Source organism: Furipterus horrens, unplaced genomic scaffold (assembly GCF_987537825.1).
Source record: "Furipterus horrens unplaced genomic scaffold, mFurHor1.1.pri manual_scaffold_1, whole genome shotgun sequence".
Taxonomy (NCBI): Eukaryota; Metazoa; Chordata; class Mammalia; order Chiroptera; family Furipteridae; genus Furipterus; species Furipterus horrens.
The window spans coordinates 160,503,382-160,761,725 of NW_028327171.1; the positions used below are offsets into that span (position 1 = coordinate 160,503,382).

Sequence of the window (258,344 nt, forward strand, 5' to 3'; positions counted from 1 at the left end):
AGTGTGAAACTGAGGCACACAGATTAAAATTACTTTGCCAGAGCTGCACAGCTAAGCAGTCATGGAGCTCGGCTCCTAAAGGCAATGGGAAAGGGCATGAAGTAATTTTTGTTTTGTAAAGATCATTTTGGTGCAAGTGTGAAGAAAGTATTTGGGAAGACACTTCAGTAATCCAAGTGAAATAAGCTGAAGACTTGAACTAAATGAGCTGTCAGGGGACAAAAATAAGTAAATGGGAAGAGAGATGTTCAGGTACTAACATAGGATTTAGTGATGGGTTGATAGGGTGTGACCAGATGGGCTTCTTCAAACAGGACATAAATACCATATTTAAGACATATACAATCAACATGTCTTCACCATGCCCATATTTTAATTGAAATGACTAAAATTAATATCAACTAATCTCTAATTAGTGACATAAATAAGTAAATTGAAGGAACTAGGTTTCACATCTTAAAAAAAGTAATATATCATCTGATTATGGTGTCACTTCATTCTTAGCTTATGTTCCTTATAGTACAGCCGTTTCTCTATTTCTTTTATTTCCTGCTAGTTCAAATTCCATAGCAGAAGAACCTCACCTGTGACTGTTATTCAAATGCTGTCAGGAACTCAAAATTCACGCAGTTTCCCAGCAAGTTTCAGTCTATCCTTGATAACTCAGATTCCAGGCTGTCTCTCTTTTTTGATCTCATCCCTCTCTCTGCCCTGTCTCTGATTATCCTACTTTATGTGTCAGTTTCTACACGTGGGCTTTTCCCCCTGCAACACCTGCCATTCACACATCTTTGAACCTTGGCCTCTCTAGCTCCCTATTACCAGCTGCCAAATCAATCTATCAGCTCATTAACTTGTTCATATTTAGTGGTCTCTTCTCTTCTGTTCTGATTTTTTTGGTAACATTGATGATGTTATGAGAAAACTCACATCTTTCAAATATATTAGTTATGAATCTTACTCTTAAATCTCAATTAAAATATCAACTAATTAGCATTCTCTATCTCTAGAAAGACACCTTTGAACTTTTAGAATTTTTGTCACTTATTCTTGTGATGTGCCTGTCCTTTTCCCTTGGACATATGGCCAAGTGTTGAACTCTCTTTCAATATCATACCTTCACCTCTTCATTTTTAAAACAATTATCCATGTGTGTTTATATTTCAGACCTTCAGCCAACTTACAATATTGCCTATATTTTTGTTTTTTTTTTGTTTTTTTTTTTTTCTTATTTTTTTTTTTTGCACCTGTCTGTGGGTCATTCATATATATATATATTTTTTAACTTGACCCATCCCCTTACACCTTTCTTTTCCTCCCCCCCCACCCCTCTTGTTACTGTTAGTCTACTTCTTGTTCAATTTTGCTCATTTGTTTGTGTTGTTCATTAGTTTCCTGTAATAGGTGACAGCATACGGTATTTTTCTTTTGTTGCCTGGCTTATTTCACTAAGCATAATTTTCTCTAGTTCCATCCATGTTGTTGCAAATGGTAGAAGTTCCTTCTTTCTTTCTGCTACATAGAATTCCATTGTGTAAATGTACCACAGTTTTTTGATCCACTCATCTACAGATGGGCACTTAGGTTGTTTCCAGCACTTGGCTATTGTAAATAGTGCTGCTATGAACATTGGAGTGCATAGGTTCTTTTGAATTGGTGTTTCGGGATTTTTTGGATATAATCCTAGCAATGGAATTGCTGGTTCAAAAGGCAGTTCCATTTTTAGTTTTTTAAGGAAACTCCAAACTGTTTTCCACAGTGGCTGCACCAATCTGCATTCCCACCAGCAATGCACCAGGGTTCCCGTTTCTCCGCATCCTCTCCAGCACAAGTTGTTTGTTGATTTGTTGATGATTGCCATTTTGACTGGTGTGAGGTGGTATCTCATTGTGGTTTTAATTTGCATCTCTCTGATGGCTAGTGATGTTGAGCATACTTTCATATGTCTATGGGCCCTCTGTATGTCTTCTTTGGAGAAGTGTTTGTTCAGGTCCTTTGCCCATTTTTTAATTGGGTTGTCTGTCTTCTTGGTGTTGAGTCGTATGAGTTCTTTATATATTTTGGAGATCAATCCTTTGTATGAGATGTCATTGGCGAATATATTTTCCCATATGGTTGGTTTCCTTTGCATCTTGCTGATGTTTTCTTTAGCTGAGCAGAAACTTTTTAGTTTGATGTAGTCCCATTTGTTTATTCTTTCCTTTATTTCCCTTGCCTTAGGAGATATATCAGTGAAAATGTTGCTACATGGGATATCTGAAATTTTCCTGCCTATTTTTTCCTCTAGGACTTTTATGGTGTCATGGCTTACATTTAAGTCTTTGATCCATTTTGAGTTTATTCTGGTGTATGGTGTGAGCTGGTGGTCTAGTTTCATTTTTTTGCATGTCCCTGTCCAGTTCTCCCAACACCATTTGTTGAAGAGGCTCTTTTCATTCCATTTGATGTTCTTTCCCCCTTTGTCAAATATTAGTTGACCATATGAACCTGGGCTTATTTCTGGGCTCTCTATTCTGTTCCATTGATCTATATGTCTGTTTTTATGCCAGTACCAGACTGTTTTGATTACCGTGGCCTTGTAGTATAGTTTGATATCGGGTATTGTGATTCCTCCTACTGTGTTCTGCCTCAAAATTGTTGTGGCTATTCGGGCTCTTTTTTGGTTCCATATAAATTTTTGAAGTATTTGTTCTAGGTCTGCGAGATATGTTGCTGGTATTTTAATAGGGATTGCATTGAATCTATAAATTGCTTTGGGTAGTATGGACATTTTAATGATGTTGATTCTTCCCATCCATGAGCATGGTATACGCTTCCATTTATTTGTATCTTCTTTAATTTCTTTCTTCAGTGTTATGTAGTTTTCTGTGTACAGGTCTTTTACCTCTTTGGTTAAGTTTATTCCTAGGTATTTTAATTTTCTTGTTGCTATGGTAAATGGGATTTTTCTTTCAGTTTCTATCTCTGAGTTTTTATTGTTGGTGTATAAAAATGCCTTCGATTTCTTAATATTGACTTTGTATCCTGCTATTTTGCCGAATTCACTTATTAGATTGAGTAGTTTTTTTGTGGAGTCTAAAGGATTTTCTATGTACACTATCATGTCATCTGCAAATAATGACAGTTTTACTTCCTTTTTTCCAATTTGGATGCCTTTTATTTCTCTTTCTTGTCTGATTGCGGTGGCTAGAACTTCCAAGACTATGTTGAATAGGAGTGGAGAGAGCGGACATCCTTGTCTTGTTCCTGATTTCAGGGGGAATGCTCTCAGTTTTTGCCCATTGAGTATGATGTTGGCTTCAGGTTTCTCATATATGGCCTTTATTATGTTGAGGTATGCTCCCTCTATTCCCATTTTGCTGAGAGTTTTTATCATAAATGGGTGTTGTACTTTATCAAATGCTTTTTCCGCATCTATTGATATGATCATGTGGTTTTTGTCTTTCATTTTGTTTATGTGGTGTATCACGTTTATTGATTTGCGAATATTAAACCATCCTTGCATCCCTGGGATGAATCCTACTTGATCGTGGTGTATGATCTTTCTAATGTGTTGCTGGATCCGGTTTGCCAATATTTTGTTGAGGATTTTAGCATCTATGTTCATCAGCGATATTGGTCTGTAGTTTTCTTTCTTTGTTGTGTCTTGACCTGGTTTTGGAATTAGGGTTATACTGGCTTCATAGAACGAGTTTGGGAGTCTTCCCTCTTCTTGTATCTTTTGGAATAGTCTGAGGAGGATAGGAGTTAGTTCTTTCCTAAATGTTTTGTAGAATTCACTTGTGAAGCCATCTGGTCCTGGGCTTTTGTGTGCTGGGAGTTTTTTGATTACTGCTTCAATTTCACTAGCTGTTATTGGTCTATTCAGACTTTCTGCTTCTTCTTGATTCAGTTTGGGCAGACTATAGTTTTCCAGGAATCTGTCCATTTCCTCTAGGTTGTCAAATTTCTTGCCATACAGTTGTTCGTAATAATTTCTTATAATTCTTTGTATTTCTGTGGTATCAGTTGTGATTTCTCCTCTTTCATTTCTGATTTTATTTATTTGGGTCCTCTCTCTTTTTTTCTTGATGAGCCTGGCTAAAGGCTTGTCAATTTTGTTTATCTTTTCAAAGAACCAGCTCCTACTCTTGTTGATCTTTTGAATTGTTACTTTAGACTCTATGTCATTTAATTCTGCTCTGATCTTGATGATTTCCTTCCTTCTACTTGATCTGGGGTTTGCTTGTTGTTCTTCCTCTAGTTCTTGTAGCTGTAGGGTTAAATTTTTTATTAGAGATTCTTCTAGCTTTTTTAGGTAGGCTTGTATTGCTATGAACTTTCCTCTTAAGACTGCTTTCGCTGTATCCCATAGGTTTTGGGTTGTTGTGTGTTCATTATCATTGGTTTCCAGGAACTTTTTGATTTCTTCCTTGATGTCATTGTTAACCCATTCATTATTTAATAGCATGTTATTCATTCTCCATGAGTTTGAATGTTTTTGAGTTTTTTCCTTGAGGTTGATTTCCAATTTTAAGCCATTGTGATCTGAGAAGATGCTTGATATAATTTCAATTTTCTTGAATTTATTGAGGCTTGTTTTGTGTCCTACCATGTGGTCTATCTTTGAAAATGTTCCATGTGCACTTGAGAAATATGTATATTTTGCTTCTTTGGGGTGTAAACTTCTATATATATCAACTAAGTCCATTTGATCTAAAGTGTTGTTCAGTGCCTCAATATCTTTGGTGTTTCTTTGCTTTGAAGATCTGTCCATTGTTGACAATGGGGTGTTAAAGTCCCCTACGATGAGTGTGTTGCTGCCTATATCTTTCTTGGAGTCTTTCAAAATTTTCCTTACATATTTGGGTGCTCCTAAGTTTGGTGCATATATATTTATAAGGGTTATATCTTCTTGATGGATTTTTCCCTTAAGTATTATGAAATGCCCTTCTTTGTCTCTTTTTATGGACTTTGCTGTGAAATCTGTTTTGTCTGATATAAGTATTGCTACCCCGGCTTTTTTTTCATGTCCATTTGCTTGGAATACATTTTTCCATCCCTTTACTTTCAGTCTGTGTAGATCTTTTGTTCTAAGGTGGGTCTCTTGTAGACAGCATATATGTGGGTCATTCTTTCTAATCCATTCAGCTACCCTATGTCTTTTAATTGGAGCGTTTAATCCATTTACGTTTAAGGTTATTACTGATAAGTACTTATTCATTGTCATTTTCCCCCTTTGTACTTGTGTTCTTCTCTGTTTCTCTCTGTTTCTTTATCTTTTTAGAGCAGACCCTTTAGCATCTCTTGCATTGCTGGTTTGGTGGAGATGTATTCTTTTAGTCTTCCTTTGTCTGAGAAACTCCTTATTTCGCCTTCCATTTTGAATGAGAGCCTTGCTGGGTAGAGTATTCTTGGTTGTAGGCCTTTGTTTTTCATTGCTTGGAATATTTTTTGCCATTCCCTTCTGGCTTGTAGTTTTTCTGCTGAGAAATCTGAGGATAGCCTTATTGGAGCTCCCTTGTATGTTATTAGTTGTTTCTCTCTTGCTGCTTTTAGGATTCTCTCTTTGTCTTTGGATGTTGCCATTTTAATTATGATGTGTCTTGAGGTGGGCCTGTTGGGGTTCATCTTCATTGGGACCCTCTGTGCCTCCTGGATTTGCGTGACTCTTTCTCTCCTCATGTGAGGGAAGTTTTCTGTCATTAGTTTTTCAAAGAGGTTTTCTATCCCTTGCTCTTCTTCTTCTCCTTCTGGAATTCCAATGATACGGATATTGTTACGTTTCATGTTGTCCTGCAGCTGTCTTAGGACCTCTTCAGTCTTGTTCAGTCTTTTTTCATTTTGTTGCATTGTCTGGGAGTTTTTGTGTACGTTGTCCTCCAGCTCGCTGATCCGATCTTCTGCTTCCTCTAGCCTGCTTTTAATTCCTTCTACTGTGTCCTTCAATTCAGAGATCGTATTCTTCATTTCCTCCTGGCTCTTATTGATAGCTTCCATGTCCTTTTTGATGCTGGTATAATTCTCAGTAAGTTCCTTATAGTTCTTCTGGAGTTCACTGTAGTTTTTCTGGAGTTCTTTGTAGTTTCCGCTGAGCTCATTTAGCTTCTCCATAATCCATGTTTTAAATTCTGTATCTGATATGTTGCTACCCTCTATTTCATTTAGCACTCTTTCTGGGGATTCTACCTTTCCTTTTGATGGGGGGTTGTTTCTCTGTCTCCCCATTTTTGTGATTCCTTTTATTTGTTGGTGCTTCTTAGAATGATCAGTTCTTCCTGGATCTGCCTCTGGTAGCGTCAGATCATGTACCAGACTCTTGCCTATATTTTTGGTTCTGATCTTTCATATTCTGTCCAGTTCCATCAAAGCCAACATTATAAACAGCCATTAATTTACATTTTAGATTAAATTATTATCAGAATAGCCAAAATTATGGTAGTATATTGCCACATTTCAGAGATAATCTATCAGTTAAGGAAAAGGTGTGCAAAGAAAATTTGATATTAACAGAAGGACAGAGGAGCACATATTGAATTGATAAAACTTTGAAACATAAAATTTATTTCATCGGGGCAAGGATAAAGAAGAACCTAACATATTCTTTGTTACCATTTATCTCCCTGATCTAAATAATAAGAATGTAACAAACTAAAGCAAATTTTTAAAAGTACAGAATCAATGGTAAAAATGGTTGATGATAAAAAAAGACAGTGGGTTTGAAAAACATTCTAAGTTCAGAAAGGGTGACAAGAAAAGAAAAGTAAATCATTAGTTTTTATTCATTTATTTTAAATTATGAGTTTAAGATGAAAATTCCCAGCAGAGATAAAAAATAAAGATAAATTGTATTGGTTAAAATGCCATTATCTTTATGTCTTTATCATAAGCATTTTATTTTATTTTTTAATTTTTAAAAAATTTTATTATTGATTGTGCTGCTACAGTTGTCCCAATTTCCTTCCCCCCTGCTCCCCCCTCCCTCCAGTTGTCCTCCCCCTTAGTCCATGCCCATTGGTCCTGCATATAGTATTTTCAACATCATCCTACCACTCCACTCCCTCCCACTATGCTTCCCAATTTCTGCACCATCTCCCTCCCTCTCCCCCGCCCCCTCCCCGCTGACCTCCCCCCAATATGCTCCCCATACCTATAATTCTTTTTCCCACTCTCGTTGCCTACTTAGTTTGCGCTTGCCTCAGTTCCCTAGCTTCTGCTGTTGGTTGTTGTGATACAGCTTTCATTTTAATGTTCATTGTCCTGATCCCCCTTCTTCTAAACCAGTCCCTTTAACATCTCATATAACAGTAGTTTGGACCTAACAAACTCCTTCAGTCTTACTTTGTCCTGGAAACACTTTCTCTGCCCTTCTATCCTGAATGAGAGCTTCGCTGGGTAGAGTAATTGTGATTGTAGGTTTTTTATTTTCATTACTTTGAATATTCCTTGCCAGTCCCTTCTTGCCTGTAAAGTCTCCTTTGAGAAATCCGCTGATAGTCTAATTGGGACCCCTTTGTATATGATTCTTCTCTTCTCTCTTGCTGCTTTTAAGATTCTCTCTTTATCTTTAATTTTTGACATTTTGATGATAATGTGTCTTGGTGTGGTCCTCCCTGGGTCCAGTCTATCCAGAACTCTCTGTGCTTCTTGGACCTGTAAGTTCTGCTTCATTATTTTTTCACATAATTTTTCTATTTCTAATTCTTCTTCTTCTTCACCCTCTGGCAATCTGATAACCTGAATGTTCGTTCTCTTATAGCTGTCCCAGAGGTTTCTGAGCCTCTCGTCATATTCCTCACTCTTTGTTTCCTCTTTCTGCACTGGTTGACTGTTCCCTCCCTATGTTCCGATTTGTTGATTTGATCCATGGCTTTCCCTTCCTCATCAGTTGTCTTGTATGTATTTTTGTTCATTTCAGCAGGGCTAGCCTCTATTCCTTCCCTGTCTTGATTCAGCCCCACTGTTAGAGACCTAACAGTTATAACTATGGCTCTAAACTGAGCTTCCAAAAGATTTGCTATCTGTTCCTCGGTCAAGGCTTTTATTTGTTTTTTTGTTAGCTGTATGATTGGTATTTCAATCATTAATTCTGCCATTCTGATCATTTTGTTTATCTTTCCCTCTTGGGCGGAGCGCTGTCGCACCTCCTACGCTATATTGTATGGAGCCCCGTGTGCCCGTCACAACCTGGTGACCTTTCTCACCACACTGTGGCGCTTTGCATGGGGGCGGGGGTCCAAGATGGATTCCCACTATTACTCTCTGCTGTTAGAATTTCGAGCTGAAGGATTTGGTCTGCAGATGGGGCAGCCCCCAGGCACCTCTCTCCTCCCACCAAACACAGGCATCTGCTCACCAGGTCCCGCCGTTCGCCGCTGCGGCTGCCGCCTCCAGCACAGTTCAATCTTTCTCAGCCATGGACTCGCACTTCCTACCCGTCCGGACGAGCACCACTTGTTTATGACTGCATACGTTGGACTTCTCTGTAGCTTTATTTTCAGGAACTTCTTATTATTTTTAGTTTTGCATTAGCTATAATCCTTCTTAGCTTTTGTTTACATATTTATAAAACTTGGAAGTTAAGATAATTGCACATTATATACATCATAGGTAAAAACATGTATAAAAAGTTAACAGGAGACAGGCCATGCCTATATTAACCAGCAGATTTTATTGAAGTTTAGGAAGAACATCTTTTGCTAAATTAAATTGGGGACACTAATAAAATAAATTAATAAAATTATATAAAAATTAAGAAGAGGTTTAAAAACTAATGTCCCAAGAAGGAGCTATGTGTTCTATTATTTATGTGTTTAATGTATTTATATTCTTAAGAATACATTATTTAGTCAGCCTGCATCTATCCCAGGCAGCAGTGTAGCTAAGCACATGGGCTGAGCTTGGAAGAGACCTGAGTTGAAACCTCAGTTCCATTGCTAATGAGCAGTGTGTCCTTAGGCAATATTACTAATTGTTTTTGTTTTTTTAATTTTCTTTTACACCTCAGTTTCTCGTTCCAGAAAACAGATGCAATAATATGCCCATCTCATAAAGTTAACTAACATAAATATTAATTGTTATGATCATTTTATGCCAGAATTTTAACACAGTGTGAACAATTACTATCTTCTTAACTTTTCCCTCCATCAGCTCTTAAGCAGATTGTTAGTACTGGTCTCTTCAATTGTGATTTTCTTTCTTTTTTTGGTAATCTTGATCACTATGAGACAACTAAAATGTTTCAAACAATACTCTGTCACTTATGAAAACTACCCACCATCTGTCTGCATTAAATCTTCAACTACCAGTAATCTTTAGTTCAGTCTGTGTGATAAAATACAACCATCGGCTGCCAGAACATAGTGATTTAGTGCAGCTAGTCAAAAAGCAACTTGTGAATGCATATCCCTACTGTGGGAAAATCCCTTTAACCACGGAGTCAGTCCCACAGCCAGATTGTGGGAGCCAGTCTGATTGTAAGCTTCTCTGAATGAGGTCCTGTTCCGATCTGGTGTTGGCTTGAGGAGACAAGGACACCGAGGGGTCACATCCAGGAACTCACTGGGAATTTCCCTTTAACAGAAGCATGACTCAGGTGGGGTAAATAAAACCCATAATCCTCACGTATGGGAATTTCTGATGAGCAGCCACTTCTGAATGCCTTTTCCAATGGTCTTGTTTCTCTGTCATAATCCTGTTTGAAATTTGAATTCATTCTGTACTGAACTGCATAGCAAACTGTAAAAAAATTCTGGCAAATTATTTTTTTCATCCAAAAGACAAACAGGGTTCTCTGAATTCATACAACATTGCTCCATTTTGAAAGTTCCATGCCATTCACATAGGAGGACTGTGGGAACCACTACAAATGAAATTTCTGAAGGTTTAGTCTTTACTCGGTATTGGCTGCCGAAAACTGGAATTCCCTGTAAGTTTAAGAAACTCCCCAATAGAGACACCATGAAAGAGGAAGCCAGACAACTCTGGAGTGCCATCATTTTTTTCTTCCAAAGGATATGTGTGATCTTTCCCAAAAGGGAGAGAAGAGATTCTGTGTTATCTTGAAATGGTTGGATCATCCTCAGAGGTGATATTTAGGCCACTTAAAGAATGGCTCAGGTGAGGTGAAGTAAATGAGAAGCCTCCAAATTTTCTCATGGAAAACTTGGGAACAAAGTCCCCCCGGAAGGTTTCTGTACCAAGAACCCACACTCTTTTGGTTCTTAAGTTTCCTGTTCTCCAGACATAGGCTATCTCCAGACAATCAAACTGTGTCATTGTTCAGAAAATAAAAGATTATGTCCCCCCCCAAATTCCCAAATTTCTGCACACACAATGGAAAATAAGATGCATAATCATTAAATTTAATCAACTTTGCTCAATACTCTTTTGTTATATGTTTATATACAAACATAGAAGCAATCTACTGAAACTTTTAAAAAATTACTTGGTTTATTAAGAGTTTCTTTAATGTTTTAAAACTAGTACAGTGGGTACTGCCAAGTCCTAGGCATATAGCTCCACCATGTGGAAGAGCCTCTGCTAATAACATTGACAATTTTTTTAAAGAAAAGTTATAATAAAACTTAGAGGTCAGAGTTCAAATCCTCAGCTTATATATGAGAAGAGAGAACTAGAGAATTGAGTGATTCACCCAGTCCCTTTACAACTCCAAGGCTAAATTTTTGGGTGTTCTCTTTATTAAAGTGGTTGCTTGAATTAATATACTATTAGTTCACCCACTCATTCATTTTAATTATTAAATAATCAGATTAAGCATGTTCAATGGGTATTTGCTTTATTTTTATCTGTGCATAATCTAAGCCTACTTTCTATTTGGTAGGAATTCTGTTGTGTACATGTGGTGAGGCAAAGCCCCACTTCCTTCTGGGAACTGGAAGGACAATTTATCCTCTCTTCTCACCCAGAGCACTAAGACACTGGCCTGTCACTTAAGTTTAGCCAGCAGGAAGCTCTATGCAGAAACATTGGATATGTAGGAAGCGACACGGTAAGAGGTAGGTTAGGGTTGTTCTGGAGGCCACAGAGTAGTTAGGTCAAGCCACAGTGGTGGTAGGTCTTCATGCTAGCTTCAGCGACATGCTAGCTGTAGTGGCAATGCCGGTGACAATGTCCTACCCAGACTGATAGTGTGATGGGAGCTTTGCTAATTTCTCTGCTTCCCAGTGTCTAATTCAAGCTGTTACCTGAGTTTGGTTCTTTAGTCCTTCTGTGGACTATCTGAGCCAACCTGTGTTCTTCCAATGTAGTCCTTTTCTATTTAGTAGAACCAGAGGTAGTTTCTGTTGTACAACAAAGACCCTGATATAAACAGAAATTAATGCCAGTTGAGAGTTACAGCACAGAATCTTATTTAAATTGGCAGAATTTAGGGCTTTCATCTGTCCTAGTTGAGGATAAAGAATTTAAAATCCTACTCAGTCATTTCAGGGATGGAATTTAGATCTAACTGAATCTAATATGCAACAGTGAAATGGCTAATTAAATGATCTCCTGTGGTCATCTGAAATAGTCTTATTACCTGTGGTCATCATGTTTTGTGGTCATGCTTCAGTCAACAGTCCTACTCAGTGAGGCAGTCCAGTCTAGGTGCAAGATATGTGAGTGAATGAACCTTCGAATGGTGCCAGCCCATAGCCACCAAGTCATCCCCAAGCTTTAAGACTTCTTGGCTGAGGCAGCAGACATCATGGAACAGACAAAAGCCATCCTCACTGTGTTCTACTTGAATATTTTACCTGCAGAGTCCATGATCATAATAAAATAATTGTTTTAAGCTGCTAAGTTGCGGATTGATTTTTTTTTTTTAGCAGCAAAGATAACCAGAACAGGAACCGACACCAACTCTGTCAATGGCCAGGCAGTTGGAAAGAACAGGATTGGAGGATTGTAGAGGGTGTTTGGGGAAAACTTATGTTGGGATATGATCTCTCAAAATTAGCTCAAATTGTGAATATGTTTCTCAGGACGTTATATGTTCACCACAGAGCCTCTACTATGGATAAGTCACCCCATTCAGTAGATATAGTCAACCTCCTTTCTCAGCAATTCCAGGGATTCATGAAACCAATATTCATCATGGAGGGAATGAAGATTTTCTATGGTTTAAAAAATATGGAGTTCTCATCGAATGGCCATCTGGCTACAGCTTTGATGGATGTTATAGTTTCTGTTATCAGTGATGGATTATGAACTCTAGGAAATCATTATACCAAGAGGAATCAAAGAACTATCATCTTTTGGGGGATGGGAAGTGGGCAGCAGCATTTTAAAAAAATTGTAGTAGATATTTATTCTGGATTTGTTTTTGTTGTCTCTGGTCATTTTTTCTTTGTTATTACACTATCTATAGAGTAATCAGTTGCCTTATGCAAGGCTATGACATCCCATGAGAAATAGATTCAGTTAAAGGAACTAATTTTTTTTTAAAAAAACAAGGCAATGGGTAAACGTTCAAGGGATTCAGTGGTATTATTGCATAACCCATTACTAAGAATGGACAGGTCACTGAAGATTCAGATGAGCTTAACCAAGGTCAGCAACCTGGGATTTGAGGTCTGTCCTTCAAAGATGATTTATACTTAGAACACATGACTACCAAATGGAGTTATGTTTCCATTTGGCCGGAATGTACAGGTCTAGAATCCTAGGGTTCACAACGGGGATGGGGTTCTCAGGATTATACTTACCTGTTTTTTTTTTTGTTTGTTTGTTTGTTTTGTTTTGACTTTGGATTCTGACAGAACAAGTACCATGAGATTAGGAATTCCAGTTAAGGCTGCAACTAATCAACTTGGGTTCTTCCTATGCTATGTAAAGAGGCAAAAACAAAAACAAAAAGAGAAAAGATTGTTATTGTTGCTTTGTGTTACTATGTTTGCTTGTTCTGCTTAAGGGAAAGTAGGGTTACTGCCATGCTTTGGTAAGAAAATGTCAGAGTACTGCAACCTGGTTAAAGCAAGGCCACCAGGGGCTCAGAACCCTCACCATAATGGATAAAAAATCATGACCCACTGAGGTTTCAACTGAAGGCAAAGGGAAGTGTAACGGGGAGGGGGCCACAAGCTCCAGGTAGGACCGCAGCTGAGGAGCAGCCCAGTAGCACCCACATCCCCTTTTGGTGTCTCACATTGCTTTGTTGTTGCTGCTATTTGTTTCTTTGCAGACAAGAACTCTGACAGAAACAGTTTCCTAATTTGTTGTTGACTCGTTTTTCTGGAAAATGTAATAGTCCAATTTAAGTTTATAACTATTGGACTAATATAAATTTACATCTTTTTTAATTAAATTACATTGCTTAAAGAAATTATAGCTCTAGAAAGAAGTATTATATTTCAAATAAATGGGTATATAAAAATTTCAATAGAGACTGGTACAGGATCTGATGTCACCAGGGGCAGATTCAGGAAGTACAGATCATTCTAAGAAGCACCAACAAACAATAGGTGTCACAAAAATGGGGAAACAGAGAAACAAACCCCCATCAAAAGGAAAGGTAGAATCCCCAGAAAGGAGTGCTAAATGAAATAGAGGGGAGCAAACTATTAGATATGGAATTCAAAACATGGATTATGGAGAAGCTCAATGAGCTCCGCGGACTACAAAGAACTCCAGGGAAACTACAAGGAACTCCAGAAAAACTACAAGGAACTTACTGAGAATTACACCAGCATGAAAAAGGACATAGAAACTATCAATAAGAGCCAGGAGGAAATGAAGAATACGATCTCTGAATTGAAGAACACAATAGAAGGAATTAAAAGCAGGCTAGAGGAAGCAGAAGATCGGATAAGTGAGCTGGAAGACAATGTAGACAAAAACTCCCAGACACTGCGACAAAATGAAAAAAGACTGAACAAGACCAAAGAGGCTCTAAGACAGCTGCAGGACAACATGAAATGTAATAATATCTGTGTCATAGGAATTCCAGAAGGCGAAGAAGAGCAAGGGATAGAAAGCCTCTTTGAAAAATTAATGACAGAAAACTTTCCTTATATGAGGAGAGAAAGAGTCACGCAAGTCCAGGAAGCACAAAGGGTCCCAATGAAGATGAATCCCAACAGGCCCACTTCAAGACACATCATAATTAAAATGCCAACATTCAAAGACAAAGAGAGAATCCTAAAAGCAGCAAGAGAGAAACAACTAATAACATACAAGGGAGCTCCAATAAGGCTATCATCAGATGTCTCAGCAGAAACACTACAAGCCAGAAGGGAATGGCAAAAAATATTCCAAGCAATGAAAAACAAAGGCCTATAACCAGCAAGACTCTCATTCAAAATCGAAGGTGAAATAAGGAGTTTCCCAGACAAAAGAAGGCTAAAAGAATACATCTCCACCAAACCAGCACTGCAAGAGATGCTAAAGGATCTGCTTCAAGAAGATGAAGAAACAGAGAGAGACAGTGAGGAACACGAGTACAAAGGGGGAAAATGACAATGAATAAGTACTGAAAGAAAGAAGGAACGTCTACCATTTGCAACAACATGGATGGATCTAGAGAGAATTATGCTTAGCGAAATAAGCCAGGAAATGAAAGAAAAATACCTTATGCTATCACCCATTACAGGAAACTAATGAACAACACAAACAAATGAGCAAAATTGAACCAGAGGTATGTAAACAAGGAATAAACTAACAGTAACAAAGGGGGAGATGGGAGGGAGAAGGGGATAAGAAGGAAAAGGGTCTAGTCAAAGAACATGTATAAATGACCCGCGGACATGGACAACTGAGTGGGGACTGAATGTGAGAGGGGGGACAGGGTGCAGGGAAGCAAGAGGGGGAAAAAAGTGGGACAACTGTAATGGAAAAACAAACAAAAATTTTTAGTGGGGAAAAAATGAAAATATAAAGAATTGAAATGCAAGTTCAGTGAATATTAGAAGGACAAGGATTTTCCTTCACACTGTATATTTTTCTCCGTATCTGGTCCCTCCAGAGTTTGGCATTCTAAAGAAGTAAGTAATGACATAAGTTTCTTTGCATAAAACTAATAAGACCAGTTGTTAATAGAGGTTTGTTTTTTTTTTTACTAAGACTTTGACTGGAATGTCATGCCTAAAGGAGACATGCTTGGGCTTTGGTTGTTACCAAAAAGCCCTGAGGAACTGGGATTGACTTTCAAAGGTAATAAAAGCCCACGAGATAAAAGGCCTGGTATCTTGGTTGGATGTGCGGTCCATGGCAATCTTTCCAGGGAAGGAATGGAGGTTGGTTTCCTGAAAGATGTCTAGAAAGGACCTTAAGGCACATTGGAAAACCAGAAGGACTTGGAAAAGACAGGTTGTTAACAGGCAAGGCTGAATGCCAGGTATGTGGTTCTGCTTCTGTGCCCTGAAGGGCAGACTGAAGGTCACCCTAAATGTTCCTTGTGTAAGTTCCAGCAAAGCAGAACTAAAGATCATAAGTGATCATTTTCTGCTCTTGTTGTGTTTATGCAAATGAACAGGATAAATTAAAAATGGACTTAATGCAGTCCCTTTAATGACAAGGAGGGTAATCTTAGGGAGAAAAATCACTATTCAAGGAAGATCACAATGCCCAGTAGTAGACTATAAAATAGTGCAGCTAACCATCTTTAAAGTTTCTTTTCATTTAAAATTTGTTTTCATTTGAAAGTTAAACTATGTCTGTGGTATTATCAAAGATATTTAATTTACAGGCAAGAAGAATGTCAAGTGCCTTGCAACTGGGTGTCTTTCCAATAAGACAGTCCTACAGATTTAGAGACTTGTATGTGGGTTATGTTACATAAATTAACATGTGTTTTCTGTTTTCAAAGGGAAAAAAATTTTCAATAGAGTTTATTTGATTTAAACATTTCATCAGGTATTGATTTAAGCCTTAGAGAGGTTCTCATTTCTGTATTTTATAATTATGAAGATTATGTAGAAAGTTACTGATTTTTAGAATACTTTTATGATTCAAAATATTTATTTCTCAGTTTCACATAAACTCTTTCCTCTGTACTAACGATAAGCATGAAAATTTAACTAGTCTCCACCATGAGATTAAACTATTTTCCTAAATATTCTTGATAATGACTTAACTGGGTCTGGAAATAGAACACTACTACTTTAAATATATTAAGTTAAGTAGCCTATCATTGTGGAAAAGACTGTCAATTTTTTCCCCCTCACCTGAGGACATTTCTTCATTGCTGAGAGATAGAGAGAGAATGGGAGAAACATTGATTAGTTGTCTTCACATAGGTGCCCTGACTGGGGTCAAACCCACAAGCTGGGTATGTGCCCAGACTGGGAATCAAACCCATGACCCTCTGGCTACTGGATGACGCTGCATCAACTGAGCCACACCAGCCTGGCAAGACTGTCAAATTTTAATTCGAAGCATTTTTCATTATCAAAGAAACTATAGTTCACCATGATCTGTAATACATTAAAACAACATATAAAGATTTTGAGTTTTTAAAAATGCTAACCTATGGGATGGAAATAAGCATATTATAAAAGTTAGAATTATTTGCTACAGGATAGGAAAATAAATTCCAGAAGGATACAAACTTTACATCATACAAAGAAAGTAGTATAATAATTTGGGGTCATTGGAGTCTTTCAGAATAAATTTGTAATTACGTAAGAATATTATTTCAGTGTTTACAAGGAATTTTATCACAGAAAAATGTTAAATTAATGTTCCCAAATGATTTACTACAAACATTTAAAGCATATCCAAATATTTCCACATAAATTAAACATGATGTAATTGAGGGTTACACTAAGCAACGTACCACTGTTGATTCATGTGGAAATCACAGAAGTTTCACTGATTACTATCTTTTCACTGTGTAATAATGTACGTATCGTAGATATTTACATGAGGTCATGCTGTAAATCAACTTTAATGTACTATTTTAAGGATTAAGGTAGAATTTTCAAATGTCTTAGTCAATGTAGACTCATATATTCTTTAGAACTTTATTTATAAATAAATACTATAGGATTACTTCAAGGAAAACCATATATTTAAAAAAGGTCAGTTTCCCATGCTAGCTCTTTGTGATTATTAACATATGAGTTATTGTTTGTTAAAAAATGATGCTTTTTATGGTTATTCATTTCCTATTTTAGCATAAACCTAATAAAGGCAATGGCTATTTCAGAATTCTGATATTTTTGGTTTCCTAACAATCACACAAATTATTTAGCCCTTTTTATTTATTTATATCCAGATATGCACCAAGAACAATTTAGGGGAGATTACTGAGAGTTTTGTTTTCATATAGAAAGTTATATTTTTAAATTTTAAGTTAATAGGTGTTTTAAAACAAGGTAAAGGAAAAATAATAGTGGAATAGTTAAATGGAGCCAAATGTGAGGTTAACATCTAAGAAACATATACTTCCTAGTGAAGAGCCATGAATTTGGCTCCAAGCTTTCTAGCTGCCAAGAGTCCTTAAATAGCTTGGGACTGTCTTCACACAGAGGCCAAAAACCAGTCTGAATGACCTTGAGGCTACTCAGTCTTGCTTAGTACAGTCTAAGAACATCACAAGTAGGCTGTGCTTTACACAGTAAATTTGTTACTGAGACATTGCTCAGAAATGAAAATTTTGCACAAGGAATCATGTTATAAGTATACTAGTGGAGATATTGTAAATGGTTCCTTTTAAAGAAAACATAAAATGACTGGTGGTGTAACATGAAACTAATACACCTACTTCTGTTATGCATTTAGAACTTTTATATTGGATTTTATGAAGAATCAGTGTATAATATTGTGGGACCATCCTTTCATTTCAGTATTATGGTAGTACAGATACTCAGTGTCTGCAATGAATTTTTCAGGAAGTGGTTTTATGCTACGTACAAATCTCTAATTCCTGCTGTGTTGTGTTTATAATGTTTCATTGCCTTTGTTCAATTATCTGAGGGCATAGGGCAACCAACATATTTAAATTTCTTTATGCAATACACATAGCTTTGGAAATATAAATACACATATTTATAGCCATATTTAAAGATAATTCAAACATTTACCAGTTAATGTTTACCATGGTAAAGTCTAAATATTGAACCATTCACAGCTTAATCCTAAAAAATGTTTTTCTTTTACTAAAATGTGTAATCCCTTATCATGCTTGAAATAAAAACAATCAGAATTATTAGAGACTTTTCATTTTAAAGGGACCTTAAAGATAAACTATCAGTTTCCCATTTGGCAGGTGAAAGGTACAGAAAGGGTAACGTTTGCTTCCTGTCGTATCCCAGAGCCCCACATTTAGCCTAACACATAGTAGCTTCTCAGTGAGTATTGTTAAATGAAGGCCGATTATCTGCATATTATTCCATGTTGACATTGCTCAAGTGTTCACCTATAATGGTTAAAATTGGTCTCAGAAGTGCACTTACATGTGACTTATGAAAACAGAGAAACTGGCCCATGGTGAACATTCCCATTTAGAGAAGCATAATTTTTTGCATTCATGTCTGGTACTTTCAAATGCTGAAAGACCTAATTCATAGACTAGAGTCACATCAATGTCCTTGCCTATCAGCAAGACTTCATGATAAAATGAAAAGCCCAATTTATACTTATAGTTATTAAGTTTAAAGGTGCTTTAGGACAATGATCCTCTTGGGAAAGAATGTTTCAATCTGAATAACTCAGAAAATATATCACTAGCAATGCAAAATGAGGGTATACTCACTGCGACAGACTAAGCCAGTAGATACCAACCTTGTTTACTCTGATGTGTGATAAAATAGAAATATTTATCAACTTTAAGACAAACAAAAACTTAGTAACAAAAATTCTTTCAATAACACATGAAAAAGATCAGTTAATTTCCCCACAACGCATCTATTTATACTGAATAAATGTAAAGAAATTTAGAGCATTTCCTGTTTGCAATGCAGAATTTTAATCAAATACATGAATAATTAGAAGTTCTTAGTGACACAAAGCCATTATCACTTAGTTCCGATAAATTATTTAATTAAATAAAGAGCTAGAGTTGAATTCACCTTTCTTTATGTCCATTAATAAAAATGAAAATATAGCTAGCCAGCCAGGGTATCTTTAAAAGAAACACAAAACAGGGTGAGAATAAGGTACATCAGAGAATCAACTATGAATAACAAATAGAAATGAAAGGGAAAACATTAAGATGGAAGGTAAAGCGGGAAAAGTGAATAGAAGGGACTCTTAAAGCTATTTTGATGATCAGGGAAAGCAATTTGTTAAGAGGAAAGGAGCAAGATCTTTGCTGTAGTTTTGAAGAGAGAGAGGGACAGAGGGAAAGAGGGGGAGAGAGAGAGAGAGAGTATGGCTATAATCTTAATTTTTTAAGTGAAATCTTACTGCAAATTGAAGACCCTACTTTAAAAGTTCATTCAATCTCTTTCTCACTGGAGTGGCTATTTCATATGTAAGTCCTATACACAGCAGTTCTACCTGAAAGCAAATGTCAAGTTTGGAGTTGGATGTGTTTCGTTGGTTGGTGTCAGTCCCTTTGGAGAGGGAAGAGGAAGATTTACTTGCTCTTCTAATGACAAAGAAATTTCTTCACCCATGTATTCATTTCATTTGTTAAATCTTTCGCATATCTCAAGCAACATTTAAAGAAATTTCAAAAGAAAAATTACATAGATATACCTTATTCCTATTTTAACACCAAGGCTTCTGTTATTCAATGCTACCTTCTAGTTTATTCACATCATATAGTATAATTAAGTATACAAATCATTTAGTGCTCTGATTTTAAAGTTTTTGTTTTTCTATGTTATTATATAGTTCACGTTTGTAATTATTTGGGGGAACAAAACATTCCATGGATGTTTACTTATTTATTTCTCTATTGTTGAATAATCAGTTTGCTCCTTAGGTTTTATTTATAATTACCACTATATTTGAATTCTCTTTATATTTATGGTTACTTTTTCTTTTTAATTATTGCCTTAGGATAAATTCTCAAGGATAGGGGGAACTGTATCAAATAATTTGAACATTTATTGTACACTTTGTAATTGTTGCCAAATTGTTTCCTAAAAGGACCGATTTATATTTTCATCAACCATATCTCAACATACAGTTTTGCCCAAAGGTTAAGAGCAATTTTGCTTTTTCATTATACACACCTGTGCTTTGGGATGCTTTTTCTTTCCTTTTTTCCCTCACTACCCAAAAGAGATGAGTAGATGTACTGGGAGAGCATAGAACTTTGAACTTATTTTGGAATGACTAAGAAATATTTTTTTCATTCAATAGCCATTGTTACATCCACTCAATAAAATATTCAGGAATAAATAAGGATGAACACAAATGCTACATAGTGACATAAAAAACACATTCTGGAATTCAATTCAAAGAAAAAGGAAGACTTAAAGGGTTTGGCTTGTCCACTTATGTTTCCAAACCCACACCATCTGAGAGACAACTGTGTGTACTCAGCCTTATTTTATGCCAAAAAATTTCTTGCAACACAATCTGTTTCCAAGGGTAATACAAATCTATTTTTCCAAGAACACTGTTTGCTGTCTAACCATTTCTAGCCACCTACAAAGTTTAGAAGAAATGGATCGAATGTGAGGCTCTATAACTTTGCCAGGTGGGCACAATGGGCCAGTTGGCAACATTGCAAAACATTCTCTCTAAAAGAAGGGGACACTCATTTAATTCTCTTCTTGGTATTTATCTGTCTGGTTCTTTTCTAACTAATTGCAAAGCATGAGCTTTGTAGAATGTTTGACTTAAACTGTAGTATTTACAGAACTACCTGCTCAACATTAAACTCTTCTATATATGTTTATAAAAAAGGACGGTGAAACTAGATTGATTGCATTTAAATGCCAGTTTTGCCACTTAGCTGTGAGACTTTGTTACTTAACCTGACTTTGACTCAGTTTACTCAGGTGTAAAGTGGTAATAATAATAATATCACCTGTCTCGAGTATTGAATGAATAATGGTATCCTAATGCCTGGAACCACATAGTAATGCATTCAGTCAATTGTCCATTATGTTGTTGTTATGTGAGAAATCTTTCTGTACTGCACAGACTCCAAAAGCCCAAGTCACAACAGCTTGCTAGTGACCTTCTCCTTGCATTATCACTTTTTTCATTTAAAAATATAACAAAGATAATAACAATAGCTGACATAATTGAATGTTTATTATGTACCATGTGCAATATTGAGTACTTTATAGGCATTACTGCACTAATAATCAAAATAACTCTCTGAAGTTGATACCAGTTTTCAGCTGCAGTGACAGATGCTTAGAGAAACTAAATAACTTGCCGAAGACCAACTAGCAAGTGACAGAACTTGAGTTTGGAAGCATTCTTTCTTGTCAGAGTATGTGCAGAAAAAGATAGAAAATGTACCCAAATATTACCAGTAGCTGTTTCTGGATCATAAAATTAGGAGTGATATTTTTTAAAGTTTCTATGTTCATCTCTGGTTTTTTTTAATAATATGAACATAATTATTTGATAATAAGAAGTTATCTAAATCTATTTCTAACCATGTAGGTATTAGCATCTCTACTTCACAATAAATAATAGTTACTTTATTGTTCATTTCTGTGAACTTAAAGGTAATCTATCTTTGAATCAATCTTTTTATCCTTTGCACAAAGTAGTTCTGTTACAGTTTTCTAAAAATGAACATAGTGTTTTAGAATCTAAATTCCATCTACTTATTCTTAGTACAAATGTAACATTACAGATTTTTTAAAACTCAAGTTAAAATCCAGCGTCAGGTTTAACTTGGCATTAGAAGGCCTCCTTGCCCTTACCCTTTATATTTCGAAGGGATCTCCCCATGAATTTGCATGGTGATCAAGAACAGAGAAAAGATGCCTGGTGAAGGCAGAAACACAGCCTAGTGATACACTCAGAGGGAACTGCTTTGTCCCTCACTCAGTTCTCAGAAATTACAAGGAATGGAGGAAAAAAACAAAGAAAGGCAGTGGGTGACAGATCAGATTCATGGTCAACTAACCTTTATTCTAGTGTCTGCTGGGCCTTAGATACTTGTACCAATATTATCCCATTTTATCCTCCAAGACCATTGTGAAACAGGTGTTACAAGTCCCACCTTACAGGTGCAGATGAAGCTCAGAGGATAGGCAGCTTACTAGAGGCCATGCAAATGATAAGTAGTAGACGAGAAATTGGAACCTGGTCTCCCAAATTTGCTTCTCTTTTCTCTATATAATACTGCCAACATATTCATTATTTCTAAAAGTTGATTCCAGTTTTCAGTGAAGGTGAAAAAGAGGCAGCAATTTATTAGAAGTATTATATGTAAGGAAGTATCCATAAATTCAAACACTCTAACAGAAAAGAATTAGGAAATAAAACAATATGGACCTTTTTGTACGCCAGTTCTGTACTTCCTTTGCTTTTTTATGTAAGGAACTACTTCCTTTGATTATATATTTCAGGTCAAGACAGTGTTTGCTAAACCCATGGTTTTTGCTATGCAGTGCAAAGCAAAATTTCATTTAATGATTCATGATACACAGTAGATCTTATTTATAAAAACAAATAGTTGTACCCATAATATTACCATAACTAGAACCACATCCACAGACTTGCTAATTATTCTCTCCTCTGCGGTCTCTGGAAAGGTGGTGATAATCAGTTCTGTGGCCTATCTCTAAGGCACGCATCACCTTTGACATGTCTGTCAATTTATTATTTCATATATCTGTCAACATGGAGATTAAACAGAGAGGAGTGTGGACTTGTATTGCTTTCAAAACTTTATGAGGATGAGGACGTTTAGACAATGGAATACGTTACTGAAGCACGTTATAAAGGTTTTTTTCCCCCAAGAGGCTGAGCTGTCATTTGCCTGGGATGGTTTGGGACAGCTCTGCCTGGAGGCAGGGCTATGGACTCATTAACCTCCTAGCCCTGCAACTCTGTCAATCTCATTCCTCTCCACAGTTTCAATCAGATTCAGCTGCCTCTAGTTTCATTCTCATTGGTTTAGAGAGGCTGTGTGCTCGTGAAAGTTTCTGTATTGGGGTGGGGGGGCATCTTCAGTATGTGTCTGTAGCTGTGCGCAAGGCAGTGTGCATGGCGGATCTTTCCTCACCCAACGGCTCAGCATAAAATATATCGATAGATGCGCACACTCGTATATAGAAAAGTGCCATGTGCCAAATATAGATGATTCTTGTTATTTCTGTTTGCATATAGATGAACACACAGCTGTGGCACTCTCAGGAGGCCTGGAAGTCGACTTGGTCCAAAGGAATGACTGTGCTATTTTTGCACTTTCCCTCACATTATTTCTCAAGGTTTGAGGGAATTTAAATGTGACTTACTTGGCAATGACAAGTCTCTGTCCCCTTGGTGCCTCCCAAATGAGATCATTTACACAAGTCACTTCACTGTGGCTCATTCTATTTCTTCATAAAAAAATAGCATCCCTTTGATGTAATCTAGATTTCCAGAAAGGACAAGGTTTTTGTTTTGTTTTTTCCCTTAAAATGGCTACTTTAAAACATGTTACTATTAAACTCACAGTATTGGTGTGATGATTCGTTAAAATATATGTTTTCTGGAGAGATGTGGGTCATTTCACAGAAGCTTAGTATCACTAATGAAGAAACTGAGGCTCTGAGAAGTTAAGCGACTCAGCTAAGATCTGTAAATTGGTGGCATTACCAGCACTAGAGCCCTGCCTTACTTGAGAATTGCATATTCCTGAATGGAACTGATTGTAGCAAAAGCAATAAAATCTCTCCTGTTAGATCCTACTGATAAATGAATTCATTTATAAGAATTTCTAAACTTGTAAGCCACTTTTACAAGTGCTATGAAAGAGTTCTGTGCTTCCTAATGTATTTATGTATATTTACGGGAGAATATGTTTAAAAGTCAAGACAACTTTGACCAAATTTAAGGTAAATGACCAAAATTCCTTTGATGTCTCTTTAGAAACTGAGGAAATTCTGCAATAGTTGTAGCAAAACTGAAACTCGAACATTGTCATACTATTATGCTATCAATACTGTTGACTATCACTATTTTCTTACACTCATGGGGGGGTGGGTCAATATTTCTAAGGAGAGAGTAGAAGAAAAATTCCAATGATCTATTTCTCACTTAGCCAAGCTAAAAAGAAATGTAATTTACTTGGTTGCTCATTTGTTCTTTCAACCAGTATTTATATTGCATGCCTAATTTGACAGGCAATATGGAGGAATGAGGACTGAAGTCAGAGTACCTGGGCTTCTGTTCTGGTTTTCTGTTTACTAGATATTTCTATTTACGAGACGTGAGATCTTTGGTAATTTGTTCCTTAGTTCCCTCGTTTGTAAGATGGGGATAATAGCGATACCTATTGTTGTTATAGGTTAAGTAATTAGGTCAATAAAGCATTTAGAAAAACATACGGTAAGGGCAAAAATAGATGTTAGATGCTGTTATTATTATGTATTAAAACTATGGGTAGAGAATAAACAAGATATGATTCTGTCCTCATGAAGAGTAGAGGTTAGTAGGGACAAAAGAGTCATTAAATAAGTAACCAGATAAATAACTTTTAAACTGCAATTATGTTAAGTGCTAAGGGAGGCATAGTGTGAATAACATAACATGGATGTAACATTTTTCTAAATGTTCATATGTCATTTTCTTCTGCCATTGCAACCAAGTAAAACCATACTTCACTTGGCTATTTCACACCTCAGTGACTGAGTCTCAAAGTCTTTGGTGTTTCTAGGGTAAATCATATCCTTTCAAGTGAGTTGTAAGTGGAATTTCACCTCAGGAACATTGTATTGAGCAGAGGCCCTTTCTTTTTTCTCATTTCTATATGATCACTTAAAGTTTCAAGAAAGCAATCCTAATTTCATTGTGCTACATACCTTAAGGCAAAAATCTCTGAGATCCTCCAGGGAACTTTGTCCTGTTAAAACAAGTACTTTGGGAAGAAGTGAAAAGACCAATAGCCAGTGTTTGTTGAAGAGGAACTCAGTTGTTCCTTAGGTGAAGCAACAGATGGCATTGACAGGCTGACAGCTGAGGAGGAGGAAACTCACATTCCCATGGACGCTGTAGCCTTACTCCACACCACGTTATAGTTACATCGTCAGTCCTTCTGCTCCTACTTCTCAGCCATCTGAAAATGGGTGGGTTTGGATAATCTGCAAAAATACTAAGTAGATTTCTGTAAACACACTTCATATTTTGGCCCCACTCAAATATCAGAGAGCTTTGAATCAGATTTTAAATTCATATCTCATCTAGACAAGAATTTTAAAATGAAAAGAAAGTTGTCAAAGAATCTTTAAGAAGCCAAATTTAGTTGTCTGATTTTTTTTCTTAACAAAATTTTTTTTTCACATTAGGATTCTCAAAATCAAGACTGGGCATCAAGTCAGCCAAAAGTCTCAGGGTTACTAACATGATTTACTTTGGTGTTTGTATTAAATACCTTATCCCATTTTTAGATAAGGTTTTTGAGATCTCCTTTAAAATACAGGAGGAATGAAAATATTTTATTGTTTTTTTTTCTTCTTGAAATAATATGAATATTTTTTATGATAGGTAAATAGGAAACTTTTAAACTCGCCATTGAATTTGAAAGACACAGATAACAGGAGCACAAGCCACCTGCCACAAAGGAAGGTGCAGGTCAGGACTGCCGTGGCTGTATAGCGAAGTGTGAAGGCATTTCTGATGTGTGGTGCTTGAGTGCCCTAAAAATAGGCAACCCTGAACTATACTGCAGTTGAAGGACAAGATAAAAATAGGAAATAAACTTGAAAAATAATTGTATAAATAGAGTACTAGGACTCACACTCAACCCACAGGATTGCATTCACTCACAAGATTTGTTTTTTTTATTAAATGTAGGAAATAGGGTACCATTTAAATATTTCAGAAAATGTTGGTTATTTAAGTGTACTCTAAATTTAAGAATGATTGCATTGAAGAAGCAACAATTTATACTCTAATTTGGAATAGGACTTCTTTGACCTTTTTAGCTGGATGTCACTTTATATATATGTATTTTTGTTTTTTTTTTGTTTGCTTGTTTGTTTTAAATTTTTTAAAGATTTTATTTATTTATTTATTTATTTATAGAGAGAGAGGAAGAAAGGAGAAAGAGAGGGAGAGAAATATCGATGTGTGATTGGTTGCCTCTCATATGTCCCCAACTGTGGATCTGGCCTGCAACCCAGGCATGTGCCCTGACTGGGAATAGAACTGGCAACCTTTAGGTTCACAGGTCAGCGCTCAATCCACTGAGCCTCACCAGCCATGGCCTAATTTCTTTTTTTTTATTGTTGTGTTATCACAGTTGTCCCAATTTTTCCCAGTTGCTCTCCACTGTCCTGCCCTGTCACTTTATATTTTGTGATGGTACTTCTGCCACTATAAGAATAAATAAAATACAAAAAAAAAAAAAAAAAAACCTCAAAGAAACCTCCAGATTTGGACAATTTCTATGAGCTAGATAACTATAACTAATCTAGCAGATGTAACTAAAACCCAACCTTGATTTGGCATCGCAGCTTTGCTTTTGTATTCAATTCCCAGCGTGTAGTAAGGACTGGGAAGTGCCCAAGAAATGAAGACATTCAGTATCATTTAGTATAAATTTAGTCACTATGGAGATAGCGTCAAATGGTTCAAAATTCTTCATATATCCTTAAAAGATTGTATTTAAAATGATAGTTTCAAAAGTTCTGTTATGGAAAATCTGTCCTGGAATATAAACTTTTGGCCCCAGAGTTCTGTCTTGTTTTTGCCTTTTGTATTTATTTTCATCAAGAATACTATCAATTCTTAGCCCTGCTAGTCTTTCCTTCCAATTCTCTTCTGGTGTCATGATTCTAAAGCTAGAATGCCATCAGTTCAAACTTGGATTTGGCAAAGGATTTTCAGCTTTTGTTCACTTCAGGCAGATTAATTTAAAAAATTCAGATGAGTTAGTTCAAATTCTTAGCCTGGAATTCCAGACCTTCCAAAACTGCATTTTATTTTTAACAATAAGCAATTACACATTTGTTTTTATTTAACCAATTATTAATTTTAACCCCAGGATTCATCATAATGTTTATAACATGGAATAATAAAATATTTTCAATAAGTTATCCATGTGATCCATGTGCTCTTTGGCTACACTAATCCTAAGCTTCTTCTTTGGTTCAGAGGTAAACACTGTCCTAAATTTGGTGTTTTCCATGCTTCATTTTTCTAAAGTTGGGCACATATATGTATATATAAACACTAGATCTTTAATTTTATTTAAAGGTTATTATGCTATTTGGCGTGCATCAAAATATTCTCCTTAACACTTGGTTACTAAGATTCATCTGTATTGTTGAATGTGATTTTAATTACCTTTCATTTTTGTATAATATTATGTTGGACAAATATATCACAAATGGCTTTTGAGTCCTTCCCTCCCTCCTTCTCTCCTTCCCTCCCTCCCTTCCCTCCTACCTTCCTTCCTTGCTATTACCAAAGTGTGCGAAGCATATTACAAACATTCTTGAACATACATCCTGGAAAGCATTCCTGCTTTGGTTTCTTTTGGATATGTGTCTAGGAGTGAAATTGTTGAGTTTTAGGTTGTACCAAGAAGGGTCCTGGCAGGCACAAGGTATGGTTTATATTGCAACCTACTTGAGGGCAGGGGCCAACCTCTTCTCAAGTACGTATCAGTTTTTTGAGGTGCCCAGTTAATATTTACTGGGCATGTCATGACGCCTAGTATAAATCAACAACCCTCCTTTATGTTTCAAAACGGCAGAGTAACTGGTGTCAGAGAAATATCAATCATTTTGATTTTTTCTAAGTTTGGGCAATTGAGATTAGGTTTACACGAACTAGGGATGTGCTCTATGAGAGATACTCACTGCAAAAATTAAAAACAAGACAAAAAAACCCCCACCTTTTTGAGGATGGATTGTTAAAATACAAATTTAAGACTGAAAAGGGAAAGCAGAGTACAAAGGAAAAAAAATCAGTGCCACGGAGTTAAACATCTGTCTTCAACCTCAGCACCATTCAAGATGAGTTCCTTAGCTGCTCTGATCTTCATTTGTAAAATGGGATGATAGAACTTACCTCAGATGTCCACCTAGCAGAGTAAATGGTGCATAGGTCATACTTAAATTTTTATTTCCTTACTTCTCTCCACCCTCTTTCTTACAAATAATGCTGCATTCAATCAGATTTTGGAGTGTATTATTTTTTAGTCAAAACTGAATCATAAAACCTTTCAATAAACTTTGCTAACAGCAAGTTGTTTTTGCAAATTAATACTTGTATCACATCATTTCCTCTGACTTGTATAAAATTCTTAATCAGTGGAAAGGAAACAAATGACCACAAATTAAGTCTCTCACCACATGTGTGTGTAGTGCAGCTGGTTGCTATAATAGGAGTATCTCAATAATTTATTCCCAACTTTATTATGAATAATTTCAAACATGAAAAAAATTAAAAATGATGTATACATATAACCCATATATGTCTCACCTAAATTTAACAATTATTATGATTATAATAATAATGTGGAGGTTAATAAGGCCTTTAGTAGAATTTCTTAAGTATATTATTTCCCAATGACTTGTATCTAAAATCCACCAGCAGAAGTAAGTCATTTAAAGGACTTCTTCTCGAAATCTCCAATGAACCTTTTCTCATTCAATACATGAAGGTTTTTCTGATGATGAACCATGAAAAGAAACCAAAGGTTGAGTTACTCTTTCCCGTAATGCCTGGACCCACTTTTTTCTCGCACATGGTAGGTGCTTCTTTTTTCCCTCAATTTACTCCTTGATTTTCAATGAAATAGTAGAATAGCGAGATTTGGCAAAAAAAAAAACAACAAAACTAAACAGGATGTCCAGTTAAATTTGAATTTCAGATAAATGATTAATATTTTAGTACAAATACGTCCAAATGTTGCATGAGGCATGCTTATACTAAAATGTAATCAATTGTTTACCTGAAATTCAAGTTTAATTAGGCATCCTATGTTTTATCTTGGAACTCTATGAAATAGTCAAGCCCAAAATGCTTCTGAGGGGGCTGTGGAGCTCTTTTACATCTGAGCTTGCATGCTGCCAAGTGAATTTCTCAGTCTCTACTTCATTCTCAACATACAGCATTTCAATTCATATGTTTTAGATATTTTGTAGATGTAATGACATCTTATTCTAGTTTTAATTTATATTTCTCTGCTTATCAAGAAATTTGAACATCTTTTTATGTCTAGGATGTTTGTATTTACCTTTTAATAAAGTGCCTTTGTGTTCATACTTTTTATTGGGTTTTCTGCCAAATTTCTTATTGACTGACAATAACTTCTCTATATAGATTTGTTTAAATGTGTTGCAAGTAATCACTTCCATTGACTAGACTGCATTTTCAATCATTTTGTTATGTCATTTAATGACAAGTTTTTATTTATTTTAATATAGTTTGGTTGATTTTACAACATTATTTGCTTTATGATCACTATGTCTGTATCCTAGTTAATTCCTCTTTCTCCATGCCACCAGTATAACATCTTTAAAGACTGCTAGTAAATGTCAATGTTTCATCGTATTGGATCTATTATTTGTCTGGGCTGGTGTTTTGGATGGAGAAGGGTAGGGAGGAGTCTCCAGGGCTCTTCTCCCACCCCTGCCTCACCACTCATCCTATGACTTCCCCTGATGGCCTGTGTCCATTTTTTCCCATCAAACCCAGGTCTTCTTTCTAGGTTTAAACTGGTATGTCATCTCAAGCATCATCCCAATTAAAAAACTGATGAGAGAGAAGAATAAAGAAAGGGAAAGTATTTCTACATCACAAATAATAAAGGAATTATTAAGTTAGAATGGTTTTGAGCTGGTTGGGAGCTAGACAGTGTCTGGGGTGCATCTGTGTTGGATTTAACAAGTAGTCCGTATGTGAATCCAAGCACATGGAGTGAATTTGCGATTAGGGTAGAGTCACCTGTATACAAGTTTGAGAGTATATTGCATCTATTGCCACACTAAGACTATATAACTACCAGCCGTGAAACCTCAGTGGCACATTTAGTGGGGGAAGCATTTATGGCTCTCACGTCGAGTGACCAGGGCTGGCTTTGTGGGGCTGATGATCTTGGCAGAACTTGCTCATGCCTGTGGGTCTGACTTTTGAGTGCTGGCCTCGGTTGGGAGCTCTGCTCCATGAATCTCTCATCCTCTTCTAATAACCATTCATTGAGCTAGCCCAGAGATGTCTTTCTCACAATATTTTAGGCACAGAGAGAGCAAGGAAACACATACAGACTTCGAGGCCTAGTCTAAGAACTGGCCTGGCGTCATTTTTCACCTCATTCTATTAGGTACAAAATCTGCTTCTATGGGTGAGGAAATGGGTTCTGTCTCTTCATTGAAAGAATTGCAAAGTCTCATGGCAAAAGACGTGAATGCAGATGAGATAAAGAACTTGGGCCATTATTATAATCTAGGACAAAGAATGGGTAGGAATAAAAGAATAAATTGTGAAATAAAAAGTTTCTTGTTTTGAAAACTATAAATTTATTTGAAATTGTAGCACTTTTTCTTCTCCAAGATGACTTATTTGCAAGACTTCCAAATGAATTTCTTCAGCTTGTGAAGCAGAAATGCCAACAGTTCTACACAAATTACTGGAATGTTTCACAATTCTTCTTGAAATACCTGTCAGAAAATTTCTTTTGAGGGAGCACATGGTGGCATTTTTTCTTGCCGTAAACAACAAGTATCTGTCCATATGAAGAGTCTGTGGTGTTAAGGATGAAAATTTGCAGGAAAGCAGTAACATTTAGAAGAAAAAGAAAACTAACTGAAGATCCAGAATAAGTAGGTTACTATTTTGGTGTCCCTTGAAATCTAGCACCATCTTCATCATTTGTAAAATTCAGCCATTGGAAAGAGCAGACTGGAAATCAGGTTTGGCCTTCTGCTATTTATCTGGTTGTGTGACCTTTGTAAATTAACGCTCTCTTTGTGCATTTTTTGGTTCTATCTGTGGGTCAAGTAAAAATTCTGCATTAACTCTAAAGCACCAAATAAATACAAGCTATGGGTACATCAAAAACACCCAGGAAAAAAAAACAACAACACTTTGTCCATGAAAATCTTAATTGTGATTTCTAATTGCAAGTCACCTTTTATTTCAAGTCATTTATCAAAGGCAATAGAGTATAAAAATGATGAGTTTGATTCTTAGCTCTTTTTGTATTTGTTTTTATTGGTAGTAGGTAGAAAATGAACTGACACTAGACAAATAATTGTATCAACTGGGAATCTTTCAGTTTAAAGTACAGTTGACCGTAGACACATGGGTTTGAATTGCATGAGTCCACTATACCCAGCATCTTTTCAATAAATACATACAGTACCATAAATGTATTTTCTCTTCTTATGGTTTTTATAATTTTAACTTATTTTGGTAAAAATATAGTATATAATACATATAATATGCAAACCATGTGTTAATCAATTGTTTATGTTATAGTAAGGCTTTTGGTCAACACTAGGCTACTAGTAGTTAAGTTTTGGGGGAGTCAAAAGATATAGGTCAAAACTATGTCATGGCAGCATAGGTAAACACAACTTGACTACTCTCACAACCACATCAAAATTACAAACAAATTATACAACCATCACTCAGAACTGGCAGAAATAAAATTGAATGGAAGTCTTACAACTATGAAATTAAAGAAACCACACCTATCCAGACTGGTAGGAAGGGTAGAGATGCGGAATGAGCTGGTCCCACACTCATGTGGGGTGGATAAAAATTCAGGAGGTATATCTTGGGAATTAGGAGTCCCAGCCCCACACTGACTCCACCTGCCCCGGGTACCAGTGCTGGGAAGATAAGACTTTATAACTTCTGGCTGCAAAAACCAGCAGGGATTGAGTAAATAGAAGAAACTTCTGGAGTCCCAAGCAGTTCCTCTTAAAGAACCCGTACACAAACTTACTAAGACTCACTCCCTTAGATCTCCAGTACTGGGGTCGTAGCTTGAAAGGTACCAGTGGCATATAGGGAGGAACTGAAGTGGTTGGCCTCAAGGCAAGAGGTGAGGGACAGCTTTCTCTCAGAGAGAAAAGTGGCAGAGCTACAGAGCTGGCAGGTGGGTGCCATATCTGAGAGTCCATCAATCTGGCTAAGACCGTTTGCCCTGCCCTGGCGATCCTCTGAGTCTCCATCCCAACCAACTTATAGCTGTTAACAGTAACTTTTCCATATGAATAACTGGACTTGGCTCAAGCTTCACAACATCCTTAATCCCTTCAACCAACCAACAGCTGGCTTAGTGAGCCCCCAGCTCCCTTACCTTTTGCTAAGTGGTCCTAATCATAGCACTAGCAGCAGTCAGTCTATATTCACAGCCTGCTTTGGTCTGGGAATCTCCAAGCCCAGCACAAGTAGCAGCCAGCTCAGATTGCTTTATAGCTCAAGCAGGGAGGCCCCGGGCAAAACACAGGTAAGGGCGATCTCAGCTTGCAACATCCAGGAAACCCCAGAGCCTGAATACCCAGTGGACAGCTAGAGACCAAATCAGAGCACCACCACCCTGCCATGCACAGCTGATCCTCCACAGATGTGATTAGTGGTCAGTGATCACAGCCGATCCTTGCAGCTGATTGGCCTGGGTAAACCCCTCCCATTTACTTGTCAACAGCAACCAAGGCTCAACTACAAGAGGAGAGTGTGCCATGCCCATACAAAGGGCATTCCTCAAGTACCCAGCTTGGGTGATAGGAGAGGCTGTGCTACTGGACCCTACAGGACAACCTACATTATGCCTCACTACCAAGACAGGTTGTCATAGAAGCTCCACCTAATGCATAGAAATAAAGGGAGGCTGCCAAAATGAAGAGACAAAGCAACATGGCCCAAATGAAAGAACAGATCAAAACTCCAGAAAAAGAACTAAACAAAATGGAGATAAGCAACCTATCAGATGTAGAGTTCAAAACACTGGTTATTAGAATGCTCAAGGAAGTTAGTGAGGACCTCAACAGCACAAAAAAAGATCCAGCCAGAAATAAAGGATACACTAATTGAAATAAAGAACAATTTACAGGAAAACAACAGTAGAGTGAATAAAGCTGAGAATAAATTCAATGGTTTGGAACATAAAGAAATAAAAAACAACCAATCAAAACAACAAGAAAAAAGGAATTCCAAAAAGCAAGGTTAATGTAAGCAGCCCATGGAATGTCAAGCACTCCAATATTCTCATCATAGGGGTGTCAGAAGAAGAGAAAGAGCAAAAAATTGGAAATCTATTGAAAAAACAATGAAAGTTTCTCTAATTTAGTGAAGGAAATAGACATGCAAATCCAGGAAGTGCAGAGTCCCAGATAAGATGGATGCAAAGAGGCCCACTCCAAGACACATAATTGAAATGCCAAAGTTTAAAGATAAAGAATCTGAAAAGCAGCTATAGAAAAAGATTGTTATCTACAAAGGAATTTCTATTAGACTGTCAGCTGATTTCTCAAAAGAAACTTTGCAGCTAAAAGGGATTGGCAAGAAATATTCGAAATCATGAATAACAGGGACCTACAGCCAAAATTGTTCTGCCCAGAAAAATTATTTAGAATCAAAAGGTAGATCAAGAGCTTCTCAGACAAGAAAAAAACTAAGGGTTCATTATCACCAACCATTACTATTTGAAATGTAAAAGGGACTTATTTAAGAAAAAAAAAGATCAAAACTATGAATAATAAAATGGCAATAAATACATACCTGTCAACAATTGAATCTAAAAAACACACTAAGCAAACAAGAACAGAGACAGAATCATGGATATGGAGAATGTTGTGATGGTTGCCAGATGAGAGTGGGGTATGAGGGAATGGGTGAAGAAGTGAGGGGATTAAGAAGTACAAACAGGTAGTTACAGAACGGCCATGGGGATGTAAAGTACAGTATAGCAAAGGAAGTAGCCAAAGAACTTATATGCATGACCCATAGACATGAACAATGTTGTGTGGATTGGGGGGTGCTGGATGGAGGGGCACAAAGGGGGAAAATTGAGACAACTGTTAATAGCATAATCAATAAAATACAATAAAAAAAGAAAAAAGATATTGGTGAATTTTGACTGTGCATGTGCAGGGGGAAGGAGCAGCACCTCTGACCTTGCATTGTTCAAGGGTTGACTATACAAGCAACTTTAGATCTCAGGGAAAAGACTGGTCTCATTCAAAAGCTTGAATCTGTTGGCAGCATGTGGATTTTGTTGTTATCTCTGGTGGCCAAGGCCAAATATGGTCTTAAAATGGGAGGGAAAATCACTCTTCAGAAGAATGAGGAGTTATACTTGCAGTATTAAAAATAGATTGCTATTAAGAAGGAGTTGTTTGCCACTCTTTTAAAATTTATTTAATCCTTACAGTCACTACCTATGAGGTAGGTATGTTATTAATTCCATTTTTTCAGAGGTGAAAATGAGGCACAGACAAAATAAGTAATTTGCCTAAGATCCCATGACCTGTAAGTAGCAGACCTATCATTTGAACCCAACTATCTTGACTCTAGTCAGTACTATGTATCACAACCAGAAACAAATCATAGAAGAACAGCAAACTGAAACATTGTATGGTTGATTTGTATGTGCAAAAAGGCTTTTCTAGAACATTGCTGGTGTGAGAGGCAACTTGTTAAATAATATTAGTGTGACTTTTTAAAGTTAAAAACAACAGTAATGGTAACAACAAAACAGAAAACAGATGCCCATAATACACCTATAAATACACATTGTATATATATCAAAATATAGAGATCTATATCAAAATATTAACAGTGGTTACCTCTGGAGAGGGGAGTGGGATGCTGGAGACAGAAAAGAGGGTATTTCATTTCCTACCGTATAATTTATATAGAATCTGGATAATTTTAAAATATTATTAAAACTAACCTGATGTGGAAGAGGAAAAAGCAAAATGCCTAGATACGAAAAATTTAACATGAAAATTGAACATTGGTTCTTGATCATTCCTGTATCTTAATTTTGCTCTTGCTTGAGGATATGACTGGTGAAAACTATTTGTCTCAAATTTCTTTCCCTATTAAGTAGAAAGGGTAGCACATTTTTCTCCTGAAATAGTGTAGATAAGGCAACTTCTTCAGAATGTGCGTGTTAATGGTCATGTATATATTCACCTAAGTCCTATGTAATCTTTTAAAAATACTTTAGTTATGAACTATTTTAAATATGCTAAAATATAGCATAGAACAAGTATCTGTTTTCAAAGTTTATAAAATACTACAAACACAATCCAATATTCATTTCTTGGTTTGCACTAGCAAATCTATGTTATTTTATTTTTTATATGTGTATAGTCATGATATATAGTATCACTTTACATATTTTATAGTTTATATAAACTGCTATCATAAAACATGCACTGCCTTTTTTATTTTTGAGATGTATCTATGTTGATAGGCACAGCTCTAGTTTGTTCATTGTAACTGTTGTACAGATTCCCGTCATGTGAGTATACCACCAATGCTGAGTGCTGGCGAGGACTCCTTTCTGCTGTAACAAAGCTGCCGGGAACATGTTTGTATATGCCTCCTTTTGCACATACATGCGTACTTCTTAAAGGTAACATGGTGGGAGATCTTTAATTTTACTAGATACTGAAAACTTGATGGTTGTGCCAGTGTATTTTAACCAATAGGAAGTGTTCCCACTACTTCGTTGTCCTTGACAACACTTGATATTTTGAAACTTACATTTTTGCTATTTTGATGGGTGTGTCGTGGTACCCTTGTGTTTTAAACTTGTATTGATCATTAGTGAAGAGAATTTTTTCCATGTTTTTGGCCTTTCAGCTTTTCTCTTGTAAAAAAGAAACAAAACTTTTGTTTTTTCCAGTGTGTTCATATTTCTACCAGGTAGATTTTTTTATGAGTTTTAGGAATTTCTACATTTTTATAAATTTTCCCTTATGTATTAAAAACATATTATGGCTTATTTTTCACTTTTATAGCACTTAATGTAAATATAAGTTTAAAATTTTCATATGCTTAAATTAATGTTTTATGACTGTATCTATTTCTTATTTAAATAATTTTTCCCATGCTGAGGCCTGAAAATGTTGAATATGTCTTCTAGGTTTAATATTACTTTTAAAAGTTGCTTTCAATCCAACTCACATAATATTTGCATATGGTTTGAGGTAGGAATCCAAATTTATTTATTTTTCCAAGTGGAAAGTCAAATATATAAACATAATTTTTTTAAAAGTAACTCCTTCCCATACTGGTTTATGACATAACTTAAATTTTCATATATGAAAATCTCTCCAAGTCCCATTCAAAGAAATAGCAGCATTTAACACTTAACTTGCACTTGCCAGATGTCGGGAATGATGCTAGGCATTTTACATGCTTTGATCATGCATTTCAGTTTAGAGTTATAATGCCTGGACTTACATGAGACTAGGTGACCCTAATAAATGGTAGGTGTTACTTTACTTGTTTGTTTATGGGTTAACAGAGATGTGTTCATCAGATGAAGGACACAGAGGCTGGTTGACACAAACTGCATTAAGGAAGGCATCCCAGATATATAACTTGCTTTTATTAAACAGGAAAAAAAATCAACACATTTTCCAAAGAGAAGATATCTCAGTAGCTTTAGTGAAAACAAACTTAACCTCAGCTTGTTTGACAAAGCTTTTACAACAAGTGAGCAATCAAATGCTTAAAGTAGCAACAGAACATTAACAAACTCTAGACTCCAGAACACTTATAAACCAACAGATTAGGCACTGTTTTGCTTAACAGTCTGATCTTTAATGAAAATATATATTATTATTTGGAATATTGGCATCTGAACTACATAATGACTTTATCATTTTGCTTTAATTAAAACCAAGATTTCTGGAACCTCCAAGTAGTCTTTAAAGTTTTCCAATATGGACATAAGCTAACCCCTATTCCTCTCTACATATTAAATGTGAAAAGACTGTCACAATATATCAACATTTTCACAGGAAGATTTTTAAGGCTTCTGGCACATAACATGTATAATATCTCTGTGACAATAATATCATAATTATATACAGAAAATACTTAAAATTTACCTTGTGCAATTTAAGCTCTAAAGATTAAAAAACAAGTGTTCCATATTAATAACATATTAAAATAAATGTGCTTCCCATAAATTTGACACTGATTTTGTAATTACACAAAGAACATACAAGATAAGACCTGCACACTAAATGATTCATCACTGAAATTAACTGTTGAACTAAATATACTTATTTGATATTACTGGTTTTCTAGATCATACGTTCAGCACAAAACAGGCTTTAATAGAACTTATAAACATTTGCAAATAAACTGTGACATTGAGGCAGCCAACGTCACATCTAAGTTTGCCTAGTTATTCATGTATTGTACACATAAGTCTATGACTCTTAATTTATCCTTTTGTCTAAGTCACATTGCAGACAATGTGTCAATCAGTAAGTGAAATTAAAAAAATGAGTATTTCTCATTTGAAAAAAAATGAGACTCTTAACACCTTGTTTTAAAGTTCTAAAGTAGCATAGTCAGCTCTTAAGGCAGAAAAGGTCAAAAATATTATTATAAATTATAAATTCTAGTAATTCTTCTTTTGGCATTAAAAGCCACAGCACAAATTCTTACACTTGAATAGATAATATATTAGTGTACATCTGAATATACATTTGCCAACATTCTCCCTTGTATGAAGTTGTTCTATGAAGTGCGAAGGTGAAGTGCAGTATGGCAGGGCAACATTTAATGGCCGTCCTGGGCATCAAGGGACACGGAATGACTGAGTCTTGACCTTCCATTCATAGATATTGTATTTGATGGGACAGTAACCTAAGAGAAAGAAACACACATTATACCTGTCAGTTTAAAATGGGACAGCTGTCTAATTTTCAATTTTCAACAATTACTATATTTTACTTTTGCTTAATTGTAAATGCTAACATTCAGTATTTACTGTGCAGTAAATTACAAATAACTGAGAATGTTCACTCTACCATGAAATTAAAAATAAGAGTTGTTATTTTCACAACAAACACGTTAAATTATCCATTAACACATCTCAGTCTTTACGAAATTGCCAAATCAACTCAAAGGACAAGAGTACAAACAGACTGCAGGCCAAGCTGTTAAAGAGCATTTTCAGCTAGATTAATTCTGGCTCCTTAAAAGTGCCTTGGAGAATGTAAATTCCACAAAGCAATGGATTTTACAATTTTTTTGTATTGATGATATATGTTAACTTTAAGTTCCCCTCACAGGTACTCCTTATTTATAAGGGGAAAAAAAAGAGCTTTGGTTTTTAAAATGCTTTCATATAAAGGGCTACAAAAGTCAAATTTATGACTGTTAGGCCAAAACATGTTTGTTTGTTTTTCCCAGTAAATAAACTCGTAAAGTTCCAAAATTTATGGCAGTCTTCTATATATAAAGTGTAAGTAAATGAAAAACACAATAACCAGAATTTCCTAAATAGCTTGAAATTCCAACATTATTTAGAAAGTAAAAAAAAAAAATCATATGGATTATAAATAGTAAATAGGTATAATTTTTAAATACGTGAAATATGACAGTATTTCAAGAAACCTAGTTTATCTCCAGATTATAATTTGACTAGTTTAAATTCATAACCAAACATTATCATCTCACAAGAAGAGAAATGAAGTACAAAAGGCCACAAATTCTGCCCAGCAACAGAGTAAGTTAGTGAACAGGAAAATAAAATTGGCAGATTTAGTTTGGATTTGGTTTCAATGTGCTTCATTTGTTGACCTTTTACTAAACAAAGATTGGTCATCTAAACTAGTCAATTTTCTTGACTCTGTTATGAATCCAGGATGGCAAAGAATAGTTAACACTATCCACCTAAAATAAAATAGCTAAGAATAAAAGTTGTCACGAGGGGAAGAAAAACTCATCTGTGCCCTGTTTAATATTCATGCAATTTCTTTCCAATTATAGCCAACAAACACCACACAGGTAATGACTTTTCATTATGTAGCTTTGGTCTGTGTGTAAAAGTTACTCCTGTAATTTTCCCCAGAATTGCAGTTCTCATAATTCTTCGTAAAGTAAAAGAGAGAAATTTTGTTTTAAGCATTTAAAAAACATACGAGTGGCTCCAAATGTCTGCAAGTAAAAGATGTCCATTGTTGAACCACTTCTAATGAAAAACTAGAATCCAGTGAAACGTCTGCCAATAAGGAGCAAGTAAACTTACGTACATTCAAAAATACTATGTAGTCTTAAAAGAATAGCATGGAGATATATATGTAATAAGATGGAGAGTTTCAAAGAGATATGCTTATGAATGTTTTACTGAAGATTCTATTTTTATAAAAAAATTAATTATGTTTACATACTACAAAAGTGGTCTGGGATATTATACTGTAATCTAGCTACCTGGAGCAGCTACTTGGAGGGGGGGACTATATTTTGTTATTTAAAAAAGTGTTTACTGGACTGTCAAACATGAGAAGACACCATTAGATTACCGTTTTATAAATTCTGTGATGTCAGAGACCTCTTTTATTTTAATGCCACTTTATACTCATGTTTGGTTTAGTGCCTGGCATAGAGTAGAATAATGACTATTTCTTGAATGAAATACAGTAATGTTTTACAACATTTATAAAGTAAAAAAGATACTGCTTAATTTTTGAGCAATGAATATATGACACTTATAATAAAGATATTTTTAAAAAGTAACATTTTCCCTGGCTGGTGTGACTCAGTGGATTGAGTGCTGGCCTGTGAAGTGAAAGGTTGCTGGTTCGATTCCCAGTCAGGGCACATGCCTGAGTTGGAGGCCAGATCCCCAGTTAGGGGAGTGTGACTGATGTATCTCTCACGATATTTCTCTCCCTCTCTTTTCCCCTCCCTTTCCCTCTCTCTAAAAATAAATAAATAAAATCTTTTAAAAAAGTAACATTTAAGAATTTACTGATATGAGCAACTATACTAGTTGACTGTCTAACCTTGAAGTATAAAGAATTTTGGGGACTATTCACATAGCTTTCTTATTCCCATAAAGAGAGTTAACTATGAAACTATCATTTATTTTTACTTTAAAAATGTATGAAAAGAGCTGCCAACCTGAAACTTCTTAAGAGTTCAAATTCCAACTAAGGAAATATAAATAAAAATAAAACCATTTAATAAACAAAACAGGCCAGCATGATTTTGGGTGACTTACCCAGTTCTTTTCTTCCCTCCATATTTCTATCTATGCAAAGGTAAATTTTACATTCTGAGGAAATACTTAATATCAAGTACTAAATATCATTTGTCAGTTTATTTTCAGACTTTATTTTTACAAATCTATGTTCTACTTGTAATACATAAATCTTAATATCAAACATATTTTATAAAATACAAAGCTAGAAAAATTAATGCTTCATCTGAAGACACATTTCTGTGTCTGCCTGGGGGCTGAGTGGGAGTAAAGTATGAAAAAGACTTAAGAAACATAAAAAAACATAGCATGTTCACAACTACACTTACACCAGAACCATCAACTAGGTAACTTTTCTAATGTGAACCAACTATTATAACGAAGGTTAATTGCTCGATATGAACCAGAGCCATAAGGCAGGTTGGTACCTGGAGTTAAACTGAACATTTGGGTGCCAAAGTAAAGGCAAACCCTGAGCCAATTTTCTGATAAACAATCTAAACCTACTGTCAAATCACTAGAGATTTTATTTGGCACTATAACTGTTGTTCTATTAAAAAATGTTAGAATTCAAAATGAACCAGGAGAAATATTTGGCACAGGGCAGACATATGGGACTTAAGCAAATATTATAAGAAATTAGAGCCCTCATGTGTCCATTTTTACCAACTTTGGCAATTTTGAAATACAATGCATTTAAAGAAAACTGCACTAACTTGAAGACCCCAATGAAAGCAAGTGCAGACGTGTATACAACCCACCACTCAGGTCAAGAGAGAATACCTCCTCCTCCCTGCTGACCTTTTAACCATTTGACATTTCACTCATCATGGATTTTTCATTAATTTGGACACTTAAAAATATTATCTAGTTTTTGGTTGCCTCTTAAATTGTGTGCCTCTCTTGCTCCAATAAGCCCCTAGCAAGCCCTTGCCTTCCTCTCTGGAAATACCACTATCAGGATTTTTATCATTACTTCCTTGCTTTTAAAGATAATTGCCACCTACAATGTATCACTAATGAACATAATTTAGTTTTGCATGATGTCAAACTTTACACATATATATTTTATATGTATCTGCACTGTTGCATTTAGCTGTATTTTGTCCAATTTATTGCTATATAATAGTCCATTCTTTGGACTATATTTATTCTACTATTTTTGGATATTAAGGTTATATTTCTTTCAAGTTTTTACAATGTTCCATGAAGATTCTTATATGTGAGTCCTGGTACACACATTTTTAGCATATATAAGTAGAAGTGATCGTGAAAGGAAAGCCGATCATGAAGTGTAGATACTGTGAACTTTACTATATTAGACTCTGTGTCCAATTTTATTAGAATAAAATGGATTATGTAAGGAATTTTCATTAAACAAAATTTAGGAGCTGGCACTATAGAGACTCAGAGCTATCAATAACCTCCTACTGAGAGAGATAAAATTTAGTCTCAATAGAACCTAAAGTAATGAGTCATAAACAGCACCCAATTATATGATCGTCATTTTGGGCCTGTTCTCTGTGTTGATTCACATCCAGCTCATTCTGGAAGCAATGAGCGTTTTATACGGAAGAGACTGCCAAATGAGAGCCCATCACACACCAAGCGTACAGCTGCTTGCTTGTACAATGCTGTTGGCCTGAAAGGCATTTCCAACTTAATGCGTTGTTTTCTATAGTTAGTTCATTGAAACTGATTAATATATCCACTGGCTTAGTAGAGACACTGCAATTATTTCCTGTGTAGTTACTTGGTTCTTCCATGGGCCTGATGTATCAGTGTTCCTCAGTGCAGGCAGTGAACACTCAGAAGGCAGAAGCTTCATTTTACTCAATTTTGTCTCCCTAGTACCTAGTACAATGTATGATACTTATGTACTTAAAAAAATGCTTGTCAATTTTACTGAATTGAGAAAGCTTTAGGTTGAAGTGATATACTTGAAATACATCCTTAATTTACAAGATTAAAAAAATTTTTTTCATAAATTAGAATGTGCAATTTAATAGGGGCATATTTCCCCACAAAAACATAAATGTCATGGCCTGTTAAGTACCAATTTTAATATGCAAAGCTCTACCTAATTTTTTGATTCCTGGCACCTAAATTCAGGCTACAAATACTCTTAAATAATTCAACCCTAATTGCCTGAATTATTCCTTCACTTCTCCTCAACCCCCCCACCCCCCACCGCCCACAGCACACAACGTGTTGCCTCATCTCCATGGGCACCCAGTGGGAGCACCCGCAAGCCCTGTGTCAGCGTGGCTGTCACTCACAGCTCTTCTGAAACATACTGAGGACACTGGCCGGAGCAGGCACGGTCAGCGAGGACAGGGGCCCAACAGGCCTTCCCACTCTTTCCATCTTTGCAGCCTTCCTGTTGCTTCAGACTTCATTTCTGTCGAGCTCAGTGTTTTACTCAACAAGTCTCTTCTTCTCTAAAGAGCTTTTAAAATGATTACAGAAGGAATTCACAAAATGAAATATCTGGGGAGTCAGTGGAATAATGAGTACTTTTCTTGTTTTGGTTGTTGAGGAACTTGCCACCAAGATGGCTAAGGGCAGAACAAGAAAGACATTTAGAGGCCACAGCCTCTGGGAAGCCCAAGTGATGATGCAGGCTTCGGGCTTCACCTTCCTCTTGCAGTGGGTGAGGGCCACAGACGGAGTAGGCTTTCCTACAGACGATTTCCTGTGATGACTGCCTGGGGTCTGCACGAGAAGCACACCCCTTCTCCTGAAGCTCTTACCCCTCAGTAGAGAGGAGCCAAACAATTCTGGCAAGGCATTAGTAGGATTTGAATTTCTACATTAGGTCTCATCTAAATTCTCTAGGTTTTCCCTACATTTTTTTGGTTTAAGTTGTAAAACTGTCCCCCGCTCCCCTGACCCCCATCTAATTCCATACTTGGTGGTAATTTGATTACCATAGTAACCATGACTGAAAACTTGCAGGTTACTATCACTAGTGCAGCTTCTCTGGAACAGGGAGGGATTTTCTTTCTAAAAGAATCTTTCTTTTGGAGTAACAATTTCTTAAGGGATTAGCCAGAGAAATGTATGCATAACTCACAGACACGGAGAACAGTTGGGGATGCCAATGGAAAAGGGGGTGGGAGATGGGTGGAAGCAAGGTAGGGGGGCATCTATAATAGTATCAACAACAACAGCAACAAAAGAGTCCAGATACTTCCTATATATAGTTTCATAATAATAAGCAAAGGACATTTCCTGCCCCTGGCTCATGTTATGGAAAACAGACCTGACATATTTTCAAGTACTATGTGTAAAGCTCCAGACTCAGATTATACTTCAAAAATGACCCCTGACATAAAAGAGTAACTCTTGACATCTTCACTATTCAAGTTTAAATGCTGGAAAACAATTCACCCTATTAGTTTGTCAATGTTGAAAATAAGCCCACTGTCCTCAACCCGATGAAGAAAATTTACCCTTTTCAATTTGGCAGCAGCCTCTCCAGAACGGATTGCAGTCAGCAAACTCTGTCGGATCTCTTCGGGGTCAGAGTTCTGGAATGTTAAGGAAGTTTGCCTCTTAAGGGTGAGTGACGGGCAGTCAGCTGGAGATGGTATTTCGGAATTCTGTTCGTTATGAGCAGAGTTATTTTCCTAAGATAATAAATGCAAAATACTTATATGAATACCAAGTGAACAATGGACCATTTTCCAGTATTTTTTCTTTATCAATAGTTCTTTAAGAATCACCATTTGCCACATTGATTTTTTAGACATAGCTTTATTTCCTCACCCACTGAATTATTTTGGCTGCGAGAGCTCAGTTGGAAAGAGGGTATTAATTTCCCTTCCCTTGAATAGGGAGAGGCTAAGGAAGAAAAGCTGTTTCGTGAACACAGGAGTAATTTTACTGTCCTTGAGTCAACTAAGGCTGATTTTTTCCAATGAAGTCAACTAAAAGAGCCAAATAATTAAAACACATATATATTTCACAGATGAAAAAATAACGCATTTTCACAGTTCCAACATATTAGATTGTGAAATTATTATTATTATTGTTGATGGTAAAAAGACAAATATTGGCAAATTCATATTGGATAAACCTAACATATCATCTAGTAGTGAAATGTTAATGATTATGCCACATGCAATGGCTTGTTTTGTGTTTCTAGAAGGCAAAGGGACTAAGTGATGGCAATGTTTTCTTTATTTTTCCCATGAGACTAAAAATAAATATTAGGAATTTCCAAATTTAAGAATTAAAAAATTAATTAAACTTTTTAGGAATGAATATTTAGTAACTAATTTAACTGGCAACTGTTATAAAAAAAACTTAAATATGTCTTTTTCAAACTGCCAAATAAATATCTTAACAAATGATGAGCCAAACAATGCTCAAGCAGTGGTCCAAAAATAGTGTTATCTAAATCAATCTTCTATTGTTTAGGAATGGTATTTCATTCTAAGAAAAAAACACAGTTTTTTCCCCAAGCAAACAATAAATCCCATATAAATCCCATACTATATGTCTCTTCCTGACATTACATCAAAGTAAAAAACATAAATGTGAAATACATGAATAAATCTTCAAGATAAATATTGCATTTAAATTATGGAAAATTTTTTACTTGGCAATATGGTTAATGTTCTGTTACTCTAGGAATGTTTGAAAAAGTCTTATAAAATACTTCTGGAACTGTCACACAAATATGGAAGTATTTTTTAAACATTATCAAAGTACACAAAGTATTTTTTTTAATTGCATGGACATTATCATAATTTATGCTATGAATTTAATCCTGTCCTTTGACTATTTGAACCTGGCAAATTATAACAGCTGAGCAAACATGAAGTTGACAATTACCCTTTTTCTTGTAAATTTTTAAGGATATATAATGGTTAAATGATATTTTGGTCAACATACACATAAATGGAGAAGCTAACACTGAATTAATGAAATGGAAAATTAAGAAAAGTACATAATTAAATTCTGGTTTTAATTTAAATTATTTATATATAAAAATGTTTTATCAGCTGAGGTTAAGTGTATATGACAAAAAATGCATAGCTGGGAAACACTTGGTTATTTTATCAAGGCTTTGATACTGTTTATGTTTCTATATACTGGTAATTAAAATTATTTTGAAAACTGCTCTGTTTCTGCTCAGGGCTGCAGTCACTCCAGACTCGGCTCACCTGCTTGGACCTCCCCAGTAAAGGGTCTAAACTAGTTGAAAAACAAACAAACAAACAATTTTGCAATTATGTAGAATTAGAGGAAAAAATAAAGTAAACCAGAACATCCAGAAAAGTTATAAACAAATTGAGATAAGCAAAACACAGGAAAATACAGAGTCAGAACTAAAAGCTAGTACAACATACAAATGTATGAGCAAAGAAAACTTAAATAAAAATATTTGCAGATGATATAATTATATGGTGATCTTATAGTAATACCCAATCAGGCTGTATGAATTATAATAATTCTGAGAATAAATAATCAGATTCTATGTACTATACTTTTTTCTACAGTAGGTAGTTTGACATTAGATTAATATGAATTCAGACTTAAATAATACACAAACATATCAACATTCTTGTTAAACCCCATTTAAACCGTGTTGCATAAGAACCCCTTATTTTTAAAAAGGTAACATTTACCTTATTACTGACATCTAGCTGTGGGATGTCAACAAATTTATTTACAGAAGGGCTCTTCCCTTCCTCTGTGTCACTTGGAGATCGGGCAGACGCACCCTCGCTGCACGACTCTGTACGCACTTTGCTGAAAGACTGTGACCGCTTCACTACAGCAAGGGCAAACGGCGAAGGGGCGGAGCTCGAGTAAGGTCGTGGGGCACCAAACGTTTTCAGAGTCTTCAGATTTAGTGCTGCTAACTGACTTGCGGGAAGAGAAACAGGTTTTGGAGCTACAGGAGGAGGAGATGGTTGAGGGGGCTTCTGACGGCTGACGCCATCATCTGCGCTTTTAATGTGGGGCTGCGGAGGAGAGGGCGTTGTTTTACTGGAAGGAGAAAGAGTTTGCTCTGGAGGAGGTGTATCCTTTTCCACCTCTTTCTTTGTTAGTTCCTTGGGAGCAGGATTAGGGGCAGTGTGGACACTCTTGGAAGCTGCAGATGTCACGTATTGACCTGAAACTCTTTTTTGCATTTGCAAGAAGAAAGAACTTGGTTTGGTCTGGGGATTTGAAACCCGAGATTTAAGTTTTGACTCCAAAATATTGTTTATATCTTCCAAATTCGGCACAAAAGGAGCTGTACCTGTGTCTCTCGTCGTTCTGGGAGTAGGCTTCAGAGGACTTGCAGTGGGGCTCTGGGACACGCTCTCCACACGGTGCACCTGATGCTCTGACTTCAGAGTAGGTTTGGGTTTAAGGTCTATTTGCGGCTCCTTTGGACTTTCAGAAATAACAAGATCTTCTGTTTGGATTGCAGTTTCTTTCACATTCTCTGGAATGTGTTTTTTCCCTAAAGTACATATATCCTGATCATCTTCATACCCTAAGGTTTCTGATTCCCAGTCTTTCAATGTTTCCAGAGATTTGGGAGGCACTATTTTATAAGTAGTCATCCCAATTTTGGGTATATATTCTCTTGTAATTTCATTAGAAGGTTTTGGCTTGGGATTGTAGTCTTGTCTGTAAAGTGGATAGTTCTTCATATAAGAAGCAGTTGAATTTTTATCAATCCCATCTACAGGAGGCAAAAGAGCATCATTACCATGTGCATAAATTGAATCTTTTATGGTGAGTTGATCTTCAGAATGCATAGGTAGGGGGCCCTGATTCTTGAATTCTCTTGAGGTATCTACAAAATCTTGTGGACTTAAAGGTGAATGTTGAGTTGGTTTGTTGTTACCTGCAGTTTGCACACTTTCATCAACTTTGAAGTCAGACAAATGATGATGTTGGTGATTCCCATCAAAACTGTTATGAGAAGTTGTCTGAATTGCGGCATCTTGCATTTTTGTCTTTTCTGCACTGGGTTGATTCAGTTTTTGGCCTGGGACTGATGAAGCAGCTAGATGATTTTCCTTATAACTTCCAGCAGTTTCAGTTTTGTGTGCCTGATAGGTTGTTAGTCTGTCAACTTCCATGTCCACATTATTATTTTTGGCAGCACTACCTACATTGATTTCTGTTCTCCTCACTCCATTTTTCATATTATCTTCTGTGTTCATTGAAATGACAATGACTTCATTTTGATCTACTGAGAGAAAAAAAATAATCATCAAGCATGTAGGAAAAAAAAGAGGAAAAACTTTAGTTTTCAATGCTTGCCTTCCCCAAAGTGAAACAGATTGATTTGAATTCTATAGAAAAATTTTCAGTTCACTATATACAAAAGCAGGTAATGCAATTTAGGAAAAAACAGCATGAGCTTTAGTGTCGTGGAGACCAAAGTTTGGAATCCACCTGCAACCTGGCTTGACTAATTATAATCTCTGTGACCACAACTTACTACTTTATCCTTTTAGCCTCAGTTTGCTCAGATGTAAAATGGTGAAAATAGGTATTACAGTTGACTCTTGATGGACACAGAGAGTAAGGACGCTGACCTCTCTCCACAATTGAAAATCAGATATAACTTTTGACTCCCCCCAAACTTTACTAATTAATATTCTACTGTAACATGAACAGCCAATTAACATATATTTTGTATGTAATGTATATAATATATTGTAGTCTTACAATAAAGTAAGCTAGAAGAAAGAAAATGTTACTAAGAAAATCATAAGGAAGGGAAAATACTTCTAGTATTTATTGAAAAAAATCTGTACATAAGGGAACCCATGGAGTTCAATCCCATGTTGTTCAAGGGTCAACTAAATACTTTACGTATTATTTCTGTAAGATGCTTATTAGGGTAGGATATTGCCCAGAGCAAGCACTCTATAGAAGACAGCTATGTTTCTTCTTATAAGTAAAGATTTCAAATTTCAGTCATTGTTAAGAATGACAAGACATTGACAATTTCAAAATATATTTTTATTCTTCCATTTTTTTCAATTTTGATTATCCTATCTTTTTTATAGCCTCCAGTGTATTTATACTTTATACATAACATTAAAAAGGAATCAGTCCCAGCAAATGTTATCAGTTTTAAATAAGGCAGACAACAGAAGCATTATCTTTAAGAGTTGAAGTAAAAACAGAATCTAAATTGAATATCTTGTTAATTGTGTTCTCACTAAAGTGGATTATGTTTTTAGTCATAATCCTGGTGATTTCAAGTACATAAACACAATCATGTGGCTTCTGACTTTGCTCTTCGGGAAAAGATATCTTATTATTTTCATGTCAGAGTTAAAGTAGAGAACACAACCTCCCTCTCCCCTGTACTGCTTTTCCTCTTAATTATAATTCAGACTTCCTGAAAACAAAAATCATTTGCCAGTGTCTCGGTTAACAGAGCAACAGTCACCAGCCAAAAACATGATGGCAAAGAACTGGAATGAAGCACTTAAAAGGAAATATAGGCTTAGGAGTGTGTATCGTGTGTCTAGTACTGAGCGAAGTGACTGATTTATATGCTGTGCTCCTCTAGTCAAATGCCCATAAAAATCATTTCTCCTGAATGACCAACTAGCCTTCATCTTCAAAATCCTCAGAGGCCTGCTCTTTCAATACAGTGGTTTGCACAGCACAAGTAAAATGTGGGCCTTGGGAGTCAAATTGTGAAAGGATGTCAAGTGTTTCTCTATAGTTTTATCATCACTCACTTTCATATATAAGATAAACATCCACTTCACTGCCTAAAATGTCAGGAGATATTTAAAGGTGTTTCTCTGTTAAGAAAGAAAAAGAAAGGAAAGAAGAAAGATACATATGTAAAAAAAAAAAAGAAAAAAAAATCATGTTGCCACGTAAATTTGTATAAAAGCAGTTTTTAAAAATACCTTCATACTTTTAAAACCTGTCTAATTGTATAATTATTTGGTCATGGTAGCTATATCTTATATTATGTTGCAAGGTTCCTATAATAAATATATAAATTTTTATTTTTATTCTTCCCAAATAAAATGCAACCAATTATAAAAATATGCCTTGTCTATATGATGACTTCTCAATGACAACTAATTATTAACTTCTATGATTTATAAAATTAAGGACACGTGATTAGGAACTATGGAAGAGGCGCACATCTGTCTATGCTCTTATTTACTTGTTTCATAATTATTTAAATATCTGTATGAAAAGCACTGCTCTCAATTACTCTCAGTGCTGCTGTAACCACAGAAGTACATAAGAAATGCTCCCTAGCACTAGCAAATGAGCCTAAATATATTTCCTTCTCTTTTATTTCTCATTTTCCACTGACTATAGGTATATCCCAGTTACACAATAGAAACATTTCCTGAAAGAAAGTACATTAACGTAAAAATATATTTTAAATTAAATCCCCTATAACAAACTCTAATTTATTGGCTTATTTAGATATTCAAATTTCTTTCACATTTTTTGGTGGCTTACATCTACTTTACCATTGTCTAACTCCGCATTTCTCTTCAAAATGTCACAATTATCGTTAATGACTGTCAGACCTAAACACCCAGAATCACTACTGAATTTATTACCTAGTCCATCACCAAACATACTTGACAGTGATACTATGTGCCAATGAATGGTTAGGTCATTTTTTCAAGAATAGCCAGTAGAGGGAAAAGGTATATTTTATATTATCCTGTCCTTCTCCCACTCAAAACTGACACCAATGTCTACAACCATTGCATAGATAAATATTCAAGATAGTTAATAGAAGAGGGAAACAATAAGACTACTCTAAGGATAAGAGAAATTATTTAATTTTAAAAAGCACTTAGGTCATTGCAAATCAAGCGCAAATGCACATAAGTATTATTACAGAAGTGTACTTTGACCCTAGCACTAACTGGATGCCAAAATTTTAGCAAAAATTATTTTATTATTTTAAAAAGAAGGAAGCAGTTTTAAAATCATGATTTCTCAACAGAAATGGTATTGCCATCATCATATATGTTGTGAAGAACTGACTCAAGAGGAAAATAATGGGGAAATTATATACTTTTAGATCCTCTCAGTAGTATATCTCAGGATGGTATAGACCATGAGGAAAATAAATTGGAGACATATATATTTAAATTAACCAACATGTATGGCATATATAAAATGACATACATCTCTATCTACCTATGATATTGGGATAATCAATGTTTTATCCATATATCATACATATATATATATGTTTGTTAAGAACTGTTTGTTAAGATCTTAACCTAGTTCTATATGTTAACATAATAGACTAGACTATGAATTTTCATAGATGCATTCCTTGCATCTTCTATGTGGTATCAGTTTTCTGAAATTCAATTTGAAGTATATATTTTAATAGTATCTAAGTATTATGCCAGGTGCTATGAGGAATTCAAACAAAGTATTGGATATAATTTCTCTGATCCAAGACTATCCAATCTTACTGAGGAGTCACGAGCAGAGAACTACATGGCTTCTAGTAATCAAATAACAAAATAGGTGAAGTGGCTGGATTTGAATGGCAGTTGAATGTGTGAAGATAGGTTGAAAATAATTTCCCATACAAGGACAAAAATGCACATGGGCCTAACTGATAGAACTGAGAGAAATATATGATGAGAAAGAGAAGACACTGTCTTGATTTGGGCGTGGGCAGAGGGAGATACTAATAAACAACATTACATAATTGGATGTAAACCAGACAGACAAGTTTCACCCAATGTATAGCAACTTGAGTATGAAGTAAAACAGAGTTGGACTAAGGAGTCAGTAAAAGGAAAAAAGAGAAATAGATCAAAAGGCCATGCATAGGCAATACATCTTTAAGATTTAGATCTGATAACTTCTAACATTTAACAACCACAAAGAGGTACACATGGTAGTTAAAAGCACACTTTGCAGTATTTTGCCTGGGTTCTAATCTGAAGTCCACCACTTATTGTGACATATTAGGTAAGTTACATAATATCTCTGTGGCTCAATCATCTATAAATGGGACTAAAGACAATAACGTCCATGAATGAGTTAATATACAAGATTAAATGAGTTAACATATCAGTGTTAAGAATGGCCGTTTGCATGTACTAAGTGCTATGAAAGTATTGGCTATTAGTGTTAATAGAACTCACCATTGTCTTGCTTTGGGCCTAATGACTTCAAGGTTCTTACACTGGCAATGACTCTCTCTTCATTGCTTGCATTATATACCATCAAGTGTGGCCCTCTGCAAAATACAATATTGTATGTTACATATCGATACTAGTTATATATACACACACACATGTGCACGCGCACACACACACACATACACACACATACACACACACGATGAGAAGACAGGAAATAATTTCCAAAGACAGATGGACTGAAATAATCATCTTTTTCTGCCAAATACTGAAAATTTAACAGCAAAGAAAAAAATGCAACTGAGGGGAAATGCTGCCAAGAAACATTACCTTTCATAGAGGGGGTCCTATTACAAAGAAAGATGGAAAAGACTTGGTAAAATAAACACTTTTCCAGCAACAGTGCTTTTGTTATTATTGTCTTTTAAAGAAAAAGGATATAAATGAAACATTTTAGTCTTGCATCTGCCATGCTCGACTGTTTTTTTTCAAGTTACATTTTACATTTAATATTGTTTTATTAGTTTCAGGTGTACAGCATACTGGTTAGAAAAATCATATACTTCACAAAGTGTTCCCCTCAATATTTCCAGTACCCACGTGGCACCTTACATAGTGATTGCAATATTATTGACTATATTCCCTGTGCTGTGATTTACATCCCCATGAACTGTTCTGTGACTTCCAGTCCGCACTTCTCAATCCCTTCACCTTTTTCATCCAGCCTCCCAATCCCCTCCCCTCTGGCAACCATCAGTCCGTTCTCAGTATCTATGAGTTTGTTTCTATTTTGTTTGTTCATTTATTTTTGTTCTTTAGATTCCACACATAATTGAAATCATATGGCATTTGTATTTCTCTGACTTATTTAACTTAGCATAATATGGCATGGTCAACTTCTGGCGAGTCAGGATGTGGACTGACCTCACTGAATTTTACTGGAGACAATCTCATGGGAATGAAAGCAAAACTTTGATGAAGATGTTTTATTTTGCTTGGTCAATTTCATCTTTCTTTATTCATGGTATGACATTTCTAACATAATACAAGTGCACTATACTATAGTTTTCAATTCCTAGGATCAACTGGAAAGTGCATTCTCTGTATCATCAAGTTGATTATAAAAATATCAGTAATTAAGTATCATACTCTAATATGCAGAATCATTTTATACGTCAGTCAATGAAAATCCTTGAGGAGCACATGGTGAAACTGAAAATTAAATGTTTCACTTAGGTCAAATAGGTAATAGGCATAATACATAGAATACAAATTAAAAAAACTTTTATATTTAAGTCATACAAATTACATCTTATGGTTTGTTTGACACAGAGATACCAGAACTGTTTAATTTGAATTTATTTGTTAAAAATTACATATAAATATATATTTTATTAAACATTTTTAAAAATCTTCACCTGAGGACATTTTTTTTTCATTACTCTTTTAGAGAGAGAGAGGAAGCGGGGAGAGAGAGGGAAAGAACAATCACCTGTGAGAAACATCGATAGGTTGTTCCCATACATGCCCCCCTGCCAAACTGGAGATCAAACCCACAACCTAGGTATGTGAGGCATGTCCCCTGATTGAGAATCGAACCCGCAACCGTTTGGTGTACAGAATGACACTCCAACCAACTGAGCCACACTGGCCAGGGCCTTTATTAAATATTTTTATAATGACAGTAAAAGGGATAGAGTCTAAACTAATGCAACAACTGTATTTGCCTTTGAAATATCAGACCTATATTTCAGAAGACTAATATTAATTAAACAACCCACCACCAACATATCTGGCACACAGACTACTTACTGTCCATCTGTGTGTCTAGTTTCTTGTTTTTCTTCCTTGGAGTTTTGTGAGGACCTTCCAGTATCATTGCCAAGGGTTGAGGCACGATCATTTTTCAGTGTATTTATTATATCAGTAGATCCAAAGGGAATACTTTGTGACTTCCCAGAAATAATTTCAGCCTCATCTTTAGGCACTTCCCTCAGTTCTTCTTTTTCATCTATCTCTTCAAGACTATAATCAGAGCTTATTCCAGCTACAAAGAAGTGAAGATATAATCCTACATATTAATTTGCCTCATTCATGCTATACAATCCAGGCAAAGAAGAAATTTTTAAAATAATAATTAGCTGGACTCTTAAATTCTGGTTTAAAACTAATAGTGAAATACTTTTGTAATGATGAATGATTATGTTAACATATAATCAGATTATATCAGACACATACAACTCTAAAAATAATATGCTCTCACTCTAGGTTTTACTCATGGTAGAAAAAAAGGCATTGTTTAAACCCAAACTTATATATTTCAAAGTTATATATTTCATTTAAGAATATATCTTTCATGAATGATTTTTACATTCATGTAATAGCTCTAAATGTAAATGAAAAGAATGATATTTTTATATTGTCTGTAAATGAACTTGTAAAATGACTCAGTAGTTATCAGCACTAACTACAATTGAGAATTATCTGAGCCCCTTTAAAAATACTTATGCTCATACCCTACCCCATATTTGTTAAATGAGAATCTTGAAGGGTGGGACCAAGCAATTTTAGGGTTTCCCAAGTGATTTCATATGCAACTAGGATTAGAAACCACTGATTTCGGTACTTAATATAATTTTTAAAAATACAAATAGAATAAGTATTATACAATGAAAATTAATTTTTAATCCCACTCAGTTTATTCTGAGGCAATATTCTTTAATAGTTTTTTCCTATATATTGTCAAGAAGTGTAATGAGCATATATGAGCAGATATGCATACTCACATTTCTCTTTTTTGTTAAATATAAATGGAAGCATATTATACATGATGTTTTTCTCCCCTTAGTATATCCTGAAGATTATCCTATATCAATGTGCATGCGTGCATATGTGCTGCTTTTCAACAGCTATGGTGAATATTTCATTCTATAAAATTGTGTTATCATTATTCCTTAGTACCAACAAAAAGTAGCCAACGGGGTAAAAAGGAGATACTCAAGGCAGTTAGGTCCACAGTCATTGTGGATGTTAGTTTAAACTGAAACATGAGGTTCTGGATCTTTGTTTATTTCAATATAATTCAACACTTGCACTTACAAAACAGCAGCTTAACAAAGTTTAATTTTTACCACAATAGAGGAGGAAAATGGTGGCACAGCACTGAATTAGAGTGATCAGCACATACACAAAATTTAATAAAAACTGTAACATATCTGAAGAATATTTGAAGTACTTAAAATGCATTTCTTTAGCTTTATCTTTAGGCAAATAGAAAATTGTGCTATGTACTCTTTAACAAATATGGAGAATTTTAATGGTATTTGTATTATAAATTAAAAAATAGATTATTCAACAGAAAATTATTTTAAAACCTCAAGTAAAATGTTAAATATATATATTTTGGCAAATCTTGCTTTATTATAACATGTGAATTAATGATTATGATGCCAATCTGTCTATAATATTATGTCTACAATAGCATGTTACATCTATAATTTGAAAACTGTATATTGAGAAAATGAATGGCCATTTCAGTTTAGATCTAAATATGTTTTATAAATGGGTCCTCAGTATATATTAAGCTCTTTTTGGAAATTATTAGATTAACTGAGGTAACATTTAACAAATTACTGGTTGTTATCCCTATTTCTTTTTTGCCCATCACAAATGTGTCAAAAATATACAACTTTTTATTAATTATGATGTCCAAACTGAGAAACTGATCTCACTTAAAGTACGAATAATGAGTTACATGTTTCAAAAATATTCTCAAGTTATTTTTATGAGATTTTATAACTTGGTAGTTCCAAGATTCATTTATAGCTTTGCTTAAATATATATTTTTAATAGCCTGGAAAGCATTCGCTGTTATTAAATGTCAAGAAAAGGCTGTAATTCCTTTTAAAAATTTTAACCCAAGAGCTTTCACAGCTGGTTGTTTGATTAGTACAAATATCCCAAGCTTTGAAAAATATTAAATCAATATTTGTTTTATATGAGTGAACAGACTTATATGATGGCTAAATTCTAGGACTACAATAAAATATTGGAGTCCGGCCTATGAACAATGAAAATTATCACAAACATTATATCACAACTATTGCATTTCAGCTTCAAAAGTTATAAAGGAAGAATATTCACTTTGAAAATAGAGTGTTCAAATTTAAGATTTAACAACTTTCAAAATATAAATGTTTACAAAAAGTACAATAACATAATTTAAAAGTATAATTACTGAAATTTCTTTTACACTTACTTAGCTTTGTATAATTTGAATATTTTTTGTTTTTCAGTCTCTCTAAAGATAACAAAATCAAAACAAAAAATAAAAAAAAATCTTTAAAATTTACAAAATATAATACATGTAAATGAAATTGAAATGTGGAACTTTCAGAATATGTTTTTGTAGATAGGAAGCATTAAGCTTAAAATTTCACTGGGACTTCTGGAATACCTTGTATATTTTTCCTGAGGATGATAAAAATGGCAAAATTGAGAAATGCCTCTTTTTGATAAAATAGAATTATATTACATTAAATCTAGCCTGGTGAATTACTTTTTAAAAATGCATTCATTCAAAAATATTGACTATGTCAGACATCATTATTGTAGCTGCTGCCAGGCAGAGCTGTTTTCTGCTTCATTTTAAAAACCAAGGAACACTTTACATTCAGTAAAATTTACCATTTTGGGGATACATTTTGGAATATCCCTTATGCTCCTTAGTGGTTAACCCCTCCCCCTAACCCTAGCCCCTGGTAACTATTATCCCTGCAGTTTTGCCTTTGCAAGAATGTATATTAATGACATAGTACAACATCTAGATATTTAAGTCCGGCTTCCTTCGTTTAACAGAATACATTTGAGATTCAGCCATGTTGTTGCATGAATCAGTTATTATTATTTTTTATGTGTAGGTGGTAGTATTCCAATGTATAGACCAATCAGTTTTTTAATCCATTCCTCAGCTTAGAGGCACTGAGTTGTTTCCCAGTTTTGGCAATTATGAGTAAAAATTCTGTAATAATTCACATGGAAGTTTGTGTGTGCACATAGGTTTTCATTGTTCTTGAGGAAATACCTAAGAGTGGGATTGCTGGGTCATATAGAAAACAAATGCTTACATTTTATTTCAAAAAAGAACTTGCCAAGTATTTTCCAAACTGGCCATACAACTTTGCATTCCTATAAGCAGTGTTTGATAACATACTAATTTTAAATAACTAGTTTGAGGTGATAAGGACTCTGAGTCACTGAAAAATTTGAGCAAAATATTTATGATAACATTCAAGTATTCCCTAATATAAAGTTTTGCCATCTGGTAACAAAATAACTCCAACAATTTTAAAATAAAAATCCCAATCAAAATAAATACTATAGAAAATAAGCCATGACTAGGTAACAAGAAAGAACTTCAAGAAAGACAAACATATATATTTTTTAGTTATATAGTTTTACATTGGAAATAATAAAGTTCAAATAGTTTGCCAAAAAAAACCCCAAAAAACAGAAAGCCAAATAGAAGAGAAACTGAAATTCTCCAGAACCATTGATTTGATTCATCTTCCATCTCAAGCCAGGCCTGGTTACCTACATGTCAGAGATGCGACGGCTGCCTCGGGTGTTCCAGGGCGCTCTGAGAGAAAAACTTCATCTGCCAGTTTGGGAACAGTGCACTGTTCGTGACTGGGAAGCCCAAGGCCAAGTGAGACATCTGCCAAAGAAGTAAAATCTGTGGAAATGGCACTTAGACAAGAGAGTTAAGGCAGGCAGAGACCAAGACTGTTTTGGAAGGAATCAGATTTGTTAGCTCACAATTTTCCGTGCATTAAACAAGAGGTAAAAGAAAGAGAAAGAGAAAGAGGTATCTAGCAAAGCTAGGATAGTAGTTACATCTTTTCCCCCCTAATACTTCAGTATCTTCTCATTTCACTTAGTTTGATATAATTTAATAAATTTTCCTTTTGAAACATATGGTATCATATCATTTTGGGTAGGAGTTAAGAAAAATCATTACTAGTTATCTAATGGTAACATTTTTAATTACAGAGGAAAGGAGAATATTTGTGCAAGATGTGTCAAAATTCCAAATTCCTAAATATCACTTAAATATAAAAGATTCCGGAGCATTTGGGTGCTTCTGAGTTCTTCCTGAATTTGTGAATATGAATTGTAAAAATTAGGTAAGGATATATTAAGTGATTTTCATACCTATCAAATTATCAGCATGCTAAAGTACTGGTATAAAAATATTCTATTTTTGATTAGACATTATTAGTGTGTTGCATTCATTTATATCTAACTTTAAATTAAGTCTAGGATTAAGAAATTTTATCATACTCATTTTTATAGTAGCTACTAATAAGTAGCTATTATTAAAAATACTAGGAAACAGTATTAGATTGAAGTATTTTATTTTTACTGGAATTTCATTTATTGAGAACCACAAATGAGAACATATAATAGAAAATATTTCATAGTAACACATTTTCCCCATTACATTAGAACACTTCATATGTTAAATTTATAGTGAGGACAGTTGCATGAAGAATGGTGCTTTAGACCTTCATGGAAGTTTTCTTCCAAACACACCAAAATGTGCCACTACTCTTGAGAAGGAGATTAATAACTGATAACCTGACATTACAGAGGAAAAAACTGGAGACCTAGTAGGGAAAATACTCAAGATACTAGAACTAAAATTTTGAGTTGTGCCCATTTCATACCCTAAGCCCAGGGGGAAGTTTTTTATTTAATAATATAAAATTAGGGAAATGCAGTCAAAGCATTTGCATCCCTTTCCTATGCAGAGCATAACTAAAGTCATTCCTCAACTGTCATGGAAGATCTTTTTCTGTCATTACATGATATGGAGTAAAGGTGTCAACATACCTGGGCCGGACAGCCCCTCAGGAGAGCTTGCTTCTGGAACACTGTCTGCACGTATTGACTGCAGAGCTAGAACACAGAAGCCAACAATTTAGAAACAAATGACATTCACAAAAGAAACATTCCCTTAGTAGCTTAACTTATTTTTATATAATTCAGAAAGAGATAGCCACTTTACTAATCCACTTAGATTTGCATTCCTACATGCAGTCAATCCTGGAATGGCTGGATCTTTCTGAATAGATTTACAAATTATCACATACTCATTAGGATAATGGAGATGTACAATTTTTTCATTTTATTTTGTCATGTTGCAGATTTTTAAAAGGTGCTTAAAATAATTAGAGACTAAGCGTTATTAAAACTAATTAACTAAAAGCCTAAGTATTATCGTTAATAAAAAGACATAATTTATAACCTATATCATGTCTACTGTCTTTATTGAACAAAATATAAATGTAATGTTAATGGGAAAAGTAATATTACCAGTCACATGACTATTTTCATCACTTTGATGCAGAGGTATTTTGGAAGGTGGGGAAGGTGCCTTTCGCTTTGTCCTTTTCAAAGATGAATTCCCAATGGATGTGCTACTGAGCTTCAGAGAGCTTGTCCTCAATATGTCTGCTCCGTAGGAACTCTATGGAAAACAAAATGACCGAACAAAATCTCTGTTTAGAAATAAATGGGTAGCAAACTTCAGGAAGATGCTGACTTTACCTCAAATGCACCATATGGCAATATGAAACATAAAAGTTATTCACTCAAAAAAAATTTGTGGAGAATCTGCCATGTGCTAGGAGCTGGGCTATGAGATGGGTATGTAAAGAGAAATAAAATATGGTCCTTCTCAATAACCTTAGGCCAGGATGGGAGACTGACATGCAAACAAATAATTATAATGTAGAGGAGTCTTAAGCAATACAATTAAAAATTAACTTTCAAAGAAAATCTGGAGAAAATACTGGACATAAGAGATAAAAAAAAGGGAAGAATGTTTGTACATTAAGAAAACTGGTTTGATTCATCTTTCTCTTTTTAGCACTAATGTATCACTGACAAACATTTTAAAAATCAAACCAGGCAAGGTCAACTGACATCACCGACTCCATGCAGAGCTAATGCTCACAGTGATAGCATGTGAGTGTCAGCAGACCCTACGACAATTCTTCCTCATCAGGCTGGTCAGTGCCATGTCACCTGGCCCATGGCCATATCACTTCGCTCTTTCTCGACAACAAACCTACTTAAAATAGTTATTCACAGTTTTTGTCTTCAAATTCTCATCTCCCGCTTGAACCCTTCCAATCAGATTACCCCAACCTTTGATCCATGAAAACTATTTCCACTACAACTAAATTGGTGGTCACTTCTTAGAACCAATTTATTTGATCTATAAGTAGCATTAAACAGAGTGGACTACTCTCTTAGAATCCTTTTTTGTACTTCCCAGTTATCACGTTCCTCACTCTCACAGATCTCAACTCTGGTTTCTTTGTTGGTTGCTTTTCATTTCAGTTCTTGGACATGAACATTACCTTAGTATCTATGCTCACTCTCTTGGAAAACTTTGTTCGCTCAGTTTTATGGATTATATACATGTTGATCAATTTCAAACTTAGGCCTCCATCCTGGGCCCCTATATGATCTCCACTTAACATCTAAGACCATTTCAAACTTGGCAGGTCTGAAACTGAGATCCTGGTAACCCCTCTTCCCCCCTCTTCTGCCCAAACTAATCCTGATCTCATAGTTTTCTGTTTCAATAAAGAGCATTCTTCCACTTGTCATGAATGCAATATGCCTTTATTTGTAAACAAAAGGACTGATAAACTTGGACGAGGAGAGTACCTAAAGCTTGGGTCATTCCAATATTTATGAGGCAATGCAAGTATACCTGAAGGAAGCAATTTAGTTCACAGGATGTTTTCAGTCTCTATGCCTTGCTACACACCAAGAAAAATGTAGCAAGTTTTTCTATTTTGTAATTTTGTAATATTTCTGCTAGAGAAAAAAGGAAGCTTGAATTGACCCCGAAGAGAAAAATGTGAGTTAGTTGTCATCATTGCCAACTGTGCTAGGTCACCTCCGAGGAAAAGAAGCAGGGTTAGTTCCAGTGGTAGGCAATGATGGAGCACAACATTTAGCCAGGTTAAGGAGGTAGAACAAGCTGGCTTCGGGCCCTTTAACTTCTTCCATACCAGCTGGTAAATAGCTGCAGTCACCAACCTCTTCTCCCCTCATTACCCTGGTCCCTCCTCCAGAATTCTTCCGACCTCTCCATACTATAGGAAGAAGTCTTAAAGCCTGCCACCCAAACCCAAGTTTTGATTCAGAGTCACTAAAGCTAATTCTGATTAAATCTGAGGATCACCTCCACCCCCAGTGGGCATCAGGTAGACCCTCAATTGATGCTTAGAGTTTTAAAATAATTAGGAGAAGGGCCCTTGGCAATCCATTAGCTGAGAAAGAAATATAGTGGTAGATGGAAAGTATTTAAATATCATTTTGAGTAGAACAAAAAGTTTAAATAAAAGCCTTCTTACTGATATGTCTCTGTGTTTTGAAACTTTCTCTTGCTATTTATAAAAGTAACAAATTTAGCAATCATTAAAGACCAAAAATACTCCTAAAATGATGTGGCACTTCACTTTTTTAAACATTTACTAAACATCAAAAGCAGTAGACATCATTGTCCTTCATGATGCATTTACTTATATAAAACCCTATTAAATCATGCCTCATTCCTATCACAGAAGTTTGTTGGTAAGGACACAATAGGTGACCAATAAGTACATGCTGAATCATGAAAATTGCAGAATTTGATTTTCCTCTTAGTTCTATCTTGGAAACTTCTTTTCCATGGTTTGACTGATTGCTTTTATGAGGTCTATGACAAAAACCTGTTGCACCATTTAGGTCATACAGTATTCTCAGTCACTGCCATTTATTAGTCTTTTTTTATTACTTGATAAAAACAGTCACAACATGAATTTCTTAGACAATAGTAACTGTTTGGGAATTAGAATTCCTAAATTTTGGTTATAACAAAATAAAGCAGACAGCATAGAAATAAAAAAGAAACATTTATATACAAAGATTCACAAATGTATATGAACCCATCCATAACTCAGAGACAGAATAAAAATAGATTCATATATTTCATTTATCACCCTAGAGCTTTTAGGACAAGCTAACTTTTTGTACAGGATATTTATATAGCTATGTATAAAGAATTTAAAATAAAAAAAAAAAAAACAACTTCAATAGCATCTATGAAGACAGTTGACAAGATAATACATTTATAGAAGGGTAAAGCCCTGAACATTTTGGTGGAGCACATGTTTTATAACTTTATTCTGTAAGATTTATCCCCCTTATCACACACATAGTGTGTATCATGAAAGTAAATGGATGTGTATTTCTAGAGCTGCAAACGAATCATGGAGACTAAGAACAAAGACATCAGGGGAAGAGAACACATCGTCTGAGTGATGCCAGGGAAACTATGTGACCTGTCATAACTAGATCCCATGCTAATTAATGGTTAAAAGTTATAAAGCTAGCCGTGAAAGACAATACCATATGATCTAACGTATAAGAAGAACCTAATGAACGAAACAAACAAATGAGCAAAATGGAACCAGAGGCATGGAAACAAGGAACAGACTGATAGCAACCAGAGAGGAGGGCGTAGGGGGAGCAGGGTGGAAAGAAGGGGAAGGGACTAGTCAAGAAACATGTATGAATGACCCACGGACATGGACAAACAGGGTGGGGACTGACTGTGAGAGCAGGGGGTGTGCTGGGGTGAGGAGAGCAAAGGGGGAAAAAATTGGGACAGCCATAATAGAATAACAATAAAATATTTTTTAAAAACTCATTAAGCTTATGACAAAAATGTAAATTTAACAACTGACATAAGATGAGCTAAAGGCAGTTTTCAAGGAATAAGAATGGTGACTTAGCTAATCAGCAACAGGTTAATGACAGGAGTATCAGTTTTGTTCTCAGGTAAAAGTGATACTAGTGTTAGCATTCAATGAAATAGCTTAATATGTATTTCTTACTGTCCTTTAAGACATAGAGGCAACCATTTTTTGTTTGTTTGTTTGCTTGTTTGAAGACACTATTAGAAAATTATTTCAATTAGCTAAGCAGCAGCCAAGAAAAGTTAAGGCAATAAAAATCAAACTTGGAGCTATTTTGTGGTAACTCAGAATATTAATATTAAAAAAAAAAAAGGAGGAATCCCTGGGCTTTGAAAAAGAAATGTTCTATATCTACCGCAAACATCCCTTTCTTGGGTAAAAGCCTGCAGAAAAAGATAGGGAATCTAAGTCAAAAGATCTAAAAGTTTCTAAATATATTATAGCCAAGAAAAGTTGTGTGTACTGAGGGATATGGTGAGTAGAATACATACGTACAATATTGGAAAGGCTCCAAATGCAAGTATAACTACTCCTAGATAGCAGACTTGCTAAACTACCAGTTATTTCAATAAACACATAATGACGTCCTATATAAATGTTGAGAGAGAGAGAGAGAGAGAGAGAGAGAGAGAGAGAGAGAGAGAGAGAGAGAGAGAGAGAGAGAGAGAAGGCAAAGAAGGCCACCAACGCCCAACCAGCAACATTCTTAAACCCTATTTTTTCCTGTGTCCTTCAGGATATGCTCCTAATAGTCTCCCAACAGTTCTACTCTTGCATTAGTCAGAGTTGAGCGGCAGTAATTCTGAGTATGAGTTTGTCTAACTGAAGAGAAGCGTCCAGAGGGTTTGTAAGTTGGAAGGCAGCCCGTAGTAATAATTACCAAACAGATGAACTCTGGAGACAATGCCAGGGCTTGAACCAGGGAGTGCTACATTCGTTGTCTCTGAAACCTTCAGAAAAAAGTAAGAGTACCTATCTCAAAAAGGGTTGGGAAGTTTCAGTGAAATAATGTGTAAAAACTTAGAACAATGCTTAGCATACAGTACATGACACATAAATATTAGCTAATATTATCACACATAATTTGGTTATTTTCAAGTATTTGGAAGTGATCTGAAATAAAATAAGCAAATTATAGTTAAAGAGCAAAAAGTATTAATAAAGTTTATTAAAATTTATTCTAAAATTGTTCTTCTTTTCTTTAGTGACGATGAAGATGGGAGTCCTATTGTTACAGAAACAGGGAGTCCAAAAACCAAACCCCAGATTTTGCCCCTGGGAGATAGGAAAAAGGAAGCAGCTTTCAGGATGCCTTTGCATGCCTGGGGCTAGTGGCTGGAAACTTTGTTGCACAAAGATCCGCTTTGAAATTTCCAAGGCCCAGGAAGATGGGAGGGGTCTTGGACTGTGGGATGGTATGGAAGGAGCCTACAGAGCCTGCGTAGGGTTCTGTAAATGGTCAGAATTGTTTGCAACACCCACTGTGTCAGAGGACACAGTCAGGGATATATAAGCAGCTTCGGACATTTTAGCTGGCGCGCTCCATGTGGCTTGGAGGAGGGGGTCTCCAGGCTGCTTTAAGAAGAGGCTCTCGCCATGCGGTTTTGAGGAGAGGAGATCCATGCAGTTTGCAGGAAGAAAGCAGTTTACAAGGAGGCTGAGAATCCACGCAGTTCTGCATTGAGAGCTGGAGGGCACCACAGCACAGAAAAGACCTCCCCGATAAGAATTGAGTGATTGGCAGCTACTAGTAAAGCTGAACTGTGCCTAGGAAGTAGGGAAATGGTGTTTCTGACTTTCCTAAGACTGGCCAGGTCTGGGAGGGGGAGGCAGAACTATGTGCAAATAAACAATTCTTTTTCTTTTCACTAAACTCTGCTGTTGAGAGTTAGAATTCTGGCGGTGAGCAATCGGGCCCCTAACTAAACAGCTCGTGGGTTCTGTTTCAGTCAGCGCAGCCCAGGGGTTCTGTTACACTATTAGAGTTAATCTCACTTATAATAAACCTTAAGACCTCATAGCACCCAACACTCAGGAACCTGGCATTAGTCTACCGCATAAGCACTTGGTGTAATTCACATGTAAAACCTCCACCTTTAGGTCACCTCAGGGAACTTCATCATACCTTAAAAGAAATTTAATAAAACCTAAATATCTAACACCAGTTGGTTAAATTTTAGTGATGAGTACATGGATGTGTTATAGTACATAAATTTGAAATATTTCATACATTTAATGTGAACTAAAATGAAAGAACTGCTTAGAACTGTCTTTACCTTTTCCCACCAAGACACATTTTCTTTGGTCAGATTATGACTGCAATTTTAAAAAAGGAGTTGAGATTAAATTATTTTTAAGTCCAAAGGGCTTACAAACCAAGAAAACAGAGAGGTGTCTGCTAACTAGGGGAAAAACGCTTGGGTTAATAATTAGAGATAGTCAATTATTTACTTTAGTTACAGCCACTAAATCTGCCTGCCACTAGCGAAAACTGCATGTCTAACAGGAATGCATATCACTGAATTTTATGATCTGTGAAAAGGAAAATACTGCACAGAGAAAAAGAATATACCAGTGAAAGTGGCAAGGTCAAGTTGAAAACCATGCTCAATCGTTAATCCCTGAGAATTCACACCCAGATCAGAATTCACTGCTTCAAAATGGAACTAAATTTAGCTGAAGAAAATAGAATTGAATGGCATTCAATAGATTTACGAAGTACGAGCTCTGTACTAGTTATTATATCATTTATTAATCATAGTTGAATTAAAAGATGTGGGTCATTTAAATAAGTATGTTCTGGATATGAGTTAAATGAAAGAATATAAATAGAAAAATTTAAAAAATTGAATAAAAATATAAAAATACAGTGTCCCAACTTCAATAATATTGTTAAATGTTTCTGTTAGAAGCTTTTATGTTTTTATATCTGTTTATAATGATTTCTACATATGGGAAGGGGTGGGGTTAAAGGAAATAACCTAAACAATTCCTTAAAACTGTTTTAAATTTCATATATATATTTTTCTTCTAAAGGGAGAGACTCATGTTACGCTTCTCCAACCTGAATATTTTCAATAAATGCTATGAAATATTATTAAATACCTTACAATTAACATTAGGTATACCCTAATTAACTCTGAATTATATCCCAATGACCAAACTGTATATAACTGAAGGTCAAGCTGTAACTCCCTTAACTCCTGACAGAAGACTTCTTTCTAACAATGCTACAACTTAGGCAACAAATCAATTTTCTTACACTTCAAAACATGTAATTATTATAATAAATGTAGTATAGAAATAAGGTATTGTTTTAAATTTACAAAATAGGTAGAGCTGTGAAAGTATGTCTTTTGTCACAATAAAATCATTTTTATTATTAATTTGATCATAAAGTTAATATAACATTATATGAGATACAAACGATGAACATATTGATGAGGAAAAAAAAGGAAAAAAAATCACTGTAAATAACAACCCATACAGGTTACCTCATAGGCATTTTGGTGTCCAACCTTTTACATATCTTTTACAACTCTTTATACACACACTTGCACACATGCGTATTTTGCCTTGTATTAGATAAAAGCATGCATGCCAGTTTCTTCCTTTGTTTATGATTGCTTTTTACATAAAATGCTATCATTTGGTGGGGCCAGGGCAATTTATTTTGCTGCCCTGAATCCCCTTGTTCTATACTCTTTTCTCCTCTGAGTAGTACTTCCAGCTCTACCTAAAACTAGAATTTATGTATTCTATTTTCTTATTCTCTATATAAACATCACAAAAAACAAACAAACAAAAAAACCCTGTACAACCTGTGTTTTACCCTTGCGAGGTTTTTATATTTCTTTTCCTGAAGCAATCTGTGCTTTCATTTTCAACCCTACAATTCTTTGAAATAGCATATAACCTAGTCTTATCAGTGGTAATCCCTTATTTATACCATTTTTCAAATGCCCAAAGATGAACCTAACTCCGTAGTGTATGTCAAATGAAAAAAAAGATGATGAATTAGGACAAAGCAGAGCTCAGGATCAAGTTAAAAGGACAGAAGGTGGTGGTTAAGTAACCATGGTTTTCTGTGGTCATAATGATAAGACGAAGAGGTGTCTACACGCAGGGGAGGAAAATGCTAAACATCGACAGTTAACTGAGTTTAGGCCCTCTACCAGAGTAAAGCAGCAATCACAGGAACAAACTAGGACCATCTCAGTCCATCCCAGAAAGGAAGTCAAGGTTGCATAGCAGGCATTGTCCTAGTGACCCCACAGTTTTTATCACTGTGGCTCCGAAATCAGGCCTGCTTCTCTCTGCTTTGGCCTCTCTTAATATGTGCTGCTTATCAGTGAAAGGCATGTCTCCTCCATGAGATCACAAATGTCACAGTGGTAGAAAGACCAAATAAACTTCATACTATGAGAACTTGTAAAGAAAGACACCTAACACTGATTATTTTCAATGCTATTTTATTAACTCAGTATGCACATCAGAGAGGCATAAGTTTTATATAGTAGCACAAGGATGAGAAATCCACACTAATTTCAAAGTTAACCTTTTTTTTAATAGTACTATTCTTTAAAATTTAACAGCTTTATAATGAACATAGTCCCTTACATTTAGGTCAAAGGTAAAGCTGGCAGGAACCCAAAAAGTAATGACTAGGAGGGTTTTTGTAAGCATTAAATGAGTAATGTGCTTAGAACCATCTCTGGAGTATTAGCATGTGCTACCTAAGCACTAATTATTACTTTCACTATTGTGATTAGGAACCTTTGAAAAATCTGATGAAAACTACAATGACACAGTTTATCTTATACCTGGGAAAGCCTTAAAAGAGGACGCAGATTAAATATTGTAGTGTTGGTGCATCTCTCTACTGAATGAAACGAGTCATATTTTTGGAAGTACAGACAGCTGTAATCCTGTATATCAAACTGAAAATGTCATGGCAACCACTGTTCCTAGGCAATTGTAGAATTATGTGTGTGGTATACTTTCTATACAATAAATATAACTGGAAAGTGGAAGGCAAATATCCAATGTTATGTGGAGAAAAAACTAAAATTAGGTATATTTCTTAAAGGTTACAAATACATGCTCTATTACAACAACCTTAATGACTCTGTATAAAACTAGGATTAAAAACTCATTAAGTGAAACTAAGATCAAATATAAACTAGAACATTTAATAAACATATGACCATCTATCATCTTTTAATAGTAAATATTAAAAGATAAAATTGGGTAAAAGATGAATAATTTCAAATATTTTTAAAAACAATTAAACTAGCTGTCAAAAAAGTAACACTCCAAGTATTAAATTTCACTTGCATCATACTGGATGGCAAAATATTTCAATTTCTCAATATGTGAGTGTTTGTCTGCAGCAGAATGCAAAATGAGACCAAATGAAAAGCCCCATCAAGATAATTCCTTATTGTGTTTCTAGCCAAAAGCAAAAATCCCAAAGAAAACTACATCCCTGCTATTAGCCTGGAAGAAGCTGCTCTCTGTTATATATATACTAACTCCAAGTGGCAAAGCCATACTAAATGTGCAAAGATGAAGAATCTGTGCAAACATTCGTGAATTCTACAAGTCAAGATTACACACAACTGCTAACTTCTTCCTGTCCTTTAAATGTAAAATAGTGTTAAAAGGCTAAATTAGTCAATAATACCAGAACTTCCTCCAGACACTAACTTTATTAAACGTGCTTTTCACAGACACTTGGTTAGCAGATACAGTGCAGAAACTGGATTTCTGAACTTAGTTTCAACCCCAGAATTCGAAGTCATTTTCAATTCTAGTTCATGTCCTTGTGTCTGGCTTCTGTCATGTGTGAAATAAATGACAATCTTAATAAATAACTATATATGTGTAATCTTATTATATGTAACTATATGCAATAATAATGTACATACAATAATGCATGTGATATAATTCATGTAGATAATAGCATAAGCCAACTAAGACATATGTTGTGACACAAATGACATTTCAAATGCTCAGGCAGAATTATATTCACATAATGCTCAAAAGTACCTAGAAAAACTGCCAGAAAAATTCTAACTGGATAGTTTTCTTCTCTCCATGAACATTCCTATAGAAGACGGTATATTCACCTTTATAAGGAAAATGACACAAGGTTTGAAATCATGTGGAAGAGAATATAGAGAAATTTAAGGACATGAAAAGGACACTGTACCAATGACAGTAAACTATATAGTCTTTAAAATATATTCTTTAGGTGAATAAAATAATTTTAGATGCAGTGATATTTCAAAAAAAAGGATTAGGATAAATTATTTTTACTAACTTGGATCTTCATTGAACACTCTTTGGAAACGGCACATTCAGTTGCCAAATTTAGCTCAGAAATTCAACAGCCTTTCATGTGAATAGTTTCAGTCTACAAAATCACTATCCAAATACCTTAATTTCCCAGTATTGAGAAATGTCTTAGAAGAATGAGGCAAATTATTAAATACAGACATCCAAAAAGTACAAAATAGTTGTCAGAATTTTTTGTAAGCTAAAGACAGAATGACTTATCTATAAGCCTGCCAAGGCAAACATAATACCAATGACTACTTAAAAGAACACTAAAAATGAATAAATCTCAAAATGAATAAAACTGTGTTAACTATAATTCACTTTGTTATGCATTACTGTTGTTTATATCTCTAGCTCTATTTTTTGGCACTTCACCCACAAGAGAGAAGCATTTTCTATTTCTAATGCTGTAACTATTTCTAATATTTTCTAATATTTTCTTTCTTTATTAAAGGATATTTTGGGGGGGAAAATTAGAAAAAGCAGAATGCTGTAGTTCTGTTAAACAGCGCACCCTTGTGGCTTACTTTACCTCCTAAACCGTAAAAATTACAGGATAAGAATGTGGCTAATATTCTCCATGAACTTGGAAATGATTTTGTCATTTTTTCCATTTACTTTTTCCTAGTCTTTTTAAATTTTAAAATTAAAAACTAAATTGTTATAATAGATATAAACATCTCATGATAATGACTACCTTTGATTTTACATTTAAAACAAGTAGTAAAATAAGCAAAATTCACAAATAAACTTATAGTTTTGCTAAATTTCCTGAATAGTTGTATTTGGCTTTAAAAAAAAATTAAGTTCAGGGGTCAATTTTATTTATATGCATTATGTAATATATGAGGGAGGGCACACACACAAAATGGAATTATCTTCTGGGGAGTGGGCCCCTTGTAGTACAGGCTTTCTCTGCTAGGATAGTGTTCTAGGAACCCATCTGTATCAGGGTACAAGCTGGCTTCATTGTGAGAGGCTGCATGTGGCTTCAGTGAATTTTTTTTGAAGACTCAACACATTTGCCCATTTCATGATGGGTGATTTACTAGCGCACCTGCGCACACCACGCTGAGTGTTCAGTTTGTGAGCAAAAACAGCATGACCCCAGTGCCCCACCCTTCTTATTCACCAGATCTCCCACTGAGCAACTACTTTTATTTTTTATTTATTAAAAATATTTTTAAAACATTGTATTTATTTTTAGAGAGAGGGGAAAGGAGGGAGAAAGAGGGGAGAGAAACATCAATGTGTGGTTGCCTCTCATGCGCCCCCAACTGGGGACCTGGCCTGCAACCCAGGCATATGCCCTACCTGGGAATTGAACCAGTGACACTTTGGTTCACAGGCCGGCGCTCAATCCACTGAGCCATACCAGCCAGGGCTGAGCAACTATTTTTAGTTTTCCCAGATAAAAAAAAGTTCTCAAAGGGCAATGTTTTGTGGATGTGGAAGAGGTTTAAAAAAAAAAAAAAATGGCAGAAGCACTAAAAGTTATCCACATCGACGAGTTCACAAACTGTTTTGAACAGTGGAAAAAGCATCTCAATAGGTGTATTGCATCAAATGAAGACTACTTTGAAGGTGACTAAAGTTTAAACATGTAAGAATACATAATTTTTTATAAATAAATTCTGGGTTTTTTTTTGCCCCCCCTACCTTGTATACTATGTTTTAGTTATTGGTCTTTAATCTTTCAATACAACCTTATCAAAATTCTGACTTTTCTGTAAAAGCTTATGAAAAATATTCCTAATTACCTGGGCCAATTACTATAAAGAAAATGTAAGCAATTTTTAAGTTATCCAAGTACTTCTAAAAATTTACCATATATACACACAAAATACTAAAATTTAGTGATGGTATGAGTGCAGACATTCTACTGTATATACTATACCCAGCTATGTGAAAGCTGTGGTAAAAGTTTACTTATGAATTCTCTATGTTACAACATTTTCTGGGAAAAAAAATCCTACCCTATCGTTGGGGAGAGGAAAGAAAGAAAATTAACAAAGTTAAAAGCTTTAAACAATAACATAAATAAACCTAATGTTTATGTATAGAGGATGGGATATTTACTCCATATGATGTTAATATATATGAAATGTTACACAGCTTTTGAAAAGGGGAAGCCCTTTATGTACTGATAAGTATCCAAAATACTCCATTCAGTACTCAAAGTTGAGTTATAACATAGTGCATGTAGCATAGGAACACCAACCACCTTAAAATATATATATATATATATATATATATATATAGCATGACTTACTAGCTTGAAAATGCATAAATTATGTCTGGAAAGATACACGAGAAAACTTTAGTAGTGGTTGCCTTTAGGCAGAAGAATTTGGTTGGGGGCAAGGTAGGAAAGAAGAATTTTCACTGTATTTTTCTTTTTATCTTTAGAAATATGTATCATATAAATATAATACCTCCACACATTTGTAAATTAATACCAAGAAAAGGCAGAAAAGAGACACATTCAGAGAAAGTAACATCACTCTGTGATGAAATCTTTAGAGAATTCTCTATGAAGCAGGTAAAAGAACAGGTATAATTTGAATAGGTAAGTAGGATAAGAGATGGAGCTTGGGGTCACTCTTTAGAAAGGATAGGAAATAGGATTTTGCATGAGTGACAAGTCAAATTCTCTAATCAGAGTTAAAGGCATACTAAAAATGATGAGAAATTAAAGTTTACAAATAAAATTATGCCTCTGCACTGCAATAGAAACCATCAACAAAATGATGAGGTAACCTACAGAAAGGGACAAAGTATTTGCAAACCATATATTTGATAAAGAGTTAATATCCAAAATAATATGAAGAACTCATATAATTTAATAGCAAAAAAAAAAAAAAAAGAAGCAGCAAACAATGCAATTAAAGTAGGGCAGAGAAATGGAATACAAATTTTTCCAAAGAGGATATACAAAAATGGCCAACAGGTATATGAAAAGGTGTTCAATATCATTAATCATCAGGGAAATGCAAATCAAAACCTCAATGAGATATCTCCTTCTATCTGTTAGGTCATGGGGATTCAAGTATAGCCTAAGGAATATAGTCAATAATATTATAACAACTATGTATGGTGTCAGATGGTTACTAGATCTATTGGGGTTATAAGTTATAGTTATATAAATGTCTAATCACTACACTATACATCTGAAACTAACATAATTTAAATGTCACCTATAATTGAAAAATATTTAAACTATTTTTTTTTTAAAGAAAAGATAAGTGCTGGTAAGGATGTGGAAAAAAAGAGAACACTTGTAAGTAGGGGAATATGAATTGGTGCAGTCACTGTAGAAAACAGTACGGAGGTTTCTCAAATAATTAAAAACAGAACTACAATATGATCCAGCAATGTCACTTCTGGGTATGTATCCAAAGAAAATGAAAAAGGGATGCTGAAGAGATATCTGCACTTCCATGTTTAATGAAACATTACTGACAACAGCTAATCCATGGGAAACAACCTAAATTATATCATTTAGCCACGAGAAAGGAGGAAAGCCTTCCATTTGTGACAACAGGAACAGAGCGTGAGGACAATACAAAAGCAAGTAAGCCAGAGAAAGACAAATACTGCACAGTATCACTTATATGTGGTATCTAAAAACGTCAAAGTCATAGAAACACAATGGAAAAGGTTGCCGGGGGGGTGGAAGAAATAGGGAAAGTGTGCTAAAATGGGACAAAGTTTCAGCTGTAAGACGAATAAGGTCTGGGGATCTAATGTAAAACATGGTGTCTACAGTTGATAACACTTTTACATAACTGAAATTTGTTGAGAGTAGAACTTAAATACTCTTACTAGAGAGATAGAGATAGAGATAGAGATGGGGGGGCGGTAAGGAGATGAATGTGTTAATTAACTGGATGGTGGGAATCCCTTCACAATGTATACATATTTCAAATCACCATGATGTACATTTTAAATATCTTACAGTTTTATTTGTCAATAAATACCTCAGTAAAGAAGGGAGAAGGAAGGAAGGGAGAAAGGAAAGGAAAGGAAAGGAAAGGAAAGGAAAGGAAAGGAAAGGAAAGGAAAGGAAAGGAAAGGAAAGGAAAGGAAAGGAAAGGAAAGAAAAGGAAAGGAAGAGAAGAAAGGAAGAAAGGAAGAAGATAAAGAAAGAGAAAGAAAGAAAGAAAGAAGGAAGGAAGGAAGGAAGGAAGGAAGGAAGGAAGGAAGGATGGAAGGAAGGAAGGAAGGAAGGAAAGAAAGAAAGAAAGAAAGAAAAGAGAGAAAGAAAGAACTTCCCCTCAAAATTATGATCAGTGTGTAGAGGACCCTGAATGCTCAGAAACTAACAGGTAAACAGCCAGCTACTCAAAATCTTTGAACTGGGACCTGCTAATTACAGAATATAAATGTAGCACCTTGTCACGTTCTTTTTATTATAAAGACAAGAATTGGGGAGACAAGTTAAGTACTGGTCTTCTCCTTACTCTTTGCCCTGGATTTGCCTGGGATATGACGTCAGGGGAGAGAATGAAAGTAAGGGACAAGGAGACATTACGAAGGGAGATGGAAGGACTGCTCACTAATTGGATGTGAAAAGAAAAAGAAACATCAAAGATGATCTTGAGCTTTTCAATGTGGGAGGGAAAAAAGTGAGTTTGATTTTAAATATGCCGATTTTCAGGTAGTGATGAGTCAATAAGCAATCGTGAGTTCTAACTACAACTGGAAAATATTGCAACTGGAATTACAAAATTGATATATTAGTTTCCTATGGCTGCCATAACAAATTACCATGACTGGGTGGCTTAAAACAACAAAAGTTTATTCTTTCACAGTTCTGGAAGCCACAAGTCTAAACTCAAGGTTTTAGCAGTGCTATAAACCTCTGAAAGTGTTAGGAGAGAATCCTTTCATTCCTCTTCCACCCTCTGGTGGCTCCTGGGATTCCTTGGTTTGTGGCAGCAAAACTCCAGTCTCTGCCTCCATTGTCACACTGCCTCCTAATTTCCGTCTCTGTGCCTGTGTCTTCTTCTTATCAGGACACCATTCATTGGATTCGGGCCCAACCTAAATCTAGGACGACCTCATCTTTAGATGTTTGATTACAGCTGCAAAAACTATTTCTAAATAAAGTCACACTCACAGGGTACTGGGAGTTAGGACTGGGACATATCTTTTGGGGGCCACACTAATCAAACTATTACAGTTAATAACTCAACAAAGAACAGGTGTTTTCTCTAAAAGATTAAATATAGGCTAACACTATGGATTCTGGTACTTTCATATTTAAAAAAATAGATAAAGATAGTAGTGTCGAGAAAAATGTGTGTGTGAGGGAGGGTGGGGAGAGAGAGAGAGAGGGAGAGAGACAGAGAGCAAGAGAGCGCACTAAGCTATCAGAAGAGAATCAGGACCAGAAAAGAAAGAAAAATCAAGACCAAGGGCTCATGTATTACATCTAATACAGCTCAGGTATTATATCTAATACATGTAAGTACTGAGATGCCTAGGAAGGCATGAATTCACATGAACATACACATGCACACGAACACACAAACAGAACCACAGCTTAATCATTAGGAACTTTTATAATGAGTTTTTTAAAAATGGTTCTTAAGCTTTTCTAGGAAAAAACAAATAATCCTGGGCCCTACTATACAATACATCAAAGAAATATCCAGATGGCCAGATCAAAAGAAAAAATGAATTAGAAAATTGTATAAAGATGTCCAGTTTGCCAAAGGCAATATACTAAAAACAAAAATAAAGATTGCTTAACATGCAGGCATCAACTTTTCACAGAGCAGAGGATGTAAATCAAAAGAAATAGCTTTTGGTGAGGTCACTGGTAGCATGGCCTAGAATTTTAAGAAGCAGACTCTTAGAAAGACAAAGTCAACCTCTTTGGGATACAATCACAAAGGAACTTGACTGGACTAGACTGGATGAGGACAGCTGGAATAAAGATTTGTGAGTAGCGGCTAAGATTGATTTCTCTGTGAAGAAAAAGACAGACTTTGGTAGTTACTCAAAGGTATCATAATTTATACTCCTATGCTATAGTTTGCTGGTGATTACAAATAGAAAACAAGCCTGAAAGTGTTACCTTTTAAACAGACTTACTATGAAGCCACAAAATGAAGACTTTGGTGGCCTCCACATGGCCTCTGCTTATCTCACTCAGGTTCGGTCTGTTCCTTGCTCATCCCCAGGCGTGTCACGTTTCGCATCTTTGAAAAGGGTTTCTCTTGACCGACCAAAGCACTCCCACACATATTTTAAGACTGAACCCAAGAATCATCTCTTCTGTGACATTTGACCCAACTACCAAGCAGTTATCCTGTATAACTTGTAAGTGGTTATATCATTTAAAAAAAATAATTATTCTTCTGATTTGTAAGATGAGGTTTTATACACAACCATTAGACAAGAGAATCTTAATGGAAATATAAAAATAGTTTACTAGATGACTTTCTAAGTAGCTACTAAGTTTAAGCATTTTTTGTTCATTTCTATCCTAGTAGCCATTTACTTTAGAAAGATACATTTGATAATTACAATTAAAATATACAGTTATTTTTTTAAGTTTAGGAAGTGCAGAAATATTCATTCGTTTGTTGGGAGAAGTAAAATTACCTGAGCATTGTGTTTACTATGCTCCCAAGGTGGGGAACATCAAACACTTTGTCTACTTATAAGAAAACATCTCAGCATTTCAAATATCTCAAAATAAAATCTGCTGTTACAGTTACTTAAATCACTTATTGGATTAAAAGCAACAAAATATATGGCCTCATGTTCAATCACATTAACTAAGAACTTCATCTATAGTCCACATGAATAAAGCAAGGAAAGTACAGATTTTATGGGCATGAAAAGTAGTTTTGCAAATGAATTTTCACAAAACAGCATAATCTAGGAAAATTTGGGATTAAAGGGGAGCAATAATAAGGAAGTTTGGGGAAAAGGTACACCTAGAACAGTGCTTTGAACATAAAAATATATAAACGTAACGGCAATATGTTTTATATAGAGATTTTTAAAAAAAATTATAGAATATCTATGTACTAGGCAGACACCAGTATATCCCCCTGAGGCTCTCTAAGGTAAAAAATATGTATCTAGTTAGAAACTCATGAAAACAACATAAGGACTGTATTGCTATTATTAAAACAAACAAACAAACTTGTTCAAAAATAAGTGTCTCCATGTCTAACATATATAAGAAAGAACTTCTAGTTGGGCCTTAATAGACCAGCACTTTAAGGCTGATAGATGATTTATTTACTTGAATGTGAAAGCTACTTAAAATTGATATATTTATTTTTTACTGCATCACAGAATTATTCACACATAGCAAATCTCTTCCCAATATCAATCTTATTAGTAACTATTTATTCACCTTACTACATATGAGTAACTGTTACTAACCACATTAGTAGCCCATGTGGAAGAAGACGAGCTAGGTAAGAGGAAACATAGCGGTCCCGCGCCCCTCCTAAAACAAAACAAAATCACGCACCTTGTCTGTTTCATCCACACTCATGGATTTCACTACACAAGAAGCTGGCCTCTCCTGGACGTGAGCGAGGTTCTGGGGGACACTCTGAGATGCTGGCATTGGAGGCAAGGGAGCCCGCCTCTTCTTGGGTACATCTGATGGCAGGGTGTTTGAAATGTACGCTTTGGAAATGGTATTGGACCTTGTAAAAGCCGGGCGATTATTACTCACTAGAGGGGTTGCTGGCGCACTTGCAGTCTAATAAAGAATGAAAAGGCAAAACCTACTGTAAATTCAAGATAAACAGCACATGTGGTGAAAAACAGATTATAAGGATCTTATAAAATGAAAAATAAGGAAATACTTACTTGCTCTCGCTTTTTCTTACTGCGTTGAAAAAAGCCGAAAAACCCTTTATTCTCTTTCTCCTTCATAATGTCTAAATTTTGTGATATTTGGCAGGACTCTAAAATAGAAAAAAAAGCACCCATTCAGCTCCAAATTTTTCTCAATTTCTAGTTATAAAAGCTATTAATTATGATCTACTATGAACTATGCACTCTGCTAAGCACCTTATATCTTATTTAATTCTCAAAGCAACAGGTAAATTTAGTATTATTACTCCCATTTCACAGCAGAGGAAACTGAAGCTTAGAGAATCTAAGATACTTACTTGAGTTCAATAATAAAGAAATTACAGAGCTATGACAAATTCAATTCTTTGTGACTCGAAGTCTGTGTTCCATAGTTACCAACATTCAAAGTAAAAATCTTTAATTTAAATGATATGAAATTGCAATGTTCAGTTTGTCCCTTTATTTTGAATATATTTTTGTGTCAAAGGTAAACTATCATAAAATATTTTCTTTTCCAAAACATGATTCATTATAGTTACTTTGTACTTTGTTATATATTTCATAAATGATATTTTTTTTAATCCAGTGGCTCTCCACTGTGGATGATCTCCTCTGACCCCTACTCCAGAGGACACCTGACAATGTTGGGAACAATTTTGGTTGTCACACTGGGGCTACGGTGGGGAGAAGGTGTTATTGGTGTCTCCTCGGTAGATGTCAGCAATGCTGCTAAATATACTACAATGTCCAAGACAGCCCCTCAACAACACAGAATTATCTGACCCCAAATGTCAGTGGTGCCGAAATTGAGGAATCACACTTTAGCCAGAATGGCAAAGTATTTCCTAGTATCAGCTTTTGAAAGGGCCTCCAACAATGACAAGACCAGCAGTGCTGAGTCACCTGGGCCCAGATTGTCTTTCTACCAGTTCCTACTAAAAGGAACTATGATTGCTTAAGAATGGTTGATCCTTTGTCACTAACCTGGGCCTGGAATAGCTGCTAGTCATACAAAAGAGAAAGCAGTCAAAATCTAGTGGGCTGGCTTTAAAAGAACCAATCTCCTATGATTTGTGCAGTGAAAGTCCAGAAAATTTGGTTATCTTAGGGATAATTCAGTAAGGTGAAACATATCACAAGTTTAATTCCATGCATTCATAGTGACACTAAAAAAGTAACTGATTCTTATTGTTCAGCTTTGTTTAGTAATGCTAGGGACCCATTACTTTAAAAATAATGAAGGGTAAAAATCACACTTTTCTGCCTTTTCTGAATGAATTCTACCTAGACAGACAAAGAACAGACATGGGGGAATTTGCTTTTTTAGACATATCTCAACTAATAATTAAAGAAATGTCTGCAATTGATTATGATCGTTTTCATCTTTTAATTGACTAAAATAGAGGCAATAATTATATATGTCTAATATCAAAAAAGATAACTTGTCATTACATGTCCGTCAATTGAAGTACATAATACCACTTATGAAGTATTCTTACCAAAAATATATCACCAGATCTGGTCAAGATTCTAGATTTAATAATCAAGTTATAGGAAACATGATAGAGAAACATGCTAAGTGACAGCACAGGATGAAATTAGCAGCATTCTGAATGTTGGAAACTCCATTAGACAAATTTATTTATTTACTCAATAAGTAAAATGAAAACTTTTTATTTTTTTTTAATAGAGAAATAAGGAGGATCTCTAAATTTTTAAAAACATCTCTACTAAGAAGCATATGGACTTAATGGTAAATTACAGTATAATTTCAGTGACATAGGAAACAAAGTTCTATATGTAAAAACTAGTGAGATATAGCTAAAGTAGCAGTTAGGGATAAATGTATAGTCTGAAATAAATTTATATATTAAATATTTACTTATTAATTAGGGGTGAATGTAGAGTATTTTTACTTAAAAAGAATGTTTAAAAAATTAAATTATGACAACGTAGGGGCTATCCCAGGAAAGCAAAGATAGTTAATGCTAATAACTAAGTTAATGCAATATGCCTTAATAACATATTAAAGGAGAACTACATTTCACAAAATAAAACTTTAAGTCTGATGCTTCAAATCTTAAATAAGTACTATGTATTTGGTACAACGAGTTTATTGACAATGCTAACAACTAATAAAAATCAGCATGTGGATAGTACATTATGGTTAATAATTTTTTTACATGCCTAACTTATTTCTTAGAACAATTCTGTTAGGTAAATATAATTAATAAGTCATTGTTCTGAGCCCTTTTTCTATGTTTGAGGACGTAAAGAAATGGAAGTGGGTGGTATCCTCCCATTATATATCTGAGTACCTAGGTAACTAAAAAGTATGAATAACTTACACCAAGATTCATGGACATTAAATGGTACAACTGAAACTGGTATCCATTTAAAGATGATTTCTAATACCTCTTACCATTTTTTTAAAAGAAATGCTACTATTTCATTTTAAGACAGAATCCTCCCACTAATTGAATATAGACATATAATTAAATTTAGTTGGAACAGTAGATGGAAAATTAACATGCTGGTGTAGTGCAATAAGTCATAACCAGATTTTTTCATATAGTTATTTTTGGTAATTTTCAGGCACCCATTCATTCTCTACACCAGTTAACCCCCAAGTCTTCACTTATGCTTTATGTCAGGCATCACTATAAATTAAACACACTAGGCAAGCAAGGGCTTCAGCTTACTTAGAAAGCAACTCAAATAGTATAATTTTTTGTTTCCAGTAAAGAGGCTGCAAGTAATGGCATGCAAAGTTCTAAGCCTTCTGATATTATCAGATAAAATTAAGAGATGGGGCTATTTACAGCAATTATACTGACCTTGTAGATTCTGACACTGTATTAAGAGCTTTCTTAATTTTCCTATTCTATTGTCTTATGGTTATGTTTATAACATTTAATACTCTGAATAAACCACATACATGTTTTGGCTTGAGGCGGTATTAGAAATCAATGCATTCAGCACCTTAAGAATTAGGCCAACGAAGTTTTGGAATTCACTTTGGGTTATGTATGTGGAGAATGGCAAAGTTAGGAGCAAAAGTCAAGTACAAGTAACAATATTGTTGCTAGAAAGAAACACAAAGACAACTTTTTCCAATTTCTTTCTTATGATGGAAGTAGAAGCTTAGATCCAGAGAGATAAAGCTATTTGCCTCATCTACTGGTCAAATGAGCTTGACGAGTCATATCATGTCAATTCAAATGCCTGCCCTCTGATTCGGCGGCGGCGGCAGCCGTCCATCTCGAGAGACGATGGTGTAGCTTCTTAAGAGTCTATCTGCACCGCCGAGAATGGCTGTGCAGTCCGACTCGGGAGTGACACGGTATCTGTCTCCTCCCGTGTTGAATCAACATCTTGCGATGACGCTGGAGTGTCCTCTCCAGTGAAGCTGAAGCTACAGAGCCTGGGCAGGGTGATATGGAGGGTCTGCTGTTGCCCATGCAGCAGATCCCCCCTCTCTTCGCAGCTGAAGGATCCAAGGGAAAGACGGAGTCAATACAGCTTGGCTTCAGGTGCGCCGCAGGAGTTGCCAGTGTTGACTACAATGTCAAACCGCCTTAGGGACTCTGGCTCCGGATTTTCTGTCGGGGTTTACTCCCCTAGCCTTTCCCCTGAAGAGGTATGCCGCAAGGCAGCGGAGGTTTTTTGGAGTCAGAGTTTTCCTTCTCTGTCCCTCTGATTAACCACTATATAATTGACATAAGAAATTTCAGCTCCTTTGATTAGGATAGTATTCATGACAGGCACTAATAATAAATAACCATGCTATTACTTATGTGGGCTTACTTTTTGGAATTGGGAGGCTCATTGTGCTCTGGAAAAACTGAAAGTGAGAAAAAAAGAAGATTCCAATAACAAACAAAGTATACAATTTATTGTGTGTGTGTGTTTTTTAGTAGGGTGGTAATTATTAAAGTAATCAACTATCTGAACCTATCCCTTTTTAATGGGGGGAAAAGACTTCTAGACTTTATTATTATTGGCTATTTTTAATAAAGTTTTCACTATGAAAGTAATAATTCCCATTACAAAATTCTGTAATATAAAGAAAAATGAAAAGTAACCTATTGCCCTACCACCCAAAGGTAACCACTATAATTATTTTTACATATTTACTTTTAGAAATTTTATGTAAAAGTTGTTTATAATTGTATTAAACACATTTAAATGCTTTAAAAGCTCATTTTGGTATAAGCCATTTTCCAAGTAATTACAAAATATTCACGACCAACTTAATGGTTGTAAAAATTTCCTATAATAAATATACCCTGATTATTACAAATAATAGTTCTATGAAAATAATCTAAGATCTTTACATGGTACCACCGAACTATCAGCATTTGTACCCAATAAAGATCCTAGCAAAATCATTTTTACTTGTCTAAGAGTCAAGAATATATTTTTCATATCTTAGGTTAATATTAATTTTAAAGAAATTATTGAAATGTAATATTGTATTAAACTCAGAAATCAAGGAGGGCTTTGTAAGTTATTTTTCTGGAAATAAAACACAAAGTGTCTAAGTTAAAATCTTGTACACATTAGTAATATTAAGAAAACAGGTAAAGTTAGAAGCTTACTTTCAATTTACCCAACAGAAATAGAGATTTCATGTTATTTGTTTCCACTGATTCATATGTCTTACCTTGTAAAGATGATTTATTGAAGACAGTAACGGAAGTGGCTACAGAGGAGGAGGTAAAAGAGGATAAATCGGCTTAATGATGATGTTTGTTCAAGTATATAACATCACTGAGTTGAAATAGTTGCCTATGGATTTACATAAAGCCACAATCTCGAGATAAAGTTTGAAGTTCTCTATGCAAGGAAGATGTAAGTAATTGTTTCCTTTACTAAACTTTTTATTTCTCCTAATAAAACAGATTCATTTTAAACAAGCTTGCATTTCTCTATTAGACATCATGCAAACCAACATTATCTAAGATCCCCAAATTTTAATATAGTACATTTTTATGTAGATATATACTGCAAACTCTTTCTATTTAGAAAACTTTTGATATTAAACTGATTCATTTTATAAGCCAGTTGGTTTTGGGGGCTGACCTCAGAAAAAAATGTAGCAAGACACTTCCAAACTTGAATGATAGTTAAGACTCAGAAAAAATCACGGTGAGTCTACAGTAATTCACACTTGATTAGAACAACAATGAATTCACATGCAAATTTTTATTTGCTGGGTAAATCTCAAAGCCACAAAAAATTAAGTTAAATTCCACCAAAAAAAAAATTTGTATGTTGATGGAAAGGTGTAAAACGCAATAACAGCTAAAACACAAGTTTTGATTTCAATTTCAATAACTGAAATAAGGTTAAATTATATTATATTTAGCTTTCTCTTCTTATTTCTAATGCCATGTATTGATTTGTGTCTATAGGACCCATTAAATTGCCATTATGAACTTGAGAAAAACTATGCATAAACACAATACACACACAAATATATACAGGGTATGGCAAAAGTAGGTTTATAGTTGTTAGTATGAAAAATAAAACAAGAATTAATAAATAATAATACAAGAATAAACTCTGTTTCGCATTCTCACAACTGTAAACCTACTTTTGCACCACCTTATATATGCATATCCTGTCAAATGAATAAAACAATGGGTCTTACCTTTGCTGACATCCATGGCATATAATTCTCTTAGTCCCAGGTCATTAAGAGATTTTGTCAAGTCGAGGGCCTCCTGAGACTGATAATCCTTCAACAACAGTGTATGTAATGGATCAAACTCACATTTGCTGCATATAATGGGGGCAAGTTCTTGAAGTGATGCATGTGGGTTAACTCTCACTATTGTCTTCTGCGTTTTCTTAAAATTGATCACTACTCTCACAGTCTTCTGAAACACAGATTAAAGCCATAATCATACCATAATTTACTGAAATAGTTAATTCTTTTTGATTAATATTACTTCCTAATTCCAAATCTGATTCCTAGAAACAGTTTGCTTATTAAATAATCTAGAATAAATTCACAACCCTTGTATAGTAAAGTATTAAGTAGATTTAAATCTAAAAATAATCATGGATATTTTTCCTTTGATCCTTAAAATATTTACTTAAAAATGAACAAACATACATAATAATACAGAATTATGCATGTTTTATTCTATCCTTTATTTGAGGAATATTTATATTTTAATAGTTTTTAGTTGTCTCAGTAAAAAAGGGGTATTTTAGTTAAGACACTAAAATGTTTTAACTTCTCCCCATTTGAAATAACTTAAACGAGATCATACATAAAAAGAGCTTAGCATAGTGGCTGGCACATAGTAAGTTATCAATAAATAAACATTAGCTATGATGACTACCTATTGCTGTCAATATATTATTACTATTTTGGCTAATTTTAATGTATTAATAAAATATATGAAAATATTACTTATTTGGATATGTAATGCTGCCAATTAAAAATTAAGATTTTTAAGCATCTGATCATTTTAATGTAACTGAATTAAATCTTATATATAAGTAGAACTTTGAAACACATGACAATGCTAAGTAAAATCTAGTTTGCAGATCCTCCATGTTTAACATGAATTCATAAAACTGAAACACCACATATGATTTCATTCTATAGCATAAATACTATCTCTATCTAAATAGCCCACATACCTAGATGTATAGTCCACTACCCTAATTAATATTTAATATTAAATTTCAAAAAAGCAAGTATGTTTTAGGATTATAAAACAATGTACTTTCTTTATAAAAAGCTTTAAAAAATTTTTTTTACCTTTAAAAAAATTTATTTATTATTTTTTTATTATAGTTGTCCCATTTTCCCCCCATTGTTACCCCTGCATTCCGCCCACCCCCTTTCCCATAGTCAATCCCCACCCTGTTGTCCATGTCCATGGGTCATTTATACTAGTTCCTTGACTAGATCCTTTCCCTTCTTCCCTCCTCCTCCCTCCTCCCTTTATTTACTTTTAGAGAGAGGGGAAGGGAGTGAGAAAGAGAGGGAGAGAAATATGTGAGAGATATATCAATCAGTTGCTTTTCACATGCCCCCAATTGGGGACCTAGCCTGCAGCCCAGGCATGTGCCCTGACTGGGAATCAAACCAGTGACCTTTTAATTTGTAGGCTGGCACTCAATCCACTGGGCCACACCAGCCAGAGCTATAAAAAGCTTTTTAAGAATATGAAAACAATGTGAGAGTATATGTACTCAAGTCATTTATCAATGAACTATTAATATATATAACCTTAATATATTTTCTGAAGTTAAACATGGTTGCTGTTGTTCCTAATCAGAGTATTTCTTGAAACCCATAAGCATGTACCACTGTTGCTTATAGAATAAAACCAATTGTATAAAGAGTTGATGATATTAGAATATTGTGGTTAAAATTTTTTGCTTAAAATACATACATTTCAGAAAACTGAGCCACTGGGTAGCTCAAATAATCAATAATGTATAAGTCAATAAGTTACAACCACCACTTACCAAGCAAATGAAGACAAAGAATTATTTTAATAAATTCTTAAATAAGTTTTTTTAAGTTTACTTAGAGAATCACAGAGGTAGAAGTAGTGAACCATGGAAGAAGTGAGCCTGCTGGGCTGCGTGGGCTCAGGAAACAAGTTACAGAGGCAAAGGAAGGGCCCTTGGAACTGAGGAGAGAGAGCAAAAGACACTCCTGAAGGGAAAAGGTGTGGGAAGGGAGAGAGAGAGAAAGAAAAAGAGAGATCCCAATGAATTTTCATTAAAAGGTTCTAAAACTCTGCTTTATGTATAAAATATATTTTAAAGAGTAGCTTAAAAATACAGATCATTCATAATTATCAGATTCTAATACTGCCCTAAAGATCACTTTAGAGCATCTAATATCTAAAGCGTTCCCCATATTCTACTGAACCCAAGGATCAATAACAAACTGACTCCTAAACAAACTGGTCTAGGGAAACATGACAGACATAGTCAGCCATATTCACATCAAATTTGACCAGAAAAGGCAATTTACATTTAATTTATAATAAACTGCAGATAACGACTGAAAAATGAACATAGCATTTTAGCCATAAGATATAAAAATCTACAGTGAAATTCTTACCTCTGGAATTATAGGTGTAGGTTTTTTCTTATCTAAAATTTTTGGCTTTAAAATTACTTTCTCCACCTCCAACATTCCTATTGGTGTGTTTGGCTTAAATTTAATGGGGTTCTTTTCAGCTGACAGCAGATCAATTGTGTAACTTGATGGGTTCAAGTGATACTGGGCACAGAGGAATATCAACAAATCCATCATTGGTTTACTGTAAAACAAGAGTAATGCTGATCATAACACAATTTCAGCAACTGTTAAAGTTATTGTTTCAAGCATTTTTCTTAGGGCTGGCATCTTGTTTTCTATATATATAATGAAACAAGGCTACAAAAGAGTATATGTGAAAGCAGCTTAAAAGTCTAACTATTTGTATTTAAGCAGACAAAACTATACTTCTTTAAATGTGCTCAACTGTATTCAAAAGAGCTTGGACCCTAGTGTTGGTTTTTAAATTACCTGTATTTTTTCTGCCAAATTGTCTTCATGTTAAAAATTTCAGAAGGAAAAGTCATTTACTTACCCAAGAGCAGTCACTTAGTTTAGCAGATGTTCCTTCACAACCTTATTTAGAACACTAGCAGTCTTTAGTTACAAATTGATTATATCCCAAAGTTCTCAAAAGAACAAAGCATTAAGAGCTACCACCACTTATGCTTTGAAAAGTCTAGTAAATATCTACATGGGTAAACACACCAAATCCTAAAGAAGAGTGTAATTCAAACTTCTTAATTCATTCGAACATATTCAATATTTTCTAGGCATTAGCGACACAGCACAAGTTTGTGGCATACTGGCTCTCACAGACCCCATTCTCTACCAGATAGACTAGGCCAAGTGTGCACAAACTATAATCTGCAGGTCAAAGTGGGCCCACAGCTTGTTTTTTTAAATAAAGTTTTATTAGAATGCAGTCGTGCTCATTTATTTACATAATATCGAGGGCTGCTTTTGTGTTACAATGAGATTTGAATGGAACATTTTTAAGACATTATGGCCCACAAAGCCTATTTATATTTACTATCTGGCCTTTGACAGGAAGTTTATGGGCTCTGGTGCTAAACAATAAAAATGTAATCAAGTAAATGCATGAGATGATTTCAAAAAGTGATTAACTTTTAAATGCTAATGGTAATACAGAATCTGTTTCTATAGGAAATTGCACACTCTACTTGAGATCCAGAGACATATTGTCAATTTTTTGCTTCCCTTTCCAGAGAATCCAATTGTTCACACAGACTTGTCTTTTCATTCACACCATCAGCAGAACAATGTGGTCTCTGAGTCTTTCTTAATTGTCAGCCTTTACGGAAAGCCTCTAAAAAAATCTTTTGTATGAAATGCTTTCCTAAAATGACTAGTAATGCTAAGCTGTTAGTTCACATTTAAGACTGAGGCACTAAAACAGTGTGAAAGTCCTATTTTCATGGATTGAGGTACAGGTTGATGAGTTTCACTTGAGGGGAAGTAGGTGGCCACTAATGTTTTCACTTAGAAACATAAATGTCAGTTTTTAAAAAATTTCCAAACTCTTGGCTAAAGATATGAACCTGGCTACTGGCTTTCAGACAGTGAAATGAGGCTAGGAATCTCACCATTCAGTATGCTAATTTTAATTTAGCACATCTGTTTTGACATGCACCTAATCCCTCTTCTAAATGGAGTTCCCAGGTCTCCAGAGAGACAGTCTCCTGCTGAGGAAGGCTATTTGTCTGACATTGGGTAGTGTGGAAGTCAAAAACACATACATCATAAAGATTCTCAAACCATCCCATGTTCAGCTCCCTACCTCACCTTTAGGGGTTATTGCTCAATTTTAGGCCAATTCAGTATCCACAGGATAAAGAGGTGCTTCACAATGGTATCCTCACCTCCCTTCTCATCCCCCACATACAAGTAGTTCCCTCTTACACATATATCAAGAAAAATAAATAAAAGACTCAAAGTCCCTCAGTAAAAAATGTTCTCTGGAATAAGTTTCCAGTCTTCAAAATACATTTCCTATGTCTTTATTAGATATTTTCACAATAATATTTGGAAGTTTTATGTCCCTCTCTTGGCCTAGTATGCTCATACATAAATTTGTTTATAATTGCCCAAATTTTGGCTTTGGATAGTACACACTAACTTTCACCTAGAAGGGGATGCCATAATGATATTATTGAAGTTAATATTTTGGTAACGTGGTACTCTATCTATGTGAGCAATTTGCTGTTACACACCAATTCTACACCTGGAAATGGTACCTTCTTTTTCTGATAGTAAATAAGGCTAAGAAGGATAAGGCAATGTCTAGGTAAATACAATATAATTATAAATACAGTCAAGCTGGAAAAAGAGAAAACTTTCACTGCCAACCAAATTGACCACTGTCCACTTCTGTCTATGAGTAAATGGTGGTATGTTCAGATTATATTTCTCTTTCTCTCTCTATAAAGGTGCCAAGTAATAATATAAAAACACAAAAGCATACATTTTAAACATTTTTCTTAAATGTATAGTTCTTCAGAACTTAAAAAACTCAAATGTTCAGTTCTTTAGAAATTCACAAAAGTTAAGGCAAAAGTAGTTATTGGTGTATTTTTGTTTTGTTAATCCCTATTAACATATATATATATCACTTTATGTACATACATATAAACATTTAAGGAAAAAATATTTTTCATTTTTAAAAGATAAGAACAATTTAACACTCTTTATATATTTTAACCCTTCTGATATGCCTTAATATTTTTATCTGTAATACATCAATTTTCTAATTTAATAGATGGGGTGGATGATGGACCAAGAATATTATAAAAATGGCCTATTCCCTCAGCTGATTTGGTCATCTAAAATGTGTGGATAAAAAAGGTGTTCTATGGAATGTTACCTCACAGGGTGATCTGATCATAGATTCCTCTGGGAAGGTCATGGTGGGTAGTCATGTTTCTCTTGGTTTTAAGCAACCCTTGTTCATTGCTTTTATGCACCTAGGTTAATACACCTTTGAAATAAGCATAACTACCCTCAGGAGAGCACATAATCTTAATTATTCTGTAACCTAATCCCCACCTTGCTTTCTCCCACTCTCATGTAATCTTTCTTGGGTTCCCTCCTTAATTTCATATCCATAAAAGAAACTGCAAAACTGTCCACTTTCCAAAGCATTTGAAACCTTGCTTCCCAGCAACTATCACCAGTTTGGGCTTAAAAAACTCCTATAAAAAACCTCCACAGGTCCTGGCTGGTGTGGCTCAGTGAATTGAGTGCCGGCCTGTGAACCAAAAGGTCCCCAGTTTGTGAGGGCACATGCCTGGGTTGCGGGCCAGGTCCCTAGTTGGGGGCGTGCGGGAAGCAACCAGTCGGTGTATCTCTCACTTATCAATGTTTCTCTCCCTCTCTTCCTCCCTTCCCCTCTCTCTAAAAATAAATTTTAAAAATATATTTTTTAAAAGCCTCCATAGGTCTGGATATTTCTTACATTGAGAAATCATTGTACACTATACCAGATGTCATGGCAAAAAGGTTTCATACTGACTAGAGTTATATCATGATATATCATGACCTTTGAACTGAACACTACCTAGGTGTTTTCTAATAAAAATGCTTCTTTGAAAGGCAACTAATAATCACAGAACTTCTTTATGACTTTACTCTCTTATTCTATAATTCTAGGTTCAAATCTTTATTCAATAATTCCAGAAGTCAATTTTGTCTTGAAAATATTCCTATTCCCAGAAAGATAAATGCAATAGACCAGAAATTTCTGTAACAGATACAAATACAGATGGGAATTTAATATTGCATATAGTAATGGTATTTCACATTTTTGGGAAAAGAATTAAATTTTCAACAACTGGTATTGGGAAACCTAGCCGTCAGATGAAAATAAAAAAGTTATGTATTGCTCTTTCCTCTGCTCTGCTTTCTGTCAGCAGCCTCTACAGAGAAGAGTCACCACACTCAAGGCCAGGATTCCGCACTCAATTGTACGGAGGCCCCCACCCACCATGCAGACTACAACCTATGACAAAAGGTGTGGAGTCTCATTTGTACAGATTGATTCTGTCACAAATTTACCAAGTCAAGAATTCCAGATACAGTGTTTCAACCTTCACTGCATATCATGAAAAATATGGTGGGGATCCACAGCACCCTCATAAACTGCTTACCAAAATAAAAAGTTCAAAAAGATATCTGTGTTGGGGAAAAAAATGTAATAAAAATGCTTGAATTAGGAAAAGTGCATACTCCTCAAGCTCACAAGAGCAACCCTTCAGTGAACTGAAAACTGAAAGTGGTTAAACATTTGATAAGAAGCCCCTGAGGTTGCCCCAAGGACTTCCAACAGAGAAGGACGGGGCTCACAGGTGCCTCAAGAGCACAGTGGAGTTAGTAGTAAATCTAAGCCCCGTGGACCTGCAAGCAGTTACAACATAATGCCAGAGCAGTTTCAGATTAAAAAGTGCAAATTGTTTTTATTTAAAGATGGTGAGAAAGTGTTCTCATTAACATATATTTTAAATGTTAAAAAAGAAATGCATTATCTACCTATTCCTTACACTAAAGCAAGCTCCAATTAGACCAGATATATAAATATGAGGATTAAACTCTCAGGGGGTCAGAAAAACAGAAAAGAAATCCACCTTCATGTAGTGTGTGTTACAGAGCACTGCTGTCCCATAGAACTTTCTGCAACAATGAAAACTTTCTGTATCTGCATTGTTCAATACAGTGGCCTCTCACCACATGTGGCTATTGTGAATGAGAAAGGGCCTCTGAAGTAAATCTGACAAACTCAGTGACTGAAAGTAACCTCAGGGGTGATCTGAATGTAAATTACTAACAGGGCAGGTCATAGTGGGCAGTCACACCCCAGGCCTCTAACTCCCTGCATAAAAGGTTTACCTCTACATTAAGTAAGTCCTCACCATTGTTTCTGTGCATCTTGATGAACGAACCTTTGAGATGTCAGAGTAATCTTCTTTTCCAGACCTCTCTCACTTTCCTCAAGGGAGCATATCATCTTGTTTCCCACATATCATCCCTATTTACTGTAAATGTTCTCTCCATTTTACTTTTTACCCCAATAGAGGTTATACCTTCCTCAGTCTGCGAGTAATGGATTTCACGTAATCTTCCTTATTTTCTCTCCTTTGATCCCAAATGCATAAAAAGAACTACCAAACTGCCATTCTCCAGAGAATTTTTGAGATCTTGCTTCCAAGCACGTCCTTATTTTGGCTCAAACTCGCATAAAATTTTCTGTGGATTTAGACATTCTTACATCGATACTATTGAACAGTTGAAATACAATCAAGCTAGTGGACTAACAAACTGAGTTTTTAATTTTATTTAATTTTATTTAAATTCAATTTAAATAGCCACACACATTGGCCACTGTATTGGAACTAGTAGTTCTAGTGCATTGGTTCTCAAAGTGCGATTCATGGGCCAGTAGCATCAGTATCACTGATAACTTGTTATAAATACAAATTGTCAAGTCCCAGTCCAGCCACTGAGTCAGAAAATCTGGGGAGTGAAGAATAGCAATATCTGCTTGGACAAGCACTCCTGCTATTTTTGGTACATTACTACAGTTTTTGAAACGTGACCCAGAGAGAAAAGGATAAGAGAACAAGTCAAATATATAGTATATCAGATAATGATAAATGCTATGATGAAAAATTAAATAAAATTAGAAAATGTTCTAAAAGAAAAATGATATTAGCATAAAGACCTCAATGGAATGAGATACCTGGGGAAAGCACTTCAGGCAGAGTTGACAAATGCAAAGGCCCTGAGGCAGAAGTGTGTTCCACCTGTTTAAGGAAAAACAGAAACCAGTCTGCTACAGTGAAGACCTAAGGTCCTGGTGAAAACTTGAAATTTTACTGAGAGAAAAACCATTGTAGAGTTCTGAGGAGTGATCTACTTTACATTTTAAAGGGATTATATCCTGATGGTTGTAGTCAGAAGAGCCTGAGGGAATAGTCACAAAGCTATTGCAAAAATTTAGGTGGGAGATAGCGGTGACTTAGATCAGTCGGATTCCAAATATATTTTGTACAGAGCTGGTAAGAGGAAAGCCAATGCACTAAGAAAAGAGGAAGGAGATGCAAGGGGCAAGAGGAGGAACTAGCCAGTGGGAGGAGGCCTGGACTGCAGAGACCCTACAAAGTGGCAGGTTGCTGAAAGGACGCTGCAGGAGGCCTGACGTGTTCATCCGAATGACTGGCTATGTGAAATGCTTACTAACCTTTCCCAGGTGACCCACAAACCATCACCAAAGTCCTGGTAGACTTAGGAGATTCTAAGTCAAGAAAAGAAAGAAAATTTCAAAAGTTAAAGACTAAAAATAAGAATCCAAAAATAATATATAAAGTTGGAGCCAGAGGAACCTTCGGGAATTTACAATACTATTATAAAGGGGACTGAATATTCCACAAAAAGTAGAATAGGGGTTCAGGCAAATTTTATCTACATCTAAAGGAGCACAGTGACCTCAGATGTTATTTGGGTTACATTTATACCTAGATGTGAACTTCTCTCTAGGAGGACCACCTTTTAGCAATCTTTATTCCCAGGGCCTAATATACAGTGAGGTCAAGGTCAATCATTGAATGAGGAAACTATAGGAACCAATGATTATTTATCTATAGGTAATTCTGCTTAAGCATCCATGATTTCAAACACACAGCAGACAATGTATAACAGATCTCTGTTCAGTATCTGGCACCCAAAAAGGCAAAGTTGTTAAAAGGAAGTTCATCTCCTTTAAAAAGCCATATACAGTATTCCCTCACTTATCGCAGGTATTAACGGTCTAGACCAACCCCCTCACCCCCTGCGATAGATGAAAATCCGCAAAGTAGGAACCTTACATTTATTTTAGTATTTATATATATTTTAACACTTTATAAACCCTTCCCATACACTTATAAACTATTCCCAGTCCCTTATTAACCTTTTCCACTCCCTTATTAACCTTTTCCACACTTTTATAAACACTACTTATGTTCTTAAACGTATTCTACACTCTTAAACCTACATTAACATTAACAACATACGTATACAGTACCACAAAATCCCGCGATATAGCAAAAAATCCGCGATAAATAATTAAATGTAATATTTTTTTAAAGTCCCGTGATACAGAGAGGCCGCGATATAGAGAGGGACTACTGTAGTTGTGAAAGCTGTGTTTAGTGAAATTAACACACTGGAATAGTAGCCTTGTTGTATCTAAAGCCATGACATCTTTTTTTTGTTGGTTTGGTAAATTTTATTTATTGATTTGAGAGAGAGAGAGAGGAGAGAGAGAGAGAGAGAGAGAGAGAGAGAGAGAGAGAGAGAGAGAGAGAGAGAGAGAAAGAGAGAGAGAGAGAGAGAGAGACATCAATCTGTTCTTCCACCCACCCATGCTTTCATTGGCTGCCGCTTACATGTGCCCTGACTGGGGATGGAACCCTCAATCTTGGCGAAATGGGACAATGCTCTAATCAATTGAGCTACCCAGTTAAGGCAAGCCCTGACATTTTTACAGAGTAGCAATATAAGCATTAAGTTGGGCTAAGGGTTTTTTTTAAGATTTTATTTATTTTTCATTAAAAAAATTTTTAAAATTTACTTTTGGAGGGGAGAGGAGGGAGAAAGAGAAGGAGAGAAACATCGATGTATGAGAGATTACACAGACTGGTTGCCTCTTGCACACCTGCAACTGGGGACCTGGCCCGCAACCCAGGCATGTGCTCTGACTGGAAATCGAACTAGGGACCTTTCGGTTTGCAGGCTGGCGCTCAATCCACTGGGCCACACTGGCCAGGGCTTAAGATCTTTTCCAAACAGCCTCAGACCAGTTTGAATACTTAAGACTTTTTAATTGAAACCTCAGCATTTGGCACTAAAAACACAGAAGAGCTAACCCTGACCTAGATGTTTTGAGGGTGGGCATTATTTATTGCCTATCTCTACCATAAAGGAGCCTCACCACTAACAAAGCAGGACACTGAGGTCTAACCTGACCCTGCATCCAACGGGGCTGCTTCCAGGATGCAGTAATCACAAAGGGCACCCACAGGAAACGATACCATCTCTCAAGTATGGTTGTTCAGAATTACCCACACAGATGCCAGATTACTTCTACCCAAAACAACAATTTTGGTGTGTGGATAACTATCTGGAGCTAATGCAACTAACAAAAGTTGGCTAACAGGTTTGACCACGGGATCACCACAGGATGGACGCTTGTTTCCTGTTTTCTATGGGCTGAAGCACAGGCCAGCAATCCATCTGAAACATGAGCCAAGATATTTAGAGATGAAAAGGATTGGCTGAACTTGGTCATCACTCCTTCATTCAGCTAAGAGACAGAGTCTTCCTTCTCTATATCATCACATCACTTTTAATTTTGGTTTATTATATTACTTTAGGAAGACTTCTTTGCATTAATATTATTTACTTATTTTTTTCTTGTAAAGTAATAATTTCTGGGGGACAGATATCTTTAAGACCTTTTAAAAACTCTTCTTTGAAATGGAGAAATCCCTGAGACTCCCTGCGTTCTTTTAGAAATAAATACCAATCCCTTGTATTAATTTTATACCTATTATCTCCTTTGAGTCCACAACCACCACAAAAGCTACTCCCACTTTACGAATGAAAAACATTGAGGTTAGAGACGTTACGTGACCAGATGATGAAGAACATATACAGAATTAGGGAGCAGGCAAGATTAGAATGTCCTGACTCCTAAAAGTGCACTCCTTCAGCTGTAAGTTAGCCTTCTGGTACCACAAGTCGGGATGCAGGAAGGGACAGATAGATGGCTTACAACAGGCTATGTGCTGTCTGCCACAATTTTACTTCATAGATTGATGACATCACTAAATCATCTCCCCAATCTGCTGGTGATGCTTTCTGCATTTGTGACACATGTAAGGGGTAGTCTTGTCTTAGTTTTGTTACCTGCTGTATAAGACAAGACTTCTCCTTTTGTGTTGTAAAGATCCCATTGGGGTATCAAAAATGCACGTCATGGTTCATCGAAGAACTTTCAGATTAGCATAATGTACAAACATCTGCCTAGGTGAATTACTAAACCCTGGAGATGTTTAAACAAAGTCACTTACCAATAGGGTAGCTATGTAATTTATCATTCAATCTGGGACACCTGAGAGTGAAAGAGGGCACTATTAATAATTACTCTGAGAAAGTAAGTTCAAACAGGGACTGTCATAGGAAAATGAGGAAGCATGATGATATGTACTTATATGAACACATGGATTTCAAGCCATCTGATAAAGCATTGAACTCTATGAATAAGATTATCTCTTATTATGATTCTTTAAATTTGCTCCAGTATCTAATAAAATATTTTACAGTTTCAATATAATCCTCAAAACAGATGAGTTGAAATGATTCTACCTATCCCTTATAAATGCACACCAACAACCTAATTAAACTTACCAATGATAGTACTGGGACTTTTTGAATGTTCTCAATTGTTGCTGATGCTACCTTATTAGTGATGAGTTCAGGAGCTGTTAAACAAAAGTGACCCACATTGTTCTAGTACTATCTTGTCATTTTTCATAGTCTGCTTTTCTCCAATAGGTGGCACTGTACTCCATGTAAAATGCTCCTGAGCTCATTATCTGACCCACAAATGCCAGTCAAAACCTTGGAATTATTAGGCTCAACTCTGCTGTAAATTGGTGCTACTGGACAAGCTAATCAGGCCACAAATCATGTGCAACATGTCTCTGGATCATTTTACAGGCAAAGGCCAGAGAGTTAAGGTGACTTGTTTGAAGTCACAGAGCAAAATATGGAGTCATCCACAGGGCCTGGAATTTCTAACTTCCAGTTCTATGCTTTCTTTGTTTGTGTTTTCATTCATGGAGTTCTCAGGTTTCCCCAAGGTAAAAGAAATTCCACTTCACAGTATGAGAATAAAAAAGAGAAACCTCCTCCTGTTGTACATGGTACTGATTCCACTCCTCCCTCTTGTAAGAGACAGAGTGTGCTAGTATAGCCATGGACGCTCTCCCATAGGGTAGCAGAGAAGGTTAATGTCAATCTTTTACTAAGTTTCCCAAATTGAAACTTCTTCAAAATTGTCCTGGAGAAATAAAAGAGGAAAAAGGAATGAAAATTCATTCAGTGAGTAATAATCATATACTGGGCAGACACCTGACTATAAGGTAAAAACCTAGAGTCATATTCCTTACTCTCTGCAGTGTCTATAACCATGTAGCTTATAAGCTCATTTTCATTAACAATTAACTTTCCCCAAGTACTGATAGACACAGCCCCTATGCTGTTGCACACTGTAGCATTTTCTGAGGGGGATGAGGGCAGGGGGCAGCCCCTAGGCTGCTCGTCTCTAATAACAATATCCTTTCATGTTCACTGTCAGTGAGGCACAGAGCTGTTCCATCTGGTGAAAAAGGTCCTTTATTTTACCAGCACCACAGACACACATACACGCATATATTTATATCTATAAATATAGATACACACAAATATACATAGACACATATACAGTAGTCCCTCTCTATATTGTGGTTCACTTATTGCACCCCCGCTGTATCATGGGATTTTAAAAAATATTACATTTAATTATTTATCATGGATTTTTTGCTATATTGCAGGATTTTGCGGTACTGTATATGTATGGTGTTAAAGTTATGTAGGGTTCTGAGTGTAGAATATGTTTAAGAACATAAGTAGTGTTTATAAAAGTGTGAAAAAGGTTAATAAGGGAGTGGGAAAGGTTAATAAGGGACTGGGAATAATTTATAAGTGTGTGGGAAGGGGTTATAAAGCCTTAAAATATATATAAATACTAAAATAAATGTAAGGTTCCTACTTTGTGGATTTTCACCTATGGGGGGGGGGTTGGTCTAGAACCTAATACCCATGATAAATGAGGGAATACTGTATGCCTATATGTACTACAGTATGATGTTTGCATAAATAAAACATTTTAATTTCTCCTTCTTTCAATTCAATCATCCTTGCAGTCAGGACACACAGAAATGCCCAAGAGTTTTTAGGCTGGTGCCGCAGCAACCCTCAAAAGGTTGCCAAGGCAACGCAGCCAACCCAGGGTGGCTTTGGTCATTAAGGGAGCAGTATCACCAAACTCTGGTAGCAAAAGATTAGTAAGCCAGCAGAAGACTGCCAACCTCATTCAAGATAACGAGTTTTAGTTTTCCCTTGAGTATAAAGTCTATTACCACCTCCAACCTTATTGTGTTCCCTAATCTGCATAAGTTCTTTGGTAAAAAAAAAAAATCGATGTACAAATAAGTGCATTCTTTTCAGGATAATGCTGGGCATTCACATCCTTACAAATAAAACATTCTGAGCATATCTCTGCATGAGTTACACAAGATGACACAGGAACTTTCTAAATATTTTCCCCAAGAATACATTTTGAAAAAAAATTCTAAAATGTTAAAGAATACAAACCTTCTAAATATTTATTTTAGTTGAATATTGATATTATTCTTCAAAGGAAATGCATAGATATAATACTATCAAAATAAATATAATGTACAAGGAATATTTAAACAAATTTAGAAAGGATGGTCTCAAAAATTATATTAGAGACCCTTCACAGTGACACATGGAACTCTTGTCAAAAAAAACCTCATGCACTTAAACTTATTTAAAATCACTCTTCCCACCCTGACTGGTGCAGCTCAGTGGGTTGGGCATCATCCTGAAAACCAAAAGGTTGCCAGTTCAATTCCCAATCAGGGCACATGCCTGGGTTGTGGGCCAGGCCCCTGGTTGGGGGTCTGCAAGGAGCAGCCAATTGATGTTTCTGTCTCACATCAATGTTTCTCTTCCTCTTTTTCTCCCTCCCTTTCTCTAGCTATAAAAATAAATAAAAAGTAAGTAAAATAAAACAAAATCAGTCTTCCCCAGTCCCTGCCCCCATATTCTTGTATCATACTGTTAAATCTTTTGTTTACAGTAAGAAAGCCATGAAGAAATTTAAATTATAATCTATGTCATGGGGCTGCACATTCAATACCTAACATTTTTCAGAAATAGAATACATTTATCTATTTGAACATTTTTGTTGCCATCATTGAACACTGAGTTTTATTTTTTGTTTTCAAACAACAGGCCAGGTGTAGCTGCAACATTAAAGATACCCCAAATCACAATCTTAAGATATCCTAAATTGCACCCTACAACATCTAAAATCACTCCTAAGAAATCCAGAATCAAACTTCTAAGATATTTGAAATTACACAACCACTTTCAATTATAAACAATATTAAAAAATTAGCCATCACGTTTGCAAGTTGAATCATTACTTAATTATAGAATTATTAGGAACAAAGTCCCCACATCAAACTGCCTCATAAAAACACTGATGTGTGCTCGCTGTGACAGCACAGCCCCCACGCAAGGATGACACACAAATTCGTGAAGCGTTCCATATTTTTATATAAATGTCTAAGCACAAGGTTGTACAACTGAAAGAAATAGAATATTGTACATCAACTGTAATTTAAAAAAACACTGATATAAAACAAATTCTACTCTCAGAAAGAAATTTTAATCCCTAACAAAATTTAAAAAACAATCAGAATTTGGGGCATTCCCATTTGGGGTATTCTCCCTTGGAGAAAATATCTTTGTTTAGAAAATCCCGGGAAAGCAACTAGGCCCCATCTAAATATCTCTTCAAAGAACACCATTTAAGTTGCTACCTCTGACTACATATAATGAATTTATATTAAATGGCAATTACACTGCTTAAATATGTGCTAAGCACTATGAAGAAAGGTAATGATGCCACATGGATCTGACAATTTATTCAAGAAGATATGACATTCATATAAATTATAGCATAGGACAATATAACCATCAATAGTATAAAATGTCAAAAAAGTTTGAAAGTCATAGGTAACAGTTCATTCTGGGGAGATCAGGGAGCCTTTATATAAAAGTGCCACTTGAGCTGCATAAACTAACTGAAGAAAATGTGAGTGGTAGGGTACTTCACATGGAAAAACTTTCATAAAGGTGTGGACGTGGAAAAAGTAGAGTATCTGTAGAACAAAAGTCTTGAGGCTGAAGTTCAAGATATTCCAAGGGGAAAAGCCTACTTAATTTTGGAGAGGAAAATAAGGTGTCCCAGTATCCAAGCTTGGTAGTTTGGATTTCCTTAATTTGGCATTGAATTGTTGTCCCTGAAGTTGGTTTTTGTTGTTCTTGTTTTTAATACCAAAGATGGTGCTACAAACAGTGGTGTTTTAGCTTAAGCTGAGGATTGAGGGTAAATAGAGAGAGCTCAGGGTTAAAGGGAGAAATTCACTAAAGAAAATGAAAGATGCCAGCATGTGCCAGGCACAGGTAGTATTTCATTTAATCCTAACAACAATTCAGTTATAAAACATTTTTATAGATAAGAAAACAGAGGCAATTCAACAAGAGTTGGCAGCTCAGAAACAAAGAGCTGATTGATGGAAATTAGGGCCCTGGGAGGCAAACATGCTAGACGGTGAAGAGAATGAGGAAAATCTAGGGTCCTTGCAAGTACAAATGCTCTGGAAATGATTAGTGCAGAATCCAAGCTAAAGATGAAGAGAAAAGCAGCAACCCGAAAGCAGTCATAAATTAGACCTAATAAGGAGAATGAAGAACAAATCAAACTAAGGAAGACAAAGTGGATAAGCTAGATGTCAACAAGGTTGTGTTCAAAGAAGGACCCTTGAATTTCAGTGATGTGATACTGCCATCCTGGCAGACAGGAGAAGCAGACTAAGGATGTAGGTTCCCAGAGTTCAGGAAACATAAATAAAGTTAGTTTAGGGTAATGTGAAAAAGACTACAATAATTATGATGGTAGATAGGACAAAGAAGAAAACTGTGATTCTAATACTGAAGTCACTGAAGTTTAAAAAAAAAATCTATAAAGAATGCAGAAGGTTGATAGCAGAGAAGACAGCAATATAAACACAAGTGGTACATCCAGGAAGAAATTTTGGAGTACTAATAATGAAACTATTGGTACCTGTCAACATCAGTGAAGAACTAAAATATGCTGACTATTCTTTTTAACTTACTTTGAATTGAGGAAAAATACAAGGAACTGCCTTTATTACCCCCAGCCACATCCATTGTCATTATTATTTTAAAACCAGGGTAATGGTATTATTTCAAGGATTGAAGATGACAGCCTTGTCTCTAACTTGCAAGATGCTTTCCTCACCCAGAAGAGGCACAACAGGTATCTGAAGTAGAAACTCACCCAGGACAGTAACAGGTTTCTCAACTTTCTAAATATGGTTCAATGTGTGATTTCCAAAACTATTTTCAATACAAAATAAATGGTAAAATGCAACTTACATTTAATGAGAATTTAATACACAATACGATCATTTGCTAATGCTTAACTTTTCTATGTTCATGTACTTTCAATAATTAGTAAAGTTATACTTAATCTTGATGATAAATTTTAAGATTAAGGTTATATTGAATGAGTTCTAGATAAAACCACATTGTAAGAACACATTACCCAACACGTTGTGTATTTATTCTTTTGGCTTATATACACACAGAGACACACAGACACACACACATACTATACTAAGGTCAAAACAAATTAAATTTCTAAAACAGGATTCCTGTCAACAAATGGGTAGTTGAAGGTGAAAAGGTGAAACAAGACCAAGCATACAACTCATGTAAGTTTCCACTTGAAAATGAAATGGAAAATTACATTTGGTTTTATTCCATTTTTCCAATTTTTACATAGGTGTTAAAAATATCAGTCTCCTAAGTCACAACTTCACTTGTTGCTGGGTTAAAGTTTAATTTTATATGTCTAGTAAACTTATCCACATTTTTAGTAAATAAATTAAATCATTCAATGGTGTAAAAAATCCTGCTTGCTTCACAGATAAATCTGTCTGTTTTGATAAATAAGAGAGCATTTTAAGTGTAGTTAAAAACTTCTGCAAAATCAAATTCGGGGAACTGGCTTAAAAGAAAAGCAATTTGGAAGGGAAGAGGAAGGGTTTTCTTATAGATCACTGGCTTAATTTTCTAAGTTTGACTTACAAAATCAATATAATTGATGACTGTCCCTCTGGGAAAGGCTATTTTTTAAAAACTTACTAAGTGTCTAATACATATAAAATAGTTCTAAATTTTAAGTCACTTGACTGGGATTGTGGAATTCATAGTATTGATATTAGAACATTGTTAGAAAAAATGTAATACCTTTTAGCATTCATTGTTTTAATTGATAATCAGACTGAGTGATGAATACAGTATTTTGTCAAAGAAAAGAAATTAAAAAAAAAAATAGAACAGAGGGTTTCATTGATGGCAGAAAAGAAGTAATGGTATTTCATTCACTCCATCATACCTGCCATGAACAGTTGTACATTTGATAACATCCCCAGGTAGAACCACTGAGAGCTCAATGTTTTTATCTATCATGCTTTCTTTCTGTTCCATGATGAAAGCAGAGGATTCTACAGAATCATCAACTGAAGAGGCATCAAGGTTTTTGGTCTCAGCTGGAGGAAGTGGTGCCTTGGCTTTTGGTTTTCTCCTAAAATAACAACAAAAGACAAAAAAAAGAAATATATGTATTTTAAAAGTAATCTTCTAATATGATTTAATAAAAACACAAAACATGTGCATACATGTTTTTCATATCTAGAAAAAGTGCACAAAAATGTTAACTTAGTTTAATAAGAATAACCAAATCAAGGGATTCTTTTTTGCGTTTTTTATCAGCACATTTTTTTGTTTTCAACAATATGCCTAAAATACTTGGTAACAAAAGAAATATAATAACAAAGAGATTTGGTATTTGCCTCCGTTATGTTCAATTAATGTGTGCTCACTACAGCAAAGCAAAAGTACAACATTTTCTTTGATGAGATAAATTATGGAGATCAGCATCTCATTGCCATACTTCATAATAGCTCTTACCTCTGTGCCTTTCATTCTATTTGTTTCCAATCTAGTGTCTTCTCCATTTCTATCCATATAAACCCTACCTACCCTTCAAAGTCTAGCTGGAACTACCCCTGTCCCTGCCACCCCTTACACAGTGTCTCCTTATAGAACACACACAACAGATTCCATATATTAACATTTTTTCTTATGGGTACCAGTTTCATCTCTCTGCTTACATTTATAACTCCTTACAAGAAAGAAGCATGTTGTATTTCCCACTGCTCTTAGCAATGAACAATAAACTATAATCGATTATTTGATAAATTATATTTGTTTCAATGAAAAATGTTACAAATAATTATTCAAGTAAATATGTTTCAGTGTCATTTACTAGGACAACCTCTTAATAGATTTATAACAGAATTAGGTAGCAGACATCATGTTAAAATTCACATGGGTCACTTCAATGATTTGATGGGTTGAAAAAATAAAATAAAAAATATAAAATAACTATAAGTAATCACATATGAGTACAACTTGGAGCTTTGAAGATGTTCCCTTATAAAAGGCTGATTGCTTTTGGAAGATTAAATACTACCGCTTTCCAGTCAGAAAAATATAAAATTTAATTCTGCCCTCTCCCCAATTTCAAGGCAAAAATAAAAATCAAACAAGTAAAATGGCTTCTTTGTAAGTTACTATAACATCCAGCTCTTCAGTGGTTTCAAAATTTAAGGTCTCACAAATCCAACCACTTTATGTACTCAGCATCATGAAAAAAACAGAAGCAATGCTTCTACATTTATATTAACTTTCTAAAATAATAGGCCTTTAATTTTTAGGAGTACAACTGCGAAGATATATTGAACTTTAGAAAATTTTCTCTTACAATAGTGGCAAAGATAAATATTTTAAAGTGTTACAATAAATATAACAAGTTCATAAAATCTATATGAAAAAACTAACCAATTTCAAAACATTTTTAATCTGCAGAAATGGACCGCTCATGTATTAAATAAACATGTATCTTGTAACAGAAGATCATGTGGCAGATTCAGCTAAACACTGGGAATGTAAAGACAATCTGACCCAGATCCTATCTCTAAAGGGTTTGTGCCCCCAAAAGACTGACAGATACACACATAATTATAATAAATTTTGATGACTGCTCTAATACAGGTATGCAGATGGCACAACTAAAGCTCATAGGATGAGAAACTTTCTTAGGAATCCAGAAATGTCCTACAGATGGGATCGTGAATTCAGTTTTGGGGAATGAATAGGAACTCACAGAAAAAAATAAGAAATAATTGATATTGCAGGCAGAGAAAAGCGGAAAGCAAATGGAGCCATGAGAGAAAGTGATATTTCTTAGAATTTAACAGTTTGGTAAAATTCTACAGAGAAGTCAAAGAAGAGGACTAATTATAAATAAGAGAATCCAGTAAGGAGGCTTGGTACAAAATTAATATGCTGAAGTCAATAGCTTATGTAAACACAAGCAAGAGCAGGTCAGAAAGTATAATAAAAAGAAAAAAAGAGCTTCTTTTACAATAGCAACTGAAATTTTTTAATTGTTACAATAAATATAAGAAGCATTTTATAAAATCTACATAAAGAGAGTCTTAAACACCAACTATTCGGCTTAGATCTTTCTCTTTGGCTTCAGATTTGTAAATCCAACACCTACTTGACATCTGGACTCCTGATGACTAACTCAGAGTCTCCAGCTTAATTTAACTTCCAGTTCCTCTCCCCAGCTTCTCCAAACCAAACCTTTTCCTCTCCGAGTCTTCCCATTCCAGTAAATCACAATTCTTTCAGTTGCTTGGGCCAAAAATTGCCTCTTTCATACAATGCCATTCATTGATAAATTCTGCCAGTTCCATTCTGTGTCATAAATAGACCCAGAAGCCACCATCAGCCTTGCTCACCAAACACCTCTGGTTCAAGCTTCTAACTGGTCTCTCTGTTCCCAAAATTGTCACTTAACATTCCTTTTCAATGTCCCAGCCTAGCAGCTGGCTTGGTCCTTTTTAAATGTAAGTTAGATCTCTGCTCTTCTCACACCCTCCAAAGCCTTCCAACCTCACCCAGAATAACATCTAGCCTCTCCAGTCTTCTTGCTCCCACTTTTTCCCTGGCCTCATTGTACTCCAATCTTAGGACTCTTACTTTTTCCTTGAAAAAACCTAGAGCATTCCTGCTTCAGGGCTATCTATAGTGGCTCCTCGTCGTCGTCGTCGTCGTCGTCGTCGTCGGCAGCCGTCCGTCTCGAGAGACGATGGTGTAGCTTCTTAAGAGTCTATCTGCACTGCCGAGAATGGCTGTGCAGTCCGACTCGGGAGTGACACGGTATCTGTCTCCTCCCGTGTTGAAGCTACAGAGCCTGGGCAGGGTGATATGGAGGGTCTGCTGTTGCCCATGCAGCAGACCCCCCCCTCTCTTCGCAGCTGAGGGATCCAAGGGAAAGACGGAGTCGATACAGCTTGGCTTCAGGTGCGCCGCAGGAGTTGCTGGTGTTGACTACAACGTCAAACCACCTTAGGGACTCCGGCTCCGGATTTTCTGTCGGGGTTTACTCCCTTAGCCTTTCCCCTGAAGAGGTATGCCGCAAGGCAGCGGAGGTTTTTTGGAGTCAGAGTTTTCCTTCTCTGATGTACCCTGACTGGAAGATCGAACCAGCGACACTTAGCTCGCAGGCCGACGCTCAATCCACTGAGCTAAACCAGCCAGTGGCTCCTCCTGACCGTAAGATAATACATCTATTTATCTGCTTTACTTTTGGCCTTCAAGCTTATCAGCAACTAACATTCTTGTTTACCATATCTCCTTCCATTAAAGAGTAATTAATTCCATGAGAATAGGGACTTTCTCCACTGTCATGTGACATACATATTTGCAAATGTACAGAATCTCCATAACAATGCCTGCCACATAGTAGGCACTCATGTTTACTGAATGAATGAGTTCAATTAATATTTCTCACAAAAGATGATGTGCTTAGGTATATAATTGAGAAGGAAAATAATTCTTACCATCAAGGAAGAAAATATATTTTTATATCAGGATCATCCATGTTGGACTTTTCAAATTAATTGATTGCATTTATTTTTTAAAAGGTCAGTATTAAAAAATACATACTGAATTTATTAGAAAAGGATAGCTGAATTTTAGGGCTTCAAAAGAGTTTCATACGGGCAGAAAAGATGCCCAACTGCCACAGGCAGAGAAGGAAAGCAGCAGGAGCAGCTCTGTCCAGTATACACTTGGCTCTCAGGAGGAGTGGCAGTGAGAGAAGGTCTGATAGGTACCTCCTGCTGCCACCATGACCTTCTTATGGCCTGCTTTCATCATGCCAGGCGCCTTCCCATCTCCAAGTGTTGCTCATCCGGGTCACCATTTGAATGCCCTCCCCATCTTCTCTGCCTTTAGGTATATTATCTGTCCTTCAAAATCCAGACTGAGTCACGATTTCTTGGATGTCCTCCATGTCTGCGCACACTGTAGTGAACTCCTCTGACTCACAGTTTTAATGTTCTGTGTATGTGGGAATATCTTATTTCCTAAGGTTCTTTGAGTGTGTGATGAAAACCCATCTCTAATTACTGAAGATAAGGCAGAACAAAGCACTAGTTGAAATATTATTTACATAGAACTTCTATTAAGAACATCTTAATGTTCCTAGTATTACTTTAAATAATAAAGCATTTGTTACCTTTGGTCCTGAAAACTGGAAAGTGTATGTGAATCAGACCAAAATCCTTCCACAATGAACTAGAAAGCCCATAGGGAAGATGTAATGTGTAGGTCATTAAATAATGAATACAAAACAAAGAATGGGTAATCTTGAAAATTCAGAGTAATGGCCACAAACTGAAATTAGCTCTGTGGGGGTGTGGAGGCAGGTATTGTAACAGAGTGCCCTCCCCAAAATCCCCACAGCCTATGATTTTGGGGATGAGGGAAGGGAATAATACAGCTTTTAAAGTACTTTGCATATCTATGGCAAGCTGTTAGCCAGGGCAGGTAAAAGGGTGGATGATAGTTTAAGATACTTCGCATGTCAATGACAAGGAGAGCCAAGCCCTTCCTGAAGGAGAGAACCATGAGGAAAGGAGCCAGCCGTAAGGAAGGGGGCCATGCGGTTTGAAAGGATGAAGAAGGGCCCCGCCATCTGCCATGAAGTCTTATGCGAAAGAAGGGCGATGCAGTTTGAAAGGATGGAGAGAAGCCATGTGGTCTGAAAGGGTGTAGACGGAAGTCGGCTACGAGGTCTGGTGTGTAAGAGAGAGAGCCATGATGTAGCAGCTATGCAGCTTCTAGTGAAGCTGGTCCACAGTGAGAAAGCAGAAGCAGGAAGAAGCTATACAATTTGTAGTCAGGATTTGGCCATCTGGCCTGGGCTAGTGAGAAAGCAGGCATGCTGCTGTTTTGATCATACCTGTTCTAACTGACTCCGAAGCCACTGAAGACTCTGCCTTGCAGACCTGGACTCTATCTGGACTCTTGAAACTTGAGACATGTGGAAAGGACATTCTCCTAGGACCTGTGCCTTTCTTGGACTTCACCATGACCCAGTGTAACACAGCACATGCTTTTCTGGACTATTATACAGAGGCTGAAGACAATGTACCCCAGATCTTGAAGGAGAGAGCTGACAGATAAGGAATGGGGAACTATTGGGCTTGGTTTTGGTTTATAGCCTTTTGGGGAGCAAGGGAAGTGCTGAGAGTCATGGGAGAACAGGGCTCTGAGCAGGAGTGCTCACAGTCTGCCCCCGTCCCAGCTGGAATATTGTGAATAAACACCTGTTTTTCTCAACACTAATTGTTGGGTCATACACCAAGATGCCATGTGAACGAGCCCCCCTTTGCTTGGTAACAGTTTCAGGGTATATTTCAATGAGAAGAAATGTGTGACTCAGTTCTTGAAAGAAAAGTAGAATTTAGACAAGTAGAGCCCTGTAGGATCAATTATATGTTGGTTCCTAATTATGATCCATTTATATGAAAGTTAGGAATGTGTCTATCTAGTTCAGGTTTGCTGACTACGTAGTACAGACTAGTGAAAAGAATACAAGGTGGAGGTCTGGATTTGGCAAGAATCCTAAGTAACTTAAAGACACTGTTAACTTATTTGACATTTTATTCATCAGCAAAGATCTAAAGATACCTTTGACCTACTCACATCTCTACCGATGTTCTCACTACTCACATTTCTCCCACTGCTCTTAATTTTTTTTGGTTGAGATACTTTGAAACAGTAACAATATTAAACTAAATGTCACCCAAAGTCAAAGGTACAGTGAAAATAACCAGAGGTTATAACCTAATTTAAGTGTAAGAAATCCTGGTACAAACAAAAAATTAACACATCAACATGCAGTAACAACTACGATTTAGTAGTTTTCATTAATATTTTAAAATCTCAGTTACTGCCATTGAAGTCCCTGCACCCCTTCTAAACAAAAGCCAATTCTCTCACCCAAGGGATTTTCACATCAACTCTTCGTCACCAGTGGCCTAGTTTGACTATCAGTTTCCTTTAACAGTAAACAACAGCAAATTTCACACAAGGGTGGGTGCAGAGGAGGTTATACTGAAAGGTATTCGAGACTGAAAACTTCTCTAGGTTAGAAAAAAAAATCCATTAATCAAGCCTGAAAAATAACTAGCCGGAGTAAATGATAGCATAAGTAAATGAATCCTTTATCCATTAAAATTATCTCAATATTATACTCAATTTTAATAGTAAAAATTAAGGTACAATTTCACACTACACAATAATACAATTAAAATATCAAAACATAATTTTAACACAGAATTCAATTGGCATCCTGCTGTCACTGATTGTTTTTTTACCACTGATTTATGAAACACTTCAAAATTATTTGTCCATGCTAATCATGACTCCATCCCTGTCAATATTAACATCTTAAAATAAATAAAAAGAGGGACTAAAGTAACAGAAATTTACTCCAATATCTCTTCTTAGTTTGAAATAAAGCTTTAAATTATATATGAGGTATACCTATATCCTTATAAGCTACTATAGTACAAAGGGACTCTATTTATACAGTATTGCTATATTTATACAAGATTCTTAGAGATTCACTCAGAGAAGTACTACACAAAAATATAGCTTCAATATTAGAGACAAAGTATAAGAATGGAATTATATGTCTTAAAACAATGGACATTTTAAGTTTTACATTTTAATGACCAAAAAGAAATCTAACAGCCACCTTTTCTCAGTATAGAGAGGACTACTTTTCTGGTAACTATTGATGAGGCAGTTCTTCAAAATCACTAGCCATGTTTTGATGGCCCTTAACCTATGCATTTCAATTATAAAGACCAAATTCTCAAAAAAATTTTCTTAGTCTCTCTCTCTGAGTTTAATGAAACAAGAAAAAATTTTATTAAACAACATTTTATTCTAAAGGTAGACATAACATTGTGTTACGTGCTTGAAGGAACGCAATTAAGAGCCAAAACAAGATCTCATTTTTTGATGAGCCTAGAAGTCGAACCAGGGTGAACATATTGAGTGACTTTGAAAGATAAGCAATAATGGGACTTCTGGCCAAAATGGAGGCATAGACAGACACACTGCATCTCCCTCCACAACTAAGAAGGCATATAACTACCTCAAAACTAGAGGCACCAGAAGATCCAGGAAACTGAGCTGCATGGAAGTCCAACAAACAAAGATATAAAGAAGAAATACTCATCCTGACAGGTAGGAGGGTTGGAGAGGCTGTGGTGTGGCAGTGGCAGTGGCAACAGTGGCAGCAGCAGGCCAGCAGAAAGCACAGTCACACAGTGTAAAAAGTAGGGTGGGACACCTTGGGAGAGCTCCAAGCACCAGAACAGACCACACAGCTCACGGTTCTAGCACTGGGGAAAATAAAGCCTCATTGCTTCTGACTGTGCAAAGCAGTTGGAGTTGGGGCAGAGGAAGAAACTGCTGGTCTCTCAGCAGAGTCTGCTTGTATAAAGGGCCCCCACAGTCCTAGAATGTCTGCAGACCCACCCACTCTGGGAACGACGGCCAGGACAACAGCTAGAGGGACGCCAATCCCATATGGGAAGCTGAAGAAGTGCCTGGAAAATGGGCAAGTGCTGAGCAAGCAGCATTGTTCCCTCTCAGACCCCTCTCCCACACACAGAGCCACAACGTGGTGAAACAGGTCACTCTGCACTGACGAATACCTAAGGTTCTGCCCCTTACATCATAACAGGTGTGACAGCTCTACCTAAGACACAGAGGCAAACAAACATGAGAGTCTGTCAAAATGAGGAGATAGAGAAGTATGGCCCAAAAGAGGGAATGGATCAAGGTTCCAGTAACAGAATTAAGTGACAAGTAGATAGCCAACCTAATAGACATAGAGTTCAAAACACTGGTGTTAAAGATGCTCACAGACTTGACAGTATGCTTAAGTACAGCAAATGCAGAAAGGAAGAAGTGCAGGCTATGCTAAATGAAATGAAGGGAAATCCACACAAAACCAATGGTGATGGGAAGGAAACCAGGGTTCAAATCAATAACTTGGAACATAAGGAAGAAAAAAAAGGTCAACCAGTACAGAATGAGGAAACAAGAATTGAATAAAATGAGGAGAGGCTTAGGAACCCCTGGGACAACTTTAAGTGTGCCAACATCTGAATCATAGGGGTGCCAGAAGGAGAAGAGGAAGAGCAAGAAATTGAAGGCTTATGTGAAAAAAATAATGAAGGAAAACTTCCCAAATTTGGTAAAGGAAATGGACATACAAGTCCCAGAAGCACAGAGAACCCCAAACAATGTAGACCCAAAGAGGACCACACCATAACACATCTTGCCAAAGGTTCAAGATAAAGAGGGAATCTTAAAAGTAGGAAAAGAAAAGAAGAGAGTTGCCTACAAAGGGGTGCCTATAAGACTATCAGCTGATTTCTCAAAAGAAACTTTGCAGGCAAGAAGGAACTGGCAAAAAGTATTCAATGTGATGAAAAGCAAGAACCTACAACTAAGATTACTCTATCCAGCAAAGCTATCATTTAGAATGGAAGGACAGATAAACTGCTTCCCAGACAAGATAAAGCTGAAGGAGTTGATCATCACCAAGCCATTATTATATGAAACCTTAAAGGGACTTATTTAAGAAAAAGAAGATCAAAACTATGAACATTAAAATTACAACAAACTCACAACTATCAACAACTGAATCTAAAAAATAAAAATAAAATCCAACTATGCAAACCAGAATAGGAACAGAATCATAGGTATGGGATCATTTGGAGGGTTATCAGCTGGGAGGAGGAAGAGGGATAAATGGGGAAATGGTGCAGGGATTAAGAAGCATAATTGGTTGGTACAAAATAGACAGGGGGAAGTTAAGAATAATACAGGAAAGGGTGAAGCCAAAGAACTTATATGCATGATCCATGGACACGAACTAAGGGGGGTGGGATTGCTGGAGGAAAGGAGGTACTGGGTGGAGGGGAGAAAAGGGAAAAGAAATTGGGACAACTGTAACAACATAATCAATAAAACATACTTAAAAAAAAAAGATAAGCAATAAAGGAAGGCAACAATGAGAGACCCAAGGTGATACATGACTTTTTGTTTTGTGTTTATTTTTATTATTGACATTATTACTGATGTGTCCTCTTTCCCCCTCTTATATGACTCTTGACAAACATTTCTCTTATCCAGATGCCCAAACACCTATGTGTGTTCAAATCTACCTGACCATTATCTGTCTCATCTTGGTCACATTTGAGTAAGTTCCTAAGTTCTAATAAGGACACCTTTAACAGCTGCCCAAGCCCTCTGTTTCGGATTCTCATTCTCCTACTTTGTGTGACAATGGCTTCTTCCTTCTTCACTGGCACTCTTCAGTCTCCAATGACCCCATACCTTTGCCTGCTCCTTTCTCTTCTTCTACGACCATCACCACCAGATAATTTTATCAAACTCCATGGTTTTAAATACTGTCTACATGTTTTTGACTCTCAAATTCACATCTTCAACCTTGACCTACTACTTACTGAGTACTGACTTATATGCCCAATAACCCCATGGTCATCACTCCGTGAATGTCCCCTATGTATCTTATAAGCAAAACTCTTGATTCTCCTCTCCACTCCAAATGCCTATTCACATCCAAACCTCCCACAGGAACCTTCTGATCTCTGAGATTGACACAACATTAACCACCCCTTAACCCAAGCAAGCATTTTAGGCATGTTTTGGTTCTTTTTTATCCTTATCTCCTAGTTCCAATGCATTATCAAGTCCTTTGAACTCTTAACTTGAAAACATACTGATTCAGTGTACTTTTCACCAGCTCCTCTGCTGTCACCCTGGCAATGAAGACACCTCCAGTTTCAACTGCTCCAACATCCCCTCGAGTGGTCTTTTCTGTAGTAGTCAGAGTGATCTTTTAAATATATAAATCAGATCACATCACGTCTCTGATCCTTCACTGCCCACCCAGTGCATTGAAAATAAAACCCAGAGACACAAGACCCAGGAGCTTTTCAGTTATGAGGGGCCCAATTGCCCGCCACCAGAAGCATAACTCTCAATACCAAAGTTTGGTGAAAAGAAAAAAAATTGTTTATTTAAAGATTATACAGATTTAGATTATTGGTGGATTTCTGTTGTTAAGTTTTATTTTCTTTAAAACACCCACAGACACATAATTCTGCCTTCCCCTACCAAACCAGGCTAGTTTTAGAATAGAAAAGTCAGAGATATCATTTCCCTACTTCCCAGACACAGTTCAGTTTTACCGGCATTTCCCAATCATTCGAGCCTAATTGCGGAGGTTTTGCCTGTGTAGTGGTGCCCTCCAGCTTTTAATGCAGAACCACGTGGAGTTCCCAGCCTCCTTGAAAACTACAAATAATAACGACATCAAAGAAATACAAAGGATTGTAAGAAAATATTATGAACAACTATATGACAACAAATTGGACAACCTGGATGAAATGGATAAATTCCTATAAACATACAATAATCCAAAACTAAATCAGGAAGAATCAGAGAATCTGAATAGACAGATTACACATAGTGGAATTGAAGCAGTAATAAAAAACTCCCAATAAACAAAAGCCCTGGACCAGATCGCTTCAAAGGTGAACTTTATCAAGCATTCAAAGAAGAACTAATTCCTCTCCTTCTCAAACTATTTCAAAAAATTCAAGAGGAGAGAAGACTCCCAAACTCATTTTATGGGGCCAGAATTATCTTAATTCCAAAACCAGATAAAGATATTACAATGAAAAATAATTATAGGCCAATATCCCTAATGAACATAGATGCTAAGGTCCTCAAAAAAATATTAGCAAACAGAATACAACAGTATATTAAAAAGATAATACATTGTGATCAAGTGGAATTTATTGTGAGAATGCAAGTTTAGTACAACATTTGCACATCAACAAATGTGATACACCACATACACAAAATGAAGGATAAAACCCACATGATTATATCAATAGATGCAGAAAATGCATAGGATAAAATCCAGCACTAATTTAAGGTAAAAACAGAGAGAAAATTGGAAATAAAGGGAACATACCTAAACATAATAAAGGCCATATGACAAACCCACTGCCAGCATCATACTCAATGGGCAAACCCTACAAGTGTTCACCTTAGGTTGGGAACAAGACAGGGGTGTCCATTTTCACTTCTCTTATTCAACCAAGCACTGGAAGTCCCAGCCACAGCAATCAGACAAGAAGAAGAAATAAAGCCACCCAAATTAGAAAGGAAGAAGTACACTGTCATTATTTGCAGATGACATGATACTGCACATAGAGAACCTTAAAGATTCTACCAAGAAACTACTAGAACTGATAAATTAATTCAGCAAAATAGCAGGATACAAAATTAATATTCAGGAATCAGTTGTATTTTAATATGCCAATAATGAACTATCAGAAATGGATATCAAAAAACAATGCCATTTATTATTGCTTCAAAAAACATAAAATACCTAGGAATAAATCTAACTAAGGATGTAAAAGACCTGTACCCACAAAATTATAAGACACTGAAGAAAGAAACTGAAGAAGATACAAATAAGTGGAAGCACATACTGTGTCCATGGATAGGAAGATTTAACATCATTAAGATGTCCATACTAGCCAAAGCAATCTATCGATTCAACACAATTCCTATTAAGATTCCAATGACAGCCCTGGCTGCGTGGCTCAGTGGATTGAGCATCGGCTTGCGAGCCAAGTGTCACTGGTTCGATTCCCAGTCAGGGCACATTACTAGGTTGCACGTCAGGTCCCCAGTTGGGGGCACGAGTGAGAGGCAACCACACAGTGGAAAAAAAAAAAAAAAAAGATTCCAATGACATATTCCACAGAACTAGAACTAATATTTTAAACACTTATATGGAACCACAAAAGGCCCTGCATAGCAACAACAATCCTGTGAAAGAAGAACAAAGTTGGAGGAATCACATTAACTAATATCAAACTATACTATAAAGCCACATTAATCAAAGCAATATTGTACTGGCATAAAAACAGACACATAGATCAGTGGAACAGAATAGAGAGCCCAGAAATAAGCCCACATCTTTATAGCTAATTAATATTTGACAGAGGAAGCAAGCACACACAATGGGCTAAAGATAGTTTATTCAATAAATGATATTGGGAAAACTGGACAAATACATGCAAAAAAATGAAACTAGACCACCTTCTTATACCACACACAAGAAAAAATTCAAAATGGATTAAAGACTTAAATGTTAGACCCAAAATCATAAAAATCCTAAAATCTCAGACATTGCTTGTAGCAATATATTATCTGTTTTTTTCTAATGAAACAAAAGAAAAATAAATAAATGGGACTACTTCAAACTAAGAAGTTTTTGCACAGCAAAGGAAACCACCGACAAAATAAAAAAACAACATACAGAAAGGGATAACATATCCACCAATACATCTGATAAAGAAAATATAAAGAACTTAGAAAACTCAACACCGAAAACACTAACAACCTAATTAAAAAATGGGCAAAGGACCTGAATAGACACTTTTCCAACAGACATGAAAAGATGCTCAACATCACTTATCATCAGAGAAATGCAAATTAAAACCACAAGGAGGTATCACCTCACACCGATCAGAATGTCTATTATCAATAAACCAATGAGCTGGCAAGGATGTGGAGAAAAGGGAACCCTTTTGCACTGTTGGTGAAAATACAGACTGGCCACTGTGGAAAGTAGTATGGAGATACCTCAAAAGCTTAAAAATGGATCTGCCTTTTGACCTAGCAATCCCACTTCTGGGAATATATCCAAATAAACCAAAACACTAATGTAAAAGTACATAAGCACCCCTGTGTTCATTGCAGCATTATTTACAATCGCCAAGATACGGAAGCAGCCCAAGTGCCCATCAGTAGATGAGTGGATAAAACAGCTATGGGACACTTACACAATGGAATACTACCAGGCCAAAAAAAAAAAGAATATTTTACCCTTTACAACATCATGGATGGACCTGGAGAACATTATGCTAAGTGAAATAAACCAATGAGAGAAAGATAAATACTATATGTTATCACTAATATGAGAAATATAATGAACAAATTGAACTAACATGTAAAATAGAGACAGACTCATAGACAGAGAACAAGATGACAGCTATGCGGGGTGAGGGGGTGGAGGGATTGAGCAAAAAGGAAAAAGACTCATGAACACGGACAACAAGGTGGTGATTATGGGGGGAGGAAGTACAGGGGGATAAATGGAAATGGAAAATAAAAAATCGATGGAAAAAAAAAAAAGAAAAGAAAACCCAAATTAATTTCCCTGGCTTACAAATAAGTTAGCCCCGTGTTCTCAAAGTGTGGTTTCAGAGCTGCACCTCGGAAATTGTTAGAAATGCAACTTGTCAGGACCTTTATAATTAAAACACACTGGAGGTAGAGCCCTGCCATCCGCAACTGACAACCCTCCAAGTGATTCTGATGCATGCTAGTGTCTAAGAAACCAGGAGCATCTGCCAACCTCTGAGCCTCCCCTCTTACTAGCATTTCAACTCCCTGCATAATTCACACTGGCATTCTTTCTCTCCTTCAAATAGACCTAGTCCCTTCAGAGCTGAGGAATTTGCACAGCTGTTCCCTTTGCCCAAAATGCTTTTCACAACACATCTTCAAATTGTCTGCTCTTTGAGCTCATTTGGAGTTCGGATCAAATATTTCTTCCTCACGAAGATATTCTCGAACCACTCACAAGAGGTGTCGTCCATCTCAGCACTCCCTTTGCATAACCCGATTTTGTCTTCCTCGTATTTATCATTACCCTGGTCACTTATTTACTTGTTTGTTACTTGGTCTTCGTGCCTGGAATGAAAATTTCATAAATGTTGGGACCTGGCATATCTCATTCTCTGCTAGCACCTAGAATTTAACAGGCTCATCAGGGTGCTCTATAAGTGCTCGTGCATTTAACTGAGGGAGGAAGGAAGGGAGGGTTATATCAGCTCCACGAATTCACAGCACTGTAAGAGGTTGGTGAGCTGCTGAGTATCAGACACTTTTGTAAAATAAACTATTTTGTGACCAGTCAGTGGAATATGAAGTCCAAAGAGACCCACATGAGTAGAAGTATTCAATCCTCAGGATGATTCTAAATCCTCTCCCTGTTTGGGGAAAATAATATGGGACTAGAAATTAAACTGGGACAGACTGACTTGTAGAGTGGAAAGAAACCTTCATTTTGCCCAGATGTTTGGTAACTTCCCCAAGGCCACCCAACCTGTCTGTGGGTCAGAAGTCAGATGGAGTGGAATTTTAAACCTGAATTGTCGATGCTAAAGCCTCTTCACTCCTACACTATATCATCCCTTTGGGAGCTGAAATATTCATACAAAATAAACTAGCAACAACAAAAAATAAATGTGCCAAGCCAAGTGATGATAGAGGAGGAAAAAAATAGCATTTCTTCTGCTAAGCACTGTGCAGGTGCTTTTTTTCCTACATTTAATCTCATGAGGCAGAAGTCACTGCCATTTAACTGGGGCTTACAACAGTTAAGAAATTCTTCCTAACGCACTCAGAACATGGTACCATACCCTCCCCAGAACCTTAACAAGAGCCATCTAAATAATCCCTGACCATATTTAAAAAGGAATGCAGATGTCAAAGGAGCAAATGCCGAACTCTCACCAACAGAGGCTGTTACTTCCCCAGGTGGAGTTTTGGAAACAGTACTGAGAATCAAAAAACATGGCCATGTCCTAAATGGCCACTAGTGTTGCCTTAAATGAATCACTTAATTTCTCTGGTCCCCCATTCTCTTCTTTACAAAATACAAGTTCTGGACTAGATGATCCCAGGTCCCTTGCACCTCTGACATAGAGAAACTTCGCATAATAATTTTGTTTAAAGACCAAAAATAGAGGCCTCAAATAAGATACTGTAAGACTGGGAGCAGGGCACAGGGGTTGAGCTAATTTACAAATAATACTTTGTTGAAAGAATGACATGGATAGGACTTCCATTCACAGGGAGCCCTTCCAATGCTGAGAACACTCTGGTCAGGAAAGGGTCTCCTCTGAGGCTCACAGGAAATGGTTCCATTTCCAACTGCCTTCTCTCTCTTGGCATACACACTAGGAAAAAATGATGAATAGAGTGACAACTCAAAAGAAAATTTTAGAAAGCTTCTGGTTTCATTCTCCCACACTCAGTTTGTTTGCATTTGAACACCTGGAACAGAAGGTCTCCATCACAAGTCATTCATCACTTCAGGTTTTTGCCCCAATTGTACCGCCTCTCAAATCTGACCAATATCCAAAGCCACATCAATTATGCCCTATGTGTCTAACATCTTAGATTTATTTCCTTCTCCCCAGGACACACAAAGAAAATGCAGATTTCTATTATCTTAATTTCCACTTCTGTGCTCCTTCGAAGCACTGTTTCATTTCACCCCTTCCTTTCGCAGCCAAACTTCTAGAACTTTGCTGTCCAGTATGATAGCCATGTGGCTACTTGCAACATGCCTAGTGTAACTGAGGAACTATATTTTTATTTTATTTTACTTTATATTTTTCAAGAGAAAATAATCCATTTTATTTATTTACTTTTCAATAAGTTTACATCCTTGAGGGCTGCAGCATTACATGGATTCTGTGTCCAATGGCCTTAGCAGAAGGTTGCTTCAGAACTAACAGGAACCATGCCACTGTTTCCATGAGCACAAGTTACTCTGGTTTTGTTCAATTTGCCACCAGGAGTCACTGTGCTGTCCTATAAGTACATCTCTTGCCCAGATAGAATTCAGTTTCATCTCAAGCATAAATACCTTTGATTTCAAGAAGAGCTCTGTGCTCCTTCTAGTTCCAGAGACTCCATTTAAACGGCCTTGAACCACAGCCTTCCAGACATATTGGTTGTTACAGAAGTCCTGTTCCCAGCAGGCCTCTGAAGGCTGCATGGTGGAAAAAGTACTTTATATTTTTAAACTGGTACTTTATTCATTTATTGAAAAACATTTAAGCATACTTGGAACTTGGCTTCCATAAAAGAAGCCATATGTATGAGACTAGAGGAGCCGAGCAGGGCTACTGAGGACAGGACAGCGTGTATATGACTCATTCATGGGTTTGCCAAGAGTCAGAGCCAACTCAAGGGCATGTAAAACACACATACATGTAACAACTTGGGTATGTGAATCTATTTTTCATTTATAATTTTATGGCATTTAAATACAGATCAAGTATTTCTAATGAAAATATAGCATCTGAATTGAGGTGTCCTGTAAGTGTAAAATACACCCTGTATTTTGTAAACTTAGTAGAAAATATTAAATATCTGTAAGTAATTTTTATATGTTAATTATATATTAAATTATAATATTTTAATATATTGGGTTAAATAAAATATATTTCTGTGATAGGCAGCCTTTAAGATGGTCTCCAGTGACTCTCACTTCTTGTGTAATCCCCTCCTTCTGAGTGTGAACTGCATTTAGTGACCCATGTTCAGTGAACAGAATGCAGCAAAGGTCATGGGTGTCAGGTCTGAGATTAGGTGATAAAAAGACTGTGGCATCAGCTTTGGACACTCACTCTAAGGGAAGCCAGCTGCATACTATGAACTGCCCTACAACCACTGAGGACTTAAGGGTAGCAAAAGCCATAAGAGTGACATGAGTCCCAGATGACGTCTTGATTGTGGCTTCACCTTCTTAACCAGTAAGCTAGAGATGTCGTGTTCTATATACACCCCATGCTTGGTTTCAGCTCCAGTTTATTAATATTCTTGTTATGCTCTAAAGCACCCTCTGCACACACCATTACCTGCACATGGGCGATATCCTCTTTATAACCTCCAATGAAAACCCTGTTTGGATGCCTCATTGTTCAAGAAACTTTCTTGTTTTATGCATAGAAGTCCTTCCACTTTAAAATTTTTTCAGTATCTTGTTTATATTTATAGTGAGTGGCACACTTGTACAGATTCTTTTGTTCAGTAAGTAACTATGAGGATCTATCACACTCAATATACTGTGTATAGATGAAATGGAGCAAATCCAAAGACAAGACACAGGCTTTCCACTCTAGTATTTACATTATGGTAGAAAGAATAAAGAGGTAGCTAAGTAACTAATACAATGCAAGAAATAAAGTACCCCAGGTTACCTGGTGTCTTATGGCATAGTTTTCATTGTACATCACCTTACCTGCCAGAAAAGCTGTTTGAGGCAGAAAGCATAAATATAATTTTTAGTATTTTTGATTAATACATTATCTTTTTCAGAGTATGCTCAATTATTTCTTAAAGAATGAATCTAACTATAGTTTTCATTAGGCTTATTCATTTTTTTGTTATATCCCTCTCAAATATCTTCTTTTTACTACTTTTAACAACTTAGCAATTAAGTAGAGTGAGGTTCACAGAAATAACAGATTTTCTTTGAAACACTAGATATTCCAGGATAGGTTAGCTTGAGTAGAAGCTTTTGGTGTGATTTAGCTGTCATACACCCACATACCTACTTCAATAGAAGAAATAACTACACAATATATCATATTTTATGAAAGCTGATAGACTACCAGTTTGCATCCAAGCCATTTACACCTAAGCATTTCTAAGCCAAAATCTTACTTAAACACATACATGCACACAAAGTGATTTAGATAATAAATGCATTATTTGGCTTTGACCTTTATTTTGAGGATGGGTGTGGAGGGTGGCAAGGAGAAAACAAAAATTTCTAAATCATTAGATACACACAGTATTATCTTCCAGTGACAACATTAAGATATTCCAGAAAGGCACAAAGTGATAGAAAAAAGGTATATATTTGCAATTAAAAAGGAAAAATCTACGTACATATTAATCACCAAGGTTACTGATAGGGTTCAAGATTGGAAAGAAGTCAGAGATCTTAGTTTGCATCTAGTCTGTACTTATTAGTTATTAATCTCTCTGGAAAAACTTCTTCAGTTGCAAAATTAAATAATATCCTGCCTCACAGGGTTGCTGAGAAGGTAAAGTGGCTAATGTATATTCATTGTCTAGCACAGTGGTTCTTAAACTTGGCTACACAGTGAACTCACCTGAGGAGTTTTAGGAAATGCTGAGGCCTAGGTCCAACTCCCAGAGATTCTGATTTAATTGGCTTGGGGGATATTTTAAATCTTCCCCAAGTGATTCTGAGGTATAGACAAATCTGAAAATCACTGGTCTAGCATAATACCAGATGTATATTAGGTATTAAATTAGAGTTAATAATACACCATTATAAGAACTCTGTAAACTCTGAAACACTGTCTGGAGGTTGCTATTTAGATCAAATCTTAAAAGTAGTCCAAAAGTTTAGTAATAATGGTTTCCAATCCAAATCCCCATTATATTTTGGGTTCCTTTTATCAAAGAAGAAAATCCCATATGAAAGAAAGAAAAACATAAATATCCCTTGATATTTTCACTGAGCTGTATTTTATGTACAGAAAAATATATAAATATGAATATATTTTTAAATGTATACACTAAAGGAATTGCCATACAGATTAAGATACAGAGTAGAAAATGTATCTATAAATTTAAAATTAAATACTAAATTTCTCGTGTGTGCCCCATAAATGTCACTGTAATTTCAGCTTGTCTTATACGCAGTGTTTATTTTATGCACAGTTAAGAAAGTCAAACATCAACTAAAGGAAAGATAAAGAAAGCCTCCAGTAGAAATGGGAATATCAAAGGAGGAGATTAAAAAAAAAAAACAACAAATGACAAAGTTGAAAAACAGACTTGAAAGCAAAATAAACAGTGAGTCACAAAACTGTCAAAATTTATTGGGCACCCACTGTGTGCTCAGTGCCACAGAAAGAAACTGGGTAGATTAAAGAAATAAATCTACCATAGGAGTTTCTCAGATACCAGTAACTTAAAAATGAAGTGAGTCCAACCAAACACTTTCAAAGATACCCTAAATGGACCCTACAAAAAAATCTAAATTGACCAAATGCTTATCTAATCATCAAGAACCATTAAAATGTCTTACATAGGTAATCATCTAACAAATATTGTTCTTTTGGGGACACTTTAGTACCTTAATAAATTCATACATTCATAGAAATTACCAAATTATCTCAAAAACAAATTGAAACTCCAAAACCAAACCACAGTGCTCACTTGCTCCATTCACTCTGTGCACAGCCTTCTGCCCAGTAAGTAAAAAAATGTCAATGGCAACTGGGTGCAGTATTATCTACTGAAAGCTTCCTTTCAGTTTGTATCTGTTGCCTTACAGGCAATGTATGTGGGAGAGTCACAGCAGTTTATGAAAACTAGTCTATAAAGGTAATAAAAATTTGATTGACACTACAATTTAAAAATTCAAAAATGATTAACAAAAATAGGGAGAGAGAAGTTTGCAAAACTTCTTGGGCTTCTTTCTTTGTGACATAAAAATTAAGTATAAGCTTTACTATAAAGGCATATCTCCACTTTCTCAAGAGGTTAAATGCTTATAAAAATTCAAAGAAAAAGTTATTAATTAAATGTAAGACAAAAACACTATATGGATTGCTTTATTTTATGTTCTCTGAAACAATAAAATAATGTATGTAAAGAAAGAAACTTTCACCCCTAAAGAGATGTAGGTCAAAACAATGGAATATTTTCCAGTGCTAAAAAGAAATAAGCTATCAGGCCTTAAAAAATAAAAGGAGAAAACTCAAATGCATATTACCAAGTACAAGAAGCCAGTCTGAAAAGGCTACATATTTTACAGGATGGGGGAAAATGTAGGTTTACAATTGTGAGTACTCAAAACACAAAGTTTATTCTTGTATTATTATTTATTTATTAATTATTGAATTATTTTCCATATGAACAACAGTAAACCTAATTTTGTCCAACCCTGTATTATTCCAACTATATAACACAATGGAAAAGGCAAAACTTTGGAGACCATAAAAGGTCACTGGTTGCCAGGACTTGAGGTACTGGGGAGAGGGAAGAATAGGAGGAGCACAGAGGCTTTTTAGAGCAGTAAAAGCACTCTACATGGTTCTATAATGATTAATGCGTGTCCTTACACATTTGTCGAAATCTGTGGAATGTACAACAAATTATAAACTTCCAGTGATTATGATGTGTCAATGCAGGTTCATCACCTGTGACAAATGTACCATTCTGGTAGGGGATATTGATAAATGGTGGGGGCAGGGTATAAATGAAAAATCTCTGTACCTTCTGCTTAATCTTGCTGTGAACCTAAAACTGCTGTAAAGAAAATAAGTCTTTAAAAATGTTCTTAATTGACATGTTCTTCCTTTTTGAAAAATAAAGCATACTAGGTTAAAAACTAAAAGTCATTAAATAAGGGTATTATAATTATTAAAATATAAGCACATTTTCATATTAAATAGTGGATATGTATATGGCAGCCAAGAAAGCACACCATAAAATGAAAGCAAAAGTTGCTTTTAAGTCATGATCTTAATGATCTACTTTCAGATATGTACTTTGGTAAATATTAAACAGCATTAAGTCACTGGTCTCTGTTAAAGTTTTAAATCTATGTTGGGGAGTAATGTATGTTGGAGTAAATGATATTCAAGCATAACATTTACTGCATACTTATAAAGAAAAGTCCTTGAAATTAATTTTCCAAACTAATTTCCCTAGGAATAGATTTTGTCAAATATTGGTCTAAAAGTACTACTTGGAAATAGTGTCTTCAAATTTAGAAATGTGAAAAGCAAAAGTTGCTCTAAGTGTAAAACATAAATTTATAAAATGTTCAGATCAAAACAGGAGAAAATCTTTGGGACCAAGATTTATTAGACAATAGATTCTTAGACATGACATCAAAGACAAAAATCTATAAAAGGTTTTCTTTAATATTGAAAACTGGACTTCATCAATAATTTAAAACTTTTGCTCTGTGAAAAGACCTTGCTAAGAGGATGAAAAGACAAGTTGCAGACTGGGAGAAAATAGTTGCAAGTCACATACCCAACAAAGACTTATATCCAGACTACACGGAGAGCCCTCTAAGCAGTAAGGAGAGAAAAAAAAAAAAGAATCAATTATAAATTGGGCAAAAGATTTGAATCTTTACCAAAGAGGATATATGAATGACAAATAGACACATGAAACAGTGTTCAAAATCATCACCCATTAGGAAAATGTAAATTAAGGCTATGATGAGAAGCCACTACACACCTAATAAAAAACTACTAATAATATGAAATGCGTACAAGAATGTGGAGAAACTGGGTTGTATATGCGGGCTGTATAATGAGAATGGAAGATGGTACAGCCACTTTGGGAAACAGTTTGGCAGTGTATCATAAAGTTATACATTCACATACCACATGACCCAGCAATCTACTCATGGGTAGTGGCATGAGAAAAATGGGTAGTTCACACAAAACTTGTGCATAAATGTACTCTCCATAACAACCCTAAACGAAACAACCTGAATGTGTTCCAGGGGAAGAATGAACAAACAAACCATGGCGCATCCACACAGTGGAATATTACTCAGAAATAAAAAGTAATGAAGTCTTGATACACTCATCATCTTGGATGGTCTACTGGATTAGGCTGAATGAAGACAAAGGCAGTGTCAAAGGATTATATACTGTATGGTTCTATTTACATAAGAAACCCAAAGTGACAAACTTGCGGTCATAGAAAACAGATCATTGGCTACCAGGGTTGAAGGTAGGGTGTGACTATTAAGGGGTAACACAAGGGAGTTCCTTTGCAGTGATGCAACTGTTTCATATTCTGATTGTGATGCTATCACTCAAATCTGCACATGTAGTAAACTTTCACAGAATTCTAAATCTAAATGAATAAATCATAACAATAATAAAAAATGCATGTAAACCCTGGTAATATGTGAAAAGTTAACAATATTGTACCAGTGTCACTTCCTGGGTTTTAATATATACTATGGTTGTATGAGATATTATTACTGGAGCGTGCTTAAGGGAAGGGCACAGGGAAACTCTATGCACTAGTTTTACAACTTATTCCAAATGAAACTATTTTAAAATAAAAAAATACAATAAAAACATATCTAAGATAGTGATTTTCAAAATTTTTTAAATTAATTTTTATTGTTGACACTATTACAGAAGTCCCCATTTTCACTCCTTTGCCCATCTCCGCCCAGCCCCCACCCCTCCCGTCTGGCCATCCACACACTGCTGCCTGTGTCTGTGGGTCTGTATATACGTTCTTTGCCTAATCCCTTCGCCTTCCTTCATCGAGTCCCCCCAACCCCCTCCATTCTGACAACTGTCTGTTCCATGTTCCATGCCTCTGTTTCTATTTTCGTTTGTCAGTTTATTTTGCTCATAGATTCCATCTATAAGTGAATATAATATGGTATTTGTTTTTCTCTGACTGGTTTGATGGGTATTAGAATCACCTATGGAACTTGTTTCTAATACAGATTTGCCTGGGTGCACTTACATTGTACCTATTTGAATAGAATTTTTATATGGGATCCAGATGATATATATTGGTGATCCAGCACATTATAATTTGAGAACCACCAGACTAAAATAAAGGCAAAGATATTAGAAAGAAAAAAGGATAATCCCCATTAATATGCATTGTTCTAATTAATGGCTAATTACTGAAGAAATCCTACCTACACAAAACCTCACTCACAGACTATATAACTGATTAAAGAGGCTCTCATTTATAAACACAGTGAAAGACATGCAAATAAAATCAATCCTTGAACTATTTAAAAATTCAAATGCTATTATTACTCATAACACAAACAACATATCAATACAGAAGTGAAAATGCTGATATAAGAAAAAACTTATATTATTAAAACAAAGGCTTATAGGGAAAAGATATTCTCAATGAGAAACAAAGGTCACATTTTAAAATATATATGAAAAGTCCTTTCCTGTGCTTCTATGTAAAATAATTATTATTAGCAAATCACACACACACACACACACACACACACACACACACACGCATGAAGGCTTTTGATATAAAGATTGTTCTGTTAGGGGGAAAAAAAAAAATTTAAAAGATCAACCTAGACATTACTCCATATACAACACATTAAGAGTTAAACACCCAAGAGGTCTACCAAGACTTCCTTCAATTATTCCCTCCTAACAGGCTGTTTACAGGAAAGGGTAAGAGCAGCATTTTAAACCCCAGACCCATGGTTTTGAACTGCACATTGGGTGTCTTGGCTCTGTGATAAGTGCCTACTATGCCTTTTTCACCTTTCTTCAGAGACGAATGACTCACAGTTTCCCACTGTCTCCCATCCATTAAATTACTAGAAGGAATGTAGGCATGTAACAATATATCAAGTCTTAGAACACCATTTCTGAAAGGTTGCTAATCTCTATCTTAAACAGTTGCTACAAGCTCTAAATGCTAGCTCATTTGCTCGTAGTTCTGTGGAAAAATAAATTCTTTTGGGTGAGAAATTAGTCATTTTCTGATCATGCTCAAATAGTTCAGCTATTTAAAATAGCTTGAAGGGAATCCTTGGTCCTAGGCTTAATCTTTCCCTATAGGACTATCTAAACTGACCATGTTCCTTGACTACAGGTGACACTGCCAACCACCAAGCTGGCAAAAAATGAGCATCGTTGGGCAAAATAAAAGCCCAATGAACATTCATGTTTGAAGAAGGACAAATACTTTCAATGTAAGGTTAGCTTGTAGTGCCATCTCCTCTACCATGGACGAAACACAACTCAATATACAGTGTCCTGGGCAAACCAGAAGGGGCAGTAGAGAACTAGAGAAGGGTATTTACATTATGAGACAGTAGACTTTTGTTCAATCCAATACATAGTGAGTCTCAGCTGATTCATTTAATTAATAGACTGAATGCATGGTCTATATTATGAGAACAAACTAGCTAGCTTGGTGAAAGTATCTGGCCATTTTAAAAGCTGTATATATTTATGGAAAGGACGTAAGGTAGGGGTCAGCTATTCATGGTCTGCAGGCCAAATTCAGCCCATCAGTCATTTGAAAAATAAAGTTTTACTGGAATGCTGGCACGCTCACTTGTTTACATATTATCTATGGATGCTTTTGTGCAGCAACAGCAGAGCTAAGCTTTGTAACAGAGACCACTGGGCCCATAAAGTCTAAAATATTTACTGTCAGACCCTTTACAGGAAGAGTTTCCTGATTACTGGCATAAAACGTCACACCTCTGATGACAAAGTAATTACAATTTAAAATCCTCCATATTACAAAAGGATACAATTTCCACCTATCAGATTAGGGGAAAAAATTAGTTTGATAACATACTCTGTTGGTGAGAAAGGGAAAACAGGCACTCTCATACATTGCTGGTGGGAGGCCACAAGGGAGGAGTTTTCCCTACGGGGAAAAATCTGCCAGTATCTAACAAAATGAAATATGCTTTTACCCTACAACCAAGAAGCTACCCTCAAAACACCAGCTAAAGCTATTAAACAAGTTATAGATAAGGTTATTCCTTGCAGCATTATTTTTAATAGCAAAACAGTATATAAACCACAGTATGAATCAGATTACACATGTCAGAAATCATACTAATAATTATCTCAGTAGATTGAGCGTCGGCCTGCGAGCTAAGTGTCGCTGGTTTGATCTTCCAGTCAGGGCACATCAGAGAAGGAAAACTCTGACTCCAAAAAACCTCTGCTGCCTTGCGGCATACCTCTTCAGGGGAAAGGCTAAGGGAGTAAACCCCGACAGAAAATCCGGAGCCGGAGTCCCTAAGGCGGTTTGACGTTGTAGTCAACACCGGCAACTCCTGCGGCGCACCAGAAGCCAAGCTGTATTGACTCCGTCTTTCCCTTGGACCCTTCAGCTGCGAAGAGAGGGGGGGTCTGCTGCATGGGCAACAGCAGACCCTCCATATCACCCTGCCCAGGCTCTGTAGCTTCAGCTTCACTGGAGAGGACACTCCAGCGTCATCGCAAGATGTCGATTCAACACGGGAGGAGACAGATACCGTGTCACTCCCGAGTCGGACTGCACAGCCATTCTCGGCGGTGCAGATAGACTCTTAAGAAGCTACACCATCGTCTCTCGAGACGGAAGGCTGCCGACGAGTATTAAAATCTAATACATATGTATAGTTCTCCAAAAATGATCATTTTTATTTTCTGTATAAATAATCCCTCTGATCTGGAGAAGTAATAATCTGGCACTGTCCTATTTCTATCAATAAAATGTTTTCATGACTATTATCAATCTCATAGTACATAATTTAATAAAAAGTTTTAAAAATATATTAGAAAATCTTATTTGTGCCACCAGAACTGAAAAATGATAAGATTTAAAACCAAATAATACTTATTGACAAAGAATATTGACAAAGACATCAAGATCTCTGTGAAAGAACTGGCTTCCTGTTTCCTTAACTATTTATAGGTATTTATTTACTGCAAGCACATGATGGCTACAAGCAAAGAAAGCCCTGCTATTCACAATACATTTTTCATACAACGACAATAATGTTCAAATGGTTTACAGTAATGTTCACACTTCACACTAGTGACTAGTTCTGATTATTGAGTGGAAGCTTGCTGAGTCCAAGTACTTTAACTCTCTGGCTTAGTGCTCTTTCCTGAAGGATCTAGGATATTTTTCAGCACAAAGAAGCTACTTAATAAAATATTGTTAATAAACAAATTTGCTCTCAGAGAGAGAGAGAGAGAGAGAGAGAGAGAGAGAGAGAGAGAGAGGTGCTCAGATGTTTTCCCAATCTATCAGTCACTTACCTTTTAATAATTTCTCTTACATTGTTAGTTTGACAACTCTCCCAAGTGAATATATTTTACATATATTCTCCCTAATCATCATCAAATAAGAATGCATTTTATATTCCTGTTTGTAAAAAAGGTCAAATTATAGATTAAGTAAAATGAGTTCAGTCAAGAGTAATTGTAGAGTTAAAGGTAATGACATATGGGACAGAACACTGAACCAGGAGGTGAAGAAACATGAGTTTTCCCACGCACCGTCCCACACAACAAGTCTTTTAATAAGCACCTACACTGGCTTTGGGTAGGGCAATAAATACAACAGTTCCTGCACTAAAAAAACTAACTTATTATTATACAATTTTACTCAACTACACATAAAAAGCCCCATATGTACATTGTTCTCCATTTTTGTTTAGTTTGATCAATCAATGAGACTAGTGAAGACCCATAATAACATCAATAGTGCGATTTATTAAAAGTTACAATGGGCAGGAAGCTATGTATGCCTTACAGTTACTTCTTACAACAAACTGTGAGATGCTGTTATCTGTATTTCATAGTACAAGGAACAAATTCCCAAGAGGATAATTAACTTGTCCTCAGTCACAGTGAGTAAATTGCAGATCTGGGTTTTAAACCCAGGGTAGTTTATTTCCAAGTTCATTTTCTTTCCCCTACAGTGAACTTCCAGCAATGATGAAACAACAAATAGAGATCTTAAAATTCTATTGCAGAGACAAATTGATAAAATTTGTTATCATTTTCCCTGAAACAACAGATAAAAGAAGCACTGACTCACCAGGAGAAGAAAACAACAACAACAACAAAACACCATTAGATATATATGCTAAAGACCAATTCATCAGGATTATGCTTTCATGATCTATTAAACTATAGTTAGTCTTTTCAAACAGAGAAAATTACCCACATTCTGAAAAGTAAATTATGTGTCAGCTGCCTGGTTTAGGTAACCTAAAATATTACTCCCAGCCCTCTCAACTTTTTTTTTTTTTTTTAATTCCATAGAAAGGTAGCTAATTTAGTGTACACATACTGTAAAGTCCATTGTGACTCTTCCTCCCAAGAAACTCCAGAAGGAAATGACAAAGACGCATACAGTAGTCTCATTTATGCAAACTTTCCCTGAGGAAATAGGTGGACCCAGAAACAAAGGCATACATAAAGATGCCAAGTACCTGCAGTCAATAGGGCACAAAGTCTTAGCGAAGATTTTCTTCAAAAGTAGCTCTTAGAGCATCAAAGCCATTACAACGTCTTTAGCACAAGAATTCTGCTCATAATAGGTGTGGTCCTGCTATTATGAATTCCAAGAAAAAGGAGCTATAATAATAACCTGGCACATTCACTTTCTGATCCTAAAATAAAAACCAATGGGATATATTTATTGCAATGGTCTCTCAAAAAGATCATTACATTCTACTTTCGTCCTCACATTCTACTTTTGTCATAAACACGATTCATATGTTACTCTTACTTTAATTTCTTAATCTCTTTCTGTCACTTTTCTTAAGGAAAACTAAAAAAGTAAAAATAAAAACTGGAAAAGATAAAGAATGTTATTTATATTTTATCTCAAAAGGAAAACTATTCCTTTATTCTAACCATGTCTCTTTGATAGACTATTGCTTATTTTCATGAATATGATGAGATATATGTTCATTTCAAGAAATGACAACTCACAGTGACCAACAAACTAACCTTTTTCCAACTCGTTGTGAAAATTCAAAAATCATCTTGATGTGGTTCCATAAATGCAATTTTCAAAAAAAAAAACCCAAAAAAACAAAAATCCCAAATGTAACCAGTCATCAATTTAATTAATACTGCATCCAACTTTGTTGTTACTGTCTAAACAAGGTTTTCATTGTTTTCTAGAGATCTGCTTTTGAAAAGAAAAAGAGAATTTAGGTACATTTATACAAAAAGTAAAAACCTTTAGCAATTAAGTTACCCTAGTAATCACTGATTAGAATGATCAGTGGATTATCCAGATGACTTAGGTGTCCTATGACATAACTGACAACATGCTGAAGTTGAAAAAAAAAAAAGGAGGGGTTGGGGTTAGTACTGGCCACGGCATTGTGGGAAGGTTGAGACAGTAGGGTTTAGAAAGAATGAGTTTCTAGTTGTACATCTCCATAAATATAGTTTATGAACTAACTACTACATTTGTCTTTGTGTGAATAGTTCATCTGTTTCCTTTGACAATGTTAGAGTGATAAAAAGGCCTCCAAGCCTTCCATTTAAAGTCGTAGCTCTATAACTTCAAGGTTCTGTAGAAAAAAAATCACATTTAATTCTAAAGATTAATGCATAATCACTTTAAACATTAAAATGGAATATAATTATACTCTTTATGTTGAATGTATAATGAGTTTGTATTAAATAATGCTATTACTCTCCTTTGTTTTTTCCTTATTCCATCTGGTTCAGTAATTTGCTTACTAAAGAATACACGCTTAGTGAGAATAAACAAGACACCTCAGAGGTACGTTTTCCTTTCTTGTTAATGACATCATTAAATCTGCCTATTTATAGTCTTTATTACCTGACATCATGACCTACATGGATAAATGGATTTGTTTAGTTTTTAATCCTCAGTGTGTGCTTAGCAACAATTAACCAGAGACAGATAATAATCTGATACATTTTTCTGATCAATAAAATAAAATATAGTGAAATTGCATTTTCTGCTGTTATAATTTATATGTATCTTTAATGTCACAAAGTCTTTGTGAGTAAAATCTGAAACACATCTCATGTATTTATTTCCCTGGAAAAACTAAATTTGAATTATGCAAGTCAGATTTCTTTGACAAGGTATTCAGAAACATTGCCCTTCTTCAAAAAAATGTTAACAACTCTGATTTTATTGAACTAATTATTTTCCAAGTATGCATATATTTTATAATGGCAAGCTGATTTATAATTTTAACACTTAAAATCTAGGTACAATTATTACTTTGGCATTTTCTAAGGTTTTTTTATAATTTTATTACTTCTAAAAAGACTTCTTTAAATATTAAACAGCTATGTTATAAAGAAATATTTTCACGCACTATTGGTGGGAAAGTAAACTGATACATCAAGTATGGAAAATACTACGGAGGCTCCTCAAAACATTAAAAATAGAACTACCATATGGTCCAGCAATCCCAATGCTGGTTATAGCTCCAAAGGAAATGAAAAGAGGATATCAGAGAGATATCAACATTACAAGTTCATCGCAGCATTATTCAATTTCCAAGATATGAAAACAACCTAACTGTCCAACAACAAATGAATGAATGAATGAACGAATGACAAAGATGTGTTATATCTGAATAGTATACCTATTAGTATTGTATTAGTATTCAAATTAATATAAGACTATGGAATATATATAGGTCATATATATATATATACACACACACACACACACACACACACACAATGGAATGTTATTCAGGTTTTAGAAAGAGGGAAATCCTTACATGTTCTCACCATTTAAAAAATGTAAGTATGTGATGTGATGCCAGTGTTAGCCAGAACTATGGTAGTAGTTATTTTGCAATATACAAGTGTATCAAATCAACATGTTTTATACCTTAAAATTAAAAATGCTATATGTCAATTATATCTCAGTAAAGCTGGAGAAAAATACTTTCCACCACAAGACAATTTAGCTCACATTTTTCTTCACTTTATCATTTCTTTTAAATCACCAAACCTCCCACGTGTTTCAATTAAAGGGAGTATTTTGATTATCCACAGGGACTCAACCTCAAAACTTTAGCATACACTAAAAGATTCATGTCACAGGTCATCTAAGACTACATAATGCCAGACATCTACTTACCAGATAAGGTTAGTATGGTCTAAGTTGCAGCACACACATTTTTATAAAAGACGTATAGTACCATAAGCAAAATGATGAGTCAGGTTATGTTCTTTGGTTAGTTAAGTAAGCAAAGTCGTATGTAATCAAGTACCAGCCAAGCCAGAATTTCCACCAGCAACTTTCTATTTATGATTCATGCTGACAGAGTTAACATGACAGTATGACACTCAGGATCTTTTCTAGAGCAATGTGTTAAGAGTTGTTGTTGTTGTTGTTTTAATTCCAAGTAAATCTGACTAAATGCTGTTTTTCCTCACAACCTAAAGGGGTGTTAATATAGAGAGGGTCTGTTCCAGAACAGTATGGGGAGAGAGCACCAGCCTAGGGATAAAAATGCTTACTTTTAGTTTGAATTTCTCTGTTTAGTAACTTAAAACCTCTGAATCTCTGTTTACATTTTCTGATATTGAATGAAGCAAATATCCGAAGTCTGCTTTATAAGGTTCTTATATTAAAAAAGATAATAGCACTTGGGAACAGCGAAAGCCCCAGGTAAGTGTAATTATCAGGTTATTTATTAAAATGTTCATGATCATCTGAAAGAAACTTCACATCTTAAAGCTTGAAAGTGTATCAAACAAAAATAAACAGCAGTAACTAATTTTACATATACACACAGTTTAATACAGTATTATTTAATATTTTTTCTCTAACAAGCAGAAAGTACGTCATTGCACACAGATTTAATGTGTTAAGGAAAATAAATTACATAATTTTCACCAAAACAACAATTCACAAAATTGTATGTTCTTCAGCTTTTTCTATAACAATTCTGACTGAAAGAGTCATCAAATATATTAAAATGTTTAAGAGTAATAACAGTTCCTAAGAAAATAGACTTTTAAAAAATAATTAGAAAATGTTAAATTTCAGTTTACAAAATCATATATACTTACAATTGTTTCAGAGAATCTCTCTAAAATGGTACCATTCCATTGGTTATTTACTCTTAGAGAATGCTACACCAGCTGTCCTGTTCTGTTACTAACTCTACTGCTTATCATGTGTGTAGGTACCAGAAAAATTTGAATCAATGGAAAAAAAGGTATAGAACGAAACATATGAAATCTGTTATTTCTTTATAAAGTCTATGTTCTTTCTTTAACTTTAGTCCTGACTTTTTAACGCTAAAGAAACCATTTGCCCTTCAATCAATCCACAAATACTGAGGGTTTACTATATATAAGGTATTGTGCATCATTTAAATAATAAAGATTTTCCAATTTAAGAAAGAGGGAAACAGATTTACAATTAAACAAGAGACAGCTCAAAACTAAAAATAACCCCAAGCTCACATTGTTAGGGATAAAGAAGCAAGCCAGTGACTCTCAAACCAGTAGGAGATAATTAACAGATGAATCATGGAAAAGGGGCAAGGAAATGACATTCCGCAGCTCCTCACACATATCTCTGGGATCAAAAGGAGGAAGATTGTCATCACCAAACACAGAGAAATGGGAAGATGTAGCTAGATAACTTCGCAAATAAGTTGGAGATAGACCTATAACTGGAGCCCTGGCTGGTTTGGCTCAGTGGATTGAGCGTCGGCCTGCGAGCTAAGTGTCGCTGGTTCGATCTTCCAGTCAGGGCACATCAGAGAAGGAAAACTCTGACTCCAAAAACCTCCGCTGCCTTGCGGCATACCTCTTCAGGGGAAAAGCTAAGGGAGTAAACCCCGACAGAAAATCCGGAGCCGGAGTCCCTAAGGCGGTTTGACGTTGTAGTCAACACCGGCAACTCCTGCGGCGCACCTGAAGCCAAGCTGTATTGACTCCGTCTTTCCCTTGGACCCTTCAGCTGCGAAGAGAGGGGGGGGTCTGCTGCATGGGCAACAGCAGACCCTCCATATCACCCTGCCCAGGCTCTGTAGCTTCAGCGTCATCGCAAGATGTCGATTCAACACGGGAGGAGACAGATACCGTGTCACTCCCGAGTCGGACTGCACAACCATTCTCGGCGGTGCAGATAGACTCTTAAGAAGCTACGCCATCGTCTCCCGAGACGGACGGCTGCCGACGACGACGACGACGAGGTACCAGGCATTTCTTACCTCTAGCAAATATGTAAAAGAAGGAATTCACTCGTCTTACAAAATCATTCTGGGAATAATCACGTAACATTTTCACTGCTCCTTTTTCTGAAGAGAATATGTTTTTAAAAAGTAGCTCCTTACCAAGAAATTAAAATATTAGAAAATTCAATGTTTTTATCTCCTTTATAAAGTTATAAATGCTTACAGATTCTCAACATAAACAAATTATTTTTAAAATTTTAAAGCGACATATCACTAGATAATTTAATCATTATGTTAGTGTTAAGAAAAAAATGTCTTTATAATATCAAAAAAATCTTTAAAATATTTGAAGAAAGCTAAGTATACAAAAATAAAATTCAGAAAAATTGATCAGGCATTTAATTTTCTAAAAAGCAAAAGGAAATAGGTAGTTCCCTGCAGATGCTCCAATACTTCTCTTTACAAGGTGTCTCTAATTTCCATCTGTACTTCCTTACCTTACGTTCCTTACCTTGAACTGCTCACAAGTCCACTCCCATCTGGCTGCCACCCCCTAACCCTACTGAGACTGCCCTATATATTTATGATCACCAGTGACCCTCATGTTCTCTGGATATTGAAAAACAGACCTCTTTGCTATCTCACTTCATTTCTTAGCAGTACTCTAAACATCTGATATTGCCAATCTTGAAATCTTTTCTTAGAAACAGACTGCTACCTGCAACACATTCCAGTTGCCAAGAGAGTCCCCATTTGCCTTTGTTCTCCCTGCTTTAGTACTTAACATCCAAATTCCAGCATACCCCCTTTATACACACACTCAAAGGTGTCCCAGGTTGCATAATGAATTATTGGGTTGGCCCAAAAAGTCATTTGGTTTTTTCCGTAAGATGGCTCTAGTAGTGCTTAGTTGTCTTTAACTTCATTCAAAACGATTTGTTAGATTGTACTGTGACAGCTGTCATATCAGCATGCATTTATATATATATATATATATATATATATATATATATATATATATATAAACTGGTGAATTTTTGTGTAGTCGTTCCATTTTTAAAACAAATTGCGATGGGTGATAAAAACTGGATACTTTACAGTAATGTGGAACAGAAGAGATCATGGGACAAGTGACATGAAGCACACCAACCATACCAAAGGCCGATCTTCACCCATAGAAGGCAATGTTGTATATACAGTAGGATTGGAAGGGAGTCAGTCCTCTATTATCAGGTCCTTCTGGAAAACGAAACGATTAAGTCCAACAAGTACTGCTCCCAATTAAACCACCCAAAAGCAGCATTTGACCAAAATTGCTCGGAATTAATTAACAGAAAACTCATTGTCTTCCATCAGGATAACACGAGACCATGTATTTCTTTTATGACCAAGCAAAAACTGTTACAGCTTGGCTAGGAAGTTCTGATACATCCGTCGTATTAACCAGGCATTGCACCTTCAGATTTCCATTTATTTTGGTCTTTACAAAATTCTCCTAATGGAAGAAATTTTCAATTCTCTGGAAGACAGCAAAAAGCATCTGGAAGAGTACTTTGCTCAAAAAGATAAAAAGTTTTAGGAAGATGGAATATAGAAGGTGCCTGAAAGATGGCAGAAGGTAGTGGAACAAAAGAGTGAATACGTTGCTCAATAAAGTTATTGGTGAAAGTGAAAAATGTGTCTTTTATTTTTATTTACAACAAGATGAACTTTTTGGCCAACCCAATACACGGTCACCCAACCTGGGGTATTAGTGGCCATTTTTTTAAACATTTCCTCTTGGCTATTAGGCATCTCAGACTTGACAATGCCAGAAGTGAGATCTTTACCTGTCCTGCCTTAGTCTTCCCCAAAGCCAAAACTCTAAGAATTAACCTTGATTTCTCATTCCCTTACTGCCCACATTCAGTCCGAAATAGATGCTGAATCCATAAACTTAATCTCTACCACAACCATCCCAGATCAACCCACCCTCTCCTCCTACCTACACCACCATTACAATCTCCCTGCCCCTGCCTCCATGCTGCAATCCAATCTCTTCCAAAAACTTCAGTGGTGATTATTTTCAAATATAAACTCTACCAACTCATTCCCCTTTTCAAATCCTCCAAAAGCTTCCTATAGCTCTAAGAGTGAATTTCAAAAGCCTCATCCTGGTGAGTAAAACCCAGCCAGCGCAGTCCTGTGTCTCACACCCCTTTCCTTAGCAACACTGACTTTCCTGTAGGCTTGTTTTCCATAAGCCCTCCCACTCTTAGAGGCTTTGTCTTTGCTCAGCCCCACACCTGGAATTCTTTGATCTCCATTTAAATGTTACCTTCTGACACAGATTTTCAGGGGTCCTGTCTAAAGTATCAAACAAGTTATCATCACATCACTCCATTTTAATTCTCTTCAAAGCATTTAGCACTGTGATTTTTCTTTTATTCATTTTGCTTTTCTGGCTCCCAAAACCCTGCCCCTCCTCAGGATCTAAATTCTGAGAAAAGACACCTTGTCAGCCTTCTCATGGCAGGATCCTCACCGCTTCCCTCGGACACCTAGGCCCAGGCAGGGCTGTCTGTCCAAGCAGGAGGTCCACGGTGAGGCCCTCACCAGCAAAGTCCTTCCTTCAGATGCTACAGCAGCGACCATGAAGGCTAAGGCTTGCTCACCAGCCACTAATTCAGTGTAGAAGGACAAAAGGGTTAGACAGTGCTCCACTAGTGCAGATGTGAAATTAAAGAGAGAGGAAGAGACTGTAAGAAGGACATACGGGCTAGGCCTCCATCTGTGGGAATGTCCTCATGTTGCATGCAGGCCTAAGAACAGTCTGTTTCGTGCACTTGTTACATTTTAAAAGATAAAATAGGATATGATTACTTCTGCAGTTTAGACAAATAATTACAGCATCACTCCCCTATCCTACAATCCAAGCAAAGCACTATTTTTGCTAAATGTGAGGCAAGCTAAAAACTACTTGGAATGACTCTCAGCCATTGACTGGCTGTGTGATCTAGGGTAGGGCAAGGTCCTTACCCTCACTCTATCTCAGATCCTCACCTCTAAAATGAGGTAGGACATCGGATACTCAGGGTTTACTGTGCAAATTTAATAAGTTAATATAGAAAAAGTCCTCAGCACACTGCCTGCCACAAAGAAAGAGCTAACATTGATTTATTGTCCTCATGTCCCAAAAGAGAACACAATCAGGCCTTTGTAGTAAACATTTTTGAAAGTGAAATTAATTCTATGTAATCTCCCTTTTAAAAAAAAGATAAATCAGTTAAAAGTTAAAAGTTATTAGTCAATTTAATTTTAAAAATACACACATATTATATTTTTAAGGCTTCTGAGTGAGTCACATGTAAAAGTTTTGAGATTTTTCATGAGGTCTTTTACTAGTGTATCTTCCTTTTAGAAAAATAATCAATAATTAAACCTTAATTGAAGAGCTAAATATTATATTCCTTAGCTCCCAAGATATAAAGACAGACATTATCACCACAAAACATGGACAGAGAACACAATGCTCCTTTATCTTTAGCAACTGCTCCACTTCTGTGCATTTTCAGTTTTGTGCTTTATTTAGAAACAAAACGATGTTTGCCCTGGGTGGTGCTGCCAATGTCTCTGTCCGGCAAGGTGGAAATCCAAAGGCAAAGTAAGCAACAGACACAGTGAAGATGCTGTGTCCTCTTGAGGACATGTTTCTACCTTGTGAGGTCTCTGGGCAAGGAGTAAACATAATTCTCAGTCAATAATTTGCTCTTCCACTTAGTCAAACTCTAGAACACACACCCTTTAAGAATACCTTGCCTGTGATGTGCTTATTTTCCCTTGGGCGTTCCCTTCATCTTGGGAGAATTTTAAATACACACACACCCCTGCAGAATTTCACCGGCAGTGAGTAATGTTTCCCTCTGTAATATTCTGAATTTCACAATGTTGCATTTTAATTAGTTAAGTGATTTTCACCATTTTAAAATCAAAAGCACAAAAATAACATTCACAATGACTATCATAGAGAAAATAGATTATTTATCTTCTTTGCATTGATTTATTAGACAATTAGACAATTTTTTATCAAAAATATTTTTATTTTGTAGGTGCCTGATATCCATATGACAAAAATAGCACCACAATGGCCAATGTAAAAAAAAAAAAAGTATATGAATAAGTAGAGAGAATGGATTTTGTAAATGTCACTAAAAATAAAATTGCTACTAACAACTTATAGAAATGTTGCTTAACATTTAATTTTTAGATAAAAGAATGCTTTTGGTCTCATCATGGTCTTAGGCACCAGCTAAGATTCATTTATATATCAGACCAGGCTCTTTTAAAATGCTTCTCGGACACTGTTTCATTCTTTCTCACAACAACCCACTAACAGGCACTTTGCCTATTTGCAAGATACATCAGCAACAACCATTTAAGGAGTCAGTCAATGACACAGTGTACTTGCGGGGCAGGATTTGAACCTGGCAGTCTGATTCAAGACCTGTACTCTTAAACACTAACTTTAAAGTAAAATTAATTACAAATATGCTCCATATCAAATCTTCCAACCCGATTTTGGTTCAAAGGCTTTACCTATGAAAGACCTTATCTATATGTACTCTGTACTCAAAGCATTAAAAAGGAAAAAGAAACACACACACACACATACACAAAAGGGAACTATATGCACAGAGAAAACTAACAAAAAAAATAAACCTACTTTCAACAGACATCAAGGTATTCAAATGTCACTTCTGCTTTTTTAGAGAAAATGTAAAAATGCTTTCCTAAATAATGTTTTATTTATTTATTTGTTTGTTTGTTTTAGAGAGAGGGGTAGGGAAGGAGAAAAAGAGGGAGACAAAAAGAGGAAGAGAAAACATCGATCAGTTGCCTCTGGCATGCGCCCTGATGGAGGACCTGGCCCGCAACCCAGGCATGTGCCCTGACTGGGAATCAAATCAGCAACCTTTCAGTCCACTGGCCAAACTAGCCACACCGGCCAGGGCCTTGCCTAAATAATTAATAACATTATTAATTATACTTTTAAAACTGAACAAAGCCATGCATTATTTTTTTAATGGCGTTATTTTCATTAGACTCAGAGAAGACTATCCAATAGGGGGAAAAAAGGGGATTTTTTTTATCCTTCTAATTTACGACATTTTTTATTTAGACAATACTTTTGAGATTTCCACAGGTTACGAAAATGTAAATAAACTTGGTGGCTAGTGCGATTATAGCAGTTATTTTTCAGAATTATGAAAGCTTAAGAAAATATGTGACCTTTATTATACTATTACTACTTATTTTTAATTTTGTGAGTTTTGTTGACTCCATTAATAAAATCACTGTTTTAATATTAAATATATTTTTTAAAGTAGAGCTACTCATCCCTAAATAAACTCTCTATGTTTGTTAATGTATCTTTTTAAAAAAATATTCAACTGACCAGAAATGTCTAACATACAATAGAAAAGTATTATTATACCACTATATAAACTGAACAATAAAAATTAAACCAGCATATTTGCATTATTTTGCAAACTATGATGTCAAAGTATTTACATCAAAAACCAAACAGAAAGCAGATTAGTGGCTGCCAGGGGCTGAGGACTGGGTGTGTGTGTGAAATGACTATTTAGTGGATATGGGTTTCCTTCTAGAATGATGAAAATGTTCTAGAACTAAATAGTGGTGGTGGTTACAAAACACTGTACATGTATTAAATGCTACTGTATTATATACATTAAAATAGTTAAAATGGTAAATTTTATGTTATGTGTATTTTACTTTTTTTAAAAAAGGTATTTTAAGATGGTTATTAATGTTACAAGTAGATTTCTGATGAAAGATTTATATTTTATAATAACAATTAGGATATAAAAATAATGTCTACTAATATATCAATTATTAAATAATGTTTAACAAAAGTTTAAAGTTATTAGCATGTTTAAAATATATTAAAAATCCACAGTGCCCTGGCCAGGAGGCTCAGTTGATTAGAACATCATCCCTTACACCCAAAGGTTGCAGGTTCAATCCCCAGTCAGGATACATACCTGGCTTGCAGGTTTGCTCCCTGTAGGGACACGTATGGGAGGCAACTGGTGGATGTTTCTCTCTCACATGGATGTTTCTCTCTTTCTCTCTCTCCCTTCCTCTCTTCCCAAAATCAATAAACATATCCTCCGGTGAGAATTTTTTTAAAAATCTATTGCAGGTACAGTTTCAGCACCCAAAAAATTATAACTTCCCCCAAGAAAGATACATTTAAAATAAAATGGTTATGTTTAAAATGTCATTAATAGTTCAGTAAATTGTCTAGCTTTCCAACATTTCTTTTTCTTCTATTACATAAAGGGAAGATTAAGCCTTTAGTGTGTGATTATGATGACCATGTATTTTTGGATTTTTACAGCTATAATCTGTAACAGTAAATGCCAAACTCCCAAAGGTCTTTCAGAAAGGGAGAATGCATGGATCTTGGGTTGTGGGGTATGGCCCTTACAAAGGTCATTCAGTCAATCAGTGGTGTCAGAAACATAGGTCTTGGTTGGGATGGCTAGAATCAAACACTAAAAATCTGCATCCCAGATATCCCAAACATATCCAAAATTTAAAGATAATGCATTAGGCATCTTAATATGTTAAGCAAGAGGTGAAGTTAAAGGAAGTTAAAAACATCACATGATACTGATGGGAGGTGGATATTGTCACACTTTCTCTGCAAGTGCTAAGCTACACATGTGGAGGAGGCAGCAAGACCAGGTAGCAGGTCCAAGCAGACGACTCTTACCTTCTCAAGCTTCCTTTCTTTCCTCAACTCATGGTGATTTCTCTCATTTCATTGTGTTTATAGCACTTATCTCTAACTTCATTCCTAGTAACTTTACAGACTGACTAAAATGCTATTTTTATTTATGCATGTTTTAAATTCTTAAAGATCCTCAAGGAAAGGAGGGCTAGTATCACAGGTATAGCATGTCAAAGTCACTCAATAAACACTAACAATGCTTATACAGTAGTCCCTCTCTATATTGTGGCTCACTTATCACGGCCTCACTGTATCGCAGGATTTTAAAAAATATTATATTTAATTATTTATTGCAGATTTTTCGCTAAATCGCAGGATTCTGTGGTACTGTATATGTATGTTTTTAAAGTTACATAGGTTTAAGAGTGCAGCATAAATGTAAGGTTCCTATTTCACGGGGGTGGGGATGGGGTGTCTAGAACATAATACCCGCGATAAGTGAGGGAATACTATAGTCCCAGATTGTCTTATTGTTCATTTTTTGTGCCTGCATTTTGTATCTCTAACTAAATTTTAAGTTCTTTCCTTTAAAGAATAATTCATAAAAAATTTTGTATTCCCCCAAGTTCCTCACACATTGCTAATGCATACACAAGGTGTTCGATTCACATAGATAATTATTTTGCACAGCACCTTCCATTAATTCCTTGGTAATGTGTGCATATCATCGTCCAAATCCCTGGTTGTCTCAGAAGTCCAGTTCTAATGTTAATTCCCCTAATCTCTCGCCCTTCCTCCCACTGGAATACTCTAGTCCCCTGTCCTATGTGCACTACACACTTAGAGGCTACTCACGGGTAATCAGACCATGAAAGCTCCATATAATACTTTTACGCACTTATCTATTTCCATCCCAACATGGTGGACTTGTTTAGGGCAAGAAACTTGTCATTTTTATTTTTCAATTCCCTTGGTACTAAAAAAGTCAATAAATGATTTTTTAAATGATGACTATCAAGAATAGATATAAAAGGGTATTCAGACACTCACAAGAATACTTCTAGAAACCCCTACAAAAAAATTGAAGTAGTGAAAGATATAGAGTGGGGTTTTTTGTTTTGTTTTGTTTTTAAGTAAAATAAAACAACAGGTAAAGCTCTTCACGAGGAAACAGGAAGAGGGGCACAACTTCGAGCAGAGGTTAATACAGAAAGTTACAGCAAACATTTTCATGTGAGCAAGAAGCTCCAAAAGTGAGAGATAATGTACTACTGGTAGTTGATATGGTAGCAAGAATAAACCTTATACAGACATCCCAAGCATTATTTAACCATGATTTCTATGTGGTGGGGGGTTTAAATGGTATTTGAGTCCAAGAAAGGAAAAATAACATCTAAAACTTATTCTCCAGAAAGAAAATAGCAATCTCATACATGGGCATAGGGGAGGCCTTCTTTGATTAAAAAAAAAAAAAGAAAAATACAGGAAATCCTCACACTCCCTCCCCCCAAAAGGGGGGGGGGGGACTTTTATACCAGACAGGTATAAAATAGACAGCTAAAGGTGATAAAGAGACTGAAATGAAGCTGTGACACTGAACAAAAGGATAATAAATCAGCTTTTTAGATAAATGTCTTAAATTCAATATACAATTTTTCTGAGCATAAAAATAATTCTGGTTAACAAAAGTTGACCCTGTGCATGACTAAATGAATCAGGAATGTTTCAACACATGGAATTCTTCCTACATTACTTTTAGAGTCCCTTTGACTGCCATGTTCAACAAGGTATTTTACGCACTCAGAGGACACAGCACTGTGCTAGATGGTACAGGAAATGTACTAAAATATTCAGTCCTTTCATAAACACACACAAAATAACATGGGCACAAAGCATCCTAAAAGTCATGCCAAATAAAACAGACAGTATATACTTGGGCAGAAGTATAAAGAAAAGTTACCTGGAGAAGGTGAAGGTCAACATGGTCTCATGGGGCGTAGAAGTTAAACGTTGAAATGGGCTAAGGGAGGCATTTCTGGAAAACTGGATGTATATACTAGATGTACAATAGGTATGTGCAGAGGCAGGTGTAAATGGGGCTTGGAGAATAGCAAGTTATTGAGTGGCTTAGAAGGAGTGGCTCAAGCAATAGCCAGTGATAACACTAAAAAAAAGTCTCAAATTACACCAGCGAGAGCCTGAATGAAGAGTATTTTGTGAATAAGCACTGCCCAAAGTAGCTTAAGTCCCTTGCCCAGGTTCTTCCTCACCTACCCCTACCCACACCCCTTTCTACTGTACTTGAGGGACTGCTCTCCAATCCCGAAGAAGCTTATGTACAGGGTGGAGAAAACATAGGTTTACAGTTGTTTATATGGAAAATAATACAATAATTAATAGAAGAATAAACTCTGTGTTTCACGTACTCACAACTATAAACCTACTTTGCCCAACACTGTAATTGTCTTTTCCTCCATTAAACCATGTCCATCATAAACTTCTCAGATGGAGTTTGTTCATCCTCCCTTTGCCTCTGCACATCAGGAAAGGGAGCATCCTGAGTCCTGTCTGCATCTTCCACACTAGCTTATTACTCTAGTTCATTAACAGCCACGCCCTTTCCTCCAAAGGTCTCACCATCTAGCTGAACTCTAATTCACTTTCTACAACATTGAGGAATTTGACATCTAGCTATCTTCCTTATTGCTGCAAATTTCAATGCCTATATTGGTGGTTTCTCCTACCTAGTTCATGGACTCCTAAGCTGTCCTCCACCACCAGAGTACCTTGTCATTGCCAGAAACATCACCACATCAGAAAGAGAAAATCTTAATACCCCACCCTCTGATTATAACATCCCTTCTCTGTGCATTTGACTTCTCAAATAAATATCCTAGTCTCATTTACTCGCCATCCACCATAGACTGCCTGGTGAATCACCTGAGCTACACTTTCACCTACAATCTCAATTACTTTTCATCCTTAATCTTCCAGCTTATATTACTCATAAACCTACCAACTTGAAATTACTATAATACTTTTTCTACTCCCACATGAAGCTTCTTAAGAAAATACACCCTCCGAAAATATTCCATTATTGATTTCAGACTATCTACTCTTAAGACTTAGTTTTCTAAATTTCTGAAACCAAACCTGAAATAAATTAGAATTTGAAAATGTGAGACCTTTATATTGAATAAAAGTATCAGCCACTGTAATAGACTCTTGTCAGTTGCTTCCCAGCATCCATTTCACGCTTCTTGTTCAGTTTAGCAGTCCTGGTGACTAAGTGGGATCAACTCCCATAAACTAGCTACATAAGTGGACCCTAACTGGACTAAAACAAGTAGCAAAATCTCACAACCGTACTACTGTGACTGGCAATAACTCAAGCTCAGACCAGTCAGAGGCTGGCATTACTTTGGCCACAGGAATTGCGATGGAGACTGGCTTAAAGCGGGTCCAGAGGGAAGCCCAAGAGTTTCTTTGACAATCAGGGGGAGAGAGACTTTCTTCTTCAAGAAAGACTGATTTGCAGATGTGACATTTAGAATTTCTGTATCCATGGTGCTGTCACGCATCAGAAAGCCTGGGTTCAAACCCAACCATGCACTTTCTTTTTCTTTTAAATCTAGGAAAAGGTGATATTAATAGCTTCCATGGAGATTATCCCTCCAATACTACCCAACAGCTGGGGAAATTAAATGGGAGATACTAGAATTTAGGCTGATTTTGTCTTGTGGTTGGAGGCATGTTTGTTCACAAGTTTATCTATGGATATGAGAACGCTTAAAATTGAGCCAGCTATTGAAAGAGAGTTAAAATGATTGACCCTGAGGTTAGATAGAACACAGAAATAAGTCCATGAGAAGCCAGATAACTAGAAAAAGTTTTTAAATGTTCACAAGATATAAAGAGAAAAATAGGTTTAGTAGGAAAGGGAAGAGGGCAAGATTTGTGGAGTGAATGGCATTTCTGAATGCATCATTTCAGGGGTTTGCAGAAGTATAATAGATGGTTTTTTGGTATGCTTCTTTTTAAATAAACAATAGAAACATTAAGATAGGAGACTGGATGAGTCAAATACCCCATCTTGATGGAGATCATGATGACAGGTTAGAGAGGACTGAAACAAAACTGGTAGGGGATGGGCAGCTATAGCGGTCATGGAGTGTTTGGCCAGATGGCAGCAGCCTCCAAGGTCCTGATTATTCATATCTTCTCTTGCAAAAATATAGAATAACATGAAGCAAAATGGGGCATAGGAAAAAGCCAACATTAATATTACCTCTGTGCTCAGGGGAATGAGCAAATGCAATGTTCCTGAAGAACAAAAATAACAAGTAGAAGCAGTAGGAGGTGTGAAGTTGAAATTATGTTTGTCATAGAGGTTCAGAGGGTATGACTGCATATGTAGCTAATCCATTAATTCCATTAGCATGTATGATTTCTATTTAGATGTCAAAATAGGTGCAAATATAAGATTGATTCAACTCCTACTTAAATATCTAACAGAAAACCTATAATCAGCAAGCCTATTTCTTAAATCAAAATGGGGATGATAATTGCAGATATTGTCTCTGCAATTACCCCTTTTATAGAACACTTTCAAAAAGAAGTAATAATTGAATGCAACTGGATAATTTCTTAGCAAAGATTATGACTTACTTTCCTGCCCTTAAGTTGATGGATGTTTTACACCTAGGGCTGATAATATAACAGTGAATACTTCCAAAACAGCAAGCTGTTTTTTTTTTTTTAAACTTATCAGTTGTTATTTCTCCTTATGTGTAAACACATTGAAAAAAACAGGTTAAGGAGGTAAAAATATAAATATAAAGATGAAAACATGAAATACAAATACTCTGTTATTAAACATGAACAAAAGGACTGCTTATTCAGTTTTTTCCCTTAATCTATAAACTGGCGTCTTACCTTTGCTCACTAAATGTAAATGCTTTTAAGAAAGTAAGTAAAGAAAGAAAATGGAAAAACTACACAAGGAACTCCAGAAAAGCAAGCATGGTTGACATAGCATGGCATCAACAGATCAATGAGAAACAGTGCTTTGGAGGACACTCTACTGCTCTCTAGAAGCCAATTAAACTTCTGACAATTTTAGGCAACTGACCTAAAAACAATGCCAAAAGACAAAACTTTAGTTTAAAAATTACTTCCTCTCCACACTTCTGCAAAATTTGAAATATTACCTTATTATGTACTATCTAAAAGACACTCCCATCAGAAATATCCAGTAAAATCCATATCTTAATTACTTTCCATTCAGAAAAAAAGTATATAAATACATTGCAAAAATTCATATTGTACACATATACTTGATTCCCTGCCACTCACTTTTTAAAATGTATTTTGCAGAATAATTATTCTTCTGGAGCTATAAGAAATTTAGGACACAGTCATAGAGTTCTATCTGCTAAGTGCTTTTTTCTGGTATTCTGGGATTAAGAGCTAGAGTTTAGCTCTAGCATCTTTGCTCCGCTTGTTATAATGTCCAATTTTTCAAAATTAAAAAAAAAGTTTAACTGCATATATTATTCAAATATTTATTTTTAAAGTATTTATTCACAGAGAAAGCCTCTAATGGCATAATTTTTTTAAAAAATTTTATCACCTACAAATCTATTCAGTCAAAACACTGAGGAAAAAAAGAGTCAAATGAATCTTCCACAGGACACGTTACCAGAAAGGCCAAAGGTGACATTTTAATGCAGGCTAGGCGTGAGGAAGGTCAGGAAATGTGGCCATGGAAACAAAGGTCTCATCCATTGCTCTCATTTTCTAATCGTAAGGTGGATACAGTGGACTGGTGCTCAATCTCCGTACCACCTTCCCTCTTGTGTGCCTTCCTGTATAACAGAGGCCAAACCCTATACTTCTTAACGCAGATTTCCTTTCAGCTAGGGGTCTGCTAAGTAGATAAGCAGGCATATGATTAGGAAGGAACAAGTGAACGAAGCAGTGTCATGACTGGGTTTTATTACAGCAGCGCTCCATTGTCTAGTCACTAATTTCATGGTTTTTAACAAAGATGGAACAATCACGTTCCTCCTGGGATGAATCCAACATTCACAGGGTAGCCTCTGGGCTGCCATTTGAGGTGATGTCTTCGTGATTCCTGGATCATAGCTCTGCTCCGCCTTCCCGGTGACAGCAGGGCCAGCTGTTGCTTCCTGCAGGCCAGAGAAAGGGCCCTGGCCCACACTCCAACTGCCAACACTTTCATAAACATCGTTCCCCGTATTAGATTCTCTTCTGTTCAAAACAGCTAATTTTTGTTTTACGTTCTGCCACTAAACTGGTAGTATGCATTTACAATTAAAATATCAGAAAAGCTCAGATAGGTACTCAATTACTTTCTTTTTAATCCAAATACTCCTTTGATAGACACACTGGAGATGCTATTTTAAATAAGAAGTAAATATACTTCTGAAACCAATTGTCATTGACTTCTGAAAGAACAGAGTGAGGATCTTGGTTATCTCAGAGTTGGAAATGGTTAGCTTTTCAAAATAGGATCATGATTAAAAAACATTTAACCCGTGCTCAAAAGACCTAAGGTCCAATTCGAACTCCATTACTCGCTATATGGTTTTAGACAAATTACTTACCCTCTGTAAGACTCAATTTCATCAACTCTCAAGTTTAGCAGTATCAATCACATAGTGTTTGTATTAAAATTACTAAAAGTGTCTTAATAAGCATTAGATATCATGAGGGGGAAAATAATCCCTTTCAAATCACTTGAAAGGTTTTGGTTCAATAAGATTTCTAGAAATATTTAAATTTTTGAAACATCAATTTTTTTACTGGTGCTTTGTATAGCGAGAGAACACTTTTGAGCATATACATTTTTTCTGTAGATATCTTGCCCATCAGAAAATACTGCCTTAAAATAAAAATTTAGGCACATTAAGTGACCTCTGCAGCTCCACCCCAGGGTTAATTCCTTTCTAGTCCTACTATACCCTGGAATCTCTAGTTGGAATAGACATTCCAAGGCAGGATACACCGTACAGTTTATACACATAAACATTCTTACTATAAAACTCCACTGAATTTCCAGTCATGGGTCACTACGCAGTCTGGGAAAAACTTCTGCTTCTTACTTCCAATATTCAATACTGCAATAATAATCCCACAGAAACAGGCAGACACTCTTAAATTTACCCTATGGGCCAAACCTACCCCCTAGCCCCCTCAGTAGACTATGATTCAGACCTTTGAAACACCCAATTTATTCCTTCTGGGGTGAATTACACACTATTTAAATTGGAACATTTTTTTCCAGCTGGACCAAACTCTGCTATATGACAGTGAATTATAAAATCTTTTATAAAATGTTTCAGCCTTTTCTTTAAGAAATAATTTTTAAAAAGGGAACGTCATACCATCTGAGATTTCCAGTAATACCACAATTGACTCTTTTACAAATATATTTTAGTTAACAAAATTTAATTTCAAGTACACTATTTTCACATGTAGTTTTGACATACATTTTGTTTTAATGGAAAATATTAAAGGAAAAACAAATGAGATAGTATTATGCTAGAAGGTATCTATGTTCTTGCATAGATTCTTATGACTAAAATCTCTAGTGACTTGGAAACATACTTTGAGAGACTTTTGTTTTTATAGTTTCCATATTAAGTTCTATGTGAAATGCCTTTCCAATATTAATGGGTCTTCATGAAACAAGAAATAAAATGAAAAAAAAAATCACTCTACTATGTCAAAGAATAAGAAAGACATTTGTACGAGGATCCATTCAATAATTTAAAACCAAGTATGAAATATGAAAATCATTAGGGTCATTTATTAGAAAAACAATTTTCAATTACAGATTTGAGATTTGTGTTAATGTGTGTGTTGTATGTCTTTTTACATTCTCAAAAGTTTTGCCAGATGATTAATGTTTTAATCATAATTAGGAGCCGCCCCCCCCCCCCAATGATATGGCTATTTACAAGCACAAGGTCATACATACTTACAAGAGGAAGAAGGAATTTGAGGGAAGGCGCAGCAGAGCTCTCTGTGTTAACAAAAAAAAAAAAAAAAAAAAAAAAAAAAAAAAAAAAAAAAAAAAAAAGAAATTGCCTGTCTTTTAGGCAATCTCTTTGGAAGGAAAAATCCAAACCTCAAAACTGAAAGGGTGGAAGCTGAGCCACAGCCTTCTCATCTGGATCCTGGTGATAGCAGTACCTATTCTCACAGGGTTATTGTAAGGCTTAAATTATGCATACCGTAAATCATTCCACAGATGGAAGATCAAAGAAAACTGACTTGTCTAAACGCTACCTATGAAGAGCAGAAAGAATGTCTTTGAATGTGAGAGACATCTTATACCTGGGGGTGGTCCTGGTAAGAAGTTTCAGAAGTATACAAGTAAAAGTTCATTTCAGGTGATGCGGGGGAGGGGTTGGGGTGAGGCAGGCAGGGAAGACAAGAATCAGGTGAGGGAAAATGCCGACATATTATGAATAATGACACAAGGCCATATTTAAAGTCCTGACATTTCGGTGACTCTTTACTAAGCACAGTAATGGCCCAGGAAATCTCATATCATTTGGCAAATTCCACTGTTCAGTCAGGTTCATACTTCTAAAAACAATGCAGTGAGAGCAGAATGGAGGAGAAAAAACAGGGCTAACTGGGGCATAGCAATGGTATGGCACAAGCACCTGAACTCCCCGGGAACCACAAGGCAATTTCATCCCCGACACAAAGGCTGACGGTGCAAATTCATAGACACCACCCCCCCACCGGCCCCCTACCCTTAGTTGCTCTAGTGTCTTCTTATTAAGTCAGCACAAACTTTCCAAAAAAAGAGATCAAAATACATTGTTAAACTTGTAAGTCCTTTCCCCACCCAAAAAGTGCTAGTGTTTAAGACCTAGTATTGTTAAGAAAAGCATGAATATGAATTTTTAAGCCTTCTAAAGCAATGCCAACAGCAAAAGCCAACAAAAACAAAAGTGAATTGTGAGAAATACTTATCACAGTTACCAGTCTTCACTCACCCCACTTCCTTCTAGGACTCTTCTCATCTTCATCTCTAGGGAAAAGTTGCTTCCACATATCAAGTAATCAAATATGTTTATTTTGAAAGGGAAACTACCCTAGATGTTTCTTTCAAAGTTACTCCTTTATAACATTCTAAAGGGAGAGCCTTTATAAAAATTTTTTTAAAGCAATGCAGAATTTTGAAGCACTCACACAGCTAAAAAGATATACACTGAAAATTCTTCAACAGAAGAGGACTGTCATGATGTATGAGTATGTGTGTGTATAGAGAGAGCAAGAGACATAGAAAAGAAGCTGCAATGGGAAAATGATAACTTTTATTTTTGATAAAAATACGCAATTTCCTTAAGGTTTAGAAAATTAATTAAATGACACTTAGGTTTTTTTCATGGAATTACTACTAATCATTTTCACTTCTTCATTGTGTTTTATTAAACTTATCATTGCAAATATCTGCTAAACCTTTCTTTCCCATGGAGTAGACAAACTGATCAACAGCCATCCCAATTAAATTGACACTATCCAGGATTGCACACAACATCTTCTCACAGCCTCTCACAGGGTTTAAATGGCCATACTATGCCTTTTAAAATACAATCATACAGAACATACGTCTGAAATATCTAAGATAGTTTATTATCTTCTTGGGACCAAAGATCTCTACATTAAGTCTAAAATAATACAAGCTTAATCTTTGAGAAAGCTGAGAAAGCTCTGATGAGCAAATAGTGTGTACTGACAACCTTAAAAGGTAATTTTCTTTATAAATCATTTCAAAAATTTTGCTCAAGAGACACTAAAAAAACTTTCATGGAAAATGTATAAAGTTTTTTGTTTGTTTTATGAGGAATAAACAGAGTATCAGATTAAGAGATACTGGCTGACCAGCTTTAGAAAGAAGCACTGACATGTTATCTAAAGAGTGGGCCACATGCACAGCAGTTCCCCTGGGCACTGCGCTCCTCAGATGGCACCACCCAAAATACAGCCTCGTCAAAAACCCTGTAACGTGAATCCATGGTGCCTAGCTCTCACTTTTCCATATATCAGGGATTTAAGAACAAGCTAACAACACCAAAAGAAGCAACAGACAACTCCAGAATTGCCAATATTTTATAGGGCAACTGGCTTTGTCTCTTCAAAAAGGCATTGTCATTACTTGAGGAAGAAGTCTACAGGTCAGAACCTGTAAACTTGGCACTTGAGCCAATAAGAGAATGAACTGGGTGTTACATAAAATAAAAGTGTATTGACATGGAAAGCTGAAGAGTATCAGCAGAAAAAAGCAGTTGATAAACCAATATGACCAAAATAGCATTTCATTTTGATGAAAACAAATGTATCTGGAAATAAATAAATCCAGAATTCTACACATTGAAATGTAAACAGGATAATCTCCAAATAAGAGAATGTTGCTTTATTTTTTTGAATATTAATATCTTTTAAAATTTTACCCATTTTACAGTGGGTATATGTTGTTTATAATAAAGTAATATTAATATAAATTAATTATAATAAATAAAGACCTTAAAAACAGGTTTCTGTCCAGGCAGCCAACCTCTTATAAAATTTTATGGTACATGATGACAGATGGAAGTTGCTGGCCTTCCAAAAAGAAGATATTTAGTAATAAAATTGCTAATAAAAAAATAAATTAATTGACATTATTTCACATAACACTTCTGAAAGTCCATGCTATCCACAAGGCTAGAAGGAAAATGAGGCATTACTTTTTAGGACCCTTGTTGATATCAGTTATAGGTAAAATGTCAATATGTAACTGAAAGCCCTTTCATGTGTAGACACTACTAAGCTAGGCTATTTTGGGTCCCTACTGGCTGAAACCTGACAGGCAACAAGGAAGATGGGAGCTGATAAAGGGTAAAATAGAGGGAAAGAGGGACTTGCAGCTCCTCCCTTTAAATGACAACCACAAACACAGTCTGCCACCAAGAAGACCATTACCACCTTGAGATCTGTCGCTGCAAACCTAAACAGCTTCCAGCAGATTTAAAAGATGTTACGATCAAAGTTCAACAAGTCTTTCATGTATCACTGGTATAATTTAAGTTCTCATTAGTTTGATAAATCAATCATTCTTTCAGAAGGTTGGAAGTTGTATGCAAGGCAAAATGTGTATCAAGTTTCCATTTTGCATAGCGTATAGGTTTAATAAATTGGCATAACATCTCCTTTTTACAAAAATGAAAGATGCTGTGTGCACTATCAATTAACTGCCTCTCAGTTCCAAATGTACCCTTCAAGGCAGGCCCTGTAATAAACAATGGAATTCCTTTACACAACTCCTCTTTAAAGTAGAAATGATGTTAAACTTTTCTATAGAGGACACTGGAGGGACATTGCAGAGGAAGGGGCTTCCTGGAGTGTCAGGCCTGGGCTGGGGCACTGAGGGAGGAGTGGGGGTGAAGACATCTGGTAGAACCAGCCCGGAATATGGGCAGAGAACACCATACTCCTGTGATCTTGCAGTCTTCTCCTGGAAATAAGCTTATCAAAGCCCTCTGAACATAGAAACCAGAGTTCCCACACAGACTGAATTCTCTGAAGACCTCTTGCCCACACTGGTGTCTGTATTCCCTCTGTGGGGCCCCTCTCAGCCCGCACACAATCGCCTGTGACCCAGAATGTCACATTCCAAGCAGCAACTGCTTCTACAATCCCCTAACCCTTTACCATCCTGTCCTTCCCATCCCTGCCTTCCCATTCATTGGGAAGAACTTCTGCCCGCTTCCAGCACTCAGACTCCCGTTGTACGTCCACGCCTGCTCCCCACCTGCACTGCAGAGGGTGGACTATTTGCCCAACAACTCCAGACCAGCTCCAGGCTGTCAAAACGAGCAGCCTTCTCTGCTTTGGGGACTGAACCATACCTTTTCCACGGAGGTCTGAACTCTTAGTCAGTTTGCCCTTCCTTGGTGACTCTCCCTCAGCCCTACAGAACCATATATTGTCTCTTTATATATTACAATCATTCTTTTATCATCGTTAATTTCTTATACTAAATTTCCCATTTAACCTACAGTGTGGTTTCTATTCCCTTATTGGACCTTGTATCCAGCAAGAGATACCAAATAAGATGGTCAATTTTCTCAGGCACCCACTGTCTTAATACCTTTAAAAGTTCACCTTAAAGACTAAAACGTCTAAGTTATCCTCTGTAGGTTTCTAATCACACCACCGTGTGCTGCAGATGACATAGGCACATTTGTGTTTGCGGGATGGCATGTTAACTACCCACAAAAGAGAGAAGTTAAAGGAAGAAAAGTTTGAACACTTTGTGAAGTATATGATTGTCTAACCACTACACTGCCCACCCAAAATTAATACAAAATAATATTGAATGTAAAATGGAATTAAAAACAATTTTAAATTAAAAACATAGTAAATAAATAAATGGCCTGTGAACCCACGGATGCAAGGCTACTATGCTGCCCAAACCTCACTCTAAGCCCGTTACTACTCTGTGGTGCCTCAGCCTTAAGGAATGGAAGCAAACCAGGGCACTCTGGCCAAAAACTGGGTACCTGTTAAATAAACTAATCAATATCCTTGCTATTCATCAAGGTTGAACATTAGCAAGTCATCTTTCAGAGAGCTCAGAAATACTAAACAACGCACTCTTTTGGTATAGCAATTGTACAATAAAGGCACTATTTCCTCACGAGTATACCCCTCCATGGCAGGCAGAGTTTTGGGTTCCTTTACAAATGTTCATGGAATTCATCAAACAAGTCTACAAATTAAGTAGGTAAATTAATTGTTCCTAAAAGAAGAAACTCAGTTATTAAGCAACATATTCACCATTTTAGAGACAAAACTTAGATTCAAACCCAGATCCTTCTGATTCCAAGTCTGGTTACAGCATGACCGCGCACCCATTCCTCCCTTCAGACTTCCAGCCTTCATCGACATGGGGCATAATTGAAATGTTGTGTCAACTAATCTTTTCAAGAAGTTCTGATTACATGTTCTTTCTGGACTATGGTACATTTTCCTTCCAAGAAAAGCAAGAGGGAACCTAGAACACTTTTTATACACTTCTGAAAAAGCAGGCAAGAACTTTTTTATCCTACCCTAGAGCTAACCTCTTGTTTGTTTTCTTTTTCCCTGTGCAAGAGCATGTTACAACAGATGCAAATACTATGAAATATAGTCAGTTTCAGGGAAAACCAGATTAAAACTGTCAACTATAGAGCTCTACCTCTAATTTATTATGCTGGACTACAGAACTAATTAAAATTTACATTGAAAAGAACAGTTACTATTAGAGAGGAGGCCAGAAATCTGTGGATGGCTACACTGGCTTGTGCTTGGCATTGCTAAAACAAACCTTAAATGCAAAAATGGCCAACTAATTTAAAAGAAAATGTATTCACCCTAATTTCAGCACAAAGGTTGTCAATGCTCTCACTGCAGAATTCCTGACTGGATAAGTCAATATTTTTTTAAAGTAGTGATTAAAAAATAAAATCTGTGACTCCAATCCAAATTAAGAATGTTTATTACAGGTTTTAAATATTTGCCTCCACATCTCATCATTTATATAAAAAAATTTAAGTGTGTAACATCAAATTTCACACAATTTATTTTTACAACACACATTTGTTTTTTAAATATGAATCCTTCAATCCTCTCTAAAGTTTGTCAAGGCTGCCAGCAAAAGCAGTCTTAAATAATTCAAACATAATTTCAGATACAATAATAATTTTTCTTTAAGGAAAATTGTCATAAATATATTACTCAGACACCAAATATTCCATTACAATTACTCAAGCCCAAAATGTTATATTTCCTCCTAATAAATGCTTTAAGAGTATAAATAAGGGCATGGTACTCAGAGTTGGGAAAAGAGTTACAATGTAATTTTCCTGACAGAGAGCAGACCAGGGAGAAATGCTACAAGATCTCAACACACAGGTGGATTGCTTGCTAATTGTAAACAGAATTTGAGATGTGATTTAAAAGATTTAATTTCAGTCACTGCAAATACATTGGTACTGGGTCTAGTTTTAGGAAAGGTGAGGTAAGCACAGGCTACTCTTTCTCTCCAATAGAATATAGCTCTAAAACTCAGATGCATGAAGCAACAATTTGGGGATTCAAATTAAAATGAAGCAGGAGGATTGGAGAAGACCAGAATTCAAAATGCCACTGAATTAACAGTGAGTTAACCATTTTTCCCTCCACTGCACAGCCAGAACTCAAGGCAGCACGAAACTTGGAAGCAGACAACGGCTGTAAGAGAGGGCAAGGAGGAGCCCCGCAGCTCGGGGTCAAGGAACAGGAAAGAATCCATGGGAAGAAGAAGAAAAATGCTGTTTTATATTTTCTTCTGCAAAAACCAAGAATATGTCTATATATAACAATGAACAATTTCAAAATAACATAAAAATGAACTACAGAATACAAAATGTATACAGGATCTTATTCTGGAACCTATATGACACTGAGAAAAGAAATTACAGTAGATGTAGCTAAATAGAGAGGCTTACACAATGTTCATGGATTAGAGGATTTAACACAGTAAAGAGGTCAATTCTTCTCACTTTGATCTATACACTTAACAAAATTCCATTCAGAACTGCAGCACGATTTTGTAGATATTGACAAGCTAATTCTAAAACATATAATAAGGCAAATGAATGAGAACAGAAAACAATTTTGAACAAGAACAAGCTAGAGAACCTGCTATGTGATTTTAAGACTTACTATAAAACTATAGTAACGAAGAGAGTGTGATACTGACAGATAGACACACAGATCAATGGAACACAGAGAGTCCTGAAATAGAACCACACAGATTTTTTTTTTTAAATTTTAACGAAGATTTAAAATCAATAGAGAAATGATAGTCTTTTCAACAAATGATGCTGGAATAACTGAACACCTATTCTAAAAAAAATAAAATATAAAGAAACCTAGACCTAAACATTATACCTCTGACAAAAATTAGCTCAAAATTAATAATAGAACTAAATACAAATGAAAAGCTTGAAATCTTTTTTAAAAACCCATAGGATAATATCTTTATGATCTGGGGTTAGGTAATGACATCTTTGATAAGATACCAAAGAACAATCTATAAAAGAAAAATTTTATAAATTAGAACTTATTAAAATTAAACTTCTCTATAAAATACTCTAGGAGAAAATATCTGCAGATTACATTAGACAAAGGACTTATTTACAGAACATATAAATAACTGAATATTCAACAAGAAAACAAACAACCCAATTTAAATATCAGCAAAGGACTTAAACAGACAATTCACTAGACAGGATCTACAGATGGCAAATAATTACATGAGAAGCTCTTTAACATCTAGCAACATAAGAAAAATGTAGATTAAGTATAAAATGAGATATCACCACATGCCTACTAGAATGGCTAAAATAAGGACAATACTAAGTGGAAGTGTGAATGAAGAGCAAATAAAACTCTCGGGCATTGTTGGTGGGATGGAAATTGGTACAGCCACTCTGGAAAATCATTTGGAAACTTCTTATGACATTAAACACATACTTATCATATGACTCAGCAATCACTTCCCTACACACGAGAGAAATGAAAGCTTCATGTTTACACAAAAACCTGTATATGAATGTTCTATTCATAATGGCCCAAAACTGGCAACAACCCAAATAGCATTCAGTGAGTGAACAGACAACCTGTAAGTACATCCATACTATGGATTGCACTAAGCAATAAAAAGGAACTACTGTTACATATAGGAGTTGGCTGAATCTCAAGGGCATCATGCTAAGGGAAAGAAGGTGGTTTCAAAAGGCTATGATTCCATTTTTATGAGATTCTTAAAAAGTCAAATTTTAGTGACAGAGAATAGATCAATACTCACAAGGTGTTAGTGATAAGGGAGGGCCTAACTACAAAGAAATAGCGAAAGGAAAAAAATTTGAAGGGATGAGACTAACTGTTCTGCATCCTGATTATGGTGGAGTTTTCATGAATCTGCACCAGGGGAAAATTTCCTGGAACTGTACATGGCAAAAAAAGTCAATTTTACTTAGGTTAATCAAAATTTTTAATAGAATGCCCTTACTGATATCCAAACAGTGACAATTTTGTTTGCTCCTGCCTCCATTCTGCTTTAAAGTAAAAAATATCCACGACAGAAGAAGGCAACTGCACAACTAAATACGTAACACATTTATTCCCATTATCTGTGAACATGCCGCATATTTCTAGCAGAATGATGGGCTCTGGAGGCTGAAGGGAGATTGGATTATAGTATGAACTCCCACAGACACAGCTAGTCATTTGAATAATATGTTTTATTTCTTGAGCATTCAAAGGGGAAAAAAAAAAGAAAGTAATAATGTATTTTCCTGATTCTTTATAGTTGCCTGTGAAGTAATTGTGAAAGTTTATTTGAGCTTAGTATCTAAAAAAACAGTTAAGCAATAAAAAAATGTAAAATATTTACCATCTTTTATATTTGTCATTTATAGCCAACTTTCCTTTCAATTATCTAGACAGCAGATTAACATTCATATATAAATGCTAGTAACAAAACAAAAAGTATATTTGTAGGGAAATTAAAGATAAAAATCTGCAAAACAACATAAAAGACTCCTATTTTTGTAGACTTCACAGCATTTGGCATAGCACCTGGCACATGGGAAGCACTCACCATAATTCCATAAGGTATCATATAAGAGCATTAAACAGAAATACTCCAACATAAGACCCATACATCAAATCTGTATCTCTATATTAAGGGAGAAGCTTAACAATTCATACAAGCAAACGCACACATGCACCTGCCAGCAATGAATTTTGTGGCAGGGGGTGATCTAAATGTGGAAAAGCTGAGTTCATTTGGCCAAGTACAGAAGGAAAAGCAAGGGATGGGGGTTACTGAAGTCAAGAGGAGGTTGTGTACCCAGCTTCCACTGCATCATTCACCAGACAGGGTGGCCTACTTTCCCAGTGAGGTCCACTGGATGGTGTGATGATGGAAGAAGTCAAAACATAAATTATGTTCAGGAATGGAGGCTATGAGCAACAAATTAAAGTAGCATTCTGAGATAAATTTATTTTAATGCCAACAATTTTATTTCTTTCAAATTGCAGCAATTTAATATATAACCTTTTAAAAGCTTAACAATTCTCTGAGAAACATCCAATTAGATTACTACCAATAAGTTGGGAATAATATTTTTAAATCACACTCAAACTTAAAATGGGGTGGAGGGAGGAAGGAAGGGGAGGAAAGGAAAAAGGGAGGCAAGCAGAAATGAATAACTAAGGGAAGACATGACTAGAAGTTGTCCAATATCAGGCAATATAAAAGTACTAAATGGTCCTTTCTTTTCTGAAGAACAGAAATTGCCACTTCAATCAAGGGTTAAAGGTTACAGTATAGAGTTTTAATTCATTTTTTATGACATAAATATTTCCTTAAACACAAGAAAAATATTTCTCACTATCTAATGACTTGGTGATCTCATCATAGATTATAAATTTGGTCATAGAATAATGACCAAAATTTTTCGAAGAAATTAGAAAGTAACATATATTTTAACTACTTGACATTAAGTAGGTTAGTTATGGCATATATCCCTCCTTTCAATACATGTATTATTAGTATATGATGTTGTCTTTAGAAAGTGATAAAGCATTCATTAAGTATTCAAAGACACAGTCTGACAAACAAAACTAGCACTATTTATAATCCTTCATCTAATATATTTTGGGATAATCAGACTTCTAATTATATATCTTCTATCAATTAACATTGTAAAGGGCCCTTTTCCTGTATTATTTTCCTTCTAAAACATGGTTTTAATCAATTTATCTAATTATTAATTTGTAGTACACACACTAGGACAGTCATGGCAGTAAGTGTCCTAGAAATACTTGCTGAAGTTTGTCACAATGGAGACAATCAAATAGCAATAGTCTAGGCCATGCTGACTGGACAATGGGCTACATAAGGAACACCCTTCACCTGGGTTAGAGATAGAAAGGTCTTTTGGAAAAAACAACAGTGCAACATTTCCATATAATGAGAAAGACACAGCCTTGTGAAGAGGTGGCCCTGGATGGTGTGGCTCAATGGATTGAGCGCCAGCCTGTGAACCAAAGGGTCGCCAGTTCGATTCCCAGCCAGGGCACATGCCTGGGTTGTAAGCCAGGTGTCCAGTTGGGGGAGTGCAAGAGGCAACCACACATTTATGTTTCTCTCCCTTTCTTTTTCCCTCCCTTCCCCTCTCTCTAAAAATAAATAAAATCTTAAAAGAGAGAGGCGGGGGGGGAGGGGGTAGAGAGAGAGAGAGAGAGAGATGAAAGTCCTCTAGGCACCGGTAAGGGAGAGACAGGGATGGGAGGAATTAAGGCTGGAGAAGATGCAGGGTCCCTCCCAGCCTGTCTTATAGGCCTAATGTTGGCCCTTCGCATTAAAGAAAAAAAAAGTGTTTTAAGCAAGAAAGTGACAGAATCACAGTTGCATTTAAGAGTGCTTTCCCTGGCTGAAAGGAAGAATTGATTGGAGGAAAGCTAGACCAGAGTAAACCAGATCAGCAATCTCCCAACTTATTTGATCACAGAACCCTATCGGTGAAAAAGAAAAAGCTGACTGCAACATCTATTCACAGGTTTTACCTTTTTACAAGTGAAATCGAAAAGTATGATAAAATAAAACAAATGTCTTATGTTTTACTTATTAATGGTATATTATTAGTAAAAGTGAATGTAAATCTTTATTTCAAGTAGTCTGATACCATGGCTGACAAAAAGCTTATACTAAGATTGTAGCTGTCCACTTCGCTATTATCTGATATGATTAAATGTTAAATGAAATCTGATATTCAGGTTTGAGTAAGGAATATGTCCTTGCTCTTCAGAGAAAAATTCCTGAACTTTGTGACATCTACTTTAGCTATTAGACTTCATATTATTTACTTAATTTCTTGTTCTAAGATACTGTGTAACTTTAACTAGTAAAGATTAGTAAATACCTAAGTACCTTAAAAATCTTTTAAAAATAAAAATACTACATTATTGGTTGTTGTTTATTTAAGTTTGAAATTTTGTGTTAAGTATAGAGCACAAAAGTCTACAATATTTTATAGTTTTCAGTATCACTGCATTTGAAAGAAACCATCACTAAGTGAAACTGTTTCAACCAGAAATAACTGGTTTGTTGCCTCACTCATAGTCTTAAAAAGTAAGAACGATGTTTCTTTTTATAGCTAAACAATGTGGTACTTTCTACAACATTCGCTAAATAGTCTCAATGTAGTTTAAATAGTAGCATTAGACCACACTCATAATTCTATAATCATCAGACTATGCCATCCTCTAAAAATACCAGTACATTAAAGAGCTCAATTACTTCCATTCTTGTGTAAAACAGTATTTTGTTGACTTAGAGGATAAATTCCATCATTTCAATAGGATATAAATAAAATTTATACTTGATGAATTTTAAGAAAATAATTAACCTTCAGCAATCACATTTCTCTAGAAGCCACAAAGTTGAAAGATATATGCAGTTTATGTATTTTAATATTCTGGTAGGTATGTTTAATAAAATCCATATAAAGCATTTTTGGATAAAACCCAAGTACAAAGAAATTAAATATGTACTACTAAATAAAAAATTTGATGATGAATTATTTCTACATTACATAATAAACTTTTCCTAGACAGCAAAATCCTTGTTTCTGAGGAGGTCATGCTGGGGTCCCTACTCTTCATGTGTAAGATCAGAAGATTAATATAAAAAGCATTTTATGGTCTAAAATTCTACAGAATTAATTTGCTATGCCAAATGTAAAATAGCTCAAAATTAATTAAATGGTCTTTCAAAAACTAATAGTCAAGTTTCAGAGTATTAAAAAACCCAAAGACAACAATGACAAGATGATATTTAAACTCTAAGTAACTGACTTTATCAATTAGTAAATTTCAGATTTTTTTTTTTTTTTTTTTGGCTCTACAGAGCATAATCAGTGACAAAACAAATTTTCACTTCTTTCACTTAGAGATGTCATTTATTATTTATTTTAGACAGAAATGTATTGATGAACCTATAGTAGAAGAGGACGCAGCATATTCTTGCATTATATAATTGAACTTCAACATTATATACAAATAACATTTTGTAAAGTACGTATCTGAAAAAAATCATCCAATTACAGACTACAATACTCAGTCATTTTCATTAAATATACCACAAATGTATTACTTTTGAAACACTAAAAGTAAGCACCTTTCTAGTTGAGTTGCTCTGATCATGATAGATAATCTTTTAAACAAAAGCACATCTATACACACTTCAGCTCAAAATTTCATGCAACAAATATATTTATATGACATCCATATCATATAACTGGAATTTTGTTTTTAAAGCTTCACACAATTCTAGTAATATTCACTTTAACTGTCTAGTAAACGATATTAACAAAAGTCACCTTTAAAATAAATGCCAAATAGTTCATTAATAGTCATCTATCTCATTTTACTTTTAGATGTTTAAAAGAAGTAAAATATTACATTCATATTGCTATAGGCATATTTTCATATGTATGAAAGAGAAAACTATAGTTGGATTAGAAATAAAGAATTATTCACTCTTATTGATCTTCACCTGAATCTTTGTCACTTTATAATTTTAAGATTTTCATTACCTATACTTCTAATGAAAAGAAACACATCTCAAATGCTTGCCTGTGGAATATTTTCCTTCTAGAGTTTGAGATATATTCAAGTTTTTTTTTCTTAGGAAGAGATTTGAATATTATATTAGAAGTGGGGTATGTTCCAAAAATACAAGTATGTCTTATGTGTCATAGATGCAGAGCAAATATTTGTCAGGAAACTTTTTTTTTTTAAGCTTAATTTTTTTAAATACAAATTATTAGAAGATAATAGTAATTATATAAATTAGTTAAGTTAAAGTACTGTCAGGATCCTCTGAAGTACATATCATTGTCATCCCTATTCTCAAGTGAGGAAAATTAATATAAATAACTTCCAGAGTCACAGGTTTGTAAGCACAGGACCAGAACCTGTATGTGTCGGAGCACCAGGCCAATACTTTTGTGACCACACCAACCTCCTGTAAAATCAAAATACCTCTCTCAAAGTGCATAAAAAGAGCTTTAAACAAGCAGACAAGAAGCCAGTGTCTGGCCCCAGCTTTGCTCCCAAAGATCTGTCCCTAAATTAATCCCCGTGTACCTCAATGTACTTGCACATAAAAATGTACAGTGGAGAACATAATACCATACTTGACCAATTCTAATCTACACTTATTTCACTTTTTAACAACGGTTAAACCTAGTGTGTCTTACACTCAATGGCATCTTACAGTTGCTGTCAGCAGGTGACAGCCACGATGCAGGCACGCCCACATGTGGTCCCCGGGAATTATGGACTTTGTTGCTGCTGGACCTGCTGGTACTGCCAAGCAAGCAAAACGACCGGAGGCAAAAAAATGGCCAAAGCCATTTCTTGGCGAAGATGGAGATATTTCAAAGCAACAGACAGCTAATAAATCAATGACTTCATGTTCCAGCAAGATTAACATTAAGTCTTCAAGCACCCATTTGTCAGAAGGTATCTACTGACTTTGACTTTGAACAGAAGCTGCTTAACTTTCAGTGACATGTTACTCAATTGAGGAAAAACAAAACCTAGAGTTAACCAAATAAGAAAACGCCGGTGGAAAGTTGTGTAACAAACATAAAGAACTTCAAAGAAAATCCCTGGAGCAATAATAGAGCATATTCCCAGAAATACTAGCAGATCAGCAATCTCCCAACTTATTTGATCACAGAACTCTATCAGTGAAAAAGAAAAAGCTGACTGCAACATCTATTCACAGGTTTTCACTTTTTACAGGTGAAACCGAAAAGTACGATAAAATGAAACAAATGTTTTATGATTTACTTATCTTCCACCCTCCTGATTGCGGAGGACAAGACTGAGTGAAATAACAGTTTCTGACTGCTCTAGTCTGAAAGAAGAATGAAACTCTGAATATGGAAGCAGTAAAAAAAATTTAAATTATTTTCTTTATATGTTCCTTCTGTGATTGCATAAGAATGATACAATGAAAATGTGTCAATTTAAAATCTTTTAATTTAATTAAATATAAGTATTAATACATTGTGTATGGAATTGTTCTATATTTCAATATCCATTATCCATAGGGGTTGTATATGTTTGTCAAAACTTGCAGAACTAAATATTAAACTAGGTAAATTTAACCATATATAAATTATGCCTTAATAAAAAAATGTTAACAGTGTACCAATTTAATCAGCAGGTTTTTTTTTTTTTTCCTTTTAGTGGTACATAAAATAATGGTGAGCCTAAATTTGATGGCATCTTAGATTCAATGAAATACAATATATCTAAAGACTGACTTTATTAGAGGGCCAAAGCATACCATGTGTGATCAGTGGTCTATATTGGGTTACACTTCCCATAACCAAATGCAAGAAACACACCAGTTTTTCTCAATTTTCTTGGCTCTATGACTACAAATTTTAAAAAGGTATTCTGACGTCCAGAAAGAAAATCAAAGTTACATTTTAAAAATTCCTATCTGAATGACATTTAGGACATAATCAACAAGGTAAATTATAAAAATGGCACGCCCAAAAAGAATATCCAGGTTTCTATCATCAAGTTAAAAATAAGAATGAATCAAGAATTTGAATAACAGTCTGCAAAAATTCAAAAGGGATAAAACGTTTTCATTTATATTCTCCAAGCTGAACTCCAGATTCATCTAATCACAAGTATTAATTCTAAATTTGAAATCTTCTGTCGTAGCATTTTTGTCAGACATCACAACTAGTTAAGTGTATTTTGAGGCTTATTTTCATCAACATCCACCACTACAAATAACAGGGAAAAAAATTTTAATTTCTGACACATTATATAAGAAACTAAATAAGTCAAGTGCAGAACACTTGAATGCCTTTCAATCATGAATGCCTGTTTTACAGACAAAATTTAAATCATTATATATATGACTTTCTTCATATTACTATTCTACCAAAACACACTTTAAGGATTCCATTTAAAAAATAAATTAACTGGTCTACTATGTGCTAGCACTTGTCATCTATGTAGAGAAGTAGGTAAGGCATACATCATTCCTATCTTTCTAAAGTTTTATAAACTACTTAGTTTATGTCTATTAATTATCTATTTATATTCTAGAATAAAATATTAGAGATAAATTTTTTTTAAACAGAAAGAATATTCATGAAAAGGTTAACAAACATTTCATAATACTATAGCAGCAATGGTAGACTAGTGATTAAGTAGACGTGAACAGGTCCACCCTGCTGATACCAGGACTTCTCCAGTTGTAAAACAAGTATCTTAGCACCCATCTCTGAGTTCCTACAAACTAAAATACATGTTAAGGTCTTGATGCAATGCTGGGCTTAGAATAAGCACTTGATAATTATTAGCTGATTTTTACTATAAAAAGCAGGGCACTGATTTATTCTTATCTAGAATGAACTATAAAAATGGTCATTGTTTACATATTATTATGCAGTGGCAAACCACTGTATACCAAGATAGAATCAGTCTTTTTTTGTATTTTCTCCATAAGTATGGCATAACCAAATATAGTTCATTTATGCAAACTCAAATTAGAGCTCGATTATTCACCTCACCAAAGATTTCACTACTGAGTCCTTTCACTAGCAATTCTTTCAGTACACATAAGATCAAAAATTAATTTTCAAATTTGAAAAAAGTGACTTTTAAACAACTTTTCCAGAATTATGTTTTAGGAAGTAACATACTCCTAATTATCATTCAATATTTCTAATAATGATGATTACCAAATGTACATGAAAATGTTAAATTAATAGAGTACTACACATATTCACTGTAGTCAGTTACTACTTTAAATCTAGTTTTTCAGCACAGCTAAACAGAGCACTATCCTAAAGAAAATCTACACTGTCATATAACATCATTTAACCAACAATGAAGGTTTTTTTTAGTTATGCACTTACTTTAAAAACTGTATGAGCAACCATGTACCTTCAAAAGACCTCATGGAGGTTACCAAATGTTAGGAAATTATAAAGTCAAACTGGGCACTCAAGCTTATCATGGAGGAGAGATTTTATCTAGAATCATGGTTCTTTAGTCTGGCTAAAGAGGTACAACAACATTATTGCTATTATGTAACTCTCATCATCCAAATGGAACATCCAGGGTGTTATTTCTCTTTGCCTGACTACAGAAACTGGTAGCCCTTTCAAGCATCAACAAGTTGTAAATAATCATTAGCTAATTATTAAAGCATTCCCATCCCTTTTAAAATAAGAAATGGACAATAAAGTAGCAAACAACACAGAACTTTCAATTTCAAGTCTCGTGTTTACTCAGCAACATCACAACTGAACTTATTCGGCTGCTGGACCTCCTCAAGTTTTTTACAACTATTAGTGGTCAACCGGACAAATTCAGTACTACCTTTTTTATGTGATCACATGATTGTTTTGAGTCGTTTTATGGAAAAGTAAAATGGGAGGAGGAATGGGACTAAGGTTTTAGGGTCCTACTACAGTGTGCTTTACACATCCAGGCAAAATGTGTCTTAATCCCCACCGTATGAGTAAGAAAACAGAGGCTGTGAGAGGGTAACTTGCCCAAGGTTAACCGATAAAAAATTGGAACATTTTGATTCAAACCCAAGTCTATGTGGCAAAGTCAGAATAGGCAGATGAAATGCTATTTTTTAAGAAGTTTTAGAAAATTAATCTCTAAAGAAAGTCTTTCACATGATATATACTAAAATCATATATATTTTGAATGGATGGATCACAGTAGAAAGGTATGATCTTGGAGAAGTTGCTTCATTGTCTCAGGTTTTTGTGGGTTTTTTCCATCTAATAAATAAGGACAACAAGTAATTCTCACACAAGGTTGTCATAAAGGCAAAATGCTCTAATATGTTTAATACACTTAGCATAAGACCTAGCATCTAATAAGGTCTTAATAAATGTTAGTCAAATTTGTATTATTACCTTTGTTGTCATATGTAAAATTAAAAGGCCTCTGAAGAAGTCACTGGGTCTTCTTTTATCCTCTATCTTTTAATAGAGATTCTGGAATATAGTAAAATGCTCAACAAATGCTCATTGATTATATAACACCTAATAATTTTCCATTTACTTTTATCTCAATGTGTAAATATTGATGGACAGAAAACAAGGTATCCCTTTTGCCGATCTTTGTTTTTCCCACAAAGAGGCCTTGATTCAAAAGTTCTCTAAGCACAAAAGATCCTTCACAGGAAGTCCTACCTGGTTAAAGAGAGAGAGGAAACAACAACAACAAAGCCTCCAAACTTCCTTACATCATGTAAAGAAAAAGTAGGCAGGCAAGGGCACAAAAATTATCTCAGCTCATAGCTTTTCCTTCACTTGAAAGTAAATCACCTGCACCACTTGAAAACTGTATAAATTCCCATTGTCCTCTGAAATCTTCTACTACTCTCCAACAGGCTCTCTTCATGATCAGTCCTCTAATCATACAACAAAGAGGAAGAGTCAGAATCGATTAATTGCGTGTTTGTCCACTGAATGACTATACGTGGTATACATGTCTTTAAACCAATATTTACATTTTTACTTCTTTCTCTTATTTATAATTCAACATGACAGGGTAATTTACCTCATTGACATCTTAAGCATCTATAAACTGATAAGCACTAGTTTGGAGAAGGGCACATACTAATTTCACTTTCTCTGTTGTGAGCTGATTTTGAAGATGAACTTGATTTCATCTCTGTAGCAGGAAGGTGGGGTCAGAAATGCATACTTTCCAAATGCTCACATAAAGCAGAACACACCATGAAAAAAAAAAAAAAATGTGGGCTTTGGAATCAGACAGACCTGACCTGAAAACCTGGTTCTACCTCTTAATCTCAGTTTAAAAAAAGAAAAGGAAAAAAAAAAAAAAAAAAAAAAAAAAGCCCTGCACGAGCCTCAGTGTTTCCTCCTGTATAGAAACGAGTAAAACATGGACCCCAGGGGGTTGTTGGAAGGATTAGGTTAGAAAGTGTAAAAGAAAAGGCTGTCATAGTACTTGGTATTAATAATATTAAGAAATGATAAGAATTATGATCTCTTTTCAAGCAATTTTCAAACAAAGACTTACTAAAACACTAATTAGTGAAAGGCCCCTGTAAGGCATGTTCCCACTCCCAAAGCATTCCTTTCCACACAGCCTCAAGCATTCACAAGCATTCCCCCAGATGCCTCTGACATGTGTGTAAAGAAGAATAGAGAAGAGGGCTAGAAGAAAAAGGCAACTGTTTTTTTTTTTTTTTCTTTTGTGTGTGGTTTATTGCTTATTATTAACACATTTGACTTTTTGTTAGCATTCATACAAGTTCTGTAAAGAAGACGTCACATGTTAGAAAATGAAGTTTATAGATCCTTTGTGGACTCCACTTTTCTTAGTAGTATATTTATGGCTCCATTAGTATGAATACGTAGTTAAGAAACTCCAGTATCAAAATATTAATCATATTTCACAAGATATAAAGAAGCTGGCTAAACAGTGCCATTTCTGTGATAACCTGAATTTTATCATTAAAACTCTTGTAACTAAAGTCACATACTTTACATAATATTTATTCTGTATAGAATTTATCCACATACAATGATATCAGCTTTAAAACAAATGACTTTTATTTGTATAAAGTCATCGTATAAAATTGAGTAATATACAACACACTTCAGTGAATTATACTGATATTCTAGGATTCAAAAATTTGGATCATTCTAATTCCTATTTTTTCCTGTTTAATTGGGTTGTCTTAGGTAGGTTGCTTTACTGTCCTGTGCCTCAATTTCTTTACTTATGTGGGATAACTGTCCTATTTCCGAGATATGTAAAGAATAACAAAAATTATTAAATAGTTTGCAAATATAAAATAGAAGAAATAGGCAACTATTTGAAAAACACAAATTCCTACCCTGTGCCTCTCTTTGAAAAAAGTTGAGTTTCTTACACCATCAAAATCTTAAGGTGGACAAAGCAAATATTGAAAAACTATATGGACCAAATATGTGAGCAAGTGCTACTGTGGATAAAGTGATTAATAAATCTTGCTCTTAAGAAGCTAACAACTTATTGAGATAACAAGCTTATAAAAAATACATATATATAGAAGACAAGACAGTAAATGCATTCTCTGACAGAGTTAGAGGCAAAGTACCATGAAAGCAACAGGGAAGAAATATATCTGGCTCAAGGATCTATAAAAGGTTCAAGGAGAAAGCGGAATGTAGAACTGGGCCTTGAAATATGTGCGGATTCCTCTGGGCAGTGAGTTGGGCCAGTAGAATTCCACGCTGAAGAAACGCTAGTCAAAAGCAAGGAGGCTGAAATTCTCCAGTATTCAGGAGATGCCACAGTCTGTCTCCCAGGTCTGGAAAAAAATGTAGGTGAAAAAAGACATGGGAAGTGAGGTGAGAAAGGGAAGTTAGGACCAGGCATCCATGCATTCCCAGTGCCATTGAGAATCAGGCCTTTACGACACAGGCAGCAATGACTTGGGAGACATCAGTCAAGCTTGATATGAATTGACTCATGGTTTGGAAATATCCCAGTAGTATATTAAATCTAAAATAATAATAATAATAATAATGAAACATAGGGTCAAGAAGGGATTATTAAAATAGCCCAGGCCTACACTAGAAAATCAAGAAATGGAAATTTTTTTAAAAGACATTATATTGTTAGATCCCATGGGATTTAACAAGTTATAATCCTTATAATATACAAATATTCCTCTCAGGGTAAAAGTCAATAGCGGACTGAATGGGGCTGGGACAAGAAGGACTGACTGGCATGTGTGATCAAAAGTCAAAATAACCCCCAAGAGTTGCTAAGTATAGATTTAATATTGGTTATAAGGGGTATCTATACTACAACAAAGGGGCATCATCGGTGGATGAAATGCAACAGCCAAGGTCTCAGGTTGAGGATGTGCTCAAGGTTCCCACTGGGTCTCTCTGTTTCACAGCAGACTCACAGCTGGCTACTGAGGCTGCAGAAATGCAGGCCTCAGGTGGAAAAGATAAGCTAGCAGGGGAATCAGGACCCACCCAAATTACCCAAAGTTCAGGGCAGGACTCCAGTGAAGCAGAGACAAATCCATGGGCTGGCTGGGGAAGACCTGGGTGTATGGATGTTGAGAGCACACTTAACAAGAAAGCTTTAGGTAGCAAAAATATCAAGAATAATTCCAGGCCACACTCATGGGTGGAAGAGACTTTGTTGGGATTAACTAACCAACTTTTGAACCAAAAGGTTGAAAGTCTTCAGTACTGAGAAAAGCTGAAAAAGACTAAAACTGTGTTATCTGAACATAAACTTATAATACGAATGTTTTTCTGAACTCCTAAACTAAATTCCTTATCTGAGTGTAATGACATCATTATAAAAAAAAAAAACACACCTAAAGACCTAGCACCAACAGACATAAAATATTTTCATTCAAAATCAAGATGAAATATATATTTTTAAAAGTCTTTCAGTCTTTTTGGAGAGCTTGCACAGTTGGGCTCAGTTTCAGCTCTAGCTTCACCTGCCCCTGAGCAGACCATATGCTACCCTCACACCGAACTACTCTATAGTCTCCAACATTCAGGGCACTCTGGTGTGTTTATGCCTCCATTTATAATACCTGTCTTCCTTTTCTGGTTTGGCAACTCCCACTCATCCTTCACATCACCTTCACCTTAAGATATCTAGTGCCTTCAAGCAGAACTAATCACTGGGTGAGTTCTTACAGCATTTTCTACATTCCTTTCCTGGGGTAGGATACTTGTCCTTGAAGATCAGCTCAAGAGGTCTTGGGACTCTCACAGCGCTCCATTTCTGCCTTTACACCTAGTCTTGCCATCCACAGTATCACATCCCTTGACGATTTCTACCACCGAAGTGTGAAGTACCCCTGAGCCATAGCTACATCTTATTCATTATTTTATACCCACTACTTAGCCCAGTTTCTGGCACAAAGTAATTTATCAATATGTTGAGTAAGTTAAAATTTTTCCAGTTTCCCACTACCTGAAAAGGTTTTATGCATTTATTTACTTTTGTATCATATTAACCCTTACCATTTGAATAAAGACATTTATCCTTATTTCACTTGCATATTCTAGGTTTCCTTCCCTCAATTTCTTAGAAATTAGCTATGATATTTTTAAACTAGAGAAATATGACAAATTTTTATTTCAGTTAATATGATAATGGTACTTCAATAATTTAATCCTACATATATTGTTAAAATGGAATTCAGGGTGGAAGCAACCCAAGTGCCCATCAATATATGAGTGGATAAAAAACCTTTGGTACCTATATACAATGGAGTACTATCAGCCATAAAAAAGAATGTAATCTTACCTTTCGTGACAGCATGGATTGACAAGAGGGTATTATGCTAGGTGAAATAAGTCAGGGAAAGAAAAATACCATATAATTCCATTTATATGTGGAATCTAAAAAACAAAATTAACAAACAAAATAGAAACAGACTCATACCAAGAACAGACTGACAGTTGTCAGAGAGGAGGGGCTGGGTGGAAAAGGTGAAGGGATTAAGAAGTACAGAGTGGGAGTTACAGAATAGTCACAGAGATATAAATTACAGCATTGGGAATACAGTCGATAATATTGTAATCACTGTGCATGGTGTCAGGTGGGTATCTGGAACTGTAAGTACATGATTTTCTAACCACTATGTTGTCCATCTGAAACTAATACAGAATAATTTTGAATATAAACGGTAATTGAAAATTTTTTAAATAAAAGAAAATATGAGGTCAGCACTAAAAAAAAAAAAATTATGGAATTCAGGGATTTCAATAATAATAGGCTACTGTGTCTGCCCATTTAAAAGGTACCAGCCTGAACAAAACTGATACATTTTTATTCTTACCATCCCAAAGGTAGAATTTTTATATCCTTGATATCACCCATCATCTAGGATGCATCAAAACCAGCAGCACCACTTACTTTCCAGACCCTGCCTTTGATTCCCCGAGACACCACCACTACTATCTGTACTCACATTGTGCACTACTCAGCCCTTGCGCATTGGAAAGCAATCTGAGACGTAATAGCTCCTCGGCATCCACACACTTTGCTGACAATACAGGTAATTCTCACAACAGCCCACACCACAGATAAGGATTCTAGACTTATATAAGTAATTAACCAAATTACACTGGAATAAAGGGCCGAAGTGGGATTTTATAATGGGAGACTCCAAAGCCGTCTCCATCCACTACACCAGCGGATCTCAGCCTTACCCATGGGTCACAGTCACCTGGAGAGCTTATTAAAACAGGTTTTCTGATTACACAGGCCTGGAGTGGACCTGAGAATCTGCATTTCTATCAAAATCCCAGTTGATACTGACACTGCTGACTAGAGACCACATGTTAAAAACCACTACATTACACCATAATGATAAAGCAAGTTACTTATTTGAAGACATCTAGTTAATTTAGTAGCCCTCAAGATAATTTTCTCTTGACACCCATGAAGGCATACTTTCCTAATGATAAAATATGGCGTTCTGTGACAGAGAGGGGAGACATCAGGGGAAGAAAATAGTGCTGAGGACGTATCCCTGAATGAGAAAATTCAACACGGTAGCAATACCAACTCTCTAAATATTTATATGGAAACTAAACCCAAGGAATCAATTTTCATTCCCAATTCTAAATTCACATGGAAAAACAAAAGCACAAATACCTGAAAACAGCCAGGAAAAAGGGAAGGAGGGAAGGAAGGAAGGAAGAGGAAGGGAGGGAGGGAAGGAAGGAAGGAAACACTGACTATTATGACTCCACCAGATCATTAAAATATACTAAAGCAACACTGCAAGTAAAAATTTTGGATTGATAGAAAAGCCTAAAAAATCAATGGAGCTGAATGGAAAGTCCACTAACAAACACATGAATAAAAATAATTTTATTATGTAGTAAAGGTAACATTTCAAAACAGTAGGAAAAGAGCAATTGTTCAATAGATAATGTGAGACAATTATGTTTCTTAAAAATTTAGAACCTATCTAATACTACAAAAGAACTTCAGTCTGTTTCTATCAAATATTTAATCTATCATAAATTTAAGATATGGGAATATTTCAAAGATTTAAAATGTACATACATTTCTAAGCAAGACAAAGGAAAACTTAAAATTGTCTCTAAAATAATATGAAAATAAATGCCAAAAATGACAAAACAGGGGAAGTATTTATTTGGCATATAAGATATTAAAACATAGGTTTTTACACAATAAGAGCAAAGTACATATCAGGTGTACTTTACAAAATCAATAAGAGAAAGATGAATATAGAAACATAACAGGTATGAAGTGAATTTTTAAGAGAAAAGAGAATGAAAACTAATCACTGAGTTTCTCAAACATCATTAATGATCTAAGAAATAGAAACTTAAAATAATCAACATTTTCCGTCATCGACTGAAAATCATCATGATTTGACAATGTAGAAAGTAATTGTTTTTTCATCAAACTGAAAACTAAAAATGGAACGAAAGCTTGGCAATGTCAGGAAATGTGCCAAAGTGTCAAACACAAAGTGAATATTAAGTAGAGAAGGAAAAAACTGTTTTAGAAACTTTATATGTTTTTACTGTTTATCATCCAGAGGCCAGGTTTTCACAGATTCTCATTTAAAGTGCATCCTTGTCTTTAAAAGATGACTGATTTTTAAAGATTTTTGTTTAGTTATTTCAGAGGGGATGGGGAGTGGGGGAACAGCTTGTTTTGCCTTGGTTTTTTTTCAACTTCATAAACTCTTTCTCTATTCAGAACAGTTTAATGCAAAGAGCAAAATGATGCCATTTTTATAAAATACACAAGTGCTGTCAGGAAATTCAATGATGCGTGACAAATCTTTAAAATTGCCTACTTCTCTGAAATCACAAAATAGTAATTTGTGATGTGTTCATACCATTCAAATAACAGCTAGTTTCAATGACCACACTAGAACACACACCAGTTTAAAATTTGAACACAGTGTAGTGGCTACCTTCTTCATGATCATACCTCTTTAGCCACGGCTTTGAGGGTTCTCACCAATTTTCAATAGTATACGACCAGTGGAAACCTATTTGGGATAGCTTAATGAGAAAACAAAAAACAAACGAAGAAAAAAAACGCAGCTGTTTGCCACCTTGCAACCAAAGCAATCATTTGCCTTCCTTTCAGAAATAGCACTGACAATTTTTAACTGGATTAGTATCCATGTGGAAGTGATTCTGGCACAGCATGAAGATGGCGATAACACGCTCGATGAGAAAGAACACCTTCAAGCAGATGTCACCTCATGTTCCATACCCAAGAGAACAAACCTCATCGAGGATTTAGAAAGGAAATTCATAACCTACTCAACCAAATCATCTTCAAGACATGTATTATCAACAAATGATTTGTAAGTGGCTCTCATCTTACATACCATTCTTAATGTAAAGGAGCTATTTAAAGTTTACAAATGTAGAAAGTATGAGACCATGTAGCGAGAGGTTCCCAGTCTGTATTCTGCTACTGCAAATTTCCTGAAAATGGGATGTACCTGAGCCATGGATAGGAAAGGTACAAAATAAAAATCTAGTCTCCTTTACACGAGGGGACATCTTGTAATCTCAAAGATAAGGTCTTTTCATTAGAAACCACTGCCAAGAATAAGATCAGTGAAAGAACATGTTTGGTTAGTTGGTTATTTTCTTTCTTAGAGGAAAAAGGTATAAATGTTGACAATATACACATTGTGTGCTCATTATCTCCACATCTTACCAGGTAGAGCCTTTTCTAATGATTGTAATGGGCCAGAAAAACCTGTTTACAGTGAATCACTTTCTATGAACTAATGACTTACAAAATAGCATTATTAAGATTTGGAAAACATAGATCCTTAACCAAATACGAACCACTGATATACTAAATACAAAGAGTGGGCAGCTTAAACCAATCTTGTGAAATTTTCATATGGCTGATGTTCAAAAGCTTTAATAATTTAGTTATAGACACTTAACAGTGAAATTAAAATCAGCCAATGAGTTGCATTACTTCATCAATATTTCATGGTTTTGCATACAAATACTTCCAATGAATCCCAGCCATAAGCCAGCCTATGAATAGCTATCTTTATTTTCGGGGGGGGGGGGGGGGGAGGGGCGGGGAGGAGATTAAAAAAATAAATACAACAGATGCAAAGAGGTTAAACAATTTGTTTAAATTTTTCTAACTATTTAATGGCTGGGCCAAAATTCAACACTTGGTCTCCCTGAAATGCCAAGCCTATGTCCTTAGATTATTCCCAGTGCTTCTTGATTGTCACTTCCCATAGACAGGTCACACACTTAAGGCAATAAAGGTGACTGCTGGAGTCTAGTCAGATGAAGAATAACCACCACTGTTGCCTGATGCCAAACTGGCAGCTCTGCCCCTGTGTCTGCTGAGCTGGGGGCCCTGGGAGGCCTGGGCACCGAAGGAAGAAGTCAAAGCCAACCACCTCTTGCTGCCATAGCTATGATCCTCAAGCCTCCTGGGCTGCTGGATATTCCCTTTAGGAATTTTCCCTTTGGCAACTCACCAGACCTTGCAATCCACCGCCCCAGTGAGGGCAGCATTCTCTAGTCTTACCATAAATAGTCCCAGAATGCGAGAGGCAGTTTTGCTACTCAGTTCTGACTAAGAAAAGCCAATGCTAACAACTTCCCCCAGTCCAATGAGAAGAACAAATCTCAGGGAAAAGTCCAATGGGGATAGGGAGATGGTACATATACATGTACAAGTCCTATATTTGCATAAACATTCTGAAAAGATTTATTAAGACATCTGAGGAACTAGATATAATGCTAACCAAGACACACACAAAAAAAGGATTTGAAACTACAGATTAATTGGCATTTCAGAGATTTGAACTGTCCTTATTTTAAAACAGAGAGAGTATTGTTTATACTCCCTTGGATGTTGTTCAAAGATATGTATTTTTAATAAGATTGAGTCACGTTTTCGGTCCAGCTAAAGTGATTTTATTCCATGAATATAATTTCCATGTACTGTACAGTAATGTTTTCAATACAATTAGTTGCCAGTGTCCAGCCCAGTACCTGACACATAGTGAGCTTTCAATAAGTATCTGTTGAATGAATAAAATCAATGAACCGTTGATTCTTTCAGGAAGGTTTCTTGTTTTTCTTGTTGTTACAAAGGGTTATCTATTAAGTAACTTTAAACTACTCCTCTCCAACTAATCCAAGTTTAAAACTCCTCCTTCTCAAATCCATACCTGTCCACAAGCCCAGTTCCTTCACCCCTCAACGAGCCTAAGACTTTCAGCCCTCTTACTGCCTTTGACCACAGCAAAGATTAATAACCAGAACTCCCCCTGGATCCAGGGCTTCTGGGAGCAGACCACAGAGGACGCATGTGAGGAAATGTACACCTAACTTCCTAGTGCATTCTGATAGCTGACTACTATTTCCCCCTAAGAAAGTCCTTTTCTTTGGCATGTCTCTCCCTGATGGCAAGTCACAGAGCCATCCCACACAGATGTCTCTGAAACCTGTCATGGCTTTCACGGTTTCTAGCTGTGACAAACCCTGGGCTGGTTTCCTCACTGCTGCAGACTCTGCAGTCTTCCAATTCTGGAATCACATTCACCCAAGCCTAAAACTCATACTCTATCACCGTTAATGTCACTGGAAACAGTCCAGATATTTAACAATCAGGTGAAAAGTTTAAAAAAAAAACAACCACCACTAAATCCACATATAGTTTTTTATACTACTTCAAAAAACATTTTTTAAATGAGTTTTAAATAACTGAAATAATCTATAATATAATCTTGAAGAAAAGGAATATAGGAATAGTATATGTAGTTAAAAATCTAAACAGTTATTTAAACATCTAAGAGGATACACTCTACCCACTGCGTTACCTGAACTATATCTGAAAGAATATAGATTTTAGATACAAATCAGTGTTCTGATAAATCAGTTTGGAAAATACGACTTTCCAGGTCCATTTTGGAAGTCCATTATGCATATTAGCATACTAAAATCCCTGAGATGACATTAAGAGAAAAGTTAAGCCAGATGTTTTAAAAAATTATTTGACCATGGAAGTTGTTTTTACACAAAATACGTTAATTTGTATCTCATTCAGAACACACTTTGCAAATCATGTCAACAGTTGTTATCTCCAGGTAGCCTAGAAAATGATTATTTTTTCTTATAAACATATCAATTTTGTAATCAGAAAAAAAAATGAATAGCAAAAAAATGTTTCGTACTATTTAATGTTACTCATACTACTTATTATTAGATTGGCTTTGTCACAGCTGGAAGTTCTGGGAGAGTGGGGTAAAGGTGAGCAGAGCAAAGTGGTCAAAGCAAAGAGATTTCAAATGACATCTGAGTTCCATTCTTAGGTCTGTCACTACCTGGTCACATGATTCTGGTCAAGTTACACTCTAAGCCTCAGTTTCCTTTTATGAACAATCTAGATAACAACTACATCTACTTTACAGAGTGGTTGTTGACTAGTAAATGCAGTAGCATGTGTCACAGTTAACACAGTACCTGGTGAATAGTCAGTGTTTCACGAATGCTCACTGCTTGTATGACCAGTCATACAGGACACCACCCATTGCTCTTAAATTACTGTGACCGAGATGCTTTTAATCAGTGGGTATTTGAATGAATTTATAAATATTCATCCAACCTCTGAAGCAATTAAGACTCCATATCATTTTACATATTATTTTGTAATACACATCATTTAAAGGTAAATTTACCAAGAAAACCTTAATGCTCAAAAAAATTTTCCACGTTCAGTCTGTGCAGAGGTGTTTCATTCTGTTTGAAATTTTTCATTGCACTACTAAAAAAAGTAGACCTTAATTACATTATAAAATTTTGAAGCAGTCTTTCCATTTTGACATCAAAACATACCTGTAAGAATATGGAAAGTACTCCTGTATTACAAAAAAAAAAATTGAATCCAGGAAAACAAAATAAGTAAAACTATTTACCTGTATGTGCTCTAATAAAGGCATTTAGTCGAGGGTGTGTAAGGTTAATTTTCAGACAATGCCATCATGCTGCCACCAGACAGAAGTTACCTACAGCTTTACACAATCTGAGACAAATGCTGCCCCCTCGCCTCTCCTGTACTTAAGGATGAAGGAGTCGGAGTTACAGATTCCTCATCCTCTTATCAATAACAAATATTAGGTTCTAAATTGCCACTTAATTCTACAGCCATTTATGGTACAATACAATACCTAAATATCTAATTTATAGGAGGTAGAAGATCTGATTTTAATCTACATGTTAAAAAAAGTTATCTTCAATACATGATAGCCTATGATAAGAATAGTATCTCAAATTCCCACTTGCTCTTTTGAATAATGATGTTCTTATGTATGACATTACAATTGAAAATTTTCAGTCAGTGAACATCAGTCCTAACAAGATCAAAGAAATACAGTTAACACTCATCGTACACAGAAGAAAAGTGAAAATATCAAAAGATAAGGCTATTCCCATAATTGTGGGGTGAGGAAACAATCAAAATTACAGTCACCTTGGTAGCACATTTTTAATCTCAGAGGGGGCATTTTTCCTCCTCTAAAAAGAAATGTGATTTCCATTAAGATCGTCACCCACTTTGTATTCAGCATCCCAGGAACAGCTTCTCTGCACCTGGCACAGGGACCTTCATAATGGACTCATGGAGAAAACCAATGCCACCTTTCACTTCCTAGGAAAGAAATGAGAAGAGGGCGTGTCCCCTCACTCCTTGTTTTCCAATTAGTAGACTAACGATGCCAGCATCACAAAAGACTGTTTTCTAACAAAATAGATAATATTTAAAATTTAACAAACATAAACTGAATGCCTGTGTGTGCTGGTGTTACTTCCACACTTTCATTCTGTATAATCAATCACCTTCTTCCACCAGAGGAAACTCGGGATGAATGAGGGGAAAGAAAGTGATTCAGTCAGCGAATGACAGAGCAGAGATTCAATTCCAGGTTTTCTGTCTCCAAATCCATTCTGCAACAGCTGCCTGTTGAATGCTATTCTGACTTCTGGCTGGACCAGTTTTATTTGAAACCCAAACCAATGCTGTTAAATGCCCAAGAGCCAAGTTCACCTAAGGTAGACAGCAGAGTTAAATGAAGGGTGTTGGGCTCACTTCAAATGCTTTCTGGAATGCTGTATCATATGCTCATACATTAAATAATATTTGTTTCTGATGAATTCTAGCTTAGAATTTCATTTTATTTTAGGACGATGTAAAATCCCAATTTGTTGCCAAAAACATTCTTAGAAAAAAAAAAAGAGAACAAATGTGTTTTCTACTATCATATTTTCAGCTTTGTACTCATTTTTGAAACATAAATCCCCCCCAAAAAAATTGGGGAGAAGAAATACACATACTGATTGTTCTTTCCTAGGTACCTATTGGACAATTTACTCTCTTCCATTAATGTTACCTCTAAATACTCAATCTCTTTTTTCATAAGCCTGGAGAAAGTGCCCTTTATTATCTGGTCTTATTCTTCAGCCATTATGTTCACATCAAAAGGCTAATTTCTTATACCGATAGAAGAATTAAAAGGCAAGATTCAATTTAGATTTCAGGACATTGACACAAACAAGAATTCTTATGCACAAGTTAATGAATAATTGCTTATTTCTCAAAACCTATAACTTAGTCTATAAATTATGTTACTCTGCTATCATTATTCAAAAATAGGAATATTTAGGCTGTAAGTAGTAATATAGCACTTACGTCCTGTTAGACAACCCTGCCCATGATGGTCAAATATTTCGTCTTCTCTTAAGTTGGAGATGGAAATGACATTACTCAAAATTTTCACTTACACTACTAATGAAATGCATATTTCTTCTATAAACACCACTGCAGGGAATAATGCTAAAAGAGAATCTCAAACCAAGAATTGCACTTTATAAATAGAGTGCTGAGAAGATTACTGCAACCCTTTTAACGGTGCATTTGATTCACTGAGTAATGGCTGCAAAAATGAATGTTAAATACTTAGTTTGATATTATGCATAATGAGCTTTGACCTCTCCAGTGGACAAGTATTTTGCTGGTCTCCATCCCCAACACTGACTTCTTGCTCAAGTTTACATAAATTCAAATAATATCTAATAACTGATCATTACATGTCAAAGTATATGCAGTAAACTAAATTAAATCCATCAGTATACACAAAAGTAGTCAAGAATATGGCCTCTGCATTTTATGGTTTCTCTACCTAGTTAATTTTAAAAAGCATACCAGGAAAGACTATTAGCACAAGAGATTGTAAACTGCATGAAGGATGCTAAAATGACCACTTAGTAATAGCAAAAAGGGAGGAGAGAGAAATAAATCCAATTATCTATCAATTGGAGACAGGTTATATAAATCATGATTCCTTACAAAGACATAATACACAGCATGGGGAAAAACAGAACTCTTTAAGCAATGAAATGGAATAATTATCAAGCTATGTTAAGTGAAAATGCAGAGTACAAAGCAGAAATAATTGTGTATATATAAAAGAGAAAGAAACAATACACATATAGTCATTTGCTCCTGAGCTCAAGGAGATGCACTGCCCAATATGGTAGCCAATAGCCATCTAAAGGCTCTTCAGCACAGAGATATGGCTAGCATGACTAAGAATTTAAATTTAAATTTTATGTAATTAATTTCAAGTTCAAATATGACTCAGTAAAATATTTTCTGTTCAAGACAACTTGTTTTATAGAACTTGAATCATGTTAACTGCATCATTTAGACTGAATTTTTTAATGTAGGATCTACAAAGTTTACAGTCGCATTTGTGGTTCACACTGTATTACTGTACCACTGAACAGCACAGGTATAAAGTAGCCTACCAGAATTTGAAAGACCTGGTAACATTGATTGCCACTGAGGAGAAAACCTGGGTGATAAGAACCATGGGGCTGGGGGTATAACTCTCCCTATTTTGTCATTTTCGTCTTTTGAATTTTGCACCATTTGAATGTATTACCTATATTAAAATAATGAATCAATGATGCGACCTATAAACACCACTATAAAGATCATCCTTAGCATAATTAAAAATTTAATTTTGGATGAAATCTCTCCCCCCAAGAGCAATATGGTACTTCTAAAGAGGTTACACATGGTCTTTGGCAGAAAATTGTTTCTAATAACCTAAGATCACAAAAGTATTTCACAAACTAAAGGTACCAGAGTTATCAACTGAACATAAGAGATTAAAGCCTTCAAACCTCGAACTGTTAGTTTAGTGCCAGTCCAGTCTAGCATCTGGCGCCACCACTTTTGCCACCGTCAGAAAATTTTCTGTTTTTCATTTTCCATTCACTGAATATATTTTGCCCATTTTCATGTTCCTTTCTTCATCTATATCCCCAAGTAAAAATTTAATTACCTCCACATTTCCATTTAGCACAGCATGCATCTACTTGGCTAACTAAAAAAGGAAAAATGCCAGGAAAATTCTCCCCTTCGCAACTTCTGAAATTAAATTTTTTTCCATGAGGCAGTAGTGTAAAAACACAAGCAGATCACTAAGCGTTCAATATAAGGGAGTAAATGGGTACTATATACCCAACTTAAGTTAAAGCATCTAGCTCTTCTCTTTGAATAAGTATCCTAGGTAGGAACAAAAGATGGGAAGAAACCACTCCCATAATCCGGTACAACATGTGAAAATTAAATGACCCTTCAACACTTTGTGTAGTTTTGCTGCCACCTAATAACTGAATCGTTAAGACCTGAGAGTAATGGGAACTGCTTCAAACCACAAAATACAGATGCATCCTTTAAGACAGTGACTCTGTCTCTTTCCTCATTCTATTAAAGCAGTGCTGCTACTTGGCTATCAGGCATAAAAGGAGAAACAAAGGATTGCTCCTCTCTCTGACAGTTCCACTTCGAGCATACCTTGAATCCACTTCAGCACAAAGGAGAAAATATATTCAATGGCTCTTATAATTATCTTGACTACCATTGACTTAATTGGTGGGGAAACTAAGGCACATCCACCAGACCTTCAAATGGCAGAGTGGTAGCCATTTTCAGATTTAGCAACTCAATTTCCTGTTTTTCCAGCACATCTGCACTGATAGATGACTGTAGCAGCTGTTAAAACTGTAGCTCCTGTCACACAACTCCCCTTGGGATTGACTAATACTTCCTTACTTCCATTTCTCCAGAAACAAAATAGCATGTGTGCAGGTTAGAGATTAAAATTCTCAAGGACTAGTAATACACATCTCACCTAGGTCTGACTACCTTAACTCTACTTTGTTACAAATATATCTTGGTAAAAGTATAGAAGCTGTAATGTTAGGCTATAAAGTGACATGGTGTTTTTAGTTTCAAATTTATTTATTTTTATTAAGTTTATTAGGGTGCCATTGGTTAATAAAATTACATACATTTCAGGTGTATAATTCTAGGATACATCATCTGTGTATTGTATTCTGTGTTTACCATCCCAAGTCTCCTTTCATTGCTGTTTATGCCCCATTTCCCTCTTCTACCTGCCCCAACCCCCTTTCCCTCTGGTAATCACCAATTTGTTGTTTGTGTCTATGAGTTTTGCTTGTTTTGTTTTTTGTTTTTGTTTGTTTTGCTTAATCCCTTCATCCAGTCCCCCAACTCACCTCCCTTCTGACAGCTGTCAATCTGTCCTCTCTCTGTTTCTACTTTGTTTTTAGATGATTTTGTTCATTAGATTGCACATATAATTGAAATCATATGGTACTTGTCTTTCTCTGACTGCTTTCTCTATTATGCTTACTTCACTTAGCATAATAGTCTCCAGGTCCATCCATGCTGTTGCAAAAGGTAAGATTTTCTTCTTTTATATGGCTGAGTAGTATTCCATTGTGTATATGTCTCACAGCTTTTTTAATTCACTCATCTACTGATGGGCACTTAGGCTGATTACGAATCTTGGCTATTGTAAATAATTCTGCAATGAATATAGGGGTGCATGTATTTTTTCAAACTACTGTTTCAGGTTTCTTCAGATATATTCCCAGAAGTAGAATCTCGGGGTCTTAAGGCAATTCCTTTTTAATTTTTTGAGGCAATGCCATACTGCATTCCACAGTGGCTGCACCGATCTGCATTCCCACCAATAGTGCACATCCTCGACAGCCCTTGCTTGTTAATTTATTAATAGCCATTCTGACAGGTGTGAGATGATATCTCATTGTGGTTTTAATTTGCATTTCTCTGATGATTAGTCATGTTGAACATCTTTTCATATATCTATTGGTCATCTTAAGTCCTCTTTGGAGAAGTGTCTATTTAGTTCCTACACCCATTTTAAACTGGATTTTTTGGGTATTAAGTTTTATAAGTTCTTTATAAATTTTGGATATCAACCCCTTATCAGATGTAGCATTGGTGAGTATGTTCTTTCATTCAGTGGATTGTCTTTTCATTTTGTCAATGTTTTCTTTTGCTGTGCAAAAAATTTTTACTTTGATGTAGTCCCATTTGTTTATTTTTTCTTTTGTTTCCTTTGCTACAATAAATATCCAGGTTTTTACTGCCTATGTTTTCTCCTAGGATTTTTATGGTTTCAAGTCTACCATTTGAGTCTTTAATCCCTTCTGAGTTTATTCTTTTGTGTGGTGTAAAAAGGTGGTCTAATAACATTTTTTTGGTGCTTATCTGTCCAGTTTTCCAAAACCATTTATTGAATAGACTACCTTTACCCCATTATATGTTCTTGCCTCTTTTGTCAAATATTGATTGGCTACAAAGTCAGAAGTTTATTTCTGGTCTCTCAATTCCATTCCTTTGATCTATATGTCTGTTTTTATGCCAGTACAATGCTGTTTTGATTACAATGGTCTTGTAATATAATTTGATATCAGGTAGCATGATTCCTCCAACTTTGTTCTTCTTTCTCAAGATTGATGTGGCTATTAAGGGTCTTTTGTGGTTCCATAGAGATTTTTGGAATATTTATTTTAGTATCTTGATAAGAATTGTGGTGAATCTGTAGTATAGACATTGTAATGATACTAATTCTTCCTATCTATGAATGTGGTATATGTTTCTACTTATTTGTATCGTCTTTTATTTCTTTCTTCAGTGTCTTAAAATTTTCTAAGTACAGGTCTTTTACATTCTTGGTTAAACTTATTCCAGGGAATTTTATTTTAATTTTTGATGCAATTTTAAATGGGAGTATTTTCTTAGTTTCCCTTTCTAATGGTTCATTATTGGTTTATGTAAATACTACTGATTTCTGGATATTTATTTTGTATCCTGATACTTACTGAACTCATTTATCAGTTCTAGTCACTTTTCAGTGAAATCTTTAGGATTCACTATGTACAACATAATGTCGCCTGCAAATATGACAGTTTTACTTATTTTTCTTCCAATCTGGGTGTCTTTTATTCTTTTTGTTTGATTATTGTGTCTACGACTTCCAGTACTGTGTTGCATAACAGTGGTGAAAGTGGACATCCCTGTCTTGTTACCAATCTTAAGGGAAACACTTGTAGTTTTTGCCCATTGGGTATGATGTTGGCAGTGGGTTTGTCATATATGGCCTTTATTATGTTGAGGTATGTTTCCTCTATTCCCACTTTCCTGAGAGTTTTTATCATAAATGGGTGTTGGATTGTACCAAATGCTTTCTCTACATGTATTTATATGATCATGTGCTTTTTATCCTTTACTTTGTTTATGTGATGTATCATATTTACTGATTTGTGGATATTTCACCAACCTTGCATCCACAGAATAAATCCCACTTGATAACTGCGTATGATCTTTTAATATATTGCTGGATCTGCTTTGCTAATATTTTGTTGGGGATTTTAACATGTATATTCATCAGGGATATTGGCTTATAATATTCTTTCTTTGTACTATCTCTATTTGTTTTTGGAATTAGGATAACTCTGGCCTCATAAAATGAGCTTGGGAGTCTTCCCCTCTCTTAATTTTTTTGGAATAGTTTAAAAAGCATAGGTGTTAGTTTAAAATGGTATGTTTAATTTTAACAAATACCATACAAGAAATCAGAATTATTAACTTATAGGCACAATCACATTTTGGATACAAACTACCATAACTCAGGTTCTTCTTTAATTCCATTTCAGAGGCTTGCCTCCAAATCACTTTATTTTCAAAAATTGAATCCCACTAATTTTGACATTTTTGCTCTTAATTCTGCTCAAAGTAAGTTTCTACAAGCCTGAGGCAATTATGAAGGAAAACTCTGATCCATTAACACATACTTCTCATACTTCTTTTTCTTTACTAATTGTTTTTACTAATTTTAAAGCTCTGATATCGATGGGACAGGGCGTCCCAATGGGGTGGCAACAAGAATAATTAGAGAAAATTAAATGAGAGATTCTCCCTGCTCACCTACCACGTCCATTGCTATCTCACAAACACAAACTTCAAAGCCCTAACAGGGCTACTCTTTTTTTTTTTTTTTCTAGAGAGTAGGCAGTTAAGAAGCTGACCCAATTTTGCAGTGCGCTGTGCTCTTCCCACTAAATTCCTAAAGGCCTTTCTCTGAGTTATATCCCTAGCTATACAGCATGAAAAAACACATATGTAATCAGAATATGTATGGCCCATCACACATGTTGGAAACTCAAGTATCCTCATTTATTGCCTATGAAACTTGGAAATTCTGATCTTTTGTAAATATATATAACTATTTAAAATGTGTTAAAAGTTACAAAGGGTAATTGCTTCTCAGCATTTTGGCTAAGATCGAGTATAAAAGTTACAAGTAGTAATAAGTTTTCAGATTTCTATGAGTTGAGCTTGAATTATTTTTCTTGCCTTTGCATTCTTTCCTGTCTTAATAGTGACCTATAATCATCCCAATTAAATCACTTCCCTTGTCAAACTACTCTACAACTCAGTTCTATATCTAAAGTCAATAGTTTTAACTTATTTAAATCTATAAACAGTATTGTGAACTTAAACTATACTAAAAAATAACCCAAGTTCATGCTAGCATTTTCTAAAATTAGTCAGTCTTTGAGAGCCTTTTCCAAGGAATTCATTTCTCAGCTGTGAAGTTTGTATGCAAAGCTGAAGACATTTTGGCCCTTTATAAATAGTCATGGGAAACTTCTTTCTCCCATACTTTTAGTTTGTTTTTACTGTAACAGATGGGAAAAAATTTAGCAAAGCAAAGCCATAAAAAAACTCTTACAACAATTATCATACAAATGTTAGAACACTAAAAGCTTAAAGATATAAAGTATCTTTAACAACAACAAAAACGGTTGCTGAAAATTATAAAGATCACTTGATTTAACTTATAAAATAAGTATTGACTCAAAAATCTAGATAGAAACTCCTTCTACCTTTGGTCCAGCTCTTAGGCACATCTGTTTCTAAACACCTTAGCTACGTATCAGTCATTTTTTGAGAAAAGTTTCTCCAGCATAGAAGTTTAGATCTCCCTCTTAAAATATATTCCAATATCTTATAAGTGTGAAAATTCCACAATGCTTACCAAGAGGCCAAGCCTAAAGCCTCACTGGGAAAAAAAAAAAAAAAAAAAAAAAAAAAAAAAAATATATATATATATATATATATATATATATATATCAATTAGTAACCACAATTCTGCAAAATCTTTTACTATAAGATATATATTGTTTTATACAAACAGAATATAAATCATTTTGTTCCAATTTACTTTAAGTATACTTTATTATTATGCTATTATAGTTGTCCCAATTTTTCTCCTTTGCCCCCCCTCTACCTGGTACCATCCTTCCTTCCATCAATCCCCCCCTTAGTTCATGTCCATGGATCATGCATATAAGTTCTTTAGCTTTTCCATTTCCTTTACTATTATTAACACACATACCCCATTTTGTACCTACCACTTATGCTTCTTGATTCCTGCACATTTTCCCTCATTCACCTTCTTCCCTTTCCCCTTCTATGCTGATAACGCCCCATGTGATCTCTATATCTATGGTTCTGTTCCTGTTCTAGATATTTGCTCGGTTTGTTTTGGTTTTTAGATTTATTTGTTGATAGTTGTGAGTTTGTTGTCATTTAACTGTTCATAGTTTTGATCTTCTTTTTCTTAAATACGTTCCTTTAACATTTCATATAATAATAGTTTGGTGATAATGAACTCCTTTAGCTTTACCTTGTCTGGGAAGCACTTTATCTGCGTTTCCAGTCTAAATGATAGCTTTGCTGGATACAGTAATCTTGGTTATAGATCCTTGCTTTTCATCACTTTGATACTTCTTGCCAGCCCCTTCTTGCCTGCAAAGTTTGTTTTCAGAAATCAGCTGATAGTCTTATGGGAACTCCTTTGTAGATAACTCTCTGCTTCTCCCTTGCTGCTTTTAAGATTCTCTCTTTATCTTTAACCTTTGGCATTTTAATTACAATGTGTCTTGATGTGGTCCTCTTTGGGTCCAACTTGTTTGAGACTCTCTATGCTTTCTGGACTTGAATGTCTATTTACTTCACCAAATTAGGGATGTTTTCTTTCATTATTTTTTCAACTAAGTTTTCAATTTCTTACTGTTCATCTTCTCCTTCTAGCATCCCTATGATTTGGATATTTGCATGTTTGGAGATGTCCCAGAGGTTCCTAAGCCTATGCTTACTTTTTTGAATTCTTGTTTCTTCTTTTTGTTACAGTTGAATGTTTATCTCTTCCTTATGTTCCAATTGTTCATTTAAATCCTGGCTTCTTCCCTTCTCTGTTGGTTTTCTGTGTATTATTCTTTATTTCACTTAGTGTAACCTTCATTTCTTTATTTTTTTGTTGTACTTAAGGAGTTCTCTGAGCATCCTGATTACCAGTGTTTTGAACTCTTCATCTAATAGGTTGGCTATCTCCAATTCACTTAGTTCTTTTTCTGGGATTTTGTTCTGTTAATTCATTTGGGCCATATTTCTTTGTCTCAATTTGGCAAACTCCCTGTGCTTGCTTCTGTGTATTAGGTGAAGCTGCTTTTACTCCCTTAGTAGTGTGGCCTATGTAGAAAAGGCACCTGTAAATTATATGGAGTGGAGCCTTAGGTAATTGACAAGGTGGAGCAACCCACTTCACCACTTTGTGGCTGTGTGGCGAGGGCTTAGAAAGGGGACAATGTCGCACCCAGGCTTCTGGCAGTTTGCCTGGTGTGCACCCCATTTCCAGTCATTTCACCCCCTTCCTGTGTGTGACTGGTACACTCCAGCTGCTGCCCCAGTGATGACTACCTAAGTGGGTGGGTTTGTGTATGTTCTAAGACAGTACTGGCCATTTAAGCTGCAAAAATCCAACAGTTTCTTTTGCTGCCCCAACCCCCACTGGTTTTTACAGCCATAAGTAATGGGGATCTTTCTGGTGTTGGAACCCTGGGCTGTGCAGTCTGGCCTGCAGCCAGGATCACTTGCTCCCAAGGTATCCCTCCCTTCCATTCCACTTCCCCCACTGCTGCCACCACTTTTCCATGCCATGCCACCTCTCTACCTGTCTCCGTGACTCCACCCCTCCTACCTGTCTGGATGAATGTGTCTTCTTTAAATCTTTGCTTGTTGGACTTCCATACAGCTTGATTTTCTGACAGTTCTGGGTGCTATTAGTTTTGAGATCTGGCTGTAATTCCTTCTATGGTTGTGCAAGGAGGAAAAGCATGTCTGCCTATGCCTCCATCTTGACTGGATGTCCCAATTTACTTTTATGTCCAATACTTAGAGGTCTCCCCAGTAAATAAATTTTAAATTAAATGATCGCTATTTCATTTGCCTATTTCATTAGTTAGGCGGGGGGTGGGGGGGCAGTCAACAAACTGTATATGGGCAGAGTACAAATATTTTTAGCTTTGCAGGCCACATATTCTCTTTCTAGACTACTCAACTATAATGTGAAAGCAATCATATACAATATTGCAAATAAGTAGATATGTCTTAAAGCCAATGAAACTCTCTACAAAAACAGGTAGACGATTGGAGATTAATATCTAGAATATATAAGAACTTCTGGAACTTGCCCTGACCAGCATGGCTCAGTTGGTTGATGTCACCGCACAAAGCTAAAGGTCACAGGTTTGATTCCTGGTGAGGGCACATGCCTGGGTTGTAGGTTGGCCCTGGTTGGGGGCGTGCGGGAGGCAACTGATTGATGTTTCTCACATCAATGTTTCTCTCCCCTTCTCCCTCCTTTCCCCTCTCTCTAAAAACAAATAAAATCTTAAAAAAAAAAAAAAAAAAACTTCCAAAATAAACAACCAAAAAGGCAAATAATCAATTTAAAAATAGGCAAATGATTTAAACATTAGTCACAAGAAGATATATGAATAGACAAAAGCATGAAATGATGCTAGGCATCACTAATCATTTGCGAAATGCAAATCAAACCTCCACTAAGATGCCACCTCACACTCATTAGAATGGCCACTATGAAAAAAACAGAAAACAATGAGGTTGGTGAGGATGCAGAAAAACTGAAACCCTTGTGTACTGTTTTTGGGACTGTAAAATGGTACAACTACTATGGAAAACAGTATGGTGGTTTTCAAGAAACTAAAAATGGAATGACCGTAGGATCCAGCAATTCTATTTCTGGCTATATGCCCCCCAAAATTAAAAGCAAGTTTTCAAAGAGATTGTTGTACACATATTTTCCTAGCAGCATTATTCACAATATCCAAAATATGGAAGCAACCCAAGAGCCCAGTGACAAATGAATGGGTAAGTTAAAACGTGATATATACATACAATGGAATGTTGTTATTCATCCTTAAAAAGGAAGGAGATTTTGATATGATAAAATGTGGATGAATCTTGAGGACATTATGCTAAGTGAAATAAGCCAGTCACAAAAAGACAAAGACTGTTTGATTCCATTTATATGAGTTACCTAGAATGGTCAAAATCACAGAGCAAGAAAGCAGAATTGTGATTACCAGGGTTGAGGAGAGAGGAAAATGGGAGTTTTGTTTAACCAGTGTACTATACACATAAAATGATTAAGCAACAAATTTTATGTCATGTATATCTTACCACAATTAAAAAATTGGAGAAAAGAAAAACAAACACATGTAGAGGACCCATTTTGACCCAATATGCTGGGCCATAGTTTGCTGACCAGTAAGTTATGTATGCTATTGCATTTTAAGTTCTAAACATAATATTTTCAAGTTAGCATCAAAGTACCATTTCTACACAAACATCATGTTCCTTTGTTTTATTCCTGCATAGTTACAGATAATTTTAGTAAAGCCACTAATATCAGAAGTCAATCTCCCAGTACCTGGAAAAACATGTTTTACATAAAATAAGGGTTCACAAGATATGACTAATTAATTAAATGAAAGCAGTTATTTTAATAATATGAAGCTTGGCATCTATTATTATACAAATAAACCTGGCATTTCAATAATAAAGGTCATAATGTTATTAAATTGCCCTCTAACATAATCAGAGGAAATAAGATTTTAAACAAAAAGTCTAACATCATCTGAAAAAACAATTTCATTTTTCTTATTTGGCAAATAACTTTAACAGTTGTCTAATGGCAAAAATAAATACAGATTGTTATGTGACAAAAGAAGACTGTCAGTTTACTGAGTTAAATTATCCCAAACATGAAAATAGTAAACATGATTCTGAAGACATAAGCCAAATATTAAGTTCCTTTTAAATGCTAAACACTGGGTTTCTTATGCATTAGAATGTGTAGGAGTTTTTAAATAATAAAATATAAACATGATATTAAAAATATCAAGACAAGGCATTTATAAAGCCACTTAAAATAAAAATATTCTTTAGCCATTGAGTACAATCCACGATAGCACACATACTGGGTGACGACAAGCCAAGTGATGAAGAGCATAGGTTTGGGGATCAGACCCTGTTTCTTCTATTCTTTCATTCCTTCGAGTTGTGTAACCTTGATATGTTAAGTTCTTTGATTCTCACTTTCCACAATTGTAACATAGAGTTAATACACTTCCTCAAAAAGGAGTAGCAATTTCTTTACAAAATAATAATACTGTAAAGCACCTAAATAGATCTTTAATTTAAAAAGTCAAAATAAAGCTGAAAGTTAGGCTCTTGAGTTCCCGAAAAATAATTAACAGTGGCCTCCATTCCCTTTAAGCCTTCATCTCCATCTCACCTGTTGATATCTGCTCAATCAAAGGTCCCCAGATGTGGCTGCATATTAGAATCACCTGAGCAGCATTTAAAAACTCCATGCCCAAGATCGCAGCATAGTAAACATGGCTCGCCTTCTCGCACAACCACATCAAAATTACAACTAAACAGTAGAGTGACCATCATTCAGAACTGTCAAAAACTGAGCTAAATGGAAGTCCTACAATTAGGAAATTAAAAAAGAAACTCATTGAGACTGGTAGGAGGAGCGGAGATGCAGAACATGCTGATCCCACACCCATGTATGGTGGATACAAATCAGGAGGGATATCTCAGTAGCGAAGGGTCCCAGCCCCACACCAGGCCCCCCCAGCCCATGGTTCCAATGCCAGGAAGAGAAGTTGCCATATCTTCTGGCTGTAAAATCGAGCAGGGATTGAGGCTGTGGCAGACAGAAACTGCTGGAATCCCAGGAAGTTCCTCTTAAAAGAGCCCATATACAGACGTACTCAAACTCACTCCTTCTGAGCTCCAGCATGGGGGCAGCAGATTGAAAGGCACCAGAGACACATGTGGACGAATGGAATTCTCAGGCATCACGGCGAGAGTTGGGGGAGAGCTTTCATCCAGGAAAAATTGCTAGCAGAGGCCACTGTTCCTTTCCTGGGCCTTCCCCACAACAGAGCCACAGAGCCAGTAGGCAAGTGCCATATCTGAGACTCCATCAACCTGGCTTACACTGTTTGCCCCACCCTGGTGATTCCTGAGCCCTGTCCCACCCAACTTTTGGGTCCACCCAAGCTGTCTCCAATGGCTATTCCATACAAATGACTTGTCTTGGCCCATGCTTTAAATTTTCTTAAATTCTCTCAAACAAGCAGCATCTGGCTTCAGTGAGCCCAGTGCCTGTTGTTAAGTTGTCCCATGCCTGGCACTAGAAGCAGCTGCCCCCAGTTCACAGTTTGGCTTTGCCTGGGCACCTCCCAGCCCAGCACAAGCAGCAGCCAACTGCACAACACTTTGTAGCTTATGTTGTGTGACCCTGGACAGGACACAGGCAATGCCTGACCTTGAACATGCCAACAGCAACTAAGGCTCAACTACAAGACGAGGGTGTACACAGCCCACACAGTGGGCGCACCTCAAGTACCCCGCTTGGGTAATAGGGAGGCTGTGCCACTGGACCCTACAGGACACTTACTACATTAGGCCACTCTACCAAACCTGGGACACATAGCAGCTCTACCTAATAGATCTGCCAAAATGAGGAGACAAACATGATCCAAACGAAAGAACAGAACAAATCTCCAGAAAAAGAACTAAACAAATTGGAGATAAGCAATCTATCAGATGCAGAATTCAAAACACTGGTTATAAGGATACTCAAGGAACTTAGTGAGAACTTCAACAGCATAAAAATGATGTAGCCAGAAACAAAGGATACACCAATTGAAACAAAGAACAATTTACAGGGAATCAACTAAATAGTGGATGAAGCCAAGAATCAAATCAGCAATCTAGAATATAAGGAAGCAAAACAATCCATCAGAAAGAAGAAAAAAGAATGCATAAAAATGAGGACAGACTTCCAGTCAAGTTTGGGTAGACACGCTTTGCCTCCTTGTGCAACCACAGAAAGAATCACAACCAGATCTCAAAAAGAAGTAACAACCAGAACCATCAGAAAATCAAGCTATATGGAAGTCCAACCACCAAGGATTTAAAGAAGCCACATTCATCCAGATGGGTAAGAGGGGTGGAGTCAAGAAGAGGGGTCAAAGAGGAAACAGTGGCTCAGAAAAGCAGTGGCAGCAGCATCGGTGGAACAGACAGTCCCACACTCACAGGTGGTGGATAAAAATAGGAGAGCTACCCTGAAAGCGAGCGACCCCTGCCACAGGGCAGACCACAGCCCAAGGGTCCAGCACCAAAAAGATAAACACTCTGTTACCTCAGGCTGTAAAAAACAGTGGGGGTTGGAAAAGCAGAAGAAACTGCCAGATTTTCACTGCTTAAAGGGCCCACATGCTCTTAGAATGTAAGTAAACCCCAGGGCAGCAACTAGAAGGGCACCAATCACATATGGGAAGTGGGTGAGGTGATGGGAAATGGGCTGAGAGCCAGGCAAATCGCCAGAAGCCAGGCAGCAGCATTGTCCCCTCTCTGGGCCCTTGACCACGAACAGAGCCACAGAGTGGTGAATCAGTTAGTCCCATCCTGGCAATTACCTGAGGCTCTACCCCACACAATTTACAGGTGCCTTTGCCACATAGGCCACTAAGACAGGGAGTAAAAGCAGCTCTACCTAATACACAAAAAACAAACACAGGAGGCTGCCCAATTGAGGAAACAAAGAAATATGGTCCAAATAAAGAGAACAAAACCCCCAGAAAAAGAATTAAATGAAATGAAAATAGTCAACATACCAGATGAAGAGTTCAGAACACTGGTGATCAGGATGCTCAGAGTACAGCAAAAAAATAAAGGAAGAAATGAAGGTTGCACAAAGTGAAATAAAGAAAAATATACAGGGAACCAATAGTGAAGGGAAGGAAGCCAGGATTCAAATCAATGATTTGGAACAAAAGAAAGAAATAAACATTCAACTAGAACAAAAAGAAGAAACAAGAATGCAAAAAAAAAAAAAAAAATGAGGAGAGGCTTAGGAATGTCTGGGGCAACTTTAAACGTACCAACACCCAAGTCATAGGAATGCCAGAAGAAGAGGAAGAGCAAGAAATTGAAAACTTATTTGAAAAAATAATGAAGGAAAACTTCCCTGATTTGGTGAAGGAAATATACATACAAGTCCAGAAAACACAGAGTCCCAAACAAGTTGGACCCAAAGAGGACCACACCAAGACACATTATAATTAAACCGCCAAAGATTAAATATATATAATCTTAAAAGCGGCAAGAGAAAAGCAGAGAGTTACCTACAAAGGAGTTCACATAAGACTATCAACTGATTTCAGAAAGGAAACTTTCCAGGCAAGAAGGGACTGGCAAGAAGTATCAAAGTGATGAAAAACAAGGATCTATAACCAAGATTACTCCATCCAGCAAAGCTATCATTTAGACTGGAAAGGCAGATAAAGTGCTTCCCAGACAAGATAAAGCTAAAGAAATTCATCATCACCAAGTCATTATTACATGAAATGTTAAAGGAACATATTTAAGAATAAGAAGATCAAATGACAACAAACTAATAACTTTCAACAACTGAATCTAAAAAGCAAAACAAACTAAGCAAACAAGAACAGGAACAAATCATAGGTATACAGATTATTTGGAGGGTTATCAGCAGGGAGAGGGAAGGGGAAGCAGGGGGGAAAAGGTACAGGGATTAAGAAGCATAATTGGTAAGAACACAATAGACAGGGGTATGTGAAGGATAGTATAGGAAAGAGAGAAGCCAAAGAACGTACACACATGACCCATAGGCGTGAACTAAGGGGGGGGGGTATTGCTGGAGGGAAGGGGGTTACTGGGCAGAGGGAGGCAAAGGGGGAAAAATTCAGATAATTGTAACAGCATAACCAATAAAATATACTTTAAAAAAATGAAGACAGTGTAAGGAGCCTCTGGGACAACTTCAAGCATACCAACGTTCACATCATGGGGGTGCCAGAAGGAGAAGATAGAGAGCAAGAAACTGGAAACCTATTTGAAAAAAATAATGAAAGAAAACTTCCCTAACTTGGTGAAGGAAATATACACACAAGTCCAGGAATCACAGAGTCCCAAACAAGATGAACTCAAAAAGACACATCATAATTAAAATGCTGAATGTTTAAGATAAGGAGAGAATCTTAAAAGCAGCAAGAAAAAAAAAGCAGTTAGTTACATACAAGGGAGCCCCCATAAGACTATAAGCTGACCTCCCAAAAGAAATGTTGCAGCTAGAAGGAATTGTTAAGAAATATTCAAAGTGATGAAAAGCAGGGACCTACGACCAACATTGCTCTACCCAGCAAAGCTATCATTTATAATCAGAGGACAAATAAAGAGCTTCCCAGGCAGGTAAAAGCTAAAGGAGTACATCATCATCATACCAGTGTTATATGAAATGTTAAAGGGTCTTCTTTAAGAAGATCTAAAATATGAGCAATAAAATAGCAAGAAGTACATATCAACCTTGAATCTAAAAAACAAAGTAAACAAACAAGCAGAACAGAAACAAAATCATAGATACAGAGAGTATGTTGATGGTTGCCAAATGGGAGGGGGTTGGGGGTAAGGGCATAAGGATTGAAGGGATTGAGAAGTACAAATTGGTAGTGACAAAATGGTCACGGGGATGTAAAGTACAGCATTGGGAATAGAGCAGCCAAGGAACTTATATTCATGACCCATGGGCATGAACAATGGTGTGGGGATTGCCTGAGGGAGTTGGGGAAAGGGCTTGTTGGAGAGGTGCAAAGGGGGGTAAACTTGGGACAACTGTAATAGCATAATCAATAAAATATAACTTAGAAATAAAATAAAAATAAAATCCACATGCCCTTGTAAACTCAGGATAGGTAGGGTTGTGAGAGCACCGGTACTAGTATTGAGATCCCAGGTAATTCTCATGTTGAAATCTTAGCTAAGGTATTCAACTTCTAGATAGTAAATAAGTATTGGCTACCAAGAACTCAGTTTATATAATCAGCGATTTTAGAACCAATAATATAGCCACATAAAAGCTGAAGAAATCAGCTGCTAAATCATTTGTTAATTTTTACACCACCTTCAATTAAGTCTCTAGGTCCAAAGCTGCAAAATTATAAAGTTATAGGCTCCCCACCCCGACAATTCCTGAAAATTTGTCTCAGAATCAAAATATTAAGGTTTCTCAAAGCAAGGTCCAGTACACTGTTGACATTTAAATTTCAAAGAGTTGGTTTTTGTTTTTTTTAATTATATCTATAAGGGCAAGTAAAAAACACAAGCACAAGTAGCTCTAAAGTTAAGGTCCTCAAGAGGACTCTGTGAAATTTAAAAGTATCACATTGTGGTTAGAAAAAGATTAAAAGCAATTAATGAAATGAACTACTCAACTAGTCCTAAATTTCCTTCAGGTTTTGTCACTAATTTGCTATGGGACTTCAGCAGTCACTCAGTGTCTCTGGACTTCAGATTGTCATTTATAAAATATGGAGTTGCACTAAATTTCTTCAAAATGACCTGTTACAACAATGTAAGACCTGGAAAATTACAGAGAAGTTCTATAGAGTGGTAATATAAAAGATTAAGGATTAACTAGGCCTTGTAAACCATTAGAGTAATGAGTCATAACTTAAGTAGTTTTATAGTAAGGAATTCACTTCCCAAACCTAACTATTATAACATATTGACTGAGATTGCTCCCTGCCACTTCCCAAATACCTATTCCTAGGATAATATTTTTCACAATTAAAACCTTTCAAATGTATTGAGTTTTTGAAAAAAATGACAAAAGCAATACTGAATACTGAATAATCAATAAATATTATTCAACAGTCACTTGGGATATGCCAAGAGACAAGATAGATAAGTGAAAGGAGACAGATAAAGTAGAAAAGTAAATTTTTGTTTATACGTTTAGATACTGATAACTTCTCTAAATAAAGTAAGGTAAAGTGATAAAGTTGGGGTGCTTTTAAATATGATATTGAAGCATTATTTCAGATGTCCCTCCTTAAATTTGGAGGAGGGAAATATTCCTTAAAAGTACTTTCTCCATATTTGAGAAATTAAATAAAAGTTTTGTAAATTCTTTTTGAATAAAGAACTTACTGGTTAAACCTTTAAAGCCCCAAAAGTAAACTCTGAAGTATCTTAACTATAGCCATGCTTAGCACTGGAAAACTCTTACCATTCCTTCATCTCAGAGCCATCGGATCTCACCTGTTTCACTCAGACGTATTAACTGATTTCTAAACACCCATAAGTATATTTTCTGTATGTGCATATACTAGGTTATGTTTTAAGTACTTTAACCTAATACATTTTTATATCCACAAATTTAATCCTATCTTATGTTGATACCTTAATACGAACATCCCAGTATTCCTGAAAGCTGTCTAATCTTCAATTTACATAACTCTGCAGCTCCATTAAGAGGCTCATGCTATTACAATTAATATCTATCCATGTATCTCTTTCCTCACGCATCCTAATGTGATACTGTCTGGAAGAATATATAATATCTAAACAATGAAAAAACTGGAGTAAGAATAGGAACGGAAGTCAACTGTAATAGAGCTGCGTGCACAGGGGAGAAGATAGGTATTTGGAACAAAATGAAAGAATTAATTCATATACTACGTAAGCATTATACTAAATATATCTTATATTAGTCATGTTGCTTTCAGACTTTTCCATATTTCCTCTAGACAACTGCCGATGTTCGCATGGTCTCTGATGAATAAACATGCTGTGACTTGCTTCTAAGGACACGCCTGTCATGTTCCAGGGAAAAATGACTTCTCTTCTCCTAAATCAGGAAAACTGTACAACGCTCATTCATAGGTGACAAAGTCGATTTTTACTTAAGGCTTCTTTTCTGGAATGTTTCTATTCTCTAGAGGGCATTTCTGCATTCATCTTATCAGAAAAGAAACTGAGTGGGGGGAACATTGTAGGAAAAAGTTATACTATATCAAAGGGGTTTTCCACTTCAGAAACTCAACGAGCACCTACGATAAGTCTTCAGTGTTTACCAAGACGCAGTATTTTCAGGTTCTCCCCATCTCTTTCAGAACTACCTGTTCTCATTACTGTTTATCTAAAGGCTAAGCAAGCTGATATTAGCATATCTGGCAGGAAGACATGCTTCATTTAATATTAACTCACCATGTGACAGCCCCTTCACCTCCAATCTCTTCTCAAACACGTGGATACAAAGAAAAGTATGGTTGTTTGCAGTCTGACTTCGCGCTAGGCTTTGGCACCAGCAATTGGTCACAGGCACACACACCCCCAATCAGAGCCGCGCACCCCACCCGGTCCCGGAACTGTCAAGAGGGCTGACAGCTGGCACACCCTCCTGCGCCCTCCAACCGCTCGAAGAAAGCCCCTTCCTGAGTCACCTTGACATTGCTCACCTGCCAGGGCCTCAGCTCACGTCCAAGGAAACTTTTTTTTCCCCTTCCCAGGAGCTCACTTACAGGTATCGTCCACCGCTCTTCCAGAGCCCCAACAAGGAGCCCTTTGTTACAATTTTTGTTCCCGCACTCCTCACCCAATTCCTGGCATTCAGCTGCTCGGCAGCAACTCAGAGCAGCCCCAGTAGGAAAACAATGAAAAACTATCAGACCCCCCACCCCGGACGGCCTCCACGGAGGCCGGAGGAAGCAGCTTCCCCGGCCGCGTGTGGGTTAGCCAGTTAAGGCCGCTGGCAGAGCAGCGAGTCGCCAGCCAGGTGAACGCGCAGAGGCCCCGCTGCCCTCGCCCTCCCGGCTGAGCGGCGGCGCGGCACTCGCGGCTTACCCAGCTGGGGCGGCGGGCGGTGTCTGCATCGCCTGGGCGTCTTGCATGCTCGGGGCTCCGCCGTCCATCACCCTGTGGATCGCAGCGCGGGCTCCCGCTCCCAGGCGGCGCGTCACTGCTGGAGTGGGAGAGGCCAGCCGGTCAGGGCGGGACGCGCGCCTTCCCGAGGCCTGAGCAGGGCTGGCCGCGCGTCAGGAGACCGCCCGAGCCACCCAAACCCCGGGCCGGCCCGCCTCCAGAGTGCGCTTCCACCTGCGGGCCCCCGCTCCCAGCCCGCGGGCGCCGGCAGCTGCGGCGACAGAAGCAGGCGCTGCAGCCCCCGCCCCGTGGAGCTGACTAGGTAGCCATTTGGCGCCTGTCGAGAAGGGAGAGGCGCTGCCCGGGCTGGAAGGAGGAGGAGCGGGGCCAGGGACTAGGCGCATGGGCACGGCCGCCACGCCTGCAGCGCAGCCCCGGGCGTACAAACAAAACGCCCAGGGGAAACTAGAATAAAAGTTGGGAGGGCTCCTTTCTCTTTTCCCACCCAGAGCTCCTACTTTCTTTTCGGAAGGAGACAGTGGCTCGCCTGTTCTCTCCCGCGGCTTTCTTCCCGACTTTTCCCTCCCCCGGCCGAGCGCTCGCAGCTCGGTTCTCAAGCCAGGACTTGAAGGGAGGAGAAAGCCGCAGCCTCGCCGAGGCTCAGCCCAGCGCGGGCCGGGCCGGGCCGAGGCAGCGCCTCCCCCAGCTCCGCGGGCGGGGTGCCCGGCGCTTGCTGGGCGCTGCGGGGCCTCTCCCTAAACCGGCTCACTCACCCTGCCCCATTTCTCTGCCCAGAGTTCGGGAGCTCGCAGCCACCTCCGCCGGACGGCCACCCAGAAGTGGCAACAAGGCTCAGTGGCATCGGAGCGAGAGAGGCAGCGAGCCGGAGAGAGACACGGGGCGGGGGTGGACGGGGACGGGGTTGGAACTTCCTTCTCCCAGGGCTTTCGGGTTTTGGGGGTCCGCCTGGGGAAGCCGAAAGGAAAGGAAGCTTCCAGGCGGAGTGTTCCCATTCCCACCGCTAGGGCGTCGCCTCAGAGGGCTTCGCACGTCCTGGCGGGACAGGTAGGCTCGGAGAAAAGAAGGTACCCGCCTTTCGAGGACCCTGCGAAGACCCTACGGGAGAATCCCGGCGGCTGCGGCAATGCGGAGAGAAACTTGCAGAACGGCCCCTAGGGGGCTGCAGTTCGCTCTCCCTAGGCTCCGATCTTCCCTGTTTAGGATGTTTTGTTTTTTTCAGCTTGACCTCTAAGATTGCTATCCTGGTAAAAGTGTACCTGTGACACTGTGATCTATCTAATCGGTGGCAGGTTTAAGCTTGCCCTGTCTTCAGAGGCATCATTTTTTTGCTTTCTATCTTACTTTCTTTTCACCTGGAACAGCTGTGATATGATGACTGGACAAATATGTCTGAGGACAATCTATAAATTAAGAGTCGAGTGATAGATCTCATTCACCTCTTGGAAATGAGGAATAAAGGTATCACATAGACACAGCTGAGTGCTTTTTTGTAAGTTTTTAGTTCCCATGTGCATGCTCTTTAGATGATTCTTTACACCTGACAAACAGGTATATTTGCATATCTTTAAATTATCGTAAGTGTCAATTGTCGTAAGGTACATGCCAATTTTGACGGGTCCAGAAGCTTGCTTCAGAAAATAACGTGAAATTAATTAAGAAATTAACTTTAAACTACTGTTTAAAAATAAAAAAACATTTCAACGTATTGTAAAGATGTTAGGTGAAAGAGTATCCTCTAGGAGGCCTCTAATGTGGTTTTAGCATCAAGTAGCAAATCTGTGTTAACCACTTCATCCCACTGATAGGATAACATTTGATAGGTAGTAAAAATTAAAGTGATATTTAATTTTAAATGCTCCTTTAGTTGCTTATTCATTAGTGTAGCAACCAAATAAATGCCAAAACTAATTAACATATTAAATACCTAGCAATATGCCATTTGTCCATTATTGCAGTCATTACTAATTATTCCTTCCTGCGCATAATAATTCGTTTCAGTGTATCTTTACATATGAAAAAAATGTGGCTTATTTGGATTACAATATTGGAACCATATGAAAAAGCTGTGTTTTAATATTTTACCTAATATTAAATCAATTCATTTAAATGTATCTGGCTTTTAGTCTTTAAACAACTCAAGTTAAACAATTTTATGAACAAGTTATGACCCTAAATGACTAGTTGCTTGCACAGACAATAATGCAAATATTGAGTAACAGTGAAACTACTTAAAGCTTGTAACTTTGAATCATAAGATCAAGATTAAACTTTAATTAGTTTCAACCTTAATTTATGACATGCTAGTAATAGTAGTGACTCCATTAGTCTAATCTGAAAAATAGTACACTTTCATAACATTTCATATTACTGAAGGCATTTCCAGTGCTCACCAATTTTCCTATTCTCCTTCTGGTTTTAGGAATAGGGTAGGATTACATTATCTACCCCCAACCACTGAAATTAGGTAGTGATGTAACTTGTTTTTGTAGATAAATGTGAGAAGACCTGAAATGTTTCATTTCCTGGTGGAATTACTTATGGGTCCAGTGCCTGACTGTACGTTGTCTTCCTTTGCTACTGCTATCGTGGAAGTGTGTATTAAGAAGAAGGCAGCATAGGACTGAAGAATCCTGGAATGCTAAATTATTACCCTGCACAGCCGCCTGGGACCTACAACAGAATCTGCATAAGCAAGAAATAAATTTGTGTGGGATTAAGCTATTGAAATATTGGAGTGGCTTGTTGCTCAGTATTACTTAGCCTACCTTAGGACACAGTAGTCCCCACCCTTATCCATGGTTTTGCTTCTGCAATTCCACTTACCCATGACCAACTGCAGCCAGAATATATTAAATGGGAAATTCCAGAAATAATTCGTAAGTTTTAAATTAAACATTGTTATGAGTAGCATGATGAAATCTCAGGAATCCTGCTCAGACCACCCTGACATGAATCATCCCTTGTCCAGCATTCTCATGCTGTGTATGCTCCCCATCCATTAGCCACATGGTAACCATCTAGGGTTATCAGATTGTCACAGTATGGCAGTGCTTGTGTTCACATAACCCTTATTTTACTTAATAATGTCCCCAAAGCATAAGAGTAAAATGTCTTAAAGCTCTATGGTGGAAATTTTGATATGCCAAAAGAAAGCTGTAAAGTGCTTTCTTTAAGTGACAAGGCATGTTTGTATAAGAAAAAACAGTATACAAAGTCTGCCCAGAAAAAGTCCAAACATTGTTAATATAAGAGAATAATTTGCACAACATCAACGTAACCTGGCAGCCAAGGAGAATTGACTGGAATGTGTGTGCATGAACAATGATGGCTTACACTGTAGTCGGCAGTGGGTTTAGTAAACACTGTTGAGTGAGCATGTGTACTGTGTGGCCATCACATTCAAAATGACTGAGCAATTAGAGCAACAAATCTGCACCAAATTTTGCGTTAAGTTTGAACATTGCTCCATAGAAACGATTCAGGTGATTCAGGAGGCCACAGCCATGGGCAACTGGTGATTGGCAGCTTAATCACGAAAATGCACCCACTCATGCATCATATCTCATGTAGTTTTTTTGCAAAACATCAATTCACCTAAGTGACTTAGCCACCTTATAGCCCAGATTTGGCACCCTGCAACTTCTGGCTTTTCCCAAAACTAAAACTAGCTTTGAAAGGGAAAAGATTTCAGACCATTGATGAGATCTAGGAAAATACGATGGGGCAGCTGATGGCAATTGGGAGAACTATATGAGGTCCCTAGGTGCCTACTTTGAAGGGGACCAACGTGTCATTGTCCTATTTACAATGTTTCTTGTATCCTGTATGTTCTTTAGTAAATGTCTGTATTTTTCAAAGTACATAGCCGGATACTTTCCAGACAGACCTTGTATATAGAGTTTGGTTCTATCTTTGGTTTCTAGTATTCACTCAGGGTCATGGAATGAGTAAGGGGGACTACAGCACAACCGTATTAGCTTTAACCTCTGAATTTCCTGACTGCATAGGAACTATTTACAACAATTGGTGACCTTTTATTTGTAATGTTACTAAAACATAGTTTTACATCTGGCAAGTGTAAGGCTATTTTTCCTCTTTATATATTTCGATTTGGATTAAGAATTGTCTCATAGTTCCAGGCATGATTCTTAAGCAAGTTATAAAATTTGCAATCTGTCAATGCTATAGAACAAGCTGAGCTCTTGCTAACGTTATTTTAACACTCAAGAGTTTCCTTCCAATTCTTTCTGAAATATCTCACCTTTTTCTTTTTTTACATTGTTAGAAGAAGTTGAAGAATTTAACGAGTTGGTGGAACATGCTAATGGTAGTTTTGGAATCTAATTCTTCCATTTGTGAGTTCTGTGTTTCAGTTGAAATTGTCTATAGAAGTCTAGCAAATAAGAAAAAACCCAATAAATTGCCTAGTTATTTCAGCATTAACATGCCTTTAAACTTCAAAGTCAAGTCAATTCAATGAAGTTAGCCATTTTACCAGAGGCGGATTAAAGTCAGTTGAGGCCCTGGGCACAGAAGAAAATATTAGGCCCCTTAAAAGAGAGAGAGACAGGGAAAATAAAAATACTTGCTAACCATATTTTATGCAGCATAGTAATGAAACCAAACTTGGTGTCATTAGAAAAAAATGTAAAGTTTGTGTGTTGCAAGGCCCTTCAGAAGTCAGGGCCCAGGGTGCGCGCCCAGTGCACCCTCCGTTAAATCCGCCTCTGCATTTTACAATTATCATATGTTTATTTGTGGGAATTCATAATCTCATATTTAAAGGAAAATTTGGAAAAAAGTTTTGTAATTTTGAAATTTTTAGTTTCTTCATCAGTAAGTTGGTGAGAAATTAGTGTGATATTCTATGTTGCAAGGATTGATTTGTACTCTATTTTTAAAAAGTCTTACTGTAACAGATACATATCATACAATGTTAACTCTGAGAAACACTTCAGAGGTTGTTTGCTGAAACCATCCATTACCTTTGTTAGAAAAATGAGAAGTATAAATAAGATTGTCAGATTTCATAAATAAAAAAACAGCATGTCCAGTCAAATTTGAATTTCAGATAAACAATGAATACTTTATTGGCTTAAGAATGTACATGTCATATTTAATTATACTAAATATTATTTGTTTTCTATGTGAAATTCAAATTTAACAGGGCACCCTGTATTTTATCTGGCAACCCTACACAAAGGTATTGTAATTCTTTTTAAAGGGCATGCTGCTAAACTATATGCTGATGAAGGAATAGAATCTGTACAATTAAGAATTTACAGATTACTCCTATGAGATTAAGTTCTATAGTATCATGCTTTAGAAAAACAAAATAGCCACATTTCATAATCATAATTTCATAAAAAACCAAAAAGTCTAACCACTTAAAATGGAAACCTTTGAATCCATGGACTCTAATTACCAATCTCTGAATTGCTTTATTTTCCCAGAATTTGAAAAATGCTAACATTTAAAATTCAGCTTTTTTGTTTATTTGTTTTGTTTTTTAATTTTTGCTAAAACATGAGTAGCTCAGTTGATCCTCACTGTTAGCCAGAACTGAAGAGCAGTTATTCCTCAAGGCATATTTTCTGAATATATTCAGTCACTAATTAAAGTCACTTTTTAAATCTCAACTAAGAAAAAATAAGAATTAGAATCCTTGAGAATCATCTTATAGCTTTATTTTTATCTAAACTTGACGTTTTAGTGTTATCACATATTATGTTTTCAACACCACAGCTACCTTTATTCATTTTTGTTTGTAACTTAAACAAATCCAACACTTTAACACTGAAGTGCTAGTGTATTACCCAATGGAAACTGAGGCAGGGCTCTTGAATTAGCCTTACCTAGTGAGGTCACCAAAGCTTTTCGACTTCTCTATTTCTAATTTAATTATTTTATTTGAGTTTTCAAAATTATCAACATAAAGTTGACAATATCCTATTTGTTTAGTCTCTAAGAAAGCTATAATTAGCCCCGGCCAGTGTATTCAGTTGGTTGGGCATCCTGCAAAGCGAAAAGTAGCCAGTTAGAACCCCAGTCAGGTCACATGCTTAGGTTACAGATTCAGATTTGGCCCCCCTCATCAGGGAGCATACAAGAGGCAACTCTCTCACATCGATGTTTCTCTCTCTCTCTTTCTCCCTCCCTTCTCCTCTTTCAAATAAACAAATAAATAAATAAACAAACAAACAGACAAGAATGTGGAGACTTTAGCACTACTCTTCCACCAATTTGTGCGTCTTTGGGGTAATCTGATAATAAATTTGAGCTGCATTTTATTTATCTTTAAAATAAGAATAATTATGCCTTCACTTTGACTTATAAGCCTGTTGCAAGAGTTAATTACATCTTAAAAATATAGAGAGCTCTTTACCACCTTACAAGTAAACACAACAAATATCAAACATATTATTACCATAACATTAGAAAGAGGTTCTTTTTTTCTTTATGGCTTGTCAGAAGACACCTAGTCATGTACCCCAACCAGAGTCAAACGAGCAACCTTTCACTTTTCCACACATCGCCCATGACACCAGTCAGGGCAGTCTCCACATTCCTAATTAAAGAACACAGTATACTAGCTTACCTTAATCAAGAAGTATTTTTAAATTACTTAAAATATATAGCATTATTTTCAGTTATTTTAATATTGGATTAAAGTTATAATTAATAGTTAATGATTATAAAAATAAAGTAAAAATGTATTGAAATATTCTTCAAATTTCTCTCATAAAAATAATTAATTATACCAGGATGGCATTATCCAAAAGCACTATTTTATAAGAAAAGTATAATATGCAAATAACTTAAAGACTCTTAATTCTTAAAATAACTTCAAAATCAACTATATATTTTGAAATCCTTTAAGAAAGGATAACTGGATAAATCATTTTTAAAAAGACTTTATCAAAATGCTGTTTACATTTGTCATATTATTTATCTTCAAAAGTAAATGGCACATTTAGATGGGAAATATTTTTCTGTAATTATTTTAACTCAAGTTTACTAAAGCCATCTTTATTGTGTAAAAGCTCATAGGATATGATATTAAATACTGAGTACTTTTGCAGAAGGTTGGTTACTAAATGTAGATAGATTGAGGAGCTGTTAAAACAACAGCCGGGTAGTGACTGTGAACACTCACAGGGTCTGGCAACTTTTTATGTCATTAGTATTATACATTTTGTTTTATTTAACATTTCACTGTATTTATACATTTTAGTATTATAATCATATTACAGATTTACATGTGTGCTATGCATTTACTATTTATAGTTATTTATTTACACTGACTAGATATTTAATAAAAATATATTAATAAAATTATTATCCAGACCTAAACAAAATAGACTGTTTGATATTTGATAAATGCCTGCTATAATGATAAATCATCTTGACCAATAAATATATCAAGATTCAAATACAATCTTGACAGAAGTTCTGAAAGGTCACTATGCTAATCTCCATTTTGACTCTCAGAGAGGGGCAGAGAGAATATTTAAATATAAATCAAAATGTTTAATCTGTGATTGGCCATTAATTATGTTAATAAAACCTTACTTAAAGCAGAGGTTAAAGAAGTATCTAGATAAGCTCACAGTTATTGAATTTAATAATTCTGTGACATTTCTAGAATTTGGTCTTTATCAATGGCTGAGGATTTCATATCTGACTCAGCAGCATAATCACTTAGTGTTCATGTCAAAAATATTGATTCATAATCTTCCTATCCTCTCCCACTCTGCCCCTCCAGCCTAATCATAAAGTACAACTCAAAATACAAGAAACTCAGAGATAAGCCATAATAAAAAATACAATGTTTTATTGCCCCTCATTAGTCTCTGCTGATAGAGAAATTGACAAATTATACCGAATGATTGTGAGATTCCTAACTATAGATAACTACTAAACGATGTCAACATTACCATGGCTTAGCACAGATTTTAGTATGCATAAGACCCATTATATATTTATTGAATTGACAAAGTGAAAAAAAAAGATAAAACAAGGCTTCTGCCTTCTAGAAGACTTCCTTCTTTCCTGGGCGTGGTGAGACATACACATGAAATTTCAGCAGTACACAAATATAGCCGGAAATGCAACAGGTGGCTCAGAAAACGAATGTCCTAAAAGTTCTGAGTTGGAAGTAATCTGTGGAAGCTTTCTTAAGGAGAGAGATCTTGATAGATGTAAATTTGGAAAGATAAAGGCAGATGCAAAAACATGCCTAACTGTGGAAACAGCTTAGCCTAATGAGTAGTGGTAGAAATGAACTCTTGATTTGGGAGACAAGATGGCCCAGTATAAGGGGACTGGGCATTTGTAGTTAGAAGGCATTTGTTGTTAGAAAACAAAATAACTAAATGTCAAAAATGAGAGAGAACTTTAAATTCAAGGGTGGGATATATATATCATATAAAAGGCCAGGTTTATTTTATAAGTGATAATTTTTTTAATGTATAACAGTGAATATTCAGGAGACAGCCTTCACAATTTCACATATACCTGAGAGTGCAAAGAGATATTGCTAACTTTCCAAAGCAGTCTTTTGGAGAGAGAGTGAAATAATGCTATCCTTTCTACCCATGTACACTAATGTTTAGAAGTGGTGTGACAAAGTTCAGAATTATGTCATTTCTAATGACTTTTCAATGCCATGTATGTCTTTGTTGAAATGAAGATACAAGTACTCTTTAAAGTGCCTTAAAATAGAAGTTGATGTGCTCTGTAATGTTTTCGAATCTCATACTCTGTGTTTTTCTTCATCTCAATGTCTCTTCCAGTTTTAGCATCTGTCGTTTTACCTCTCACCTCTGGACCACCACTGACTGCTATCTAAGCAAATACTCAGTAAGACAACTCTCAGAAGGCATCAACTCATATTTGTTTTACCACAGGGTATTAAAAACTAGACATATAGACTGCAAAGATTTTCTCTTTTGAAATTGAAATGAACTTCAGGTTAATACAGGTAGTAGCCTGCATGTATTAGTATCTGACTGAAGTTTATACATTTATGATTCCTATGGGGAAAAGTTTTAGGAAAAAGAACAAGCCCATTTTCACAAAACCTTATCATATTTGAAAACCTAAAAAAAAAAGGAGAATTTTTGGTTATGACATTTCCACTTTAGTTTAAGTAATTTTGCAAGCTATGACTCTATTAAACAACTCAGACTCATCCTCCTTGGTCAACTCTGTGCTCTAAGATTATGGGTGGCTACACTCAGAGAACTCGGCTGGGAGAGAAACACTGGGCACTTCAAAGAGCTGCATATAGAAACAGTTCTGATGCAACCATGAACAATACAAATGCATAATGAATTGTAATAGATAATGTCAGCCAGTGCTGGGGAGGACAAGACTTTAAAAATGGTTATTAAACTCTTCCAACTTGGCTTCTTTGCAGTCACTTTTTTAAGCAATCCTTTGGATTTCTTCAATTTCAAGTCATTTATCTTCTGCAAAGAAGCCAAAAAAATAATAGCGTCATCCTTAAAAAATGAAATAGCCAGTTGTTTACCAGCAAAATGACTTTATTCAGGAACAGAAGAGAATTGTAATTCAGGACAAACAAGCTATAGCAAAACCATACACAAGACTAGAGAACAAAGGAGGGGAGCTTTCTTTTATTCATAAAATGGGAGAGTTGGGAAAGGCTGTTATAAACAAAATGTGTTTGGGAGGAAACTGGAAGTTCTAAGTATAGTGGCTTCCTATTGGCTAAGTCATTGCTTCTCATTGGTTGGGTCTGTTGCTAGGCAAAGAGAAAACCTTCCTTTCTCTTGCTATAGCTTTTACCTGTTGGAGTCTACAAGATGCAGTGAGTCAAGTGTGTGAGTGCTCCTCCTTCACAGCTTCCTGACTTCATTTTAAATGAGGTTTCCTTTATCCATTTTCACAACAGCAACTAACTACCATATGGTGAAGATGTACTAGGCTCTTGGCACTATATAAAGCACTTTGTAGACATTATTTAATAGTAAAAAAAAAAAAAAAGTATGGTTACTATTACAAAATAATACCTTTATTTGTATGATGAGTAAACTCATAATTGTTGTAAAAAGCACTTCAGAATATTATAGTGTGATAAGAATGAGCCAATGGTATCTCTTTCACAAATGTAAGGTAGGTAGCACAGCACTATAATAGGCTCTTAATAGAAGATGCTATTGATTTTCTATATAAATAGTAATATTTACTCATAACATTTCACATCTAAGGAAAGAAGGCCATGGTCAGTGACATACAAATAAAGGACAGATTCTTCATTAGTCTTTTTCATTTCTGTTTTACTCTTGTTCAGATATATTTTTATCAAATATCCATGATTGTTTTTATGTAAGATATTTAAATAAAGGAAGTTTTGGTCAGACAAGATAGAAACAAATGGGATTTATTCTTTTCCAACTTTCTATTAAATTAAATATGCAATTGAATTTTTATTGTATAATTCTGGACTTAGTGCCTCACATGAGTTTTACAGCTCTCCTTTTTTTTTAACAGGATATACTCCACACTTTTACTATAGGTTAAGTTTTAAGATCGTTCAAAAAAATTTCAGAGAGGTCTTTATTTGCATTGACTTATTACCAAAATTACTGATCGCTTTTGGAGAGGGGCCTAGTCCTTTTCAAGTACCCTGTAAAATAGGAGTTTGCTGGATTTCTATTATCAAAAATTCTAAATTCCATCCACCAGTCTCAATATTGGATCTGTCTGGTACTGGAAATTGTATTACTTGAATTTGTAGCTACATTTAAGATTTTTTGTAATTTTTATTTTTCTCAGTAAGAAAGTGTGTAATGTGAATCATTCTTTTCATTAAAAAAGTAACATTTATTCAACAAAAAATACTTAAATGACTATACTTGTACAAGTATTTTATATACACATGAGACAGGAGAAGTTTTCTTTTTTTGAGAGAGATTATGATAACTCTTCTTGGTGTAGTACTGCAGCACATGAGGTATTTATTTGAGAGAACAAAGTTGTGCAAATATTGTTTTAAATGTACTTATTTATTTACAGAATAACTAAGCAAACCTAACTCCCAAAATTTATTATAAAATTAAAAATTAGGTCAAGTTAGTGATAAATTCATGTAGGTATTTTTAACTCTAAAGTTCCTTTAAAGGTTTTTGCTTATGCGAGATACATGCGAAAATGAGTCATAGTTATACCACTACTAATTTGTACCTGCCATTTATGATTACTAGTACTTAACATACTTATGAATAATTGTGATTCAGAATGTGAAAAGCCACACAAGTAAAACAGGCCAATTCTGATATTTATCATGTGTAACCAAGACAACCAGTCTTTTGTTTGTCTACTGGTTATGAAAATGCTTTCTCTATAAATGACTCTAATACAACCAAAGACTACTCCTTCTTACAGGAATAAAAATGGAGATTCTATTCAGCCAAAACCATGTACCTCACTTATACCCATATAGATTCAAACATAGAATATATATGATAAGCATACCTGTAATTTTTAAAATATTTTACCCTGGTTTAAGCTCAATGTTTTATTTTACCTTGTAACAACAATAAGAACAACAAACAGCATGAGGAAGTGGCTTACAGTTTAAATAGCTGCTATCTCTTAAGACTAGTTGACTGTAATGGTGCAGTTGTATAGAAAGATAAAATCGTCAACAAATCATGAAACTTGGGTTTTCTTTTTTTTAAGTTATGCATCTCAGAGTTTTTTTTTTTTTAAGGTAATTATTGCACATGTATGTAAAAATAGGTATAAAATAAGCCTGATAGCAGTAGGAGTTAATCACTCTCTCATAAAGATAATGTCCCTTTCAGTGTTCTGCTCCTTCTCTCTGATCCCAGAAGACCTGGCCCTTCATATGGTAGAAGTATTCATATACTGGGACAAAAAAAAAGATAAATAGATTCTGTATTCCTAAGAATTCACTCCTTCTCAACTTTCTTCTCTTTTATGTCCCTCTATCAGTTCCATTCCAATCTCATTCAGCTATGGGGGCCTGCAATTTAATCCTTTTTAGACTAGAAAGGAGTAAATATGTGCTCTGTGTAACTTAGGAAATTTTTCAAGGCAAAGATACAATTTGCATATTTTCTTTTCATGGCATTACATAAGAGCCTTTTAACTTTTTAAATTTTATTATTTTGGGTCGGGGGGAGGAAGAAAGAGAAACATCGATTTGTTGGTCTACTTCTTTATGCATTCATTGGTTGGTTCTTTTATGTACCCTGACCAGGGATTGAACCTGCAACCTTGGCGTATCGGGACGACACTCTTAACTGAGCTACCTGGGTCAGGACCTACACAAGAGTTTTGTTGAGTTTTTTTTCCAGATTTTTCCTCTTATATTTATCCCTTAGTTAGGGCTTGCAATCATAAGTGAAATCTAAAAGATTTATGTTTCACCCTGGCTGGTATAGCTCAGTGGATTGAGCTCTGGCCTGCTAGCCAAAGGGTCACTGGTCCGATTCCCAGCCAGGCCACAGGCCTAGGTTGTGGACCAGGTCCCCAGTTGCAGGCACACAAGAGGCAACCACACCTTGATATTTCTTTCTCACCCTTTCCCTCTCTCTAAAAATAAATAAATAACATATTTTTCACTCCATAAGACGCACTTTTTGTCCCCCCATAAGCGGGGGGGGGAAATGTCTGTGTGTCTTATGGAGCAAATATTGCATCACAGACTGTGATGTGTATTACCTGACCTGTCAGCGTTGGCAATAGCTGTTAGAAGAGGAAGCAGGGGACCCACATGAAACCCCTGGGGATGCTTAATGTCCCACTTTACTGCTGAATCTCAGGGTGTCTGGTCAGTATGAAGATACTGAAGAAAGTTTTATCAGTGATTATGAGCAAACAAGTTTCATAAATTCTGACATAGAGATGATGAGTTCTTGGGGTTCCCAGAAAACTAGAAGAGTACTTGAATTTTAAAGTCTCTCCTCATTTGTTAATGACAGTGATGATGGTTCTTAATACCATTGTTGACTGCTGTTCACTTTACATGGTTTAAATATTATTCTATTATATTTTATTAAAAATTTTATACCATTTGGTTCAGAATATTTTTTTTCTTGTTTTCCTCCTCTAAACCTAGGTGTGTCTTATGGTCAGGTAATCTTATAGTGATAAAAATACAATAAATAAAAATCTTTAAAAAATAAACACAAAAAATGCATACAGGCCTGCTTTAAAGTAAATAAATAAAAGATTCATATTTCCTCAGTGTGAAAGTTACAAATAAAATGCTGGTCAGACTTTAGAATCTTATTTTTTTTTAATGATTTTTTTATCCCCTTAAATAACACGTAATGATTGAGGGCAGGTGAGTTCTCTTTTCCGTTTGTGCTCTGAGTTACCACACATTTCCAAATAACAAAGAACAAGTAAAGTTACAGTACAATTTCCTGTCTCCTTGGCTCCCATTACTACTGAGGGCAACAAGGATGAGTAGGCCAGAAAAAGCAGATTCCTCTTTAAAATTCAAATATATCAAAAATATTACATACATTATTTTTGGTGTTTGATATTTTTCATTGTGCTTTTCTTAAGCAATGACATTCTTCTCCTTTTGTAACATTTGTTACATCATGCTTTTCCAAATAACCATACTTGTCTGAAGACAGAGATTTTATCTTAATTTACTTTGGGTAGCTTACATAAATTTAAGGAATATTTACATAAAAAAATTTTTATGAACTGAATTGAATCTCTACCAACCTTCTCCAGCCCACCTGGAGGGAAACCCATCACCAGCCAAACGCTGGGTTACCCCCATGCCTTCTCCCAGTAGCTGAAGCACACGCATGGATTTAAGCAACCTAAGAGAATTAGAGAAAAGCCCATCCCTGGCTTCCCTTGGCCAGTGGTGTTTCTATAGCTCCTTTCTGTTCAGGCTCCTTCTGTTATGGAGACAGTGGTTCCTCAGTGTGAGCCAGGGGGCAGATCCACAGGTTCTTTTTATTGTTAGCAAGTCTGATGCACTATTGGTTCCCAAGGCTTCCTCTGGAAAATATTTTCATATTATTTCACCATATTCATGAGTGACTCTTGGGCTCCTGCCACCTGAAGAAATCTCAGCCCTTCTCTCAGTTTAGGTACCAATGGGTTTGGGCTACTGACCTACTTCAATTCAGTGTACATACCCTTCCCTTTCTTGAACAACTCCATTTAAATCTCTGATGGGCATAACCTTCCAGAACAAAAGATACTTTGCAGGCAAGAAAGGGCTGGCAAAAAGTATTCAAAGAGATGAAAAGCAAGGCCCTACAACCAAGATTACTCTATCCAGCAAAGCTATCATTGAGAATGGAAGGGCAGATAAAGTGCTTCCCAGACAAGGTAAAGCTAAAGGAGTTCCTCACCACCAAGCCATTATAACAGGAAATGTTAAGGGGCTTATTTAAGAAAAAGAAGATCAAAACCATGAACATTAAAACAACAATTCACAACTACCAACAACTGAATATAAAAAATGAAAACAAAAACAAACTAAACAAACAACCAGAACATGAACAGAATCATAGGTATGGAGATCATTTGGTGGATTATCAGCTGGGAGGGGGAAGGAGAGAACCGGGAAAAGGTACAAGGACTAAGAAGCCTAATTGGTAGGAACAAAATAAACAGGGGGACATTAAGAATAATATAGGAAATGGAGAAGCCAAAGAACTTATATGCACGACCCATGGACATGAACTAAAGGTGAGAATTGCTGGAGGTAACGGGACCAGGTGGAGGTGGGCAGCAGGGGAAAAATTGGGACAACTGTAATAGCATAATCGATAATACACCAAAGTATTTTCATGCTTGTCATTCCAGATCCTGATATGCCCAGACGATAGGGTTTTTTCCACTGAGTAGAGAAACACACCTACCAGGAAGGCTAAGCTAACACACCAAGTGTTCCTTGAAGAAAGAAGCTATCAGTAAATTGAATGGCAGAGAGGAAGAAGTAGAAAACTTGGCTTTTCCAGCCTAGGGGAGCAAGGTAACTGATAGAGGCAGAGGGAGATGGTCGGATCTGGGTGTTCTCATCCCCCCTCTTCAGAGATGGACATTCCAGAAAGGGAAATGTATTAAAAACACTCAGATAAGTATAAGATAGCATGAGAACACTAAAGCATGTGGCCTGTATTCTGAGACTCTGGAAGGAGCCAGCCTGGTGACATACCAATGAGGTGCAGTGGCATTGCCTTGCGTAAGGGCCTGATGAGATAAGTGAGCTCAATACAATGCTTCTTCCTTCTTCCAGTCTTTCTTGGCCCAGGGGCTAACGTGGACCAGCCTGGAGTCAAGGCAAAGAGCACTAGTGTATGAGGATGTCTCAAATGCAGTAAACATCCTGTTGCATCAAGTGATGACAAGTACAGGCATCAGCCTGGCCCAGCAGGATCCAAAGGACAGCACTGTGTGCATCTCTGCACCATTATCACTTTCCTCCCTGAGTTCACCTAAGCCCATATATGCCCAGAGGCCACATTATAGAGGTAAACATCTAAAAAACTGATTTAAAAAACAAAAAAGACTGAATCATGTAAAAGTGATACAAGGAACAACAAGATTACCTCATCACCCTCGCCTCCCCACCCCTGGCCCCTGCCATGTCATTCACAGGCTGGACCTCATGAGGACTAGAATGATTCAGCCATCCTTCCGTTAAGCACACAGAGGCATCGAGCAGAATGTGCTTATTCTTGATAAGGCAGAGAAAGGGATGAGCAACCACTGCTTGCTTCAGTCTGGAGAGAGAAAAAAGAACAAGGAAGTTAGTACCCAATCTTTTGATTCTGTGCATCTATTTTCATCCTCACCCTCCTTTTGTTTTTCTTTTTCTTTTTAAAATATTTTTATTTATTTTTTTTTTTTTTAGAGAGAGGAGAAGGGAGGGAGAAAGGAAGAGAATGATGGATCGGTTGCCTCTCACATGTGCCTGCACACGCCCCAACCAGGAACCAGGCCCACAACCCAGGCATGTGCCCTGACCAAGAATCTAACGAGCAACCCTTTGGTTTGCAGGATGACACCCAACCAAGTGAGCCACACCAGCCAAGTGAGCGACAGTTTTTAAAAGGAGGGGCCTAACCTCCTTTCAATTTGACAGGTTTGACTGGCCATAAACTGATAGAAGTTTGGCTGAAAACGTAAGAGTAGCTCTTTGTGATCTCTTTGATTGTTGAAGTTATTTGTGTTGTTGTTAAGAAATACTCCAGCAGCTGCCTGCTTCTCACCAAAAAAACAAACCACAAAACCGAAGTACCATTTTTCCACAAGTGCATGAATCATTACTTTTTTCTTTTTATTCTATACTTCTTCTAAAGCCAGTTACTGCTTTCTTGTTTTCTGTTTCTTTCGTTTTTGCATAAAACAAAGTCAAATACTCAAAAAATAAATAAAAAACTTACCTATTTATACACGACCTAGTTTATTGTTATTGTTTTGTAAAAACATCCACATATAACTAGTGCTATTTATATACCAAATTCACAGTACAGATCAAAACATAGTGGAAATATTATGCAGATAGACACAACATGAAATTCTTTGGTTTAGACACTGAATTGAATTGAATAGAAGGTGATTGTATTTTTCTAAGTTTAATAATTAGTGAATACTGGTAATTTTTGTGACTGTGTGGAGGCTTTTCAGGGCTTTTAGGGTGCTTAAAATATTTGAGTTCACAGATTAGTGGATCAGTATTATTGGTTAAGAGACGATTTGGACATATGCCCAGAGCTTTTTATGCAAATTCAGTAGCTAAATTATAACTTGAATGTCCTTTTTCAATATTCAATATTGATAGTGTACCCCTCCTATAATCCCAGGTCAAATTTTACTCCTTTCCAGTAGCCTTTCTTAAAACCACTTCCCTATCCCCAGCCAAGCTCTTGCCTTCCTGTTAGCTGCATAATCTCTTAGCTTAATATGTCTTGTCCTGTCTTTATTTGTATTTCCCTTAGTTCTTTTTGATATATAAACTCTTGATGTCAGGCACTCAAAATACCTCTCACAGTGACTTGTCCATAGTAAATACTAACATCTGGAAATAAGTGACAAACAAATATAATAATGGCAGTTACTAACATTACTGATAAGTTCCTATAAGAAAAGAACTCAAGAAATGGAGATGACAGACTTCCTATGCTTATTCTTATCAACCATAAAACAGGTTGGGTTCTGTGGCTGCAGAGCTCCCTGAGACCATCCCCTACCCTCATAACTCTGAGATGCATGCTTGAAAGCATTCTTAGAGTTTGCTTAATATATGTATGGTGGAGGCCCAATAAGCTGCTAAGAAAGGTTTTTACGTTTTTTTGATGGTTGAAAAATAGCAGAAGAAAAATAATATCATGTGAATATTATGTAAAATTAAAATTTTAGTGTCAATACTAAAAGAGTTTTTGGAACAAATACATTCATTTATTTCCATACTATCTATGGGTGTGTTTATGTGACAACAGAATCGAGCAGTCGCTACTCTGAAAATGGTATGAATCCTGAAGCCTAAAATATTCACTCTCAGGCTCTTCACAGAAAAGTTTGCCAATCCTGCTATAGTAAATATGTCATATCCAATTTTCTCTTCTAAAACTTTCATAAATCTGATAAAAAGCTCATTGACACAATTGTTTATTATTTATTTGTTTGTTTGTTTATTCCAATGGCTTAGAATCTACATTACTGGGAAAAGACAATGAACAGGCCCAGTGCTACTTATTCTTTTACTAGGCTAGAGTTTCTACCTCATGAGGTTCACTGTTTCATGACCTCTGACATCACAGTGAATTCTAGACCGCAGTCATAAAATAAAGGGTGCAAAACTAGGTGGATTTATGTAATTTCATCAGTACTGTTTGAGTAACAATTTACTGTTCAATGTTCTGTTGAGAGGAATTTATAGCACCACCTTTAAAGAGAAATATGACACATATTTTGAACAACTCTTCTGTGGGCTCTCAATAAATATGAGCATTTAAAACTTTTTTAAAAGCAACAAAAATAATACAACAGTATCTGTTTTATTCTAATGTAGGGTGTTTCATGTTCTGTGGATGATGTGGAGAGAATACTATTGTGAAATAAAAATGAGAGACACCAACCAGAAAAGATGAGAACAAAGGACTGAAAAGTAGGAGTTTTGGGGAGACAACATCTCTTCCTTTTAACAAAAAAGCTATTCCACAAGAGAAATTGTTATTACCTGGTTGGTTTTCTCAAAAGAAAATAATGCTTTGATGGGATTGTAATAGCAAGGACTCAAAGAAAAGAAAACGCTTTTTCTCCTTTAAAATCTTCTGTAGAGGTGGCAGAAAAGAGATTGGAGAAGGGAAGCTGTGAATTAGGATTGAGGTGGGTGTTCAGGTCCAGCATTTTCTACGTGATTGAGAAAGGTTTAAAAATAGCATGAAATGTGAAAATCTTCCACACTAATATTTTTGATGCCTCCAACTTCTCTGAAAATGTCATTCACAGGTAAAAAGTACTGGGTGTAAAATTATGAAGTAGTAATTCCTAACACTCAGAATATTTGTAATACTCAGGTAGAATTGTTAATTCCCACAATATTTATATATTCTTTTTCTTAAGAGAAGCATTGAGCAGATCCATATGAAATAGTTACATTTGACACCCTAATGGGGCATTTTACTCTTTTCCATTTGATTATTGTTAGTTATTTTAATAAAGTAACCCCAGACATTCAGTCATACCAATAACATGCAGGTTCTCCTTTCCTCTCTTCCTTCTCTGACGAGTCTGTTTTACACTATAGGCTAAAAAGAAAGATAGACCATCTTAGGCCTCGTGAAAAGGGTAATGTGGCAGACAGAATCCTAAAATAAAATGCTACCCTCCCTCAGCCCCCAAGACTTCCCTCTTAATCATCAGGACTGGATGAATGTGATGAGCTATCAGGTCTGTGATTATGTTATGTTACATGGCAAATGGGATTTTGCAGAGGTACTGAAGGCCACTAATCAGTTAAACTAAAGTAGGGAGAATATGTAGTTGGTTCTAATTGAGTAACAACTCTCTTTAAAAGCAGAATGCTTTCTCTAGCTGGCAGCAGAAGGCAAAGCCGGAATAGTCGATATGTGAGAAGATTCAGCTCACTATCACTGCTCCAAAGGAGGGGCTAGGTGAGAAGGAGTTCAGGCCACCTGTAGGTGCAGAGTGGGCTCTGGCTGGCAGCCAGCAAGACCTCAGGCCTAACAACATAAATGAGCTTGGAAGCAGAATTCTCCCACAGAGCTTGCAGTGAGCCCTATCCAGCCAAAACCTTGAACTATTTCAGCACTGAGTCTGAGAGCATTGAACCCAATTGAGCCCACCAGGGCTGTTGACCTACAGAACTGTATATCTGACCTATAGAACTGTGAGATCATAAGATGCTGTTTTAAGCTGCTACATTTGTGGCAATTTATTATGCAGCAATAGAAAATAAATACAGACTGGACCATGTACTGATAATTATTGATATAGATTTATGGATGTAAGATATGGATCTTAAAATATTACCACTTAGCTGTCAGATGATACTAAAAGACCAAGTTAGAATTTTCAATACTTTTTGAGTTTTGAGGTGGGCAACCACAGGAAAGCAGACTGCTGACCTGATACTTAAGATTAAAATAGGAGGGAAATCTAACTGTTGATATTTTTAGTGTTCTTTTTCTGATTGGAGGTAGAAGAAAACCTTTTTCTTCTTTCTTGATCTCCCCCTAGCCTTCCATTTAGTATACTTTTGTAAACTGAAATAAGCCATTCTTAAATAGTAACTTATTTTCCCTGAGGCTTCAGAATTCAAGAACAAATATTTTCCTGCACCTTTTAGCATTATAATTAATTGCACCAGTTCAATAAGAATCGGTCCTCCTTTTACCAGGACATAGTTGGATAAATTGATTGTGCAGCCAAGACCATACCTGGAAGTGTCTTTTACGAGAATAAATCCCATTTCATTAGTTTTGACAAGCCCACCATGAAGGAACAAAGGTGATACTTCATAGATGAAACCAAAGGCCCATAAAGCAGTCCCAGAAAATTGGTTTGATGTGTGTTCTAGAGCTCACAGGCTGTAAGTAATGTCACTCCTTGGTAAGCCAGATAGCTCACTGTATCTCAGGTATTTTGAGGAGAGGATAATTTACCCACTTTTATAGATCCTACAGGTAAACTATGATGAGATGAATTTTGGGGGTTGTGTTTCTTAGTCTCATAATAAAAGTCAATAAGAGCAATTAAAAATATATCTGAAATTATAGAGGCTCTTGAAAATGCAATCTGAGATTCTTTATAAAATTTTCCCAGAAGTTAATTTTCTAGCCTGGGGAGTTGTTCGATACCATTTGGCTCTAGATTAGCTGACCTCAGCAAGGAGGTTTATATGGTTATTAACGTATATGTTACACCCAGTTTTCTTTTGTTTCCAAGAATAATCTTTGAGGATTATTTATTTGGTATCTGCTTGTTTGAATATTTGTGAGTTTAAGTGAATTGGAAAATATTTTATTCCCACTGAAAAGAACACATTTTTGAGATCTACACTATTAATATTCTGCTCCTGGAATCAGAGTTAGTATCTTTTTCCCTCAGTAATGAACAAAAGAAATTGTTGACAAATGTTTATTTTATATATATATGTGTGTGTGTGTGTGTTTGTGTATATATACATATATATATACATATATAACCCTGGCTGGTTTGGCTCAGAGGATTGAGCGTCGGCCTGCGAGCTAAGTGTCGCTGGTTCGATCTTCCAGTCAGGGCACATCAGAGAAGGAAAACTCTGACTCCAAAAAACCTCCGCTGCCTTGCGGCATACCTCTTCAGGGGAAAGGCTAAGGGAGTAAACCCCGACAGAAAATCCGGAGCCGGAGTCCCTAAGGCGGTTTGACGTTGTAGTCAACACCGGCAACTCCTGCGGCGCACCTGAAGCCAAGCTGTACTGACTCCGTCTTTCCCTTGGACCCTTCAGCTGCGAAGAGAGGGGGGGTCTGCTGCATGGGCAACAGCAGACCCTCCATATTACCCTGCCCAGGTTCTGTAGCTTCAGCTTCACTGGAGAGGACACTCCAGCGTCATCGCAAGATGTCGATTCAACACGGGAGGAGACAGATACCGTGTCACTCCCGAGTCGGACTGCACAACCATTCTCGGCGGTGCAGATAGACTCTTAAGAAGCTACACCATCGTCTCTCGAGACGGACGGCTGCCAACGACAACGATACATATATATATATTAGAGTTATGTTTTCAACTTTTTGAAGGTGATACATTATCAAAAATATAATCAAATCAACTTCGACTCTCACTAACTTTTCATAATTTTATTGTAATTGATAATTTTTAACTTTGGAATTTTATTCCAACATATTGTTTAACTTTTCTTTTTAAACCACCATCTTTTAAAATCTTAAAAGAAACATTCTAATTTGATAATTACCTTGCTCTTGGTCTTAGAAACTTTTGTAATGTTAAACGTGAGTGAAATATTATATTTCTTTAAATCTACTGGTTAATTTAGATTATTAGTCAATTTGAACATAAAAACATCAAATCTATAACTTGGTAATTTATCACTTATTTACTTGTCTTAACTTTGTAACAGTATTTCCTAACATGTAAATTTATTGCTAACTCTGATATCTGCATTCACTTCTAATTATTTTTACAGTAAAGAAACCAAAGAGAGTATGCTCTATGAGTATAGCATGCTGCTATTCAGGAGCAACTGTAATTAGATAAGTGAGAACTGGTACTAGAGAAAAGCCAGAAAAATATAAATAATTGAGGGTAGAATATGTCAGTAGGAACAATGAGTAGATAGTACTATTAGCAATGTAAACAAAAAATTTTTAAACATTTTTCTGTGGAGAAAATGAACTAATTATTTTGAGTAAATAGCACATGGGGAAAACAGAGAAAAAACATATACATCACTTTACCTTTGGATTTCTCACAGAATATTTTTTATTTTGATGTATGCATTAAAACTGGTTACAGTATTTTAAATGACTTCAATAACTAAATCAATTTTATTTTGTCAAATGGTATTTCAATTCTTGCCTGGCCTAATCTGTGATTTTATTAAATAGATAAAATGGTTCTTCTTGGTTAGTCAGTAAGTTTCCTTGACCATTAATTTTCTCCAGTGAGTCTTAGGCACCAATCTATAATTTAAGTAATTACTATGGCATTAGCTTAATTGCTTAGCTAGAAAATTCTTCTCAATCAGTTACTAACAAACAAAAACAACAACAGGATGTAACTCTTTGTTTTTACGTTGAAAATAGCAATTAGATTAAGAAAATGACAGGTTAAAATACATGATAAATGCAAAAGCACAAATCCTGTTAAAGATGACATTGAACTAGTCTTTCCCAAATAATCAGAGATAATGGAAGAAACTACTATTAAATAAAAACAAGATGTTTTATACTATTTTAAAACATTTTCATTTAGAAACATTACACTTTTAAGGGATATTTTGATTAATTTATTTTTTTACCTGAAGTAATACAACCATATATCTGGTTGGTGTTCTTTTTGAAAACACTTTAGGGTGTCAGTTTCTGCTTTGGATACTGATTGACTGCATGGTTAATATAGAAAAAAGTATGTACTAAATTTCTTTTCTTTTTTTTTTATTTTTCTCTTTCTTTTCTTTAGAAAGAAAGAAGAAGGGAGAGATAGAACACCGGTTTTATTGTTCTATTATTTATGCATTCATTGATTCTTGTATGGGCCCTGACCAGGGATCGAACCTGTAACTTCGGTGTATGGAGACAATGTACTAACCAACTGAGCTAACCAACCAGGGCCTATTTCCTGAATTTCCATGAAACCATGGGAGAAAGTGGACTAAATTATGTGTATATACTTTGTCTACATATATATTTTATATTTAATACACTGTTGATTACCTTGGAACCAACATTTCCATTATTATAAAAGCTTATTTTTTTTCTGTCCACCTCTCTTTACTCAGAAGTCTAGACTCTAATACCCCAGACAGGGCTAAAATTCTATCCTGTCCCTATAAAGATCAGTGTGAACTAACACATGAACGATTACATAGGTTGGGTTGTGAGGCAGGATAGTAAGAAGCTAGAAAAATTCCTAGGTAAGTGGAATAGTGAAACCGAGACAAGAAAACTAAAGAAGGTCAAACAGTTTGAGCAACTTACAGCCAGCTGATGAATTGTAAGAACTTATCTCCGGTAACCAAGGACACTTGAGAGTGAAAAGTTTATATCTCTCCTCCCTAACCAAAGAATACATAGCTTAAATCTCCCTTGTCTGGGAGATAGAGAACAAAAACCCAATTAATGTCATTTGTGCCAACTAAACTCAAGGACAGATGAAATCAGGAACAATAACAAAAGCCCAATTACAGGCCAGACGAACTCAATTTAAAACAGCATAGCAGGCCAAAGACTATTCCCCAAACTCTCCTATGAGCTCATTTGGACACATCAGCATATTAAAAATGCACCTGGAAAGCTGATGAATATTCTGCTAAAATCCTCCTTGAAGACTTTCACCCACAGAGAAAAAATAAAAAGCCTTCAGGACAAAGACTCAGTGTGGGCACACCCATGCCCCTTCTTGGGCATGAACTTTTTATTTCCTCCTAAATGCTTAGAGTCCCAAGGAGACTTGCTTCAAGGGAGCAGTGGGCAGCAGCAGCTCCACCTGGTCTTACCTTTGATCCTGTCTCCAGAATCACCCTTTCTCTGACTTCTCAGTGAGCTAACAGCAGCCCTGCCTTGGCTCACTCCTTTCATATAATTTTTCTAGGGAGCCAAAGTAGAGCACCACCTAGGCTCTCTCCTGTTATTTATTCTACCCTAAGTCTTTCCTTTGTTTCACTGTTTCAGTCTTAATCGATCTCAAAATCACATGGACTCATGGTGTGAAATCTTTCCTACACAAAGTTGAGAACCCACACACTATAGGCCAGACTGAGGCAGACCCACTCCAGGCCAGTGCCTGTCCAGTAACAGGTTGGTTTTGGATGGGTCATGGTATTTTAATTCAGAACTGTTAGGGAGGTAAAGAGTGATGTATCTGTTATGGTTATAGGGTACATTATTGTACACATGTTCAAAAAATGTGTGGCTTTTTATTTCTCTGTAACTGATAAGATTTTTCCTGAGCATTCAGTTCACTCAGTGCAGGTACTCGAGGTAGAGATCAAAATTTCAATTGGCCAAGTCAAGGTATATCTTTTCTTCTAGTTTAGTTTTTTTCTAGTTAAAACAATTTGGTTAGGTAAATATTTAGTCAATTCAAAGATCAGCTGTTTATCAGAACTATTTGTCCTGTACCTGCCTAGTTTAAAGAGGGGAAAGTTTAGGATCCCCACCGGAGTAGGTGGAGTGGCTCATGATGGTCTTTGTGCTTGTCTGGCTCTTGGCTCTCCAACAGCTGATATCCTTGAACTTGGGGTCAGTCTGGTCCAGGCCATGAATGTCTTGCTGGTTGGTATTTATCAATAAAATCTATGGCTAAGAAATTATGGTTTGTTTATCTTGGCTAAGTTAGGACCTAATGATTTTTCCTTTAACTATATCCTATACTGATCTAAGATGGCACTACAGACCCCCTATTTGTTCTGGGTATGTCTCTCACTTTCAACCTGGTCTGGGTACCCACCTCAAAATTCTTTACTATAGGAGTATTTTGGTTTCCCCATTGTAACCACCAGTTTAATCACTTCCCTCCACTGCCCCACCACTGATATAACTCTCCTCTCAGTATCTGTGTAAGGTTGGTCTCATGGTAACCTATAGCCAGGGTACCAAGTGGGAAATGAAGCCAAAAATCTTCTGCTTGTGACTCTCCTTTTAACTTAACGAATATCCCACCACCCATAATTTTAATCCTGAGAGGTGTAAGTAGATCATAATATATACCAGAAAGGCCATCTGTCTGCTTCTCTTTCCTTTCCAATTTTACTTCTCTTGAGTGGAAGGCTTTCTGCTCTTTCTTCCTTTCCAAAAGAAACTTGCTAATGCAAGATCATGGGTTTCCTCTTCTCTGTGATCTATAATAAAATACTGCCACTCAATTTGCTCAACCTTGTTATTACTACATTAATAAAACCTAAAGAAATTCATAAAATATTTTGTTTCCCTACAAACTTTGATAGTCAAGCCTATTGACTAGCTGAAAAATTACATTTTGATCATCAAAAGCTGAGCACTTTCTTTTCCTTTGGATTTTTATTGTAATCATCATAACTATCCAGGACATAAATGAATGCCTTTGAAACCATTTGTTTATTCTTTTATTCAGAAAAAAATTATTGAGTACATATGTTCTAGGCATAGTTTCAAGTGCTTATGTGCTAGTGGCAGAAGCAGACAATAAATGAGAGCAATAAGGAAGGAAGGAAAACAATGAAGCAGAGAAGGGCAACTGAAAGGTTAGGCTGGGGGAAGTTGTGCTAATCTGGGGGAGGAGAGATAAGGGCCTCATTGAGAAAGTGACTTTTTGAAAATATTGAAGGAATTGAAAGAGTTAATCATCCAGTATCTGTGAGAAGGTCATTTAAGGCAGAAAAAGATAGCAAGTAAAAGGCTTTAGGGCAGAAAGTGCATCTGCTTGGAACAGGAAAGCAGTAGGAGATGAGGTCAGACAGGTAATAAGGTGTCAGAACCCACAGGGCTTCACAGGTGAGAGTAGGACTTTGGTTTTTACTCTGGGTGGGTCAGGAAGCCATTGGAGATGTTTATGAGAGAAAAGACTTAATCTGAAGTCAGTTCCAATGGTCTGTAGGAGGAGAGAGAGCGGGGGAATAACATCGTCGGCAGCCGTCCGTCTCGAGAGACGATGGTGTAGCTTCTTAAGAGTCTATCTGCACCGCCAACAATGGCTGTGCAGTCCGACTCGGGAGTGACACGGTATCTGTCTCCTCCCGTGTTGAATCGACATCTTGCGATGACGCTGGAGTGTCCTCTCCAGTGAAGCTGAAGCTACAGAGCCTGGGCAGGGTGATATGGAGGGTCTGCTGTTGCCCATGCAGCAGACCCCCCCCTCTCTTCGCAGCTGAAGGGTCCAAGGGAAAGACGGAGTCAATACAGCTTGGCTTCAGGTGCGCCGCAGGAGTTGCCGGTGTTGACTACAACGTCAAACCGCCTTAGGGACTCCGGCTCCGGATTTTCTGTCGGGGTTTACTCCCTTAGCCTTTCCCCTGAAGAGGTATGCCGCAAGGCAGCGGAGGTTTTTTGGAGTCAGAGTTTTCCTTCTCTGAAGGCTGCCCTATAATACTGCATAATGACCAAAGACTAGGGGGAATAACAACATTGGAAGTTATTGTAGTAATACAGATAAGAGATAATGGTGGCTTAAAGCAAGCCTCTGGCTGTGAGAAAGGGACTAAATTTTGGATGTATTTTGAAGTCAGAGACATCAGGATTTGATAACAAACCAGAAGTGGAAAGAGAAAAAAACCAAAGAAGGCACCAAGATTTTGGTGCTGAACACTTGAAAGATGGAATTGTACTGAACTGAAAAATCAAGTGAGCACCTTTGGGGTGGGAGGGATAGGAGGACATGGTATGCAAGTGGATATCCAAGTGAAGATGTTGTTACAGAGTGAAAGGGGGGTTCTTTCACGTGGCACCTTGGTGTAAAACCCAACAACCGGTGTTGAGAAAAACAGGTTTTTATTTACAATATTCCAACCTGGGGAGAGCAGTGAGCACTTCAGCTCAGAGCCCTGTTCTCCCACGGGACCCAGCACTTCCCTTGCCACCCCCCCAAAGCCAGAAGCCAAAATCATGCCCAGAAGTTCCCCATCCCTTATCTGTCAGCTCTCTCCTTCAGGATCTGGGGTACGATGTCATTAGCCTCCACATAACAGTCCAGGAAAACATGTGCCATGTTGCACTGGATCACGTATGGTTCTCTCTCTGCTCTTTCAAAGTCGCATGGATCTCTTCTTCTACCTCCTTGCAAACCGCGTGGATCTCTCTCTCTCTCCAAAATGGCTGCTGCCTTATTTTTAAATCCCTGACTGTGTCCTGGGTTACAGTGTGGAGGGTCACTGGTTCTGACCATTCACAGAACATTGCGCAGGCCCTGTATGCTCTTTCCTCACTGTTCCATAGTCAAAACCCCTCCCATCTCCTTGGGGCCTTGGAAGAACTGAAGTTATTTGCACAACTAAGACACTAGCTACCAGCCATAGATATGCAAAGGTATCTTGAAAGTTGTCCCCTTCTCCCATAACCCAACTGCAGGCTCTGTGGAATTTTGGGCACCCTGCTCTCTAACAATGTTAAATCAGCAATTAGATCTGTAGTTTGGGGTATAAGGGCAAGAACTAGGTTGGAAACATACAGTATTTACATTATAGACATATTATTCTTAATGTCTTACCTAAGCCTAATAAAGACTGCCTTATTTGACAGGAAAGAAAGAAAGACAGAATAAACTGAAAGTTAATAGAATGCCTGAAAAACAAAACTGAAACCTAGTTTATAGATTTTAATGAACACTTAAAATTTCTCCTCAACCATAGATGTTGAAGTAAAAAGATTACAGAAGGAAATTATTCCATAGTTCTGAATGACTGATAGTATTCGGGTTATTTTTAAGTTTCAGTTATCTGCATGGTTTGTTCTTTCACCTCCTTCAAGTCATTGCTCAAATATTTCCATCTTAATGAGGGCCACCCTGCCCAATGTAGTTAAACTTCAACCTACTCTTCCACCCTTCCCACAAGAAATCTCCTTCAACTGCTTTCTTTTATTTTATCTTTACCAATACAATGATCACTTTCTTAAGTACGCGACTTACTTATGCTTGTTCATTGTTGCATTGATCAGATCTTGGGCGTGACTTTCAATCCTGCCAGCCTCACCTATGATTCAAGCACTGTCAGCGATCCCCTGGCTGCCTGAGAGCTTTGACCCGCTTCATGCAGGGTCATAGAGCCTATCCTTAGAACTCACAGAGCCTATCCTTAAACCCACACCTTAAATTCCTGCCTTAGCACTTCTCTGGTATTGCAAGATTGCCTTTGGGAACCCGCTGGTCACAAAATTAGGGTAACCAGAAAGTGGAGGAATTAATCCTTCAGAGCTACCTTTGGCCAATGGGAAATGAGCATTTTCTTCTCTTACGCAGATCTTCCTGGATGCATTTTACAAAGCATCCCATGGGATTGAGTACCTAGTCCATCAGAAGGGTGACCAACTTACCGCATCCATTAATTAATTCTTCCACCATTATTTTTTCATTCCCTTGTTTCTAACTCCTGTCCACTGAGATAATATTCCTAAATTAACCATTTATACTTAATTAAGCCCTGGTCACAGGCAGGCTCTGCTTTATGGAGAATTCAGATGATTTTTAATTTTTTTTTTTTTTTTTCTGTTTTCTACCACTTCAACTGCCCAAAGGTGTTACCATAAAAACAGTCAGTGGAGCTTCAGGGGAGTCTCTGCCCATTGGCCAAGATAGTGGCAGGGGGAGGTGCTTACACTGAGCTCTCCCCGCAACCTCCAAAGCTAGAGGTACGAATGGATAGGGCTTGAGCACACAAGGAAAGCTAAAAAGATAAATGGATAGGGGTCCCCAGTGCGTCAAAAGCTAGAAAGATGATTGGATTAGGAGAAAAGTCCTCCTCTCCCTATCCCTGTAAGAACTATGGACTTGAGCAGGAGGATTGAGATGGTCTTTGAGACAGGAGTCCACCAAGCTCTCAGGTTGTACAGCACCTGAATAAACTCTTTCCTTTTTGCACCAACACCTGCTTTACGAGTTTGGCTTTTTGTGGCAACAGGCAGCTGAACCTCGGTTTTCATCGTGTAACAAAGGTAGCTAATATGTCCTAAGTATCCAGCACATTGACCCTGGCTGGTTTGGCTCAGTGGATTGAGCGTCGGCCTGCGAGCTAAGTGTCGCTGGTTCGATCTTCCAGTCAGGTCACATCAGAGAAGGAAAACGACAGAAAATCTGGAGCCGGAGTCCCTAAGGCGGTTTGACGTTGTAGTCAACACCAGCAACTCCTGCGGCGCACCTGAAGCCAAGCTGTATTGACTCCGTCTTTCCCTTGGACCCTTCAGCTGCGAAGAGAGGGGGGGTCTGCTGCATGGGCAACAGCAGACCCTCCATATCACCCTGCCCAGGCTCTGTAGCTTCAGCTTCACTGGAGAGGACACTCCAGCGTCATCGCAAGATGTCGATTCAACACGGGAGGAGACAGATACCGTGTCACTCCTGAGTCGGACTGCACAACCATTCTTGGCGGTGCAGATAGACTCAAGAAGCTACACCATCATCTCTCGAGACGGACGGCTGTCGATCCAGCACATTGTCTGGTATATGACAAACCTTCAGTTAGTAAGTGTTGAATTGAATTAAATATACTTGGTTTTCCAATTTCTAAATTAGGTAAAGATTAGGAATTTGGTACTTCAACAGCAAAGTACAACTATCAAAATGATATATTACCCCAGAAGTCATTGAGCTAGACTATAGGGCAGTTCAAACATGTGTGACAGTAGACGGTAGGGGTTAAAGGCTTGTATGCAGGAGGCTTACTGGTTAGGTTGTGTGTTAATTGCTAGCTGTGTAAATTTGAAAAGTTCTTTAGCCTCTCTGTGATGCAATTTTCTCATCTTTAAAATGAGGATAATTATAATCTCTAGCTCAAAAAAGTTGTTACGAGGATTAAATGAGTTAATATGTAGGAAGTACAATATACATGTTTACTGCCATTATTATTATTATTATTATTATTATTATTATTATTATTATTTATTTTCACCATACATATTATGGAAACCTAGCATCAAATTAAAATAAGGAGACATTACCAGATTTTAAATAATAAATTTGCCACTATTTTCTTATATTTTAACTGTTTTTAATTACACACAATATTTAGTCTAATAGACATTTAAACAGCATAAAAATAATGTTCCACAACCTGTTCCATTGCCCCAAGCCAGCTGAGGTTTTATTTTATTCAAGTATAAGTTAATTTGTTTGCAAATAATGTCATCTTGATTTATAAATGCATTACTCAATTTATGATCAATATCAAAATTTCATCACATACTAGCTTGTCCTTGGGCTTCAATGCAAGGTGCTGACAACACTGACTTATTTTGCTACTCTTAACCTTGTGGACTAAACACAAAACTAGGTCCCATAAGCCTGAAATTTCATCATTTTTGAAGTGGATATTGCCATGCCTTCCCCACCATGTTTGCGAGAGAATTAAATGTCATTATGATCATGAAGAGGCCTTGCTCAGACTCTGGCATGTGGTTGAAGATCAATAGCATTAACTAAAACTGGTGCTTATTGGACTTGCACTAATTGGAATCCCATCTGTATCCTACACTTCTCTGAGCTTGGTGCTGTGATTTTCTTAAAAAGAATTCAAACAAAATTTTAGCCCTACAAATGTCTCATTAGAAGTTGGCAAATGGAACTCACTTTCATGTAAATAAATGTTCTAGAGATGAATGTTAGAGACTGAGACTTTTTTTTTATTAGCCATAAAAGCACCTGTTACAGAGTTATTTCAGCGGCATTTCAATCTGTGATTTAATTTACTAAGTCATAATGAGAATTACTAAAAGCAATCTGATCCGAGTTCTTTGAATTCTTTTAACTTGGTGCTGTGTGCTAAGCAAGTAGGTTTCTTGAGCAAACTGCTTGTAAGACATGATAACTTGAGATTCAGAAACTAACACTAATTTGTGTTTTACAAAGTTTAAACTTATGATATGTGCTGAGTGTGATTTTAAGGTAACCAAGATAAGTTAATGAATGGAACACTAGACTTTGTATTAAACAAAATTAATCTCTAACTAGACGACCTTGACTTAACCCTCATTTTTAAGTCTATGAAATATGTAGTTATAAGAATGTAGAAAAATATTATAACAGATATATCCTACTTTCTTATTGGTATTTATGTCAAAAAAACTCTACAAGAAAGGTCATATATACCTTCAAGACATTATTACTTTAGCTGCTGGGAACCTCAGAGTGAGATTCACTGACTAATAGAGTATTTCCATAAATACAGAGGAGGTAAGAGGACTTGTTAGTTTTATTCCAGACAGATGCCAACTTAAGAATGTGTCAAAAAAAGTCTTTTGCTATTACAAAATGATTTATGAGTATTATTAGACTCTCAGCCTCGCACTTGTACTGCTTCTAGGCTACGTACCATAAGCTCATGAGATGTGTAACCTCACATATAATAAAATTCAAAAAGATGAGAAAAACATAATTTCCAATCATTCAGCCCTCTAATATGAATTTATTTACAACCACCTTGACTCCTGAAACCATTTAGTTCTAATCAAGTGAGATAATTTAGCATAATAAAATTGTGTTTTTTACATCAGTGCTAATTAAGTGCCTGAGGCAGAGGCAGGTACCAAATTAAATACTAAAGTAAATTCCTGTGAATTTATTTAGGAAGAAATGATTATCTCTAAGGTAAGCCAAAATATTGAAAGAAAACACATATGACATTTTTAAAAGGTGTTTCTGAAGCTTAAAGTGAACTAATATTTAATTGAAATATTTACTTGAAATAATGCTAATAATTACTGAAAAGAATTGTGTCTGTATAAAGACTTCACTAAAATCACTTTCAGAATAATTCTTCAAAAATATCTTTTTAGAATCAGATTATTCCTTCCTGCCACTTTAGGAATGTATTTAGATAATTTGAGACTGTGTACAATGTTAGCATCTACATGACCAAAAATCCCAGAAATGGAGATGAAAGCACTCTGTTAATTCTAAACTGCTTGGTATTATCATCTTTCAAAGGTGTTTCCTGCCAGTTTAAAATGTCTGGTGATAAAAATGATAAGCAAGAATTCTGTCAATAGACTGCTTATGTTCCTTACTCTGTTCTTCTCAAAGCGACAAAGTGCCTTGATTCCAGCAGCGATTCTTGTCTGCTTTGGCTTTGGGTTTCCTTTGTGACCGTTAACTGCTGAAACTGAGCCCAGAGCCCATGATCACATGACATAACATCGCAAGAGATACCAAAGAGGTAAGTTAACTCATCCCTCTGCCTCTAGGAAGGGCAAACCCGTGCCCAAATATTCCAGAGTAATAATTGTGCATCCTAATGAGAGTGAAAAACTAAGGAGTGGGAAAATCCTTCAGCAACTCGTTTGCATACTTTTGGACTATTTCTATACTAATGCAGTTAGTGTGCAAGGGTGCCACCCCATCCCTCAGCACAGCCAGAGTAGCGCCTGACGAGGATTAGGCAGCTAGCTAGCTGTTACAGATTCATTAATTTGCCCGAGGAAATTCCTTTTAAGGATTAAACAACCCCATAGAATGTAACCATTTTTATACATCTCATTTTACATAAATAAACACTTCTAGTCTCAGTATTTTTCCATGCCCTTCCCAACCTTCAACTTCCCTTTCTATTCTATCCTTTCTCTTTTCTGTAGAGTCCTCTTTCTCCCTGGCTAAACTCGAAGTTTAGCTCACTACCTTGGCACTGTCTTCCCCTGACCTTTGATATTCTAATGGATGCCAAAGTCTGTAATTAATGCTTCAAAAAACGACTTCAGAATCAGTCTCTTTTTTCTTATTACTACTATCTAATTTCTGTTGTTGTTGTTTTTAATTAAGTTTTGCTTAAATATAAATTAGTCCCCGTACTCTTCTCCTTGCTTCAGATTCTCTCCAGCTTTCAAGTGTGTGTATCTTCCTCACTGCTGCCGAAGTGGTTTATTGTAAAGCAGAGCTTGGACTTAATCCCGCATCAAAAGCTTCAATGGTTCCACACTCTCTGCCAAGGCGTTCAAACTCCTCCACCTGGCTCTCACTCCTCCCTGCACCCCCACCGCCAACACTCATCTTACCACCCAGTTCCAGCCTAACTTTTTAGCTTTACCCTCCACTTTTTCTTTTTCACATGGATGACAGTCTTCCTAAACAACACAGAATTTCCCAAATACACTACAAATTTTCTTACGTACTTTTTCTTTTTCCATGTCTTTGCAATCTTGTTTCCTTTACCTAATTTTTTTTCTAATATTTACCTTTTGAAATCTGACTCCTTCTTCAATTTCTAATCAACCAGCCAAATAACCAAGGAGCCAAACAAGCAAACACTAACAGCAGCTCCCCTTTACCATGTACTCCTAACATGTCAGGACCATACTGAACATCCTAAACAGAAACACATTATCTCTAATCACCGCTGAAACACTTACTAGGAAGATAGTACAACTATTTCACAGGTGAAGAAAATGACATTTTGGAATATTAGTGATATTTACACTAGGCTGCACAGCTAATAAGTAGTATGTAGCACATTCTGATAGTTAACAACTTAATATTCTTTTGTCCATTTTTTTTTTTCTTTAACAGACTGTTATTTTGAGGTTAAGGTGGGTAGAAGTGTTTAGCAGTGTTGAAACAAGGGTACAGATCTTCCTCAGAGTCCACGGTTTAGGGGATGAGGGAAGGAGATAATACAACTTTTAAGGTAATTTATGTATCTATGACAAGCTGATAGCTAGATAATAATCCCAGGGCAAAAGGTATACAGGGCTTTCTCGGTTCAAAAGGAAGGGCAGGCAGCCTTGAGGGAAGAAGTGAGTTGGAGAAGCATGATGGAGTATGTCATGACGTAGGAGCATGTCATAGCAGCCATGTAAGAAGCAGCAAATAGCTATGCAGTTCATAGAAATGATTCGGCCATGCAACCTGGGTTAGTGAAAAAGCAAGCATGCTACTGTTTTGATCATGCCCACTCTAGCTGACTCCAAAGCCACCAAGGAGTCTGCCTTGTAGACCTGGACTCTTGGAAATTGGGACAGATGGAGAGGACACTCTCTTAGGACTTGTGTCTATCCTGAACTTCACTGTGACCCAGTGTAACACAGTACATACTTTTTTGGACTACAATATGGAGGCTGATGACAACATACCCCAGATCCTGAAGGAGAGAGCTGACAGCTAAGAAATGGGAAACTACTTGGCTTGGCTTTGGTTTATAGCCTCTTGGGGAGCAAGGTATGAGAAATGCTCACAATAAAACACTGGGACACAGGACTTCAGCAGCAAAGCAAGGCATTTATTCATGAGTCTGCAGAGTCGGGCTCACAGCCAGCCAGGGGCATAGGTGCACAAAGTAGACAAAGAAAACTGGTTTTATACTAACTCGAATAGTTCCTCCTCCCTAATGCAATTAGCTCCCCCTCCTCTTTCCTTCTCCCCCATTTCTCCATTACTGGTTAATCTGGGTTCACAATGTAACACAATTAACTACTTAACTAAGGGTAATCTAGTTATAGGTCTATCTCCAACTTATTTGCAGAGTTATCTAGCTACATCTTCCCATTTCTCTGAGTTTGGTGATAATGATCTTCCTCCTTCTGATCCCAGAGATATGTGTGAGGAGCTGCAGAATGTCATTTCCTCTCCCCTTTTCCATGATTCATCTGTTAATTATCTCCTACTGGTTTGAGAGTCACTGACTTCTTTATCCCCTTACAAAGGGACGTGCTGGGTGTCATGGAAGAATAGGGGTCGAAGCTGCAGTGCCCTCAGCCCCCTACCCCAGGGTGGAATATTGTACATAAAGCCCTGTTTTTCTCAACACTAATTGTTGGGTCTTACACCAAGGCACCACACGAACAAGCCCCAGTTTGCTTGGCAATAGTGTGACTAGCGGAAACACAAAGAAAACAAAAACCTGCACACCCCACCTCCCTTATATCAAGGAGGAAGCCTTTTGACATAGTTCTAGCCAAAAAGACTTAAATGCAGTCTGCTCAGGTTTTTCAAAACACATTTTTGTGCATCTTCCACATCTCTTCTTTCCTCCTTATTTTTTAGGAAATTTGGCTGAGATATCTGGTGAAGCAGGAATGATCTAGGGACTGTCAGGTTGAAAGATGAACATTAGGAAGGTAGAACAAAAAGATGAAAAGTCTGGGATATTAATGGTACTAGGAGCTGCAGCAATGCCACCCAGCCAGAAATTCTTATTGGGTAAAGAGACTAAAGTTTAATTTCATTAAGTTATACAGTAGGCTTTCTGTTGCTCATAGCTGGACACGAATCTTAACTGGTGCATGAGGGAAATGGGTTTTACACCTAGATCTCTGTCAACTGGATTCTTCTTTAGACTATGTCATCACTGCCTACTTTCTGAAGCAAATTAAACTTCACTGAATCACCACCTGAAAACATTTTTTTCTTCTGTACTCCCACAAAATTCTGGGGTACTTTTAAGGCCCTTATGATTTCCTCTTTATATTTGGAATTTTAATTGTAGATTGTAAATTCCTCTAGAACATAGTCTATAAATTTTTTCTTTCCCTATACATAAAAATATTGAATGAATGTATACTGTATTGAATTAAAATCCATATAATTCACTGTATAATCTTCTATTATCTAAGTTTCCTATGAATTATTTTGAATCTTCTTTCAATGTGTTAAGGATTTAAATGTAACCCAAACCACCTGGTTGAGCTCCCATTGAGTCTGCCAGAAACGCACTCCCTCAGCTCTTTCTGAGAGTTTTCCAGTTACTGCTTCTGGGGTGTAGAAGCAAGTCCCTCCAGTTGGTTCTTCTGCTCAGCCTCCTCATTCTCTTCTGAGCCGCTGCCTCTGCTCCTGCTGAGACTGTCTCTCTGCCCCTTCCAGACCTGGGGGAGGAAATGCTGCTCTCATTACCCCTTTATTCCATAGTGAGGCACAAATCTTTTTCTAATTACTCATTGCACCACTGAAACCAGGCTATAACTTTAAAGGAAAGAGCAAAAGAGTAGAGAATGATGCAATGGAAGGAAAACACAGAATATTTACAGTTATTCTAGGCCCAGACCCACTGGCTTTCAATTTTTTTCTTTCCTGGCCTCCACATCATAAGGGCAGTTCACCCCCACCCCCATACCCACTCCCAAATTTCCATTGTTCTCTAAGGCTGAGAATTCAAACAGACCTCAGACTCAGATAGAGAACAAAGATATTTTTCTTCACCCCATCATAAGGCCCCTTCTCCTAGGCTTCAATGATTGACAGTAAAATCATTAATTTCCTTTAAGGGACACCCAAACTGGACCTATAGTGAGCTTGTGGCTCTGACTAGTCTATCATAAAATAACTCAAGTTTGGTTTGATTTGAGTTATTTTGATCATCGTCAGAAATTTTGTGAATACAAATATTATCATAGTAATAGTATAGTGAACATATTACATTTTGGATATAGTACATCATAATTGGTTTCCAATCTCTGTTATATTTTTAAAATTATACTTTAACATTGTTATTATTAATTTTGTTGATTGCTTGTGACACTGAGATATTGTCACTAACTTCCACAAATAAGAATTGAAGTTTTTAAATGTGGTGATGAAGTCTTGATTTCAAGCAATTTAAGGAGCTAAGAATCAGTGTCGGTAAATTGTTGATGCATTTTGTAGAGAAGGAAAGAATGGTATTAGGACTAGAGTTGGAACCTGAGGGACTGTGAGGGACCAGGTTTATGCTAAATAAACATGAAGAAGGAGGAGGAGGATGGAGAGGAAGTGAAGTGGATGAAAGAGAATGGAAAAGAGGAGAAAGAGAAGGAAAAAAGAAAACAATAAAAAGAGAAAGATCTTTCCAGTAGAAAATATTAATTATTATAATTGATTTTTGGCAAGATTTAATAAAAGTCATGTGTGTGATATCCTAGTGTTCTCATTGCAGTGCACAAATGGTGCTTCATACTCATGGATAGGAATAGGAAATTCAAGAGATATGTCATTGAAGAGAAATTGTGTAGGATTTAAAGTGGAAAGCATTTAAAATCAAGTATATATTCAGGCACAAAAGCAATATAATTAAACTAGGTTCAATATGGCCAGCATTCCATGACACATTTATATTTTCTCAATAATCTGTTGGTCAATTTGTTTATAACTTTGTCGTCATCGTCGGCAGCTGTCCGTCTCGAGAGACAATGGTGTAGCTTCTTAAGAGTCTATCTGCACCGCCAAGAATGGTTGTGCAGTCCGACTCGGGAGTGACACGGTATCTGTCTCCTCCCGTGTTGAATCGACATCTTGCGATGACGCTGGAGTGTCCTCTCCAGTGAAGCTGAAGCTACAGAGCCTGGGCAGGGTGATATGGAGGGTCTGCTGTTGCCCATGCGGCAGACCCCCCCTCTCTTCGCAGCTGAAGGGTCCAAGGGAAAGACGGAGTCAATACAGCTTGGCTTCAGGTGCGCCGCAGGAGTTGCCGGTGTTGACTACAACGTCAAACCGCCTTAGGGACTCCGGCTCCGGATTTTCTGTCGGGGTTTACTCCCTTAGCCTTTCCCCTGAAGAGGTATGCCGCAAGGCAGCGGAGGTTTTTTGGAGTCAGAGTTTTCCTTCTCTGATGTGCCCTGACTGGAAGATCGAACCAGCGACACTTAGCTCGCAGGCCGACGCTCAATCCACTGAGCCAAACCAGCCAGGGCTGTTATAACTTTGTAATGCTTTATTATCAGGCTGAGTTAGCCTTTGATAACATGTTCTGACTTTAAACTACTATAATAGGAAGGTATAAAACATATGATTATTTTAAATCTTTTTAAAAATGGGCCACTTCATATGTGCTCCACAGTACTAAGGCTGCTGTACTAAGAAATTGCACAGCTATTTGGCTTTGGAATTCAGTCATTAAGAGAGAGCTGCCAACTGTGCCTTACCAACAGGGGTGGGAGTGGGTGTGGGTTACTTCACTCTTCTCTGGCCTCTACCACAGAAGATGGGCTGCCTGTAGCTTCTGTAAAATTTAAGGTAGTTCTTCCCTTTGAGAGCAAGGTCATCATTTGATATTTGATCACTTTCTGAAAATTTAAGATGAGAGAATAGACACTGACTAACAAGAAAGCAAATAATAAAGAAAAATTGAGTAATACATTTTAATGATGGTTTGTAAAGATGAATTTATATGGTTGTTGGTTTGCTTGTAGACTTTCTTAGTTGGCTATATGATACAATAAACTCTTTAAATTCTTTCAAATCATAGTATATCTTATATTTTTAGAGGTAAGTTATTTCATTGTGAATGATTCTTAAATATTTAATTTACATTTTTGAGGTCTTTGGAATGTATCATTTCCCATGAAAAATATAATTGATTTGTAAGATTTAATTGAAATCATGTGAGCACATCTTGATATTCTTAAATGCAGTATACAAACTTGCTCAGTGTTTATGGATAAAAAGAGAAAGCTCAAGAGTCTTTGAAGAGAAATTACTTGGGAATTAAGGTGAAATATGAAGTGAGAAGCCTCAGTGTATTATCAAAGGACTATCCCCATTCTGCCTCTGGAAGGAACTATCTTGTCTTCCTCCCTCTGTGCTTTTTTGTCCCATGCTTTCAGAAAGCCCTGGATTACAAAGCCTGTTTCTTCCTCCTTAGTAACTGTCACTGCTTTCTGCTGGTCCTTCTTTTTAAGTATGAGAGGGGTCAAATAAGTCTTGATTAATGGATCCTCATTCTTTCTCTTCTTGTCTCTCTTAAGCTCTCCTATAATAGAATTAGTGTTAAATTGGTACTTACACTACCTTAAATAGCTCAAATCTTGTCCCCCACCCAAAATATAATATTACTGTGAAGTATGCAAGTACAATATAAAAGAGGTATATCAAACTTTAAAAAAAGTTTTATTTTTCTAAAATAAGAAGCTATTATCTTTATAACCAAAGTTTAAGCATTAGCTAAAATTATTCTGAAAGCTCATGGTAGATAAAATCTCTTGCCTTCAAATGTTTATGTAGTTTAGTAAGTAGTGTCAATGTGAAGTGTTCCACTTTATCAACTCCATGAGTATTTTATCATTAAGCATCTAGTCAGGAAAATGGAAACTATCTTAAATCTTTCAGATAGAAGGAATTAATACAGGAACTTGATCACCCAGATGATGGAAAACAAAGAAGCTAAACAAGAGTAGTTGTGAAACCAGAAGGGTAGGCATTCATGCTGCTTGTCACTACCAGAACCAGTAAGTAGAGGCAAGGATTGAATCTTTATGGGTGCTTTATTCAGATGGCTGGTGATCTTGAAACCAGAAAAGCCGGTGTCCATGCTGCCTGTTATCTACCAGACCCAATAAGCAGAGACAGGGATGGAACCTAATTGGTGCTTTATTCAGATGATCAGTGATCTGAAGACGGTGGGTTTGTACCCTAACAGACTGTTTTAAATTCCGTTATAAACAGGCCCTTTTTATGAGAAGAAAAGTATAGGTAAGGGGTTTGGAATTTAGGGAAAAGGTTAATCAGATAAAAGCTGCAGCATTCTTTCATCTGTGTCCTGGGTGGCGGTCCTGTTACAGAGTGGGGTCCCCAAGGAGATGGGAGGGGCTTTGACCATAGAATGGTGACAAAAAGTTCATGGGGCCTACATAAAAATCTACAAGTAGTCGCAATTAGTCACCCTGCCCACTGCATCACAGGCCTGAGTCAGGAATTTAAAAATAAGGTGGCAACCATTTTGCAGAGGGAGAGAACCATGTGGCTTTGAAAGGGAAGGGAGTACTCCATGCAGTTTTCAAGGAGGCTGGGAACTCCATGTGGTTCTGAATTAAGAGCTGGAGAGCACCACAACACAGGCAAACCCTCCCCAATCAGGATCAAATGATTGGGAGCTGCTGATAAAACTGAACTGTGTATGGGATGTAGGGGAATGGTATCTCTGACCTTTCTGTTCTAAAACTAGCCTGATTGGGGGGTGGGGAGCAGAACTATGTGTTTGTGGGTGTTTTAAAAAAGTAAAACTTAATGGCAGAAATTTGCCAATAATCTAAATATGTATAACCTTTAAAAAAACAATTTATTTTCTTTTCACCAAATTCTGGTATTAAGAATTATGCTTCTGGTGGTGGGCAATCGAGACTCTCATAAGTGAATAGCCTGTGGGTTCTGTTTCATTTGGGGCAGCCCATGGATTCTGTTTCAGTTCTTGTGCCCTGGACTGTGGTCTTTGTGTCTTGAATGATCATCTCCCCCTGGAGCACAATGGCTCAGATACCACCTTGATTGCCTGCAGTCCTCCTGAGGCACTGAGGTGGAACTGCATCTGGTTTTCTGGAGTCAAGGTGGGTCATAATCCCAGTTCCCGAAACAATAGCTTTTTACATATATTGATTACTAAGCTTATTAGCTGTTACCTGAAATTAAAATTTTCTAACATTTGAGTCCCACATCAATTTGAGACAATAGCAGGTTATGTACCTTAAAAGACCATCTTGGTTGAAATAATTTAAAATAAAATATTCTGTTAAAAAAAAAAAAAAAAAAAAGTAAGTCCTGACTGGTGTGGCCCAGTGGACTGGGTGAAGACCTGCAACTCAAAAGGTCGCTGGTTCAATTCCTGGTCAGGGCACATGCCTGGGTTGCAGGCCAACTCTGCAGTTTGCGGGTGTGTGAGAGTCAGCCAATCAATGTATCTTTCACACACTGATGTTTTTCTCTCTCTCTTTTCCCCTTCCATCCCCTCTCTCTAAAAGTAGATAAGTAAAATCTTTAAAAAATTTTTGTTAAAAAGACCATCTTACATCTCATCACCAGCTGACCTTTTTTATAAGGAGAAGTAAAGTGTAAGTAAGGGGTTTGGAATTCAGGGAAAAGGTTAATCAGATAAAAACTGCAATCCAGAGATTTTCCTAGTATTTCTTCATCAGCTGACCAGCGATTCTTAATCTGAGTCCTGGTGGGCAGACCCTCACACCCTGGAGCTTGATGACTCAGATAACGTCTTAATCATTTGCAGCCCTCCTGTGGCACAAAGGATAGGTCAGACACTCCTGTTCCTGGAATGATAGTTTTCTGCATGCATTAATTACAATACCATGCCAATTTCTATAACTTAAAGCTAAAAAAATTTTAACTCTTGAGTTCCCCCATCATTCCCCATTGTTTGTCTAAACTACCTTATTTCATATGGAAGTAATCATTTTGCTGTTGAGCATGTATCTTAGCTTTAGAAAGTCTCATAGAGGGTGTGGGAATACACTTAATTGCAGATCCACATAAGGAGCCACATTGTAAGCAATAACAGGCTATGATACTGAAAAAGAAAAGGAGTGAAAACAACAAATACTTCTCTAAGACCAGTAATACTAGGCAGCCAGGAAGTTAGTTGAGACAAATCCATACCAAAAAATCCCTCTCTTTGCTTTATCTTGGACATTACTTCATTTATTTTCTTTACTTTACTTTACCCTCTGTGAGTTGTGAATGTTTCAGGTTGAAACAGCAGAGTCCTTTAAATTCTTCACATCCATGATTAGTCTGTAGCTGTGTGATTTTCTAATGCCACTTCTCTAACTTGTCCTAGTTCTTGACTGGTGGCACTAGTGGCTTGAGAGGTAGCTTTAAAAGCTGTTACCATAGTGCAGGCTAATCTTCTTATTTCTATATTCAAAGAGGTTACCATGGCTGGCTCTATAAATATAATCGAAGATATATATTCAGTGGGGCTCAAAAGGTACAAATCACTGTTATAATCAGGTACAAGGGACAGTTACCTAGAAGCCCCAGTGGTGGGGCTTCTGAGGCAGAAGCACCATCAGTCTCCTTAGATAGCATAGTCCCACATAACTATTTGCAAGAGTTTAGGAATAAACAGTCTTTCACATATCAGAAACCACCCTGAAGGCAATTTGATGTGACCGAAGGCATAAGACACATTAGTGGCGACATTGCAATTCATCCCCACATCTGCCGAAAGCATAAAACACTTTTTAGTGCAGTTGACAAAAGTTGCACACTCTCCAACTGGGGCTACATTAGTAACTTTTAAGGAAAACATTTCCCTGTCTTTTAGTTACCACGGGAACCCAGTTATAAATGATTGAAGTAGGTTATGATCTTACTGATATGCTGAAACAAAGTATAATTTTGAAGCTATTACAAGAGAGTATCATCTGCAAGACATGAAGTGAAAGTTTGTTCCACATAGGTTTCTCCTGAAAAACAGAAGTCAGAGATGTTTAGAACATTTTTTGCTAAATATACCCAAATATTTTTTATCTCATTTAAAAGGAATAAGTTTTCCATAACATGGGGTTAAACAAAAAGTAATGAAAAAAATAAGTCATTGTTTTCAAAAAATGTCTTTCAGGTCTTCTTGTAGTTCAGTGGTCCCTTGATCTTCCATTGCTTTCTTTACTCCTGCAGTGTGATAAACCCAAGGTTTTAATTTATTCTGCCAATTTCACTGTGAATGGGGTGGTGAGGAGGAGTTCCAAGGTCCAGTCCACTTTTATTCTAGTTGACTCTGTGGGGATTCTGCCTTCCAGGTCTTGAGTAACACCTGATCTCCAGGCTCGAAGGAATGTAGTGAACCTGTAGGGGAGAGGCCTCTAATACAAGCAAGGTTGTTAATTAAAACTGAGCTCTGACTTAAATATTGTTCATAGTTCTTTACCTTTACATTTTGATCTACATATGTATCTTCCACCCCAATCATAGTCTGAAGTGGTCTCCCATACACATCTTAATAAGGACTCAATTGAATCCCACTTCAAGGAGCCACTCCTGTCCTGAGCAGGGCAATGGGTAAAACCTGATCCCTGTGGAGATGAGCTATTTGACACAGTTTGGCATATTTTCCTTCAAGGTGTGATTTATCTTTCCTACCTTCCCAGAAGCCTGAGGTCTCCATGCTGTGTGGAGTCTCCACTTGATTCCTAAAAATTTACTAACCTTTTGTGTAATTTCTGAAGCAAAAGCAGGCCCATTATCCCTCTAGATGCTGCTGGGTAGGACAAAGTGAGGGATTATTTCCTTAAGTATGGCTTTCACTACCTCTGAGGGTTTCTCTGTTCCAGTAGGATAGGTTTCTACCCATTCTGAAAGGTATCAACAAAGGCTAACAAATATTTCCACCCTCAGACCCTCAGCATCTGGGTAGTCTATTTGGTCCCTCTCTTCTGAAATTCTGCAGTCTGTCACAAGCAAGTTTCCTTTTCTCTGGACCACTAATCTATTTCCTTTTAATCTTGAACGTTTATTTTGCAAAGTCATAAAAGCTTGTACATAGGGTCTTTTGTCTCATTTCCCTGATCTTTAACAAAACAACTCTAATTGCAATACTATAATTTAAAGACCCATTCAATGGCCAGTGCTCTCTTGAATTCAGATTATACATAAGCCAAGCAGTATTACAGTAAAAAAAATCACTTTCTTTTTAGTCATAGGTTTATAAGCATAGGCTGACCAATCAGCAAAAAATTCTCCCCAAAGAGCTTGCCCCAACAATTCTACCAGACAGAGCTCTGTAATATCCCACAAACTAAACCAGAAGCACCTTAATTCCTGATGACCAATCTAAGTCATAACCTGGGAATGTAATCCTTAACCAGAAAGTGCAGTGATTCAATCAAAAATGAAAACTGTAGATAGTGCTGAGAGTGAGAGAAGGAGAGTCCTCAAGTTAAATCACTTGGCAGCTGCTAGGGAGTCTCCAAATATGCATCCTGGGGGCCCCCAGTCCAGGAAGCTAATGGGACTCCCCACCAAATACCCATGCTTACTGGAGAGTCCCAAAGCTGTCCAGAAGGAGTCACCAGAATATGAAACCAGAGAAGTCAGTGTTCGTGCTGCCTGTCACTACCAGAACCAGTAAATAGAGACAAGGATTGAATCTTTACAGGCACTTTATTCAGAAGTCTGGCAATCTGAGAAGATGGTGGGTTACGTACCCTAAAAGACCATCTTACGTGTCATCTCAAGTCAACCTCTTTTGTAAGGAGAAGAAAAATGTAGTTAAGAGGTTTGGAATTCAGGGAAAAGGTTAATCAGATAAATGCTGCAGTCAGGTGACTTTCCTAGCATCCTTTCATCTGTTGAATGGTGATTATCTAGCATCCTGGTAGGTGGAAGTTTCCTCCCATAAGCACAAAGGCTCAGATACCATCTTGATTGTTTGCAGTCCTCCTAGGTTGAGTTGCTTGTGAGTTCCCTGGAGTCAGGATAGGCCCAGTCATAAATTTCAGTTCCTGGAACAATAGTTTTCTACATGCATTAATCACCAAGCCTATTATCTATAAATTAAAGCTAAAATATTTTCACCTCTGAGTTTTTCCATCAAGTGAAGGTTACTCATAATGGAAGGACAACAAATGAGAGTGTGGTGACCAGAAACAGAAGCGGGACACAGACTGGATCTAATGCCATGATTAGAGGTGGGCAAGTGATGGCTGGAGACAAGGACTTTGGTGGGCACTGTTTTCTAGCAAGAACTGAAGCCCTGCAGGAGAGACAGGTACTGTCAGATATTCCCTAGGATGCAAGGAGAGAAGGGGAGAAATATGCTAACTTCTCCCTGCAGGAAAAACTCTGTTAGGATAACAAAATCTTGCTTGGGTCTTTGAAAGACTCCTGTGTTTTGACTCTGAGGGCAGGAATCAACCATGAGCTAAACTGAATTTTGTTTTTCAGAGACATTCACAGGGCTGCAAAACCAGAGTCAGGACTGGCTCCTTATAGATCAGCTGATTTTTGCCAATGAAGTAAAGTAAGATGGTCCTTTTACCTTCTTTTTGCATTATAATGTAAAATGTAATGATTTAATGAAAATTCTGAAAGACTGATTTATGCTCTCTTATTTGTCACTCTAGCATAGAAAATAGTTAATAATAATAGCTGTACTTATACTTTCCCAAGTACTCTAAGAGTTTTACAAGTATAAATTATTTTAATTTTCAAAGAAACCTCATAAGGTAAGTACAACTGTTAGCCCATTTTATGGAAGACAAAGTTGAAGCACAGAAAAGTGAGCTAGTAAGCAGGCTATTACATATAGATGACACAGTTGTATTTTGGGGTATTAGAAGTGGCCTTTGTGCTTGGCTCTGCTGCATGATTATTGCCACAAAGAGGTCCTCAGATAAACTCCTCTAAAATGGAAACATGTTTTCTTAGATCCATCACCTATATGCCAGCACCTTAAACCAAGCCTCCACCTTTTCTTACCTGTATTGATACAATGGACTCTAGACTCATCTCCTCATTCCCATTCCTGTCTTCTTCAGTCTGTATTCTGCAGAGCTGTCAGAATAACCTTTTTATTTTTTTTAATTTTAAGATTTTGTTTATTTATTTTTAGAGAGAGGGGAAGGGAAGAAGAAAGAGAGGGATAGAAACATGAATGTTTGGTTGCCTTTTGCATGCCCCCAACTGGAAACCTGGCCCACAACCCAGACATGTGCCCTGATTAGATATCTAACCAATGATCCTTTGATTCTCAGGCCGGTAGTCAATCCACTGAACCACACAAGCCAGGGCTAGAATAACCTTTTAACAACACAGCTTCACTTCTCAAAGCCCTCCACTGGTTTTATAGTAATAAAGTCCTATATTACTGAAAAATAATGTCCTATGGGTTTTTAGTAAGCATAACCCAGTGCATTTGGAATACATTCCTTTCCTGGTATAACTAGGCAGCCATTTTATTTACCTACCAGCCTCCTCTTTAAGGAACATTATCTCTACCTCTTTTATACTCAAGGCTATGGACAAGCTCTAAAAATGAGTTAGAAGAGTCATCCTGAAATTATTCTCACTTCCTGCTTATAAGCATTAATCCTTAGGCAGTGGAGGTGTCCACAAAATCTTTTATGTTAGATTCAGCTTACCCCCGGAGAACCCTTGCTAAAGCTTCTGGCAAAATGACAGCCATTTTGTATGTCTGTCAATGGTGCTATTTGTTTTGGCTTTTCCTGGGTAAATTTGGTGGGCAGCCAGGGCAATTAAGGGCACTCCTCAGATGAAAGTTGGGAGAGGCATCTGGGGTGAATCTCTAGGTAGAGAGAGAGAGGTGTAGAGCAAGGGAAATTGGCAAAAGACATATATGAGCTAAAAGTCACAACTTCTATGCTTATATTTGAACTAACAGCAGAAGCTGAAAGAATGCTACAACGGGCCTTAACATGCTGAGAGAAATGCATGGTCCACAGGGTGCTTTACATTTCATCTCTGTGGCAATGACCCACAATAGGATTTCAATATGAGTGCTGCTCTTAACTAGCAAAATATCTTCAGTGTTTCATATATGTGATTAATAAATAAGGGGCAGGATGAAAGTTTGGCACTGTTCTTGGGCCATCTAATTGCATTCATAATTTTTTTCTTTTTTTTTGCATTCATATTTCTGAGAAATTAGAACGAAGGTTAATCAATGTGTAAATACTAGGGGGGATGTAAAAAACCCAGAATTTTTTAATAAAAAATTGTTTATTTATTTTTACATGTTTAAACTTCAGTCACTTCCAAAGTACTCTCCATTTGATGCAACACACTTATCGAGACATTTTTTCACTGCTCAAAACAATTTTTGAACGCATTGATTTTGATGCCTTTTAGTGCTTCTGCCATTTTTGTTTCACTTCTTCCACATCAGCAAAACATTTCCCTTTGAGGACTTTTTTCATTCAGGGAAACAAACAAACAAACACAAAACTTGCTCAGGGTGAGAGTGGGTGAATAGGGAGGGTGGGGCAAGGGGGTCATGTTGTTTTTGGTCAAAAACTGCCAGACACTCAGCATAGGGTGGGCAGGTGCGCTCATAAATTACTCATCATAAAATGGGCAAACTCATTGAAAGAGTCCTCAAAAAAAAAAAAAAAAAAAATTCACTGAAGCCAAACGCAGCCTCTCACAATGCCAGCTGGAACACTGCTATGGACGAGTTCCTAGAACACTATCTAGCGGGAAAGCCTCTACTTCTACAAGGGGCCTGCCCTTCAAAGAAGAATTTCAGTTTTTTGTTTTTTGTTTTTAGTTCCCTCTCATATAAGAAATATTTACTGTCTGATAAATAATGGGCATGAAAAAAATATCAGAAAAAAATGTGTTATAGCTGATAGAAATTACTAGAATAACTCAAGAAAAAGTTTTTGTTTTTAATTGCTTCACAAAAATTGGTGAAAGTGGGATGTGCATGCTGACTATAACTAGAATAATGTTATTACTAGTTGTCATATCAGAGAAGGAAAACTCTGACTCCAAAAAACCTCCGCTGCCTTGCGGCATACCTCTTCAGGGGAAAGGCTAAGGGAGTAAACCCCGACAGAAAATCCGGAGCCGGAGTCCCTAAGGCGGTTTGACGTTGTAGTCAACACCGGCAACTCCTGCGGCGCACCTGAAGGCAAGCTGTATTGACTCCGTCTTTCCCTTGGACCCTTCAGCTGCGAAGAGAGGGGGGGTCTGCTGCGTGGGCAACAGCAGGCGCTCCATATCACCCTGCCCAGGCTCTGTAGCTTCAGCTTCACTGGAGAGGACACTCCAGCGTCATCGCAAGATGTCGATTCAACACGGGAGGAGACAGATACCGTGTCACTCCCGAGTCGGATTGCACAGCCATTCTCGGTGGTGCAGATAGACTCTTAAGAAGCTACCCCATCGTCTCTCGAGACGGACGGCTGCCGACGACGAGTTGTCATATTTTAGTTTAAACAAGTTGCCATAATTCTTCCCAAGACTTCGTTGCTTAAGAATTATATTGAGTCTTGGCTGAGTCACTCAGTTGGTTGGAGTATTGTCCCATACACCAAAAGGCTGCACGTTTAATTCCTTGTCAGGGCACATGCCTAGATTGCAGGTTTGAGCCCCAATCATGTAGTGTACAAGAGACAACCCATCGATACTTCGTTCACATTGCTTTTTCCATCTCTCTACCTCTCCCTCCCTTCCCCTCTAAGAGCAATAAAAACATGTCCTTAGGTAAGAATTAAAGAAAAGAATTATATTGAGCCTTATGGATCTGTGGAAGAACTTTAAAATCTTTTTCATTGCTTTAGACTTTATACAGCCAAAATAATTACTGAGGACATTTCAGCCTGCCTTTTTCAATTCAAAGGTCATTCACACTTATTTTTCTTGCTTTGACTTCATGCAAGACATCATTAATTACATGCTATTAAAATGTAAACTTTCTCTTCAAATACCTCTTTAATGTACATGTTTATTTATATATATTTAGTTTGAATCAATAAAAAAATCCTCTTAGGTGAAGAAAAACTCATTTGTTTTATCGTACCTTGCATTTCAAGACATCACTATCTAGTATCTCATAAATATTTTTCCTTCTTAAATCATTGCCTGGAAAGTAAATTTGTCTCACTTTTTTCATTAAGCTAAAGTTGTAGAGGTCTAATTTTGTAGATGATATGAAAGACTTGCCTCCATGGATAATCACAAGCTCATGCAACTGGAAGGGCCTTCAATCGAAGTCACAGTTCAGCTTGAGTCCAGAAGAGTCCACAACACACTGACCATCATTCTGTTGTTCAGACCCCTGAGACAGACTATGCAGAACATCTTTCTCTGGTAGCCAGTCTCATGTTAATCATCCTTTTGTTGTTGTTTTTCTATGAATCTTTAGCTGATGTCTAATCTGTTACTAAGGATCATGCCCATTCTTGCTGCGGTTTTGCTTTTGGAAGAGAGGACAGCTGGACAAAAGAAATGTTATGATAGTGATTATTGAGTGAAAATTGAGTGAAAAATAAGGTTTGGTGATGTTTTGCTATTTTATATATTTTAGTGCTGTTTTGAGTGTCAGTGTAGACATATCACATGCTTAATTTATTTGAAGCAAATTTAAGGGAAGAATAATTATGGAAACTTTCCTACAAATGACTAAAATTTTTACATCAACACTAACTCATTATTTATCTAGTGTTGATATGAGAACACAACACTTTTCTCAGTAGAAGAGCTCTGTTTCTTAAATTAACTCCATAAATCTCTATATTCTTTCCAATGAATTAAAACATGTTTGCATTTGAAGAACAAGGAGTTGGGATTGAAGTCAAATGTACTCAGCAGTATATAAAGCACTTTCTACACTAAAAGCTTTCCTTAGAACTGTGATTTTAAAAAACAGTGACTGAATATGTAATATGATAGTCAGATTATGATAATAAGTATAAATCTCAAACATAAATCATTGCTATATTGATGTTTGCATTTTGAGAAGACAAATATTAAATTCTTATATCTTCCTCCTGTTTAATGTTCAATGTGCTTATGAAAGTAGGTATTCCTTTTTTGACTGGGGTTTTTACATGTGAATATGAATTTTGAATTTCTGCATGTAATGTTACCAAAACACCTTCCCCATACCCTAATAATGGTCATTGAAAAATATCTTGCTTAATCATTTAATGAACACAAAGCTAAATATAAGCCATATTTTTTCCATAAAATATTATTTATTTAGCCTATATGAATTGTGCTCTAGTGTTAATCAATCAACTAGGCAGAGGAAACATAGCTTGTGATTTTCAATATAAATAACCATAATCTAGAATTTTTTCTTTATGAACGAGTATAGAAGATGTCTTAAAAAATCTACAAAAATTATGTAAGCTTACATATTTTAGGAATATTTGTTTTTTAAACATTTCTATTTTTTTAATTTCATTGCCTATACTGTGTTTAAAATTTATTATTATAAAAGTAAAATATTTTTATAATAATAACCTCAAAAATATAGACAAGGAGAGCCCTGCCCAAAGTGACTCAGTTGGCTTGGCATCATCTCACAAAACAAAGGTCACTGGTTCGATTCCTGGTTGGGACACCTACCTGGGTGCAGGTTTAGTCCCCAGTTGGGGCACATATGAGAGACAAATGATCCATGTTTCTTTCCTTCTCTTTCTTCCTCTCTTTCCCGCTCTCTAAAAATAAATAAATAAAATCTTTAAAAATACATAGAAAGAGACAAGGAGAAAGAAACATCCCAATATAAATATATTTTGGTGTATTTCCTTCCAGATTTTTTATACATAGATTTTTAAATGTTTCTAATGTTTATATTTATAGTTCAGAAAAATAAGTTACCATAAAATGTGTCACTTAATATGATTTTGATGTATTTGAATATATATTTATAACCAAAAACTTTAAGAACATAATATTAAATGAAAAGTTAAAATATGAAATAGTATATAAATAGTTAAATTTTAAAATTGTATAATAAACTTGGAAACATGTTAGAGTTTGACTTAAAACAAAGCCATTTGTTTGAAATGTCTTCTGGAACTGATCATATTCCTTAACCAAGTGGTATAAAGAAAAAAATCCAGAATATTTGAGAGCAAAGACTCAGGTCAAAAGATTATATTCAGGTTAATGTATGTACAAATTTATTCCTCCCTTTTCTTGGAAATTGATACTAAAACATAAAACTCATATAAGTAAGTTTGATTCTTAAAAATATGTAATTGGACATGAGTTTTAAAAGAAGCTATCACCCAAGAAAATAATACAATCTAAAAAATTAGCAAGGGAGAATTTTATCTCTAGATTTTTGGGGGCTGGAATGGAGGTACAAACTTTCTCCTTCCAAATTTTGGTAAATCTGGAATGTTTGGTTTTGCAGAATTCAGGGGACTGATTGTAATTTAATGTTGGCATTTTTATGGTATGAACTCTTTGGTTAAATTCTTCAGAAGATGACCCTGAGATGAGGATTCATATACAAACATCTGAGATTTATTAAGAATGTGCTCCTGGGAGAAGGCAGTAAGGGAATGGAGGAAGCAGGGCTGAAAAGAGGGAGAAAACAAGCAAGTAGAGAAATTTCAGATGACTTCTCGGCCTCAGATTGATTCCACAGGGTACTTTGGAACATAAATTACATCTCAGATTTGTCTCACTTTGAGGCAAAGAATGGGCTGTCAAACTCCCACACAAGTCAGCACTTGGCCTATGGGTTTTCCCAGGAATGTAGTGTCTCTCAGGCATTGGTGTTTCTCTGGATAAAGAATAAGGACAAAAGGGGCTCCCAAAGCTCAGTCAGTCTCCTGAAGACAGGATCCAAAAGAGTCAGGGTGATCCTTAGGAATGTTTGTTACACATGGTTGTCACAAATCTTCCACAAATTCACATTTAGGTTGGAAATGTAATTCTCCATGTTTTGCGTCTCTGATAAGGGTTCAAATGTCTGAACCCAAAAATGCATTTTGAGCTTAGGCATATTGATAGAAACTGTGATGGGATTTGGAGTTGAAGGTGGTGGTGGGGAATCCTTTGGTGTATGTGATCAGGAATGGAAAGAAGAGGATAATACAAGTCCTTTACAAATTTGAAGCACAGGAAGAAGAGAAACCTAAAACATATTCCTTATGGGAAGATGCTTAGCTCAGGTAAATTGTGCCATTGCCTAAACTCCAGAGGAAGGTGGGTCAGAAAACTGTCAGCTCACACTTAGAATAGTTTCCATGTGAGTGCAGCTCAGGCCCCAGGCTGGAAAGGATCCTGGCTCTCTAGGGGTTAGGAAATCTGTAGAAGTAAAATTCAGAGGAGGCCTGGGATGATAGTAGCCTAGCAAGAAAGGACAGTGACCCTAGGTCAAGACCAAAGACAGTGGCCAGCTGCCTCCAAGGGTAATAAAAGTGAAGTCATCCAAGAACAGACTGTTTAAGGCTTTAAACCTGTGCCAAGTTTATTGAGAAATGTGAGACTATGTACTCGCAAATTACCTCAATGCTATATAATTTGTATTCTGATGTTTTCTCACACTGTATTAGAGATTCTGAGCCTTTTCAAATGTTTTAGTCTGTGATTCTAAAATTGTAAATGAGTTGTGTAAGTTAACTCATGTGAAGCTGCTGTGTTCCTGTGGACTACACAGCAGGCAGGTATTGCTGGGAGAAAGGGGAAAAAAGACAGACAATGATAGTCCCTGTGTGGTCTTGGGGGGACCCATCCTGTCTTGCGATTACTTAGAAACTTGTCCAAAGCAAGCATGGGGTGGGGGTGAGGGAAAGCCATTGAGGAAAAGTCTTTTATTCATGTCTTAAATTGTAGTGGCCCATTTGGAAACTGTATGTCTTATAGTGGCATTTGTGTAGTGGCAAACTATAAAAAAAAATCACATCAAGTAATAATTATGTCTTCAATATGGTTAGAGGCTAAACTTGACTTGTCTATACTTTAGGAAAATACATTTTTAACATTAAAAAATAATAGAAAGATAAGAAATGAGGGTACTTAATGATGGTATTTTCACTTACATTTTATTTTTATACCCAAGGAAGAAGTATCATTAGTAAATATCATTAAGTTCCAAGAGCTATCTTCATCAACTTACACTATTATTTAAGTGGAACAGAGATGTTAGTTCAAGGATAACTTCCCTTTCACAAGAACCACAAGATTATGAGAGCACATTTTTTTTAATACTCAAAAAATATTCCAAAAAGTTCAGACTATGCAATTTCTTCCCTGTAGGCCTAGAAGGTTATTTGTTATTAGATTCACTCCCTCATTTCTTCTCATTGGGGAGAGTCCAAAAGTATCTTGTTCTTTTAATAGTATTTTTATTGTGGAAAATTTCAAATACCTATAAAGGGAAAGAATAGCATAACAAACACACAGGAGACTTTTGGCCAAGATGGAAGCCTAGACTGACATGCTCTGTCTCCCTCCACAACTAAGAAGGAATACAAGTACTGCAAAATCAGAGATAACCAGAAGTTCCAGAAAATAAATGGAAGTCCAATGTATGAAGTTATAAAGAAGAGGTGCTCATCAGACAGGTAGGAGGGGCAAAGCCAGGGAGGAGAGGTCAAGCTGTGCTGGTGGCGGCAGCAGCGGCAACGGCAGTGGGACAGCGGTAAGCACAGATACCCGTATTTAAGGGGAGGTGAGAAGTGCCTGGGGAGCACTCCTGGCTGCAGACCAGACCTGTCAGCTCGCGATTCCAACACCAGGGAAGACAAACCCCCATCGCCTCAGACTGTGAGGCTTGGAGATCATGGGGACAGAGGAGGAGGCTCCAGTCTCTCAGTGGAGAGTGAAAATGGCAGGAAACCATCTTGGATCCCCACTCCTACACAAAATGCCACAGCATGGTGAGAAGGGTCACCGGGTAGTGACGAGTGCATGGGGTTCTGTCCCCTATAGCGTAGGATGTGTGACAGCCCCACCCAGGAAGCAAAGGTAAACACCAAACTGTCAGCATGGCACAGATCATAATAGAGATCCTGGTGATGCAGCTGACCAGACAGCAAATATCTAATATAACGAAACAGCAGATAGGAAATCTTCCTGAGGCACAGTTCAGAGCTTTGGTTATAAGAATGCATACAGACCTAACAGCAGATCTTAAACAAGACAGGGAAGGAATGAAGGCTAGTCCTGCTGAAATGAATGAAAACACTTAATGAAACTAGTGGTGAGGGAAAGAAAACCAGGGATCAAATCAACAAATCGGAACATAGGGAAGGAACAAACAGTCAGAAAGAGGAAATGGAAAGTGAGAAAAATGAGGAAAGGCTCAGAAACCTATGGGACAGCTATAAGTGGGCCAACATTTGAATCATAGGGTTGCCTGAAGGTGAAGAAGAAGAACTAGGAATTGAAAAATTATGTGAAAAAATAATGAAGCAGAATTTCCCTAACTTGGGGAAGAAAATAGACTTGCAGGTCCAGGAAGCACAGAGAGTTCCAAATAAACTGGACCCAGGGAGAACCACACCAAGACACATTAGAATCAAAATGTCAAAAATTAAGGCTAAAGAGAGACTCTTAAAAGCAGCAAGAGAGAAGAAGAGAACTACGTACAAAGGGGTCCCAATAAGACTATCAGCTAATTTCTCAAAAGAAACTCTGCAAGCAAGAAGGGACTGGCAAGAAATATTCAAAGTAATGAAAAGCAAAAACCTACAACCTCAGTTACTCTATCCAGCGAAGCTGTCATTCAGAATAGAAGGGCAGAGAATGTGCTTCCAGGGCAAAATTAAACTGAAGGAGTTCATCAGATCTGAACCACTGTTATATGAAATGTTAAAGGTACTTGTTTAGGAGAAAGAGGATCAAAACTATGAACATTAAAATGAAAACTATATCACAACAACCAACAACAGAAGCTAGGGAACCGAAACAAAGGCAAACTAAGTAGGCAATGAAAGTGGGAAAAGAATTATAGGTATGGGGAATATTTTGCAGGGAGGTCAGAGGGGAGGGGTAAGGGGGAAAAGGGAGGGAGATGGTACAGGAATTAAGAAGCATAGTAGGAGGGAGTGGAGTAGACAGGCAGATGTTGAGAAGAACTATATGCTCAACCAATGGGTATGGACTAAGCGGGGGCAGACAGCTGGAGGGAGGGATGTCACTGGGTGGAGGGGAACAAAGGGAAAAAAATTGGGACAACTATAACAGCATAATCAATAAAGTATATATATTTTTAAAAATAACATAATAGATGCCCTTATCCTTGTTGCCCAGGTATATAAAAATTATTATCTTATGGACAATCTTGTTTTATTTATACCTTCATCCACTTTCACTTTTACTTGATGAATCATTTTGAAAAAAATCTCAGATATTATTTCACCCATAAATAGTTCAGTGTGTATCTATAAAAGATGAGGTACATTACACGTCTCTTAAGTTTCTTGTAATCTATTAATAGATTCTAGACTTCTGTTAAGAAGGCAGTGTAGGCAGATGTGGCTCACCTCTTCTCATAACCACATCAAAATTATAACTCAAGTATAGAACCACCATCACTCAGAATTGCCAAAGATCAAGTTGAATGGAAGTCTGACAACTACAGAATTAAAGAAACCAAATCCATCCAGCATGGTTGGATGGACACACACTTGGAACAGGGGCTGGTTTTTCACCTACATGTGGTGGATAAAAATTTGGGAGTGAGGAATCCCAGCCCCACACCAGGCCCCCCAGCCCAGGGTTCCAGTGCCAGGAAGATAATTCCCCACAACTCTGGCTTCAAAAACCAGCAGGGATTAAAGTGGTGGAAGAAACTGCTGGAGCCCTAAACAGTTCCTCTTAAAGAACCCACACATGGACTCACCTACTCAGACTCACTCCCTCTGAGCTCCAGTACCGAGGTAGCATCTTGAAAAGCACCAGTGGCATACAGGGAGATGCTGGAGTGTCAGACCTCTCCCCAGAGGTTGAAGATGAGGATAAAAGTTCAACCTTCAAATTCTGCCTTGGTCTTTCTGGTGACTAACTCCCAACTTAAAACTGTCTAGGTGCCTCTAGCCACCAATCACCTGATTAGCATACAAAAAGTCACTCTAAATCACTCTAGAGATTCCAAGGGTCTTAGAAGCTCTTGTGTCAAGAATTTCTGTTAAAGACAAAATATTAGAACAAGCCATGCACCTAGGATCTCTATCACTTAGAAAATTCCAAAGATTTTAGGAGCTCTGTGTCAGGACCTGGAGGCAGAGACCAAATATATATTTATTATGCCATACAATAGCATTTTTTCCCAAATAAAAATGATGGAAAAATAATAAACCAAAATTTTACCAGTGTGGTGATTTTAATTTTCCATTTGTGCTATGTCATTCCATTTTTATTTACAATGTACACTTTATAATTTTATAACAAAATAATTTAAAAGACATGAGTGAATTGTAATTAATTCAAAAACAGAAGATAATTTATATAAACTATTATTATTCTTGAGTTGGCAAGCCATCTTGCTTCTAATAAGATTTTGAATCCTTGGTTAATTAAATGAAAAACTTAATGTAACCTTAAAAAAAGTTATTGAAAAAAAATCTTAACAACAATATATTTGGCTATATAAAATGAAAACTTCATTAGGTAAAATAATCTTTAACAGAATTAAAAAGTAAATACCAAATTTATTTTTTAAGTTAGTTCATACATCATTTATAAAAGAATAATATTTATTATTAATTCATTGAGAAAAAAGCAAAAACCACAATGGAAAAAATAAGTAAATGAAATACAGTGCATAATAAATCGAATTACCAATAGACAAAGGAAAAATGCTCACAGTAACCTAGTGTATAATGATTTCTTCATTTACAGTTGTAGGAAGTGAGATCAGTAGGGTTAAATCACTTGCTTACATGATGAATAAGAACGAAGGTGAGATTCATCCTTTTAGCTTTGAACTCATGCCTGGTCACATTAATGACTGAGAAAACCTGAGTTGCCTTCTCCTAGATATAACTTTTTGTGACTCACCCTCATAGTTAAGAGTTCTTGAAGTTCAAATGAACAATATCCTTCCTTCTGTGAATATCAGACCCTCACAAAATTTAAATTAAACTCTATGACTAAGTTATTGTTTAGTTCTCAATAGAGCATACTTCTTTCATTAACCTTTTAATATTAACAACATAATTATATGTTCCTCTTTATTAAACTAAAATGTGTTTTAAGCTGTTCTTCAGTCTAATTGAAGAGCATGTCTTATGATAGAGGATATTTTGTTTAATCAACCACTTAATATAGATGCAACATAAAGAATATTTTTGATGACTTTCATACATTTATCTATTAAGTTGTCCTCTTGATGCATTCAAATATGAATACTATGTTCAGACTTTAAACATTTATTGCAGTGATACTCCTCTCTACTCTCCACCCTCCACCCCCACTTGTTTGATAACAGATATGATCAAAAATTCAAAGCACATTCCCATGTTAAACACTTTCTGACTCACTCACTAGGACTTTTTACATACACACAAGAAATCAACAGGATGTCTTAAAAGTTTTCTTCATTTGTAGCATTGTTTCTACCACAGTTTAAAAAAAAATTCCCATAATGATCTAAAGAAAAGGTATGGCTAGTGTGTTTCAATTTTAGACAATGTTGGAAAAAATCATTTTTTCAAATTCATGACCATTCTGGGGGAAAAAAAGCCCACAAGAAACAGAAATTGGCTTAAGTGTTACAACCATGAATCAAAGACTTACAATAGTTTTCCTTCCCAAGTCCCCCAAAAATGTGTTATCATACATTCCCATCAGGAACAAAGGCCTTGGTATGGGCATAATAGACTCCAGGAAGTGGTTTCTTATTTATTTATTTTTTATTTTTTGGTGGTTTCTTATTTAAATGTTTCCTAGCTGATTCTGATAAGTCTTCCTCCCAAAGCACAAGGTCCCCTGTACAGTAGTGCTTCTCAAACTTGAACAAAAACAACCTGGGGCTCCAATATAATGCCAATTCTGGTTCAGTAGGTTGGAGGTGAGGCCTGAGATTCTGCATTTATTTATAAAGAGCTCCCAGTTGATGCAAGTGTTGATGGTCCACAAATCCTACTTTTGGATCAAGGCAATATAACCAGTTCCCAGCTCATTATCACCAATAGATGCTGCACATCTGTGAACTCAAATATGAGGTTGATGCATTTGATTTCATCCTGTCTGTGATTGGGTTCTGTTCAGCTTTTAGGGAATTTTCTCCATTCAAAGGGGACAAGACAAAAGAGAATAGAACTGGTCTTTCATCTTGTTAGCAGTGCCAGCAATAATTCCTGCACACCCAAAGGTAATGTTGAACTAAAAATAAAAGGCCAAAATGAGAGGCAAAAAGCATTTGTTTAAGATAACGAAAGAAGAGCCCTTTGGATAGCACTGATTGAAGCAGAAAACCAAATGGTGTTCAGAATAGGGGTGTGAAGGTAAGGGATTTTTGTAAGAAAGGGAAGGGGAAAATATACATGAATAGAAGGAAGGAATTTCTGTTGGTGTTAGGTCAAGGAAAAAATTTCTATAGGTACAAATAAACTAAGTTATTCTTGAGTTGTACATGGTGGTGCTAATCCTAAATAATGACTTTAACTTTCAGTCTGATAGTCAGAATGTCTGCTTTCCTGTTAGCTTTGCAAACAGTGGTTTGGAATACAATGTTGACCCAGTCCAAAGGTTATTTTTTCCCCAGTTTAAACATTCCAAAGGTTTGAAGAGTAAGACAGGTAAGGCAGTTCCTCAGAGATGACAACTCCAACTCCATTTTGAAGTGGCTCTGTTTATATTATTTCTCACAGAGAGTGAGTGCAGTTGTTTGTTACAGGATCCCTAACTCCCTGTGAGCTCCCATCCTTTTGTGTGACCTAAGCCCTAGAAATCTGAAGCTTTGTGGTGCTGCTCCGGATCTGCTTTGTTGTCTCCAGCTTGTCCTTTCTTTCCTGCCTTAACCTCCCTTCAGAACATGCTGTCATGGTTCAATCCATACATTTTTTTGAACACTTCTTTGGTGCAGGGTGGTCTAAGCATTGAAAAGAGATGAATAATGACTGCTCTTATGCTAATATTTATTTAGAAAAAAATTATAAAAACATGCAAAAATAAATATTGAAAGTATTCCATAACATCTTGGTATTTTATTTCATTAGGGCACCGAAGGCAGAATCTAGAAGCTCAGCATTAGGCGAAACCTTAAAGATCACCATGTTAAATTTTTATGCAGCATATGAACTTCTCCTACCACGCTGTGGGCATATGTCTGCACAACCTCTAAGCTGTTTTAGGAACAGAAGGCTCACTGAGTCCCACAGTAGCCCATCCTAACATTGGTCGCTCTAATTGTTGGAAAGCTCTTATTTACATTTGGATTGTTCCTTCTATTAATTGACAGACCCACAGTCTTGTAGAAAAGGGGAACTTAAGGTCACCTGGAGAAAGCCAAGAGATCTTTCAAAGGGGGAGGGATATGAGCAAAACCTTAAGTTCTGCTGGGATTTAGGGAAATCGAGAAAAGAGGGGAAGGTAGCATTCTCATCCCCTTAAAAGATACACTTCTTAATTCTCAATCTGGATCCTTTAATTTATGACCCAGTGTTAAGGGATAGCTCTATTTTAAATACTAAAGAAAAAGTAGGACAACTGTAATAGAACAACATAAAAAAATGGAAAGAAAAAAAAAATACTAAAGCGCAGTCAACAGTCTCGGATGGCACAGTATCATTCCATGGAGTATATCTGAAAAAATAAGTAGAGAGACTTTGGATTCCCCCCAGTTACAAAGCAGATGATCATCCACATACTACAGCTGGGCCCGATCTCATCTAATTCAGAACAGCCAGATTTATCCAGACTGTAAAGGAAGTAGGCAGTGACTCAGTTATTGTTTGAAGGATAGAACAAGTGTTGAGGTGAAACATGACAATGGCTGACGATATGCCACAGGAACTCGTGGACGCTCGGTTCTAAGCCATGTCGGTTTGCTATGTTGAGAAACCACAGCAGAAGCTGGTCAACCTTCTGTTAACCATTTGTGTAGAACAGCCCCATTTAAAGACATGAACCCAAGTTTTAATTTTAGACATGACAGAAGTCTTCTGGGCTTCTCTTTTTATGGAAAGCAAAGTCACCAGAAATGCAATTCAGAATATTTGGAGGACACATATATGTAATAAAATGAAAAAAAAAAATGTGAATGTGTTGATAGCTTTCATGTGAATTTTTCTCAGGAAGAGAATGGTATTTGTGTTGGAAAAATACAATAACGAGGTGTGGGGTAAAGCAGGAGAGGGGTCTTCTAAAGGCCTAGAGATGGTGGGACATCACTGAGGAAGTCAGAGGAAAATGTTTGCTTGTTAATCTGGAGGAAAAGATGGAAACTGAGAGAAGTAAAGGAGAAGCTTAGATGGTGAAACCTGAAGATTGGTTGAAGGCTGTATTTCAGGATTTGACCCTGCCTTGTAACCACTCTAAATCTTCAAAAGATGCACAAAAAAAATTTACACTGCATGATATGAGTGGGTTTTTATGGAAACCGATGAAGGGATTGGGTTTGCATCAGGCATATCATGGAGTTTTAACATACAGAGCAAAAGAACACTAGTTTATGATGGCCTAGAGAAGCACGAGAAAATAAACCAAGAGAATTTGCCAAAATTATGGAGTAGACTCCTGACTGCAATGGAGTTTATGAACAAGTTTAACCAGATCACAAGGAGGCAAAATGCCCTCAGCTGACCTTTACATTACACATATAGAATCCTTTGTGCCAAGGAAATTTTCCACCTGAAGCTCATATATATTTTTAATCCAATTAAATTTATTGGTGTGACATTGGCTTATAGCAGTAGTTCTCAATCTGTGGGTCACGACCCCTTAGAGGGTCTAATGACCCTTTCACAGCGGTCGCCTAAGACCACTGGAAAACACATATATAATTACATATTATGTTTGTGATTAATCACTATGCTTTAGTTATGGTTGGGGGTCACCACAACATGAGGAACTGTATTAAAGGGTCGCGGCATTAGGAAGGTTGAGAACCACTGGTTTATAGAATTATATAGGTTTCAAGTGTACATTTATATACTACATGATCAGTATATTGCATTGTATACCTATTAGGTAGAAGTTAAAAAAATTTAGAGAAGGAGATGGTCCATAGTGCTTACAGAAAAAGCCCATAAATAACTTTGGTAAACTGTCCTAACTTTGATTAACTGCCTCCCGGTCATGTACCTGTTTTACAACAGATGACCAAAAGTGGTCTGGCCAAAGATAAGAACACTGGGAAACAGATCCCCACACATGCCTATGTTTAGGTGGTCACATATCCCTGGGGGGAAGTGGGTACCACCTATATCTGCCAATCAATATGTAACTCACCCTCACCCCACACCATAAATTATGTAAGTCCTCAGGACACAGGACATGACACCTTGCCTATATCTATTCCTATGCCTTTCATACCTGCCACAGCAAGGCCCATTCTCTTTCCCGAGAACATACTACTAATAAACTCTGCATACTAATAAGCTTGTTGATCTTTAAATCTTTACTGCAACAGCAAGAACTGAGTTTTCCCACAAAATGCTGATCACCCAAAGTCAAATCATCTTCTGTCACCATATATTTGGCCCCCTTTACTCTTTACTACCCCCGGTTCCCTCTGGTAACCACCATGCTGTTTGTGACTATGGGTTTCAGTTTTATATCCCATATATGAGTAAAATGAGTTCGCTTAGCATAAAGGCAGTATTTCATCTTTTCTTATGGCTGAGTAGTGTTTCATAGTATATATGTACCACATCTTCTTTATCTAAGCCTCTCTCAAAGGACAATTTTGTTGTCTTCCTGTCTTGGCCATGAACAATGTTGCAATGAACACAGGGATCATAAAAATATGAAGCTCATAGTTCTAATTATTTATTTTCTTGTTTAAAATGTCTACTTTGAAAGGTTAGATTGTCTTCTGGAATAGGAAGCACCTCCCACTGTGTTTGTGCAATAGAATTGCCCCTTCTACAAAACCTGAGTGTTTTCTAAGCTCTATTTTTTCTAAATGTTTAAAGTTAATTACCTACCCTTGTCTATTCCTGCCACTTTTTAAACAAATTGAAATTTACATTGAAATGTTTTGAAACACAGAACACATAAAACCCAAGGTCATATTACTCAGTTTCCAGTCTGTTTATATCTTGCAGATAGAGAAACAATAGTTAAAAGGTGCAACTTAGAAAAATATTTTTTAGGACTTTACCAGAATGCAAAATTGCTTAAGAAAAATCAGAAGTTACCTAAAGGGATAAAATAATTTTTCTATTTTTTTCTCTCAGAACCTAAAGAATTAAAGACCAATCTGTAACTTGATGGGACCTGACTATAAAAATCTCGGACTAGATTCATTATTCTAGAACTGGCCCGTTATCCTCCAGGAAAATGAAATTTAAAAAATGACAAATACATAGCTCACACTGTGCCTTAGAAATAAACATTTCCAAAGACTTTCAAATTTTAAACTGCAAACTGATATGTTGCCTGAGGTTTTTTTCTTATATTGCTATCTGCGCCTTCCTAAATTACCTCATTTTCAGTGTTCTATCAAATACTGAGCTCTCTGCTGAGATTAAGCAAGGTGATAGTTACACCTGAACCATAAATACATTCAGTTTAAAGTTTTAACTCTTTTTCTTTATAAGTCATATTAAATGGAGGGGTAAATATAAGTTTTCTTGGTGAGTTAAAAATTTCAGTTAAATATATCTAAGTTAGATAAGTTCCAGCCATTTAATGTCTATCAATAATCTTGAATGAGTAAGATGAGCATAAACTGGTAAAAAATAAAACTAAATATGACATAGGCTTAGGTTCAGAAGCTTATAATAAAAAAAAGAAAAAAGCAAATGCTTATTTAGCAGTCTAAATAAGTGAAAAGATATGTACTGGTTGGTATGTACCTGAAGAATCTTTTAAAAAATATTCAAAGGACTTCAAATCAAGATGTCAGCAAAATCAGACATGTTTCACCTTTTTGCACAATCACATCAAAATTACAACTAAAATAGAGAACAACCATCACTCAACCATCAGAAATAGAGTTAAATGGAGGTTTGACAACTACAGAATTAAAGAAACAACACCCATCCAGACTGAGCCAAAAAACTGGTGCCATATCTAAAACTCCATCAACCTGGCTAACACTGCTTGACCCACCTTGGAGATTCCCAGAGACTCTGCCCTACCCAACTTATGGGCCCACCCAAGATGTTATTCTATTTGAATGGCTGGTCTTGGCTTATGCTTCACAACTTCCTAAATATTATCAAACAAGCAACAGCTGGCCTGAATGAGCCCCACGCATGGCACTAGCAGCAGCCAGCCTAGTTTCACAGCTTAATTTTTCCTGGGAATCTCTAAGCCCAGCACAAGTAGCAGCTATCTGCAGATTGCTTTAGAGCTCAGGCAGGGTGGTCTCAAACAAAACACAGGTGGGAACTGACTTCTACCACCAGGGAAACCCCAGGGCCAGTATATTCAGTGGACAGCTACAGACCATGTCAGAACACCACCACCCTGCTTCTGCAAAGCTGATTGTTCATGGAGGGCAGAGGTTGGTGGTCAGTGGTCACTGCCAGTCCTTGCAGCTGTCCCATTGATCTGCCAACAGCATCCAAGGCTCAATTACAAGAGAAGGGTGTATTCAGCCCATACAAAGGATGTACCTTGAGTACCCAGTCTGGGTGATAAGAGGAGGCTGTGCCACTGGACCCTACAAGAACCTCATTGGGCCACACTACCAGTCATGGAGTCAAAGCAGCTCTCCTAATACATAGAAACAAGCACAGAGAGGTGGCCAAAGTCAGGAGACAAAGAAACATGACCCAAATGAAAAAATCAAAACTCCAGAAAAAGAGCTAAACAAAAGGGAGATAAGCAATCTATGATATGCAGAATTCAAAGCACTGGGTATAAGGATGTCCTAGGAACTTAGTGAGGATCTCAACAGCATAAAAAAGATCCAGTCAGAAATGAAGGATACACTAATTGAAATAAAAAAACAATTTACAGGGAAACAACAGTAGAGTGGATGGAGCTGAGAATCAAATCAATGATTTGGAACATAAGGAAGTAAAAAACAACCAATCAGAAGAATAAGAAGAAAAAAAAAAAATCTCCCAAAATAGAGGATGAACAGCCTCTGGGACGACACCAGGCATTCCAACACTTGCATCAGCGGGGCTCCAGAAGAAGAGGAAGAAC

At 36.4% G+C, this 258,344-nt stretch overlaps 1 protein-coding gene and 1 pseudogene across 2 annotated transcripts; one reads left to right on the plus strand and one right to left on the minus strand.

Moving 5' to 3' along the window:
- Positions 1–36,557: 36,557 nt before the first annotated feature.
- COBLL1 (cordon-bleu WH2 repeat protein like 1) lies at positions 36,558–195,894 on the minus strand. 2 transcript variants are annotated; one of them, XM_090280372.1, is made up of 16 exons: positions 195,809–195,894; positions 195,018–195,135; positions 99,809–99,997; positions 84,433–84,634; positions 81,985–82,213; positions 80,995–81,033; positions 76,341–76,438; positions 75,994–76,230; positions 58,705–58,858; positions 58,222–58,287; positions 56,924–57,043; positions 53,140–53,374; positions 51,331–51,425; positions 45,832–47,396; positions 43,648–43,824; positions 36,558–37,851 (listed from the first exon to the last, which is right to left on the minus strand). In XM_090280372.1, the coding sequence occupies exons 1-16, from the start codon at positions 195,816–195,818 to the stop codon at positions 37,765–37,767; spliced, it is 3,621 nt and encodes a 1,206-aa protein (XP_090136498.1). In that variant the 5' UTR covers positions 195,819–195,894; the 3' UTR covers positions 36,558–37,764. The 2 variants fall into 2 exon arrangements, with proteins under 2 accessions (XP_090136498.1, XP_090136494.1); XM_090280368.1 differs by having other exon boundaries at positions 45,832–47,399.
- LOC150022141 (large ribosomal subunit protein uL30m pseudogene) lies at positions 88,219–88,845 on the plus strand (annotated as a pseudogene).
- Positions 195,895–258,344: the final 62,450 nt, after the last annotated feature.

Coding starts and splice junctions, on each gene's coding strand:
- COBLL1 (XM_090280368.1), bottom strand. Junction 99,998..195,017: donor CCGCCCGCCGCCCCAGCTGG/GTAAGCCGCGAG, acceptor TTGTTATTTTAG/GAGAAAACCAAAAGCCAAGG. Junction 58,859..75,993: donor GTGTGGATGAAACAGACAAG/GTGCGTGATTTT, acceptor TGTTTTCCATAG/AGTTCCTACGGAGCAGACAT.